General features: G+C 43.4%; 7 protein-coding genes and 2 non-coding genes across 23 annotated transcripts; 4 read left to right on the plus strand and 5 right to left on the minus strand.

Moving 5' to 3' along the window:
* Window positions 1-19,551: 19,551 nt before the first annotated feature.
* TAFA3 (TAFA chemokine like family member 3) lies at window positions 19,552-27,185 on the minus strand. 3 transcript variants are annotated; one of them, XM_033200074.1, is made up of 6 exons: window positions 27,103-27,185; window positions 25,769-25,826; window positions 23,415-23,530; window positions 22,611-22,760; window positions 21,645-21,769; window positions 19,552-20,156 (listed from the first exon to the last, which is right to left on the minus strand). In XM_033200074.1, the coding sequence occupies exons 3-6, from the start codon at window positions 23,527-23,529 to the stop codon at window positions 20,145-20,147; spliced, it is 402 nt and encodes a 133-aa protein (XP_033055965.1). In that variant the 5' UTR covers window position 23,530; window positions 25,769-25,826; window positions 27,103-27,185; the 3' UTR covers window positions 19,552-20,144. The 3 variants fall into 3 exon arrangements, with proteins under 3 accessions (XP_033055965.1, XP_033055963.1, XP_033055964.1); XM_033200072.1 differs by having other exon boundaries at window positions 21,645-21,837; XM_033200073.1 differs by lacking the exon at window positions 27,103-27,185 and adding an exon at window positions 26,050-26,576 and having other exon boundaries at window positions 21,645-21,837.
* Window positions 27,186-31,679: 4,494 nt separating this feature from the next.
* On the plus strand, window positions 31,680-37,139 carry PPM1J (protein phosphatase, Mg2+/Mn2+ dependent 1J). Its single transcript, XM_033200071.1, has 10 exons — window positions 31,680-32,101; window positions 33,464-33,578; window positions 34,062-34,349; window positions 34,645-34,757; window positions 35,048-35,132; window positions 35,733-35,851; window positions 36,047-36,110; window positions 36,267-36,374; window positions 36,519-36,670; window positions 36,815-37,139. The coding sequence occupies exons 1-10, from the start codon at window positions 31,776-31,778 to the stop codon at window positions 36,960-36,962; spliced, it is 1,518 nt and encodes a 505-aa protein (XP_033055962.1). The 5' UTR covers window positions 31,680-31,775; the 3' UTR covers window positions 36,963-37,139.
* Window positions 37,140-39,741: 2,602 nt separating this feature from the next.
* Window positions 39,742-45,883, plus strand: RHOC (ras homolog family member C). Of its 6 annotated transcripts, XM_033200090.1 has the most exons (7): window positions 39,742-40,062; window positions 41,859-41,927; window positions 43,218-43,380; window positions 43,555-43,628; window positions 43,894-44,014; window positions 44,321-44,451; window positions 45,290-45,883. In XM_033200090.1, exons 4-7 carry the CDS (start codon window positions 43,617-43,619, stop codon window positions 45,461-45,463), a joined length of 438 nt encoding a protein of 145 aa, XP_033055981.1. In that variant the 5' UTR covers window positions 39,742-40,062; window positions 41,859-41,927; window positions 43,218-43,380; window positions 43,555-43,616; the 3' UTR covers window positions 45,464-45,883. The 6 variants fall into 6 exon arrangements, with proteins under 6 accessions (XP_033055981.1, XP_033055980.1, XP_033055978.1 ...); XM_033200089.1 differs by lacking the exon at window positions 43,555-43,628 and having other exon boundaries at window positions 41,859-41,974; XM_033200087.1 differs by lacking the exon at window positions 43,555-43,628.
* Window positions 45,884-46,230: 347 nt separating this feature from the next.
* On the minus strand, window positions 46,231-73,579 carry MOV10 (Mov10 RISC complex RNA helicase). Of its 8 annotated transcripts, none has more exons than XM_033200078.1 (22): window positions 73,160-73,579; window positions 72,840-73,057; window positions 59,825-59,965; window positions 57,804-58,615; window positions 57,296-57,531; window positions 56,848-57,106; window positions 55,167-55,301; window positions 54,026-54,194; window positions 52,767-52,921; window positions 52,309-52,485; window positions 52,042-52,189; window positions 51,358-51,516; window positions 50,699-50,802; window positions 50,415-50,512; window positions 50,103-50,319; window positions 48,816-48,933; window positions 48,440-48,631; window positions 48,129-48,203; window positions 47,176-47,301; window positions 47,004-47,092; window positions 46,646-46,767; window positions 46,231-46,560 (listed from the first exon to the last, which is right to left on the minus strand). In XM_033200078.1, exons 4-22 carry the CDS (start codon window positions 57,974-57,976, stop codon window positions 46,469-46,471), a joined length of 2,844 nt encoding a protein of 947 aa, XP_033055969.1. In that variant the 5' UTR covers window positions 57,977-58,615; window positions 59,825-59,965; window positions 72,840-73,057; window positions 73,160-73,579; the 3' UTR covers window positions 46,231-46,468. The 8 variants fall into 8 exon arrangements, 7 of the variants coding, with proteins under 7 accessions (XP_033055969.1, XP_033055966.1, XP_033055967.1 ...); XM_033200079.1 differs by having other exon boundaries at window positions 46,233-46,560; window positions 57,804-58,007; window positions 72,840-73,041; window positions 73,160-73,379; XM_033200080.1 differs by having other exon boundaries at window positions 46,233-46,560; window positions 57,804-58,007; window positions 73,160-73,211.
* A 2,681-nt stretch (window positions 73,580-76,260) lies between these two features.
* Window positions 76,261-126,107, minus strand: CAPZA1 (capping actin protein of muscle Z-line subunit alpha 1). The gene is made up of 10 exons (XM_033200085.1): window positions 125,922-126,107; window positions 100,329-100,392; window positions 97,806-97,857; window positions 93,119-93,182; window positions 92,125-92,331; window positions 87,409-87,488; window positions 86,726-86,804; window positions 80,719-80,790; window positions 78,267-78,329; window positions 76,261-77,885 (listed from the first exon to the last, which is right to left on the minus strand). The coding sequence occupies exons 1-10, from the start codon at window positions 125,958-125,960 to the stop codon at window positions 77,745-77,747; spliced, it is 861 nt and encodes a 286-aa protein (XP_033055976.1). The 5' UTR covers window positions 125,961-126,107; the 3' UTR covers window positions 76,261-77,744.
* Window positions 94,094-94,192, minus strand: LOC117077090. Its single transcript, XR_004434674.1, has one exon. It is a non-coding gene; the product is annotated as a small nucleolar RNA U13 (small nucleolar RNA).
* Window positions 110,801-110,861, plus strand: LOC117077012. The gene has a single exon (XR_004434610.1). It is a non-coding gene; the product is annotated as a U7 small nuclear RNA (small nuclear RNA).
* Window positions 126,108-126,211: 104 nt separating the features above from the next.
* Window positions 126,212-225,119, plus strand: ST7L (suppression of tumorigenicity 7 like). The gene is given in 16 exon segments (XM_033200083.1): window positions 126,212-126,935; window positions 129,240-129,322; window positions 135,505-135,667; window positions 145,402-145,456; window positions 147,914-148,029; window positions 155,019-155,097; window positions 163,425-163,438; window positions 163,441-163,578; window positions 165,065-165,162; window positions 165,429-165,543; window positions 169,108-169,180; window positions 170,413-170,515; window positions 194,115-194,265; window positions 199,396-199,488; window positions 207,966-208,105; window positions 221,957-225,119. Coding segments are annotated over 16 exon segments (1,623 nt in total). The 5' UTR covers window positions 126,212-126,742; the 3' UTR covers window positions 221,966-225,119.
* Window positions 225,120-229,397: 4,278 nt separating this feature from the next.
* WNT2B (Wnt family member 2B) lies at window positions 229,398-242,279 on the minus strand. The gene is made up of 5 exons (XM_033200084.1): window positions 241,556-242,279; window positions 235,926-236,146; window positions 234,603-234,880; window positions 233,632-233,896; window positions 229,398-230,408 (listed from the first exon to the last, which is right to left on the minus strand). The coding sequence occupies exons 1-5, from the start codon at window positions 241,735-241,737 to the stop codon at window positions 230,179-230,181; spliced, it is 1,176 nt and encodes a 391-aa protein (XP_033055975.1). The 5' UTR covers window positions 241,738-242,279; the 3' UTR covers window positions 229,398-230,178.
* Window positions 242,280-287,212: the final 44,933 nt, after the last annotated feature.

Consider the following 287,212-nt stretch of genomic DNA (forward strand, 5'->3'; position numbering starts at 1 on the left):
GTAGTCTGTCCAATGAATCGTGCTGGAACAATGGGATATCCACACAGAAAAAAAATGGACCTCAACCTTTACCTCACACCATATGTAAAATTTAACTTGAAATAGATCATAGGCCTAAACATATGAGCTAAAACTATAAAACTTGTAAGAAGAAAACAAAGGAAAAAAAAATCTATGCAAACCTGACATAAGGCAAAAGATTTCTTAAGACCTCAAAATCACAAACCATAAAAGAAGATAATGATTATTGGATTTCATCAAAACTAAAACTAACTCTTTGAAACAGTTATGAAAATGATGAGGCAGCCCGGGTGCGGTGACTTGTGACTGTAATTCCAGCACTCTGGGAGGTTGAGGTGGGGAGATCATGAGGTCAGGAGTTCGAGATCAGCCTGGCCAACATGACAAAACCCCATTTCTACTAAAAAACACAAAAATTAGCCAGGCATGGTGGTGCGTGCCTGTAATCCTAGCTACTGGGGAGGCTGAGGCAGGAGAATCGCTTGAACCCAGGAGGTGGAGGTTGCAGTGACCTGAGATCACGCCACTGCACTCTAGCCTGGGTGACAGAGTAAGACTCCATCTCAAAAAAACAAAAACAAAACAAAACAAAAAAGGCTGGGTGTGGTGCTTCACACCTGTAATCCCAGCACTTTTGGGAGGATCACCTGAGGTTGGGTGTTCAAGACCAGCCTGACCAACGTGGAGAACCCCGTCTCTACTAAAAATGCAAAATTAGCCGGGCATGGTGGCATGTGACCGTAATCCCAGTTACTCTGGAGGCTGAGTCAGGAGAATCGCTTGAACCTGGGAGGCAGAGGTTGCAGTGAGCTGAGATCACGCCATTGCACTCCAGCCTGGGTAACAAGAGTGAAACTCCGTCTCGAAAAAAAAAAAAAAAAAAAGAAAAAGAAAAAGAAAAAGAAAATGATGAGGCAAGGCACAGACTATGAGAAAATATATGCAAAACATAAATAAGAGAGTTATATCCTAAATATATAGAAAACTTTTACAGCTCAGTAATATAAAACAAATAACCTGATAAAAATGAGCGAAATATTTGAACAGACATTGCACTAAATAAGATATATACATTTTTAAAACGAACACATCGTAAGATGCTCAACGTAGTTATTTGAAAAATGAAATTTAAAAATACAGTAAGATACCACTGGCCACCCACTAGCATAACTAAAATTAAAAAGAATGGCAATACTAAAAATTGGTGGCTATGTGGAGATGACTGGAGCTTTCATATACTATTGGTGGGAGTGTAAAATGCTTCAGCCACTTTAGAAAATAATTTTGCAGTTTCTTACATTAAAAGTATATTTTCTGATATGACCCAGCAATTCCATTTCTAGTTATGCACCCAAGAGAAATGAAATCATATAGTCACACAGACTTGAACAAATATTCCTAACAGCTTAATTCAAAATAGCCCAAACTGGGAAAAAGTCCAAATGTCTATGGACAAGAGAAAGGGTAAACAAATCGCGGTACAACCAGACAATGCAGTATCAGCAATAAAAAAGCCAGGCGCGATGGCTCACACCTGTAATCCCAACACTTTGGGAGGCCAAGGTGGGTGGATCACCTGAGGTCAGGAATTTGAGACCAGCCTGGCCAACATGGTGAAACCCCGTCTCTATTAAAGAAATACAAAAATTAGCAGGGTGTGATGGCGGGTGACTGCAATCTCAGCTACTCTTGGGAGGCTCAGACAGGAGAATCACTTGAACCCAGGAGGCGGAGGTTGCAGTGAGCTGAAATTGCGCCACTGCACTCCAGCCTGGACGACAGGGCGAGACTCCATCTCACAAAAAAAAAAAAAAAAAAGAGTAAACTACTGATCTTTCCAACAATAGGGAGGAGTCTCAACAACATTAAGCTAAGTGAAAGTCAGACACAGAGCTCATAGTGTATAAGTACATTGATATGAAACTCCAGAAAATACAAAAACATAATCTATAGCAGAAGAAAGCAGTCCAGCGGTTGCCTAGAACTCAGGTGTGTGGGATGGGGTGAGTAGAGGGACACAGGGTAGTCTGGGATGACGGCACAAGGTGATTGTTGAGGACATGGAAATGTTCTGCATCTTGATCATGGTAGTGGAGTGTGAATGTGTCAAAACGTATCTAAATATCCACTTAAAGTGGGTGCATTTTATTGCATGTAAACTATACTTCAACAAAGTTGAATTTTTTTAAAAATAAGAAGGCACAGCTTTCCAACGAGTTTCAATTTGAATAAACAATATCTGCAGCTTTTGTGCCTTCCCATGTGTACACCCACAGGGCCCTGGGCCTTCCTGCGTTGAGACTTTCTCGGGTGCCACAGGGCCCGGCATTGAGAGAAATCCAAGGTTAACACCATTAGCCCGCGTGGATTGTGGGCCGCGAAGCCGGCGGAGGAAGCGTTAGCTTAGTCACAGCTGCAGGCCTCCGCGGTCGCAATCCTGCCGCGAGGGGTTGCTGCGCACCCAGAGGCCAGAGGTCCAGACGACAGACCCCAGACGCGTCTTCCCACCTGCTCCCTGAGGACCCCGAACGCCGCGCCTACTCGGCGGAAGCCGCCGCATCTCGAACCTGCGTTAATCGGAGTCTGTGGGACCGACACGATGGACGCGGGCCACCACAGGCCACCAGGCCCCAGGAGCGAGAGGAGCCCGGCGGGCGAGAGCAGCCTAAGGCGTGCGCCCGTCGCTGGGGTTGGAAAGGAGAAGCCTCTGTCGGGCGAGGGGACTTGCCGGGAGAAGACCCCTCCCAGCCCAACCAGGGTTAGGCACGGGTGACCCGCAAGGGCCCGTCGAGTTTGGCTGATCCGTGCTGGGGCTCAGCCCCCTGCTTTCCGCCGTGGAGTCGCCCGGGGAGCCAGGAGCAGTGGCGCTGCCTCTCCCTTTCCCCCAGCCCCAGGGCTGGTCCCTCACTCGGGACAGACCCGCTGCTCGGAATCGCCCACAAGCCTCCCAGGCCCCCACTGCACCCCTCTGTCGCCCACAGAGGAGCATTTTGTGGACACCGCCCATGACAGGAAGGTCTCTCTTGGAGACGCAGTCTGTCCCCGCAAATCTCCTGCGAACTCCACCGCTCTGGGAGGGACCCGGCCAGGCCCTCCCTATCCCGCTGCCCGGGCCGGATGGTCCTTGATAGATGCTGCTCTACTAATCAGAGGGAAGGAGAGGAGGGGACGCTCGCAGCTGCCCCCTTCTTGTTTGTTTGTTTTTGAGACGGAGTCTTGCTCTGTCCCCCAGGCGAGAGTGCAGTGGCACGATCTCGGCTCACTGCAGCCTCCGCCTCCCAGGTTCAAGCAATTCTCCTGTCTCAGCCTCTTGAGTAGCTGGGGTTACAGGCGACCGCCACCACGCCCGGCTCGCAGCTGCCTCCTTCTGAGTAAAGCAGGGGGAAGAGTCCCTGGGAGTAACTGTCCAGCCTGAGGCGGGGCGAGTGTGCTGGTATTGGGGGTTGGAGGTTGTGGGGAGTGTTGGGCGGAAGCTGGCCTGGGAGAGCCGCAGTCCGCATTCCTCACCCTGGAGAACAAGCACCCTCCCGAAATCTTGCACACACACTCTCAGTCTCCCCTGACCCAACACGTGCGCGCGCGCACACCCCTGCACCCCACCCGAGACCCACTCTACCTCCCTCTCTCACATCTTCTAATTGACTAATATCTACAATTGCAACCAATTTTTTCTATTATTAACTTAGTTAAAAGATTTTTCCGGAGGGATTATTGATGTCGGCTTACCAGCAGCTCAACCTTTAACAATCAGTAACTAAAAGCAAACAACAGGTCGGGCGCGGTGGCTCTCGCCTGTAATCCCAGCTCTTTGGGAGGCCGAGGCGGGCGGATCACGAGGTCAGGAGATCCAGACCATCCTGGCTAACACGGTGAAACCCCGTCTCTACTAAAAATACAAAAAATTTAGCCGGGCTTGGTGGCGGGCGCCTGTAGTCCCAGCTACTCTGGAGGCTGAGGCCGGAGAATGGCGTAAACCCGGGAGGCGGAGCTTGCAGTGAACCGAGATCGCGCCACTGCACTCCAGCCTGAGCGAAAGAACGAGACTCCGTCTCAAAAATACATACATACATACATACAAGCAACGTTTGCAGCCTCATGGTCAAGTGCTGCCCAGCTAGTGCGTGTGCGCGGCGGCGGAGAGCCAGGAGAGACGTCCCCAGGTGGGAGCGAGGGAGAGAACTTCGACCTTCCAGCCTTTAAGGCTGTCCCAGGTATCACTCCCAAGGAGAAAAAGTCAACGCTCCAGTCCACTTGGCTATCATGTTTCCTGCGCAGTACTTGGCGAGAGCTTACGAGTGGAGTGGAACTCGGCAGCAGCTCACGCTGCTCCTGGTTTTTGGACCATCATCTTTGGGAACTCGGGGAATCCCAGAGCTGCCCCGACTGGTCCCGTGAGTCTAAGCGAGTTACCTTTTCAGCATCTGCCTTTCAACCCTCGCTGAAAAACCCATCAGAGGACATGCTCCTCACTCGCGCTCTCCACTGTGGCCTAGGCTCTGGGCGAAGCACTAGACTGGGTCTGGGAATCCACCTGCAGAAAAAGAAGTTAAAGAGAAACTTGATCCTGGGCCAGAGTGAAAGGGAAGACCAAAGACCCCCAAATCCCTGACAGCCGAAGGGCAGGAATAACTTGAGAGCAGATTCCAGCTCACCCGACCCCAGCAGCCCCTCCCTCCTAGGTGGTAAGGCCTCCTCTCTTTCTCTGGAATTCCAGGACATGGGTCCTCCGGAATTGCCACAGTCCATCTCCAAACTCCTCTTCCAGCCTTTCCTCATAGTTGGCCAAGATTCGAGTGGTGACCCCTAAAAAACAAAAAAAGTATTAACCCGAAGCTCCAGTAAGTGTTCAGTGTTTGCTTTTGTGTGAATACAGCCGTAATATGGACTTGAGTAGAGGGGTTATGGGCCTTGGAGAAGGCAGCATGTTGGGATTCTGGGCCTTCAGAGTCCTTCAAACAGCACATGGGCAGATGCATGGGGCCAGTGCTGCCACCCATTGTAGCCAGATGGTGGGAGAGAAAAAAACAATCATCCATTAAGGAATGGAGAGCCCAGAGTTGGAAACTATCCTCATCCTCCTCCTTCCCTCTCTGCACCCCCAGGCAACCACTGCTTTTGGCCCAAGGGCTATTATTTCTTACCTGGATTATTGTCAAAACATCTACTTTATTGCCCGGTCTTCAGTTTCACCCACCCATCGGGTCTTAACAGCTTCATCTCTAAGGTGGCAATCTGCCTCTGCCTTTGCCCTTGAGCCCTTGCGGGGTTCTCCATTGTCTTTAAGATAAAACTCAAACTGTACAGCAACCAGCTTCTTTCTGAGCTCAGCCTTGGCCAACTTTCAGCCTCATCTCTGCCATCTCTCCTTACCACTTGTACTCTAGCCACTGCTAACTACTTACTTGAATTTGCCTCAAGTGTTCTTTGCAAATGCTTTTCCCTCAGCCTTTGCACTCCTTTCCCTCCAACACACACAGACACACACACACACACACACACACACACACACATGCTTTTTGCCTGGCTGATTCCCACTCAAATTTAAAGACCTTCTCATGGCTGGGTGCAGTAGCTCACGCCTGTAATCCCAGCACTTTGGGAGGTCGAGGCAGACAGATCACTTGAGGTCCGAAGTTCGAGACCAGCCTGGCCAACATGGTGAAACTCCATCTCTACTAAAAATACAAAAATTAGCAGGGCATGGTGGTGCATGCCTGTAATCCCAGCTACACAGGAGGCTGGGGCAGGAGAATCGCTTGAACCCAGGAGATGAAGGTTGCAGTTAGCTAAGACTGCACCACTGCACTCCAGCCTGGGTGACAAGAGCGAGACTCTGTCTCAAAACAAAAAACAAAAACAAAAAACAAAACTTCCTCAGGATGCCTTCCTCATGCTGGATTTGGGTTCCTCTACCCTCATTCCTCCCCCAGAGCATGGAGGAGACATCTCTGTCACAGCACTTACTACCCAGTCTATCCCCTGGCCTCTTACCCCTTCCCTAAACACTAATTTTGAAGTGTTTGGACTCTGGACAGCCAATCCTCAAGGAGATGATCAGAACACATCTCATGGGTAATGGAGGGATGTGAGTGTTACAGCTAAGCAGACCTGGGCTCAAAGTCTTAGATTCCTTGTCTGTAAATTGAGAATAGTAATGTTTATCTTATGGAATTAGTGTGGTAATTAAATGAGATAATTCACGTTTTAAAAGTCTGCCCCTCAAATGTCATTTACTACGTGCTTTCTCCTGGTCCTGGACTCCCAGCCCACGAGACAGCTATTGAACGCCCTCAGGCTTTCTTTCCCCTCTGAGCATCTGCCCCTGTAAACTGGTGTTAGCAACCTTACCTCACAAGTCCCTGTGGGAATTAAATGATTCAAGGTATGTGTAATAAGTTTGTTGAATTACAAGCTGGAAACACTGTTTTTTTGTTTGTTTGTTTGTTTGTTTTTTTATCACATCTTCACCTTTTTTTGACTTTTAAGTTCAGAGGCATAAGTGCAGGTTTGTAACACAGGTAAACTTGTGTCCTGGGGGCTTGTGGTAGAGATTATTTCATCACTCAGATATTAATCCTGGTATCCATTAGTTATTTTTCCCAATCCGCTCCCTTCTCCCACCCTCAACCCTCCCCAAAGCCCCAGTGTATGTTGTTTTCCTCTATGTGTCCATGCAATCTCATCATTTAGCTCCCATTTACAAGTGAGAACATGTGGCATTTGGTTTTCTGTTCCTGTGTTAGTTTGCTAAGGATAATGGCCTCTAGTTCCATCCATGTCCCTGCAAAGGAGATGATCTTGTTCTTTTTTATGGCTGCATAGTACTCACGGTGCATATGTACCATATTTTTTAAATCCAGTCTATCATTGATGGGCATTTAGGCTGACTCCATGTCTTTGCTACTGTGCATAGTGCTGCAACGAACATTCACATGCATGTATCTTTATGGTAGAATGATTTATATTCCTTTGGGTGTATACCCAGCAATGGGATTGGTGGGTCGAATGGTATTTCTGTTTTTAGGTCTTTGAGGAATTGCCACACTGCTTTCCACAATAGTCGAACTAATTTACACTCCCACCAACAGTGTATAAGCATTCCCTTTTCTCCAAAACCTTGCCCCCACTTGTTTTTTGATTTTGTAGTAGTAGCCGTTCTGACTGGTGTGAGAAGGTATGTCACTGTGGTTTGATTTGCATGTCTCTAATGATCAGTGGTGTTGAGCTTTTTTTCATATGTTTGTTGGCTACGTGTGTGTCTTCTTTTGAAAAGTGTTTGTTCATGTCCTTTGCCCACCTTTTTATTTTTTTTCCTTGTAAATGTTTAAGTTTTTTTTTTTTTTGAGACGGAGTCTCGCTGTGTCGCCCAGGCTGGAGTGCAGTGGCCGGATCTCAGCTCACGCAAGCTCCGCCTCCGGGTTTTACGCCATTCTCTCGCCTCAGCCTCCCGAGTAGCTGGGACTACAGGCGCCGCCATCTCGCCCGGCTATTTTTTTGTATTTTTTTAGTAGAGACGGGGTTTCACCGTGTTAGCCAGGATGGTCTCGATCTCCTGACCTCGTGATCCGCCCGTCTCGGCCTCCCAAAGTGCTGGGATTACAGGCTTGAGCCACCGCGCCCGGCCTAAGTTTTTTATAGATGCTGGATATTAGATCTTTGTTGGATGCATAGTTTGCAAAAATGTTCTCTCATTCTGTAGGTTGTCAGTTTACTCTGTTGATAGTTTCTTTTGCTGTGCAGAAGCTGTTTAGTTTAATTAGATCCCATTTGTTGATTTTTGTTTTTGTTGCCATTGCTTTTGGCGTCTTCATCATGAAATCTTTCCCATGCCTATGTCCTAAATGGTATTGCCTAGATTGTCTTCCAGGGTTCTTATAGTTTTGGGTTTTACATTTAAATCTTTAATCCATCTTGAGGTGATTTTAGTATATGGTGTAAGGAAGCGGTCTAGTTTCAATATTCAGTATATGGCTAGCCAGTTATCCCAGCACCACTTATTGGATAGGGAATCCTATCCAATTGCTTGTTTTTGTCAGGTTTGTGGAAGATCAGATGGCCGTAGGTGTGTGGTCTTATTTCTAGATTCTCTATTCTGTTCCATTGATCTATGTGTTTGTTTTTGTACCAGTGCCATGTTATTTCAGTTACTATAGCCCTGTAGTATAGTTTGAAGTCAGGTAGCATGATGCCTCCAGCTTTGCTCTTTTTGCTTAGGATTGCCTTGGCTATTCCATACCTTCACCTTTAATCCCAACATGTGGACTCATATCTGTGGTTCTGGATGAAATCTTGGGCAGCTTCTGTGTATTTTTCTGGTTGCTTTCAGGTAATAGTCCTGGTCACTTTCATGAATAAGAAGAGGGAAAAAGATAATTTGTTAATATTTACCTTAGAGTAATCCTCCTTATCCTCAGGGGATGCATTCCAAGAGCTCCAATGAGTGCCTGAAACCAGGGACAGCACTGAACCCTATATATATAGTACTATGCTTTTTCCTATACATACTGATGATAAATTTCCATTTACAAATTAGACATAGTAAGAGATTAACAACAACGATAATAAAATAGAACAATTACAACCATATGCTATAATAAAAGTTATATAAATATGATCTTTTCAATCATCTGGGGTTGGCCTGGGCATTTTGGTTTCTGTTGGTTGGAAGGGCCAGGAGTTGCTATAGATGTGAAGTGGGGGAGAATTTGTGTGTGAAGTGGAGGAGAATGTGTGGGTGTGTGTGTGTGTGTATCTGTACCTCTGGCTATCTCTCCTTCCAGGCAAATTATTGAATATTGAAATATCAGTATTCTCAGACCATGGTTGACTACAGGTAACTAAAGCCATAGAAGGTGAAACCACAGATAGAAGGGAACTATTGTAATATATTCATATTAGTGTGAGAAAAAAACTTTTTGTTTGTTTTTTATTATTCTTTAAGTTCTAGGGTACATGTGCACAACGTGCAGGTTTGTTACATATGCATACATGTGCCCTGTTGGTTTGCTGCACCCATTAACTCGTCATTTACATTAGGTATATCTTCTAATGCTATCCCTCTCCCTCCCCCCACCCCATGACAGGCACTGGTGTGTGATGTTCCCCGCCCTGTGTCCAAGTGTTCTCATTGTTCAGTTCCCACCTATGAGTGAGAGCATGCAGTGTTTGGTTTTTAACTACTACAGTCCTCATTTCTATAACTGGTCATATGGTCACAGCTGGTATTTTTAACTTCATTCTGTATTATTCAGTCCTTATTACCTTTGCTTTCCACAAACACTTCACCTAATACAGTCGCTGAATGATAGCTCTGTCACATAGTTTACTTATGTATAATTAACCTAGGTGGATAAATTGCCTTTTAAACCCACAGAGCCCAACGCTATGGGGCTAGAAAGCAAAAATTTCTCTAGTGGATCACTAGGAGTAACAATGAGAGGAGCCATTTCCACTCAAATCTTTGATTTTCAGACTCATGAATCCTGATTATGAGAAAAACAGCACTACATATTGGTCACTGATTCAGGGCATTGCGAAAGACATTGCATCAGCCCAGTGTTAGCACTCAGCTAGCATTGTGCCTGAGTCCCAGAAAGATCATTCTTTTTAGGCCATTTACTCCAGGGCAATCCGCACATTGTAAGACCTGTGAATTCTATGATCATAAGCCCATTGCCGTGTTTTATTTGTTGTAAGATGAGTTCCCTGGTAAGAAGCTATGCTTAGTGGAATACTATAACAATGAAAAAGATATTCTGTACGTTGGTGTTTTTGGCAGCAGCATGCGGACTGGGAAGAGAAGTCCACATCCAAAGTGAATGTCTACTAGGAGAAGTGTTGCCTCTCTCGTGATGAAAGTGTTCCAATGTAATCAATCTGCCATCAAGTGGTGGCTGTTCAGTTTGGGGAATACTGCCTTCTTCAGGGTTCAGTGTTGGTCTCTGCCCTTGGCAGATTGGGCACTCAGCAGTGCCTGTAGACAGATCATATTTGATGAGTGGAAGCCTGTGTCACTGTGCCATGCATACTTTCTACTCTCACCACCATGTACACTTTGATAATGAGCCACTGGCAAAAGACAGGGATGACTGGAGGAAATGGCTGGGGAAAGAAAGTGGCATCTTAGTGGTCTGATTTTTAAAATCCTCCTCTACTGAAGTTGTACTTTGGCGAGCATTCATGTAATACACGAATATTTTCACACTTTGTGTCAGCTCATGACTGTTGATTTGCATAGTTCTTCTCCAGACTTCCTTATCATCAGTTTTCCAAATATGTTCCCTCCAATACCCTAAGTATCCATACCCTGAAAGTCAAACCTTTAGCCAGCCGCAGCACACACACACAATTTGTGGCTGTATCTGGGGTTGGCCTGGGCATCTTGGTTTCTGTTGGTCAGAAGGGCCAGGAGTTGCTATAGATGTGAAGTGGGGGAGAATTTGTGTGTGAAGTGGAGGAGAATGTGTGTGTGTGTGTGTGTGTGTGTGTGTGTGTGTGTGTCTGTACCTCAGGTATCTCTCCTTCCAGGCAAAATGAACAACCATATGTACTGCTCAAAATTCTGCAGAATGGTGGGATTTTCCTTTACCACTATCATTTAGGGTCTTCTCTGAGTAGGGCAGCAGTGCTGCAATTATCTTCCATATGGTTGATAAACCATTGAGGAAGGAGATTGAAGGTGTAACGCTGGTCCTACCAATTGAAACTAAACTGCTTCGGTGATCTTTCCTAACAGATATAAAGAATAGGCTGGGTGCAGTGGCTCACACCTATAATCTCAGCACTTTGGGAGGCCAAGTGGGGGCAGATCACCTGAGGTCAGGAGTTTGAGACTAGCATGGCCAATATGGTGAAATCCCTGTCTCTACTAAAAATACAAAAATTAGCCAGACATGGTGGCAGGTGCCTGTAATCTCAGCTACCCAGGAGGCTGAGGCAGAAGAATCACTGGAACCCAGGAGGCAGAGGCTGCAGTGAGCCGAGATTGAGCCACTGCACTCTAGCCTGGGTGACAGGGCAAGACTCTGTCTCAAAACAATACACATAAAAATAAATAAGTAAACATTTCTTTATTCAATAATAGCCAGGCCATTAGTTGCATACCAAGTACCAAAACCATCTTTGCTCCAGTAAAGAAACCACATCTGGGCTGGGTGTGGTGGCTCACATCTGTAATCCCAGCACTTTGGGAGGCTGAGACAGGCAGATTACTTGAGCCCAGGAGCTCGAGACCAGCCTGGACAACATAGCAAAATCCCATCTCTATAAGAAATACAAAAATTAGCCAGGCATGGTGGTGCACACATGTAGTCCCAGCTACTCAGGAGGATGAGGTGAGAGGATAACCTGAGCCTGCAGAGGCTGAGGCTGCAGTAAGCCATGATGGCACCACTGCACTCTAGCCTGAGTGACAGAGTGAGACCCTGCCTCAAAAAGAAAAAAAAAAAGAGGAAAAAAGAAATCACATCTGGAACAGAGGCTAAAATTGGAGCCACCCTGATTAGGTTTGTGATAATCCACTGTCATTCTTCAAGATCCATCTGTATTCTGCGAGTTGAAAGAAGATATGGTACAAATCACCACTACGACATCTTTCAAGTTCTTATGGTGACACTAATCTCTGGAACAAAATTGCTTTGGGCTTACTATTTTGGTAGGTACAGGCCATTCTAGAGGCTTCCACCTGGCATTTTCCACCATAGTAGCTCTCATTGCATGAGTCAGTGGAATTGCCAATATGAGATGGAAATAGGAGTGACTCTTCTCACTGTCATCCCTAATGATTCACCAGCAAAATGTTAATTCCTGTTCCCAAGACTCTGGGCCCCACTGATTTAGTGGTATTGGGTTCTAAGAGAAGAATGTCTCCACCATGGGGCACAACAATGACTCCTACTACACTGAAGTCAAGACTGGCCATGTTGGTTTTCAGAAATTTCACCCCTGGAGCTACAGGAAATAAGGGTTTCTTTCTTTCTTTCTTTAATTATTGTTTTTTTTTTTTTTTTTTTCTGAGATGGAGTTTTGCTCTTGTTGCCCAAGCTAGAGTGCAATGGCGGGATCTTGGCTCACCGCAACCTCCACCTTCCAGGTTCATGTGTTTCTCCTGCCTCAGCCTCCCGAGTGGCTGGGAATACAGGCATGCACCACCATGCCCAGCTAATTTTGTATTTTTTTTTGTATTAATTTTGTATTTTTAGTAGAAATGGGGTTTCTCTGTGTTGGTCAGGCTGGTCTCAAACTTCCGACCTCAGGTGATCCACCCACCTTGGCCTCTGAAAGTGCTGGGATTACAGGCGTGAGCCACCGCACCCAGCCTTATGATGATTTTTAAACTTTTATTTATGTATGTATTTATTTACAGACAGAGTCTCACTCTGTCACCCAGGCTGGAGTGCAGTGGTGCGGTCTCAGCTCTCCTTGACTTCCTGGGTTCAAGTGATTCTCCTGCCTCACTCAGCCTCCTGAGTAGCTGGGATTACAAGCATGTGCCACCATGCCCGGTTGATTTTTGTGTTTTTGGTAGAGACGGGGGTTTCACCACTTTGGCCAGGCTGGTCTCGAACTACTGACCTCAGGTGATTCCCCTGCCTTGACCCCCTCAGACTACTGGGATTACAGGCTTGAGCCACTGCGCCTAGCCAAATAAGCATTTCTTTTAAGGCAATAATAGAAGCATTCTGCTCCTGTAATCAAACCTTGAGCTTGGCATTTAAAGTCCTGAGTTCATTTTCTTCCTCCACGTGTTTGAGTACACCTAGAAGCAATCAACGAATGCTCCTATACTCTCTGTTTCCATTAAAATGTTTAGTGGGGGCAACTACTTGGCCAGCCAAAGACTTGCCTTTAAAGACATTTGTATTACAGGTGACTACAGGTGATAATTCATGTATCTCTCTTGCTAGTGCATGCCATGATTTATCAGTGTCACCTATACCAATGGTAATAGGATCATTAATGCCTTTAAATCTAACCAGATCAGTTCAAAATTTTTATCCCTAATGTTCTATTCCTCTGGAGCCATTTCCAGTACCTACTTGATGTTTATTATTGATACTAATGGTATTGGTCAGGGTTCCATCAGGGAAGGAGAACCACTAAGCATGTTGTGTAAAAAGAGATTTATTATGGGAAGGTGGCTTTACAGAATTGCTGGAGAAACTGGGAGAGTAAAGGTTTGAATGAAGAAGTTGGAGGACCAGAGAAAAGCCACTAATCAAACTTTTAGGACTCAGGAATGCCAGCTGCTGGAGCAGGATCCTAGAGAGGAGAGTTTATGAAAGTCTATTGCCTCTGTATCTGGGGTTGGCCTGGGCTTTTTAGTTTTTGTTGGTCAGAAGGGTCAGGATTTGCCAAGTAAGGCTAAATGTGGTGAGAATAAGTATAACCTGGAACCTGCTGACAATTCTAACTTATGACAGCTGCTAAGTAATTGTGGCAACTGCTTCACTTCTCTGCCTTACAAATCATTCACAAATTAATCTTTTGGCCAACTCTAAACCAGAACCACGCAAGGGATGGGATTCTGGGAAATGTAGCTCCAGCTTACCCAAACTGACACAATACAAGACTACCACATGCCATTTATTTAGCTGCTTGATATTGAATGAATTATTTAATGTCTATGAGTCTGTCTCTCTAAGTCTCTTTCCATCTCAGAGTCTGGGCATTATCTTGTGTGGGAGGATACTTTCCTGGATTTCTGCAAGATGCGCTATGGCTGGCGATCCCCCATTTACAAATCCCTTGATGTGGGTGATGTCTCCTTCCACTGGCCACTTATGACTTCATCTCAGACTCCTGGCTTCTGGTAATCCCTCCCTAGCTGGGGTCACCTCTCTCTTCCAGGAAGCCCTCTTGGGCAGTCCACTCTTGGCCTGTGAAAAACATGCAAACATCGTGCTCTGCTGAACTCTTCGGGGCAACTCACTCTCAAGGTGGTCCTCTGGACTCTCTCCAGAGCAACCAGCCAGCCATAGCCACTCGCCTTCAGATTATTTTCAGGTCTGAATTCCTGGGTTCCTCATACTCCAATGGATTCAAGTCAAGCTCTTGGAGTTCTTCTCTGGAATCCCCCTCTGAAGTGGGTTACAGTAAGAAAGAATCACACCATTGGCCAGGGTGGAAGAAAGTGACAACTCTCTCCAGTCAGATCTTCACTACCACCTGCCTTTCAACCTTAGTTCTTAGCTCTCTCTCATTCAGTCTGGAGGTGGATAACAGGTATTCATCACCCCTTTTGCAAGTCTAGCATCTTGATTTAGAATGTAGGAGGAGTTTAGTGTAGTTGACACTCAATTTTATTTTACCTGACCTTTAGGGCCTCTGTCCAAATTTTGAGATGGGAAGAGTCCCACTTAAATATGTGTGTTTGACACATGGTAGAGTTTCACTAATAGAAGCTATGGTGTATTGCCAATCACCCAGCCTTGTGGTCAATCAAGCCTTTAAAAATGGCTGGAATCCAATTCCTCTAGACCAGACTGAAGGGGAGTTTGTACCCTCTTGTATGGTTTGAAAGGTAGTTGGTTGGTCCTCCTTATGCCCAGTCTACATATCTATTGTAAATAGAATGTTTACAGCCATATGAGCCCAGTAGCTGCTGTGCCCATGCACACGCCCAGACTCGTACTTGATGACAAATCACAAGTTCCAGGAAACCAGGAGCCATCTTAGCTGCTCACATTGTGGGGAAGAGGGAAGTGAGCCCTCCTCAGTTCGTTGAGATGGAGTCCATCTCAGCTACAGCGGGGTGGGGGGAGGTGGGAATGTGCAGTTGTGTGCTGGGCTGTGTGCTGCCAGTGTGCCCTGGGCTGGCACCTGTCTTGATGAGTCAGTCTCTGTGCTAAACTGGTTTTTATGTATTTTGAATATTGTCCTTGCTTGTAGGCATGGAGATACTCAGATCCACAGACACACAGAAACACCAGCAGCAAGGCTGGGCATGGTGGCTCATGCCTGTAATCCCAGCACTTTGGGAGGCCGAGACAGGTGGATCACGAGGTCAGGAGGTCGAGACCATCCTGGCTAACAAGGTGTAACCCTGTCTCTACTAAAAATACAAAACATTAGCCAGGCGTGGTGGCGGGCACCTATAGTCCTAGCTACTCAGGAGGCTGAGGCAGGAGAATGGTGTGAACCCGGGAGGTGGAGCTTGCAGTGAGCCGAGATTGTGCCACTGCACTGCAGCCTGGGTGACAGAGTGAGATTCTGTCCCCAAAAAAAGAAAGAAAGAAAGAAACACCAGCAGTGTACATGCATAAACAATTACATCTTCACACACGGTGCACATGCAGTTATTTTCCTTAAGCTTAAAAGCAGAAGTTTCATGAAACTGGAAAATATGAACCGAACTTATCTAAGGTGTGACAAAATGTTGGGAAAGCATCTGCCCTGAAGTCTTTCTCTTGGCCTCTTAATCTTTACGTTTTCATTTCTTTGTTAGATATCACAGGTGGCACTGGAAGGGATTAAAGCAGGCAGAGGCACAGCCTCAAATACATATATGTATATATATCCCCAAACTCAGGAATACAATGCAAAGTTATCATTTCCAGATTGCAAAAGTATATTGAGAAAGATTCAACTAAAACACTAAGGCTTCAGTTGGCAAAATTTTTGTACAAAGGATCAGATAATGGGCTTGGCGCGGTGGCTTATGCCTGTAATCCCATTTTGGGAGGCCAAGGCAGGCGGATCACCTGAGGTCAGGAGTTTGAGGCCAGCCTGACATATGATGAAATGCCATCTCTACTAAAAATATAAAAATTAGCCAGGTATGGTAGCATGCACCTGTAATCCCTGCTACTTGGGAGGCTGAGACAGGAGAATTGCTTGAACCCAGGAGGCGGAGGTTGCAGTGAGCCAAGATTGCACCATTGCACTCCAGCCTGGGCGACAAAAGCAAAAGTCCGTCTCACAAAAAAAAAAAAAAAAAAAAAAAAAAAAAAAGAAAAGGATTAGATAAATATTTTAGACTTTGTGATCCATATGGGCTCTTCAAAATGACTCAACTCTGCTGTTTAGCATAAAAATAGCCATCGACAAGAAGACACAAATAAGCATAGTTATGTTCCAATATAACTTTATTTACAAAAAAGGAAGCAGGCTAGATTTAGCCCGTGGGCTTTAATATGCAGCCTGAAGAACCCAGAAGCTATCCAAGTGGCTTCACTGATCTCTCTAAGGTTAATAGGGGCTCCATTCTGTCTCCTTGAGAAAGGATAAAACTCAATTGTTTTGGATGTGGCATCAGTTCTGTTCTTATTATTCTGTGCTGTGCATTGTGTTCTTCTGAATGAGTGATCTCAATCCCTCTTTTTTGCTCCTCCTTCCCTCTTCCTGTGTATACATCTCTATGTGTTTCCCATTCTTCACTCTGTTCCCTTGCACTCGCAGGGTTGAGTGACTTTAGAACGGGACACTTTCACATTCATCCTTGCTAAAATCCTGGCTTCTTTTCAGGTTCCTCATCTATACTTGATGTGCAGTAGTAGAAAAAACACTTGTCTGGATCACTGGACAGGACGCACCAACAGCTTGCTATGTGACAAATCACCTAGCCTCTCTGAGCCTCCCCTTCCTCATCTGTCAAGTGAGGGAGTTGGCTAACTGGTCTCTAAAATCCCTTGCAAGCTGGGTGTGTTGCCTCACACTTGTAATCTCAGCACTTTGGGAGGCTGAGGCAGGAGAATTGCTCGAGGCTGTCTTGAGGACGCTCAAGACAAGACCAGTGTGGGCAACATAGGAAGACCGTGTCTCTATTCTAAAGAAAAAAGGGTGTGGCAGCACATGCCATTAGGGCCAGCTATTCAGGAAGCTGAGGTGAGAGGATCACTTGAGCCCGAGAGGCCAAGGCTGCAGTGAGCCATGATTATGCCACTGTACTCCAGCCTGCGCAACAGACGGAGACCCTGTCTCAATAAAAAAAAGAGAAAGAAAGGAAAGAAAGAAAGAGAGAGAGAGAGAGAGAAAGAAAGAGGGAAGGAAGGAAGGAAAGAAGGAAAGAGAGAAAGAGAGACTGAGAGAGAAAAAGGAAGGGAAGGGAGGGGAAAAAGGGAGGGAGGGAAGGAAGGAAGGAAGGAAGGAAAGGAGGGAGGGAGGGAGGGAAAGAAGGAAAGAAAGAAAAGAAAGACTTTAAAATCCCTTGTAGCTGTAAGCTTGTGATTTTAGGAAGTTGCAGCCTCAATCCAGGCAACTGTCTAAGGCCATTAATTAGGATGTCACTCACAGACCTTAATGAAACTGCTAGGATGCCAACAGAAATTAGCCACATGATCTCCTGTGGTTGGTAACCTTCCTAAAGCCTTCACAGCTGAGGACAGTGTGGGCACGGCTAACTTCAGACTGAGATTCCAATCCAGTAAGTGGAGAAGAGGAAGATAAATGACTCCAGGAACCTTATGTTCCAGGAAAATTCATTTGCATTTTTAAACTGTAGCTACAAAATGCACCCAAATATTGATTCAGTTGGAAACTGGACCCTAGGATGCTATTGTCGGGGAGGTGGGACACTTTCCCTTCTCCATCAGACCCTCCTATGTAGGAGTCTTCTGGCTACCTAAAAGATACCCCTCAAATCCCAACAAAAAAATATACAAAAAGGTAAGGAGGAAATGAACGCTTTGAGGAGTTAAAAAAATGAATTAGGAGTTAGCAAATTCCAGCATGTGTCAAAGGAAAGAGGTCTTCTCTGTAGCAGGGATGAGTGAGGTCAGGGAAGGTTGGAGAACCCAGACTTTGGCTGAGGCAAAGGCTGGCAGTGGTTGGCAACTCAGGAGAGAGTTTGCATAACATCATCGCCGCTATCAGGCCCAATCCCCAGCTCAGAGCCCACCAGCTTGTGGATGCAGCAGATGGGCAGGGGGCTCGAGCCCTCTCCCTCCCTCCTGGATACAGTCTTGAGGCTGCAGAACGAGTAGAGGTAAGCCCCCATTCTGGCCTCCAGAAGAACAGGTTGTTATTATCTGACTCTGCTAAAGCTGTCTCATTTGTAGCCTAAATAATTCACTCACCAATCTCTCAAGAAGCATTAGGAGAAAAACAAAACCTGACCCAGCCCTCATGCTCAGGTTCCCATTGCACAGAAGGCAGGCCAGGAGGCTGGGAGGCAGTCCCGCACTGCAGAGATGGCCTGCCTTCAAAGGTTCATGGGGTTGGCACCCTTCTGAAAAAGACCCAGAGTCTGTTTCTGTACAGCTAAGACTTAAGCTATTAATAAGACTAGCTTTTGCATTTTAAAGTCATTTTAAAACAAAACAAAACAACAACAACAAAAACAAAGAATATGCAACAGAGACTGTATGTGAGCTGCAAAGCTTGAAATATTTACTATCTGGCCTTTTCCAGAAAAAGCTTGCCAATCCCTTAATCCATCCCCATCCTCCATCCTCCAACCTTAAAGGAGGCAATGATGATCTTTGACCAACTCCCTGACTACCCTACCCCATGAGCCCACCATCTGCAGAGATTCTGAGTTGTGAATTCTGGTATTTACAGTCTAGTAAGAAGCTGGCACCATTGTTCACCCCATTGCCAAAAACAAGAAAATAAACTGGAGTAGGGTGAGAAAGGGGGAATATCAGTCTTGGTTCTACTGTGTGGGGAGGAAGGGAGAAGCTGAGACTCAGCCACAAACTGTAATCTGATTTGTTTCTCTGAGGGTCAGAATTCAGCATTGTCCAGGTTGGTCTCTACTGACACTCCCCTCCCTAGGGCCTTGGTGATCTCAATGCCCACAGTCTCAGAGGCTGCAATTCTCTTACTGATGAGATATCTAAGTAGCCCATGCCTCTGAGTCCCTGAAGCCTGTGTATCATCCCTGAGCCATTTAGAGTGTCAGCCTGACTGCACTGATCTTTATTTCTAAACAGAGGTTCTAGCCTTCCACCCCTGCTGCCCGGCAGGGGTCTCTGAAAAGAGAAGACTCTAACCAGTTCTACGTCCCACCTAGAATGTCTCCTGGAGCCAGAGTCTTTGAGAATTATAGCCCAAAGACTCCAGAAGAGATGGGTCAGAGTGGCAATGGAGATGCCAGCTGAGCCCCAGCTGTAACTGAGTTGAGTGACCTCTGGGTGTCATAACACCTGCTTGAAATTTTGGAGGATGAGAGTAGAGTGGAGACCAGATGGTCCCACATCCCTGTGTGTGGATATTCTGGATTGTTTCAGACAGGAAAACAGTGACCTTAGTAAAAGTCCCTGCTCTAGCATCTCCCAAGAAAAATGTTGCTGCTGTCTAGCCTGTACTTTGCTGGTTCCAGTAACTTGAGATAAAATTAACACGGGAGGCCTATGTTGGAATCCTATTACTCAGGCTAGTGGAAAATCATCAGTCTTTGAGGTTTGGGAGCCCAGGCTATGAGATCTTGGGCAAACTGCCTCACCTCTCTGGGGCTGTTTCCTCATCTGTTAAAATAAGCAAGCAAACAAAAAAAACCTGAGGTGCTTGCATGGAGGTGATTTTAAAGTCCTGTCCATCCCATACCCAATGAATGGCCCAAACCAGGCCATACCTATGCCGAAAATTTGCTGGGAAGTTATTTGGCTTTATTTTTACTTTCCTTCCCCAAGTCAATCCAATCCCATCCAAATGAGATACCGCTGGTCTGGGATAAGGGGAGAGTGTTTTCCTGCAACATGTTAGCAGCTTGCTGGGGATTCAGAACTGATGCGAAAGAGGGAGGTGGTGGGTGCTGAATGTGACCTCTTGTCTCTATGCCCTGTGGCCACGGGGTATCTGAAGAACTGTGGGAATCTCATTCCCAAACCCCCATCATGCCATAGCATGTGGCCCAGAAGCCACGATCTGGTATCAAGTACTTTAACCTAAATTATCTAAATTGTCTGTCATCAACTCTCCAATTCAACTGGACATTCCTTAAGGGCAGGAATTGTGTGTTGACCTTCGTGTCTCCAGAGAAACCCAGCTCCACACTAGGTATGTGGTTGCAGATCCATCCATATCTGCTGAGCGGCTTAACTGAAATGCCCCGGAAAGACTGATGCTGCATTTGGCATGAGGCATGTAAGTGAATCCCCATCTTTCCTGGCTGATGACCGGATACCAATCTTCAGTCCATGACTCAATCAAGCCTTTCTTGTCCAGGCCGTGACCCCCAAGAGCTATCGTGTGACCTGGTGAAGAAGGGATAGGGTAAGGTTAGAGAAGCAAATGCCTATTCCATTCCAGCATGCCAGAGACTACCCAGAATATGCAGGTCACTTAGAGGCCACTGCTGCCGATCCTCTCACCCTAAAGCAGGCCGGGCTGGGAAAGCATGGCCTGGTGACCGACGCAAACATACATCACACAAGCCTCCCCACTGTTTGCTTCAGAGCAGCTACCCAAATTGTAAGCACTTCCTTACAGGCTCCAAACCCACACCTATAACACGGTGACAAATGTCACAAGCTCTGTAGTGGGTCTCATTCTCTTCTGATCTTAAATATACTCAGAATGGCTGTCCCTCATCCCTGCCTACAGACAGAAAGAAGATGCTCTACTTTAGAGCCAGTCAAACTTTTTCTTGCTGTAGCTCCTTTTGTTCTGTGCTCTGTGAAAATGGTTGCTCTCTTCAGAAGCTGAAGGTTGTCTTTTTTTTTTTTTTTTTTTGAGAAGGAGTCTCACTCTGTCACCCAGGCTGGAGTGCAGTGGCATGATCTCTGCTTACCACAACCTCTGCCTCCCAGGTTCGAGTGATTCTCCTGCCTCAGCCTCCCAAGTAGCTGGGATTACAGGCACATGCCACCATGCCCAGCTAATTTTTGTATTTTTAGTAGAGACGGGATTTCACCATGTTGGCCAGGTTGGTCTTAAACTCCTGACTTCTTGATTCACCCACCTTAGCCTCCCAAAGTGCTGGGATTACAGGCGTGAGCCACTGCGCCCGGCCCTCCTTCTCTATTTTCTTCTGTGTTTGCTTGTTTGCTGCGTGTGGTGGCAGGGAGGGAAAGCCAAAGGCAGAGCCCTGGCTCGCTCCATAGTGTCACTCTTCTGTACCAATGGCGATGACAGAGCAATGCAGCTGATTAACCATGACACACATGGAGCTGCTAACGAGTTTGATAAAAATTTAATTACCCCTTGTTCTGTGGGGCAGGCAGCAAACCATGAAAGTAATAATCCTCTTGGGTGCTGTGACAGTAGACAGAGAAATCTGACTAGAGGAGGGTAGGTATGAACTGTAGGGAGTCAACAACAGTGGGAATGCGGTGGGGGTGGGGGACGGTCACGGCAGAGGTGAGTGGCAGAGTGGCTACTGTACCTGGAGTTCAGGTAGAAGTAGCAATTCTTCCCTCAATTATCTAGATAATTTTTCCCATTCTCTATTATGTTTTTATAGGCCTGATATTTTCTGGAAGCAAACTAATTCCAGGCAGAGAGGAGGAAACCAGGGTATATGCACATCAAGAATCTGCCCAGCACACACTGGATTTCAAGTCCTGACCCCCCTAACTCCAGTCCCAGTGAGAACAGACCTAGGAGGACTGTCTGTGAATTTCATGGTTCACGATCTCACCTTGGGACACTGACATCCTAGACCTCCAAGGCTTCTGTGCCCCCTTTTCTGCCCCTGGTAGAGGGGGAAGGGGAGGGTGGGATGAGGTGCCCACCCAGGGTACCTTGGTGGTTTTGACTTTGTGTCCACTGCTGCAGCTCCATCCCGACAGGTCCGGGAGCACCTTACACTCCTCCCCTGGCAGGCAGGGCTCCATCTGACACCACCATCTCTGCAGGACGATGGAGGCTGTGGGAGCAGGAGGCGGAGTGCAGCTCTAGGGTCTCTATGAGCACAGTGGGCAGCCAAGAGCAGGTCTGCGAATGAGGTGCACGTTTCCACACACCCCTGGCCTTGAGCCATGCGTTTCCCTTGTCTTTCCCCTACTCCAGGCTGCCTAGAGAGGCAGTACTCAGGCTGAGGCCTGGGGACATAACCCTCAACTTTAATCCCACGGATCCCTGAATCTCCCCAGACAGTGAGGGGTGAAGGCAGGCAAAAGTGTCTCTAAGGTGACCGTGTCACTAGCATAGATGCACAACCAGTATACTCCCTCTGGTGTGTGAGCAAGGGTGTGAGTCGTCTGGAGGGGTCTACAGACCAGGAGTGCATAGCTGGCATAGCTGGTATGTGCATGACACAGTGGGCATGTGTATGGGGTGCCAAATGAGTGTGAGGGTATGAGTGTGGATGTGAAGGATCACATGTGTCCACATAGGAAAGTGTGAGAGGAGGGGCTGAGAAGGAGAGGAGGGTATGCGGAGGCGGCCAGGGAAAGGAGCAGCAGGGGAAGGAGCTGGAGGAAGTGTGTGGGAGAGGAGTGGGGTTGTGTGAGGGAACGTGCCTGTGTGTGCACCAGGCAGAGGGCACGGGAGTGTGGGAGGCTGTGCGCATAACGAGAGCTTTTCTCATCTATGACACAGGGATGGGCACGTCTGCCCTCTTCTCCCAGAGGGGCCCCACCATTTGAGACTAATCATGAAAGCCCTGAGACGGGTATGAAATTGTATCCCCAGCAGATGGCGAGGCCCGAACAGGCCTCTTTATGGCTCGGCTCAGGGCCCTGCCCAGGTCCTGGCCTCTCACTCACCGTCCACGCAGGAGGGCTTTGCCCGCGTGGTGCCGGCCACCTGGCCAGAAAAACAGGAGCATTTCACCGTCTGGGAGCGCTCCTCGATGCGGTTCCGGTTGCAGCAGCGGTGAGCTGCAATCACCTCGCAGGTGCCCTGGTGCACAAGCACTGAGGGGAGCCGTCCAGGATCAGACGCCCAACATGCCGGACCCACTCCCTCCCGCCACCCGGGCTGGCCTCCAGCCCCTCCTTCCTGCTTCAAGGAGGGCTATGGAAGAGTGGAAGAGATGGCCAGTGGCAGGGGAGGAGGAAGTGGATGAAACCTTCCAGCCGCTTCACAGAGCTCCTACTCTTCCTCCCTCCCCTGTGAGGCGGTGCTCTTCATCCTTTGGCAGAAGACAGAGTCCGGCACCAGCCCCGCCTCCCCCGCTTCCTCAGGGTGAGGGCAAGGGCCCCAGGGCTTACAATGCGTGGGGAGGATCATCCGCTTACACAGGCTTTAGCCATCCCAGAAGGAAAACCACAGAATTAGGCCAGGAGGCTAGAGTTAAGCCCCCACCCGAGGGCTTCTCTCACTACAGAACACCTTCCAGCCTGGAAGGAGAGGTGAGCACAGGGTCTGCCCAGACCTTCTCTGGGGCAGGACAGCAGGGATGGGCAGAGTTCCCTGGGTAAAGAGCAGAGGAGGAGCCGGAACCCCTAGAATCTCTGGATTTTACTCTGCCTCGGAGACCTGCCTGCTATGGAACAAGGTGGAGTGGTGTCCAGCTTCCCAGGTGTCCTGGGAAACTCCCTCCCTGGGCCCTGCCACCTCCTCCAAACCTGTGGCAGTGGGAGGCTGCAAGGCAGCTAAGGTCAGGCGGGTCCACAGCCAGGTCAGGCACAGTGCCAGCAGCCAGCCGCCTCTGCTCCAGTTCCGCGCAGCCCTCTCGCTCATCCTGTGGAGAGAAGCACACATTCTGCTCAGCTCCAGGCAGAAGCTCCCCTGTGCCCAGCCTGGGCACCTTCTCTGTGCCACACACACTGGGAGGCACAAAGATGGGGAGGAGGCACATCTTGTCCCCAGGCATCTTTCAACCTGGCACAGAGTCATGCAGGCAGTAATGAGTGCTACAAGAAGAAAAGGAGAGCCTTTGGAGGAGACGACATTTAAGAGACATCTTGGAGGATGAACTAGATATGGGCCCATGGAGGGCTGTGACATGGGAGGGACAATAATACTGACTCCTACTCTTTGAGTGCTTGGTTCCAGCACTCTACATGCATACTCTTGAATTCTTCACAACTGTCCTACAAAGTAAGATTATTATTACCGGCTGGGTGCGGTGGCTCAAGCCTGTAATCCCAGCACTTTGGGAGGCTGAGATGGGCGGATCACGAGGTCAGGAGATCGAGACCATGCTGGCTAACATGGTGAAACCCCATCTCTACTAAAAACACAAAAAACTAGCCAGGCGAGGTGGCGGGCGCCTGTAGTCCCAGCTACTCGGGAGGCTGAGGCAGGAGAATGGCGTGAACCTGGGAGACGGAGCTTGCAGTGAGCCAGGATCCGGCCACTACACCCCAGCCTGGGCGACAGAGCGAGACTCCGTCTCAAAAAAAAAAAAAAAAGATTATTATTACCTGTTTTACAGATGAGCAAACCAAAGCTCAAAAAGCTGGGACATAACCTAAACAATCATCATTAAAAGACTGGCTGAATACATCATAAAGAGTCTGTACAAATGCAGTCCCATCCAGATAGCTGTAAAAAAACCAATGGGGAAATGCTTTATATTCTGACACATGCAATGATCTCCAGTGATAATCCACTGTTAAGGGGGGAAAAAAAGCAAAGTGTAGAATGGTGTGTATACAATGTGTATAAGGCAGGCCAGGAGTGGTGGTTCACGCCTCTAATTCCAGCACTTTGGGAGGCCAAGGCAGGAGGATCACTTGAGGCCAGAAGTTCAAGACCAGCCTAGGCAACATAGCAAGACCCCATCTCTACAAAAAATTAAAAAATTAGTCAGGCATGGTGGTGCACACCTGTCGTCCCAGCTACCCCAGAGGCTGAAGTGGGAGGATTGCTTGAGCCCAGGAGTTTGAGGCTACAGTGATCTATGTCTGAGATACTGCAATCCAGCCTGGGCAACAGAGTGAGACCCCAGCTCAAAAATAAATATAATAAAATGTATATAAAGGAAGGATTATCTATGTTGCTCAGATATGCATAAACTAGCTTTGAAAAATGTATTTTAAAACCAGTAATATTGGCCGGGCGCGGTGGCTCAAGCCTGTAATCCCAGCACTTTGGGAGGCCGAGACGGGCGGATCACAAGGTCAGGAGATCGAGACCATCCTGGCTAACATGGTGAAACCCCGTCTCTACTAAAAATACAAAAAACTAGCCGGGCGAGGTGGCGGGCGCCTGTAGTCCCAGCTACTTGGGAGGCTGAGGCAGGAGAATGGCGTGAATCCGGGAGACGGAGCTTGCAGTGAGCCGAGATTGCGCCACTGCACTCCAGTCTGGGCGACAGAGCGAGACTCCGCCTCAAAAAAAAAAAAAAAAAAAAAAAAACAGTAATATTGTTTGCCATCAAAAAGGGAAACTGGTGGCTGGGAGATGGAGGTAGAAGAGAGACATTTGTCTTCTGATTTATTTCTTGCTTTGTGAGCTTCCAACCATGAGAATGCAGTAGCACTTCAATTTAAACAGAATTTAAATTTAAAAAGGAAGACATGAAACCAAGGCTAATAGAAGTCAAATGACTTGCCCAAGGCCAGGCAGCATGTGGGTGGAAGAGTCCAGAGCCTAGAAGCCTGCCCTCTGCCCACTGTACCACCTTGCCTCTGCTCTCTTCCCCTTTCCTTTTCCTCTTTCATCGTTGATGGTTTGGGCCTCCCAAAGCTACCCTGAAGGGCAGGCTGGAAATGGAGGGAATCCTAAGGAAGCAAGAGGCACAGAGTAGCTAGGAGCTGCCCAGTCATAGAAGGGAGTGGGAGCACTACCAGGAGGCAGCAAGGCCACAAGCTCATGGGTGGGCCTGGAGCACTGCTGGGCCCCCACAAGTGCCAGTGCAGCTTTGGGAATACCAGAGGCCAAACCAACTGCCAGGACCCAGTTACTCGACGGATAGGGTACCTGATCTCTGTCCACCCCCGCTACTCCCCATCTTCAGTGTCTCCTCACTCACCTTTTGGGGGATCTTTCAATTTCTGTCTGTTCATCTGCTGGCCTCAGACTCACTCCACCTGGACAAGTAGGAAAGATTCTTAGGGGGCTGCAAAGGATAGAGGGAGCCCATGGCGCTGCAGGGGTGAAGGGCAACCTGGGAGAGGGCAAGGGGGTGGGCTGGGCACTGAAGTTCAGCCCAATTCTGAAGCTGTTCTCAGGTGCCAGGGCAGGGACAGTCTCTTCTAGCCTGAGACTCTGGAGGGGCCCTTGCAGACTCTGGGATCACACAGGGTGGTGAACCTGAGAAGGGTGGCCTGAGGGAGCTTCTCTATCCCAAGAGTGAAGCAGGGTGATGGTAGGAAGGGGTCTAAGAATCACGGCTGTCATCTCTCTGGCCTTGGGAGGGAGCTCTGAGGGTCAAGGAAGGAGCAGAACCTGACAGATTCCTGCTAGAAGAGGCACGTGGGAAAGATTCCTGAGGCCCTGATCCTCTCTGCTTCCACCTCCTACCCACTATGGCCCCTGCTTCCTGGACTCACATGGAGCTGGCTTGGCTTAGCTATCCTCGCCCCCATTCCCACTCCAGAGGACTAGAATGGGGACACTTCAGGTCCCTGAGCCTTTGAAGGCCACAGCCTCCAATAGCTTTCCATGTCTCCCTAAGAACCTCTCTTCCCTCACCACTCTAAAGGGAGGCAGAACTGAAACATATAGGATGGTGGGGTCCCATAAGGACAGAGACCCCTGAGTCCTAGCTCCCAGGAGTGAGAGCCTAAGGGGGATGTGGAGGAAGACAGAGGAAGAGGTGCCAGCTCCCAGGGGATGGGTGTGCTCCATGGGCTGAGCTTCCCACCCTTCTAGATGTGCCTCTTTTCTGAGTAGGCATCTCTTCTCCCTGCCCCCTCTTTTTGACCATCACAAACGCAGCTTTGTCTTCTGTCAGGTGATCCTATTTCCCTCTGAGCTGCAACATCCTCCAATCCAACTCAGGCATCTCTCCTAGGAACCCTAAGGCCCAAAAGACCTCGGTGGGGTGGGCAGCAGAGGGGTGGGGGGTGTTCATTTGGGCTCTCATCCCTGGCATTCTATTCCCTCCCCCCACCCCGGAAACAGCTGGACATAGAAACTTCTGGGATTTGTTTTTCGACTTCCATGCTCCTGCCTCAGTTTCCTAGCCTATTTTTCCTAAACCCCAATCCAGGGGTTTAGTGAGGCTGAGTTAACAGCCTGCATGATAAGGATTTGAGGATGTGAACCACAAGAACCTTCAACCTTTCTTCACCTTCTCTCCCCACAACCCCCCCTAACGCCTACTCATTCCTCCACATTCTGAGCCCCACACCTGGGACTTACTTGGTCCACGGTGGTGCCCACTGGTTCGACCTGCTGGTCTGAAGTCTTCCTTGCCCGTGAGCCAGGGACCAACACTCCGAAAGACAGACTTTGGGAGGGAGCGGCCAGCTTGGGTGCTGTCTAGTCCGGAGCCCTGTCCCCTTCACCAAGTTGCTGCGCCCCGGGACAGCGGGGTTCTGGTCAGGTTGGCATCATCCACAGGGCAGGCCCGGCTCTGGGCACAGGGTAGCTCCGGGCCCGGCCCCACCAGCTCTGCAGAACTCAGCAGGGTTTTTTCCAGGGTTCCTGCCGGCAGGCCGGGGAGCGCGCAGCAGCCGCCGCAACCGCCGTCTCGCCCCGGGCTATCCCTGCTCCTCCAGCCCCGCGTGGGCGCCGCCGCCTCCTTCGGGACAGCGCCAGGCGCTCGGCTGAGCGGATGGGCACAGCCGGGACGCAGCGGCCCCTGGCGGCCGAGGGCAAGAGGAAGAGAGAGAGGACATCCGGCCCCCGCAGGTTCAGTGCGGTTGGACACCTCCCTGGTGCAGGCCCGGCAACTCAGAGGAGGTCCCTCAAAACCCTCAAGGTCTGGTGGCCCTCAGTGCCCTGGCTCAGGGGAGCTGGAGGTGCTGGGGGGAAAGGAGCTGGGAGTGACCAGTGATTGACTATACCCTCAGGGTTTTTGAGCTTCGCAGATTGCAGAACTGCGTTGTCCAAGACTGTAGCCACTAGTGGCATGTTGATACTTAAATTTAAATCTAAATTAATTAAATAAAACTCAAAATTCAGTTCCTCATTAGCATGCACCATATTTCAAATGCTCAATAGCCACACGAAGATAGGGACTGCCGTATTGGACAGAGCAGATGTAGAACATTCCCGTCAGTGCACAAAGTTCTGTTCGACAGCACTCTTCTAGATTGATATTTAGGAGGGAATAGTGAGTATCTCTTCCTCTCCCAGAAGTGGTGCTCTCAGGGGCTGGGAGGGCTAGAGGAAGTACAAGGGTGTGGGCATTAGGCAGGAGGACAGTAGTAGGCTATGAATGGTCCCTATGGATGATAACTGTGAATACCAACATGGGAACTAAACTGAGACCTAGTTTCTTGTTTCCCTTCCTTCCTTTCTTCCTTCCTTCCTTCCTTCTTTTCTTCCTTCCTTCCTTCCTCCTTCCTTCCTTCCTTCTTTTCTTCCTTCCTTCTTTCATTCTTTTTCCTTTCTTTTTTATTTATTTATTTTTTTTGTAGGGGGACAGGGTCTCATCACTCTGTCACCCAGATCTTGGTTCATTGTAACCTCCAACTCCTGGGCTCAAATCATTCTCCCATGTCATCCTCCTGAGTAGCTGGGACTATAGGCGTAGTCTGTAATGCACTACCAAGCCAGGGTTAAATTTTTGTATTTTTTTTTTTTCTTGAGGCGGAGTCTCGCTCTGTGGCCCAGGCGGGAGTACAGTGGCCGGATCTCAGCTCACTGCAAGCTCCGCCTTCCGGGTTCACGCCATTCTCCTGCCTCAGCCTCCGGAGTAGCTAGGACTACAGGCGCCCGCCACCTCGCCGGGCTAATTTTTTTTGTATTTTTAGTAGAGATGGGGTTTCACCATGTTAGCCAGGATGGTCTCGATCTCCTGACCTCTTGATCCGCCCGTCTCGGCCTCCCAAAGTGCTGGGATTACAGGCTTGAGCCACCGCGCCCGGCCAATTTTTTGTAGAGACAGGGTTTTGCTATGTTGCTCAGGCTGGTCTGGAACTCCTGGACTCAACTGATCCATCCACCATGGCCTCCCAAAGTGCTGGGATTACAGGCGTGAGCCACCACTCCTGGCCTGAGATCCAGTTTCTTTATCAGAAAAATTGTAATGTAATTAATTGCAACTGAATAATTCTTTACAGGGATCTATTCTGGATGTGAAAGTATTAGACAAGGCCGGGCGCGGTGGCTCAAGCCTGTAATCCCAGCACTTTGGGAGGCCGAGACGGGCGGATCACGAGGTCAGGAGATCGAGACCATCCTGGCTAACACGGTGAAACCCCGTCTCTATTAAAAATACAAAAAACTAGCCGGGCGAGGTGGCGGGCGCCTGTAGTCCCAGCTACTCCGGAGGCTGAGGCAGGAGAATGGCGTAAAACCCGGGAGGCGGAGCTTGCAGTGAGCTGAGATCCGGCCACTGCACTCCAGCCCGGACGAAAGAGCAAGACTCCGTCTCAAAAAAAAAAAAAAAAAAAGTATTAGACAAATGAGAGGGAGTTGTGTTCTGTGAATTTGAAGGAACTTTCCTCTTAGTTTAAGAGGCCTTTGGGTTTAGGGTGATGTGAAGGGGAGAGACAAGGCAGAAGATGACCAGTTCTGGGCCCTGAGCCATCAACGTGGCCTGAGATAAAGGGGCCTGTCTTGAGGCTGTCCAGTCCCCCTCCTTGGCTTAAGCTTCACGCTCCCCCGGCAGGGCCAGTCACTGAGCAGAGTCTTACTCTTCACAGAGAAAAACATCCCACAAGTCTGCTTCTTCGTACCCCACCCCCTTTTCCCTCTCACTTTCCGCTGCCTCAGGGATGAGTAGAGGTGATGACCTCACCAGGTTCTGGGACAGTCTGAGGATGGAGGAGGCATAATGATGTCAGGAATAGGAGGTGAGAGGTTCAGAGAGAGGGAAGCCTTAGGATGAGGCCATGGCTGGGGGCTGTTCTGGAGCCGCAGGGAGCTGTCATCCCGTGCTGGTCGTCTGGTGCTGGGGCTGGGGGTCTCTGGGTTAACCTCTGCGGACTTCTTGCAGCCACACCATGGTGCTAGAAAGGGCAGGGAATAGGAAGCTGGGTGACACCAAGAAGCGGTAAGTAAACTGTCCCAGAAACACTGAATAATAAAAAACAACCAGGAGTTATATTTGTTTCTTCAGTTGCTGGCTTGCTGCTGGTGTTATTTCTCTGAGAGTTGGTTCCAGTGTTTCTCAAATAGCAGGGGAAAACCTATAGAAGCAGGTTGTTCTTTGTCCCTGTCTGCCTTTGCTGCTCTGTTTGCCTTGGGGTCTGTTTTTTTTCTCTCCTGTGACTTCTTTTCCTCTGGCTCTCTCTGCCCAAAGCTCAGGTGCAACATAGCAGGCATAGTAAGTCTATCAACCTGAATGACCACTGTGGGATCTTTATTTGGAAGATGCCAAGAAAGTCATCCCTTCTGGGGACACAGTTTAGCCTGGGGAACAGAGTGGGATGTGGTCAGAAAGCACATGGCCGACAGAGCTCAGAAAAGTTCCAGCCGTGAACTGGGTGTAGTAGTCCCTGATGGCTACCTCCAACTTGCATGATGGCCACAACAGCCTTGTCGCCATTTGAGATGTGTGGGTGGGTGGTGTCTGTGGATACCCAGTGATCAACTTTCTGATAGGCGATTTAGAGACAGAGCTTTTGTGGCATCAGGTCAGTATCACTCTCTCCCAGAGGGGAGAAATTAGGAAGAACAGGCAGCCAACCAGTCGCTGAGCTCGGTCCTGGTCTTCCAGCGAGTGGGCTTTTACGCTTCTTAGGCAAAGGCTTAGCCTGGCCTCTGTCTCCCCCTGGCGGCAGACATAGACCTTGCTTAGCATTCCCGGACAGCTCTCAGCCCTGGCCCTAAGAGAAGGAGGGGAGGGGAGGAACTCCCACTCCTCTCTCTGCCATTGATCTCTTTTCTAGCCCTTCCTCCCTGATCCAGAGAACTAAGCTTGGTTCTTAAGACAGAGCAGGTTTGAATGTCAGGAGGCAGACATAGGTGTGAATCTTTCACTGACTGTGTGACCTCTTGGGGCAAGTCACGGTAAAATGACAAGAAGCGTCCAGTTCTGCCTCATCCATGAAACTGATAGAAAAAACCCACCTTGAAGGATTGGTGTGCAGGATAAATAACCTAATAATGTATGGAACGTGCTTTATAAAGAGCCTAGTCGGCAGTACGTCTTCAACAAATAGTATTTGTTATGTTGTAATTATCCTAACTATTAAGAGCTAGTCCTGCTGTGATCAGGGAAGGTCTACATTGTGGGAAAGACCTGGGTTCTGAGAGAGAAAGGAGGGTGGGAGTGGCAACCGCTTTCCCAGATCTAGAGGTGGTCTTCATGGGGAACAGCGCATCAGGAGCCCAGGAATCTACCCCGGCTCCTGATTCCGGGGTGGTCGGCTACAGCCTGGTCATTATCCCCGCACCCCCACCCGGTACCAGCTTGCCCGCTCTCGCTCCAGCAGCCCCATCCAGAGGTGGTGTCACACCTGGCGCCTCATACCAGCGGCTCTGAAGCTCCTGTTTTGCTCTGAGGTCATTAGCTCCATGGCTGTCTGGGCAGGCTGGCCACACCGAACCGAGAGCGAGGAGACCGCACTCCCTTGTCCCTCAGCCCCTGTCACAATGGAGACGTTCTAGCTGATGTCTAATCTAGCGCACGGCTGAAATAAGGTTTCCTTCTCTCCGCCCCCTTCCCACAGCAACAGAACCTACCCCTAAGAAACGGAGGGGGGGCCAAGCCGAAATGGGGCGGGGCAGAGGCCAGGGGTCCTTGGGCCTGTTCCTGGGGTGGCCCAGAGCAAGGGCAAGTTTCACCCGGGACCCGCCCAGCTGGCCGGGAGCCAGTAGCCGGGAAGGGCTGGCTGGCGCGAGCACCGCCCACCCCGAGTCCTGGGGGCGGGGCCTGGGCGGGGGCGGGGCCGCGGCCGAGGGCGGGGCAGGGTGGCAGCATGCTAAACCGGGTGCGCTCGGCCGTGGCGCACCTGGTGAGCTCTGGGGGCGCTCCGCCTCCGCGCCCCAAATCCCCGGACCTGCCCAACGCCGCCTCGGCGCCGCCCGCTGCCGCTCCAGAAGCGCCCAGGAGCCCACCTGCGAAGGCTGGGAGCGGGAGCGCGACGCCCGCGAAGGCTGTTGAGACTCGAGCGAGCTTCTCCAGACCGACCTTTCTGCAGCTGAGCCCCGGGGGGCTGCGACGCGCCGATGACCACGCGGGCCGGGCTGTGCAAAGCCCCCCGGACACGGGCCGCCGCCTGCCCTGGAGCACAGGCTACGCCGAGTGAGCGCCCCCTGGGGCACCCAAACCAGGATGGGGCTTCCACCCCTCACCCCAGCTCCGCATCCCCGGCGCTAGGACGCGTTCCCCACACTGCGTCCGGGCCAGGAGCTCCCTTTTCCCAGGACCTTTGCTATCCTCTGGTCTTCGTGCTGCACCCCCTCCCAGCCCACTTTCCAGTCGGGCTCAGCCTGTGTCACCTTCTTCAGGTCCTTCCCGCTCATTGACTGCCCTCGGTCACGCTGCCTCAGGACCTGTTCTCCCCAGAGCCCGGAGGGCGGAGGGCCCTGAGAAGGATGAGTTGGCCAGTTCCCAGTCGCGGCCCGGCAGCTTAAAGGCTGAGGGAGAAGGGGTTTCACGAAGGAGCGGGGTTCTTTTTATTAGGGAACATAGCGGTTGGGAAGACTCGCTCACCCGCTTCCCGGCTCCAGCGCCCCAGTTCCCTGTCCCTCTTACCGTAGTTCCCCTCCCCCTCCACACCCAGAAATAGCCCGCGACACCAGCAGGCCGCCAGCTTCCCCAGGGGCGGGGAGGGGGACGCCCAGGGTAGAGGAGGGTCCCATTTAGATGCCCCTCAGCCTGCCAACTCGTGCTAGCCTGGCAAAGAAGCGGACCCCCTGGCCGGACCGGCCGGCTTTCCCCAGGGCTGTGTGTATTTTTAATGCATCTGTCGGGAACGCAGAGCACCGAGGGAGCTGGGGGCGCTGAGTTCGCTGAGGAAGGTGGCTGGTGGCCCATGGACCCACCACCACCTCTCTTAGCCTCCGGTGTGGGAGGAGCTTGTGGGTATGTGGTTCCTGCCCAGTCCAGGTGGGCTTCCACTTCTACTCTATTTCAATTCCTCTTTCCCGATCTGGGCTGGAGAACTTCCTCATTGTCAAGGCAGCAGAAACTTTCGCTGGATGGTTTTAGGATAAGGGTGGGTGTGCCCATGAGGATGAGGTGCTGGGGACAAGGCACTGGGAGAGTTGATAGTGGTTGAGGGTGAGATGTAGGGTGTAGCTAGCAGGGAAATAAAACTTCTGCTACCATCTAGCCCCTCCCCCAGAAGCACCACTAGGAATGCCTTTCATTTTCTTTTTTCTTTTTTGCCAGGGATGGGGGAAGTGAGGCAGGCAGGGGACATAGCGGTTGGCCAGAAGCTCCTGCTGGCCTTTCTGTGAGGTGGTAGGGCCGGCCACCCAAACAGTACTCCTTGCACCTTGCCAGCCCTCCCTTCTCCTCCTCCCTCTGGCCTGGATCCCAGGTGGCTGTGACCTTTCTCAGCTTGGCCAGCAGGCACAGGAGACGGTGTGTGTCTAAGGTGGGGGTTATTCCAGGACCTGGTCTGGTTTCCAACGTGATGTGGTCATTCTGGCCTGGCAGGGTCATCAATGCTGGCAAGAGTCGGCACAATGAGGACCAAGCTTGCTGTGAAGTGGTGTATGTGGAAGGTCGGAGGAGTGTTACAGGGGCACCTAGGGAGCTTAGCCGAGGCCAGGTAAGCCCAGATCCCCTTTCCCAGACTCCAGAGACACAGTGACACCTCTCCCCAGGGACTCAGGCCTCTGGTTTTAAATCTGAGCCATGTGGAAGACCTGACTAACTCACTGGCTTTCTACCTTCTGGCACAGAACCTTTACCTGGCATTCATCAGTTAGATTCCACCATGTAAGCATGAATGTTACTTTCCCACCTAAAATGTAGAGGCTCACATATTTATGGATGATTTAATTGCCAGTGCTGAGTTTTGGATGTGTTATCCTCTGAGTTTGGCTTTTTGAGCCTTTGCTTTCTCTTGATAACATAGGTAGCCTTATGTGAATAAGTGAATAAACCTAATTTGCCTTCAGTAGCAAATACTGACTTCTCAGATGTTTGTATGGATGCCCAGAGTCTTGTTCTTCTCCTGGCATCACACACACACACACACACGCACACACACAAAACAAACACAACTCACCTCCAACTTTTCCTCCACCAGGGACTCTGCTTCTACTACTGGGGCCTATTTGATGGTCATGCAGGGGGTGGAGCTGCTGAAATGGCCTCACGGCTCCTGCATCGCCATATCCGAGAGCAGCTAAAGGACCTGGTAGAGATACTTCAGGACCCTTCGCCACCACCCCTCTGCCTCCCGACCACCCCGGGGACCCCCGATTCCTCCGATCCCTCTCACTTGCTTGGCCCTCAGTCCTGCTGGTCTTCACAGAAGGAAGTGACCCACGAGAGCCTGGTAGTGGGGGCCATTGAGAATGCCTTCCAGCTCATGGTGAGTGGGTGACCTGGGCCAAGGGTCTGCTAGGCAGCCACTCTGGCCAACTCTGTGTGGAAGCCAGGTGGCCTAAGGGTGTTATGCTGAGAACCCACAACACCTTTGAGAGCCCGAGCAGAGCTTGATTCAGAGGGGAGGGAGAAGGGGCAGTTATAACCCAGTCTTCCCTCCTGTCTTCCAGTGTAGCCTGGCTGGGCCAGTTGATTCCTACAGGTGGAGGGGGTAGGGGGAAGGTGACTGTGTGCCTGGAACCTCTCCTTCTACCCACCTCTGACCCTTCCTTATGTGGCAGGATGAGCAGATGGCCCGGGAGCGGCGTGGCCACCAAGTGGAGGGGGGCTGCTGTGCACTGGTTGTGGTCTACCTGCTAGGCAAGGTGTACGTGGCCAATGCAGGCGATAGCAGGTATGGGGGAGGGGGCTCTGAGAGTGGCGACAGAGGGCCACTCTCTCTGGGATGGGGGAATACAGGAGAGTGAAGTGGCAGGGGCTAAAAATCAAGACTAAAGGGAGTCAAGAGGGGTGACAAACATAAGGAGTGGCCTGAAATAGCCATTGGGTGGGGTCGGGGGCAGATACGGGGGTCTGGGTAAGGAATCTGAAAGGTCATTATGGAGAGGGCCTGGTCTTTCTGGAATTTTTCATGAATGGGTCTGAAGAGAACCAGGTCCCAATTCCTTTTCTTTCTTTGGGCAGGGCCATCATTGTCCGGAATGGTGAAATCATTCCAATGTCCCGAGAGTTTACCCCGGAGACTGAGCGCCAGCGTCTTCAGCTGCTTGTAAGTAGGAACCAAACTCCCTACCCCCATTCTTTGTCGGGTCTTGTGCCTCCCTGCACCCCATGGACCTGAGAACTCTCACACCCCCACCATAGGCACAGAAAGCACCTTACTGGGAAGGCCGCTGTGTGGACTATGGAGTGCAGGGCTGAGCTGGTGGGAGGCTGAGCTGGTGGGAGGCTGCAGCAGGGAGGCTGCAGTACTGGGCTGATCCAGTGCTCCCACTGTGGCCCCAGCTGAGGCTGGAAGTAGAGACTGAGGTGGGGGAAGGGAACAGCAAAGGCCTCTGAAAGGCAGTACAGCTTAGTGCCTACACGTAGATGGCTGTGGAGCTGGAAGCCCGGGATGCATCCTGGTCTGAGTGCTTTGCTAATTGTGTGACCTCAGCAATTCCCTCCCTTAACCTCTGTGCATCAATAGTTCCTGCCTTAAGGGCTGTTGTGAGGAGTAAATGAGTTAGTATTTGCTAATATTAGAATAACGTGTGGCACATGGTAAACTCTATTTAAGGGTCTGCTGTAGTTAACGTCATCTATATACTAGCGTGTGCTGTGAGCATAATGCCCCCTGGCTCTCTGTTCTGATCATCCCTAACTCTAGGGCTTCCTGAAACCAGAGCTGCTAGGCAGTGAATTCACCCACCTTGAATTCCCCCGCAGAGTTCTGCCCAAGGAGCTGGGGCAGAGGATGTTGTACCGGGACCAGAACATGACTGGCTGGTAACACTTCCCTCAGAGCTGGGGCCCGTTCCCATGGCAACACAACCAGCCCCTCGCCCCGCAGCAAGGTGGAAGCTGGAGGCTGGGAGTTGGGAGGATGTGGCCTTTCTAAGGGGTTTGTGTGAGGGTGCGCAGCTCCTAGGGGAGAGGGACTTTGATGCCTGGGTGATGCTTCCTCTACTCCCCCCTCCCCAGGGCCTACAAAAAGATCGAGCTGGAGGATCTCAGGTTTCCTCTGGTCTGTGGGGAGGGCAAAAAGGTAAACTCCATGGTAGAGGTGGGAGAGGGCAGGAGGACCTGTCACAACTTGTCTAGGGAGGTGGAGGTTCTACCTGAGGGTAGGGGTGGAAGGGATCTTTGGTTTCAGAGAATCTGGCAGAGGACTACAGTGGCACTCCCTCCTCATTTCTTTCAGGCTCGGGTGATGGCCACCATTGGGGTGACCCGAGGCTTGGGAGACCACAACCTTAAGGTCTGCAGTTCCACCCTGCCCATCAAGCCTTTTCTCTCCTGCTTCCCTGAGGTGAGCCATACGGTGGCCCCCTTAAACCACATCTTGCCTTCTCTGGGGGTCTCAGGCCAGCTTTCATCTGCAGTCCCTTTATCCCCAAGCTCCCTGTCCAGCAAACGCCACACCTCAATCCTCTCCCCGCTTTTCTCCCACCAGGTACGAGTATATGACCTGACGCAATATGAGCATTGCCCAGATGATGTGCTAGTCCTGGGAACAGATGGCCTGTGGGATGTCACTACTGACTATGAGGTAGCTGCCACTGTGGACAGGGTGCTGTCGGCCTATGAGCCCAATGACCACAGCAGGTAGGGGCTGCATGGTGGTAAGGGAATGGCATTGGTGAAGGAAGGGTCAAAGGGAAGCAATGCTTGGGACCCCACATTTGGGCCTGTGTATCTGTCTTCCCACATACATGTTGGTACATGAATGTGCATGTGTGCTCCTGGCAGGTATACAGCTCTGGCCCAAGCTCTGGTCCTGGGGGCCCGGGGTACCCCCCGGGACCGTGGCTGGCGTCTCCCCAACAACAAGCTGGGTTCCGGGGATGACATCTCTGTCTTCGTCATCCCCCTGGGAGGGCCAGGCAGTTACTCCTGAAGGGCTGAACATCATCCCTCCCACCACCATCCCAGCCTCTCCATACTTACTCTTCTCACAGCCCAAATTCTGAAGTTGTCTCCCTGACCCTTCTTTAGTGGCAGCTTAACTGAAGAAGGGATGCCCGCTATATCCAAAATTATAGCTATTGGCAAATAAACCAGATGGATAAAGGTGTGTGTCTTTATTTGCTTTGACTAGAAACTGAAAGATAAGAAGAAAACTCTGTGGGGTGGTGGAAAGAGCACCAGAATAGTTCTAGAAATGTGGTATTCCCCAGGTTCTTTATTCCGCCCACCACTCTTTCCACTCCACGCATTTGCTGTGAGTGTCATTGGCCACTTCTGTGGCTTCACCCATCTGCCCAGACCCTTCCTGAGCTTTAGATCCACACGTTCCAGTCATCTCCCAGACAGCCCGCTGGCACTTCAATTCAAACACCTCAAACTAAATTCACCACTGCCTTCCATAACATGTTCCTTCTCCTGGTATATCCCCTCAGTGTGCACCAGCTCTGCTGCTCCAGTTAGAAATCCTGGAGTTGGTCACCCTTTGCTTTCATTTCTTTCCCATCAAGGTAATTGATCACTAAGTATTGTTGACTATAGACCTTTAAAAATATTTCTCTACTTGTCTCCACCTCTCTCTGCCTTCAGTCACTACCACCTTTTACTATATTGGCCTCCTACATTTAGTGGCTCCTTACCGCGCCTAGAACAAAATCAACACTCAACTCCTGTGCATGGCATATAAGGTCTTTCATGATCCAGCCACTGCTTCCTTCTCCAGCCTCATTTTTCACCACCACCGCCAACTTCCTGGGGTTTGCATAACTGGGCTTTTAGTAGCTCCAACTTATCCAACATCTACTGCCGGGCATGGTGGTTCACACCTGTAATCCCAACACTTTGGGAGGCAGAGGTGAGAGGACTGCTTAAGCTCAGGAGTTTAAGACCACCCTGGGCAATAGTGAGACCCCATCTCTACAGAAAAAGAAAAAAATAGCTGAATGTAGTGGTGAGTGCCTGTGGGAAGCAGTTAAGCATCCAAGGAAATTAAGAGTATTGCTTTTAGTAGAAAAGAATAAAGATCTCAAATCAGTGATCTGTTTCCACCTTAAGAGGCTAGAAAAAGAACAGCAAATTAAACCCAAAGTAAGCTAAGGGAAGCAAAAATAAAGATGAGCAAAATAATTAGAAAAGGCCCGTCACCAGCCTGGGCAATATAGCAAGACCCCATCTGTACAAAAAATACAAAAATCAAGTGTGGTGGTACACGCCTGTAGTCCCAGCTACTGGGGAAGCTGAAGTGGGAGAATCACTTGAGCCCAGAAAGTTGAGGCTGCAGTCAGCTGAGATTTTGCCCTGCACACTTGGGCAACAGAGATCTTGTCTCAAAAAAAAAAAAAAGAAAAAGAAAAAAAGAAAAAAATTAAAATTAAAAAAATCTACACATCACCTTATCTTGAAAACTTCACCTGCTGTTCAGGACTGGGTATCCCGCAGCCACACATGCCCACACTACAGCAATGACCTCCTGTATTATAACTGTTTACATTAGGAGTCAGTAGGGAGTAGCAATTAAGAACAGGGGCTCTAGAGTTCAGCTGTTTGGGTTCTAGTGTCAGACCCAGCACTAGCTTTGTAACCTCTCTGAACCTCAATTTGCTTCTCAGTAAAATGGAGATAACTACCTCATGAGATTCTTGTAGTTAATGTATGTGGACCCAGGTCCATGTAATATAGATTCAATAAATGTTAGCCATCTTGAAACTGTCTGCATTCCTCATTTAGACTCTTAAGTTGTTTGAAGGCAGAAATGGATCTTCCAAACATAGCTCTCAGTTCACCCTCAATAAATGTTTACCGAGCCAGTTAAGAGGCCTGGGGCCAAACTGCTGCGGACCTCAGTTTTCACATTTGTCAAATGTCTGGATTGCACTTCAGATAAAGTCTGTATGACTCCTAACATTCATTCATTCATCAAATATTTGTTGGCAACCTATTATGTGCCACTCACCGTGCTAGACAACGGGGGAAGGGACAGGCTGGAGGAGCCTGGGAAGTAGCAGGGCCAGACCACCAGTTTGGAGCCAGACAGGCCCGGCTGTGTGAATTCTTGCTGTCACAAGTCAAAAACATTTGTGTAACCCACTTGATTTCTCTGAGCCTCAGCTTCCCTATGGGCAAAAGGGGATAGGTATATTTTCCCCAAAGATCTGTGATGAATATTGAAAGGGTTAAGCTGTGTAGTGTCCCAAGCACAAGCCAATGAAATGTTGGTGGATGTCCTCATTCTACTCCCATCTCCTCAGCTTCCTTACAGGAAAAGGAGACACGCGTGTAGGTAAATATCCTATACACCAAGTCAGAACTAGAAGTGGGAACAGAATTCCCAGCTGGGATCCGGAAGCATTTCTAGGAGTACCCTTTGAGGAGTAGGTAGGAATTGGACTCCTGGAAATTCCAGGCCCAGGGAGGAAAGCGAATTGTGAGGAGGAACGGTGGTCTGGGTCTGAACGGCTCTGAGAGGTCTTCAAGTTTGGGGGGATGACGTTGGGCTATACGATCCTAGGAACAAGAGGGTGGACATCTCCCCCAACCAACACACCCGCGCCGGGCCCTGGGACGTGCCGGGGGTTGCCCTTTCCCAGTCCCGCCTCCGGAGAGGTCCCAGGTGCAGCAGGAGCGAGTGGCTGCTTGGCCACAGGAGGGCAGCAGCGGCCCTTCCTGACCCCACCCCGAGCACTCATAACTTTCTCGACGCCGGTCCTCCCTTAGGGGCTGGAAGGTTGGGCAGAGTGAGTTCACCCAGGTAGTGCTCGCCCCGCTCGCCCGGCTCCTCCGCAGTCCGGGAATAACCCCGTGGCCCTCCCCTACCTGGCGGAGTGGACACCCCCGGCCCCAGGCCTGCGGACCAGGCAAGCGGCGGCGGCCCTGCACGGGGCCGGGGCGGGCCGAGCCAGGGGCCGCCCCCAGCCGACCCTCCCCCTGCCGGGCCCGCCCTCCCCGCCGCGGAGCTGGAGGAGGGCGGGGCGGGGCCCTGGGGTCAGTCTGAGCCTCCGGCACCGGCCGCGCAGCTGGAGGCGGCGGAACCGAAGGTACCCTGGGCCGGGGCTGCGGGCGGCGGGGCGTCTTGGGAACTCGTCCCCGGGAGAGCACTTTCCCTTCCTCTCTGGGCTGCAGATCGGGGCCCGTGTGGGGAGGGGGCTTCGGCCTGGGCTTGGACCCCGTTCCCTCCCCGCGGAGTCGGCATCCGGGCTGGGCGGGGGTCGGGCCGCGTCTGCACCTCCCCGGGCTGCAGCGAGGGGGCCCGGACTTGCTGGCAGGGGCTCTGGCCTCCTGAGGTCCGAGTCGGAGCTCCTTCCCCTCTCCTTCCAGCTTCCTGGAACCTGCCCCGCCGGGTGAGGGGCGAGGGAGCCTCAACTCAGACGCTCCAGCCCCCAGGGCGGGCGGCCGCAGTTGACCTAGAGTGGGATGGGGTGGGAATTCCTCCAGGCCAGGAGGGAGGCATGGCGGGAATAGGGGCGGGATGTGACCACTGGGACTTGCCACTCTTCGGCAGGGTCTGGACGCCGCGCTAGACGGTTCCTGGAGCCCGCTTGTGTTGAAGATAAGGGAGATGGGGAAGGATCCAACTCTGTGGTGTGTGTGTGTATATAGACAGAGAGAGAGAAAATGAGAATGAGAATCCTTCTCCTTCTTCATACTCGAACCAAGAAAGAGTATCCTGGGGTTTGGGGCTGGGATCCCGACACCGAGTCCCACCCTCACTCTGGTTTTAAAGTTGAGAATGCGGTATCTCCTGGTATCTCCAGAACGGATTCCTTCCCTAGGTGTAGGGTGGGTCAGCAAAGTCAACCGGCCGCTCTGGATCATCTGGGAATTCAAGAGAGCGGTTGGAGAGAGATCTGGTGTATCCACACTGTCTTGTCTTGCGGAAGGCCCCAGAACTTCCAGGCTCCATTCCAGGCCCTGTGTGGGGCTCAGTTGCCCCTCTTAAGGGGTCAGTGGGACAGTCCCTCTGGGGCTGCCTCCCATAGGGAGTTATCCATGCCATCTTGGCCTTGGGCCTAGTGTCCTGGCCTGGCCTGGGCTGCCTGCTGTTCCGGCCCAACTGTAGCCTGGAGGGAAAGTCTTCTAATTGAGCTGGAGGCTCCAGGTCCCTTAACGCATGCCTCAACCCCGGGCTTCTGTCCTCTGCCTCCTACCACTCTGGTGCCATCTGAATTACCCTGCTGGGAGGACAGCAGTGACATACTCATGCCTAAGTGACTGGCTTTCACCCCAGTAGTGATTGCCCTCCATCAACACTGCCCACCCCAGGTTGGGGCTACCCCAGCCCATCTTTACAAAACAGGGCAAGGTGAACTAATGGAGTGGGTGGAGGAGTTGGAAGAAATCCTAGCGTCAGTCACCTGGATAGAATTCCCAAGGAACCCCCTTTTTGGAGGATGGTTTCCATTTCTGGAGGCTATCTGCCGGCAGGGTGAATGCCTTCTTGCTTGTCTTCTAGGGAATCAGAGAGAGTCCGTTTTGTGGTGGGAAGAGTGTGGCTGTGTACTTTGAACTCCTGTAAATTCTCTGACTCATGTCCACAAAACGGACAGTTTTGTGAATGTGTGTGGAGGCAAGGGAAGGGCCACCCAGGATCTACTGTTGAAGGGAACAGGCCTGGGGCTGGAGTATTCGTTTCCTAAAGGACAGTGTGAGGTGGTGGTGGGGTGTGGGGAGTAGAGGCGTTCAGTCAGCCCAGTTTGACAGGATGTGGGACTGAGAGAAAAAGCTAGGTTTGAAGCCGAGATCAGGTTACCGTCGCTTTCTTAACTGCTCCCTGCCTGGTTGGTGCTGGGACTCCTCCCAACCCAGACTCTAGCCCCCTCCCCCTTCCCAACAGCCTAGACTTCATCTCAGCTCCAGAGCCCGCCCTCTCTTCCTGCAGCCTGGGAACTTCAGCCGGCTGGAGGTCAGTTCCCCTCCCCAGGGAAGGAGGAAGTGAGGGAAGCTGCGAAGGTGTGATGAACTGTGCAGATGCTCACCGTGTGTGCTGGGGGTGGGGGACCCTTGGAAGACCGGGAAGCTGACTCCTTGCCCTGAGTCACAGGGAGGAGTGGGCAGGGCCTGTGGGTGAGCTGGACCGGGAGAGGAAGGGACTGTTCCAGAGTGGGTGGAGGTGATTCCCTGGTGGATTCTTCTCAGTCACTGTGCTGTGGTGGATGTGTGGCTCCCTACAGTGTGGTCATTGTCCCCTGCCAGGGGCTGAGTGACCCAGTGTTGCTGGCAGGCCCAGGAGGAAGGGGGGAGGAAGGCAGCCTGCCCAAACTCGAGCTGTGGGCATTGCTGGGACTGAGCCTCCTTTGTATGACTTGGGGCTTTGGGGACTGGGTGGGGTGGACCAGGGAAGCTGGCTGGCTGCTGCCCCTGTCCTCTGGGTTTCCCTGCTTCTGCTCTCCTTCCTACCGCTGAGGTGACATGTCGAAGAGGCACGGCTTTGAGTCACACAGTCCTGCTTTGGATGCTGTCCCTGCCGCTTACAAGCCACAGCTCTGAATCTGTCTTAACCTCGTTGAGCCTTAGTTTCCTAGTTTGTCAAAATGGAAAGTGCACCATCTACCTCCCAGGCATCTGGGGAGCAAAGGAGATAATTCCTGCCAAAATGCCTGACAGAGTGCCTGGCACCTAGGGACTCTATAACTATTCTTCCTTTACCCACCTACCACCTGGTAGCTGATTCTGCTACTCTGGTCCTAGAGAGGGACTCCTCATTTGTGACTGGACAGGTATGACTTGTGCTGAGGGACAATCTGTTCTAGATTGGACCTTAGAGATTATTAAACTGTAAATGCATCAAAATCCTGGTAACCAATGAAGTCTGACTCGAAACCCTGATGTGTGAAGTAGATAGAAGCTTGCTCCCTGGACGTCCCGCATCCCTGAGCAGCTCTTTAGCTACCTGGAGTCCCCAAGTTGGCAAGTGGATTAGATTGAAACTCATGTTTTCCAGCTCCCAAGTGGGGTCATCGTCCACCTCCCACCACTGTATTCTAACCCATTGAAGGAGACCTGTCCCTGACCCAGAGATTAGGAATTTCAAGCTCTGTTGTTGCACAATTGGTGTTTGACCAGAAGATGCCTGAGCAAGCCCCCTGTCCCTTTGCTAGATGCCTCGGTTTCCAGGAAGGTTTGGGGGCCCCAGAGAAGTGTCTTTGGACTTTAATGGCTTTTCCTCAAATCCTTAACACCTCTTTCCTGGCAGCCCCACCATGGCTGCAATCCGAAAGAAGCTGGTGATCGTTGGGGATGGTGCCTGTGGGAAGACCTGCCTCCTCATCGTCTTCAGCAAGGATCAGTTTCCAGAGGTCTACGTCCCTACTGTCTTTGAGAACTATATTGCGGATATTGAGGTGGACGGCAAGCAGGTGAAGGCAGAGATGCCCTTCCCACCCGACCCTGAGACCCCGCCCCCAGTCACTGAATGACCTAGTATGTCCTACCCCTGTCCTTGCGTCATTCTCCCTGCTGGAACCAGTAAAAGTTAGGAAGTACATCTGCAGTCTTAAAAAACCTGGATATACTTTCTGGTTCTCCCACAGACTGGCTCTGTAACCTGGGCCGAGTCCCTTTGCCTCTGGGTTTAAGCTCCCCCACCTGCAAAATGGGGATGATGGTAAGACCTCCCTCAAAGGGTTGTTGTGAGAATTAACCAAAATAATGGTGCTCACAGTGGCAACTCAAGGGTCAAACACGTGTCTTAGCTTTCTTTAACAAACTGACCTAATTTATGTTGTGGGACAGTGATTAATACAATGCCTGGCACATAGCAGGTACTCAATAAAGAAGTTCAGTGAGCCCAAAGAACAGTGGTTTCAGAGGTCCTTTGGGTGGCAGGGTTGGGGCCCTCAGGCCAGCTACTCACTGGCCTTGTGTGTCAGGTGGAGCTGGCTCTGTGGGACACAGCAGGGCAGGAAGACTATGATCGACTGCGGCCTCTCTCCTACCCGGACACTGACGTCATCCTCATGTGCTTCTCCATCGACAGCCCCGACAGCCTGGGTGAGGAGATTGGAGGGAGGGGACTGAGAACCCTTCGGAATCAGCCAGAGGTGTCGTGCCTTGGCCTGTCTTCAGTCATCTTCAGAGGTGGGGGCGGGGATGCAGGGGAGCACTCAGGCCCTGTTGGTCTCCTTTACTGTGGTAACTGGCCCTCTGAGGGCATACTGCTCTTGAGGTTTTGAGCTGTGAAAGGGACCATCATGCTGAACGGCTTCTAAGATTCTGCTGTGGGAAGATGAGGGCCCCCCAGGGGAGCTTTCTAGCTTAAGTGGAGGCACCAACACCTGTTGGGGCATGTCTGCATAGAAAACATTCCTGAGAAGTGGACCCCAGAGGTGAAGCACTTCTGCCCCAACGTGCCCATCATCCTGGTGGGGAATAAGAAGGACCTGAGGCAAGATGAGCACACCAGGAGAGAGCTGGCCAAGATGAAGCAGGTGGGTGCGGCTGCCAGGCTGGAGCCCCTGGGGAAGAAGGCACCCTCTGAGGGGTTGCAGATGGGCAAAGGGAGCTTCTTTCCAGCTACTGCCATGTGTTAGGGGAGATGGTAATATCTCCTGGTGAGGGAGGACCTGTAGGGTTGTGTCTGATGAGGTATCAGAGAATGAAGTGACTTGTCCAAAGTCACTTGGCATTTTTATTTATTCCAGTTAATTGTCCATTCTGTTTAGAATTGGGACTATTAAGATGATTAAGAAAATCTGCCCTCGGGGAGACAGCTTCACTTGGGGTACCCAGGCTGTGCCATCACAGTGCCCCTGGGGGAGGTGTAGGGTGATGTGGGAATGAGGGCAGGCATTGTGTAAATGGCTGGAAGAAGGGATGAGAGAGCTGGCTTATTCAGGGACCTAAGTGGCTCTAGCCAGAGCACTAGAGTTTATTAAAAAAAAGCTGTCAGGATAAGAAATGCAAAGATAATTACGGCAAAGTTTCAAAGTGGGGAGATGTTAGGTCTGTGTGTTAGAAAAATAATTCTGACTGGAAGAGTGAGGATGGAGGCAGAGCAGTCAGGAGGTGGGAGGCGCTCATTCAGGCAAGAGAACTGGGGGCTGTGTGTGGGAGGAGGTGGGGCTGCACGGGAATAGAGGAAGGGACCGGAGGGATTTTTGGATCCCTGGCCCAGAAGCTGCCCAGGGTGGCTGGGGCCTGGGTGGTTTTTTTTGGGTCAGGACTGGAGGAGGAGGCATTTGTTCCAGCTACTACACTTATGGGTGAGGCAGGAGAGGTTCATGTAGTCACCAGCTTCCTCTGACCCCTCATCTTCTGTCTTCTCAGGAGCCCGTTCGGTCTGAGGAAGGCCGGGACATGGCGAACCGGATCAGCGCCTTTGGCTACCTTGAGTGCTCAGCCAAGACCAAGGAGGGAGTGCGGGAGGTGTTTGAGATGGCCACTCGGGCTGGCCTCCAGGTCCGCAAGAACAAGCGCCGGAGGGGCTGTCCCATTATCTGAGATCCCCAAGGCCTTTCCAAACATGCCCCCTCCCTTCAACAGGGGTACAGAAATTATCCCCCTACAACCCCAGCCTCCTTAGGGCTCCATGCTGAAGGCTCCCCTTTTCAGTTCCCTCCTGCCCAGGACTGCATTGAGGTTTCCTAGCCCTGAGGTGGTGGGGTGGTGCGGGCCCTCCCTCCCAGTGCTCTGGGAGCCAGGCCTATGCCCTGCCCTTCCTCAGGGCCCCTGGGGCTCTTGCCTCTTTGACCTTTCCCAAAGGATGGTCACACACCAGCACTTTATACACTTCTGGCTCAGGAAAGTATCTGCAGTAGGGGAGCCAGAGTCCCAGGCCCCTGGAGTTGTTTTTGGCAGGGGCCTTGTCTCTCACTGCATTTGGTCAGGGGGGCATGAATAAAGGCTACAGGCTCCAACGTGTGTAGCAGCTTCTGGTCTTTCCCTCTGGCTGCTTAGTGTCCCATCTCTTTTCATGTCCAAGTTGCTTGCCAGCCTGGCCCCCTGTCTACAAGGCAGGCCGGCAGGGTGGAGTCTTAGAGCAAAGGATGAGGTCATGCCTGGCTCTGGGCCAAGGAGGCGGGTGAAGGGAGTGGTCTGTAGCAGGGGGCTAAACTTAGAAACCTGTGGGTGGCTTCCCTGCCACCTCCCACTGGGTTTCCTCTCCAGCTGGGAGGGGGTGTGTCCCAGAGCAGGGCTGAAAGTCCCACCCTTCCCTATTGGGCCAACTTGGGGGCTCAGGAAGCTGGGGCCAGGCAGAGGAGACATTATCAAGGCTTTTGCATAGAACAAGATTTGTTTTCAGAGTTTTCTTCCTCCCCCTTCCCCCAATTGTTAGCAGCTTGATGTGTCATTCTCCCCAGCAGGGGAGGGGGTGGAATGGCTTGGGTTGTAAACTCCCTCCCCCAGCCTTCCTGTCCCTTGAAGGGGCAGCTCAGCTGGGTTCTGGTTCAGGGTCAGGCAGGCAGTTAAGGCTTGGCTGGTGCGAGAAGGCTGGGTGCTGTGTCTTCAGAGCTCATTCCTCCACTCTGGCTCCACTTGCAGAGACAGGCCCCCTTCACCCTCCCGCTCCTGGGGGAGGCAGTCATGACCATGGGACCCTGGAAAGAAATAGAGTACACTTTGTCTTCCTTACCACCTCCTCTGGCACTGTCCCCAACCTGGCCCACCCTGGCCCAGCCATACCTGAGGTAGAGGGGCTGAGCTTGCTCAGACCTTGCAGTAAATTCTGTCCCTGTTGCAGGTCCAGTTTGGCAGGGAAGGGACACCCGGTGTACCCTCCGTTTTCTTTACAGAACTCCAGGAATCTGTGGGGTACAGAGGAGTGCCAGCAGAGACTGGAGGCTAAGCCACGGTCCTGTCACATCTGAGCTGTACTTGCTCAACCTCTGGATGTCACTTAACTTGTAAATACAATAGGGGTGCTGTGAAAATGGACACATCTGAGGATTAACTGAGCGATAAGCAAGCGCTTAAAAAAGATCCACCTGCCTTAGGCAGGGACTGTGGCCACCAAGAGGGAGAATGGGGTAGGAATGCTCACACTTTCCAGTCGGGGTCATGGCCCAGGAGAAGGGGGTTCCCCACGATGATGAGCAGGGCCTTGGCCCGGGTCACAGCTACATTGAACCTCTGGAAGGAAGAAGTGGTGTGGTCATGGGAGGGAAGGGCCCCAAGGATGGAAGAATTTCTGCCACCCCGACCAGCCCTCAAACCTTGGGGTTCTTAAGGAAACCCAGATTAAAGTCCAGATCCAGCTGCACAAAACTCTGGCTGCTTCGCACGGTGGAGATGAGGATGACGCTTCGTTCTTGGCCTTGGAATTCTTCCACTGAACCCACCTATCGGGGAAAGAGGCAGGGCCTGAGACCAGCCAAGCATGTCAAAGGGGTGCCCTACCCCAGCGAGCCTGCCATCCAAGGAGGGTACAGAGAGGTCACTGGGCAACTGTAGATCAGTGGAGTGAACGAGTGAGTGCTGCGACACGGCCCAGGGAAAGGGGACAGGAGGTAGGCAGTGGAAGCTGAAACCTGAAGGGTGAATCCTGTGGAGGGGTGGGACCTGCAAAGTGTTCTAAGGAAAGAAAACAGTATTGCAAAGCACATGGGAACTCAGAGCAGTGACTTTCAGACTTTCCTGAAAATAATCACCAAGTATCTATTAAGAATATACAACCCTGGGCCCTAACCCAGACCCCCCATCAGAATTTCCGAGAGGCCTCTAAGTCTTAGAGCAGTGTTTTCAACCCCGGCTGCATATTGGAATCACCTGAGAAGCTATAAAAACTACCAGTGCCCTGGCTCTGCCCCATAGCTGTATGAGCTAGTGGGCGGGGCCCTGGTACGGGGGGGGGGTATTAAAAGCTCTCCAGGTGATTGTTATCTGCAGCCAGTGTTGAGACCACAACCTTAGAGAGAGGCTACTGGGGGTGGGGGTGGCAGCATCACATGACAGGCCACGGAATTTGGACTTTATCCCTAGGGCAGAGGCCTCAAACCTGCCTGAGTCTAAGAATGACAGGAGGTGCTTGTTAAACATCCAGGCTTCCTGATCCCATCCCAGACCATTAAGTTGGAATCTCCAGGAGTGAGAGGCTTAAGGAAGTCTTTGGAAGTGGGCAAGTGGGAGCACACGGAAGGGAGGGAGTGAGTGTGGAACAGCGTGTCACCTTCAAGTCCTTGATGTCATCCAGTCCTCGAAGCTCCCTGTCAAGTTTGGTGATGCAGTAACGGATTTTCTCCACCTGGAAGGAGGGGACAGGTGCCTTTCTCTCCTGCCATTAACCTAATGCACGAGGGAGCCTGGCAGGAGGCCAGGGAGCTGGGGAACAAAGGGAGGGGACAGCTGACCTCGGTGCTCTTCTGAGATACGGAGCCAGCAGAGGCCTAAGCTCCTGGAGCCTCTGCCTAGTGGTCTGGATATTAAGGAGGTACCATCTGGGGGAGGGGCCCCACCCTTGCTGGTAACTGAGGACCTGACCTGTTTCCGGTATGGGGAGATGACGCCCACGCTTCGGGGGCTCAGGCGGGCTTTGCCCTTCTTGGAGGAGGGGGCCAGGAGCAGCTTCAGGTAAGAAGTCACTGTGGCAGCCTCTTCAGGGTTGAAGAAGGATGGGCTGTTGCCCTCACGCTCATCTTTGCCCATTACGCCGTGAAAGATGATGGGAAAGCCCTGGACATGGGGTCAAGGGAAACCCTCAGCCAGACCACCCTCCCTCAATTCCCTCCCTTCCCAAACCCTTCCAGAGAGTAAGAGATCCCAGGCCAAGGTGACAAAGGGAGGGGCTGCACCTTCAGTAGGAGGGAAGTCAGGGTACAGGGGTGGGAGCCTGTGCCCCTACCCTGCTTAGCCTCACCTGTCGAGGCAGGCCCGCCCAGCGGCAGAAGCGTTCTCGATCCACGACATCAGCACAGGCCTGCAGCTCCCCTTCATAATAGAGCTGGTTAGGAATGTCCAGGATGGTGGGATGAGACCTGGGAGGCCAGAGGAGGAAGAGCAAGACCGAGGGTCAGATTCCCTCTGCCCCACAGGGGCTCCGCTCTACCCATTCTGGGCCCCCACACATTAGCCTGCTGCCCCCCTGGCTCCCTGGATAGCAGGACACTCATCCATAATATCTGCTGCTAGGCACTGTAAACCACAGAAAGCAGAACCAGAGTTCTGCTTTCTGTTCCAGAGAGCATCTAGTCCAGGGACTCCACAGACCCATGACATTTAAAACTAAAAATTTAGGGGCCCCTTTTTCAGGTTTCAAATTTACCAAGGACAGTACGAAACCAAATTATCCTTGACTATCATGTTATTTGATGAGACAATGTGTTAAATCCAAAAATATAAGTAGTGATGACACAATAGCTAACATTTATTGAGCTCTTAGTGATAGCATAAAACTCATTTTATAAGCATTTATAAGCATTTTAGATGGCTGAACTCATTCACTAAAAGTATACAGCTCTTTAATTTGAGTAACAATAGGTTTACGAAAAAACTGTATTTTCCCTATTTTTCTTTCTTTCTTTCTTTTTTGAGATGGAGTCTCGCTCTGTCACCCAGGCTGGAGTGCAGTAATGAGATCTCAGCTCACTGCAACCTCTGCCTCCCAGGAACAAGCCATTATCCTGCCTCAGCCTCCCAAGTAGCTGGAATTACAGGTGCCCGTCACTATGCCTGGCTAATTTTTGTATTTTTAGTAGAGATGGGGTTTCACCATGTTGGCCAGGCTGGTCTCAAACTCCTGACCTCAAGTGATCAGGGGTGGGAGCCTGACCTACCTTGGCCTCCCAAAGTGCTGGGATTACAGCCATGAGCCACTGTGCCTGGCCTCCCTGTTTTTCTTATTTCTCCTTGGATTGCCTGAAAACTTCATCTGGGATTGGTACCAGACACACCCGAGCCTCTAGGAACCACTGCCCACCCGCTAAGATGCAGATAAGCTCACTGCTGTCGTGTGAAACCACTGGCTAAGTCACACAGACAACAAGCAGCAGTGCTGGGGCTAGAAAAACCTCCTCCCTTCCGGTTTAGTCTTTCTGCATCACACAACCTCTAAGCAACAGGACTGCAAGCCAGACTCTCCAGCAGGGGCTGCACACAGGATGTGAAGGCACAGGATATGGCAGGGGAGGCAAGGGCGTGGGAATACCTGTAGTTGCGGAGCAGCTTGGTTATGAACTGGGGGTCATAGCCTTCAGGGCCCTTCTTGTACAGGGAGTTGTAGGTGAGCAGCCGCTCCAGCAGTGAGTATCCCAGCCCATGCTTCTGGGTCAGTGGGGAACGCAGCACAGGCCCCAGCTGCCGAGGGTCTCCTGCCAGCACCAGCTGCCCTCCTGGATCGCCTGTTTCCTTTACTTCCATCAGCCCTGGGAAGCAGAAGAGGTGTGGGGAGAAAGGTAAGTGGTGCAACCTCTCTGACCCACACAGGGTGTATACCTGCAGCCCCACCTGAGTCCCTCACCTGCTATAGCTACCAGACTCTCAGGCTCCATGCAGTGGCCAGCCTCATCGATGAAGATGTGTGTGAAGTGATCAATGGGAAACTGGGCCGAGACCAACCTGGGAGGTGTCAGGCCAGGCAGGGGTCATATCCAGGCACCCAACTACCAAACCTGAATGCTTTCCCAGGCTGGCTCCTCACCACCCCCGCACCCAGCCCCAGAAACCATTCTTCCCCATTTCCCCAGCCCATTACCCCTTTGCTTACACTTACGATTCAGAGACACACCCACACACACTCCCCACCTGCCGGCAGTGATGAGGGTGGTAATTAAGACCCGGTATTCCTGCAGCTTCTTCTTGGCGGGAAATATATACTCCCCCTTCTTTGTGTCCCAGTTGCAGCAGGGCTGTGGATTGTGAAGGGACCAGAGGAATCAGCTTGGCTCCACTCATTCCCACCGTGATTCTGGTTGTGGGCCCCCCAAATAATTGTTTTTATTATTATTTTTTTTTAATTTTTGAGACAGAGTCTTGCTCTGTCACCCAGGCTGGAGTGCAGTGGCGCGATCTCGGCTCACTGCAAGCTCCCCCTCCCAGCTTCATACCATCCTCCTGCCTCAGCCTCCTGAGTAGCTGGGATTACAGACGCCCGCCACCACGCCTGGCTAATTTTTTGTATTTTTAGTAGAGACAGGGTGTCACCATGTTAGCCAGGATGGTCTCGATCTCCTGACCTCAGGTAATCCACGTGCCTCGCCCCTCAAAGTGCTGGGATTACAAGTGTAAGCCACTGCGCCCAGTCCCCCAAACTTACAAACTGAGGCCCAGGGAGGGGTCCTGACCAACCCAAGGTCACATAGCAAGTATCAGAATCCAGGTCTCCTAGCTTCCTCGCCTGAGTGTCTGCCCTGAGAGTCTCCCCGGTATTTGCCATTCTTTGGCCCTCTGCACTTCCCTAGTACCTTGATGTCCTCAGGTACCATGCGGATGTCCCTGCTGGGGGCCAGGAGGCGGTAGATGGAGCTGGGAAGGTGGACCCGGAGCCTTTGACAGAGGAGGTCAGCCCCTGAGTTGGATGGAGCGCAGGCTAGGATGTGGGCTTTGGGCAAGTGCTTCACCACCTGAGATGCAGATAAGCACAGTGTGGGAGGCAGGTTCCTGAGACTCGGCCGTACTCAGGCTGGGGCAGCGCAAGTCTACGATGACTGAAATGTGAATGGTGACTCCAAGGGTCATGCCGTGCCCTACCCGTACAACAGTGTTCCACGGCCACATTTACCCTAACTCCCTACTTCCCCAATCCCCACCCTGTTTTTTGAGACAGAGTCTCACTCTGTCACCCAGGATGGAGTACAGTGGCATGATCACGGTGCACTGCAGCCTCAAGTGCCCAGCTATTTTTTATATTTTTTCATAGAGACAGGGTCTTGCAATATTGTTCAGGCTGCTCTCGAACTCCTTAGGCTAGGCCTCCCCAAGTGCTGAGATTACAGGCAGGAGCCACTGCACTTGGCCCCTACCTCTCTTTCTGATGGCTGCTCAGAAGCAGAAGCATTTCGGGAGTGGGAAGGAACCCGAATCTGAGGACAAGTGCTTGGTGCTGGGGGAGTCAGAGTGCAGGCCCCAGGTTTGTGCTCAGACCCCACCTGCTTAATGGCCTCCACTAACGTGACGGTCTTGCCGGTGCCTGGAGGCCCAAAGATGATGTAGGGGGCTGGACGGGTGGTGCCCATGACAATGTGCCTCATGGCCTGCAGCTGCTCTGGGTTTGACTCCAGACTCCGGTCATACAGCCTGGCAGAGGGACCAGGAATGTGAACTTGAAGTCATCCGGTGACCCAGAGGCCTCCCTGACTCCATCCCCTGTGCCCACACTCCAGGTGGTTCCAGAGGCTCCCTGCCCACAGTCTCACTTGAGTTTCACATCTGAGGGCAGCAGCGGAATGTCCCGAGGTGCCACAGGAAAGAGCATGGGCCACAGCAGCCAGCGCCCCGTCAGCTCCAGGGCACGGTGCTGGACTCGCAGGGGCTGGCGGTTGAAGGTAAAGTTCACCTTGAAGGTCAGCCCATCCACAAAGCGGCTCAGGAGGCTTTGGGCAGAGAGAGGGGGGAAGAGTTTGTTGGGGCAGGGGAGGTAGGCAATAAAGGGCCAGAACCTTCTCCACCAACCACTGTCCCAACCCCTTTTTCCAAGACCTTGATGTAAGCTCTCTAGAAGAGGAAGCTGCCTTAGCATCTCAGGGTACCCCTGAGGAAAAGTCTCCTGCTCTGCCCCTGGGGTCTCATTTATCTCAGGGAGAAACATTCCTCCTCCCCTGGGGTCAGAAATCTGCAGACCCTTCCAGCAGCTCAGGGTTCCCCCAACACCCACCTCATGGAAAAGCTTAGCTTGACACGGTCCAATTCCACCTTGTGCACAAAGCCCTTATATGTGACGGGGTCCTCCTGGTGTGTCTCCGAGGACAAAAGGGCAAACAGGTGGTCACCCCGCAGCACTGAGGGGCGGCTCTCGGTCACCCCAGGAACCTATGGGGTGTGAACACAAGCAAGCTTCTGTCCCAGGGATGGACGCTGGAGGACCCAGCCCCCAGGTTCTCCAGACCTTTAAGGAACAAGGACTGAGACTGGCCTTCTAACCTAAGACTTGGAGCTATGCTATCCCTGCACCCCTCTTTCCTTTCATACCAGCAGGAGTCAGGGGAAGAGGAAGAAGACAAATCTTCCGAAGCTGCACAGAGATGCTGAGACCAGGAAGCCAGAGCCTCCAGTGCAGCTGCCCTCTTGGCCAGCTCAGTTCCTGCTCTGCCTGTAAAAAATCCTGTTCATCAGTTAATCGGGTTGCTAAAAAAAAAATTAAAACAAAAACAAAAAAAATGGACCAGGCATGGTGGCTCACGCCTGTAATCCCAGCATTCTGGGAGGCTGAGGCAGGCAGATCACTTGAGTCCAGGTGTTGTGAGACCAGCCTGGCCAATGTGGCAAAACCCCATCTCTACAAAAAATACAAAAATTAGCTGGGCATAGTGGGGCATGCCTGTGGTCCCAGCTACTCAGTCGGAAGGCTGAGGTGGGAGGATCACTTGAGTCCGGGAGCAGGGATTAAAGTGAGCCAAGATCATGCCATTGTACTCCAGCCTGAGCACCAGGGTGAGACCCTGTCTCAAAAAAAACAAAAACAAAAAAAAACAACAAAAAAACTTGTTCAAAACTCACTTCCTGCAGTAATCTTTCCTTGACCAAACTCACCCTCTAATTCCCACCTGCACTTGTGTGTAGAAATCCAGTCTCGTGTGTAATATGGGCGTATACGCAGACATTCAAAATCCAAGAGCCAGAAAGAGCTGCTTTAATTATCCAGTCCAGCTCTGTGCTTTTCAGGTAAGGGAACTAAAGCTCAGAGAAAGCCAGGGACTTACCCAAGGTGGTAGCAAAGCCTGGACTAGAACCCAGATCTTCCCCATTCCCCTGCTCCGTCTTCGGGCACAGGATGCCCACCCTGCTGCTTGCGGAGCCCTGGGAACCACTTCAGCCTTTCTCTTGTTCTGCCCTGCTGTCAGGAATAGTTCTGCCCACAGCCTCTAGCTTGGCTGATGTGAGCCCACCCTCCTCACACTCAATCTGAGCCCTGACCTCCAGCGTGAGCAGCCTGGGGTTCTGGTCCACGGGGTCCCAGGTCATGGGCACTGACTCCAGGTCATAGTGCCGGATATCATGCTCCATCTGCAGCTCTTCCAGGTGCAGCAGCAGCCGCAGCTTCACCTCATAGTTCCTCCACTTCAGGGCTGTCTCCAGCTGGGCCCTGGAAATGATGGTTGGGAGGGGTGAGTGGGGGCAGGAACAGGATGGGCCAGACAACCCCTATGCCCAGGAGTATCCACTTTTCCCACCCGAAGCTCTCGAACTAAGTGTCAAAAAGCAGAGAAGACTAGAGGGATACAGAAGTGGATAGAGTCAGAGGCCCTGAAGAAGGAACCCTTGGCTCTTGCTTCCTTGGATGCCCCTGCCCCCACCTCACCTGACTTGCATTTGCATGGTGGCTCTGATGGCCAGAACATTCTCCTCTGATCCTCCTCTCATGACTCTCACCCTCACCTCATTCAAATGTCCTTCTCAGGTCAAACATCACCACCTCAAACAGGCCAGGACTAACTGGCCCTCTGCAAAGCAGCACCAACCCATCCCCTAACCCTGCTTGAGTTTCAGTGTAGTTCTTTTTATCTTTTTTAGAGACAAGATCTTGCTCTGTCACCCATGCTGGAGTGCAGTGGCATGATCCTGGCTCATTCACTGTGTTCTCGACCTCCTGGGCTCAAGGAATTCTCCCACCTCAGCCTCACAAGTAGCTGGGACTACAGACATGTGCCACCACACTTGGCTAATTAAATTTTTTTTTTTTCTTTGTAGAGACAGGATCTCCCTATGTTGCCCCAGGCTGGTCTTGAACTCTTGGGCTTAAATAATCCACCTGCAGCTCAGCCTCCCAAAGTGCTGAGATTACAGGCATGAGCCACTTGCACCTGACCTGTTTAGTTCTTCATAGCACTCATCACTACATGAAATTGTAATAAAAATGCTCATCGTCCCCAATTAAATGAGCCAGGCCTTCATTTGACTGGTTCACCTTGAATGGTGCTTGGTTTATGGTGCGTGCTCAGCAAGGGAATGAATGAATACAGCCTGAGAGGCTGAGGACAGATGTGCCATGGCAATGCAAAGAAGCCAGTAGGGAAAAGACAGGGGAGAGTGTGGGGTGCAGAGGGGTAGTACTTACTTGATCTCAGCGATCTCCTTAGGGGCAGTGAAGATACTTGTTCCCTGAAGAAGCATGGGGAGCAGCTGCCTGAGGCGGGGAGGTGGGTAGTATGTCCCCAGCGCCATACTTAACTCCAGGTCATAGCCCTTAGCGCTGCAGAATTGAGGGAAGAAAACACAGAAAACCCCTCACCCTCCAAGACCCTGAGAACGCCCCTCTCGGGTGGATGCACAAAGCCCTCCTGCAATCCTACTGCTGAAAGGAAGTCGGCAGCCTCGCTCCAAGGTGGGACTATACTCATTTTTGGAAAGCGCAATACTTGGAAACCTTTATTATATAAGTAATACATGTTCATTAGAGAAAAAAATCAGGTAATAGGTAATAAATATCATTCTTACCATCCAGGAATAACCAATGTTAACTTCCAGACTTTCTTCCCTGTAAATTTCTGTTATATAGTCAACAAAAAGAGCACAATGGTCTGTGAAGGTCCTATTACATAGTTTGCTTTTTTTTTCTTTTTTGAGATGTTGCCCAGGCTGGAATGCAATGGCGCGATCTCGGCTCACTGCAATCTCCACCTCCCGGGTTCAAGCGATTCTCCTGCCTCAGCCTCCTGAACAGAGTAGCTGGGACTATAGGTATGCGTCACCACATCCGGCTATTTTTTTGTATTTTTAGTAGAAATGGGGTTTCACCATGTTGGCCAGGCTGATCTCGAACTCTTGACCTCAAGTGATCGGCCCGCCTCAGCCTCCCAAAATACTGGGATTACAAGTGTGAGCCACTGCGTCCAGCTAGTTCGCTTTTATAACTCAGTATTTTGTGAACATCTAGAAAAAAAGAGATGTCTATACATATCCTATGCTTCCATCCACATGAAGTGTCCAGCACAGAGAAATCTACGGAGACAGGAAGTAGATGAGCAGTTTCTTAGGGCTGAATGAAGTGGTGGAGGATAAAAGGGTGATAGCTGTTTGGGGTAATGAAATGTTCTAAAACCAATGGTGGTGATGGTCTCACATATCTGTGAATATACTAAAAAAATTACTGAACTGTGTAATTTAAATGGGTGAATCATATGGTATGTGAATTATCTCAATAAAGCTGTTTAAAAAAACAGAGATGTTGGCTGGGCACGGTGGCTCACGCCTGTAATCCCAGCACTTTGGGAGGCTGAGACAGGTGGATCACTTGAGGTCAGGAGTTTGAGACCAGCCTGGCCAACATGGTGAAACCCTATCTCTACTAAAAATACAAAAATTAGCCGGGTGTGGTGGTGGGCGCCTGTAATCCCAGTTATTTAGGAGGCTGAGGCAGGAAAGAATTGCTTGAGCCCAGGAGGCGGAGGTTGCAGTGAACTGAGATCACACCACTGCACTCCAGCCTGGGTGACAGACCAAGACTGCATCTCAAAACAAAAACAAAAAACAAAACAAAAAACCCAGAGATGTCTACAAATGATCTGCCTGATAATCCATCACACAGGGACAATGCCTAAAATTTTTTTCACTCTGTCCTCAGATCTGCAGTTCATCTGCAACTTTCTTCCTTGACAGAAAAATTCTCTCAGACCCAGAAGAGTGAAGAGCCTGCAGGAAAAGGGGCTCTGGCTCCCAGTTCTGTGCTCCTCCCAAAGCCCTAGCCTATGTGGTCGAGATACGAGCCCAGCCAAGGCTGAGTTGGAGCGAGGAGTTACCGGTCAGGTCTCTCTCCTTCCTCTATCCGGTTGGTCACCACAGGGTTTCCAGTGATCCGGGTCCGCTTGAAGGGAGTCATGGGCTTCAGCTGTGCAGCCAGGGGGCTGTGGGCGACGGCAGCCAAGAAGCGGGCAATGTAGAATGTGCCGGCTCCTTCCGAACCCGACTCCCCAGGTCCCAGCAGCTCCCAGAGCACGGTGGCTGGGAAGTAGCCCACAAAGCTGGTCTTACAATGGACATGGAGTTCATAGCATTCACCTGGAGGAGGATGGATGCGTGAATAGGGGTGGGGCAGGGACCCTCCCACCCATATCCTTATCCTGGACACTCTCCCAGGAAGCCCCAAGGCAAGAGTCCACTGGACGGTGACAGTGTGCTTTCCAAAGCACCCGCACTGCCTAGGGCAAGCCCCTGTGCACCAGCTCTTTCCTTTGGAAACCCACTCACCGGGGCCCAGTGGACAGGGCAACTCCTGGTCTTCATTGTAGAAAGCAAACTGGGGTGTCCGGCAAAGTGGGAAGAGGTGAGTGAGGGTAACAGACTGGGTCCCGCCATTCCGAAGCCTCAGGGTCAGCACCTCTTTGCGGTTCAAATCCAGGCGGATAAGGAGCTGCCCATCTCGGGCTTCATGGGGCCCCTGGACTTCCACATCCACTCCATGTTTCCCGTGAAGATACTCAGCCCTGGGCAGAAGAGGAGTCAAGGGGGGGCTGGGTGGGAGTGGTCTCACTGGGAGTTACCCTGGGGAAAGCTTTAGGCTTGGGAGGCAGGCAAAGTGCCAGCTGTGCTTAGGAAACTCACCCCCTCCCAGCAGACCAGTTCCCCGCCCTTCCCCCATTCCCTGAAGGGGGGACTTACTCCCACTTGTGTAACCCACTCTTTCCTCACACAAACAGCCCCCTTCCTTCACATCCTGCAGGCCTCCCCGTACACACAACACACAACACACACACACCTGTCATAAAAGATCTTGGCTAGCAGTGACTTGTGGTGTTTGCTGATATCTGACCCCAGCTTCATTCTCCTCTTTTCTGGGAACCGCACGTCGGCCCAGCGGTCGAGTCTGAAGAACCTGACCCGAGTCTTGGTGACGTAGGCCAGATTTGCAATCTTCATTCCATACAGCATGGAGGAGAAGCCAGGGGCGGGGGTCCCAAAGCTGCCAGAAGCAGAGGAGACTGGGAAATGAGGGAAGGCAGGGCTTGCGGGAGGCAGGGCGGCGGGTGGGGAAGGGCATTGGAGGGTCACTCTGTGCTGGACGCACCAGCCCTGCTGTGGAGCAGGATGGGGCCCAGAGACAGAGAGACTCAGGCTGGGGATCGGAGGAATGTTTAATGTTTTCAGGGAAGGCAAATGGGACTTCCCAAGGCAAAATACAGTTGTTTTAAACAGTGGGTTCTGGATTGTTCATTTCTGAGGGGAAAAGCCCAATCACAGGCTGCTGACTGGAAGGACTAAGGGAAGACAGAGAAAGACATAAAGTTCTTTTTGTGGGGGAAACTGTTTGGGACAGAGAAGAAAATACAAACAACCCAGAAGGAAGAACTGAGGCTAAGGGGAAGCGGAATGATTTGATTCAGAGGGGTGGAAGTGGGGTCCAGCCTGTTGGTGAGGAGAGAAGGGATGAGAGACAGTACAGATGTCCAAGTGTGTGGGCAAGGTGGCTGATCAGACAGCAGTTTCCACCCGAAGTCATAGGGTGCAGGTGGAACCCAAGCAGGAAGGGAAAGGATCCTTCTCCAGAGATCAAATAGCCTGGCTTTGTGCCTAGAGAAGGTGAAGACAGGGAAAACTGGTCAGAAGGACAATAACTTCAAGGCTTAGTGCCTGGAGTTCAGTTCAGTCAATTCAACAAACACTTACAGAGGCCTGTTATGTGCCAGACACTGTGCTGGATGCTGGGGGTTCAAAGATGCAAGAAACTCAGTGCTTGCCTCGAGGAGCACACAGACTGAACACATACATTCCAGCGTGGTGCTTGGAGGGCAGCTCATCGGCCACAGGGGGGCTCGGTGCCACAGAGGGACACCGAGCCCAGTCTGGGGGCAGAGGAGGTATCCATGAAGGCTTTCCCAGGAGGCAGCATAAGAACTGAGTCCTGAGGATGAGTGGGCATTACCTGGGCACAAGAGGGAGCGTGAGGTGTGAGCAGATGTGAGGGATACACAAGAACATGTGCTGAGAGGGGCGGAGGGGGGCTGCCCACTTGACAACTCTAGCCAGGTCAGCTCAGGTGACCTCACCTCTCAGAGCCTCGCTTTCCTCCTCTATAAAATTGGAGGAAAGCGAGACTTACCTCGTAGGGTTGCTGTGAGGTTTACACGAGATTTTGACACGGCAGAGAACCACTTAGCCCAGTGCTTGGCACATAGGAGACCTCAGTAAGGGTGAGCCATGATTAGTATCACATACAGTTTCATTGTGCTAGAGTGAAATGCATAAGGAAGGGAGTGGCAGGAGGAGCAGAGGTGGGCAGGGACCAGATCATAGACAGTTTTGCACACCAGGCCAAGCCTGGACTTGACCCTGAATGTCTGCAGTCCTTTTCCCCGCTCTACTGATACCCAGGAGCCTGAGGACATTCCCACGTGCCACATACTTCAGGGACATATTCAAGATCTAGATGACTGACACCCTCCCTTAAAAGCAAATCTTTGTTTATGAGAACTACAGTAATCCCTATTTAACTCTTAAGGCTAAATCATCATGGTCACTCACTAGGGTCATTTATGGTTATGAATATTTTTCAGGTGCCCCCTGCCTGTAACTCTGCCCCTCTCCTTCACCCCAAGCAAATGAGACTGGTACAATTTGGAAAACATTGAATTGGCTATGATTTGTTTTAAAAAGGTAATAAATCATTCGAAAGCATAATAGAAAATGCTCAGTAAATGTTAGCTACTATTATTAGTATTTATATTAGTAGAAATAGTAGTACTAATAGTAGCAGTAGTAGTAGGAGTAGTAACAACTTACTTTCAGCCCACGTCAGAGGCTACACTGTGGTTACAGAACCACTGCGGTTGGTGGGTTTTAAGCAGGGGAGTGGCAAGATCATATTTGCATTTCAGATCACTCTGGCATCAGGATTGGAAGATGGATTTGCTGGAGGCAAGACTGTAGGCAGGGAGACCAGTTAGAAGAAGGCCCTTGCAATTGTCCAGTTAAAAGATAACAAAGGCCTGAGCAAGGCAGTGGGTAGAGATAGAAGGAGAGCGGCAAGATTTGCTAATACTTAGAATGTAAAATTAGCAGAATTTGGTGACTGACAGAAGGGGGAATGAAGGCTGGGAAGAGGGGGGAGTCTAGGATCCCCAAATCAATGGCCTGGCTTCTAGGACTATCTCTGAGACAGGATGTAAGACAAGAGGAGGAGGGATTGGAGGGACGGACCATGGCACTTGGATTTGGATATGCTGCGTTTGAGAGTCCTGCGGTCCAGAGGCAACCAGCTCCATGAGTCAGAAGCTGAGAACTCAGGCCAAAGTCAAGGTTACAGCCCAGTATTAGGGAGTCCTCAGATAGTGGTTATAATCAAGGAAGTGTAAGAATCTCCCCAGGGAGTGTGAGCAGTCGAGAGCAGCTACTAGGACAACCCGGGGAGGAAGGGAAAACAAGAAACCCTCAAGGGAGAAAGGAGAATCAGCAAAGTCTCAAAATCAGGTATCAGGATCAAAAGCTGCTGAAGTGTCCAGTAATACAGGGACTGAAATCAGGAGATCATCAGTAACTTTCACAAGGGCCTCTTAGAGTCCATCAAAGTCCCATGGAGCGAGGCACAAACTAATGCCTACAGCAGCTACCCTCCACAGGTATCTTGATCCTTGCAGCCCTCTCAGACACCTGTTCAGTCCCATTTTTGAGTCACTAGTGTAAGAATACTGCATGCATATCCCTCACAACGCTAAGAAAACAACAGTGCAGCCTCCAAGAAAAGTGGCTCCAGGCTCCCAGATCAATGCTGGGCAGAAAGAGGGCTTTGTGCAGACTGAACAAACTGGGAAGTGCATGCCCTGTCTGAAGGGGGTAACTGCTCATCTCCGAACTGGGCCAGTAGGGAATGCAGGCCCCAGATGGCCAGATCTGACTTTCAAGAAAAGACAAAATCAAAATTTTAACCTGAAACCTCCTATTTTTGGAAACCTGCATGGCAGAAGGGCAGACAGAACTCATCTCTGCAAATTTTCCAAATTCTACTGCGGAAGCTGTCCCTAAATATTTCTCAAATTATTCTCTATGTCTCTTACTACTACCCAAATTCACATAACATTGGTCTAGGTGACAGTCACACAAAAATTATTATTTTTTTTTTTTGAGGCGGAGTCTCGCTCTGTCGCCCGGGCTGGAGTGCAGTGGCCGGATCTCAGCTCACTGCAAGCTCCGCCTCCCGGGTTCACGCCATTCTCCTGCCTCAGCCTCCCGAGTAGCTGGGACTACAGGCGCCCGCCACCTCGCCCGGCTAGTTTTTTGTATTTTTTAGTAGAGACGGGGTTTCACCATGTTAGCCAGGATGGTCTCGATCTCCTGACCTCGTGATCCGCCCGTCTCGGCCTCCCAAAGTGCTGGGATTACAGGCTTGAGCCACTGCGCCCGGCCAAAAATTATTTTTAAAAAATCACAAACTTACTATATTTTTGTCAAAAAAAAAAAAAAGTCTTGCCGGGCGCGGTGGCTCAAGCCTGTAATCCCAGCACTTTGGGAGGCCGAGGCGGGCGGATCACAAGGTCAGGAGATGGAGACCATCCTGGCTAACACGGTGAAACCCCGTCTCTACTAAAAAGTACAAAAAACTAGCCGGGCGAGGTGGCGGGCGCCTGTAGTCCCAGCTACTAGGGAGGCTGAGGCAGGAGAATGGCGTGAACCCGGGAGGCGGAGCTTGCAGTGAGCTGAGATCCGGCCACTGCACTCCAGCTTGGGCGACAGAGCGAGACTCCGTCTCAAAAAAAAAAAAAAAAAAAAAAAGCCCCAATCCTTTTATTATACATGTAATCCCCTATATTTATTTATTTATTTATTTTGAGACGGAGTCTCGCTCTGTTGCCTGGCTGGAGCGCAGTGGTGCGATCTCGGCTCACTGCAACCTCTGCCTCCCGGGTTCAAGCGAGTCTCCTGCCTCAGCCTCCCGAGTAGCTGGGACTACAGGTGCATGCCACCACTCCCAGCTAATTTTTGTATTTTTAGTAGAGACGGGGTTTCACCACGTTAGCCAGGATGTTCTCAATCTCTTGACCTCATGATCTACCTGCCTTGGCCTCCCAAAGTGCTGGGATTACAGGTGTGAACCACTGTGCCTGGCTGTAATCCCCTATATTTTTAAGAAAAACTTTCTAACCAAGACTGGAAACCTGCAGCTATAAAATAAAACAAGGTCAAGTGTGGTGGCTCATGCCTGTAATCCCAACACTTTGGGAAGCTGAGGTGGGAGGACCGTTTGAACCCAGGAGTTTGAGACCAGCCTGGGCAATACAGTGAAAAAAAAAAAAACCCAGGCGTGGTGGTGCTCGCCTCTAGTCTCAGCTATTCGGGAGGCTGAGGCAGAAGGATCACTTGAGCCCAGGAGATCACGGCTGCAGTGAGCTGTGATCACGCCACTGCACTTCAGCTTGGTTAACAGCGCTTGGGTAACCCTGTCTCTAAAAAAGAAAACAAACATTTTTGACTACTAAAAAATATCTTGTCTGGCAAAAGGTAATATAAACAAATTTAACAGATAAATACTTATCATGCAGATGACAGGCAAAGGGCTAATTTTTATAATACATAAATTTTCTTACAAATTGACAAGATGAACAATTCAACAGAAAAATTGAATATTCAATTAAAAGAACAGATCCAGATGGCCAAAAGAGTATGAAAAACTGCTCCAAATGTAGAGAAATGCAAATTAAAGTATAAATGAGATATCATTTTATTCCCATTAGACTGACAAAAATGATGGGTATGTGGAAATATGACAAAAATGATGGCTACAATGGGTATGTGGAAAAGTGAACTCATAAATTACTAGCAGAAGAGTCAAGTATTGCCATCTTTTGGGAAAATAATCTGGCAACATCTACAAATATTTAAAATACAGGTATCCTTTAAAACCCAGAGACTGTCCGGGCGCAGTGGCTCACGCCTGTAATCCCAGCACTTTGGGAGGCTGAGGCAGGTGGATCACCTGAGGTCAGGAGTTGAGACCAGCCTGGGCAATACAGTGAAAAAAAAAAAACCCAGGCGTGGTGGTGCTCGCCTCTAGTCTCAGCTATTCGGGAGGCTGAGGCAGAAGGATCACTTGAGCCCAGGAGATCACGGCTGCAGTGAGCTGTGATCACGCCACTGCACTTCAGCTTGGTTAACAGCGCTTGGGTAACCCTGTCTCTAAAAAAGAAAACAAACATTTTTGACTACTAAAAAATATCTTGTCTGGCAAAAGGTAATATAAACAAATTTAACAGATAAATACTTACCATGCAGATGACAGGCAAAGGGCTAATTTTTATAATACATAAATTTTCTTACAAATTGACAAGATGAACAATTCAACAGAAAAATTGAATATTCAATTAAAAGAACAGATCCAGATGGCCAAAAGAGTATGAAAAACTGCTCCAAATGTAGAGAAATGCAAATTAAAGTATAAATGAGATATCATTTTATTCCCATTAGACTGACAAAAATGATGGGTATGTGGAAATATGACAAAAATGATGGCTACAATGGGTATGTGGAAAAGTGAACTCATAAATTACTAGCAGAAGAGTCAAGTATTGCCATCTTTTGGGAAAATAATCTGGCAACATCTACAAATATTTAAAATACAGGTATCCTTTAAAACCCAGAGACTGTCCGGGCGCAGTGGCTCACGCCTGTAATCCCAGCACTTTGGGAGGCTGAGGCAGGTGGATCACCTGAGGTCAGGAGTTTGAGACCAGCCTGACCAACATGGGGAAACCCCATCTCTACTAAAAATAGAAAAAATTAGCTGGGCGTGGTGGCAGGGCACCTGTAATCCCAGCTACTCAGGAGGCTGAAGCAGGAGAATTGCTTGAACTCAGGAGGCGAAGATTGCAGTGAGCCAAGATCGCGCCATTGCACTCCAGCCTGGGCAACAAGAACGAAACTCTATCCAAAAAAAAAAAAAAAAAAATCCCAGGGACTGAGCATGGTGGCTCATGCCTCTAATCCTAGCACTTTGGGAGGCTGAGGTGGGAGTATCACTTGAGCCCAGGAGTTTGAGATCAGCCTGAGAAACATAGCAGGTCCCTGTCTCTACAAAAAATTTTTTTAAAAATTAGCCAGGTGTGGTGGCACGCCCCTGTAGTCCCAGCTACTCAGGAGGCTGAGGTGGGAGGACTGCTTGAGTCCAGGCCTTTGAGGTTACGCAGAGTTATTTTTGCAGAACTCCACTCCAGCCTGGGCAACACAGCAAGACCCTGACTCAAAAAATAAAATAAAATAAATTTAAATTTAAAAGATAAAACCCCACAAAACCCAGTAACCCTGTTCCTGGAATGTGTCCCATGGGAAGAAAGTACCAATGTATAAAGACATATGTGCAAGGATACTTACTGCAGAGTCACTCACAGTGGTCAAGAATTGAAAATTAAACAAATGCCCATCAACAGAGTGACAGGTGAACAAATCGTAAGCACTCATACCACAGGATATTATGCAGTCATTGAAAAGATGTATCACACCCACTCAAACAGCTAACATTTAAAAGGCTGACAATACCAAATACTGGTAAGGATACCGAACAACCAGGCCAGGCACATGGGGTCATGCCTGTAATCCTAGCACTTTGGGAGGCTGAGGTAGGAGGATCACTTGAACTGAGAAGTTCAAGACCATCCTAGGCAACATAGCAAGACCCTGTTTCTACAAAAAAATTAAGAAATTAGCTGGGCATGAGGCTGCAGTCTGCCATGATTGTGCCACTGCACTCCATCCTGGGTGACAAAATTAGATTCTGTCTCAAAAAAATAATAGAAGAACCAAAACTCTCATGCATTGGTTTGTTGGTCTGTAAAATGATTTAAGCACTTTAAGAAAAGATCTAATAGTTCCTTGTGAAACTAAACATATGCCTATCCTAGGACCCAAAAATTCCACTCCTAGATACATTCCCCAAGAGAAATTAAAATGTAAGTCCACAAAATGATTTGTATAAGATGGTCCTGGCTGGGCACGGAGGCTCATGCCTGTAATCCCAGCACTTTGGGAAGCCAAGGCAGGCAGATCACTTGAGGTCAGGAGTTCGAGACCAGCCTGGCAAACACAGTGAAACCCCGTCTCTACTAAAAATACAAAAAAATTAGCCAGGTGTTGTGGCAGGCACCTATAATCTCAGCTACTCAGGAGGCTGAGGCAGGAGAATCACTTGAACCTGGGAGGCGCAGGTTGCAGTGAGCCAAGATTGTGCCATTGCACTCTAGCCTGGGCAACAGAGCAAGACTCCGTCTCAAAAAAAAAAAAAAAAGTTCCTAGCAGCTTCACTCAGAAGATCCCTAAACTAAAAACACTGTCCATAAACAGGGGAATAAATATACAAACTGCGATTTGGATTCATACAATGGAATACCACTAAGTGCTAAAAAAGAAAGTACTGATACACTGTGGATGAATCTCAAAAACATTAAGCTAAGTGAAAGCTGCCTTACACAACAATACATACTATATGATTCCATTAAATGAAGTTCTAGAACAGGTACTATCACGAAAAAAATCAGAGCAGTGGTTGCTTCTGGGTGAGTAAAAGTGAGGACTGACTAGGAAACAGCAGGAGGGACCTTTCTGGAGTAATGTGATGTTCTGTGCCTCAACAGGGGCTTGCACACAGATATATGCATTTGTTAACTCACAGAACAGTACACTTACAATTTGAACATTTTGCTATTTGCAAATTTTGCTTAGAGGCCGGACACAGTGGCTCATACCTGTAATCCCAAAAGTTCGAGACCACCCTGCACAATATAGAGAGACCCTATCTCCACAAAAAATGAAAAATTAGCTGGGCATAGTGGCACACGCCTATGGTCCCACCTACTCAGGAGGCTGAGGTGGGAGGATAGCCTGAGTCTGGGAGGTTGAGGCGGCAGAGAGCTGTGATCATGCCACTGTATTCCAGTCTTGACAACGGAACAAGACCTTGACTTAAAAAAACAAAAAACCAAAACTCAAACAACAACAACAACAACAGCAACAACAACAAAAAACCCATGGCCAGGCGCGGTGGCTCACGCCCGTAATCCCAGCACTTTGGGAGGCCAAGGCGGGTGGATCACCTAAGGTCAGCAGTTCGAGACGAGCCTGACCAACATGGTGAAACCCCGTCTCTATTAAACACGAAAAAATTAGCCGGGCATGGTGGTGCATGCCTATAGTCCCAGGTACTTGGGAGGCTGAAGCAGGAGAACTGCTTGAACCCAGGAGGCAGAGGTTGCAGTGAGCCAAGATTGCACCATTGCACTCTAGCCTGGGCAATAAGAGCAAAACTCTGTCTAAACAAACAAACAAACCCATAAACAATTTTTTTTTCATTTCTAGGTAAACATAACATAAATTTTGAACACTAGCTGATAATAATCACGCTGAATAATTAATAATAGTAATTTGTTGGAATGAAGTGCACTGATGTCTGTAACATTCTGAAATGCATCAGGAAAATTAAGATGACTTGCTAAATAAACAGAGGGATGGCTCTATGGGCAGATATGTGTAAAATGTTAAAAGAAATCTAGGTAAGGGTATGTGGATGTTCACTGTACAATCATTTCAACTTTTCTTTATGTTTAAAATTTATTATAGCATAATATTGGGAAAAAAGTCCCAGCAATGCATTAGAGGTCCATGCCAGATTCCTAGAAGTGATTCCCATCATATAGTTGAGAGAGTAGGACGTGGATGATGTGAATAACATGATTCTTTTGAAAGAATCTTGGTCTGTCACCCAGGCTGGAGTGCAATGGTGCCATCTCGGCTCACTGCAACCTCCGCCTCCCGGGTTCAAGCAATTCTCCTGCCTCAGCCTTCCGAGTAGCTGGGATTACAAGCACCCGCAACCACGCCCAGCTAATTTTTTGTATTTTTAGTAGAGACGGGGTTTCTCCATGTTGGCCAGGCTGGTTTCAAACTCCTGACCTCAGGTGATCCACCCGCCTTGGCCTCCCAAAGTGCTGGGATTACAGGTTTGACCCACTGAGCCCAGTCAAACATGATTCTTTTTAAATAAAACAATGACTAAAAAAATACCCTGATTGATATCAAGAGTTACCTGAGTATAGGGCAGAATGTGGAAATGGAGGTGGGATGCCCATAAGGGGAGGGGTCCACAATAAAAATGATATGTGATAATGATCCCATGTGTGTAAACTTATGTAGGTGTGATATAAGCATGCCTGCATAAAGAGATAAGTGAGCCAGGCGCGGTAGCTCACACCTGTAATCCCAGCACTTTGGGAGGCCAAGGTGGGTGGATCACTTGAGGTTAGGAATTTAAGACAACCCTGACCAATATGGTGAAACCCCATCTCTACCAAAAATACAAAAATTAGCCAGACATGGTGGTTCATGCCTGTAATCCCAGCTACTTGGGAGGCTGAAGCAGGAGAATTGCTTGAACCCAGGAGGCGGAGGTTGCAGTGAGCTGAGATCATTATACTGCACTACAGCCTAAGTGACAGAGAGAGATTAAAAAAAAAAAAAAAAAGATAAATGAAAAGGTGGTCACCAAAAGTATTTTTAAAACATTTAAACAAGTATCTAACATAAAACATTAAAGCCCTTAATTCCCTTGCTCCCAACTACTTGCTTAATTAGGAACAATTAATTAAACTCGCTATTTGATGTATGTTTTTCCTGACTTTTTTCTATGCATACAAAACACAATAATGAGATCATATATGCTACACATACTATTCTGCAGCAGGCGTTTTCATCACCATGGATGTTCTCCCGTAACAATGCTTTACAGAGCCACCATGCCCTTTTGAATGGCTACAAAAGATAGCACGTATGAATGCATCATGGTGTGTTTTTTTCTCTAGTGATAGACAAGCTCCTTGAAATTTCTGGCTACTCCAAATGTTACAATAATTATCCTTGCACACCTTGTACTTGTAGGCAAATCTAATGGGATAAATTCCTTAAAGTAGTACTCCTGGGTCAAAGAGAATGAACCTTTACAACTTTGATAAGTTCTGCCAAATTGTCCTTTAAACAGGTTGTATAAATTTATGTTCTCACTAACAAGAGTTTGAAAATGCCCTTTTCCCAAGGCTCTAACATCAGAAACGTTCAATGTTTTCAATTTTTGACAATTTGATTACGAAAAATGTTATCTTTTTTAACTGCATTTCTCTGATCACCAATATAGTCAAGGATCTGTCCTTCTTCTATTAGTCATTTGTATTTCTTCTGTGAGCTGCATGATCATACCCTTTGCTCAATTTCCTAGGACCCAGTTAACCGTTCTCCCAACCTCTGGCTTCATACCGCTACCCTAGGCCACCGCCTATATCTGCAGAATTGTCATCAGACACAAATCTGATCTTGTTCCCCCAATTTATAACTCCATAGTCCACAAAATTAAGTCTTTTATATGGCACCTTCAAGATCCTCCATAGTAACAACGATAATGGAAATATAGTAACATCAACAGAAAACATTTCCTGAACGCGTTATCTCATTCAATCCTCAAAGCAACCCTTTGAGGTAGTAATTATTATCATCCCATTTTAGAGAAAAAGAACATGAGGTACACATCCTCACCCACACTTGGTGTCTTGTTAATCCATCCTTATTTCAGCCATTCCCAACTGCTTGTATCACTGTGCCCCTCTGCAGACTTCTGCGCTGTGGACATCCTTAGCCTGCACTGCCCTGCCTTAGGACGTCCCTTCAGTTTGTTGGGTGAACAATGGCTAATCTTTTTAGACCCAGTTCAGGAAAGGCCAAAACCTAGAGGAACTGTATTTCAAAACATATGATCAGATTTGGAAGTGATCTTAAAGAGACATCTAGTTTCATAATCTACAGACTGTGGATTCCAATTCTCATTAGTGGTTCAAAGCCAGGATTTTTATAAAACTGAAATAAAATAGAACAAAAAATATCAGAGAGCAAGGAGTGAAACTATGTATTGTTTCAAGGGCAGGCATTGTTTTGTGAAGGCTGTGTATACCAGGTCCCAAAGTAAAATGTGTTTTTTACTGTGGGTAGAGGTCCAACCACCAAGCCAAACTCCATGCCAGAAGCCACAATGATCTTTCTAAATCTGATTATGTCAGTCTCTTACTTTGAAATTTTCTGTGTTTTCCTATTTCCGTTAAGATTAAAGACAAAACAAAACACCTCACAATGCCTACCCAGGGCCCTGCTGGCCTGCCGTTCTTCTGAGGTCATCCCAAGCCTTTGAAGGTGCCGTTCCTTCTGCCTGTACACTCTCCCCTTGTCCTTTACATCTTCTAAGTCTCATTAATCCTTCAAGATTCTGCTCAAATATCACTTTCCCCAAGAAACCTCTGCCTAAGTTTCTTGATCTAGTCTAGGTTGCTAGACTAGGTCAGATCTCCAAATTATATACTCTCAATGCATACTGGACTTTTCCGTACAAGCACTCATCACAACCATAATGAAATAATTATCTAACTGCTGCCTCCTTCCTTAGTCAGTTGGGTTCCTTTTGTGTATTTCTAGCAACTCACTTTTGCTTTGCCATTCATAGGAAGCACTCAGCCAGTACTTGTAGAAGAATGAGTCTCCTGTCCAAAGCAAGAATCATCTTCCCTCAGAAACCTTTCGTGACATCAGTCCTTACCCCATACAATGGACTCCTAATCATCATTGCACTAATGAGGGGTACCACGTACAAAGCCAGTGTAATATGCTAGCCATGCAAATGCTTTGCCTAGGACAGCTCATTTTGGTCTCTCAAAACCCCAAGAAAAAGGTATTATTTTCCATACTCTTACAGCTGGCGAAATGGAAGATTTAGAGAGTTGTTCGAAGTTAAGTGCAACCACTAAATGGCAGGGCTATCTGAACACCATTATTAGCACCTATACTACTGTATTGCATTTGTTTGTCTACACATATCTGCTGCTCTCTACTAGATTATATTCTTTGGAGTTAAGGACCAAGGCACAGGCACATAGTAGAGCCTCATTAAATATACTTGCTAAATGAATAAAGGTAGGTGGGAAAAGGCAAGAGTTCAGAGCAGAGCACTTTATAACATCATAAAATAACCTAGCTGGAGAGACCTATCCCCTTCCAGTACAGGAATCTCCAAGAATTCCTAAAGAGTGTGACTTGCTATACCCCCTGCTATATGGCCCATTCTCTTGTTAGTTAACTCTAGTTGCTAGTTCAATTAGATTCTGCAAGCATTTATTGAGCATCTACTACATGCAAAGCTCTATGCTGGGGACTGAAGACATATGTAAACCTGACTAAACGTAGAGGAGCTAGCATTTGCGTGGCTAGCATATTACACTGATTTGGTACCAGGAGGAGATGGCCATGTGCCCTAAAGCAGAGTGTAACGTGGCCATAATACCAGGCTATACCCAAGGTGTAAAGAATGAGCCATGAGAGCCCAGAGAAAAAGCAAGTAATTCCTACTAGGAAATGAAGGTTGACTTCACAGCATTCCAGCCTGGCTTTTTAAAGGATGTATAGGCAAGTTATTTAATCTGAACATATATTTCCCCAACATGGTGAGGGTACAAGTTGATGAAACCCACTTCTGCCTTCTGGAGGGACACAGGAGTGCAATCCTCTCCATCTTAACACTCCAAAATAGTCAAGGATAATTACCTTGTTCTGTCTGATTTTTCTATTTTTGAGGCAAATATTTCTGTTTCTTTCACTGAGTCTCAGGATAGAATATGAACCCACATAGAAGGCCTTTCCTCCTCCTCCATGTACTAAAATTTTATCTCTTTCAAGGCCAAGGTCAATGCCACCTTCTCCATCACATCCCCTAATGATTACAGAGGAGTGGTATCTTATCTGCATAAACACAAGTGCATACAGTAAAAGTTACTTTTGAAAACGCCTACATTCACCCATAATATACAGTATATCTAGCTTACTGTATCCAACACAATCAGTTTTTCCCCGATACTAAAACAAACTATGTACCTTTGGTTTAGAGCTGACAAAAACTCTCCTTGATCAAACTTTTGTTAGGCTCCCCTGAGCCCTCTTTTTGACTACCCCTTGACCTTGCCTCCCCAAACCCTTCAGTCTTAGGCCCATCTAGTTCAGTTTTAGCAAGAATCTGAAGTCATTTTAGTGAGACTCCTCATCCTCGATGCATGACCATGCTTGGTATCTGATAAAGTTCCTCATTCCTGCCTTGGATGTACAAGTCCTTGGTCGGCCTTTCACAAGAGTCTTGTTAGGTCAGGTGAGCAAAAATCCTCCCAGTCTTTATGGCTCCTCTTAGTAATTTTCTATATATTGATCCCCTTACTCTGTTCACTGGTCATAAATCCCCAGCTGTCTTTGCTGTATTCGGAATTGAGCTCCAACTCTCTTCCCTATTGCAATAGCCCTATTACCATAGCCTTGAGTCAAGTCTTCCTTACTGCTTTAACCAATTACTTTTTCCTTAACAAAGCCAAAAGAAGTAGGTGACTTGTTTCACAGCCATGTTGTACTCTGTGGACGGAGGTGAATTCACATACCTGAAGGGCTGATATCATGTGATGCAAATGCTCGCTCTTTCCTCCAGCATTTTTCTTACCATCCCTAGTATAATTCTCCATTTACCATGTACTATCGTATATTGTGTACATGTATAATGCATGCATATCATAGCCTCTGATACTCCTCTGGGACTGTGGTTTTCATCTTAAGAGTCCCCATAGTGTCCAGCATAGTGACATAAAATAGGGCCTCATCATCTTTGCCCCTTCTCAGATGTTGTTCAAGCCTGTTAATATCCTTCTCAAAATGTGATATCCATTAGTGAAAACAATATTCCAGACACGATTTGACCAATATGGAGAGTCTCTACCCTCTCCCCCCGACCCCAAATCACACTTTTATTAGCTCAATATTAGACTTCAGCTGTTTTAGCAGAAATATCTCACCCATACTGGCCCACTGGTCTGTTAAAACCCAAGGTCTTTTTCGGGCGGTCTGTTATTAAGCCCAGATTCCCACTACCTTATGTTTATTTGTACAAGCCTTTACGTTTACCCTTGTTAAACTGTTTCTTGGTTTTCCATGCAAGGCAACAGCCTGTTGATAAACGTGTTTTTGAAGCACAATTCTGTGGTCTGACAGAAGACTCTTTGATTTTCACTTGGGTGGTAACAGGAAAAGGAGACCAAATAGCCTTCAGCCACAAGGTGAAAGGGAGCCTCCAGAAGGCTGGCCCTGCCCCTGGGTCTCCATGGAGAAGCCACAGGTGCTAATGGAGGTTTGGTACGTACGTAGTTTGTGCCCTTTTCTTCTTTCCAGAGCTTCCTGAGCTTCTCCCTTCTACCCTGGGCCTCTTCAGCTCTCCCAGATAGCGGACCCCCGAGGCAGCAGCGCCTCAACAAGGTGGTAGAGGTCCCCGTAAAGCCCGCGCCCGGACTCGCAGCCCCCAACAGGCAGCCTCTTCCCCGCGCTCCCGCGATGCCTGGGCCCCCTCTGGAGGCTCCCCTCCCCCACCGCGAGCGCTGTCCCTCAGCCCCCCAAGCGGCGCGTGGATGCGGGACCTAGCTCCCAGCCCCGGGTTCCGGCCGCCTGGGGCGCGGGCGGCGCGGGAGGCTCTCCGCGGGGACTTGGCGCAGGGGCCCAGCTCGGGCAGAACGGGCGGGCTCCGGGCGGCGCTGGTGGGGCGTGGGCGAGGCGCGGGAGGGGAGGTCTGCGCCGCCCCAGGACTGGCCTGAGCCGCTGGGGGAGCTGCGTCCCTCTGCGCCCCGGGGCGGGAAAGGTGGCCCCCGCGCGCGGGTCGTGGCAGCAAGCTGGGCCCGCGATTCGGGGCCGGGAGTGGGCCGGCCCGTACCTGATCTTGAAGTCGCGGTTATAAATGGTCCGCAGCCGCTCGCGATCTGTCTCCATGTCCAGTCCCCGAACGACCAGGAAACTCTCGAAACACTGGCCCGCCTCCCGGAGCTGCCGGCAGCTGAACTTACTGGGCATCGCGGCGGCGGCTGCGGCCCAGGCAGGAGGGTCCGTGGAAATGAAACTGAAAGTCGCCGCTGCAGCTGGAAGTTGGAGGCCCTGAGATGAGGGTGCAGCAGGGGGGAAGCCCCCTAACTCTGACCCCTGATCCTGCGGGTTCCCTTCTCCCCACAAGGCTTCTCTCCTCCGTTCTTTTCTTACCTGAGCTTTCCCTTCGGTTTCTTCGTCCTATCCCCTCCCCCTCTTCGCATTAACTCTTTCCTAAAGCGTCTGACCCCTCCCTCAGGGCCCTCCCCTTACCCCAAGCTCCCTCCCCTGGCTTCTAGCCAGTATCAGAACGTGGCTACCGCTTGGGGCCTTCTGAACAGCCCGGGAGGACCTCCGAGCCTCAGCTAGGGCTACCCTCACGCCCACCCTCCAGAGCCTCGGAACTCAGTGAAAAGCAGGAGAGCAAAGGGCAGGACTCGGACCTAGGTCGGCAGCAGCCGGACTGGGAAAGCTCATCCAGCGCCTCCCCCAGCCTTCCAGGGGCATAAACCCGTGGAAACAGGCGACACGCCCCCTCCCCCATTTTCCCTTCTTGGGCTTTCAGACGCACGTAGTTGGCATAAGGGTCAAAGAAGTTTGGGGAAAAGAACCCAGAGTCTCTGAGATAAAGGTGTGTACGTGTGGGAGGGAGGGACAAGGGGCTCTGCCAGGATAAACAGTCATTGCTTTTCTCTGCCACACCGGCTTCATTACGTGGATAGGCTGGTGACCCTTAGCCCTGAGCCACATCAATTTGGGCGCTTCATTGCATTCCAGTCTGTATTGTTCTTCAATTTTTACTAGTATATAAGGTAGCCTCTTATATTTATCAAAATACTAGCATCTTGGGCATAAGGGACTGTTAGGCAATAATAAGTGGTTAATAGTGACAGCATCAGTACCAAGAAGAGAACTAAAAGGGCAGTGTGCTTCAGAAGACTGTATAAACAAATTTAAGGAGGTGGGGCTACAATAACAAACCTTTGCATCTATTTTTTCCTGCAGAATGAAATAACACACACACTAGAATGGGACAAGCTTAAGTTATACTACAAAGTTTTAAATCAAATACATCACTTTCAAATAAATCAAAGCTAGTGTTGTTCTCCATAGTAGTTACCAGCAGGAAGCCACACACTCAATCTAAGGAACTGAAGAAAGTCCAGAACCCAGGTCATACTCCAGCTGGGCTACCCTTGTACCTTCTCTCAGGCCAACAACCAAATGAAGCCAGGAATAACAGGCTTTAGCAACAGGAAATGCAATGTCAGTGGGAACCAAAGCTACGGGGATAGGGAAAATAGAGCAGAGGAAAACATCTTAGAAACTTATCATGCAAAGTAGAGGAAAAAACTAGAAAAGCAGCTAAAGATTTTACCTTTTTTTCTCCCTCAATGTCCTGATGAGGTTCCAGAAGAGTAGAGAGGGTGAACTCCTCAAAACTGCCTTGGTACTTACCATCTCAAAAACCTACCATCAACCATACTCAAACTGAATGCCTGGTTCCATTCTGACCAGCAAATCTAAATCCATATTATTCTTGGATACAATCTCCCCTCTTCTCTGGTCAGGTTTATCTCTTGGATGTTCTCAAAACGTACACAAAAGGCTACAGTATAGTAAAAACTTGGGTAAAAGTGTGAGGCTATGTGGCTTTGTTTACAATGGAACTTCTCTAAACAAGTTTCATCAGGAAAAATCTACTTCACATAGGGTTCTAATTGTTATTGTCAGAGCTGTTTGAACCAGAGCAACTCCATCTTGAACAGGGGCTGGGTAAAATGAGACTGAGACCTACTGGACTGCATTCCCAGGAGGTTAGGCATTCTAAGTCACAGGATAAGACAGGAGGTCAGCACAAGATACATGCCATAAAGACCTTGCTGATAAAACAGGTTGCAGTAAAGAAGCTAAAACCCACCAAAACCAAGATGGTGAGGAGACTGACCTCTGGTCGTCAGATGTGAGATTTGTTTCTGTGCTCAGAGCTTGTATATACTCCGTGCATTTATACACACCCTATCTGTTCAAAGCAGAAATTTAAGTTAGCTCAACTTAAACTACAGGACAATCCAGCTTTGTTCTGTATTTACCAATCTTCCTTTGATTTTTCACATAGTAGGTAGCTGAAAAACGAGACAATGGTCACAAGCATTTGGTTTACTTGGTAGTTTTATAGAAACTTGTAAATTCACAAGTTGGCATTCAAATATTTATCATTCTTTGAGTTTGAAAAGAATATGCCAAGTTTGCCAAGTATCCTATGAACCTAGATAGGTCCAGCGCCAAAGTCTTAGATTATAAAAAGACAACAGGCATTGGAACCAGGCAAGCAATAGAGGAATAACCACTGAGACTCAGATGAAACAGTCTTCAGCAGTGTCATTTCAAACCCAAATACAGGAGGGAGGCCTCACAAAAAACTCTTTTCCAGATGGCTGGGAAATCTTTGCCCTGGGGTACAACAGGCTGATTTCAGCAGCTTGTGGTGATAAAATAGATACAATTCAAGCAAATATTCTACTAAGGGAGGTTGACAAGGGGGTGGGAGGAGGAGAGGGAGTGTCCGCCAGACTTGGTAAGGAGGGTTGACTTCCTCCCAACCAAGGCCTTTAGATAGTTAAGGGGTTAAGAATTTTTTTAAAAAGTCTAAGCTAAAGAATCAATGGGATAGCAGGGGCAGGATGAGAGAGTTAATAAATTAAAAGCAAGAATGTTTCAATCTATTTGCATTACAAATAGAACGGAATGCAGCTAAATATTCCTCAAAAAGGTGGGAATTTGACCTGGCCTTGGATGGAGTACTTGAAGCACAAAAACTCCCTCTGGCTCTCTTTTGGGAATCAGGATAAAAGCCTCTCCCACAAGTCTGTAGTTAGGCCAACTAAGGAGAGGAAAGCAGCATTTCAAGATAACGCAATGTGAAATATTACCAAGTTTAAGGCAGGGATTCTTTCATTTCTCCTTCTGCCTAGTGACTACAACCATACTTGGGGCCTTGCTTTCTGAATGACAGGTACAGAAGACAACTACATTTTTCCCTTTGAAACATGGGTAGTCTTTGAGTGAAGAGCAGTATGATCCATACACATTGCTTATGCTTTAAAAACCTGTTCTTTGCAAATCTGTGAATATTCACTAAGTCTATAATAGTTGAAAGTAGAAACCAATTTCAGAAACCCTAAACATTCTCAACATAAGATCAAATACAGCTGAATATCTTACCTTGAGAACCAAGGCTGAAGCGATGAATCAAAAAGGAGAGACTCAGACAATTTTAGAACAAAACAGGTATATTTCTATTAGACTAACTGATACAGAAGATAGTGTGGTATGGATGGATAGTATGAATGACAAATAATACAAATATATTTTATTTGAAATAAACAAAAATGCATACACAGCTCAATGGGTCACCTGGAAACAAACTGTTGCTTGACTGTATTACTGAGCAGAAACAAAACGGAAGCACAAACACCTTTCTTTTTTGACATGTATCTGGAGATAGGTAGGAAGACACTACTTGGTTTTTTAAAAAACTGACCTTCCCTTAAGGCCTGGTCATAGAAGTGTAAACAATGTAAATGAATCCACCATTACCAGTTGTCATATCATATCTATGTCACCTGTGTATTCTGAGATTACACACATACCTGCCAATATACCTGGGAAAGGTTATTTTATCACAGTTACACTTGAGTTCTTGGCAGGCAGGACTGAGGAAGAGTAATTTGAAATAAGTTTTACATCCTATTTAGAAGAAATCACTAGTATTTCCTTAAATAACAGGTTACAATAGAAAGATACTGCCTGGAAGTTATCCTTTTCACTTTGGTTCATTTTTAGTTTTTGTTTATGATTTACATAGCTGTTTAATTCATTTGCTTATAGTACAATCCTGCCATAAAGTATTAAAGCACAAGATACCTATTATTCCTTCAACATCTGCATTTTTCAAGTTTTATACTCTACATCCACAGTACGTCAGCAGTTCTTGAATGTTTAAAAAAATAAATGGGTAAAATGCTTCTAAAAATGCAGATGTCTATAACTACAATGGTACTAAGATGAGAGGGAGACAATGAGAGAAGGGATAAAAGCAACATGTTCATGTGCAGGGAATGTGGTTCAAGTCTTTGGATTTAAAAACAAGTTCCCCAGAGAAGCTGGCACTTCCTTTGCCCTCCAAAAAGGACCTGAAAAGTCCCAATCCAAACTTTGGAAAATTACAGTTATGAGATGCAGTAAATGATGATCAAAGCAGTCAGAGGGAGAAGGATGAATGTGTCTTCCATTTAGCTAGAGATTGTAGCATAGCCTCTTTAGGTGTTGGTGGATCAGTAAAAACCACTGAAGTACCAGAAGTGCTTGGAAGGATAGGGGTAGAAAGTAATGACCATAATACCTTGTCTAAATCAGTAGCAGGCTTCATGGCTAGGAAACTTTAGTAAAATGTTATTAGGATAGATTGCTCTCTCACCAACATTAAATGTGGCAGAATTAACCAAAAAAAAAAAAAAAAAAGAGAAAAAAAAAAGATTTACACGTAGATATAGCAATAACAGAAAATTACAAGGCAGAAAACACAAAAGAATCAAGATAACGCTACAGGTTCAACAGTATTTCATGAGGCTAGAAAACCGGTTAACTTTGAAAGCCCTAGCAAAATATCACTCTTGTTTATAAATCACTTATTTATCATATGACCACACGTTGAATCCTTGTCTTTCCACATACTGAAGAATCCTACATTCAGCCTTTAAGCATTCTGCATTTCTTTGCCAATCTTGTAGCTGAGTATCTTGTTCCAGTCGATTTTGGTGCGGGTAACTGGAAGCTGCCGGCGCAAGGCCTTGAATGTGGTATCTGACATTGTTTGATAGTTTTCACTAATTGCTGTCTGCAATAGATAATTGAAGATGAGTTGCTTGAACAGAAATGGAGCTGGTTGTGAACAGAAAAGTAATGCTATAGTCAAAGGATATGCTTGAGTCTCCTATGAAGGACAGACAGGATATATTATTTTCAGTGAGCTCCTCTCCAATCTCTGAATTTGGTCAAGTTCACCTATATTATTTCTAAAGTGAGAGCTACAGTCCCAAGCAATCCTCAAACTCTGATGGTAAGCAGAATGCCAACTTGGAAGGTTTGCAAAGTCTCCACATTTAGTAAAACTGAAGAGCATATATATTTATATTAAAGGACACAGGCCTAACAAAATATGTTAATAGCAAAATAATAAGATAGTAGAACTAGGAAAATTAGCTCCAAGTCTTCTTACCTGATACTCATTTTCTGCATTCTCTATGATTTTAATAAACTCCTTGGCAGTTTGGGCTTCATTCTAATGGAGGAAGAAAGGGGGAAAATCAGATTTTTTTTTAATGTGTAAGCAGTAAGATCCTGAAAAGTAAGTCCATCTTAACATCTGTATAACAATTTCTAGTTTACCAAGCGTTCCCATGCCCACTACCCTCCTTTGATTCTCACAACTCTATGGAAGAGACTATGTTATATTCATAACCCCCATTTTGCAGATAAGAAAACAGAATCCTCTTAAGCAACTTGACCAGAATTATACAGCTTTTGAATGATAAAGATGGGATCTGAAATTAGGTCTTCACCAAAAAAACCCATGCTCTTTCCACTCTACCACAGTATGCCCAAAAGACATCATCAAGTCTTGAAACCTTGACGCCTTGAAAATATTTCTGGTTTAAAATGGTATGAACAATGCCCTTGGGCACATCAGTCATATACATAAGCTCACATATGCCTTTATTTGCCAATTATGATGTTAAACTAGCCAATCACATTTTGTACTACATGGTTCAAGTATAAAATGAAATGAATCTCCCTCTTCCTGTTACCATTAAGTACAACAGAATTAAAGGGAAGAGGGTAGGATTTAATGTCTAGAGCAGCAGTCCTGAGACAGACTATGAGGTCAAAACTATTTTCTACTTTCATAATAATACTAACACAAAGTTATTTGCCTGTTTCACTTTCACTCTGTAATGTGTGTATGATGTAATTTCCTAGAAACTACATGATGTGTAATGACTTTATCACTTTGAGGCATAATGAAAGGTATGAAGCAGAGGCCGGGTGCAGTGGCTCATGTCTGTAATCCCAGCACTTTATGAGGCCGAGGCAGGTGAGGTCAGTAGTTCAAGACAAGCCTGGTCAACATGGTGAAACCCTCTCTCTACTAAAAATACAAAAATTAGCTGGGCATGGTGGCGGATGCCTGTAATCCCAGCTACTCGGGAGCCTGAGGCAGGAGAATCACTTGAACCTGGGAGGTGGTGGCTGCAGTGAGCCAAGATAGCGCTTCAGCTTGGGCAACAAGAGTGAAACTTCATCTCAAAAAACAAACAAACAAAAAACAACTAATATCACAATAAAATCAGCCATCTTTTAATAAACCAGACATTACACAATTTGTGAAGACAAAGACTAATGCCATTCTTTCCATTATTTTTTTCTTTTGATTTGGAAAATATATTCACAAAGATGTTACTTATTAACAAGTAATGGGTTTGTTATCATTAGTTTTAATTAAGTAATATTTTTAACACTTCTTAGTTTTCTTTCTTTCTTTTTGAGACAGGGTTTTACTCTGTCACCCAGCCTGGAGTGCAGTGGCACGATCTTGGCTCACTGCAGCCTCAACTTTCCTGGGCTCAGGTGATCCTCCCACCACAGCCTCCCAAGTAGCCGGGACTACAGGCACTCAGCTGATTTTTATATTTTTTTGTAGAGACAGGGTTTCACCGTGTTGCTCAGGCTAGTCTTGAACTCCTGGGCTCAAGCTTTCATCTGCCTCGGCCTCCCAAAGGGCTGGGATTACAGGTGTGAGCCACCACTCCCGGCCAACACTTCTCAGCTTTAATTTTTAGTGAGGTAAACATTGATAGATATAACACATAAACAAAAACTCTTTGGGGGTACTCAATAACTTCTAAGAACTTAAAGAAGTAACGAGACTATCAAAGAAATACAAGAACAAATCATGTCTCTTCTTTCAAGGTATAGAACACAATAGTGGCCAGCCATGGTGGCTCACACCTGTAATCCCAGTACTTTGGGAGGCTGAGGCAGGAGGATCACTTCAGTCTAGGAGTTTGAGACCAGCCTGGGCAACACAGAGACCTCATCTCTACCAAAAATAAAGAAATTAGCTGGGCATGGTGGCATGCACCTGTGGTCCCAGCTACTTGGGAGGCTGAGGTGGGAGGATCGCTTGAGCCTGGGAGCTTGAGGCTGCAGTGAGCTGTGATCATGTCCTTCCTTGCACTCCAGCCTGGGCAACAGAGTGAGTTCCCATCTCAAGTAAAACGACAACACCAAACCACAAAACATTCTAATTGAATACTCCTAAAAATGTTGTTTCTCTAATGATATAAATGCAGCCCTATAGGATGCAGTTTGGTAAACTTTCCTTGCTCTTGGTATTATTGATTGAAGGTATTGCTGTCCTTGAGTGACTATTATAATTGAGAGACAGTGACTAAGGACATTTGTCTAAAGCCATAATCAATATTTTGAGTCAAAAACTGTGAACTAATATATGCTGGTTGGTGGTAAGAGGCACTAACAGAAGTGGCCAAAATCAAAACATTAAAAGCAAACTGAATTTCTACTGGCAGAATCAGTACTCAGGATCAAAACTAATCTTTTAAAGAAAGATGAGACATGAGTAAGACAGACACTGAATATTCCATACTCACTGAAACAGTTAGTGAATCCTGTACATCTTTATGACTAACCAACTGAACATTGCCATCTTCATAATAGTGAACCTGTGTGAGACAATGTATGAATCTTTTTAGGGGAAGTTCATAGAGAAACGTGCTACTTAGGACACAAATCCATGCTTTAAGCTATCTTTAAGTTGATCAGCCTTTTTACCAACTCTGAACAAATAATTAATATAAGCAATGGTAATTCACAATGGTGGTTAATTAATTCACAGAACACTTAAGTTTAAGAATGCTTTTTCCTTAGCAGGGAAAACTGATTATTAAGTTCAACAAACATTTATTACATGCTTTTCACATTCTAAGCACTGTGCTAGGCATTGTGAATACAAAGGTAAATAAGATCCCACTCTTAACAATATTAAAATAATTAAAGTCATTAAACATTAGTTTTTCTCTGTGAAAACTAAGGAGTTTCAATGGATCCTAATACCTAATATTTGGCACATTTCTCATATACATTATCATCAATATTGGTAAGCAGAACTGATCAGGTACAGGAAAAGTCTCATTGAGGGTTAAAGACAGGACAGAAAAACAAATATTTTATTGGTAAATCAGATATTTTTAAAAAGATAAAAGTAGTTCTGAATATGTAAGGTAAAGTGAAGTGCCAGGCTGGAGTGCACTAACCATACTGAAATAGCTATCATGAATAAGAAATGTGACAGTTAGAAAAGTAGTATTTCAGCTGCATAAAGACTTCAGCTGCATAAAGACTTCACTATTACTTATATTCCCTCATTCAATCTTTTTTTTCTTTTTGAGAGTCTTGTTCTTGTCACCCAGGCTGGAGTGTAATGGCACGATCTCGGCTCACTGCAACCTCCGTCTCCCAGGTTTAAGTGATTCTCCTGCCTGAGACTCCCGAGTAGCTGGGATTTCAGGCACCCGCAACCAAGCCTGGCTAACTTCTGTTAGCCAGTCACCCAAGTAGTGGGGAGTGCCTCAGTCACCCAAGTAGAGGGGAGTACTAGCGCATGCCACCATGCCAGGCTAATTTTTTATATTTTTAGTAGAGACTGGGTTTCACCATGTTGGCCAGGCTGGTCTTGAACTCCTGACCTCATGATCCGCCCACCTCGGCCTCCCAAAAGTGCTGGGATTACAGTCATGAGCCACTGCGCTAGGCCACCTCATTTAATCTTTACAGAAACTCTTATGAGATGAGGACTACAACTAACCCTATTTTATAGCTGAGGAAACTGAAACTTGCCTTGAAGCAGTTATTAAACAATAACTTATTCATGTTCACACACCTAATAAGAGGAGAAGCTAGGATTTGAATTAGGTCAAATTCCAGAGCTATACAACATATGTAGTACCTCCCAATGCTATGTTTTGTCAAAAAGTTAGAAATTCCTTGATCTGGAGAGAAATAGTGTCTCAGCAGGGGCTTACTCTTTGTGGATATCATTTGAAGGGCATAACTAACAGCCAAGCTTCATTTAGGCAGAAACCTATTTGCAACAAAAAGACCTCCCTGGACAACATAAACACCCTACATATCCTTGTTTACAGGACAAAAACAAGTATCTTCTTTTTTTTTTGAGACAGCATCGTGCTCTGTCACCCAGGCTGGAGCACAGTGGCCGATCTCGGCTCACTGCAACTTCCACCTTCTGGGTTAAAGCAATTCTCCTGCCTCAGCCTCCTGCATAGCTGGGTCTACAGGCGCATGCCACCATGGCCAGCTAATTTTTATAGTTTTAATAGAGATGGGGTTTCACCGTGTTGGCCAGGCTGGTCTCGATCTCTTGACCTCATGATCCTCGTGCCTTAGCTTCCCAAAGTGCTGGGATTACAGGCGTGAGCCACCGTGCCTGGCAAGTATCTTCTTTAATAGGAGAAACAGCTGGCTCTATCCAGATGGGCAAGAGAAGCTAGACTTTCCATACCCTCTCTAAACCCTGAAATTTTACCTTTTGGCTTTCTAAGAGGTTAAAGAAGACAAGAGAATATAAGAATCCACTGAGAACAGGCATGGTGGCTCACATATTTAATCCCAGCACTTTGGGAGGTCGAGGAGGGCAGATCACTTGAGGTCAGGAGTTCGAGACCAGCCTGACCAACATGGTGAAACCCCTTGTCTACTAAAAATACAAAAAAAAAATTGGCAGGCATGGTGGCGGGTGCCTGTAATCCCAGCTACTTGGGAGGCTGAGGCAGGAGAATCACTTGAACCCAGGAGGCAGAGGCTGCAGTGAGGTGAGATTGCGCCACTGCACTCCAGCCTGGGCAACAGAACAAGACTGGAATCCACTGGAGACAAGATGAAAATCCACTGGAAAAGAAGGGTGATAAGAACCACTAATACATGTAAAGTCAGAATAGCAAAGATGTGGGCAAAAAGACTGGGCTCAATGATGATGACATATAAAGGTTAAAATCCCAATAGATAAGAATATTTAAAATACAAGTAGGTCACAATCAAATATCAGTTTTGTTTTTTTTCATTAAAAAACTAGAGGTTCAGGGACTGAAAAGAACATTCAGAAGGGGAATGAGCCGGGTGCAGTGGCTCACACATGTAATTCCAGCACTTTGGGAGGCCAAGGTGGGCGGATCACGAGGTCAGGAGATCAAGATTATCCTGGCTAACACAGTGAAACCTGGTCTCTACTAAAAATATAAAAAATTAGCCCGGCATGGTGGCATGCGCTGGTACTCCCCACTACTTGGGTGACTGAGGCAGGAGAATCGCTTGAACCCAGAGGGTGGAGGTTGCAATGAGCCAAGATCGCGCCACTGTACTTCAGCCTGGCGACAGAGCAAGACTCCATCTCAAACAAAACAAAACAAAACAAAACAAAAACAAAAAGGGGGCAGGGTGGGGGGATGAATACAAACAGGATGGGAGATATTTAAAAAAAAAAAAAACCAGAGATCTGCCCATAGAAGAAACAAGAACTTCTATTTCTCAGAACTTGTCTAAAGAGAGGAGGTATACAGAGCACATTCTTTTTGTTCAAGAATAAAGACTATACAATTAGTCTGAACTTCTATTTCTTAATTAGGACATGGAAAGGAATATAGGGTAAGGTCAATAAGCCTCACTGCTATGATCTCAATGAAAAATTATAGGGCTGGGCGTGGTGGCTCACACCTGTAATCCCAGCACTTTGGGAAGCCAAGACAGGTGGATCACGAGGTAAGGAGTTCAAGACCAGCCTGGCTAACACAGTGAAACGCCGTCTCTACTGAAAATACAAAAAATTAGCCAGGCGTGGTGGCGGTCACCTGTGGTACCAGCTACTCAGGAGGCTGAGGCAGGAGAATGGTGTGAACTCGGGAGGTGAAGCTTGCAGTGAGCCAAGATCCTGCCACTGCACTCCTGCTTGGGCGATAGAGCGAGACTCCATCTTAAAAAAAAAAAAAAAAGAAAGAAAAAAGAAAAATTCTAAAAAATATTAATTTCATTACCTAATACACTAATGATATTTTAATTTTTAGAAATTAACTCAGCCTGGGCAATATAGTGAGACCTCGACTCTACAAAAAATAAAAACAGTTGGCCAGGTGCAGTGGTGTGTGCTTGTAGTACCAGGTACTTGGGAGGATGAGGTGGGAGGATCATTCAGTTGAGGAATTCGAGGTTGCAGTGAGCTAGGAAAGCACCACTGCACTCCAGCCTAGGTGATACAGCAAGACACACCGTTTCAAGAAAGAAATTAAGCTCAAAACTTACGTGTTCTCAGACTTTTTCTAGGTCTCATCTGCTAACATGAAAATGGTTCAATTAACTAATACATATTTCAACATGACTGTCATCAACATAAATCCTCAGAAATTGTTGCCTTCTCAGAACGATGCTTTTGCCTATAGACTAGCCTGAAAGGCTAAATATCTTAATGACTTTTCCAAGTAATTCTCACTCCAAAATTTAAAAGACATGTAAATGAAATAAGCCTTCCCCAAAAGTGTGATCAATTTGTGCTTAAAAAGGTTTAAATGTGTGTCTGTACACTGGGCTGTATTTTGAATCTTACCATATATTATCACCCTTTGTGATGTGTGCTCTTATTTTATAGGTTTGCACTGGCAAAGTTAAAATACAAATGGCTGTTTCCATCTAGAAACAAAGTAAAATTTATTCACACAAAATTTACAGTAAGCTTCTACAATGCTGATACCATGGTTCCAGGAAGTTAATGCTGATGCCACAGTTACAAGAGGTCTAGAGCATTAGGCTACTAAGATATTTGGTTAACAGAAACAGAACAGTATGCTGCCTTAGGCTGCACCTTCCCAGAAGCAGACCCCAAGACAAAGATTAGAGGAAAAGTAGTTTATTTGGGAGCAAATCTCACAAAGTTATAGTAGGAGCAGAAGTAGTGAGACACAGAAGGGAAGAAAGCCTTACAGGTACATTTATGAGGTTACAGCTGTAGGTACTGGGCTCTGGAAGACTAAATAGAACACGTTTCAGAGTTGTCCTACTTGAGGAAGCTGTCATATTTATCTACCAACTCTTACATATCACTGAGGGCTGCTCCCAGAGCTGTGAACTCAACACCAGCCTGTCTCACCTGAGTTGGGCAAGCTCCTATGGCCAGGAGCTACTTGTTGCAGGAAGCTACAGGTATATATAAAAAGAGGAGATTTACTTTTACAGAATTTATTACCTATGCACTTGATTAAATTAGAGCATTAAAAAAGACAACCCTTGGCTGGGCGCAGTGGCTCACCTGAGGTCAGGAGTTCAAGACCAGCCTGGCCAACACAGTGAAATCCCGCCTCTACTAAAAATACAAAAATTAGCTGGGCATGGTGGTGCATGCCTGTAATCCCAGCTACTTGGGAGGCTGAGGCAGGAGAATTGCTTGAACCCAGGAGCTAGAGGTTGCAGTGAGCCAAGATCGTACCACTGCACTCTAGGCTGGGTGACAGAGCGAGACTCCTCCTCCTCCTCAAAAAAAAAAAAAAAAAAAAGACAACTCTTGGTAATTGTTGTCGAAGCACAGCTTAACACAATATAATACAGGTACAGTTAGGTACTGATCTTCTCAGTCACCTATACCTATTCTGACCTTAGAGTTAGTGAAGCTTAAATATTAAATCACCCTAAATTTAGAAAGTCAAACCTCTGCTAGGATATTAAACTTCAATCCAGATAGGCATCATATGAGTTAACAGCTATCTTATTCAGCTGCCTGTCTACCCTGACATCAGCATTAGAAATCTACTTCTGGGCAAGGTGCAGTGGCTCACGCCTGTAATCCCAGAACTTTGGGAGGCCGAGGCGGGTGGATCATCTGAGGTCAGGAGATTGAGACCAGCCTGACCAACATGAAGAAACCCCGCCTGCACTAAAAATAGAAAATTAGCCGAGCGTGGTGGCACATGGCTGTAATCCCAGCTACTCGGGAGGCCAAGGCAGGAGAATCACTTGAACCCAGGAGCCAGAGGCTGCAAAGAACCGAGATCATGCCATTGTACCTCTAGCCTGGGCAATAAGAGCAAAACTCCATCTCAAAAGTCAATCAATCAATCAATCAATCAATCTACTTCTGCTTGGCTATTTATATTCCAAAACACTTGCCATTCTCTCTAGTTATAATTTTTAGAAATTAACCCAGCCTGGGCTGAGAGGTGGAGGTTGCAGTTAGCTGAGATCATGTCACTGCACTCCAGTCTGGGTGATGGAGTGAGACTGTCCCAAAAAATAATGATTATTATTATTATTAATTTTAATTCTTTCCTAAAACTGCTATTTGATAATTCCTAGATATATCTTATGTTACCTTTAAATGAAAAATAACAATAACCATGTTGCCATTTACTCTACATACTATCCTTTATCAACTCAGAATAGCTCTCTCTGTTTACTACCCCAAGAAGGAGGCTTCTATTTCTATTCACTGCCATCAGTCTCCCTTTGCATCTACATATACTTGGTCCTTATTTAATACCAGAGCAACTTGCACATGTTTTAAAGATGTGAAGTTTTAAGTCTATAAACATGTTGGAATCTCACCTGAATCTTAAGCACTCCAACCACCTGGGCTGTAGGTGGTGTGATGGTGAACTTCCACTCTGATCTCCAACGACCATTCCTATTAAAACACACACACAACATTGCAGAATTAGCAATAAGCACAAGAAAGAAGTGATTTGTCACTGAGGTACAGAAGTTGGGAAAGAGGGGTGCAAAAAAAGAAAAAAAAAAGAGAGAGAAACTGTCATTTCCAGTTTGGCAAACCCAAAGCTCTGTCTACTCAAATAAAAGTCTGGATCTAAATGGCCTGACCATAAGCCTTTTCTAAGTTATTTTGACTTTCATTTTTCCTTTTTTCCCTCGAAATGGAAAACCATGCCTATTCTGCTCATGGGAGGCTCTTCCAAAACCAGATGAACAGGCTGCTGAATTATACAATTAACTCAAGTAGCATTAACCCTAAGCCAAGTAAAACTCAGATTTTCAACAGGGCACTTTACTAATCACTTGTTCTCACTCAAAGTAAGAGTAACTTTTAAAGGAAAATATAATTATAAAACCCAGAACTGTAAGGAATCTAAATCTCTCATTTATAGATGGAAAACTGAAGTCTGTAAGTTAAATAATTATTCCAAGCTAGTTGGATTAAAAACCAAGTCTCAACTGCTGGTTTCTTTTGGATATAAATTAGATTCAAATAGAAGAGAGTATCTATTTCTTACCAGAAGTTTTTAGGCTGAAACTGGTGGCTTTCAATACATGCAATAATAGTCTGTTGCCCATCGATAGTTTTAGCATAAACCTATTGTCGGGAAAACAAAAATAGTTAAATAGACTCCAAACACATTTAATTTAAACAACACGCATTGTACAAAAGGAGCGTGTTAAATCCTTGGGGGAGACAAAAATCAGATAAAATGAGCTTACAACACAATAGTGCACATGGGATACGAAAACAAAGCAGAACATGTTAGGTTCTACCAGAGACAGTGATATAACAAAAACAGAGGGAAATACTGCTCTTGGTTTGGGGTACAAGGTGGGTGCCATTTAGGCTGGGTCATACAAGACAGATGAGATTCTGATAAGCGGAGACTGAAAATAAAGGCGAGACAGGAAACTAAGGACTTGTTCAGTGAAAGGCTGATAGTTCTGTCATGTTTGGAGGGTGTGTGTGGACTAATGAAAGACAAAACAGGATGGTGGATTTAGGTCATGTAATAGTAGATGTAAGAAGTTTAAGACTGGCCGGGCGCGGTGGCTCAAGCCTATAATCCCAGCACTTTGGGAGGCCGAGACGGGCAGATCACAAGGTCAGGAGATCGAGACCATCCTGGCTAACACGGTGAAACCCCGTCTCTACTAAAAATACAAAAAACTAGCCGGGTGAGGTGGCGGGCGCCTGTAGTCCCAGCTACTCGGGAGGCTGAGGCAGGAGAATGGCGTAAACCCGGGAGGCGGAGCTTGCAGTGAGCTGAGATCCGGCCATTGCACTCCAGCCTGGGCGACAGAGCAAGACTCCGTCTCAACAACAACAACAAAAAAAGAAGTTTAAGACTTTATTCTATAGGCAATGGAGAGACAGCAAAACATGACTAGAACTAATATTGTCGGAGAATAATCAATACTGGTATTCAAGATAAAACGATGACAAGCTGAAGCTTGGTTAGGAGGCCACAGGATTAATCTAGGCAACAAGCCAGGGTTGTATTAAAGGGAATGGAAAGGAAGAGCTGCATACAGAATGCAGAAGAACAATCAAAGTCTAGCAGAATATTGCAAATGACAGGCAAAGGAAAGAAGGAACTAAAGGATGACTAAAAAGATGGTGGTGTCATTAACAAACTGGAAACTACAGATGGAGATATCTAGTTAGTAGTTAGAAACACTAACTCTTCCTTAGTGTGGGAGAGGTGAATGGAAATGCAATCACCAAGGGAAAGTAACAAAAAAAATAGTGCTCTATAGTCCACAAAATATGTTTTTACATGTATTTTCTTTTTCCTCCAATAAATCTAATGAAATATATTGTTATCATCTACAGATGAGAAGTTGAAGTTCACAAAGCTTCTTGCCTAAGGTGACTCAGAAAGTGGTAAAGGTAGAATCCAAAGGTAGAATCCCCACTGTTTTTGTGACATCGAAGTCTATGTTACTTTACCTGCATTAAATGAACTATGAACTTTGGGGAATGCCTACATTTACAAAGGTAAGGGAAAAAAAGAACTTAGTACAAACAGAGTAAGAATAATTAGGGGGCTGGGTGCAATGGCTCACACCTGTAATCCCAGTACTTTGAGAGGCCGTGGCAGGGGGATCAACTGAGGTCAGGAGTTCAAGACCAGCCTGGCCAACATGGTGGAACCCCGTCTCTACTAAAAATACAAAAATTAGCCAGGTGTGGTGGTGGGTGCCTGTAATCCCAGCTACTCGGGAGGCTGAGGCAGGAAAATTGCATGAACCTGAGAGGTGGAGGTTGCAGTGAGCTGAGATCATGCCACTGTACTCCAGCCTGGGCAAAAAGAGCAAAACTCCAGCCTAAGTAAAAGATAATTTCTAGTAGTTGATTGGCTTCAGTGTGAAATGCCATTCGGAAGTCATGGACAAGGAAAAGGACATTGGACTAGGTAACTCACGAAGCATTAGTAAACTTAGAGCAGTTTCTGTAGAATGGGGACTAAAGTAAAAAATCAAAGGGTTCAGAAGTAGAGACAGGAAATGGCATTAGCAGGTGAAGCTAAAAATGTGTACTGATTTGGTGGTGATGCAGAGAGAGATGAGAGAAGGGAAAAAGTGGAGAAGAGGGAGAAAGGGCAAGGTGAAAAGGGCAGACAAAGAAGGAGAAATAGGCTGGGCATGGTGGCTCATGCCTTGTAGTACACACACACACACACACACACACACACACACAAGCTAGGTATGGTGGCGTACACCTGTGGTCCTAGCTACTTGGGAGGCTGAGGCGAACGGATCACGAGGTCAGGAGTTCAAGATCAGTCTGGCCAATATAGTGAAACTCTGTCTCTACTAAAAATATAAAAATTAGCCAGGTGTGGTGGCAGGCGCCTGTAATTCCAGCTACTCGGGAGGCTGAGGCAGGAGAATCGCTTGAGCCCAGGAGAGGGAGGTTGCAGGGAGCCTAGACCACACCATTGCACTCCAGCTTGGGAGACAGAGTTAGACTGTCTCCAAAAAAAAAAAAAAAAAAAGATTTTCTGTCAGTTTCAATCCTTGCAAAGCATGGGGGATTAGATGCCTGTCAGAGGACAATGAAAAACGTTTGGAACACACTATGCAGAAAATGTGATAGGGAATAATGAGAGGAAATTACGGACTACTAAGCAGGTGAGCTGAAGACATAGTCATAGGACACTTATATACAGCAGACACCATCAGAACAATTCCATGACTTTCTGTAGCTCATTTGATAGCTAAGGACACAGTAGGGTTATTTGGTGCTGGAGCTCTCCAAATTAAGAATGGGTAGTGACAAACTTTGAATGGGTAACAGACAATAAATTCAAAGTATATTTAGGATTAAACAGTCAATTTCTAAATGGGAGTCTATCATGTCTCCCCTTTGCAATACTGGCTTCCCAACAGGAATTCTATACTTGTTCAGTCCACCATAATGGGTATTCTCATAAATTAAAATAAAAAAAAAAAAATCAAACATAATGACACCTAGCCTAACATTTATCTAACATTTATGTAGAGCTTACTTTGTGCCAGGCACTGTTCCAGGCATATATTACATATATTACTAATTCATTAAATCTTCACAACAACTCTATGAGGTAAAAACAATTATTTCCATTTTACAGTCAAAGAATTGAAGCACAGAGATGTTAAGTAATTTACCTAAGGTCATACAACTAATTTATTGGCAGGGCCAGGATTCAAACCAGTTAGGCAGGCTTCAAAATAAGTGCTCCTAACTGTATTCTAGACTGCCATGTAATTCATCATTGCATATTTAAAATATTCCAGTGAAAACTGCTAAGAGAGAGTTTCCCACAACAAAAAAATGATAAATATGTGTACTAATCCATGTTATTAGCTCAATACAGCCATTCCACAATGTATACATATTGAAAACATCATGTTGTACATACCATATTTTTATTTGTCAATTTAAAAATAAAAAATATTCTAATCATTATTTTTCTTAATATGCCATAATTTTATAAAGGAAAAATCATGATAAAGTCAAATTTATCTATTTTTACAGTCAAGAGGTAGTAAAAGAAAATCAGGCCAGGTGCAGCAGCTCATGCCTGTAACCCCAGCACTTTGGGAGGCCAAGGCAGCCAGATCACCTGATGTCAGGAGTTCAAGACCAGCCTGGCCAACACGGTGAAGCCCCCCTCTCTACTGTCTGTACTAAAAATATAAAAATTAGCCGGGTGTGTTGGTGGGCAACTGTAATCTCAGCTACTCAGGAGGCTGAGGCAGAAGAATTGCTTGAACCCAGGAGATGGAGGTTACAGTGAGCCGACACGGTGCCCCTGCATTCTAGCCTGGGCGACAGAGTGAGACTTTGTCTCAAAAAACAAAACAACAACAAAAAAAGAAAATCACTCCTGAGTTTTAAAAAATCGTTTGGTTTTTTTGTTTTTTTGAGATAGTCTCACTCTGTTGCCCAGCCTGGAGTGTAGTGGGGTGGTCTCAGCTCACTGCAACCTCCACCTCCCTTGTTCAAGTGATTCTTGTGCCTCAGCATCCTGAGTAGCTGAGACTACAGGTGTGCACCACCACATCCAATTACTTTTTGTATGTTTTAAGTAGAGACAAGGTTTCACCATGTTGGCCAGGCTGGTCTGGAACTCCTGGCCTCAAGTGATCTGCCCACCTTGGCCTCCCAAAGTGCTGGGATTACAGGCATGAGCCACCGTACCCAGCCAATTGTTTAGTTCTAATAGTTTTGATTACCTAATGTAAATATCTAAACTATGTAGAAGTAGCTTTGTGTAAAAATGCCTATATCAAAAAGTCATAAATATGAGCAACAGCTCTCTCAACAATCTTAGTATACCATTTTTTCTCTGTGTCCAAACCAAGAGAATTTACCTTTTAGATCTGGGTAAAAATACAAACAAGAAAAAAATTAATTTTAAAGGTTAATTTAAAAAAAGAAAGGAAAAAAAAAAAAAAACCAAAGACCTTTTCCTGATGGGTGTAAGGCATTTCTCATAAGTCAAATGTGAAAACAGAATACACACCAATATCTAAATTTTTTGTGCACTGGAATTTTAAAAAGAACTTTTGCATATAAAAATTTCCATTTATTTATACCCCTTTCCAAAATGATTTAGAGAATAAAATGCAGAGGAGAAGACAGCATGACTAAGAAAGAAGGGATGTTTGGTAGGCCAAAGTCTCCAAAGGATAAGGTAAATATAAGAAAACACTCTCTGATAATGAAGCAGATACTTAACAGTACAGAAGCCGTTGGAATAATGGTCTTTCACATAAGCTCTTAAAGCACTGTCACAGGATTCTCTCCAAGACTTCAGACCTCCATCTACTTCTTCTGGCTGGGGATCACTTGCTTCTTTCCGTAAGTGATCAAATTTAAAGGAAATTTTGTTTCTTGGATCTAAAAATCTGCTATTACCCAGGTCACCGTGCTCTGTAATTAAGACCTTCCAAAGAATCATTAAACATATGAGTAACTTTGTAAAAAAGACAATTCTTACTGCCTTTTGTGAAACACATCAATAAAAATTCTGAGGCAGTTAACTTTTCATTTCGTCAGATTTTTCTTTCATATTAATTTTCAACCAAGCCTCATATTATTAAGAATATTACATTTATGAATAAGTCAACTTTAAACTACAAAATATCCCCCATACTAATAATATACTTCATTTCTCCGTTTCTAATATATTATCTATATAGGTACTTTATACATAGCCGTGATAACTTTTATGTACACTTTTGTATTTTTTTCACAGATTTTTTCCAGAGTCATTATGAAACTTTAGGGCCATTACACTTAGCATTTAAAATAGGTAATACATTCACATGGTTCAAAAATGAAAAAATACATAAACTGTTTTCTCACCCCATTTCCCAACCACCAAAATCCTAAAGTAATAAATAAGTAGTCTAAATTTCAGGAGTGCCTGTTTTTCCATTAAATACGTCTGCTGTTACTCTTATCAATGAGAATTAAAGACAGCTGGAAAACCTGTACGACTTAAATACTTCCATTTTCACTGTTCTTGTTAGAGGCTGCTCTCCTTTCTTGTCAAAGAAACTGCTAGGGTTATCAGAAAGAGGAAAAATATCCTAACATGTAGAGTACGTACAAAAACTAAAAAAACTAAGACAAATTTATTCAGCACCTGGTTCAGACATCTGCTTTGGTTTCTATTAATAGGATTTCTACTATCTCCCAGGCATAGCCTTCTAAAAGGCAATTATTACCTGATCTTCATATCCTTCTATCTTCACAGGCGTGAACTGATCCATGTTATACTGGGCAAATGCACTGTTTTTTTAAAAAGTTTTTTTTTAAAAAAAAAAAAAAAGGAGGGAGAGAGAAAAGAATTATGTGTAAATAAACACAAAGGTGGTTCACAGAATAGTGAAAGGAAATGTGAAAACAGTACCTGGTACTTTTCCCCTTTCTCCCCAGACATCCAGTGTTAACATAATGCCTTCCAGCTTTCTGTAAGGACTCCTCTCCACGGAGATCTTGGAAGCTCCTTAAAACTCTGAAATTACCTTTTCCTCTTTGCTCCTAAGCTCCAAAAGACCCTCTACTTAGACAATTCCAAAGTTGGTTTGTTTTGAGATAGTCTCACTATGTTGCCAGGCTGGCCTCAAACACCCGGGCTCAAGAGATTTTCCCATGTTTCCTGAGTAGCTGGGACTACAGGTGCGCACCACCACACTCGGCTAATTCCAAAGTTTGAAGCAAGCTGATTATTGTGAACTGCCAACAATTTTAATTGTTTGGGTAGAAGCTTTCAGTAATTCAAAAGAATTTTCCATTGATACACTATTTTGGAAATGATTTTTTTTTTCTCAGCTCTCAAAGTCACGAGAAACTATAATTAAATGTCAGAAGGCATCTGACATGCGAAGAAGGTAAAGTGAGAGTTGAGCATGAGTCAAGTATAAAAGCAGAGCCGCCTCAGGCACAGAGTAATTTTTAAAAGAGGAATGCATAAATAATCAAAGTACATGCCTAATATTACTGTTTATTTGTCCAAAGCCTGATTTTTGAAATTCTGCATTTTTAATGGCTCTCTAACACATTTTACAAAGCTAAAGCAAAAAACAAGATAAAAGAAAGATGGAAATAAGAGTTACACTTATATTCTTGAAAAGTATCAGTCTTCTCACAGCATTCCCAATTTTAACCTATTAAAATAGACTGCTAGTATTTTTTCCCCATGTCAGACAGGTAATGTGCCAACATAACAAGGTTTGAGGGAGGCACATCTCACATGCATGTGAAAACTCAACCATCACACTTATGAACTACAAAAGGATGGAGATCACTAGCTTCAAGCAGAGTGTTAAACTTTCTCTAGGCTTTTCAAGATAAAGCAAAATAACAAAATGTAAACTTCTTCAAATACTTAAAGCTTTTTTTTTTTTTCAGATGCTGGGCTGGAGTGCAATGGCATGATCTTGGTTCACTGCAACCTCCACTTCCCAGGTTCAAGCAATTCTCCTGCCTCAGCTGGATCAGCTACTCAGCTAATCCTGAGTAGCTGGGATTACAGGCATGTGCCATCACGCCCGGCTAATTTCTGTATATTTAGTACAGACAGGGTTTCTCCATGTTAGTCAGGCTGGTCTCGAACTCCCAACCTCAGGTGATCCGCCTGCCTCAGCCTCCCAAAGTGCTGGGATTACAGGAGTGAGCCACCGTGCCCAGCCTCTAAAGCTAATTTTCAATCTTATTTTGTTAAAAGTTATTACTGTCTATTTTGTTTATTTATTTATTTGGCAGGGGATGGAGTCTCACTGTTGCCCAGGCCAGAGTGCTGTGGTGCGATCTTGGCTCACTGCAACCACCACCTTTCAGATTCAAGTGATTCTCCTGCCTCAGTCTCCTAAGTAACTGGGATTACAGATGCGCACCACCACACCCAGCTAATTTTTGTATTTTCAGTAGAGACGGGGTTTCACCATGTTGGCCAGGCTGGTCTCGAACTCCTGACCTCAGGTGATCCACCCACCTCGGCCTCCCAAAGTGCTGGGATTACAGGTGTGAGCCACCACACCCAGCCAAAAGTTATTACTGTGTTTTACTTTCTCGCTCTGTCGCCCAGGCTGGAGTGCAATGGCCGGATCTCAGCTCACTGCAAGCTCCGCCTCCTGGGTTTACGCCATTCTCCTGCCTCAGCCTCCCGAGTAGCTGGGACTACAGGCGCCCGCCACCTCGCCCGGCTAGCTTTTTGTATTCTTTAGTAGAGACGGGGTTTCACCGTGTTAGCCAGGATGGTCTCGATCTCCTGATCTTGTGATCCGCCCGTCTCGGCCTCCCAAAGTGCTGGGATTACAGGCTTGAGCCACCGCGCCCGGCCTGTGTTTTACATCTTTTTTTTTTTTTTTTTTTTTTTGAGACGGAGTCTCGCTCTGTCGCCCAGGCTGGAGTGCAGTGGCCGGATCTCAGCTCACTGCAAGCTCCGCCTCCCGGATTCCCGCCATTCTCCTGCCTCAGCCTCCCGAGTAGCTGGGACTACAGGCGCCCGCCACCACGCCCGGCTAGTTTTTTGTATTTTTTTTTTTTTTTTTTAGTAGAGACGGGGTTTCACCGTATTAGCCTTCTTAAAGCACCACATCCCCATGTAGCAAAATTAATCCCAAACACATTGGCTCTTCAGAAAGGATATAAATTATTCATAAAAAGTAGAATAAATATTAGTTTAAAAAAAAACGAGTAGGAAGTAAATATTTTATTCTAGTGTATGTCCTAAGACTATGGATTACAAACACCAACACGAAAATGTCCTTACCTTTAATTCCATCTCAAGTAAACAGGATCTCCATTTTACCAGCTGCCTAAGCCAAAAACTTGGGGTGATCTTTGATTCTTCTCTGTCTCTCACACTTCACATCCAGTCCATCAGTAAATCTTGTAGGCTCTACTTAAGTACATATTCAGAATCTGACTCCTTCCCACCACCCCCACTGCTACCACTCTAGTCCAACCACTAGCATCTATCCCTGAACTATTCTAATAGTCTTGCAATTACTCATCTTACCTCAGCTTTTGCCCCTCTACACAGGAGCTAGTGATTATTCTAAAATATAAGTCTTATTATGTTACTCTCTGCTCAAAACAATCTCACTATCTCCGTCAGAATGAAATTCACTCTTTAACCTAACTTACAACACCCTACTCATTCCAGAAGCTCTGGAATTATCTGGGGATGGTTCTGGTGGCCAGAAACAGGAGCAAATCCAGGAAAGATGGCAAATCTTAGCTACTTCAAGACCTTCATTTTATAAAGACTGAAGGCAGTAATTATGATAATGATTATGAAAACATTAATTGAGCACTTACTATGAGGACTATGGCCACGGGACTGAAATGCTTTAATACAGAAATAAGACTGAATTTTTCTTCTCTATGGAAAATCAAATATTTGGGTCTTCTCTATGGAAAATTAAATATTTAAAATTCTCTTTTAACAAGAGGGTTCCCCAAGAACCTATAGTCTATAAGAACCAGAATATTTATAAATACAAAGCTTTAGTGTCAGTGCAATTAAAGCAAATGAAGTATCTGAACTACATACCAACTTCTCTTAATCTTAGCCAAAAGGCGGAGAAGCTACATACCAGCTTCTTTTTGGTTCTAATTGGAAATAGGATAACAGGCTTTAGTTTGCAATCACACTTGGGTGATATTCAACATCCACCCCTTTCAGCTTATCAAGTGATGTACGGAGCAGATTTATTGTGGGTAGCTCTCAAGGATAAAACTGGGACCAATATGGCAGGCAAACTGAAGAACTTGCCTTGTGAGATTTTGAATTCCTTATTACTAGAAGCATTCAGATTAGATAACTGTCTATTGACAGATGTTGATGAAATTCTTTCAGTGAAAGAAAGCAGAGAGGAGTCAAACTAGCAAATGATGAATGTCCTTTTGTATGGCAGATTCTATGAATCTAAGAGAAACCATCATTAGAGTATATCCCTGATGTGAGCCTAGCTTCCTTAAATCAATGTATAATTAGGGTATCATTCATGATGACAATTACAGTAAAGCTCTGCAAATTCTGTTTGCAGAATCTAGTCCCAAAGTGAGTTCCAAAAAAGCAGTATGGACAGGGCAGATTGTTTCCTAGGCAGCAGCTCTTACAACAGTTTTCTATGGCTAAAATCTAATTTTATGATAATTATTTGTTGCTCTGCATCAACATGTCCTTGTTCTGTCTCCCCATCCCTACCCCACCTAGCCATTATCCAACTCTTTACAAAGGAACTCTGAGCCAGTTGGGTAGACAGCAATTGAAACAGAACTTTGTGTTGAAGAGTAGAGTAGTGATAAAGCCAGACAACAGGGAGCGTTGAAAGCTACAGCAAGTTTAGATTTTATTATAGAAGGTATCAAAAAAAAAAAAAAAAAAAAGAGGCACCACTGTAGTATTTTTGAAGGCAAGGACACAATGGAAATATTTTAGAAAGATTAATTAGCTTCAGAGTGATAAGGAGTCAATCATTAGGTAACCTAATCATGCTTTTATCCTATGGTTAATTCTCACTATTAAGGCACTTTATTAATATTTGCTATTCTTAAACATTATCATTCCTCACTGGCAGATCATTCCTATGTATAGCTAGCTGTTTAAAAAAACTCAACATGAACTAGAACAACTATAAAGGAAAACCTAACAGCTAACATTAAACTCTGCTTTAATGGGGCAAATGTGGGCAGAAATAAAAACTAGTTCATATATTATAATAAGCTTTGAGGAAGTAAACAACAATTGGGGGAACATGTTTTCTCCAATTAAAAAAAATAACGAAAATTGCTAAACCCAACTGCTTTACTTTGAAGTATTTTAAACTTCGTTTTCAGGGTACTAGTTCACTGTCAACATAGTTTATCCAACATTCTAAGTGGATTTGGAAAGATACTTACTGTGCTGCCCCTTCCCTGAGGAGATTGTCATTATTAAGTAGTAGCCGAACATCTGAGGAGGAAAAATGTTACAATGTTCAGTGGAGGATAAATTTGAGAAATTTTAGCAGATTTCTAGATTCAATTTTTAAAATTCAGGCTTTGTAAGATTAGTCTTCAGGTGTACTACATGAGTAGAAATTCTTTTTTTTTTTTTTGAGACGGAGTCTCGCTCTGTCGCCCGGGCTGGAGTGCAGTGGCCGGATCTCAGCTCACTGCAAGCTCCGCCTCCCAGGTTTACGCCATTCTCCTGCCTCAGCCTCCCGAGTAGCTGGGACTACAGGCGCCTGCCACCTCGCCCGGCTAGCTTTTTTTTTTGTATTTTTTAGTAGAGACGGGGTTTCACCGTGTTAGCCAGGATGGTCTCGATCTCCTGACCTCGTGATCCGCCCATCTCGGCCTCCCAAAGTGCTGGGATTACAGGCTTGAGCCACCGCGCCTGGCCCCATGAGTAGAAATTCTAAACATGCAAATATAAAGATGCTAATGTTCACAGATTTGTGTACAATTATGTATGCTATATAGCCTCAAGGAACTTCACAGCAAACGAATAACATGGTTTATAGAAAGCCACAGTTAAAGAGTGTTAATTCTGTATTTAAATGAATCCTTTAATATGAGCATAGATTAAGAATTGCAGGCTCTTCTACAACATCATATCAAGAAAGCTGGGCACAATTCAGTCAGTGACAGTGAAATTTTTAAAACACATTTTTCATTGGAGAATCTAATGTGAAGTCTACAACCTTTTTAAAAAGCTGTGTGTCAGAAGTCTAGTCACTTTTTTTTTTGAGATGAAGTCTCACTCTTGTCGCCCAGGCTGGAGTGTAATGGTGCAATCTCAGCTCACTCCAACCTCCACCTCCCCGGTTCACGAGATTCTCTCGCCTCAGCCTCCTGAGTAGCTGGGATTACAGGCGCCTGCCACCACACTCAGCTAACTTTTGTATTTTTAGTAGAGACAGGACTTCACCATGTTGGTCACGTTGGTCTTGAACTCCTGACTTAAGGCGATCTGCCCACCTCGGCCTCCCAAAGTGCTGGGATTCCAGGTGTCAGCCACCACACTTGGCCTGTTAGTTAAGAATTTATCTGAGCTAAAGTTCAAGAAGAATTTTCTACTGAAAATTGAAAATTTCGGCTGGGTGCGGTGGCTCATGCCTGTAATCCTAGCATTTTGGGAAGCTGAGGCGGGCGGATCACGAGGTCAAGAGATTGAGACCATTCTGGCCAACATGGTGAAACCCCATCTCTTCTAAAAATACAAAAAAAATGAGTGGAGCGTGGGGGTGAGCACCTGTAGTTCCAGCTACTTGGGAGGCAGGGGTTCCAGTGAGCCAAGATCACGCCACTGCACTCCAGACTGCCGACAGAGCAAGATTCTGTCAAAAAAATAATAATAACAAAAAGAAAAAGAAAATTTCAACAGGAAAATTTATTTAAAATGTTACTAAGAATTTAGTCAATGTAAAAGACTAGAAAAAGGCTGCATTTGTTTCCTTTGCTGTTGGTGCTCAAAAGCCACAAACAGTTTTATAAAAAATATCTTGATTTACTTCTGTTATATCTTATACTCCTTGAAGCAAATGTTTATGTTTTTCCCAGTTACTTTTCCCAATTTTAGCAATCAAGATTATTATTGACTGTTCTACCATCTGGACCAGGTACAGAGGAATATCATACAGTTACTCTCGAGTAGCTAACTTTCTAATATAAAATTAGAATCTCAAAATGAATGTTTGCTAAACTGAACCAAGATGTACAACAATTATTATTTTACTTAAGGAATCTTTAAGATGAACTTAATAACTTAAAATGGGATTATGATTATTTATTTCATCATGAAGTTTAAGATGCTCCATCACATTTTCCATCTTGTAAAATGTATTAAGACAGCAGATAGTATGGAAAGTTGTAAATGTATTTAACTGTGGTTCCCCAACCTGCTGAGATTCAGAATCACCTGGTAAAGAACTTCATGAAATACAGATTAACCAGTTCCACCTCAGATCTAATGAATGTGAATCTTGAGGGCAAGATAAAGCTGAATCTGCATATTTAACAAGCTCCCCAGATATAGTCAGTTCAGCCCCACTGGCCCAAAAAAGTGTTCCATAACATGTGACTTCCTAAGGGAAAGCACTGAAGAAAATTTAGCTATGATCTATAAAGGAAAAAATAAAACTGTGAAAATAATTTAGTATTGTTTCTACATTTATTGATACTAATCTGCCTTAAAATCTTTTCTCACATAAGACAGGCATCCCAATTTATGGGTTAGGAGCTTTATTTTGACTCAGACCTGGGTTTGAATTCTTACTTTGACATTTACTAACTGGAGGACCTTGGACAAGTTATTTTAATTTCTTCGAATCTTGATTTACTTAGCTATAGCTACAACAAGTCATAAGAATTAAAACAGATAGCAAGTACTCAATAAATAATGGTAATTAAGGAGGGATTAAAATACTAATCTTTACTCACCATTGAATACTTCATTAAATTCCCCTGGGGGTGCATGAGTGATGAATTTAGCAGCTATGCGTACCTAAAGAGAAACAAAATTTACACTTAGAATTATGAAGAGTAACATGTAAAAGGAGAAACAATTAACAAATTACAAAATTTTCATCACATCTCTTGAAAAAAATGTCCTGTTTAAACATTTACTGTTTAGCAGCCTTCAAATTTTCTTTTCATAAAGCACCCCAAAGCTGTTACTATCAATATAGGTACATTCTGATTTGGGAATATATGTGTTTTGATAAATTTGAATTTGTCTTTCAAAAACAGGATAATAGTTTTTGACCAAATACATTACATTCACAAAAAGAGAAAGCTATGATCTAGATTATGAACATTTAAGCAAAACTAAATAAAATATTACGCAAATTAAATAGCATACCAATACCAATTCTCCCAGTACAAGGATGGTTCAATATAATAAGTTACTGTAACTTACAAATTAAAAGACCAAAACCACGTGATCATCTCAACTCATGCTGAAAAAAAATTAACACCTACTCCAATATCATAAAAAAACAAAACTATTAGTTTTTGGTAGATATAAAATAAACGCCTTTAACTTAATAAAGGGCTATCTACCAAAATTCTACAAAAACCTTAATAATGAAACATAAGCAATGTCACTAACTTTATTAACTAATTAATTTATACTGAGATAGGGTCTTGGCTGTTGTCCCGGCTGGAGTGCAGTGGCACGATCAAGGCTTACTGCAGCCTCAACCTCCTGGGCTCAAGCGATCTTCCTGCCTCAGCCTCTTGAGTAGCTGGGGCCACAGGCATGTGCCACCACACCTAATTTTGTAATTTTTATTTTTGTAGAGACAAGTCTCACCATGCCCAGGCTGGTCTCAAACTCCTAGATTCAAGTGATCCTCTGGCCTGGGCCTTCCAAAGTGTTGGGGTTATAGGTGTGAGCCACTGTGCCTGCCCTAAGTCATCAATTTTAATACCAGACAAAGATGACTCCTATCACCTCTACTATTCGCCACTGTATTAGAGGGCATAAGGAATGCTATGGAAAATATTTCTTCTGTTATTCAGCCTAGTCTCTGTCCTCTGCCCCTGTTGCCATTCTCCCTTTTTAGATATACTATTATAAATGGATGATAAAATGTTAGGTTCTAACCCGCTTATCTAATTGTTTTTCTCTAGATTTTATCTTTTTTGTCATTTTATGCTTTGTCTGGGGAAAATGCTTGACTCCAATCCACTAATATGCTCTTCATCTGTGCCCATTTTCCTGCTCAATTTTTTTTTTTTTAAGAGACAGGGTCTCGCTATATTGCCCAGGTTGGAGTACAGTGGCGTGATCATAGCTCATTGCAGCCTCCAACTCCTGACCTCAGGAATCTTTCCGCATCAGCCTCCTGAGTAGCCGGGAGTACAGGCACTCGTCACCAGGCCCAGCATAACAATTATTTTGACTGTTCAATTTTTAATTTCTAAGATTTTTGGTAATTCCTTTTGTCTTTTTTTTTTTGTTTGGTACTGGCAAGTATGTAGAGCAAAGCAATTTCTTTTAGTGTGTATACAATCATCTATATTAGGACATTAACTCCTTATTTAATTTTTTAGGTGTTTTTTCTCAGAGACAGGGTCTCACTTGGTTGCTCAGGTTAGAGTGCAGCAGTGTGATCAAAGTTCACTGTAACCTTAAACTCCTGGGCTCAAGTGATCCTCCTGCCTCAGGTTCTCAAGTAGCTAAGACTACAGGTATGCCTCACCATGCCTGGCTAATTTTTAAACATTTTTAATTTCCTTCAGAGAGAGGGTCTCACTATGTTGCCCAGGCAGTTCTCAAACTCCTAGCCTCAAGTGATCCTCCCAACTCAGCCTCCCAAAGCACTGAGATTACAGGTGTGAGCCAATGTGCCCAGTATAACTACCCATTTTAAAGTCTTGTTCTATTGATTGTTTCCTAAAAATTTAGATCCTCTCTTCATTGAATTTGATTCTTCCCTTTCGTGGTATTGGTTTTCCATAAATGGTGCTCTGAATTTAATTTAGTTTGCCATTCTGTTTGCTGGTAGTTTGTCTCTAGTGACTACAGGGGAGGGAAAGAGTAGATTTGCTTCTGCTCATCAGGGTGTGTGAGCAGTTTATCTTCGGAGTGAGCCTAAGGTCCAACCGGCTAGGTGGGACACTGTTCTGTGTCTGTGGTCCCAGTGCTCATACTCAGTGCTATATTCTGAGGACAAATGCTGTTTTTGTCTTCAGCTTAGCCCAAAGAGGAGAGAAGGGAGGAGCTAAGTGGTCCAACTAGCTAGAGAGCAATTCTCCAGTTAATCTACTCTAAGACTGTTCTGGGTCCCTTCCTTCTTGATTCTTAAACTGATGTAAGATCCTCCAGAATGGTTCCTATCTATCTGGCATTTGGCAATACTAATATATAGATATTTGGCAGTATCTATACATAGTAATAATGCTAGTAATGATAATAAATAGGGCTCACCACAAATGAGTCTCTCAGTATAGTTCTAACATACTATGAAAGAAAGGATGAAAATTCCCTAATATTTGATGTGATAATGAATATGAAGATGATTCAACTCCCTAATGTAGGGCAAAGAAGAACATGGTATATCTAACAATAAACTGAGCCTTATTTCTAGATAGGCATCCTCTGTTGACTTCTTTATTTCCTTCAAACAATTTTAAGTTATTGATGACCCCATCAAATTCAAACCATTCTTCAGCATTAAAAAAAAAAAAAAAAAAAAAACTTTCAAGAGTCTCTTGAAAATAAAGCTGGGGCCAGGTGTGGTGGCTCCTGACTGTAATCCCAGCACTTTGGGAGGCTGAGGTGGGTGGATCACTTGAGGTCAGGAGTTCAAGACCAGTCTGGCCAACATGGCGAAACCCCATCTCTACTAAAAATACAAGAATTAGCTGGATGTGGTGGTGGGTACCTGTAATCCCAGCTACTTGGGAAGCTGAAGCAGGAGAATCACCTGAACCCGGAAGGTGGAGGTTGTAGTGAACTAAGATTATACTCCAGCCTGGGCAACTGTAGGAGACTCTGTCTTAAAAAAAAGAAAAGAAAAGAAAAGAAAGAAAGCTGGGAGTGAGAAGAGAATTAGAAAAAAAACCCAGAAATTTGGGTTGGGTGCGGTAGTTCATGCCTGTAATCCCAGCAATTTGGGAGGCTGAGGCAGGCAGATCATTTGAGGTCTGGAGTTTGAGACTAACCTGGCCAACATGGTGAAACCCTGTTTCTACTAAAAATACAAAATTTAGCTGGCATGGTGGCGCACACCTGTAATCCCAGCTACTTGAGAGGTTGAGGCAGGAGAATCTCTTGAACCCAGGAGGAGGAGTTTGCAGTGAGCCGAGATCCTGCCACTGCACTCCAGCCTGGGCGACAGAGTGAGACTGTCTCAAAAAAGAAAATAAACCAAACAGAAATGCTTTACACCTTTAGTATCCCTAGGTTTATACAAATAATCTTACTGTAAGTTTATTCTTATTCTGAAAAGGACAAAGAAAAGCTGCTCTGTGATGAAACCGTTAGTCAAGAAAGGCCTAGTGATTGTTGGAGCAAGGTAGAATGGAAAATTTGGGTTCCAATAACTGTCTCTGTTGGTCCATCAGCTAACTAGATTTGTGATCCTAGAAACATTACTGTTTTCGGTCCTGAGTTTTCTCATTATAACCCAACTCCTCATAGAGTCATATTAGAAGATCTGCAAAATTTCTTTTAGCTGCAAAATCCTACAAAGTTTTTAAGATTTGAAAGACAAAAGTTGGTATGTGGACTACCTGGAAGCAGGCATCAGGAATTTATGCCACAAAAAACGTATTAGAATATTCTTAGGTACATAAAGTGTTAGAACCCTGCCTTGACAGGGTAACTACAGATAGTGTATTATTTTTTCTGGGATGAAAACTGGTGGAGGGGAAATGCTCCATAAGGCTCCTTATATTAACTGAGCAAAAACAATAAAAAGAGGGATTCTAATCATGAAGAAATCCTGCTCAACTCATGAAAATTATGCTACACAGGACTAACTGTTACAATATAGATTTCTAACTATATTTTCTTTGGCATGTACACTTAATCACATTTCTGTATGTTTCAACTGTTGGTATCAATCTCTTATTTAAAAAATCAGTAATTCTACTTTTAATAATAAACCTTGTTTTTTTTTTTTTTTTTTGGTCTATTTGTGACAAATCTGTGGAGTGAGCTATGGTCTATCCCCTTTCTGTCAAGGTGCATTTCCCATAATCTTTACATAATTATGAAACTCCTCAGTCAAGTAAAGTGTGTGTAATCCAAAAAATAAGTATATACATATTCATATACTATCAAAAAAGTACCTTCCCTGAAAGGAAAAAGGAATAAAGCCACAGTCATATTTTACATACTACTTATATAACATAATATTTGAATGTATAATAAAATTACCAAACTGAAAATTTAAGATACTAATATTCCTGAAATCCCACCCAAATTTTCAGAAGTTACAAAATCTGATGGAATTGGTACAACTGAAAGAAGAGCAGTTTGTTTGGATAGAAGATGAACTGATACTGCATATAAAAAAGTAATAATTCACCCATTCAGCAAACTAGGAAGAGAAGTATCAATAAATAAAGACTGAAGACTGGATAAGACATTGTCACTACCCTCAAGGACCTGACGCCTAGATAGTAATGTAGCAAGCAGGTATTAAATGTAGACTGAGGCACAAAGGAAGATGCAATCAACTCTGTATACCCACATTAAACAGGGGGTGGTCGGCCAGGCGTGGTGGCTCACGCCTATAATCCCAGCACTTTGGGAGGCCGAGGTGGGCGGATCACGAGGTCAGGAGTTTAAGACCAGCCTGGCCAAGATGGTGAAATCCCATCTCTACTTTAAAAAATTACAAAAATTAGCCAGGCACGGTGGCAGGCAACTGTAATCACAGCTACTCGGGAGGCTGAGGCAAGAGAATCGCTTGAACCCAGGTAGCGGAGGTCGCAGTGAGCCAAGATTGCACCACTGCACTCCAGCCTGTCTCAAAACAAAAACAAAAACGTAGTCTTCAAAGGTAGTGATGTTTGAGATGGATTGGAGGATGAGTAGTTAAGACCAGGGAGGGCATTCCAAGTAGAGGAAACAATATACACAAACTAAGACAATATGTCGTAACAAACTGAATGTAGGCATTTACAAGACTTGCAAAATGTAAAACAATGTTACTTGTCACACTAATTCCTTTTCTGTTTTGGAAAATAAAGTTTTTTTTTAAACAACAAATAACTATGCTAATGTAATAGGTTTATTATTTTAAAACAAGTTATTTTAAAAATCAGTTTCAGCATTTTTTTTGGGACAGAGTCTCAGTCTATCACCCAGACTGGAGTACGGTAGCACAATCTCAGCTCACTGCAACCTCCACCTCCCAGGTTCAAGCCATTCTCTGGCCTCAGCCTCTTGAGTAGCTGGGATTACAGGCACGTGCCATACCGTCTGGTTAATTTTTGTGTTTTTAGTAGAGATGGGGTTTCACCATGTTGGCTAGGCTCGTCTTGAACTCCTGATCTCAAATGATCCACCTGCCTCACCTCCCAAAGTGCCAGGACTACAGGTGTGAGCCACGGCGCCCGGCCTCAGCTTTAATATCTAATGTAACAGATATGTCACATAAATAAAAATTCAGTTTTTAAGTATGTAAAGGAGTCCTGACAGTAAAAAAGTTTGAGAAGTGCTCCATTTTCTACTAAATTTTAACTAGGACTATCTCTGGTACAAAAGAATTTTTTTTTCTTTTTTTTTTGGCTTTCCTCTGTGTTCAAAAAGTTATATAAGAAATATAACGTTACTAGTATGATAAAGCAAATTAAAATTTTTTTAATAAAAAAAGGAGTATGTCAACATCCCTCATCCTTTAAATTTTTTTTTTTTTTAAGATGAAAAGGGAAATAAAGAAAGGTAAAGGCTACTGAGTGACGTGAAAACTGAAAGAACCAGGTCAAGGAAGCCAAAGGACTGAGGTGAGGATGTCCAAATCCTAAAGGCAATAAAGAAGGCTTTTTAAAGTTACTACTTGACCAAGACCTTTGACTTCACTTAATATCCCGATAGTACCTCATGCTTAAAAAATTGATCAATTGGTTAAACAAGGGGATTATATGAAAGATGAAGGTTAACTAAAAACTCACTTCCATTTTCTAAGTTAAAAAGCAGGGTGAGGAAAGAAAATCTAGTAGTATTATTTGAATCCAGGTTCAAGTGCTGAAAAAACTTAATATTCCCTGTTTACCTGAGAATACCAAGAACAGGAGAAATATCCAATTAGAGAAACCAAAACATCTCCCAGTTTTTAAATGAAAGTGAGGAAATTTGAAAGTATATGCAATGGCAAGGGTGAAATACTTAATGAGTGGTTAAAAAGAATGTAGTTATCATTAGATGTCAACATGGGATCCTAAAACACATTGTCATGGCAAGGAATCCTATGTTATTTCCCGACAGTTACTGAAATGGTGGATGGTTATTAGATATTTGATAGTTTCTGAAGTGTTGATTTTTTCACTATTTGAACACAATACCACAAAAATACCTTGACGTAGTAGTAAATATAATACATATAATTATGTTAAAATTATATAATATATAATTATATATTATATAAAATTATTCTATCTATATCTATATCTATATCTATATCTATATCTGGAGTTTCGCTCTGTCGCCCAGGCTGGAGTACAGTGGCATGATCTTGGCTCACTGCAACCTCTGCCTCCTGGGTTCAAGCAATTCTCCTGCCTCAGCCTCCCGAGTAGATGGGATTACAGGCACGTGCTACCACACCTGGCTAATGTTTGTATTTTTAGTAGGGATGGGGTTTCACCATGTTGGCTAGGCTGGTCTCGAACTCCTGACCTCAGGTGATCCACCTGCTTCAGCCTCCCAAAGTGCTGGGATTACAGATGCGAGCCACTGTGCCCGGCCCAATATATTTACATATTCACTATAAAATCTAAAGTCTGGGCTGGGTGTGGTGGCTCACGCCTATAAACCCAGCACTTTGGGAGGCCAAGGTGGGTGGATCACCTGAGGTCAGGAGTTTGAGACCAGCCTGGCCAACATGGTGAAACCCCTTCTCTACTAAAAATATAAAAGCTAGCCAGGCGTAGTGGTGGGCGCCTGTAATCCCAGCTACTTGGGAGGCTGAGGCAGGAGAACTGCTTGAACCCAGGAGATGGAGGTTGTAGTGAGCCAACACGGTGCCACTGCACTCCAGCCTTGGTGACAGGGTGAGACTCTGTCTCAAAAACAAAAAAAACAAAAACAAAAAACAAAATCTAAAGTCTGTTCCACGGCTCCTCCTTCCCTAATTCCTCCAACTCATATCACTTAGCTCCTAGACTTACAGCTACACTCATGCCTCAGGGCATATTTCTTGTTCCTTTGGCCAGAAATGCTCTTTTGGATGATTCACTCCAATCTTTATCCAGTCTCTGTTCAAATGTTACCTGCCAAATAAACTACCCTTCCCTAACTCCTATATATAAAGTAGCTGTTGTACCCTTCCAACCTTCACAATTCTAGCCCCTTTACTGCTTTATTTTTCTTCAAGGAATTTGCCACCAATGAACATATACTTACATGTTTACTGTCCAATATCCCCCAAAGAAGTCCAAGATCACAGAGCAAGAGTCAGTAAACTGCTAATGTAAAGGGCATATGGGCTTTGTGAGTCACAGTTTCTGTCCCAACTATTAAGCATGATTGTGTTCCAATAAAACTTTATTTTGGCCGGGCGCGGTGGCTCAAGCCTGTAATCCCAGCACTTTGGGAGGCCGAGACGGGCGGATCACGAGGTCAGGAGATCGAGACCATCCTGGCGAACACGGTGAAACCCCGTCTCTACTAAAAATACAAAAACTAGCCGGGCGAGGTGGCGGGCACCTGTAGTCCCAGCTACTCGGGAGGCTGAGGCAGGAGAATGGCGGGAACCCGGGAGGCGGAGCTTGCAGTGAGCTGAGATCCGGCCACTGCACTCCAGTCCGGGCGGCAGAGCGAGACTCCGCCTCAAAAAAAAAAAAAAAAAAACTTTATTTTGTACCCAGAAATTGTATTTCATGTAATTTTCACATCATTAAATATGACTATTCTTTTTTTTGTTTGTTTGTTTTCAACCATTCCAAAGCATTAGTTTATAGATCCTATAAAAACAGGCAGTGGGCTCAGCACAGCAGCTCACACCCGTAATACCAACACTTTAGGAGGCCAAAGCAAGAGGATTGCCTGAGCTCAGAGACCCAGCCTAGGCAACACAGTAAGATCTTATTTCTATTAAAAATAACAAAAAAATTTAGCCGGGCATGGTGGCACATGCCTGTAGTCCAAGCTACTCAGGAGGCTGAGGCAGGAGAATCACTTGAGCCTGGGAGGTCAAGGCTGCAGTGAGCTATGATTGTGCCACTGCACTCCAGCCTGGGCAATAGAGCAAGAGCCTGTCTCAATAAACAACAAAACAAAACAAAAACAGATGGTGGACTGGATTTGGCCCACTGGCCATAATTTGTCAACCCTTGACATAGAACAAAAGAACTTGTTATGTTTGTTCACTGCAGTATACCCAGGACTGAGACCTAGAACATACTGGGAATGTGAATGAATGAATACTATTTTATTGTTTATAAAACTCTTACATAATCTGTTTCTTTTATTGATCTTTAAAACAGCTTGTTAAAGCAGGCAGGGGAGAGACTATTATCCCCATTTATAAATCAAGAAATAGCTTCAGGGAGTATAAGTGCCTTGTCTAAGACCGCATGCTTATAATAAATGGGTGGAGCGGGAATTATAACTTAGACATTCAACTATATCATGCAGTATTAAAAGGAAGTAAAAGTCTGGAGGATTACCTTTAGTGTGTCACATGAATTTGGCTTTGTCCTTTTAGACTATTTTAACCAAGAATTGAGTCAAAGCTATGCTTGTGAAAGATGTGGTTGTCACAAAGTTGAGAGGAATAGATAAAATGATAAATAATAAGTTTAAAAGTTAACATTTTATCCAACTTCAAAACTGGGTCAAAGCTAAGATGAAATTAATAGCGCAAAAAGAGAGAGGGAAATGACTAAGCAGTTAGTGATTGAAAAAATATCTTTGCTACAATACAGATGAGGGCTGACATTTTCATTAACAGTGATTTAGTCAATCATTCTCAAAGGTGGGAGAGGGAAAGAAAGAAGGCAGTTACCTCCCATAAAGGGGAGGTATGCCAGCTCCCCTAACTTGAGAATCACTAATATGAAGGTTTTAGTTGAACAAAAACTGAACTGCAGCTTAGAAAAAAAAACCTTTAAAAAATTGTTCCTATTTCATAAAGTAATAGTTTCACTACACACTGTATTCATCAGATAGTATCTACACTAAAGGGTAGATCCTGCCCTCATGATCTGCCTGCTTCGGTCTCCCAAAGTGCTGGGATTACAAGCGTGAGTCACTACGCCCGGCCATCACTAGCTTTTAAAATTATTTCCTTGGGCTGGGCATGGTGGCTCACATCTATAATCCCAGCACTTTAGAGGCCAGGGCAGGTCAGGAGTTCGAGACCAGCCTGGCTAACATGTGGAAACCCTGTCTCTACTAAAAATGCAAAAATTAGCTGGGCGTTGTAATCCCAGCTACTCCGTCTCAAAAAAAAAAAAAAGTCCTTGACAATCACATACAAAAGAACTTCAAGTTAGTTAAATATTGAACCACTGCAACTCTTTGTGGGCACTGGTGGATAATTCTAGAAAGAAAAGGGAGAATTCTTTCGCTAGATAATATCCACATTCCACTTATCAGCAAAGGTCTGGTCAGTTTATACCACCCCAGTTTTGTATACTTTAGGAGCCAAATCTCTGCCAACATGTCTCCCTGGTGTCAATAAAAATCTTTACCTCCTTCATTAGTCTACTGAATGTATTAAAGACTTCACCTCTTGGCCTTGACTCATACTCTCCTTGGAAGTTGTGCCTTTCTCTCCATCTTGGTCTGTCTAAATCCTTCCCATCTTTTTAAGGTTGGGTTCTTCCAACTCAAACTTAAAAAGTGTTCAAAGTATATTTGAATGCTTAGCATAGCACCTAAAATACAACTGCTATTGACAATTAATTCTATAGATACTAGTCTGTCTCCAAAGACTCAAGCTTTTTTGGGAGGGAAACTGCCTTGCTTTCCTCTTCTATACATTACAGGGTCTAGCAAATTAAATTACATATAGCAGGCAATGAGTAAATGTTTACAAAATCCCTTCTGAATAAAAAGATGTAAAGGAAGTGTTCTCAGTTTTAAAGATTATCATGAGGTACTACGGCCAAATGGAAATATATAGGCTCTGGATTGGACAGACCTAGTTCTGAATTTCAGTCACTTAATCTCTTTGAACCACATCCACTCCCTAAAGTGGGACAGTATGTACTCCTTAAAAATTGTTGTGAATTGTTACAGCTCTTTTAGAATTTGTGTAGCAGGTTTTCTGGTTTTCACCGGAAACCAACTTACCCAGTATTAAATTTTAAAAAATTGTTGTGAAGATTAAATGAGATAATATATGGTGAAATCTTTAGCAGAACACTTAAAATATAACAGGAGAGGCTCAATAAATGTCAGCTACTGTTATCTTAACTGGTCACAGCAGGATAACTGTTACTTTATAAACTGAGCAAACCCTTCAAATTACTATCAAATTACTACTTCAAAGAAAATAACCCTCTTTTTCTAGAAATCCTTTGGGTCCTAGCCACTTTATATTCTCTATCATTACCATCATAATAATCCCCACCAATAACTACAAATAGTAGCAACTTTTTATTGACCAAAAGAGCTTTATGAAAATGTCCGTTCCAATTTCCCTTTAAAGTAATAACACATATTTCAAAGTTTTTAAAGTTTTCCAAATAGGGTATAGTTAAAGAAAGTACAATAGTAGTAAATTGTGCCTCTGTAAATATTTATTGTACTTATTTTTACTCTAACCCATTCCAAAAGTATTCAAGAATAAATAGTTGCATTTATTTTCCTGAAAGAGATATATACAGGACGTTATTCTTATCCTGGTAAGATCTGCTTGCATAGAATTCAATGCTATTTCCTAAGGGAGTTTTTCCCATTTGAAGATCTTTCGGATGTTGCATCAAACTAAAAAGCTTCTGTATGGCAAAGGAGAAAATTAACAGTATAAGGAGACAACTAAGTGGGAGGAAATACTTGCAAACCATACATCTGATAAAGGGCTAATACTGAAAATATATAAGGAACTCAAAACAACTCAATAGCAAGAAAACAAATAACCCAATTTTAAAATGGACAAAGGGTCTGAAGAGACATTTCTCAAAGAGATACAAATGGACAACTGATATCTGAAAAAATGCTCAACATCTCTAATCAGGGAAATGCAAATTAAAACCACAATGAGATATCATCCCATGCCTGTTAGAATGGCTATTATCAAAAAGACAAATGATAATAAGTCTTGGGCCAGGATAAGGAGAAAAAGGAACCCTTCTGTTGGTGGGAATGTAAATTAGTATAGCCATTTTGGAAAATACTAATAGCATGGAAATTCCACAATATACCAAAATTACCATATGATTCAGAAATTCACTTCTGGATAGATAGCCAAAGGAACTGAAATTGGTATGTCAGAGAGATATCTGCACCATGTTCATTTCAGCAGTGTTCACAATAATCAAGATAAAAAAGTAACCTAAGTATCAATCAACTCAACAGATGAATGGATAAAGAAAATGTGTTGGCCGGGCGCGGTGGCTCAAGCCTGTAATCCCAGCACTTTGGGAGGCCGAGAAGGGCGGATCACGAGGTCAGGAGATCGAGACCATCCTGGCTAACACGGTGAAACCCCGTCTCTACTAAAAATACAAAAACTAGCCGGGCGAGGTGGTGGGTGCCTGTAGTCCCAGCTACTCAGGAGGCTGAGGCAGGAGAATGGCGTAAACCCGGGAGGCGGAGCTTGCAGTGAGCTGAGATCCGGCCACTGCACTCCAGTCCGGGCGACAGAGCGAGACTCCTCCTCAAAAAAAAAAAAAAAAAAAAAAAAAAAGAAAATGTGTTATATACACACAATGGAATACTATACAGCCTTTAAAAAGAAGGTAATTCTGTCTTTCGCAACAAGAAGGATGGACCTGAAAGATACTATGCTAAGTGAAATAAACCAGACACAGAAAGACGAATACTTTATGATCTCACTATAAGATATGTGGAATCTAAAAAAGCCTATCTCAGAGAAACAGAGACTAAAATGGCGGTTACCAGAGGCTGAGGGGTCAGGGAAGGGATGGGGAAAGGAAAGATATCAAAGATAGCAATCAGAGGGTACAAAGTTACAGTGAGACTGGAAGAATAAGTTCTAGTGCTCTACTGCACTGCATGGTGACCACAGTTAGTAATAATGATAATGATAATGATACAGTACTGGTTTCACTAAATAAAAGTTACTGTTATCTGTGTTTCTTAAAATTCCAAATAAGCTAAATATTATTTTCCCAGTTTAGACCTAGAGATAACATAGAATGCACTTAGAAATAAAATTGTAGATGTATATAGTTTATCATTATCAAGCAAGAAGACTTGAAAAGCATAAAGATATGTCTTAAATCAGGATCAACATTATAAAAAACAGATGCTGGCACTTCCAAATAATTTGCCTCACATTCACTCTTTCAAAAGTCATTTTAATAGTCTTTAGAACTTGTTTTCTCTATTAGTAGCCAATTTTGAGTTTTATTAGACACAAGTAGGTAGTGAAGTCAGGCAAGCTAGTTTTAAGTAGAGCAATTTCACTTTAAAACATTCTACAAACTCTAGGGAATAACTGCTTTTCTGGTATGTCTTAAACACTTCACTATTTACTAAAGCAATTATGTACATCTCACATACACATGGAGTGGCAAACTTTAGGCTTCTCTCTAAGGCCTCTTTTGAACTAGGATTTGACATCCCACCCCGCCTCTGTGCCCACATCCCCGTTTGGTCTGTCTAGCCCAGTTTTAGCAAGAATCTGCCCACTCTTGATATCTAATCAAGTTCTTCATCCCCTATCTTTGATGTATAAGTCTTTGAACTGCCTTCAGCATGAATCCCCCTACCCTCATGGTCTCCTCTTAATAATTTTCTCCCCAACTCTGCTTATTGGCTATACGTAAATACCCAGCTGTCTTTAATGTATTAGGAGTTGAGCCTGATTTTTCTCCTCTATTGTAATAGTCTTTTTTTTTTTTTTTTGGTTGTTTTTGAGATAGAGTCTTGCTCTGTCACCCAGGATGGAGTGCAGTGGCGTGATCTTGGCTCACTGCAACCTCCACCTCCTGGGTTCAAGCAATTCTCCTGCCTCAGCCTCCCAAATAACTGGGATTATTACAGACGCCCGCCACCACACCCTGCTAATTTTTGTATTTTTAGTAGAGATGGGGTTTCACCATGTTGGCCAGGCTGGTCTCAAACTCCTGACCTCTGGTGATCCACTCGCCTTGACTTCCCAAAGTGCTGGGATTACGGGCATGAGCCACCACACCTGGCCATAATAGTTCTGAACAGTCTTCTTTACTGTTTTAACATGCATTAGAATAATTTTTACTTTAACTGGGAGTCATTGTATTTCATATCACTCAGTAGTGTTTAAAACTGACATATTTAAGCATAACATTTACAACATACAGAAGAGAAAATTAAAATGAGTGAAAACATCCCATAAGCAACTTGTTTAGGAGCTTAAATGTGCTTAAAAAAAAATACCCACAAGGTTAAAAAATTAGGAAAAAGCCTCTTTGAACCTATTCTGGTCCACAGGTTGCCCAAGAATAAATAAAATAAAAGAAATTAGGGAAAAATGACCACTCCAAGTATCTTGAGATTCACGTGTTAGTGAGCAATGATGCAGATGTCAAGTTCGAAAGGGAGAACCCATGCTAGATGGAAAAAGCAGCAGTGGGAAACAAGAACGATTTTGCCTTTAAGATCTGGTATGTATCTGGCATGTTACGGCATCCTAATTTAAAGTATATCTTTTTACCAATTATTTTTTTTTCTCAAAATCACTGGAAGTCAGATACAGTTTCACATGCCAGCTTTACTGATAAATTGCTTGGGTCTTAGTTTCTTCTTTGTGATTATAAAACCTACTCATATCTAGGACTGTTTTAAGAACCCATGAGGTAACATGAGACAGACTCCCATACAGCAGATACTTAATTTTTTTCCCTAAGCAAATACCTAGACATCACTGAACTCTGAGTTATGTTGTCTTCTAAAAAGTTCAGCTCTTTGTGTTTAACAATTTGTTCACTCACTCAAAACAAACCACAAAACAATTCATTTGGTCTCAGGCACTGAGATGAATACCAAAGATAAAGACAAAGAGTAGGGCTGTCAAAGAAGTAAGCCAACAAATTATCTTTTGCCTTAAATCAGTGGTTCTGGACCTTGGCTACACATTAGAATCGCCTGGGAAGATTTAAATATACTGATATATGGGAATTTCTGCCTGCAGAAATTCTGATGTAATAGTCTGGGGTAGGGCTTGGGCATCAGTTTAAAAGCTTCCTCAGGTGATTCTAACATGCTGTCAGGGTTGACAGCCACTACCTTAAGCTAATATAAAGTGCAAATCATCCTGGTAGATATAAACAACATAAGACGAACATAACATACAGTAAGCACCTTAGCTTTCCAATCTCTGTATACTTTACCACTGTTAACAAAACAATTTATACAAATCATAGCCCTCAGTAAAGATGTGCCCAACATTTAAAAATAACTATAATTCAGGCTAGGCACAGTGAGCTCATGCCTGTAATCCCAGCACTTTCAGAGGCCAAGGCAGGAGGATCGCTTGAGCCCAGGAGCTTGAGACCAGCATGGGCACACAATGATGTCTCGTCTCAAAAAATAAAAAATCCGGTCGGGTGTGGTGGCTCAAGTCTGTAATCCCAGCACTTTGGGAGGCCGAGGTGGGTGTATCATGAGGTCAGAAGTTCAAGGTCAGCCTGGCCAAGATGGTGAAACCCTGTCTCCACTAAAAATGCAAAAAATCAGTCAGGTGTGGTGGTAGGCACCTGTAATCCCAGCTACTCAGGAGGCTGAGACAAGAGAATCGCTTGAATCCGGGGGGCAGAGGTTGCAGTGAGCCAAGATGGCACCACTGCACTCCAGCCTGGGCGACAGAGTGAGACTCTGTCTCTAAAAAAATAAAAATAAATACAAATAAAAAATTAAAAAATTAAAAATAATTAGCCAGGGCCGAGTGCAGTGGCTCATGTCTGTAATCCCAGGAGTTTGAGACCAGTCTGGGCAATACAGTGAGACTGTCTCTACAAAAAAATTCAAAAATTAGTTGCGTGCTTGCAGTCCCAGCTACTCAGGAGGCAGGCTGAGGTGGGAGGATCACTTGAGCCCAGGAGGCAGAGGTTGCAGCAAGCCAAAATCCCACCACTGAACTCCAGTCTTGGTGACAGAGTGAGACCCTGTCCCAAAAACAAAATAAAAAATTAAAAACAACTCTAAGTCACAGCAGCAAAACTGCCAAAGCAGTAGTACAGATAACATAAGGCACAGAACTTGAGTAAGTAGTTGGATATTGAGCTGGGTTGGTGAAAGGCAACTACAAAGAAAAGGAGAGGCTGGGCTCTGCAAAGTACTTTAGATAGGGTGTAAGGGAAGAAAGGGAAGGCACTATGAATGAGGGAATAAGAAGAACAAAAAAGGTAGTGGGAAAACACTCTCTTGTTTGGTGAACAGAAGATTTGGAGATAATAAAAGAGAAGGATGAAGTAAGATAAGTCAAATAGCAGTAATGATGGTAATATCAAATCTGGTTTTATTCTGTACATCATAGGCAATGGTCACTTGCTAAAGCTTTCTGAGGACAAAGCTCCATTAATAAAAATCTATCAGTAATACAGAAGTACTGCAGTCCTCAATATGGTCTCACAAAACTTGGAAATCAGACTGCCCTACGAGAGTTAACAATGAAATCAAGAAAGATGCTATCCAAGCAAGAGTCATGCATTCAACAAATATCAGAAGACCCACTATGTTTTAGGCAATGGTGACTCACTAGCATACTGTCCTCATGGAGTTTACATTCCAGTGGGTAAAGACAACAGCAAAGATTAAATAAGTAAAATACAAGCTGGCAAGTGATAAATGCTATGGAGAAAAAACAAGGCAAAGAAAAGGGACATGAAATGTTAGGATTTGGAACTGGACAGAACAACCAGAGAAAGCTTCACTAAGGAGGTGACTTCTGGTTAAGTATCTGAAGTGAGGGATACAGAAGGAAGAGAACTCCAGAGAAAAGAATGCAAAGATTCTTCAGTGAGAATATGTGATTGGAACAAAGACCAGAAGAAGAACATGTAGAAGATAAAGTCAGAGATAAATGGCAAAGAGGTAACATCCCAGAACATAGGGACTTAGAAGAAGATGGGAAGCCACTGGAGGGCTTTGAGCAGAAAAGTGACATGTTCTGACCTACATTGTAACCAGATCACTCTGGATGCTTCATTGAGGACAGACTGCTGGGGAGGAGCAACAGCAGAAGCAGGGAAACCAGAAAAAAATAGTATTTTAATAATCTAGAGGTCACAATGGCTTCTTCCAGAGTGGTTAGAATAAGGGTGTGGTAAGAAATAGTCAAATTCTGGGTTTATTTTAAAGACAGAGCCTACAGGATTTGCCAGTGGACTACATGTGGATTGTGAGAGAAATAGTAGTCAAAGATAACACTAATGTTTTTGACCTGAGCAACTAAAGAATGGAAGCATCATTAACTAAGGGTGGCAGACTGTAGAAGCTGCAGCATGCAAATTTTTGACACATAACCAGTCCTGAAAAACTCTCCTGCTAGTAATGTGACAACAAATGAACCTATCTAGAGGAAAAATGTCCACTGCTGTTATACAAAGACCTGACTTGCTTTTGATGTTGGGTACATATGCCTATTATGAAAGAAAATGCCATCAGTACTTTGGACTATCTAGTTAACTTCCTTTGTTCTAATTCTATGTTCCGTTAAAACATTCTAACTTGATTTCCCATGTTCCTGACCTATCTGAAAAAAAGAACTTAGTTCCTTCTATATGTATTAAATTGTTATTCCAGTTTTATACATTAGTTTCATAAGCCTAGCTAAAATGAGTTTATCCCTGAGAGAGACTTGGGTTTAGCATCCTGATCAATCAAGCTTCTGAGCTAAATAAGCAGAGGACTAAGATTTGAACCACAGTAAGTTCGCTAAGATAACGGTTCTCAAGTATTCCAATAATTATTGGGAGGCTTATTACAAATAATTCCTGACCACTGGTTCCAAAAAATTCTGATTCAGTATACCTAGAATGGAACTCAGAAATCTGTTTTTGAAGGAAACACAGATTCTGCCGTAGGTAAGGATGTTCTAAGATACTGTCATACTGTAAAGTTTCTCCTTGGCCTCGTTACGTGCGGGGACTTTAATGATCTTTAAATTTCTAGAGCCATGATTTTCAACATGCATTTAATAACACAGCATAAATACTAGAATTCTTCATGGCATACTTAAGTTCAAAGAGCACTAAACAACTTTTTTTTTTTGAGACAGAGTTTTGCTCTTGTTGCCCAGGCTGGAGTGCAATGGCACGATCTCGGCTCACTGCAATGTCTGCCTCTCAGGTTCAAGCTATTCTCCTGCCTCAGCCTACTGAGTAGCTGGGATTACAGGCATGTGCCATCACGCCGGGCTAATTTTGTATTTTTAGTAGAGAAGGGGGTTTCTCCATGTTGGTCAGGTTGGTCTTGAACTCCTGGTCTCAGGTGATCTGCCCCCCTCAGCCTCCCAAAGTGCTGGGATTACAGGCGTGAGCCACCACACCCAGCCCTTCCTTTTTTTTTTTTTTTTGAGTCAGAGTCTCGTACTGTTGCCCAGGCCAGGCTGCAGTGCAATGGCCTGATCTCAGCTCACTGCAATCTCCTAATCTCAGGTTCAAGTGATTCTCCGAAGTAGCTGGGACTACAGGCGTGTGCCACCATGCCCGGCTAATTTTTGTATTTTCTGTAGAGATGGGGTTTCACTACGTTGCTCAGGCTGGTCTTGAACTCCTGGGTTCAAGCAATCCACCTGCCTCCGCCTCCCAAAGTGCTGGGATTACAAGTGTGAACCACCGCACCTGGCCATTCAGCAACAATTTTTTTTTTTTTTTTTTTGAGACGGAGTCTCGCTCTGTCCACTGGGCTGGAGTGCAGTGGCCGGATCTCAGCTCATTGCAAGCTCCGCCTCCTGGGTTTACGCCATTCTCCTGCCTCAGCCTCCTGAGTAGCTGGGACTATAGGCGCCCGCCACCTCGCCCAGCTAGTTTTTTTGTATTTTTTAGTAGAGACAGGGTTTCACCGTGTTAGCCAGGATGGTCTCGATCTCCTGAACTCGTGATCCGCCCTTCTCGGCCTCCCAAAGTGCTGGGATTACAGGCTTGAGCCACGGCGCCCGGCCTCCATTCAGCAACAATTATAATGCAGTCAGGACCAGAGAACACCAATGTTTCAGTGTCTATAAAGGCATCCAGGTTACTACATGATTAACTTGGTTGCTGTTGAGGATTATGTCATTATTTCATCAAAACTGCTTACTATCTTACTATCCCTCAAAGGAATCAAAACGGGTAAGAACATAGGCTCTGACAGTAGACAACAGCATTGTATCCACACTGCCATTTACTAGTTCTGGACACCTGGTCATATATTTTAATCTCAAATGTGCCTGTGTCTCAGTTTACTCTACTATAAAATGGGTATAAGTATCTGTCCTATAAGGATGTTGTGAGATAAAATACATGGTTAATACATAAAGTAGTTAGCACAAAATAAGCACTTAAATGTTATCCAGATGTAAAACAAAGAATCCACAAGGTAAAGTTCTCTCACCACCTTCCTTTGGTATAGTCTGCCATTATGTTGTTTTCTTGTTTAAACAGTATGTTATACCATGACCTACACTCAACAGAGTTCGATCAATGTTCCATTTCACCGACACTGCCTTAACAATCTGTATGTGCAGTTGTACCAAAGATAAATTTTACACATTGCTCAAAATTTCATAATACATTATAGCTGTGAAGAATTTATGATAAACCAGGAAGGATGTAGAAAGAAAGGAGAGGCCTGAGGCAGAGAGATAATTAAACATGTTGTTAAAAATAATTCAAGCATAAAAAAAGGTCCTGAATGAAAATAATGGTACAAGGAATGTTGACAGGTTAGAGATATTATTAAGTGAAAAGTGTGTTTGTATATGCATAGAATTAGAAAAGATACAAGAGGAATTGGTAATATTGGCTAGTTGTAAGGGAAACCAGGTGGGTGGAAGACAGGGGCAGGAGGGGACTTTTTACTCATGCCCTTTCCCACCATTTTAATTTTTTTTTTTTGGTAGAGCCAGGGATCTCACTATGTCATTCAGGCTAGTCTCAAACTTCTGGGCTCAAGTGATCATCCCGGCTTAGCCTCCCAAAGTATTGGGATTACAGGTGTGACCCACCACACAGAGCAAATTTCAATTTTAAGCCTGTTATTATAGTTCCTATATACCTACAATTTTTAAATTAATGGAAATGGCTTTCAGGACGAGGGTCACCATGGCAGCCACTTTGGCTAGGCTTGGGCTCTCATCTGTCAAGCAGGTTCAGGTTCAATTCCACCCCTTTGAGAAGTGGAGTTGATGAGGACCTTCCTCTAGGTGATGAGTAACTAGAAGGTCCACTCCACCAATCTCAACTGCTCAGATACTGTGGACATGAGGTGGACATGCAGCATGATGACTCTGAGCCCTGTGTGGACATGCTATTCAGAGATGCTGTGTGGACCTTGCCTCATCTCACCACTCTGGAAATGCTCACTGCCTTTGCCTCCCACATTGTGGCCAGAGATGTGGCAAGGAGCCAAGAACGTGCTGGTACTGGGCAATGACAGTGCCAAAAAGACCAACAAGCTGATTTCAGACTGGACTAGAACACTTATCTAAAAAGAGCTTTACTTAATTCAAATCACTATCTGGAGGGCCACAGAGGAAGGCCCTCTAAATGCTTGGCAAGACCAAGATATCATAATTAGGAAGCTTTCTTATGGGAGTGGGAGGCTGACAGCCCTGTGACCACAATGTTTCTGGGTCAAGGCGAGACTAGGGGGGTGTCTGGATGAACCTGAATTTATTTTACTTTCTTATGTCAATCACTGCTTACCCCTTCCAGTATGACTTCTCCCACTGCTCACTCGAGGTACCTCTCACTCTTATTTACCGAATCCAGTTGGAAAGAATACTGTCAGAGTGAGTGCTGTTTTCTCCGTCCTCATCTTTCTATCTCAGTAGCATCTGCCACTCTTAATTCATTCATGCCTTGGAAACTTTTTCCCTCTTGGGTCCTTTTTCCTTAAAACACACACCAGGTGTGTGTTTTAATCTGCTCGCTAAAGGAGAGTACTTCCAGCTGGTGAAGGACGTACTTTCATTAGGGGCTTTGCAAGGCTCCAGTATATATATATATACACACCATCATTTTGGTAAGGCTTTGCAGTTTATGGGATCTATTAGGAAGATGCTCCCAGAGGAGTCAAATGTTCCCAGCAGTGGCATAACAGAGCACCAATGATGTCAGTAGATGCTCAGATACAAGGAATACATAGAGGCACCCAAACTGTGGACGTACTCTTGACCACAAGAAACACCTAGAGACTAACAGAAATAATTGTGGGGGAAGGATTGTTTTATAGGAGATGAAGGGGTGTGAACTGGGGAGATATGAGAATTAATGAAGTTGTGTTCTCTTTCATACCAATAGGCGGTGCCTACACTGTGTGCTTGGCACTATGCTAGGCACTAGATAAAGATACATGCTTTCAGTCATCAAAGAACTCAGTCTTCTTATCAGGGCAAATGTAGGAAAGCAGACAATGAATAGAACCTTCTGGAACATTTTAGTGTTTCAATTTTTAAAATAGAGATTTTTCATTAGAGTTTGAAATAGTTAATTAAATTTTCTTGGGCTGGTTTGATCCAATTCCCCCCTACTTCTCTATTTTAGATGGAAATTGAGGCCCGCCCATAGAGGTTAAGTCATGTTTCCAAAATCAGTCACAAGGTGACTAGAAGCACAACAGGGAAAGGCCAAATATAACACTCACAATCACTCTTTTCCACTACATCATAATACCTCCCCCGCCCCTTTCTTTTTTTCAGATGGAGTTTTGCTCTGTCGCCCAGGCTGGAGTGCAATGGCACGATCTCAGCTCACTGCAACCTCCGCCTCCGGGGTTCAAGCTATTCTCCTGCCTCAGCCTCCTGAGTAGCTGGCGTGCCACCACGCCCGGCTAATTTTGTATTTTTAGTAGAGACGGGGTTTCACCATGTTGGTCAGGCTAGTCTCGAACTCCTGACCTCAGGTGATCCGACAGCCTTGGCCTCCCAAAGTTTGGGATTACAAACGTGAACCATCACGCCCGGCCCATACGACCTCATTTATAATCCATTAGATGGAAGCCTCTACTCTGGTTTTTCATTCATAGCTATATGGAAAAGAACAGTTTAGTGAAAAAAGCATGGCTACACAATCAGAAAAACCTGGGATCTGAATTTTCTGACAAATTCCACTACTTTGTTTAGCATTAAGCCCGGTCATAATAAAACAGCCAAGTGTTCTGGAAGAAATTATGATAAATCAATACTACTAACAAAAGACTGGACATGTGAGTTTACACCTGCTTATTAGGCTTTATGTACCTGTCCTAGAATTTCTTTTTCTTTTCTTTGAGACGGAGTTTCACTCTTGTTGCTCAGGTTGGGGTGCAATAGCACCATCTCGGCTCACCGCAACCTCTGCTTTCCAGGTTCCAGCGATTCTCCTGCATCAGCCTCTCGAGTAGCTGGGATTACAGGCATGTGTGACTGTGCCAGCTAATTTTTGTATTTTTAGTAAAGACGGGGTTTCTCCATGTTTGTCAGGCTGGTCTCGAACTCCCGATCTCAGGTGACGTGCCCACCTCGGCCTCCCAGAGTGCTGGGATTACAGGCGTGAGCCACCGAGCCCAGCCTGTCCTAGGATTTCTTAACAGATTATATGAATACCTCTCAGCAAAGCTAACTGAAAAGTGAAGATGGAAGAATGACAGTTTTAATATTAATTGATGACTCGTTAGAAAACAGCCACAACAAACAATCTTTAGGGCTTGCTTTATCCTACAATGGTAACTAGCAAATTATGGAGGTAATACATAATCAAGGATCCAGTTTAAAAGTATAAATATTTGGTGGGTGCAGTGGCTCACGCCTGTAATCCCAGCATTTTGGGAGGCCGACGCGGGCGGATAACGAGGTCAGGAGTTTGAGACCAGCCTGGCCAACATAGTGAAACCCTGTCTCTACTAAAAATACAAAAAATTAGCTGGGTGTGGTGGCAGGTGCCTGTAATCCCAGCTACTTGGGAGGCTGAGGCAGGAGAATCGCTTGAACTCGGGAGGTGGAGGTTGCAGTGAGCCGAGATCGTGCCATTGCACTCCAACCTGCTGGGAGACGGTGCGAGACTCTGTTTCAAAAAAAAGTATAAATATTTTTCATGTGCTCTAACAGAGCCCTCATATTTCATCTATTTACAACATTTTCTACAGCTCTACTAAATAATTTTGATAAACTTGATTCTCAAAAATGCCTTAAAACCACTACCGTTGTCTAAACTGAAAGCATGTAGTTTTTCTTAATACCGAAAACTTCACCTTATTACTGAAAGCACTGTCTAAACTGAAAGCGTAACTTCTCAATTACCATACTTTTGAAATTGTACACAAATATTCTTCTAGTTAGGCTGAAGGGAAAAAAATGCTAAACTTTTTTCCAGCACCCCAAAAATTCTCTTTGCTTTTATGTTTTGCAAATGTTGAATGAAATAAAGAAAACAGACAATGAAAAGAACCCAAAGAAGTAATTCATCTCATATTTCAGGCTTCCTAATTATGGTATCTTCATCTTGCTAAGCATGTAATTAAAGAGCTCAAGTTCATTCTCAGAAACTGTGAACTCAAAGCTACAACTAAAACGTTTATTTCTAAAAGTTACTACACTTTCAACTTCCTGTTTTATTTAGACAGCTCATCATGACCATTTCAGGTAACAAAACCCAACTTCCTTTTTACAAAGTGATTAAAAAAACTTCAGCAGTTATGAGAATAGATGATTTTACTAGCTTTTACAAACATTTTTATAAGGAAATTAGAGTCCATTCATTATCACCAAATTTTCTAAAGGTTTACTGCCTTTAGAAAATGTAACCAAGATAAAAAGCAATATTGAAATATATTTGGCAACAAAAAAACTATGCTAGAAGACGAAATTGGTCACAGATCTGCTATTAAAAAACCCAAGACTGGCGGGGCGCAGTGGCTCATGCCTGTTATCCCAGCACTTTGGGAAGCCAAGGCGGGCAGATCACGAGGTCAGGAGTTGGAGACCAGCCTGGCCAACATAGTGAAACCCCGTCTCTACTAACAATACAAAAAATTAGCCAGGCGTGGTGGCAGGCGCCTGTAATCCTAGCTACTCGAGAGGCTGAGGCAGGAGAATCGCTGGAACCAGGGTGGCAGAGGTTGCAGCGAAGATCGCACCACTGCACACCACCCGGGGTGACAGAGCGAAACTCCGACTCAAAACAAAACAAAACAAACCCCAACACATTAATGTTATTAAAACACTGCCACTATCTAAAGACATCTTAATTGGCATTTTAAAACATATATTTTCCCAAGTTTAATTAAAGGCATTCTAACCTGGTATCGAAGACAAAAATCCAACAACACTGGTCAATGTGTATCACATAGGCACAATAAACTTAAAAGTTTATTATTTAAATTACTTGTGGAATTTTGGCCGGGCGCGGTGGCTTACGCCCATAAACCCAGCACTTAAGTGGCGGAGGCGCTTGAGCCCAAGAGTTTGAGACCTGCCTGGGCAACAAGATGAAACCCAGTCTCTACAAGAAATACAAAAATTAGCTTGATGTGTTGGCGGGTGCCTGTAATCCCAGCTACTTGGGAAGCTGAGGCAGGAGAATCATTTGAACCCGGGAGGCGGAAGCTGCAGTGAGCCCAGCGAGACTCCGTCTCAAAAAAAAAAAAAAATTATTTGTTTAGTTGTAACAGGATTTGTATTATAACAGGATTTTTGCTTAATTTTATTTGAATAGTAACTATTTGCCTTAGAACAATTTATTATAGATTGATTTCCAGCATAAGCTCATATATGTCTTTGTTTTTGTCCTAAATCTTATGTATGAAGATCAGTTTCCAAATAAGAGAAAATCTAATACTGTGGTTCAATGGCTTGTTAAGCATTTCAAAATGGCATGCCATATGTGGGTATGATGTATCAAGTTATTCGGTGCAGAGGACTTATGGATCATTAACAGTCCCCTCCCCATTCCAACTTCTTATTAAGAAAAACACCCTGGTAGATTTACAGAGTACTCAAGGGGACACATTTTCCAATAGCCACAGCAGGAGACAAATGTCATAATTCTTGTAAGTAAGTTGTCTTGTGAGGTCATTCTAAGTTCCATGTGCCCTAAAATCATGTACTTACTGAAAAGCCTGACAAAACTGTTACGAAACTGTGCAACTGTCAGAAGAAAAGTTATTCCATCTTAGAATGTACTCTTGTATTTAAGACGCTTTTCAGGAAATAAGTATACAAACTGCACACTGACAAATTCAGCTAATCAAAGACTCCACAGTGGAGCACCAGAGAAGGCAGGATGCTTTCTCAAGTCTTGAATGTGTTAACATGCAGTTTATTATCTGTTACAGAAAATCTTTCTTGAGGTTAAGAAAATCCATCAGCTATTCTAGATTTGTTAACAAGAAACAAAATTTTCAAAAATTATCGTTAAAAGGGTGTGTCTACAGGGAAAGACTGGTGCTCAAATTGTGAAGCACATGCCCTGAGGCTCACAGATTTATTATAGCGAATCAGACAGGCGACAGAACATGAGAAAAGTACTGCATGTCTACTGAGGTGGACAACATTTGGGACCTCTCCTTGTCGAGGAGTCGTGACAGCAAAATCACTTCCTGAGGAAGGAGGAGCAAAAGGGAAGAGGCCATCCTGACCAGGAAGTGACTCGTCCTAAACTAACCCCAATTATACCTACAAATGGGGGGATGGGGGTTAGCCCCAACTGCTAAAGGCGGTAAAATAACTGCTTTTTGATACGTCGCCACATAACCACCACCCCCTCTCAAAATTACAGGAAAAAAGTCCACAGTCACGATCTAATAAAGGAAACGTCTGTTCCCTCGCAGGGCCCCTGGGCTGTGCCTCAGCTCTGAGAGGAAAGGAGAGTCGCGGAACTGGGGCCACCGTGAGGCAGAGGAAAGCCCCGTAAAAGGGAAGCGTCCCGACTGCGGAGAGCGTATGTCAGCATGGACAAAGAAGCTTCTTTTTCCTGGGGACACTGCGAGGGTCCCAACGCAGCCAGGCCGAGCCCCAGTTCCCTGTCGGGGGAGGAGGTAAGAGAGAGAGGCGGACCCCTTACCTTCTCCTCATCCGACACACGATCATCGAAGTCGGCCATCTTGGGCTGTTCTGGCCCAGCCCGGCTGTGGGCGCTAGGCAGGCCGGGAAGAAAGCCGAGTGATGGAATCACCGCGGGGGCCGTCGGAAGGACCCGCCCGGAAACGCCGACCAAGAGGGCGCCATGTCAGTTATGCGCGGGAGTGACGTCTCCTAGTGCCAGCGCCCGCGCCCAGGAAGTAGGCTTTGCCTTCGGTGATTTAAAGTCTAATATCTTTACCAAGTGCCAGCGCCCGTGCCCAGGAAGTAGGCTTTGCCTTCGGTGATGTAAAGTCTAATATCTTTACCAATGAGTTACACTCATTTCTCATCCATCTAATGGGTGCTGGCAGCGTGTTTCGATTATTCTTGGTTCCTGGCCTCCATCCGACCAAGTCGCTGTTGCAGTTTTTCTGGTACCCGTTATCTCCACGACAGCCGAATCCATGGCTCTAAGAGCTGCTCGGCCGCTGGAACGATCGGTGGCTTTTCCAACCCCGGGGGGCGGGGGTGTGAAAGGTGACCCTCATTTCGTTTGGAAGCGGTAACACTTCACTTTGGGGTCACATCTTAGTCTAGTTCCTCCAGAACAGGCGCTGCTGTCCGCGCCTTCCCTGCCCCACGAAGGAATAGGTAGCCTCAATCTTGAGACACGCTCCTCCACCTTCGAAATCTCGGTCCCGGTTCCTCAGGACTCAGCCTTCAGAGAGGCCAACTTGAGGTCCGCCACTATCCCAGGATTCCCGACTCCCGGTTTCCTGTCCTTCTCCCCTCCCAGCTCCTGGCTCCTGCGGTAGCGGCAAGATGGCGGACCGTGGCGGCTCGGGTGAAGCCGCGGCTGCTGCACCTGTCCCCGGCCTAAACCCGACGCTGGGCTGGAGGGAGCGACTGCGAGCCAGGCTGGCGGGGACTGGGGCCTCGTTGTGGTTCGTGACGGGGCTGGGGCTGCTTTACGCTCTGAGGATCCCTTTGAGGCTGTGTGAGAATTTGGCAGCGGGTGAGAGGACGAGACCTCCTGGGGCAGGGCGGGGGGCCAGGAGAGATGTCGGGGGCAAGAGCCAAAGGGCAAGAGATTCTCGGTAGTCCTAGAGGGCCTCTGAGGAGTCGATGAGCGATCAAGTGGGTTCTTTTTCTTTTGGACTGCAACCTTGCAGTTGATTGTCAAGCCTGCTGCCTCTACCGGCTCCTCCCTAGAACTCTTTAACGTCCGTCCTCTCATGTCCTCGTTTTTCCGTGGAAAAGCCACCTGACAAGCTATAAGCTTCAGGTATTAGGACAGAAGGGTGCATTTTCAGATTGGGATACGTAATTTATATTGGCTCTCCCACCTCTGGTAGGATCCCATAAAAGTCACTCCTTTGAGTCTCTCACTACCCAGCTAAGAGAACTCATATCCAGGCAACAAAGATGAGCACGTCTGTAATTTAAAGATTTCAGAGAAAGAAAATGGCATGATTTTAATTGACGATTCTCTTGTTTTAAAATAGTTCTGTTAAGAAATAGTTGTCGTGATATTTTTGTCTGTTCTTTTAGGCTTATCTTGAGTAATAGTATAGGAAGTGAGAGAGCGCCACAAACAACTGTCGGGTTGCTAGTTCTTTCGACATCTGTAGAACACTTGCTATGTAGTCTGTGCTGAAAATACTAACACATGTAAGAAGTGATGATCCTGATGGAATTCTCATATACTGTACTATTCTTTAGTTGTAGACAGGATAAAGTGTTTAGGGCCCAGGTCCCCTTACCATGTGATTATATTTCACTCAAGGTCTGAGCAGCAACCTCAGAACAAGATAGAAGTATTTCTGTTATATGATTCAGTACAGTGGTTGATTTTTCTGTAGCAAAAGGCAGCAAATGTCCCCTTTCCTGTTCAGAGATGACATGAAAGACTGTGAGGTAAAGTTCGGAAATATTTTGGCTTTTTTGGAGGATAAGGTATCAAGTTCAAATATAACTAGCACACTAAAATAAGCTAAACTGAAGAGCTAAGTTGGCATCTCTGTAACAGGTGAATGAAGTGCTTAACGGCGGTTTCTATGCACAGTGTTACTGATTGACTTGTCATTTATTTATTTATTTATTTATTTTTTGAGACGGAGTCTCGCTCAGTCGCCCAGACTGGAGTGCAGTGGCGCGATCTCGGCTCACTGCAAGCTCCGCTTCCCGGGTTCATGCCATTCTCCTGCCTCAGCCTCTGGAGTAGCTGGGACTACAGGCGGCCGCCACCTCGCCTGGCTGATTTTTTTGTGTGTATGTTTTTAGTAGAGATGGGGTTTCACCGTATTAGCCACAATGGTCTCGATCTCCTGACCTCGTGATCCGGCTGCCTCGGCCTTCCAAAGTGGTGGGATTACAGGCGTGAGCCACCACGCCCAGCCGACTTGTCATTTATTTTTCTACATGTTAACCATATACATTTAGATGAGAATAGTTGATTACTATAGATTTTTCTTTTTTACTTTTTCTTTTCTTTTTTATTTTTTGTGAGACAGAGTCTCCCTCTGTCACCCACACTGGAGTGCAGTGGCAAGATCACTACAGCCTTGAACTCTTTTGCTCAAGCGATCCTCTGGCCTCAGCCTTCCAAGTAGCTGGGACTACAGGCGTGCACCACCACGACCAGCTGAGTTTTAAATTTTGCATAGAGACTGGGTCTATTTTATTTGCCTAGGCTGGTCTTGAACTCCTGGCTACCAGCGATCCTCCTGCCTTAGCTTCCCAAAACTCTGAGATTATGGGAGTGAGCCATCCTACCTGGCCAGATTTTTATTTCTTTCTAAAACCCACCGTACTTATGAAATAATTATTTGAAGTGAACAATCTGCTCCAGGATTTCAGTAAGTCAGGGAGATTTCTGTTTGTTGCTTTTCTCTTTGAGCCATTTTGCCTCTCTAGCTGATATACCAAATACATACACTGTTTCCTTCCCTCTAATTTGAGACCGTGGTTTTATATCCTACCAAAATAATTATGGAGTCGTTTTGAACCTCCTTTGTAAAAGCATGTTTGTTTATCTTCTTATTCTTACAGACTTGCAAAAGTTCTTGTCTAAATTATGACTTATAAGTGCTTTAGTTTTATTCTTTAAAGCAAGCTGAATTACCTCATTTTGATTTGTTGCAAATAGTTATAAGCCATTATGTATATTATATATACAAATTAAAATTTTTTCAAGTGAATTTCACACTAGATATTAATACAACTTAAGTCCCACCACTCATAAAGATACTTGCATATTTGTAACCTAAGTACATTAAATTTGCATTTTTTAAAACTTTGATTCTTGTTCTTTTGACAGTGACTGTATTTTTAAATTCATTGACACCCAAATTCTATGTGGCACTTACAGGGACATCTTCATTGATATCAGGACTGATATTTGTAAGTAGTTTCCATTTCCTTCCTTCATGTTTCGGTATTTATCTAAAGATTTTTTTTTTTTAATTTTTTTTTTTTTCCTTTTTTGACACGGAGTCTTGCTCTTTCGCCCAGGCTAGAGTACAGTGGCATGATCTTGGCTCACTGCAACCTCCACCTCCCAGGTTCAACCAATTCTCCTGTCTCAGCCTCCTGAGTAGCTGGGATTACAGGTGCCGGCCACCATGCTCGGATAATTTTTGTACTTTTAGTAGAGACAGTGTTTCACCACATTGGTCAGGCTGGTCTCGAACTCCTGACCTCAGGTGATCCGCCTGACTTGGCCTCTGAAAGTGCTGGGATTGCAGGCATCAGGCACCACCCTGGCCTAAAGATCCTTTATATGGTTATAATATTTATAAATTATTATTACCTATGGATCAGCATTTCTAAAACATATTCAGCATTTGAAAAGATTACCTATTCAAACAAGTTTGGGGAACGCTGCATCTCCCAATCTACTTTTAGAGATTGACAGTATTTATTTACATATTAAAGGCTTATTGTAAACTGTAGTCAGGGAGGGCTTGGGGTGTACTGGAAATTAAATGCCTGCAGAGCCCAAGTTGGTAACAAAAATAAGTGAAATGGATAGAGTTTAATAATTAAATTCTTACTTCTTTGAGGACTGGGTAGCCTGGACAGTGCATGCCCCTTCTAAAAGAGGCTAAGGCTGGGCGCAGTGGCTCAAGCCTGTAATCCCAGCACTTCGGGAGGCTAAGGTGGGTGGATCACCTGAGGTCGGGAGTTCGAGACCAGCCCGACATGCACTCTGGACTCTGGAGAGCCAACATGGAGAAACCCCGTCTCTACTAAAAATGCAAAAAAATTAGCTGGGGTGGTGGCGCATGCCTGTAATCCCAGCTACTCAGGAGGCTGAGGCAGGAGAATCGCTTGAACCCAGGAGACAGAGGTTGCAGTGAGCCAAGATTGCGCCATTGCACTCTAGCCTCAGCAACAAAAGTGAAACTCCGTCTCAAAAAAAATGAAAAATAAAAAAATTAAAGAGGCTAAAACTAATTGTTGTCATATAGACTTGCAACTAGTATTACCAGGTTTTTCAATTTTTCAAATGATTTAAAGAGAACCCAGATAGACCGGGCGTGGTGGCTCACGCCTATAATCCCAGCACTTTGGGAGCCTGAAGCAGGCAGATCACTTGAGGCCAGGAGTTCATGAACAGCCTGGCCAACATGGTGAAACTCTGTCTACTAAAATATAAAAAGTAACAGTATCGTGGTGCGTGCCTGTAGTCCCAGCTACTCGGGAGGCTGAGGCATAAGAATCTCTTGAACTTGGGAGGTAGAGGTTGCAGTGAACCAAGATCTTGCCACTGCACTCCAACCTGGACGACAGAGAGAAACCCTGTCTCAAAAATGAATGAATAAATAAATAAATAGAACCTGGATATACAGTTTTTATATAAAATTTGCCCATTAAAAAAAAAATTGAGATGGAGTCTCACTATGTTTCCCAGGCCAGAGTGCAGTCACTATTCATAGGCACCATTATAACACACTGTGGCCTTAACTCCTGGGCTCAAGCCGTCCTCCCATCTCAGCCTCCCTAGTAGCTGGGATTACAGGCATGTGCCACCATGTCTGACTACAGTATTTTAATATTGGCAACACTGGGAAGACTAAAATTATGTGTCATAAATTCAACCTATAGGTTTTTCAAGCCCATTTCCTCATCTGTTAACTGAGGTTAATAACAGCATGAACTTTATAGGATTATGAAGACTAAATCAGATAATGTTGTAAGTTTATAACATGGTAGCTGGTTCAGAGTGTATACTTAATGAATTTTGGCTATTATTATTCTGAGAATTCTCATAGTTAAGAAACCTGTTTGACCTGACACAGTGGTTCATGCCTATAATTCTAGCACTTTGGGAGACCGAGGTGGGCTGATGGAGTTCAAGACCAGCCTGGGAAACATGGCAAAATCCTGTCTTTTCAAAAAAATACAAAAATTAGCCATGTGTGGCATGCACCTATAGTCCCATCTACTGGAGAGGCCAAGGTGGGAGGATCACTTGAACCTTGGAGGGAGAGGCTACAGTGAGCCAAGGTGGTGCCACTGCACTTTAACCTGGGTGACAGAACAAGACTGTGTTTCAAAAAACAAAAGCAAAAACACAAAACTGTAACTTTAATTCAACTTTTCCTTGAAGAAGATATTTTTAATTTAAGAAAATTAAAATATTTTTTATAATTCACATTAACATCCCTAGGATGTCATGTTTCCTAGTGTACACTTTGGAACAATACTGCTGCAGATAAAAATCTTAAGAAGTTTTATGCCATGCATAGCCAATAGATTTTCTATTGTCTTTAAATTTTTATTTATTTTTTGTAGAGACAGAGTCTCACCGTGTTGTTCATGGTGGTCTCAGACACCTGGGCACAAACGATCCACTCTCCTTGGCCTCCCAAAGTGCTAAGGTTCCAGGCATGAACCACCATGCCTAGCCTGTTCTTTTTTTTTTATCTCTAGGTGGTGCTCTCCAGCCGTAGTAGAAATAGCATTTGTATTGGATCTATTTTTTTAAATAGGTACTAATACAGACCATTTTGTTAAAGTGAAATGCCAAACAAGAATGAGATTTTTCTCTTGGCTTAAAAAATAGAAACTATTGAGGAATTCAGGATTAAAACTACATGTTAATATAAGCCTCATAATTTAACATAAACATATTTTAGCATATTTAGTCCATAGCATACAAAAGTCTAAGTAAAGATAATAAACTATCTTTAAGCCAGGCACAGTGGCTTACACCTGTAATCCTAACACTTGGGCAGATGGAGTGGGAGAATCCCTTAATGCCAGAAGTTTGAGTCCATCCTGGACAACAACAAGACCCTGTCTCTATTTAATATTTTTTGTTTGTTTGTTTGTTTTAAAGAAACTATCAATATTAAACAGCTGATGTAGTGGAAAAAGCACTGGTTTGGGAACAGAAGATAAAATTTTGAATCTTAACTCTGCCACTTACTAGCTGATAATTTTGGGCAAGCTACGTAAACAGTCTAAGCTATAATTTCCTCATTTATAAGAGGGGGATAACTTACTTATATATATGATGTCTAAAACCTTGTAAAAAACTTTTTGTGGCCAGTTATGGTGTCTCGTGTCTGTACTACCAACACTTTGGGAGCCTGAGGCAGGAGGATTGCTTGTACCCAGGAGTTCAAGACCAGCCTGGACAAATGAACAAGATCTGGTCTCTGTACAAAATTTAAAAATTAGCACATTGTGTTGGTGCATTCCTGTAGTCCCAGCCACTTCAGAGACTGAGGGGCAGGATTGCTTGAGCCCAGGAAATCGAGGCTACAGTGAGCTGTGATCATGCCACTGCACTCCAGCCCGGGCAACAGAGTGGACCTTGTCTCAATAACAACAACAACAACAAAAACCCAACAAAACCTTTTGTTATTCTTTATAAAGCAGTGTTCTAAATATACACAAATTAGGAAATTCAAGTAACATTTTAAAGGTTAAACTGTATTATTACCCTTGCAATATTGATGGGTTTTTATTAGCAAAGATTGTTGTGTTTATAATTTCTTTTACCACTTGGACTTAACAAACTTGTATATATGTATAATCACATATACATATATAAAGAGATATATTTATGAAACTGTCTAGTGTAATGGTTGGCAGCTCCGAAGTCAGGCAAACCTGAATAAGAATCCCAGCTCTGCCACTTAGCAGTGATGTGAACTGTTATTTAAATTTGGAATGTGTCCTCATCTCTAAAATCAGTTGTTACAAAAATTAAATGACATAATACATGTCAAGGACTTGGCATAATGCGAGGCTCATAGAAAGCTTTCAATAAGTATTTGCAGTTATTATTATCATTGTTCATTTGTGTTAAAAAGTTGACTTAAAAGTTGAAAAAGCCACTAACTTCATACTCATTCATTAGAAAACCCACCTGCACTTTGTATAGTGAAGGAAAGTGTGTTGTTGTTGCCCTTGATTGTATTTATCTTTCTTTTTTTTTGAACAGGGTTTTACTCTGTCACCCAGGCTGGAGTGCAGTGGTACAATCACAGCTCACTGCAGCCTCGATCTGCTGAGCTCAAGTGATCCTCCCACTTTAACCTCCCAAGTAGCTGGGACTGCAGTCACACACCCTCACATCTGGCTCATTTTTTTGTGTTTTGTAGAGACGGGGTCTCACTATGTTGTCCAGGTTAGTCTTGAATTCCCAGCCTCAAGTGATCCTCCCACCTTGGCCTCCCAAAGTGTTGGGATTATAGGCGTGAGCCACCATGCCTGGCCCTATCCAATTTTCTTAACCAGGATTTATTCAATATAAACCTTGTCTTTTCTGTCACATGAACAATTTCTGCTTGTGTAAAGAAATTTTATCTCACTTCTTAGTAAAACATATAGTAGAAGTCAAACCATGGCCTCATTTGGTGGTAATTCTTGCTAACTTATTAAGAGTGAGCAGAAAGAGATGCCATTTTAGATTGAGCATAAAACATTCGTGACATGATAGAAAAAAATGCTGCACCTTGATTTTCTCACACTTTCCTGTAAACATTGTGGCATGTAGTCAGTGGGCCACAACATGAACTATACTTTTGGCACCTATGTAGCATGTTTGTTCTGTTATTTACTGAAGCAAAAAAATAGCATTCCTACAGAGTTGAAAAAGCTGATTTTTTTGTGATGTGTTCTGTTTGTGGTCGTAGTAAAATAGTTTTCAAAAATACTATAATCTGGCTGGTCATGGTAGCTCACACCTATAATCCTAACACTTTGTGAGACTAAGGAAGGCAGAGCACTTGAGCCCAGGAGTTTGAGACCAGCCTGGGCAACATGGCGACACCTTGTCTCTACAAAAAATATAAAAATTAGCTGGGCATGGTGGCACATGCTTGTAGTCCTAGCTGCTTGGAATGTTGAGGTGGGATGATCACCTGAGCCCAGGGAGGTCAAGGTTGCAGTTAGCTGTGATCATGCCACTGTACTCCAGCCTGGTGACAGAGTGGGATCCTATCTCAAAAAATTTTTTAAAACAATAGGAAATAAAAAGATTAAAATCTTTTAGTTGTGGATATGTTTTGTTTATTCTTTAAAGTAATACATGTATCCACTACATTTGGCAGAAGACTAGTCTGTCAGTTGGCTTTTTTTTTCTTTCTTTTCTTTCTTTTGAGATGGGGTCTCAGTCTATTGCCCAGACTGGAGTTCTGTGGTGCAGTCTCAGCCCACTGCAACCTCGACCTCCCCAGGCTCAAGAGATCCTCCCACTTCAACTTTCTGAGTAGCTAGAACTATAGGCATGCACTGCCTCACCCAGCTAATATTTTATTTTTACATTTTTCTGTAGAGATGAGGTCTCACTATTTTGTCCAGGCTGGTCTAGAATTCTTGGGCTCCAGTGATCCTTCTTGAGGATCCCTCTTTTGGGACTTCTCGGCCTCCCAAAGTGCTGGAATTATAGATGTGAGCCACCGTGTCTGGCCTGGTTTCTCTTTTTATAACAGTGATAAACCATGGAAACAGAAAGAAATGAATATCCTGATTTTTAAATGGTTCAAAATGGGAATCAACCTGACTCTTAACCTTTATTAATAATTTTGCCAAATACCAGAGTAGTACTTTTTGCTTCAGAAAGCACTTTCTTATAATTCTTGTTAACCACATTGAGCTGAGGCTCTGAGATGTTAGAGATTGGGTGACTTGCCCACAGCACACAGCTAATAAATGACTGATTTGGGAGTCAAACATGGGCATGCTGATCCTGGTCTAGTCTGTTCATCCACTATGCTTATCATTTGAAAACTGTTTATGCTGCAGATAGACTAAAATGACAATGTAACTTAACATAGTTAAATTACTTATAGATTAAAATGCTTCTTACTGTTTTATAATGCTTTATTACATATGCCTAGTTTTGCTTAAGCTTGTCTAAATTTTATGACAAAACTATAACAAAGGTATTTCACTTTTATGTGACGTGTTATTGTTGAATCTTGTGTTTGTATGTTTTTTTCTTTATGAAAGGAGAGTGCATTTAAAATGCTGAATTGAACAGGACATCTTGAGAGAATGTTTTAATTTGAGCTCGTGTGTCTGCTAATCAATTCTAAGTGGAGGATATTTTCTGTTTGTCATAGATATTTGAATGGTGGTACTTCCATAAGCATGGCACATCTTTTATTGAGCAAGTATCTGTAAGCCATTTGCAACCACTGATGGGAGGAACAGAGAGCAGCATTTCAGAACCAGGTTCTCCTTCGAGGGACAGAGAAAGTGAAACCAGCAGACAGAATTTGTCAGGTGACTGCTTTTCTGATGTGTTTTCAGAGCTGTGTATTTAAGATTGAGTTTGGCTCTGGGAGATAGAAAACTCAAAACAGCTGAGTGCTGTGGTATGCATGTTTGTGTTTCCCCCAAAATTCTAATCACCAATGTGATGTTACGAGGTAGGGTCTTTGGGAGGTGATCAGGTCATGAGGGCAGTGTCCTCATGGATGTGATTAATGCCCTTATGAAGAGACCCCAGAGAGCTTCTTGCCACTTCTACCATGTGAGGACACCATGAGAAGGCGCCATCTATGAACCAGAAAGCAGACCCTCACCAGACACCAAATCTGTTGGTACCTTGGTCATAGGCTTCTCAGCCTCCAGAACTGTGAAAAATAAATTTATGCTCTTTATAATCTACCCAGTTTGTGATATTTTGTTGTAGCAGTCCAAATGGACCAAGACACAGAAATTTGTCTTTTATGTTAATATAGGCAGTCCATGGCTAGTATGGAAAACAATAAACATCAGATATCCAGACCCCTTCTATTTTGTTAGCCTTCCATCTCCAAATGTAGTTTTTACTTTGTAGTGTAAGACTGTTGCTCTTGCTTCAGCCATCATATCCACATTCCAATCAGCAGGAAGGAAAGAAATCCAGGGTAAGGTCACTTCTTCCCTCTACTCCACCCCACAAAAGCCAAGGACTATTCTCAGAAATGTTACATACTATTTCACCTTACTTCCTACTGGTCAGATCTGTTTCATACGGCCATTACTAGCTATGAGGAAGGCTAGAAATTTTCAACATTTTCTCAGTATGTATATATATGTGCCCAGCAAATCAGGGAATCTTATGACTAATAAAGGAGAGAACAGAAACAGCCATCTCTGCCAAGAGAGAAAAGTAGGGAAAAAAATTTTTTTTCAATATATCTAAAAAGGCATCCAAGTCTCAGCTCTTCATGGATGAGTATTCCATTGTCATACTTTTATTGTAGACTGTTCCTCTATTTGTATCAAGTACTAGTGAATTTATTTATTTATTTATTTATTTAGAGACAGAATCTTGCTCTGTTGCCACGCTGGAGTGCAGTAGCGTGATCTCAGCTCACTGCAACCTCTGCTTCCCAGGTTCAAGCGATTCTCCTGCCTCAGCCTCCCGAGTAGCTGGAACTACAGGCATGCACCACCACGCCTGGCTAATATTTTGTATTTTTAGTAGAGATATGGTTTCACCATATTGGCCAGGATGGTCTCAATCTCTTGACCTCATGATCCACCCACCTTGGCTTTCTAAAGTGCTGGGATTACAGGCGTGAGCCACCATACTCGGCCTTTTTTTTTTTTTTTTTTTTTTTTTGAAATGAAGCCTCTCTGTAGCCCAGGCTAGAGTGCAGTGGTGCAGTCTCAGCTCACTGCAGCCTCTGCCTCCTGGGTTCAAGCGATTCTGCTTCCTCAGCCTCCCAAGTAGCTGAAATTACAGGCATGTGCCACTGTACCCGGCTAATTTTTGTATTTTTAGTAGAGATGGGGTTTCACCATGTTGGTCAGGCTGGTCTTGAACTCCCGACCTCAGGTGATCTGCCTGCCTCTGCTTCCCAAAGTGCTAGGATTACAGGTGTGAGCCACCGAGACTGGCCAGCTAGAAAGCGAGTATTTTTAATGATATATAATTAAGAAAGGAAAATTTATAAAGCTAAATAAAATTATTATTATTATTATTTTAATAGAGATGAGGTCTCACTATGTTGCCCAGGCTGGTCTCGAACTCCTGAGCTCAAGTGATCCTCCCACCTCAGCCTCCCAAAGTGTTGGGATTACAGGTGTGAGCCACCGCGCCTGGCCAAAGTGAGTATTTTTGGATTATTGTTCCTTTCACTGGGATAGGTAATAACTATATAGTAATAATACAGATGAGTTAATTCCATAATATTCCAAATATCTCATTTGTTCAATAGCTTAACCACTAGAGTTATGATAGTTTAGTAGAAAAATACTGCCTGAGTGCAGTTGGTGGCACTTTTTAGATTTGGTCAAAGTCCCTAAGGAAGCACCATTTAAGTGGAGTCCTGAAGCCTGACTAGGTATAGTGGGGTGGGGTTGGCAGCCATTCAAGAGTACAAGAAGGAAGAGTCATTTCCTTTCCTCTTCTTTCTTTTTTGTAAAATAATAACAGAACCCCTAAGAGTAAGACATATTAAGATGAATACGATACAGATATGTCCTCATGAAGCTGAGTTCAGTATATGAATAATTATAACAATAGCACATGATGTGATTTTATTTTCCATTGTAAGACTGAGTATGCCATTAGTAATGAGAGTGAAGATAATCTTAAGAACATTTCATCTTGGTAGAGGATACAGATGTAAATAAATTGACAGTAAAAGAATATGGTTAACTGCTTTTATAGAGTGTCATATATGATACTCTATAAAGATACATGGTATCTTATACAAGATACTGTGGTGACAGAAAAGAAAGAGTGGTCAGTTATTCTTGGAGGGAGGGCCGCAAAATATTTTGCAGAGGAAATACTTGAGTTGGATCTCAAAGTGAGTTAAAAGCTGGGTATAATGGCCCAAACCTATAATTCCAGTGCTTTAGGAGGCTGAGGTAAGGAGATCACTTGAGACAAGGAGTTTGAGACCAGCCTGGGCAGCATAGCAAGACCCCCATCTCCACAAAAAATAAAAAAATCAGTTGGGCACAGTAATATGCACATGTAGTTCCAGCTCCTTGGGAGGCTGAGGCAGGAGGATCACTTGAGCCCAGGAGTTTGAGACTGCAGTGAGCTATGACTGTGCCACTGCACTCCAGCCTGGGTGACAGAGCAAGACGTTATCTCTAAGGGGGAAAAATTTTTTTTAAGTGAATTAAAGCATCCTTTTGTTCAATATTTTTCTCCCTGGATAACTTCATCTTATTCAATAATATTAGCTACCACAGACGTATATGCTGGGGGGAACCAATTTTAAATTTTTACCCCCAAGCTCTCTTTTAAACTCTAGACCTACATTTCTAACTCTTTGCTAGATTTTTCCAACTTTAATGGCCCTAACCACCCTGAACTCACTCCGTCCAAAATGAAACTAATTATCTTCTTCCATAGTTCTTCCTCTATAATTCTAAAATCTTTTAATGGTGTCCAGTTCCCATTTTAGAAATCTTTGGGTTTCTTTTTAGTTTATATCATTTATGTTTCCCGTTTTCTCCAATCAACCCCAAATTGTATTAATTCCCCCTTAAAAATTATCTTGACTCCATTCTGCTTTCTTTTTTTTTTTTTGGATGAAGTTTTACTTTTCTTGCCCAGGCTGGCGTGCAATGGTGTCATCTTGGCTCACTGCAACCTCCACCTCTGGGGTTCAAGCAATTCTCCTGCCCCAGCCTCCCGAGTAGCTAGGATTACAGGTGCCTGCCACCATAACAGAGTAATTTTTGAATTTTTAGTAGAAATGGGTTTTCGCCACTGTTGGCCAGACTGGTCTCGAACCCCTGACCTCAGATGATTCATCCACCTCGGCCTCCCAAAGTGCTGGGATTACAGGCATGAGCCACCAGGCCTGGCCCCTTCTATCTTTTCTTTCAACATTCATAGCCCCATATTTAGGCCCTTAAATATCTCTTCCCTGGGCTATTGCTATTGTATCCTAAGTGGTTTCCTTTCCTCTTATACTTCCCCTTCTAGTACATCCTCTCTCCTTAACTATGTAAAAAGAAAAAGTGGTTCTCAAACTTTTTAGACTAAGGAATTCTTTACATTCTTAAAAAATTATCCAGGCCTGGCGTGGTGGCTCATGCCTGTAATCCCAACACTTTGGGAGGCCAAGGCGGGCAGATCATGAGGTCAGGAGATCGAGACCATGGTGAAACCCCATCTCTACTAAAAATACAAAAAATTAGCTGGGCGTGGTGGCAGGTACCTGTAGTCCCAGCTACTCAGGAGGCTGAGGCAGGAGAATGGCATGAACCCCAGAGGCGGAGCTTGCAGTGAGCCGAGATTGCGCCACTGCACTCCAGCCTGGGTGACAGAGCGAGACTCCGTCTCAAAAAAAAAAAATTATCCAGGACCTCAAAGAGCTTTTGTTTAAATGTGGATTATATCCATCAATATTTATCATATTAGAAATTAAAGCAGGAAATTTAAAAATATTTTTTAATAGCAGTAAATCCATTACATGTTAACATGTTGTAAACTGAAATGTGTCCCCCGGAATTCATATGTTGAAACTAACCTCTAATGTAACTGTATTAGGAGCTAGGATTTTTAGGAGATGATCAAAGTTAAATGAGGGGATCCTAATCTGATAGTATTGGTGGCTTTGTACGAAGAGGAAGAGAGGAATTGCTGTCTCTCTGCCATGCAAAGACACAGTGAGAAGACTGCTCTCTGAAGGCCAGGAGGAGAGCCCTCACCAGAGCCCATCCATTCTGGTACCTTGATCTTGGGTTTCCAACCTTCAGATTGTGAGAAAATAAATTTCTGTTGTTTAAGCCACTCAGCATATGATATTTTGTTATGGCAACCTGAGCTGACTAACTCAGATTTTGGTATGAAGAAGTGGGGTGCCACCGTAACAAACACCTAAATATGTGGAAGCAGCTTTGGAGCTGGGTAATGAGTTGAGGCTGGAAGAGTTTTGAGGTGTAAGCTTGAAATACAGATAAGGACAGTTTGGTGAGGTCTCAAGTGGAAATGAGGAATATGTGGCTGGGAACTGGAGGAAAGGTGGTCCTTGTATAAAGTGGAAAAGAACTGGCTGAACTATATTCTAGCATTTTGGGGAGAGTAGAACTTCAGAGCAATGACATTGGATATTTAGCTGAGGAGATTTCTAAGCAAAGTGGCACAACTTGGTTTCTTCTGACTGCTTATAGTGAAATGTAAAAGGAAAGAGATGAATAGAAGAAGCAATTGTTAAGCAAAAAGGAAGCACAACTTGAAGATTTGGAAATTCTCAGCCTATCTATTTTATAAATACATGAGAAAACCTGTTCTGAAGACAACAGTAGGGGTGTGATTGAACAACTATTTGATATCGTGTGTACTTCATGGACTTAGTCATCTTAGTAGAAACCAGAAACAGGGTTGAGTTTATACGAGCAAACACACTACCAGTTTGAACTAAAAGGGACAGGGAAGGTGGGACAGAATGAAGGAAGTCCGTTAGACATTTTGGATTCTACAGGGCCAAACCATAGAGCTATTCAATTGTGAATACGTACTGACTTCAAATAAAAGAAACTCAGGACTGCCACTCCCAATACAGGCCCAGAGGGCAAGGCTGTTCCTCCTTGATTTCAAAGGGTGAGGCTGCCTTTCCAGTTTCTGGGGCCAGGCCACCCTCACAGAGAACTGCATGGGTGGGGCTGTACCACAGAGCTATGGGGGTGACACTGCCATCACAGTGGGCCTGGAGGGCAGAGCATCAAAAATAATTCTCAAACTTTTTCTCTCTTTTTTTTTTTTTTTTGTTTTTGTTTTTGAGATGGAGTCTTGCTCTGTGCAGGCTGGAGTGCAATGGCGCGATCTCAACTCACTGAAACCTCTGCCTCCCGGGTTCAAGTGATTCTCCTACCTCAGCCTCCCGAGTAGCTGGGACTACAGGCGTGTGCCACCACACCCAGCTAATTTTGTATTTTTAGTAGAGATGGGTTTTCTCCATGTTGGTCAGGCTGGTCTGGAACTCCCAACCTCAGGTGATCTACCTATCTCGGCCTCCAAAAGTGCTGGGATTACAGGCATGAGCCACAGCACCTGGCCTCTTTTTTTTTTTCCAAGACGGAGTCTCATTCTGTCGCCAGGCTGGAGTGCCAGAGCGCAATCTCGGCCCACTGCAACCTCTGCTGCCTGGGTTCAGGTGATTCTCCTGCCTCAGCCTCCCAAGTAGCTGGGATTACAGGCACCTGCCACTGCACCCAGCTAATTTTTTTTGTAGTTTTTAATAGAGATGGGGTTTCGCCATCTTGGCCAGGCTAGTCTTGAACTCCTCATCTCTTGATCCACTCGCCTTGGTCTCCCAAAGTGTTGGGATTATAGGTGTGAGCTACCGCGCCCGGCCTTTTTTGTTTGTTTGTTTTTTGGAGCCGAAGTTTTACTCTTGCTGCCCAGGCTGGAATGCAATGGCGTGATCTTGACTCACTGCAACCTCTGCCTCCTGGGTTCAAGTGATTCTCCTGCTTCAGCCTCCCAAGTAGTGAGGATTGCAGGCATGCACCACCACGCCCAGCTAATTTTTTTCTATTATTAGTAGAGATGGAGTTTCACCATTTTGGCCAGGCTGGTCTTGAACACCTGACCTTAGGTGATCCACCTGCCTCAGCCTCCCACAGTGCTGGGATTACAGGCGTGAGCCACCTTGCCTGGGGTTTTTTTTTTTTTTTTTTTTAAAGAGAGACAAGGCCTCACTGTATTCCCCAGGCTGGGGTCTTGAACTCCTGGGCTCAAGTGATCCTCCTGCCACAGCCTCCTGAGTAGCTGGGATTACAGGCATGTGCCACTGTGCCTGGCATTCAAACTTTAAGATGTAATAGAATTTGCGTTGCTAGGTTTTGGACTTGGTAACCATTACCCCTTCCTTCCTTTTGATTTTTTCATTTGAGAATGGGAATGTCTATCCTATGTCTGCCCACCATCATACAGTATATTTGGAATGTATAACTTGTCTGGTTCCATAGATTCACTTCTGGAGAGAAACTGAGTCTAAGAATGAATTGTACCTTGAGCCTCCCCTATGTCTGATTCAGATAATATTCAGATGAAACTTTGGCCTTTAGATTTCAGAATTGATGCTGGAATGAGTTAAGACTTTTGGGGGAGAATTAATGTATTTTTATTTATTTATTTTGAGATGGAGTCTCGCTCTGTTGCCCAGGCTGAAGTGCAGTAGCACCATGTTGGCTCACTGTAACCTCTGCCTTCCAAGTTTGAACCCCTAATTCCCCATATGACTATTGAAAATAGGGCTTCAGGTAGTAATTAAGATAAACTATGAGTAGAAACCTGATCTGATGAGACAGCTCTCTCTTCCTTGTGAGAACACAGCAAGAATTCAGCCTCACCAGTACTCAGCCGTGCTGGTACCCTGCAGGTACCCTGATCTCAAACTTCTAGCCTCCAGAATTGTGAGAAAATAAATTTATGTTAAGCCACACAGTCAATGGTATTTTGTTATGGCAGCCTGAGCTAATACACACGTTGTGAAAAATAATTATATTTCCCACAACAAGAAAAGGTTCAGTTAATAGAAGACAGCTTATTCTCCGTTGTCTGTTGTGAAATGGTGTTCGATTGAAGTATATGAAGAAAACCTGGCTTCACACAGATGTGTAATTGAAAAGGGGAGGAGTATTTTAATAGTCTTCTCAGAAAATTGTGGATACCTTTTTTTGATACTACACTAAAACTTTCTATGAGTACTTTTCTGAAAGTTTAGTTGTGGTGTAAAATCTGAACTTTGCATGCTCTGTTATGTGAAAATCTATTGGTATATCTTAACATTTTGAATGGATCTTTTACTTATGCATAATTTTATATTGTTCATTGGTTGTTTGGAAAATACTTGTTCACTGAGCTATACATATCATATCCATATCATGATCCATTTTATTGCATAATACGAAAAATCTCATTTGTTAATATCACCCTCATTCTCATAGAAAAGTCTTTATTGTGAAATTTGCCAGGCTCACAGTAGCAGACACACATTTAAAGAAATTTCAGTATGTACTTGAAAGCTCAAATTTTATCACTGGCAGCAAATACTTTCATTTTCTTCCTTGATCTTGACAGACTCAGTTCATTTTTAAGAAAATATCTGCCAGGTACCCATCTAAATAACTGTAAGTTTGTGTGTGGCTCTTTCAAGTAAAAGTGGTGTTTCATTACAAAAGGGGCCAGTTCTCACAAATGGCTTTACTAGAGACAACCATCATACCTGCTATAATGTTTAAAAGAAATTTGCCTTATTTTTACTGTAAGGATGTGGAAGTGAAGAATCCAATGACTGCTAGTACAGTTTGGTGTCATTGTCTTGACTCATGCTAATGTACTAGCAGTTTTACCCATCATTGACTTTTCATCACCAGTTCAATTTTGCAGGACAAGTAAGACAAGTGAGGCAGGTGCCTGGGGTACAAAATTTAAGGACACCCTTATTCTCAGGGTCATGCATCTGAGTTCAAGTACACACATTAAAAAGGCAAATAATGTCTTAGAATTTATTTTGAAGAATTGTTACTTTGCAGTTCCATGAATTATACTTTGAGAACTGCTGATCTAAACAAAGATCTGGTATTTGTTATTTTTCTGCTTATAAACCTTTGATGACCAAGAATGATATCTAAACTCTTTTCTTTTTTTTTTTTTTTGAGACGGAGTCCCGCTCTGTTGCCCAGGCTGGAGTGCAGTGGCATGATCTTGGCTCACTGCAAGCTCCGCCTCCCAGGTTCATGCCATTCTCCTGCCTCAGCCTCCCGAGTAGCTGGGACTACAGGCGCCCACCACCACGCCCGGCTAATTTTTTGTATTTGTAGTAGAGACTGGGTTTCACCATGTTAGCCAGGATGGTCTCGATCTCCTGATCTCGTGATCCGCCCACCTCAGCCTCCCAAAGTGCTGGGATTACAGGCATGAGCCACTGCGCCCGGCCTCTAAACTCTTTTCTATAGTACATACGGTCCTTCATCAATTTCTTCCAGTCTGTTTTCTTTTATTTTTTTTTTTTGAGATGGAGTTTTGCTCTCGTCGCCCAGGCTGGAGTGCAATGGTGCGATCTCCATCCACTGCAACCTCCGCCTCCCAGGTTTAAGAAATTCTTCTGTCTCAGTCTCAGCCTCCTGAGTACCTGGGATTAGAGGCACGCACCACCATGCCCGCTAATTTTGTATTTTTAGTAGAACTGGGGTTTCATTATATTGGCTAGGCTGGTCTTGAACTACTGACCTCAGGTGATCTGCCCACCTCACTCTCCCAAAGTGCTGGGATTACAGACGTGAGCCACTGTGCCTGGCCTTTTCCAATCTGTTTTCTAACCCCATTTACAGTTCTCCCTCCCACTCCTGACCCTGTACTCTAGCCTAACCATGCTGTATGGTTTTATGACACTTCCTCTGCTTCAGATGTTCTTCATTTTGCAACCTTACTCTCATTTTTTACAGTGATTCAGCGTCAGTTCAAATGTCACCCCCTTTCTAAAGCCTACCCTGATTTCCCCAAAACAAATTTAATGCTTTTTTTTTTTTTCTTAGAACAAAATGTGTCTGGCATGAACCCAGGAGGTGGAGCTTGCAGTGAGCCGAGATTGCACCACTGCACTCTAGCCTGGGTGACAGAGTGAGACTCCATCTCAAAAAAAAGAACAAAACATATCTGTTATCAGAGTTCAGGCCATTTACATGACAACTCTCGTACTATGTTTAATTCAGTTAAGCAAGTCAGTTCCAGAGGCTGTGCTTGGTTATAGGGATAGAAAAATAAGCAAAGTTTTAAGACTTCATATTTTAAAGGGGAAACAAAACCAAGCAGATAATCATATTGTAATATGGTAAGTACTATAATTGAATTATGAACTAAATGCTATGGAGACAGAAATATGGAAATGACTAGATTTAATTCTGTTTTTTGAAAGCATGCTTTATTCATCTTTGTATCATCTGTGGCTAGCACCGCGCTTAGCCTACAGTGGGTAGATGATAGATATTGGTTAAGTGAAGATTTTAAAGTGTCTCTTTTTTCCCCCTTTTTCTCCTTTGTTTTTCAGAATGTAAGGTATGGAGAAACCCTCTAAATCTTTTCAGAGGAGCAGAATATAGGAGGTATTACATTTTGCTTTCAGCATAAGTAGGGCATTGGTTCTAGAGTGAAGGTATTTACAAAATCATTTGTCTTTATAAATATATTACAGCTGTTCTAGCAGGAGATACTGATCTATAATAAGGTAAAAATGATTAGTCCACAGTTTAATTGGCAGCATCTTGACTGTTTACTTTTTTTTTTTAATTAAATTTTTTTAGAGATAGAGTCTTGCTCTGTCACTCAGGCTGGAGTGCAGTAGCGCGATCATAGCTAGCTGCAGCCTTGACCTCCTGGGCTCAAGCAGTTCTCCTGCCTCAGTCTCCCAAGTAGCTGGGACTATAGGCACATGCCACCACATCCAGCTACTTTTTTTTTTTTTTAAGTGAAAACAAGTTTATTAAGAAAGTAAAGGAATAAAAGAATGGCTACTCCATAGGCAGAACCCACATCCAGCTAATTTTTTAAAATTTTTGGTAGAGGCCGGGTGTGGTGGCTCACGCCTGTAATCCCAGCACTTTGGGAGGCTGAGGCAGGAGAATCACTTGAACCCAGGAGGCAACAGTTGCAGTGAGCTGAGATGACGCCATCGCGCTCCAGCCCAGGCGACAAGAACGAAACTCCATCTCAAAAAAAATTTTGGTAGACAGGGGTCTTTCTATGTTGCCCAGGTTCATCCCAAACTTCTGGGCTCAAGTAATACTCCTACCTTGGCCTTGCAAATCACTGGAATTACAGGCATGAACTACCACACATAACCTGTGTTTAATTTGATAATCATAAGAAACGTTGCATCAAACTATATGTTGGTGATATGTGTAAGTATATATTAGGCTCCTGGTTTATAATACATATAAGTATTTGTGATATGTATAAGTGTATATTATATATGTGTAAGTATATATTAGGCCCCTGGTTTATAAAAAAGCCTTTTTCAAAGAATTTGTGGCATTAAGAAAAAATTACCAGTGTTGGCATATTCCTGTGCATGATTGCTAAATTTCAAAATTTGAGGATACATTAGAAAATATCACTCTGAATGTAAATTGTGCAACAGTAGAGGGTACTATATTTTTATATTGATTTCATATTGCCACTTCCTATTTTTACTACTGTATCCATTTCTCTTCTGGTTTTTAACTCTAAATGAGAAAACATCTTTTGAAACTTATGAGCAAAGATACTTTACTTTTATTTAGAGGAGTGCTGTATTTTACCTAGAAGTAGAATGGGGCATGCTATTTAACTTATTGAATAAGAAACATTATGTTTCTACCATGTACAGGCACTGTGCAAAATGATGGAGATAAAAAAATGACTAAGCAATGGCTCCTGTGCTTAAAGACTTGATAGTGTAAGATAGTGACATCCTGTGAAGTGAAAGCTAGGCTTTTATGAAAGATGCCATTAGCCTATATTAAGGGATACCTGTAAGAAACAGGTCCTTGAATCTCTTACTGTGTTTAATCAAAGTTTGAAGCTATTTGTTGTATTATACAGTTTCCATTTCCTGAAGATCTTAAAAAGAAATGTGTGTGTGTGTATATATATAAAAATTTTTTTCTTGAGACTGAGTCTCTCTCTGTCACCCAAGCTGGAGTGCAGTGGCATGATCTTGGTTCACTGCAATCTCCTCCTCCCGGGTTCAAGTGATTCTCCTGCCTCAGCCTCCCTCCCAAGTAGCTGGAATCACAGGCAACCCATACCACATCCGGCTAATTTTTGTATTTTTAGGAGAAACAGGGTTTTACCATATTGGCCAGGCTGGTCTCAAACTCCTGACCCCAAGTGATCCTCCTGCCTCAGCCTCCCAAAGTGCCAAGGATTAAGGTGTGAGCCACTGTGCCTGGCCTAGGATAAATTTCTTAGTATCAGGAATTCTTATGCTTCTTTTGAATGATTATTTTCTCTTAATGTAAAAGTATAACTTCTGGGTATACATTTCATATGTTAGCTCCATTTCAGGCTTCATTTTGTGTCCCAATTACCAATCCTTAATTTTCGTTTTACTGAGTCTTCTTTTTTTTTTTTTAAGTTAAAAAATAGAGACAAGATCTTGCTATATTGCTCAGGCTGGTCTTGAGCTCTTGGGCTCAAGTGATCCTTCAGCTTCAGCCTCCCCAGTAGCTGGTAGAGACAGGCCTCACTATGTTGCCCAGGCTGGTCTCAAACTCCAGGTCTCAAGTGATTTACCAGCCTCAGCCTCCTAAAGCACTGAGATTATAGGCATGAGCCACGGCACCCAGCCCAATTCAATTTTCAAAAGCAGTTGTTTATTGAATATTATTTTTCTGTTTGGTCTTTGATGTTTTATAATCATACTCTAAGTAGTCTGTGAGGTTATCTTTTGTTTTACTGATTGTAAGATTTTAAAACATCCAAATGTGTAGCAGTATATTTTTGAATTTAAGTAGTGTTTGTTATAGCAGATAGATGCTCTCTCATGTTAAATTTAAATATTTTGTGGTGTTTTGGTGAAGATACACTTGGGTGACTGGTAAAGAGCCACTTACATACTATGACATGAACCTATCAGCTCAGGACCATCAGACCTTTTTCACCTGTGACACAGATTTTTTACGTCCTTCAGACACAGGTATGTATCATATCTGTTCATAGTATAAACAGTGATCATGAAGATGATTTGAAAAGTTCTTTAGAGTTGTTCATTATAATGTACACAGTTATTTAGTTATTTGGCTTTGAGTTGTTTATATTATTGATAAGAATCTCAGATTAAATTATGACTATAAGCTAGGTTGATACACTGCTTTTCCTTATAAAGAATTTAAAATATTTCATATTTCTTTAACTACTTCAAAAACCTTTCAGATCAAATACGACAACTACTTTTTCAGAAAACAGTGTACCCTGTTTCCGTCTGGGAAATGAACACCTGCAATTAGACATAAAATAAAATAACAGGTCAATGTATAAACATTGGAGAATGGCATGTAGAGAAAACCGGAGTATATTTTGTTTTAGTTGTGAGTTAGAGATGCATATAAAGTGGTAGAAGATCATAGAAATTTATGTCTTTCGTTTTCTCCAAGTGCTTATCTATAGAAGGGAGTATTGAGACTCTCAATTATATGGCTTAAAGACAGGGCTGGTTGATTGATTGATTTCACTCTGTCGTCCAGGCTGGAGTGCAGTGGTGCAGTCATAGCTCCAAGTAACCTCAAACTCATTACGAAACGTTAGGATTACAGATATGAACCGCTACACCCTGGTCTGGGATCTTTATCACAATTTTTCTTCTAGTTTGAATGAACTCACCCTCCTTATCTATCTGATGAGTTACTTTTTATCCTTCATTATCCAAATTAAAAGTCACATTTTCTAGAAAGCCCTCTCTGGGATCCCTTGTCACAGAATTAAACATTTTGTTTTCTGCAATTCTATACTACTTAGTCCAAACCTCTATGAAGTAACTTTAATTTATTCAGCCACAAACATTTATTTGTTAATGTTATATTGCTTTCATGTTTGTCTTTGCTACTAGGGTATGAACTTTTGGACAGCAGGGACTATATTCCCTTCATCTTTGAATCTCTATTATCCAGCACATTGCCTGGTGTAATGTAAATATTAATATTTATTCTTTGAGGAAAGTATGAATGGGCTGGGCACGGTGGCTCACGCCTTTAATCCCAGCACTTTGGGAGGCCAAGGTGGGTGGATCACCTGAGGTCAGGAGTTCGAGACCAGCCTGGTCAACATGATAAAACCCCGTCTCTACAAAAATATCAAAATTAGCTGGGTATGATGGTGGGTGTCTGTAATCCCAGCTACTTGGGAGACTGAGGTGGGAGAATCACTTGAATCCTGGAGGTGGAATTTGCAGTAAGCCGAGATTGGGCCATTGCACTCTAGCCTGGGCGACACAGTGAGACTCCGTCTCAAAAAAAAAAAAAAGTATGAATGATTGAATAACCTAGATGTCACAGAGGTCTTAAGCAATTTCACTAATAATAGCCAATACTTGTCTAGGCTTACTATGTGCCAGGCACTATTCTGAGCAATTTATAGAAATGTAATCTTCCCAGTCACTTTATGAGATAGGTAGTATTATGAGCCCCATTTTAACAATAAAGGAACTGAAGCAAAGGGGGATCAAGTAATATGCCTTTAATCACATAGCTAATAATGATAAAACCATGTTTCAAACTCAAGACTGGCTGTTAACCACTACACTATTACTGCTTCTACCCACCACAAAATCACTGAAGGGTCTGAAAAACAGCCAGTTTCCTGCATTAAAATGAGTTCATAGTGATTTATCTTTGCTAGATTAAATACATTAAGAGTGGATATAGGAAACCCAAGGATCTTTGGTATGGTTATATAAAATGATTTAATTGCAAACAAAGGAGTAAAAAGAATAGATTTATGTTTATATGCTTAATGTTTATATTAATGGCAAAAGGATAGGTGTTGGGGAAATAACAGCAGTACAATATCAGTGCTGTATGTTAACTTTAAGGGTTGAGTGATTCTGGAAGTTAGGTCTCACACCCTTTCTCTCACAGCCCCTCTCACAGAGTGACACTGAATTGCAAATACCAGCAGGCTTTTAAAATAGCATTCGTGGCTATCTACTGAAGGTGTGGTATTAAAACATTTTTATTTGAATATCTCCTAGAAGAATTTTGAAAAAGAATGTGTCCCTTCACACATTTTTAAGTTGACATCATAAAGTTAAATAATCATAGAGAATGTAATTTTTGACATAGTGCAAAATACAGACATTTAAAAATAATAGTATACCCTATATTTCAATGTGTGTTATGAAATCAAATTATTTAATGCCCACTACAATCCATTGAAAAATACATGAATAGGCCAAGGACAGTGGCTCATGCCTGTAATCCCAGCACTTTGGGAGGCCAAGGTAGGAGCATCCCATGAGTCTAGGAGTTTGTCAGCCTGGGCAACACAGTAAGACCCCATCCCTACAAAAAAGTTTTAAAATTAATCAGGTGTGGTGGTGCACGCCTGTAGTCCCAGCTACTTGAGAGGCTGAGGTGGGTGGATCTCTTGAGCCTAGAAGGTTGAGGCTGCAGTAAGCTACAATGGCACCCCTGCACTGCAGCCTGAGGGACAGAGACCCTTTATCTAAAAAAAACAACCAAACAAAACAATATGTAAACAAATTCTCTCTCTCTCTTTTTTTTTTTTTTTGAGACCAACTTTCGCTTTTGTTGCCTAGGCTGGAGTGCAATGGCGCAATCTCGGCTCACCACAACCTCTACCTCCCGGGTTCAAACGATTCTCCTGCCTCATCCTCCTGAGTACCTGGGATTACAGGCATGCGCCACTACGCCTGGCTAATTTTGTATTTTTAGTAGAGACAGGGTTTCTCCACGTTGGTCAGGATGGTCTTGAACTCCCAACCTCAGGTGATCCACCGCCCCCCAACTTGGTCTTCCAAAGTGCTGAGATTACAGGCGTGAGCCACTGCACCCAGCTTACCAAATGCTCTTTAACAGTAGTAAATTTTGTCTTTTTTCTTCTTGAACACATACCTGTTTTACATCCCTATGTAATTTTATTATCATTGTTTTTTTTTTTTTTTTTTTTTTTTTTTGAGACGGAGTCTCGCTCTGTCGCCCAGGCTGGAGTGCAGTGGCCGGATCTCAGCTCACTGCAAGCTCCGCCTCCCGGGTTTACGCCATTCTCCTGCCTCAGCCTCCCGAGTAGCTGGACTACAGGCGCCCGCCACCTCGCCCGGCTAGGTTTTTGTATTTTTAGTAGAGACGGGGTTTCACCGTGTTAGCCAGGATGGTCTCGATCTCCTGACCTCGTGATCCGCCCGCCTCGGCCTCCCAAAGTGCTGGGATTACAGGCTTGAGCCACCGCGCCCGCCTATTATCATTGTTTCATGCTGTAGAGTCTGGTATCACACTTCCATCCTTTTCTACAATAAAACATTCTAATGTAATTTTTAAAAATTTGAATTGCATTTGACTGTAAGGTTCTAAGTATTATGATGTGCCTTAATTATATTTCTGTCAAATCCTTAGAGCTACATATTTAGCTCTTTAAATTTTGTGGAAGGTTTTGTATATAATCTAATTGACTGGGTGAGTTCTCATTGTCAGTTCTATCAACCAAATCATATTTACTTTCTGACAGAGAAGTCTGACTTCATTTTTCAATTTAAATAAACATATTTATATGCCTCCCCATGACAACCATCTATCTTCTGAATTCAGATTCTAAGATAGAAAGATAGCTGTGTCTTGGAACTTTGCCTAGAACTTACCACTTGGCCAAAATAAGGCTTCACTGCATTTCTTACTCCTTGCTAATGCCTGCTTTGCCTTGATGTGAGGGGACCTTCCCTTAGGAGCAATCCGTTCTTTGATAGTAAGTAAGGAGGGGTACTAATGGAACTATTAAAAATTGTTATCTTTCCCTTCTTCATTCTGTAATATACTTGAATACAGGGCCAGAATACTTTCTTTCCAATGCCAAGCTTCACTGTTAAATAAATAAAAGGCAGGAATACTATTATAGGATGCCTTGATTAAACATGGCTGCCCCCAACCCAAACTTTGAATTGTCCCTTTGGCACCTGGAGATTTTTACACTATAGGGCAGTACACCTTGTTAAGATTCAGGATGAGTAAGAAGTAAGCCTTTTGTGTGTGTGTGTGTGTTTTTGTAAAATAAGAGAAAGGAACATATCTTTGCGGGGAGCGAGTATAGGAATAGTGGTTAGGTAGGATAGGGAAACCAGAGAAACATTCTTTGGTAGATCAGTTATAGGAAAGAGTGACCAAGTTGAAGCTTTAGAAGTTGATTTTCTTAAAACCGTGTATCCCATTTGGTCCTTGCAAAGTTTTATGTACTTCTATAGAGGTGTGTCTAACCCCAGCTAAAGGCTGAACTCAAGTCGGACAGAGTGTGTCTGTGAATGATCTTCAGAAACAGACTGTTGATTCCATATTAATCTTTTCAGACCCTCACATAAAGGTCATGATTTATATCAGTAGTTTTATTTTCAAAAATACAAATGTGTATATATGTGATGTGGCAAATTTCTCTTGACTTACTGTCATCAGTAATAACTAAATTAGATTTTGTTCTTATTCTATTAATTTATCTAGGGCAGAGAAAAAACATATCCAGAAGGGCCCAGTATTGGTTTTTGGATTTTTTTCTTCAGCATTTAAAAATCAGGAGATTTTACATTAAAATCTGAATTTATGCCTTTTGAAGGTTGAAAAATGGGGCAAAATTGAACCTGAATTTACACTTGACAGTAATAAGATGAAACTGAGTTGTGGCTCTCCCCTTTAGACAGTGAATATGCTTTCAGTCCACTCATTTATGTTTAATGCCTGGCATTTGTAGGCATTTACATTTATGACCCCTGGTCTTACGATAACTGCTGATCTGTTTTGTGCTTGTTAGCATATTAGAATGTTATTTAACTTGAAAAATAGATAAATTTGAGTGAATTGCTAATTGCTTATGTTAATTATATTCAGCATATCAAGAGCCCTTAAAGAGGACAATTGAATACCAAATCAGCATTTTGTTTTAAATTACTCCTAAGCCTTATTTTAGAAAAAAAATATACATTTTCCCCCCATCAACTTTATTTCTCCTTTCCGCTTAGGCTTAGGACTACTTTGGTTTTGAAGAATACTCTTGAGAGGCTAGGTAGAGCATTTGGAAACAAAAGAATAAGATAAATATTTAAAGGTGAATTAGACAACCTCACTGGAAATTTAAAAAAACACAAATGAAAATGAGATAAGTTTCAGATATTAAATTAGCAAAGATTGGTAATACTGTGTTAAGTTGTTAAATTAGCAAAGATTGATTATACTGTGTTACACAGCCTGAAAAAGTGTAAATCAAAACAGTCTTATTGTGGAGTTTGGAGGGTATATATCTGGAATCTTTTTTTTTTTCTTAACTTTCCAAACTTGTTACATATCCAGAATCTTTTAAAATATACATATTTTAGCCAGCTATTCTACTAGAAAGGAAGTATTTAATTAGTTATGAAAAGACACATACTGAAAGATTGTTATCACAATGTTTTGTATTACCAAAAAATTTAGTATACTTAATTGTCCATCCAAAGGGAATTGGTTAGATAAATTAGGATGTGTATTTAATATACTAGAGTACCAAATAACAATTTAAAATGTTAATACAAATTCAGTGTTAAAATTTGACTTGTAAATATCATATAACTCATAGAAGACAGCCTATCATCAAAAATTACAAGTCTAATATTATGCATTATTTTAATGTAATATTTAATGTTGCAGCAGAATGATGTTCTTTAACTGGCCAGTATCAAATGGGTACTGACTTACATCAGTTTGTCAAGTTCAGGAAGCATTAGGTGTCAGCTAGCTGGTGACATGTTTGATATAAGAAATGTATTTTTGTTATACAAGTGGAATATATTGACTCCTTTTCTAAGCCAAGACTAATATTTTATTTCCAAAGGAAAATTCAAACATTTTTCATATTATTCTTCCTGGACGGTTGCAGGTTTTGTTCCAAAAGCAACACTGATAGGTTCTATATTTTTCTTTTTTTTTTTTTTTTTTTGAGACGGAGTCTCACTGTGTCGCCCAGGCTGGAGTGCAGTGGCGCGATCTCGGCTCACTGCAAGCTCCGCCTCCCGGGTTCCAGCCATTCTCCCGCCTCAGCCTCCGAGTAGCTGGGACTACAGGCTCCCGCCACCGCGCCCGGCTAGTTTTTTGTATTTTTAGTAGAGACGGAGTTTCACCGCGTTAGCCAGGAGGGTCTCGATTTCCTGACCTCGTGATCCGCCCGCCTCGGCCTCCCAAAGTGCTGGGATTACAGGCTTGAGCCACCGCGCCGGGCCAGGTTCTATATTTTTCTTATCAAACTTGAAATGGGCCAGTTAGTCTTCTGAGTCTAGGTTATTTGTTTGCTTATTTAATTAAAGAAAACTTTACTTACTGTGAAGTCTTCATTTTGGTACAGTAAATTGGTAGCAAAATTAATATTCCAAAGAAATCCTAACTCAGGCCTTTGCTGAATCCTGATAGAGGCTGACATTTTCTAGTGGTACTATATTCTAATTAATTCATTTTTTTTCCCCTTTTACACAAAATGCAATCCCATACATTCTTCGTAGAGTGAATCATTCATTAGACAAAGACTTTGTTTTTAAGTTTTTGTATATTTTTATTTTTTGCAGTTCCATAAAACCTTTTCAGAATGATAAAAGTAGAACTGTAATATTTCATATTGATTATAATGTGATCTCACTTAAACTCATTGTTAACAAGCATTTAGATATATAAATGTTTATATATAATAATGATATAATTAACTTGTTTAAGTACCCTATATATTGTTCAAATAAATCAGAGAAATAATATATTTTTATTTTATGTGAAGCTTCCAAATTTAATATAAATTTCTCATATGGATAAAGTGAACTAATAACCTAGTTTATTGTTTTGTATGTTTAAGAATATGTTATTTAAAGCTTTGTTTACGCCACTAGCTTATTCTTCATATATTTTGCAGATTATTTGTTTACCATCTCATCCATTTTATGACATATTTTTTCTACAGTTATGCAGAAGGCCTGGAGGGAAAGAAATCCTCCAGCTCGAATCAAAGCAGCCTATCAAGCTTTAGAATTGAACAATGAGTAAGTTTGAAATATATGGAAAATAAATTTATTTTGAAGGAAACCAAGACAAATGATTTTTATATCTCCTTTTGTCTGTTCCTAAGACACTTGGAGTCATTAGTCATTTCCCTTTTGCATGTTATAGATATTTAATAAAAATTTCAGTGTTTGCCAACATCTGTATTTTGCTTCTGAAATTGTAAATCTATATATGCTTTTGAATAGAAATTATGCTAGAAGTACTTTTCAAAGTGGAGAATGTTCATGGAGAATGGTGATAATACTTTATAGTTAAAAGGGTATTAAAATACTAATATACCATGCACCTGTTTTGATTTTTTCATTTGAATCATTCACTTGAAGCATTCAATCTTGAGTACTTTAGTTGTTAATGGACTTGAAGCCATGAGAAGGGGATTAAAAATAAGTAAAACATAGCTCTATCAAGTTTATTTTTTTCCATGTTAGCAGCATTTTTTTATAGTTTTGAACTTTTTATATTTTGAAAAGGCAAAATGTAAAATCATAAAGCAACTTAATCTTTACAAGGAACAGATCAATAAATACTAATCTAATGCAGACTAAATAAATACCAAGAGTGAAAATATGGTTCCAGTTGGGGTTTATCAAGGAATGCTTCCTGAATAATGTAAATTTAGAGTTATTCCCTGAACCTTCTCCCCCCAGTATATATGTTATCCTTATTAAGAAGACCTTCCCAAGGTGGAGCAAAAATGGCAGAGTTAAAGGATGCCAAAATAATAAGCTGGCAGAAACTGTCAGGATCAACTTTATTAAAACTCTGGAAACTAATCAAAAGTTTACAGTAACCTAGTGAATGCTTAATCAAGGAGAAAAAACACCCAAATCTCTCTAAGGAAGCTTTGTAGTGTTTTATTTATCCTGGCCCCATCCCTCACTCCCTAGCTCAGTGGCAGTCTTGAAGACAACAGAGTACATTCCAGGGATAGGTTTCTAGTACCAGAGGAAGTTGAATGGACCTTATTTTCAAGGAACTGTGGTCGTTTGTTTTGACCTGTCTGTTGGCTACCTGAAGCACTAGCTCAAAGGGCTTTATTTCAGCTTACTGAAAGAAGAGAGTCTTCAACTTCAAAACTCTCCCAGAACTGACATAACTACACTCTGGATCATTTGTTAAAAACATTTAAAGGCAAATGCATTAGCTGCTGCTGCCTGGGGCAAGGGATAACAGGAAGGACAAACAGTAGACAAACCAGAAAGCTTGTGAGCAAAGTCTGGGGAATTAGATACTTTGAGGAATAAAGACTCTGAAAAGCTCCCACACATTTCTGGGAATCAAGGCCCCACACACAGCCAGAGCTGGGGACATGTTCAGAAAAGACTTGCGAAAGTCCTAAGCTCTCAAGTCTACCTAACCTTCATGTTCTGCACAAGTAGGAGGTGAAAGCTAAGGCAGAGTTGTAAACTGTTTGACTGAATGTGAAGGTGTGCCCTAGCACCCACACAGAGCCCATTTGCAAATCATTTTTACTTTTTGTGTTTTGTTTGGTTTTGGTCCCAGGTGTTTAAGGAAATCTCTATCAAATCACCAACTGACCACAAGGCTAAAATAGCACACATGTCACACTGGTCACACATGACAAATAATATAGATTTCATAAAATGGGTTCAGAAAAGTCACTAAACAACTGCAAAAGCAGCAACAACAAATCCTAGGGAGTAGAGAAAATTGTATTTCTAGGGTTGTCAGAGTATAGTATTTAAAATTTCCAGTTTTCAACAAAAAATTACAAGGCATGCAAAGAAACAAGAAAACATAGCCCATACATAGGAAAGAAAAGAAATTAGGCTGGGTGTGGTAGCTTATACCTGTAGTTCCAGCACTTTGGGAGACCAAGGCAGAAGGATCACTTGAGCTCAGGAGTTTGAGACCAGCCTGGGTAACATAAAGACACCCTGTCTCAAAAAATAAAAAGAAAATAAATTAATAAAAGCTGCCCCTGTGAAGCCTAGACTTCGGATTAATAGATACAAAATTTAAATCAACTATTTTAAATATGATCAAGGAGGTAAAGGAACCCATGATAATGGTATCTCACCATTACAGAATATCAGTAAAGAGGAAGAAATAATTAAAAGGAACGAAATAGAAATTCCAGAATTGAAAAGCATAACTAAAATGAAAAATTTATCATAGGGGTTCAGCAGCAAGCAGATTTAAGCCGACAGAAGCAAGACCAGTGAATTTCATTTAAGTCAATTGAGATTACCCAATTCAAGGAGCAGGAAAAATTAAGGAGTAAAGAAATGACCAGAGTCTGAGAGAACTGAAGGATGCTATCAAGCATATCAATCTGTGCTTTATAGGAGTCCCAAAGAAGAGAGAGAAAGGGCAGAAAGAATACTTGAAGAAATCATAGCTGAGAACAAGATAATAGCACCCCAAATACAGCAACATATTAAAAATGTTATACACCCTGACAAAGTGGCATTTATTCATGGATGCAAGAATGGTTCAACATATGAAAATCAGTCAATGTAGTACAGCACATTAACAGAATGAAGAAAGAAACCACATGATTATCTCAACTGATGTAGAAAAAACATTTGACAAAATTCCCCATCATGATAAATATATGGAAATCAATTAATGTAATACTCCACATTAATAGACCAAAAGACAAGAACTACATGACCATCTCAATTGATGTAGAAAAAGATCTGACAAAATCCAACACCATTTTATGATGAAAACTTTAAAAAACTAGGAATGGAAGAAAACTTCCTCAAGAACATCTGCATCTGAAAAATCTACAGCTAAATGCATACTTACTGATGAAAGACTGAAAGATTTCCCTCCACCATCAGAAAAAAGGCAGGATGTCTGCACTTGTACTTCTGTGTTACATGGTGTACTGGAGGTTCTAGTCAGTGCAGTTAGGCAAGAAAAATTTTACATGGCATCTGAATTGGAAAGGAAGAAGTAAAACTATCTCCATTCACAGATGGCATAATCTTATTTGTAGAAAATCTTAATCCACAAAGAAACTATTAGAGCTAATGAAAGTATTGACAAAATTGTGAGAAACAAAATCAATATATGAAAATCAGTTGTTATGTCTATATCCTAGCAATGAACAATCTGAAAAGGAAATTAAGAAAACAATTCCATTTACAAAAGCATCAGAAAGATTTAAATACTTAGGAATAAATTTAATCAAGGAGGTGCAAGACTTAGATGCTGAAAACTATAAAGCATAAGTTAAATAAATAAATCAAAAGACATCCCATGTTCATGGATTGGGAGACATTATTGTTAGAATGTCAGTACTCCCTAAATTGATCTATGGATTCAGTGCAATCCCTGTAAAAATTTTAATTATCATTTCTGCAGAAATGGACAGGGTGATCCTATAATTCATATAAAACTGCAAGAGACCCTGAATACCAAAACAATCTTGAAATAGAAGCACAAAATTAGAAGACTCACACTATCCAATTTAAAAATTTTTTGCAAAGCTACAGTAGCTAAATCATAAGGATAGACACCTAGATCAATGGATTTAAATTGAGATTCCAGAAATAAACCCATATATCTATGGTCAGTTGATTGTTTTGTTGTGTTTTGTTTTGAGACAGAGTTTCATTCTTTTGGCCCAGGCTGGAGTTCAATGTCACGATCTCGGCTCACTGCAACCTCCACCTCCTGGGTTCAACTGATTCTCCTGCCTCAGCCTCCCAAATAGCTGGGAATACAGGCATGCGCCACCATAGCTGGCTAATTTTGTATTTTTAGTAGAGACAAGGTTTCACCATGTTGGGTAGGCTGGTCTTGAACTCCTGACCTCAGGTGATCCACCCACCTCAGCCTCCCAAAGTGCTGAGATTACAGGTGTGAGCCACCACACCTGGCCATGATTTTTGACAAGGGTGTCAAAACCATTCAATGGAGGAAAGAATAGTCTTTTCAACAATGATGTTGGAACAACTGGATAACCACATATATAAAAGCATAAAGGTGGTCCCTTACGTCATACCATATATCCCAATTAATTTAAAAATCAATCAACGACCTAAATGGAAGAGTTAAAACTACAGAACTCTTAGAAGAAAGCATAGGGACAAATCATCATCACCTTGAATTTAGCAGGGGTCTCAAATTATATCACCAAAAGCACAAGCAGCAAAAGAAAAATCGGGTAAATGGACTTAATCAAAATTAAAATATTTTGTGTATCAGAGGACATTGTGAAGAGGCAGAAATAGATTTGGGATTGCCAGGGATTGAGGAGGCAAGGGAGATGGGGAGTGACTACTTAATAGGTATGGGGTTTCTTGTGGGGATGATGAAAATGTTCTGGAGGCCAGGCGTGGTGGCTCAAGCCTGTAATCCCAGCACTTTGGGAGGCCGAGACTGGCGGATCACGAGGTCAGGAGATCGAGACCATCCTGGCTAACACGGTGAAACCCCGTCTCTACTTAAAAAATACAAAAAACTAGCCGGGAGAGGTGGCCAGCGCCTGTAGTCCCAGCTACTCTGGAGGCTGAGGCAGGAGAATGGCGTAAACCCGGGAGGCGGAGCTTGCAGTGAGCTGAGATCCGGGCACTGCACTCCAGCCCGGGCGACAGAGCGAGACTCCGTCTCAAAAAAAAAAAAAAAGAAAAGAAAATGTTCTGGAATTACATTGTGGTGATGGTTGCACAACTTTGTGAATACATTAAAAGTTATTGGATTGTATACTTCAAAGTGCTTTAAACTGTGAACCTTGTTATTTGAATTTTACCTCAATGTAAAAAAGTAACATTCTTCAATGTAAGATTAATTAGGTATTCACATTATTAATTTCCTGAATTAGTATCCGTATAAAATACTTTCGAACAAATCCAATAATGCTTTAAGGGGGAAAAAAATCTTTTCACCTACAGCCATACAGTCATTAAAAATATATACATTCGGCCAGGTGCAGTGGCTCACGCTTGTAATCCCGGCCCTTTGGGAGGCCAAGGCGGGTGGATCACGAGGTCAGGAGATCAAGACCATCCTGACTTACATGGTGAAACCCCGTCTCTACTAAAAATACAAAAAATTAGCCAAGCGTGGTGGCGGGCCCTGTAGTCCTTGCTACTCGGGAGGCTGAGGTGGGAAAATGGCGTGAACCCCGGGAGGTGGAGTTTGCAGTGAGCCGAGATCACACCACCGCACTCTAGCCTGGGCAACAGAGGGAGACGCTGTTGCCAAAAAAATATATATATATATATATATGTACATACATTCAAAATATAAGCATATAATTATGTTTATATTTTGATTTATACCCATCTAGTTCTTTTTAAAAGTGTTTTTATTATGGTTATTTTATTTTTTGAGACAGAGTCTCGCTCTATCACCCAGGCTGGAGTGCAGTGGCGTGATCTTGGCTCACTGCAATCTCTGCCTCTTGGGTTCCTGCCATTCTCCCGCCTCAGCCTCCAGAGTAGCTAGGACTACAGGCACCCACCACCTCACCTGGCTAATTTTTTTGTATTTTTAGTAGAGACGGGATTTCATCGTGTTAGCCCGGATGGTCTTGATCTCCTGACCACGTGATCTGCCCACCTCGGCCTCCCAAAGTGCCGGGATTACAAGCGTGAGCCACCGTGCCTGGCTATTATGGTTATTTTAAAACATTTCAGTTGGTTTTTGGAATGGCAGTCAGGAAGCCTAGTGTTTTTGGTTTTTGTTTTTGTTTAGAGACAGGGTCTTGCTCTGTTGCCCAGACTGGAGTGCAGTGGTAAGATGATAGCTTCATTGTAACCTCAAACTCCTGGCCTTAAGCAATCCTCTTGCCTCAGCCTCCAAGGTAGCTAGGACTACAGGTGCACACAGCCACACCCAGCCAATTTTAAATTTTTATTATTTTTTTTTTAATAGAGAAAGGGTCTCGTGTTGCCCAGGCTAGTCTCAAACTACTGGCCTCAAGTGATCCTCCTGCCCTGACCTCCCAGAGTGCTGGGATTATAGCCATGAGCCACTGTGCCTGGGCAGGAAGGCCAGTGTTTAAAGCAGCAGTATATCTAACACTTCACAGGAATCTAGTGTAATGTAATGGATAAATCTTTGTTGATTAGTGAAATTGTTATATACTATACGGTCTTCTTATTTGAAGGATGATGAAATGGTATAATTTGCATTTTCTATATCTGAAGAACGTTTTTTGTCCCCACTTAATGATAGCTACTTGCCATCATTTTTGTTTAATGCTTGGTCTTGTACATTTATCAATAATTTAAGCACAAGTTATTAGAAATATAACGCAAGCCACATATGTAACTTTAAATTTTCTAGTAGCCACATTTAAAAAGTAAAAAGAGGCCGGGCGCGGTGGCTCAAGCCTGTAATCCCAGCACTTTGGGAGGCCGAGGTGGGCGGATCACGAGGTCAGGAGATCGAGACCATCCTGGCTAACACGGTGAAACCCCGTCTCTACTAAAAATACAAAAAATTAGCCGGGCGTGGTGGCGGGCGCCTGTAGTCCCAGCTACTCGGAGGCTGAGGCGGGAGAATGGCATGAACCCGGGAGGCGGAGCTTGCAGTGAGCCGAGATCGCACCACTGCACTCCAGCCTCGGCGGCACAGCCAGACTCCGTCTCAAAAAAAAAAAACGTAAAAAGAAATAGGGGAAATTAATCTGAATAATGTTTATTTAGCTATATTCAAAATACTAATTTTTTTTTTTTTTTTTTTTTGAGACAGAGTCTCGCTCTGTTGCCCAGGCTGGAGTGCAGTGGCATGATCTCGGCTCGCTGCAAGCTCCGCCTCCCGGGTTCACGCCATTCTCCTGCCTCAGCCTCCCGAATAGCTGGCGCTACAGGTGCCCGCCACCGTGCCCGGCTAATTCTTTGTATTTTTTTAGTAGAGACAGGGTTTCACGGTGGTCTCAATCTCCTGACCTCATGATCCGCCCACCTTGGCCTCCCAAAGTGCTGGGATTACAGGCGTGAGCCACCACACCTGGCCCAAAATATTAAAATATTTTAACATATAGTCAGTACTTTTCTAAAATCTATTAATGAGGAACTTTACATTCTTCTAAGTCTTCAAAATTCGTTGTGCATTTTTACACTTGCATCACATCTCAATTCAAACTCGTCACATTTCAAGTGCTCAATAGCCACATGTGGCTAATGCCTAGAATACTGGACAGTGCAGGCTTAGATAATCACAACTAGGACATTGTCTCTAGAAGAGGTGGATTTGTTATTTCTGGGAATGGAATAATGACATTTTGTTTCTCTTTGTGGCCCCAAAACAAGAATTAGTTTATTAGCCAGATGTTGACTTAAAAGATACAAAGAAAAGCCTCTATGTTTTAGTGGGGTGAAGAAAAGAAAACTTGGCATAAGCATGGTTGTGAGGAATGAGGATAGGAGTGTAGGAAGAAGTACCTGAATTCAGAACAAGGGAAGTTATACCGCATAGTATTGTGGATAAGTCCATGGGTAGACAGGACAGCATGCAGAGGGGAGTACTCAGATTTGGGGAAAATGTCTAGTCCCGGAATATGTTTCTGAGTCAGATGTTAAAGTGCCTAGTTGGCCAAGGGACTATCTTCCCAATCCTCACCCTCCCCATACGTGCCCCATGAAATGGATATCATAAAGTATATAGCAACTAAAAGCAGGTATGACTAACTGGGCGCGGTGGCTCATGCCTGTAATCCCAGCACTTTGGAAAGCTGAGGCAGGTGGATCACCTGAGGTCAGGAGTTCTAGACCAGCCTGGCCAACATGTTGAAACCCCATCTCTACTAAAAATACAAAAATTAGCTGGGCGTGGTGTCGCATGCCTGTAATCCCAGCTACTCGGGAGGCTGAGACAGGAGAATTGCTTGAATCCAGGAGGCAGAGGTTTCAGTGAGCCGAGATTGGGCCACTGTACTCCAGCCTGGGCGACAAAAGCAAAATTCCATCTCAAAATAAAAAAGCAGGTATGACCAGTAGAAGGTATATAATTCAGATAATTCTTTATAAATCTTCTTTTCTCCCCGCTTTCACAAAAAGAAAACACAGGACAATGGGTCAGAGAATGAGATAGAAGTTTAAAAACTTTGTTTTTTACCAAAACAAACAAACAAAACTCAGAAAATAAAGAGCAGAAGGAAAAGATTAAAAAGTGGAAAAATTGTGGAATCAGATATAAAGAATATACCAATGTGCCCCTATTAAGGTAAAATATTGAATGAAGTTTTTTTTGTTGTTGTTTTTTCTTCTAAAGATGGAAAAAATGTATGTAAGGAACTATGACATACAACAAAGGGACATAACCAAGAGAAAATACTTGCTTTATCATTTTATTTAAAATTGCCTTCTTGCTTTCTTCATAGCTGTGCCACTGCATACGTTTACTGGCTGAGGAAGAAGCAACAACTATTGTAGATGCTGAAAAGTTATTTAAACAGGCACTCAAGGCAGGAGAAACAATTTATAGGCAGTCACAGCAGTGCCAGCACCAAAGTCCTCAGCATGAAGCTCAACTGAGTAAGCAAGTTTGAACTGGTTATTACTGTCTTTTAGCACCTGTAATTTGCTTGTGTCTTAACACAAAACAACAATAATACAAAACTTAATACTTACAGGTTAGTTAATTTTCACTGGAAATAACTAATCTATTCATAATACCTACAAGCCAGCAAGACAGAAATGTGTATTAGCCAGAGAACGCTTGTGGAAGGGAATAGATCTGTTCAGGTTATTGAGAGAAGATGTGCTGCTCTGAGACTTAACAGTAACTTATTTCATGTGAGAATTAGGCTGGTCATTGCAAAAACGTAACTTTCAGCATTCAGGAGAGCCTTCTAGTGATGGTAAGCAGCGGTTATCTTTATCCTCACCCTTACTCTAAGCAACAGTAAAGGTACATTATTTGGTTTGCTCTTCAGACTGTGTATCTGCATATAGTGCTAGGGAGTGGCCCCTTTCACACCATCTGATTCTTAGCCCAAAATCCAACCTCATGCTTGGCATTGATTCTTTCTTTGATTTTTCTCCATGATGTGCTTGAGATCAGATGAGCCATAACAACTGAGGTCCTTTCTGTTCTTAGATATGCTCTACCAGTTATGATTGAGATTTTATTTTACCAAAGATGTTAGAATCAGCAATGATGCTGCTTCCTGCTATTTTTATGGCCAGAGGGTTTTAGTTCATGATTTTGGCAAATAGTGGGTAATAAATTGAAATATGTTTATATAATGCATTATTTACTGGCAGCTAAGTTCTAAATCTTTTTTTGTGTGTAAATTAAAATTTGGATAATGTTTTTCTCCCTAAGCTAAATACTGATATATATGGTATGTTTCATTAATGCATATTTTTATAACACACATTTGTGGGAATATATAATTTTGTAGCCTGGAACTAATGAAACTACCTCTTTAAAAATGTCATGCCATTTGTCTTTGAATAATCTCAAATATGGTTATGAGATAGTTATAGAAATATTTGTTAGCTCTTTCTAGAAGTAGTTTTATGGTTTGTCAATTACTCACTGTTAAGAAAAGTTTGCATTAGCCATGGAAATTTTGTTTTGGACATTTTTTGTTTTTCAATTAAAACAATAGAGAGCATCAGAATAATAGATCATTTATGCACAAGTTTAAATACTAAGTTAATGTTATATCTTCCTATTAATGTATGTATTTCTTTTTTGTTAATGTTAAAATAAACTTGTCAATCATACACGAATTATATATACCGTACTTAGGTCACTATTAGAGGCAAAAATAATTAAATGTGTATTTTAAGTTTTAATACAGAAAACTTAAAACATCCACAAAAATAGAGAACACTCCTGTTCAATATTTATCACCCAAATGTAGCCATCATTAATATTCTTCCATTTTGACATAATTTAATTTTAATTGAATCTTCCAAGGGAAGCAAATAAAATTAATGGACTTGTTAATGAAATAGCAGCCTACAATACAAAAGTGATAGTTGTATCATTTTTTGTTTTTCTAAATAGGGAGAGATACCAATGTACTGGTATATATTAAAAGAAGATTGGCAATGTGTGCAAGAAGGTTAGGAAGAATAAGAGAAGCAGTAAAAATAATGAGAGATGTAAGTAAATTGATGATGGGACTATTACATTTATTCCTCCAGAAACTAAAAATTTAGCTAAGTTGCCCATTATTTTAATGCAGAATCATTGTATTTTAATTGGTAGTTTTTAGAACAAGGTATTTATTTAATATATGCCTTTCTTAAGGGTTAGGTCTTCTTCACAGCTATGTTAAGAAACAAGAATTTCTACTTTAATGAATCTGACTCAGCTGAATTGAGTTCCTTTGTTATGATTTTAATCTTTTTTTTCTTTTAATATACAGTTGATGAAAGAATTTCCTCCTCTTACCATGTTGAACATCCATGAAAATCTCTTAGAATCACTTTTAGAATTACAGGCCTATGCAGATGTTCAGGCAGTCCTAGCAAAATATGATGGTGAGTCATATTCCCTTAGTTGATAGCATGGTTATTCTTTTCCAATTATGTAATTATAAATATGGTTATATTCTAGTATTTAAATTTCTCTTTCTGTTCTTACTAGTCAGTATTTAGCACCCAAAGGTTGCTATTAAGTATCTTCTTTATCAGGACTTTATTAGCAAAATCCTGCAAGGAAGAACTTTTCTTCTGTCAAGATTTATTTGTTTGTTTATTGAGTGCTTGTTTCTAATATGAGTGAGTCATTCAGAATATGATAGTGAACAAGACAACATGAGAGGCCAGGCATGGTGGCTCACACCTGTAATCCCAGCATTTTGTTTTGGAGGCTGAGGTGGGAGGATCATTTGAGCCCAGGAGTTGGAGACCATCATGGGTAACATGGCAAGACTCTGTCTCTACAAAAAATTTTAAAAAATAAAAATTATTGGTCATGGTGGTGTGTACCCGTAATCCCAGCTACTTGGGAGGCTAAGGTGGGAGGATCACTTGAGCCAGGGAGGTTAAGTCTGTAGTGAGCTGTGATTGCACCACTGTAGTCTAGCCTGGGTGACAGAGGAAGACTCTGTCTCAAAAAAAAAAAAAAAAGGAAGGGGAGCCCTCATAGGATTTACAGTTTATTTACAGTTTAGTGGAACATACAGACAAATGAGCAGCAGTTACATTGAAGACAGCGTGTTTGGTGAGATAATTGGAGAAGTATGGGTGCTGTGCACATAGTGGGGATACCTCATTTGTTTTGGAGTGTCAAGCAAGGCTAACAGAAGTTGCTTAGCAGTATGTACTATAAGAGCAATTCAGAATAACATTTTTACAATGCTTTTTAGTTGCAAAGTTCAATGATAATACGATCCTTATAGTAGTCTTATGATGTGGTGGGACAAGTATTTTTACTGTCTCCAATTACTGAATAAGGAAACTGGAGTTTAAGAAGGTTCAAGTATTGGGGTAAGGTCTCCCAGCCAGTAAAAGGCAAATCCAGGTGTTTGATTTCTTTGTTCACTAGTCTTCCATGGTAACAATTCAATATCTGTTGGTTATTTTTCTTTTTCTTTTTTTATTTTTGAGATGGAGTCTTGCTCTGTCACCCAGGCAGGAGTGCAGTGGAGAAATCTTGGCTCACTGCAAGCTCCACTTCCCAGGCTCACGCCATTCTCCTGCCTCAGCCTCCCAACTGTGCCTCCCAGCTGTCCCAACTCAGCTGGGTCTACAGGTGCCTGCCACCATGCCTGGCTAATTTTTTTGTATTTTTTTAGTAGAGACAGGGTTTCACCATGTTGGCCAGGATGTTCTTGATCTCCTTTGTGATCTGCCCACTTTGGCCTTCCAAAGTGCTGGGATTACAGGCATGAGCCACCATGCCTGGCGGCTATTTTTATTATTATGTTATAACAGTATCAGTTTACTACACATGAAGTTTGGAGAATTTTAAAGACATAAAGCCTCTCTTCTCATCCTGAGAGAGGCATCAGCTTTTAACCTCAAGCTGAAAATTTGGGGTTACTATACTTCTGGTCATATCTTTCACTATAAGAGAACACATGTAAGTCACGTTGAAGACTGGGCACAGTGGCTCACGCCTGTAATTCCATCATTTTGGGAGGCTGAGGCATGTGGATCGCTTGAGCTCAGAAATTCAAGACCAGCTTGAGCAACATGGTGAGAACCCATTTCTACAAAAAATATTTTTAAAATGTAACTGGGCATGGTGGCATGCACCTGTAGTCCCAGCTGCTTGGGAGGCTGAGGTGTGAGGATCGCTTGAGCCTGGGAGGTAGAGGTTGCAGTGAGCCAAGATTGCGCCACTGTATTCCAGCCTGGTGACAGAGTGAGACCCTATCTCAAAAAAAAAAGTCGTTTATTCACATTTGTACTGTTATAGGTTCCTACCCATTCGCTTGGGAATCCCCATGACTTGGGAAGTTTGAAATGTGTTATACTTGGAAAGAGAAGTTTATTTCTTTTAAACATCTGGAATCCTTAAGCAATGCTTCAGAATAGTGTAGGCTTATGGAGAAATTTGTGAGAAATTCTTTCCATATGTAACTTACTGAATACATCACCTGCTTATAATACTTACGATGAGCAAGCTTAGGGACTGAATATAAGAAATTGGAATAGGACCTGATTCATTAAAATAAAATAAAACTGAAACTAATAAAGCATACCTAAGTTGATATGCTTCTATACTTTCAGTTATTTTCATGAGTCCCAGTTTTTATCATTCCAGAATCCAGAGGAAGTTGAAAGCAAATTTATTTCCTTAGTTCTCCGTTTACTAGTATGATTCTGGAATCAAAAACATCTTCTGATAGCCTTATTTTGGACATTCTTTTAAGAATGATTTGTATAATTAATTTACCTACAGTTCCAGGTGAAATTTTTATTTTCTAAAAAATAATAATTTAAGAAAATACAAAAATCTGGGAAGAACAAAAATATCATCCTTGGTTGAATCAACCTGGATTTAACTACTGTTAATATTTTAATTTTTTTCTAATATTAGTTTTTCTCTATGAATAGGTGAAGGTTTTACATAGTTCTAATTATACCATGCCTTTTTCCCTGAACTTATTATAAGCAGGTTATTTTTTACTATCATTATTATTTTTTTAGAGTCTCGTACTGTCACCCAGGCTGGAGTGCAATGGCACGATCTCGGCTCACTGCAACCTCTGCTTTACAGATTCAAGTGATTCTCCTGCCTCAGCCTCCCGAGTAGCTGGGATTTTAGGCACCTGCCACTATGCCTGGCTAATTTTTTGTATTTTTAGTGGAGATAGGGTTTCACTGTGGTGGCCAGATTGGTCTCAAACTCCTGACCTCGTGATCCACCCACCTCATCCTCCCAAAGTGCTGGGATTACAGGCATGAGCCACCGTGCCCATCCATAAGCAGGTTATTATAAACATTTGTTGAGCGCATTTTGCCGTCGTGCAGAGAGGGCTTTCATAGACATAATTTCATCTCAGTCAGAAAATATCATTATTTTGAGAGATGAAAACTGAGGTCAAACAAGTTGCTACTAGCTCAAAGATGCTTAGCTGGTAAATAATAAGATAAAGATTCAGATTCAGCGTTTTCAACTTCATATATGGGGTTTTCCTACTATATTATAGATTTTTCAACATTATGTCCAGGTTTTTCCTATATAACTATTGAATTTGTATTGCACTGTGAATTATTCTTTTATTTATTTATTTATGAGACAGTTTCACTCTTGTTGCCCAGGCTGGAGTGCAGTGGTACGATCTTAGCTCATTGCAACCTCTGCCTCCTAGGTTCAAGCGATTCTCCTCCCTCAGCCTCCTGAGTAGCTGGGATTACAGGCATGCGCCACCACACCTGGCTAATTTTTGTATTTTTAGTAGAGACGGGGTTTCTCCATGTTGGTCAAGCTGGTCTCAAGCTCCTGACCTCATGATCCACCGGCCTCAGCCTCCCAAAGTGCTGGGATTACAGGTGTGAGCCACCGCAGCCGGCTGTGAATTATTCTTATTAAAAAATTGTCTCAATACATTTTTTTGTAATTCCTACCTAAATTGAAAATTATCATTACAGATATAAGCCTTCCAAAGTCAGCAGCAATCTGTTACACAGCAGCACTGTTGAAGACAAGGACTGTTTCAGAAAAGTAAGTGTTATAAAAACTACAATGATTTGGAAAGACTGCTAAACTCAATGTTATGTTTGTCTTCTACTGACTTTAAACAATGCTGTTTTCCACTGTACTTCGTTCTGAATAGCCCTGGATCTTCTTGGGCTTTTAGGCTTCTTGCTGTGTGTAGTGGAATGAGCAAAGTTTTCAGAGCTAACCTGAGCTCAAATTCAAACTCTGCCACATTCTAGCTATAGGACTGTAGGCAGGTTAATCGTTTTGAGTCTCTCCTTCATCTGTAAAATGAGACTAATATTGCAGGAGGGTTGTAGGAGGATTATGTGTGGTAAGTGCCTAAAGCGATACCTAGAAAGAAAGTCCACACAGTAAATAGTAACTATGATGATGACGATAAAGTGTGTAGTAGGGAAATAGGCTTACGTTATCTCTTCTTAGAGTATAATTCTGAGTTCTGCTTTTCTTGTGTTTTTGGCTACTCTTAGTGAATTTTCTTTATTGTTCAGATAAGATACTCAGAAACCAACCAAATGGTGACCATTTTCTTTCACCTTAGATTTTTATGCTTTGATATGAATTAGAATGGAATTTTCCGTTTGTGTCCTCTGAAATAAGAATTTGGTAAGAATGTACTTAGATTCATGAGATTCTCTGGATATCACTGTGTAGCATTTATTACTTTATTACCTTTCCTAAAGTGCACCTTCAGTGGACTTCTCCTAACAGCCTTCTTTACCTAAGTTTGAAGACCTTCATTTCTTATTTTATATGTTGAACCCACAAGACTTTACTTTTTTTTTTTTTTGAGAGAGAGTTTCACTTTTGTTGCCCAGGCTGGAGTGCAATGGCACAATCTCGACTCACTGCAACCTCTGCCTCCTGGGTTCAAGTGATTCTCCTGCCTCAGCCTCCCGAGTAGCTGGGGCTACAGGCACCCACCACCATGCCCAGCTCATTTTGTGTCTTTAGTAGAGATGGGGTTTCTCCATGTTGGTCAGGCTGCTCTCAAACTCCCGACCTCAGGTGATCCGCTCATCTCAGCCTCCCAAAGTGCTGGGATTACAAGCATGAGCCACTGTGTCCGGCCAGCTTTATTTATTTTTTATTTATTTAGTTTTTGGTAGTCCTCTGGCTTTGTTTTTGGCCATCTCCAGAAACTTTGATTCAAGGGGCTGTATTATTATCTAAATTCATACTTTTTTCTTTTTTTTTTAGCATATTTATTTTATCATTTTGTGGTTTTCTTGTAGATTCTCTCTAGAAACAGCCTCCAGAAGAGGATTAAGCACAGCAGAAATTAATGCCGTGGAAGCAATTCATAGAGCTGTGGAATTTAATCCTCATGTTCCAAAAGTGAGAAATTTTATGATAAAAATACTACCTTTATTTAAGTTTATCAAGTTGAGGACAGTTTGTAGACCAAAGTCTGGGTCACCATAATTTGGTGCAGAATTGTTTTAGTCTGCTCTATTTTGATGCTTATTATTCACCTTACAGGGGATGTTGAAACATTTAGGCATTTAGAAAGGTAGATAGGAGCAATAGTTAGCTATATGCTTTGTAATTACTGTCAAAATATAATTTGAACTGTGTTCACTTAGCTGTTCTTTTAGTATAGTTGTAGAGAATAAATAATGGCTTGGTCTTAATAAAAGATTGTTCATGTTTCATATCACTAAATGAAATTTCCTGTTACCGTGAAAGCTTTTTCTAGACAGATGCCTAGGTTTTGAACTAGAGTTGGGTAGACCCTTCAGACTAGGGTCTGAAGACAAACAGATTAAAATAATCAATGATAGGAAGCAGATGTGGAAATGCCCAGAAAAACTGGCTGATGCTTATTTAGTCCCCGATGAGTCTATATACTTGCTTTGATTGTCTTTATATTGTACACCTTGCAGTTATAAAAATTATTGCTTAATCTTTGTATGTTATAGCACAAAATTAAATTTTGGGTTTTAGGCTGGGCACAGTGGCTCATGCCTATATCTCAACACTTGGGGAGGCCGAGGTGGGAGGATTACTTGAACCCAGGAGTTTGGGACTAGCGGCTGGGCAATGTGGTGAGACCTCATCTCTGCAAAAAATACAAAAATTATCTGGGCGTGGTGATGCTCCTGTTGTCTTAGCTACTTGGGAGACCAAGGGGAGAAGACTGCTTGAGTCCAGGAGGTCAAGACTGCAGTGAGCTGTGATCATGCCACTGCACTGAAGCCTTGGGTGACAGAGTGAAATCCCATCTCAAAAAAAAAAGAAATTGGAGTTCCACAAACAATGCCCCATGTTAGGAAATATAGACAATTCAAGAATAGATGCCCTTACTACAGAAAGTAATTATAGCTATTGATTCCAGTGAAAGGGTGTTAATAGAGCTTGGAAGCTAAAGAGTTACAGTAAAGAGATTAATCGCCAAAAGATAATTTCCAAGAAAAGGATGTTGTAAGCCTGTTAGAGTAAGTAAAGATATGCTTAAGAAAAGTACTTAAGTCCAAGAAACAGAGTCAACAAATATTTATACCATTCTCTCATTAAGTGACACTGGTTCCATAAATTTAAAGACAGCGGTTCACCCATATCCACGGTTTTGTATTCCATGGTTTCAGTTACCCACAGTCAGCCTCTGTCTGAAAATATTACATGGAAAATTCCAGAAATAAACAATTCATAAGTTTTAAGTTGCATGCCGTTCTGAGTAGCTTGATGAAATCTTACGCCATCCCCCTCCATCCAGCCTAGTACATGACTCATCCCCTTGTCCAGCATATCCAACATTGTCTGTGCTGCCCACCTCTTAGTCACTTAGTAGCCAACTCGGTTATCAGAGCAACTGTCATAGTGCTTGTGCTCAGGTAACCTTTATTTTAGTTAATAGTGATCCCAAATGCAAGATTAACATATTGTTATAACTGTTCTGTTTTATTATTAGTTATTGTTATTAGTATCTTACCGTGCCTAAATTATAAATTAAATTCTATCATGGGCATATATTTAGAGGAAAAAACATGGTGTACGTAGGGTTTGGTACTATTTGTGGTTTCAGATATCCACTGGGAATCTTAAAACATATGTCCTGAGGATAAGGAGCGAGTACTGTAAACTGTTTTTTTTTTTTTTTTTTAAGATGGAGTTTCATTCTCACCCAGGCTGGAGTGCAGTGGCAGAATCTTGGCTCACTGCAACCTCTGACTCCAGGGTTCAAGCGATTCTTCTGCCTCAGTCTCTCGACTAGCTGGGACTACTGGCGTGTGCTGCCAGGCCCGGCTAACTTTTTGTATTTTTAGTAGAGATGGGGTTTCACCATGTTAGCTAGTATGGTCTTGATCTCCTGACCTTGTGATCCGCCTGCCTCAGCCTCCCCAAGTGCTGGGATTACAGGCATGAGCCACTGCGCCCGGCCTTGTAAACTTTTTATTATGAGTTCTACTACACATGCAGCAAAGTATATGAGACAGAAATGTGTATCTTAATGATTTATTACAAAGTAAATGCTTGAAAACTACTGAGGTCAAGAAACAACATTATCAACCCACAGAAGCCTACCTGACTGCCCTTTCCCATTACAACCTCCCTTCCTACCTAAAGGTAACCACTATTATTCATTCGTATTCTCATTTATTAATTATCTTCATTTCCTCCCTTTCTTTACGTTTTTGATCTGTACTTTTTCTGTATTTCTGGATTTTTTTCTTTTTTTTCTTTTTTTTTTTTGAGATGGAGTCTTGCTCTGTCACCCAGACTGGAGTGCAGTGGTGCCATGTCCACTCACTGCAAGCTGTGCCTTCCGGGTTCATGCCTTTCTCCTGCCTCAGCCTCCTGAGTAACTGGGACTACAGGCGCCCGCCACCCACGCCCTTCTTTTTGTGTTTTTAGTAGAGACGGGGCTTCACCGTGTTAGCCAGGATGGTCTCAATCTCCTGACCTTGTGATTGGCCCGCCTCAGCCTCCCAAAGTGCTGGGATTACAGGCGTGAGCCAGTGCACCCGGCCTTTTTTTTCTTTTTAAGACAGACTGTTCAACTATTTGAGAGTCTGAGGCAGGAGAATTGCTTGAACCCAGGAGGTAGAGGTTGCAGTAAGCCGAGATCGTTCTAGTACACTCCAGCCTGGGTGACAGTGAGACTCTGTCCCATTAAAAAAAAAAAATCCGGGCGCAGTGGCTCGCACCTGTAATCCCAGCACTTTGGGAGGCCAAAGCGGGTGGATAGCCTGAGCTCAGGAGTTCAGGACCACCCAGGGCAACATGGTGAAACCCCGTCTCTACTAAAAATACAAAAAAATTAACCAGGTGTGGTGGAGTGTGCCTCTAGTCCCAGCTACTTGGGAGGCTGAAGCAGGAGAATCGCTTGAATCCTAGAGAGGAAGGTTGCAGTGAGCCGAGATCACCCCCACTGCACTCCAGCTTGGGCTACAGAGTGAGTCTCCGTCTCAAAAAAAAAAAAAAAAAAAAAGACAGTGTCTTGCTCTCATGCCCAGGCTGGAGTGCAGTGGCACCTTCTTGGCCTGCTGCAACCTCCGCCTCCTAGGCTTAAGCAATCTGCCCGCCTCAGCCTCCCAAAGAGCTGGGATTACAGGTGTGAGCAAATGCGTGCCTGGCTCTGGATTTATAAATGAGTTAAAGAGTGGTCTCTGTTTATTTATTCTCTGGAATAATTTGAATAAAATTAGAATTATTTCTGCCCTAAATGATTAGTAAATTTGTTATTCAAGCCATCTGATTCTTCAGTTTTCTTTGTGAGAAGACTTTGAGTTACAAATTTCATTTCTTTAATAGTTTAATTACAAATTCAATTTCTAAGCATATCATAACTATTGAAATTTTTTGTTTCTTATGTTTTTGGTAAGTTGTATTTTTCTAAAAATTTATTTCATCAAAATTTTCAAATGTATTGACATAAAGTATTCATAAAATCCTTTTATTGCCATATTAGTATTTGCAGGATTAGTTATAATACCCAATTTTTAATGTCTTTTTTTTTTTTGAGATGGAATTTTGCTCTTGTTGCCCAGGCTAGAATGCAATGGTGCAATCTTGGCTCACTGCAACCTCCACCTCCCTGGTTCAAGCGATTCTCTTGCCTCAGCCTCCTGAGTAGCTGGGATTACAGGCATGCGCCACCACACCCAGCTAATTTTATATTTTTAGTTGAGACGGGATTTCTCCATATTGGTCAGGCTGGTCTCGGACTCCCAACCTCAGGTGATCAGCCCGCCTCGGCCTCCCAAAGGCTGAGATTACAGGAATGAGCCACGGCACCTGGCCCCACTTTTTAATTCCTAACATTGGCTAGTTTTATTTTTCTTGATCAAATTCCTTAGGGTTTTGTCAGTCTTACTTGTTTTTGCCAAGAACTTAGCTCTGGCTTTGTTGATTTTTTTTCTACTATTTATTTTCTGGTTCATTCATTTCTGCTCTTTATTGCCTTCCTTCAAGTTAATTTGAGTTTATTTTATTTTAATTTCCTGTGTCTTCTCACATAGGTACTTAACTATGTAATTTTCAGCCTTTCTTCTGATATACCCAGTTAAATCTAGAAACTTATCTCAATACAATTTTAACTGCATACTATAGCAACATTTTTTACATAATTTAGTTCAAAATATTTTCTTCAAAAAAATTTAAATTCTTTAAAAACAATTTTAGCTGCATACTATAGCAACATTTTTTACATAATTTAGTTCAAAATATTTTCTTTAAAAAAATTTAAATTCTTTAAAAACAATTTTAACTGCATACTATAGCAACATTTTTTACATAATTTAGTTCAAAATATTTTCTTTAAAAAAAAAATAAAGGATCTCCACATGTTGCCCAGACTGGTCTTGAACTCCTGGCCTCAAGCATCCTCCCTCCTCAGCCTCCCAAAGCGCTGGGATTACAGGTGTGAGCCACCTCCCTTGGCCCAAAATATTTTATAATTTGTTTATAATTTCCTCTTTGAGGCCGGGCGCGGTGGCTCAAGCCTATAATCCCAGCACTTTGGGAGGCCGAGGCGGGCGGATCACAAGGTCAGGAGATCGAGACCATCCTGGCTAACACGGTGAAACCCCGTCTCTACTAAAAAATACAAAAAACTAGCCGGGCGAGGTGGCAGGCGCCTGTAGTCCCAGCTACTCCGGAGGCTGAGGCAGGAGAATGGCGTGAACCCGGGAGGCGGAGCTTGCAGTGAGCTGAGATCTGGCCAGTGCACTCCAGCTTGGGTGACAGAGCGAGACTCCGTCTCAAAAAATAATAATAATAATAATAATAATAATAATTTCCTCTTTGATTTAGAGTTATATTTATTCCATGAAGGTAGATATAATAAACAAAAGATTTTCTTTAAATTTTTTTTCCTCTTTTTCTTTTTCCTGCTTTGCTCATGTTGAGAAACAACAGATTTCCAAAGTAGATGAAACAGCCTTCTGTTGGAAGAAGATGTCAACTAAGACTTTCATAGCTAGAGAGGAGTTTTCCTGGCTTCAGAGCTTCAAAGGACAAGCTGACTCTCTTCTTAGAGGCTAGTGCAGCTGGTGACTTTAAGTTGAAGCCAGTGCTTACTTACCATTCCAAAAATCCTAGGGCCTTTAAGAATTATGCTAAATCTTCTCTGTCTGTGCTCTATAAATGGAACAATAAAGCCTGGATGACAGCACATCTGTTTATAGCATGGTTTACACACCATTTTAGGCCCACTGTTGAGACTACTGCTCAGACATGATTGCTTTTAAAATATTACTGCCCATTAACAATGTACCTAGTCACCCAAGAGCTCTGATGGAGATGTACAAGGAGATTAATGTTTTCATAACTGCTAACACAACAGCCATTCTGCAACCCACAGATCAAGGAGTCATTTTGACTTGGAAGTCCTGTTATTTCAGAAATACATTTAGTAAGGCCGTAGGTCCCATATATAGTGATTCCTCTGGTGGATCTGGGCAAAGTAACTTTTATATGCCATGGGAAACCGAAAAATTTGTGTGACTTGCTTTATTTCGATATTCGCTTTATTGCAGTGGTCTGGAAGTGAACTTGCAGTACGTACAAGATGTGTCTATGGTTACAAACATGAATTTTGGGATATATAAAATATGCTTCAATAAAAGTATAGAGGCTGGGCGTGGTGGCTCACACCTGTAATCCCAGCCCTTTGGGAGGCCGAAGTGGGTGGATCACCTGAGGTCAGGAGTTCGAGACCAGCCTGACCAACATGGAGAAACCCCATCTCTACTAAAAATACAAAATTAGCCAGGCGTGGTGGCTCATGCTTGTAACCCCACCTACTTGGGAGACTGAGGCAGGAGAATCACTTGAACCTGGGAGGTGGGGATTGCAGTGAGCCAAGATCGCGCCATTGCACTCCAACCTGGGCAACAAGAGTGAAACGCTGTCTCAAATAAATAAATAAAACTATATAGATATACATACACACATACGCTTTAACATTTTAGCATCATTTTTATTTATAGGTAGAAATTTACCCATTTTCCCCTCAACTAAATATCAAAGCACTTGACAATTCAGCTATTTCAAAACACCAAGCTAAGTAGAGTGATGCTATAAACTGATATTATTGTTTGTAGATAGACCCTTTAAGCTGAGTGTCATCAAACACAATAATTATTAAGGTTTTTGGAGAATTTGTTTTTCTTTGAGACGATCTCGCTCTGTCACCCAGGCGGGAGTGCAATGGGGTGATCTCGGCTCACTGCAACCTTCACCTCCCGTGTTCAAGCAGTTCTCCTGCCTCAGCCTCCTGAGTAGCTGGGACCACAGGCATGCGCCACCACACCCAGCTAATTTTTGTATTTTTAGTAGAGATGGGGTTTCACCATGTTGGCCAGGCTGGTCTCGAACTCCTGACCTCAAGTGGCACACCCACCTCGGCCCCCCTAAGTGCTGGGATTACAGGCGTGAGCCACCATGCCCGGCCAGTTTTTTGGAGAAATTTTAAGCTTCACCAACCTGAATAATATCTCACTTAAATAACATTGATGTTACATGAACTGGGAGAGCTCTGGAATTTGTGGTTGGCTGTTTTTGCTAGGGTTTTACTATTGATGAAGTATGTACAGACCCCTCTTTTTCTCCTGTTAATGGTCTCTATTCCTGACTGTCAGCTGGAAGCAAGCAAACATAAAGGGATTTAGGGGTTTTCTTCTTCACAGTTCAATTGTGAGTCATGATAACTTATTTAACCTAAGTAACAGTGACATTTCAAATATATGTGTATATATACATATTTTATTCTCACAAATTTATTATGCAAATGGTTGTATGCATCTTAGCAGTAAAATGACAAAGGATATAGCTGTTTTAGCAGGAAATATTTTTGGCAACTTTCCACATAACTACAACAGAAATGGCTGTAGGTCTAGAGCTATGCAATTTGTTAAAGCTGGAAACTATTAGAAGTGCAATAGAGAAATATCATCTACATTTCTTCAGGCAATGAATTTGCTTTTAGGTATTTCATTAATATTGATAGCTTGTATAGTTTTTTTATTCTACTAAATGATTTCAGTGTATAGTAACTGATAGTACCACAGTAAAAAAATTAGAACAGCATGTGTTCATGGTTTTTGACTTATTTTTCATTATTGAGCTATGGCTTTGGTTCAGTAAAGTTTTTTTTTAGTTGCCAAACACGAAAAAGGTTATGTAGCTTTCAGCTACTACATGAATTGTCAGTTTTATTTTCAGTAGAAAATGTTTCATATATTCTAAATATTCCACAGCATTCTGTTTCATTCATTCTGGTATCTCATACTTTTCTTATCCAACCATCAAATGGTTTTATAGATGCTGTCTTTTTTTTTTTTTTTTTTTTTTTTGGAGATGGAGTCTTCCTCTGTCACATAGGCTGGAATGCAGTGGTGCGATCTCGGCTCACTGCAACTTCCACCTCCCAGGTTCAAGCGATTCTCTTGCCTCAGCCTCCTGAGTAGCTGGGACTACAGGCGCGTGCCACATGCCTGGCTAATTTTTTGTATTTTTGGTAGAGACGGGGTTTCACTGTGTTAGCCAGGATGGTCTCAATCTCCTGACCTCGTGATCCACCTGCCTCGACCTTCCATAGTGCTGGGATTACAGGCGTGAGCCACTGCACCCTGCCGATACTGTCTTTTTTATTGAGATAATTTACATACTATAAAATTGACTTTTAAAGGATATAATTCAGTGCTTTTTAGTATATTAACAAGGTTGTAAAATCATTACCACTATTTAATTCTGGAATCTTTTCCAGAAAGAAGTACCTGGAAATATTTTTGGCAACTTTAGTTTTTAGTAGTCACCCCTCAGTCCCTCGCAACCACTAATCTACTTTCTGTCTTTATGCATTTGCCTATTCTGGAGTTTTCATATGAATTGAATCATATAATGGTAGCCTTTTGTGTCAGACTTCTTTCACTTAGCATAATGTAGCATGTGTCAGTACTTCCTTCATTTTATGGCTGAATACTATTCCGTCGTACCACATTTTGTTTATACATTCAACTGATGGACATTTGGGTTGGTTTCACTTTTTGACTAGCATGAATAATGCTGTTGTGAACATTCATGTACAAGTTTTTGTGTGGACATAGATTTTTCACTTCTTTGACGTATGCACCTAGAAGTGGAACTGATAGATCATAAGTAATTCTGTTTAATTTTTTGAGAGACTGCCAAACTGTTTTGCAGAGTAACTGCATTATTTTACATTCCCTCAGCAATGTGTGAGTTCCAGTTTCTCTACATTTGTCTAAACACTTATTATTATCTGTCCTTTTTGTTATAGTTATCCCAATGGGTATGAAATGACATTTCATTGTAGTTTTGTTTTGTATTTCCCTAATGACTAATGATATTTGAGCATCACTTTAATATGTTTATTGGCTGTTTGTATTTTTTCTTTTGACAGATATATGTTCAAGTTGCATATTTTTAAATTTTTATTTAATTAATTAATTAATACATTTATTTGTTTGTTTATAAGAGACAGGGTCTCCCTTTGTTGCCCAGGCTGATCTCAAACTACTGGGCTCAAGCGATCCTCCTGCCTCAGCCTCCTGAAGTGCTAGGATTACAGGCTTGAATCACTGTGCCTGGCCTAAATTTGTTGTTGTTGTTTTAAATTAAAGGTATTCTATTTTTCTTTTTATTATAAGGTATTCTTTAACATTATTATTACATAGACCATTGACACTCTTGATTAATGTGATCCAGAACCATTGTGAATATCCATATTTGAAAATACCACTATTGGCCGGGCGCGGTGGCTCAAGCCTGTAATCCCAGCACTTTGGGAGGCCGAGACGGGCGGATCACGAGGTCAGGAGATCGAGACCATCCTGGCTAACACGGTGAAACCCTGTCTCTACTAAAAACTACAAAAAACTAGCCGGGCGAGGTGGCGGGCGCCTGTAGTCCCAGCTACTCGGGAGGCTGAGGCAGGAGAATGGCGTAAACCGGGAGGCGGAGCTTGCAGTGAGCTGAGATCCGGCCACTGCACTCCAGCCTGGGCGACAGAGCGAAACTCCGTCTCAAAAAAAAAAAAAAAAAAGAAAATACCACTATTACATTTATTTTCACCTATGAAATGTAAACATGAGAATGGGTCACAAACCTTGCTGAGATACAGATACTGAAGAGGCTGCTAGATGTATTCATTAGGTACATCATTCACATGTGTGCACAAACCTCAACGCACATTATTCAAATTTGTGCCTTAGCAAAATGATGGCTGCTATAAATCATGGGTATTTAGAGCTCCCACAAAGAGTAGAAATTATAAATGTTATATCCATGAGTGTCAGTGATCTACTATAGATGTAACTATTCTTGGTATAACACTTCACATATCAGTTAGAATGATGTTGTCCAACTTTAAGATCTAACAATAGCCTGCTGTAATATTTTGTTGAAGATTTTTAAAGTAAGCATACTACAGCTGAATTCTTCTAAATTTTATTTTATGTTCAAATGTAAAATAATTACTATAAAAAGTCACAGCATGGATCCACATATATACTGTCATATATGTGACAAAACATCCACATATATACTGTCACTTGATTTTTGACAAAAGCACCAATGCAATTCAATGGGGAAATGGAACTTCTTCAACAAATGGTACTAGAACATCTGGATATCTAAATGTGATAGGGGAAATCATGAATTTTTTCACATAGCATACAGAAAAATTAATTTGAAATGTGTCGTTGATCTAAATTGAAAAACTATAACTATACAACATCTAGACCAAAACATCTAAGACTAGCTTTGAAAGCTGGGGGTAAAGAAAGATTTCTTAGGACATAGAAGGCAATTATAAGAAAAGACAATTTTTTTTTTTTTTTTTTTTTTTTTTTGAGACGGAGTCTCGCTCTGTCGCCCGGGCTGGAGTGCAGTGGCGCGATCTCGGCTCACTGCAAGCTCCGCCTCCCGGGTTCACGCCATTCTCCTGCCTCAGCCTCCCGAGTAGCTGGGACTACAGGCGCCCGCCACCTCGCCCAGCTAGTTTTTTTGTATTTTTTAGTAGAGACGGGGTTTCACCGTGTAGACCAGATGGTCTCGATCTCCTGACCTCGTGATCCACCCGTCTCGGCCTCCCAAAGTGCTGGGATTACAGGCTTGAGCCACCGCGCCCGGCCAGAAAAGACAATTATACGGCAGGCTGAGGCAGGAGAATGGCGGAGAAGCTCGGAGGCGGAGCTTGCAGTGAGCTGAGATCCGGCCACTGCACTCCAGCCCGGGCGACAGAGCAAGACTCCGTCTCAAAAAAAAAAAAAAAAGAAAAGACAATTATAAATTGAACTTTATCAAAATTTTAAAAGTCTGCTCATCTTAGTGTTAAGAAGACAAAAAGGCAAGTCACGGACAGGAAAAAAATATTTGTAATATGTTTATCTGATAAAGGACTCATCTAAAATATATACATATAAAAAACCACAATATTAAAAAAATGGGCAAAAGCCTTGAACAGATACTACAAAAGAAAATATTGGTATGTCCAATAACACATAAAGAGATGTTTATATGAAAGTAAAATGAAGCAGGCAAAAAAAGAAAAGGTGTTAAACATCATTAGTTATCAGAGAAATGCAATATAAAATCATGAAGTAATGCTTTCACATCTATCAGAATGACTAAAATTTAAAAGACTGATAAAATATCAGAATGTGGAAGTCAGAACTTTCATACATTGCTGCTAAGATTAGAAAATGGTACAACCACTTTGGAAAACTGGCAATTTCTGATAGAATTAAACATATCCTTCAACCTGTGATCCAGCAATCCTACTCCAAAGTATATACCCAAGAGAATGAAATCATATGTCCACAAGAAGAGTTGAACATGAATATCATAGCAGTTTTATTTATAATAGCCCCAAACTAGAAACAATCCAATGTCCTTCAACAGGTAAATAGATAAATAAGTTACAATATAGTGGTATTCAGCAATAAAAAGACCTACTGATACAAGCAAAACATGAATAAAACCAAAAATATGACATTTAAACAAGTATATACTGAATGTTTTCATTTATGTGAAGTTCAAGAAAAGGCAAAAAGTGATCTGTGGTGGTAGAAATGAAAACACTGTTGCCTCAGGTGGTCAGGTGAGACATTAACTGGAAGGAGGACTCCCTGGAGTGAAAGAAGATGGCCAGGCGTAGTGGCTCATGCCTGTAATCCTAGCACTTTGGGAGGCTGAGGCGGGCAGATCACAAGGTCAGGAGTTTGAGACCAGCCTGGCCACATGGTGAAACCCCATCTCTACTAAAAATACAAAAAATTAGCTGGGCATGGTGGGATGCACCTGTAGTCCCAGCTACTCAGGAGGCTGCAGCAGGAGAATCACTTGAACCCAGGAGGCGGAGGGTGCAGTGAGCCTGTATCACGCCACTGCACTCCAGCCTGGGTGACGGAGCAAGACTCTGTCTCAAAAAAAAAAAAAAGAAAAGACAATTATAAATTGAACTTTATCAAAATTTTAAAAGTCTGCTCATCTTAGTGTTAAGAAGACAAAAAGGCAAGTCACGGACAGGAAAAAAATATTGTAATATGTTTATCTGATAAAGGACTCATCTAAAATATATACATATAAAAAACCACAATATTAAAAAAATGGGCAAAAGCCTTGAACAGATACTACAAAAGAAAATATTGGTATGTCCAATAACACATAAAGAGATGTTTATATGAAAGTAAAATGAAGCAGGCAAAAAAAGAAAAGGTGTTAAACATCATTAGTTATCAGAGAAATGCAATATAAAATCATGAAGTAATGCTTTCACATCTATCAGAATGACTAAAATTTAAAAGACTGATAAAATATCAGAATGTGGAAGTCAGAACTTTCATACATTGCTGCTAAGATTAGAAAATGGTACAACCACTTTGGAAAACTGGCAATTTCTGATAGAATTAAACATATCCTTCAACCTGTGATCCAGCAATCCTACTCCAAAGTATATACCCAAGAGAAATGAAATCATATGTCCACAAGAAGAGTTGAACATGAATATCATAGCAGTTTTATTTATAATAGCCCCAAACTAGAAACAATCCCAATGTCCTTCAACAGGTAAATAGATAAATAAGTTACAATATAGTGGTATTCAGCAATAAAAAGACCTACTGATACAAGCAAAACATGAATAAAACCAAAAATATGACATTTAAACAAGTATATACTGAATGTTTTCATTTATGTGAAGTTCAAGAAAAGGCAAAAAGTGATCTGTGGTGGTAGAAATGAAAACACTGTTTGCCTCAGGTGGTCAGGTGAGACATTAACTGGAAAGGAGGACTCCCTGGAGTGAAAGAAGATGGCCAGGCGTAGTGGCTCATGCCTGTAATCCTAGCACTTTGGGAGGCTGAGGCGGGCAGATCACAAGGTCAGGAGTTTGAGACCAGCCTGGCCAGCATGGTGAAACCCCATCTCTACTAAAAATACAAAAAATTAGCTGGGCATGGTGGGATGCACCTGTAGTCCCAGCTACTCAGGAGGCTGCAGCAGGAGAATCACTTGAACCCAGGAGGCGGAGGGTGCAGTGAGCCTGTATCACGCCACTGCACTCCAGCCTGGGTGACGGAGCAAGACTCTGTCTCAAAAAAAAAAAAAAAGGGAAGAAAAGAAAAATAAAAGAAAATATGTCTTGATTTGGACATTACTTGTCTACATTTGTCACAACTCAGCAAGCTGCATATTTAGGATCTATGTATTTAAAATTATACCTCAATAAAGAAAAAAGAATTTGACTTAGCATGGAAAGCATTGTAAAAGTATCATGCCTTCTGATTAAATTAGATAATGTATGTGAAGTGCTTAACACGGTGTCTGAGTGTCAGGCAATATTATTGATTATCATGGTGGTTGTCACTTTATTTCTGTTACCTTTTTTTTGTTTTTTTGAGACAGGGTTTTGTTCTGTCATCCAGGCTGGAGTGCAGTGGCATGATCATGACTCACTGCAGCCTCAGCTTGGTGGGCTCAAGTGATCCTCCCACCTAAGCCTTCTGAGTAGCTGGGACTACAGGTGCATGCCACCCAGCTAATTTTTGTAATTTTTGTAGAGATGGGGTTTTGCCATTTGCCCAGGCTGGTCTCGAACTCCTGGGCCCAAGCAATTCACCCACCTTGGCCTCCCAGAGTGCTGGGATTACAGGCATGAGCCACTGTGCCTGGCCCATCTTCTTTGAATTGTTCCAGTGTTTGCTTCTTTGTGGATGTTATTTTAGTGCTTGTAGCCTTAGAATGTATAAGGTTTGGGGGATTCCTTTGTTGAGATGAGGTAATGGTGAAGATATTGAAAACAGTTAGGAATTAACTAATTTGAATTAGCTAATAACATAATAATAGTTAGGTAATAACTAATTTAAATTAGTTACAATACCCTGAAAACAGTTTATTTGTGTCTTACAGAAGAAGCCCTTCGGGCAAGAGTAAAGTAGAGCAGTAAGAAACAAAACAATAACAAAAGTGTGTTTAGTAAATCCCTGTAACCAGAGTACATATTTAGGAATATGTTGTCTGTAACATGTAAAAGTTGCTATTTTAGCTGGACTCGGTGGCTCACACCTGCAGTCCCAGCACTTTGGGAGGCTGAGATGGGTGGATCATCTGAGGTTAGGCGTTTGAGACCAGCCTGGCCAACATGGTGAAACCTGTCGCTACTAAAAATATTTTTTTAAAAATGAGCTAGACATGGTGGTGGGCGCCTGTAATCCCAACTACTTGGGAGGCTGAGGCAAGAGAATCGTTTGAACCTGGGAGGCAGAAGTTGCAGTGAGCCAAGATCGCACCATTGCACTCCAGCCTGGGCAACAAGAGCAAAGCTCCGTCTCAATAATAATAATTAAATAAAAATTACTATTTCTTATTTTACAATAAAACTGTTTTTAGTGTTGTGCTGCCAAGAAAGTAGACTATACCTGGAGACTTCTACGTGCAGGGGAAGTTTTAAAAATAAATTGATACGTAGAAAGTAAAATCTGTTCTGATTGATCAGAAATGGAAGCCCATAGAATGTTACAAGTCTTATCCACCCTAGAAGATAGTAGCTCTTTTTTTTTTTTTTTTTTCTGAGATGGAGTTTTGCTCTTGTTGCCCAGGCTGGAGTGCAATGGCACAGTCTCGGCTCACTGCAACCTCTGCCTCCTGGGTTCAAACGATTTTCCTGCCTCAGCCTCCCAAGTAGCTGGGATTATAGGTGTCCGCCACCACACCTAGCCAATTTTTGTATTTTTAGTAGAGATGGGGTTTCACCATGTTGGCCAGGCTGGTCTTGAACTCCTGACCTCAGGTCATCCACCCTCCTTGGCCTCCCAAAGTGCTGAGCCACTGCACCCGGCTGATAGTAGCTCTTTAGCAGCAGGCTTGCATTTCATTGGCTAAACTACTTATATCATAACACTGGCATATATAAAAGATAAAAGGGAAACAGGTGCTCAGTGTGGCATTGACATTCCGAGTGGCATAGCAGGAGTAAAGAGAGCAAAGGAGAAGTGGTGTTGAAGTCTGTGACCCAGACTTAGAGCACAATGAAACCTTTGCCTTTCCCTTGTGTTGTACTGTGGCCTAAGTAGAAGAGTTGAGATATGAAATGCTTATATCTTGAGGTGTGGCTCTGTAGGATGATGTGGAAAGGAGGTTTCTTGTAGCAAGTACCCTCTCCAGCCTTCTTTCCTTTTCCCTTCAGTATAAGTCACTTTACTTTGCTCCTGAAACTGTGAGGTAGTAGTATGTTTTCTTTCAGTTTATTCACATAGCAGTTCTGTTTGTTTTCTATATGAGAACTGTCTTTAGTCTCCCCCAATACATACCAATGTGGACTCTGCATTCGCCCTGCCTGTCCAATCTCATAGAATGTGCACTGAGAAAACTAATTGCAGAGATAAATTGGTTCTTTGTGTGCATGACTGATCAAGAGCAAAGTACCTTAATTTCAGATGCCTTCAGAGAGATTTTTCTTTAACCTCTGCTTTTAAGACGAAGATTATAAAGCATTATCATTACTTCAGGTCAGAATTATATTGCTTTTGGTCAAAAGCTGTTGTAAGATTTACAAAGTAATAGAAAAAAGTAACCTAAAGATAAATTATAAAGATCAAAGCAGTTCAAAATTAAAGTAAATTTGAGTGTAAGCATAGATAGGGCTTTAGAGTCATAAAAGAAACCACTAGACCATACATCATTATGTCTTTTTAACCATAGCTTCCAAAGGAGCCTTAATAATTTTATTTTTAGTGAAAAGCAAGAGGCTAAACTCTCTTGTTTTACACATTTGAATGTATTGTTCATAGTTGAATGTTAGTTAAAATTGTCCCAAGCAATTTCTCATTACAGACACAATAGGCTGATTCAGAGGTAATATGGAAGGTCCGATAGCACATATTAGGTCCCAGCTTTGGTTTGTGTCATCAGCTATATTTTATTTGCTGCTAATTTCCGAATCTGTGTCTTTTATCTCTGGCTTCTTTCTTTGTCCGTTGACTTAGCATTTTCATCTAGTTGTGGAAATCACATGATAAGTACCTCAAACACTTTAATGTGTCTCAAACAGAATTTTAAAAATTTGTTAAGTCTTTTCTTCAAACTGCCAAACTGCCTTTCGTTTATTTCTATATTTTGATTTATGGCTTCATTATCCTCTTCATTAACGCTTACCTCTGCCATTTCCAAATTACCAACTCATATTATAACCTTTGAAATGTTTTTCAGATCTAGCCATCTATCTCATCCCCCCATCACTGACCCTTGTTTGCCTTCATTACCTGTACTTTTAAAATATATTATTATTATTATTATAACAAAAGTAATAGGTACTTTTTAAAAATTCAGACTCTTCAGATGTTTACAAAGTGGAAACCTCCTGTTCTTTCCCTCCCAATTCTACTTCTCTGAAGTAACCACCTGCTACTGTTTGGTGTATATATTTTCTATGCATTTCTAAACATATAGAGATAGATATAGAAAGAATCTCAAATACTTTACCATCTCTTGTGTGGACTATTAAAACAGATTCCTCACTCATCTTTCTTCCATCAGCCCTTCTCCATTCCAGCTATTGCCAGAGTTATCTACCTAAATAGCAAGCCTTAAAAGACCTCTGCTTGTTCCCAGTTGCCTACAGGATAAGGACCAACCTCTTAGTATTATACCTATAAAAGTCCTTCATATTCTGGGCCAGTATCTGTCTCCAGCCTTATTCTTTGCCAGTTCTGCTTTGCTCATTATGTCCATTGTCACTGTTCCCTGGATTGGTCATGCCTCAACATATCTCACTGCCATTGTCTTCTCTACCTGGCAAATTTCTACTCATTCTTTAAGACCCTACTCATCTGTTGTCTCCTTTATAAGGAGTTTTTTTCTAGTTTTCCCAAGAAGAGATAACGGCTTTCTCTTCTCTGTTTCTTCAGTACCTCAATCATATTTTTTTTTTCTAATTGGTCTGTTTATATGTTTCTCCCTTAGTTCCCTGTGAACAAAAGCAGGGCGCTTGTCTTATCATTTAATGTCCAATACTCTTCCTAGTCTATATAGACACTCAGTAAACACTGGGAAACAGACATGTCTGTAGTTTAGAACTACATTGCTTTAAAAGTCTATCTAAGTTAAAGAAAGTAGGCTGGGCACAGTGGCTCACACCTGTAATCCCAGCACTTCAAGAGGCCAAGGTGAGAGGATCACTTGAGCCTAGGAGTTAGAAACCAGCCTGGGCAACATGGTGAAACCCTGTCTCTACAAAAATACAAAATAAAAAAGTTAGCCAAATGTGGTGGTATGTGCCTGTAGTCCCAGTTACTAAGGAGGCTGAGGCAGGAGGATTGCTTGAGCCCAGGAGGTCGAGGCTGCAGTGAGCTATGATCGTACCACTGCACTCCAACCTGAGTGACAGAGTGAGTCCCTGTCTCAAAAAAAAAAAAAAAAAGTGAAATTTTAGAACCATCATTTCTTGAAATTTTTAAGCCAGTTTACATAACTATTTTACAAGTTTTGCTTAATAATACCATTTTTTACCTTTTAAAGATGACAGTATGATTTTACCATGACCGTATTTACTATATTATGAAATAACTCAGCTTTAAATGTGATACCATACAACAATTAAAAATGTTAGATTGGCCGGCCGACTCACGCCTGTAATCCCAGCACTTTGGGAGGCTGAGGCAGACGTATCACCTGAGGTCAGGAATTCGATATCAGCCTGACCAACATGGTGAAACCCCATCTCTACTAAAAATACAAAATTAGTCAGGTGCAGTGGTGCATGCCTGTAATCCCAGTGACTCGGGAGGCTGAGGCAGGAGAATCGCTTGAACCCAGGAGGCAGAGGTTGCGGTGAGCCGAGATCATGCCATTGCACTCCAGTCTGGACAAGACCAAAATTCCATCTCCAAAAAAAAAAAAAGTTAGATCTGTATAGAGACAGGAAGGGAGGTACAAAATGTATTATGCATTAAAAAAAAATCCAGACAAACATAAATCAAATTATTGTGTTTTGTTGTTGTTGTTGTTGTTGTTTTAGGCAGGGACCTCAAACTTCTGAGGTCCAGCTATCCTCCTGACTAGCCTCCTGAGTAGCTGGGACTACAGGCATATGCCACCATGCCCTGTCTTTAGTTTCTCTATTTTTTTATTCTCCAAACATATTATTTTCTACTACTTAGCTTTGTTATGTTTCCATTTCTGTACACTGAGCATATACTTTACTAAGCAGAAAAAAAACAAAAAAAGTCATCGGTCAGTTTTTAATCTTTTATATTCTTCTTAGAAAATTAAAGTCTGGGCAGTAGAGTTTTTTGTTTTTATATTTGGTTTTAGTTTTCCCAGAGAATTAAAATATATCTTTGGTAAAAACTAAAATATAAATTTGAATTTGAAGACATTTCAGCTGTATTTATCAGATTAACTCAGTTAATAAGTTTTTTTTTCTTTTTTTGAGATGTAGTTTCGCTCTTGTCACCCAGGCTGGAATGCAATGGCACGATTTCGGCTTACTGCCACCCCCACCTCCCAGGTTCAAGCAATTCTCCTGCCTCAGCCTCCCAGGTAGCTGGGATTATAGGTGCCCACCACCACGCCTGGCTAATTGTTTGTATTTTTAGTAGAGACGGGGTTTTACCATGTTGGCCAGGCTGGTCTCGAACTCCTGACCTCAGGTGATCTGCTTGTCTCAGCCTCCCAAAGTGCTGGGATTACAGGTGTGAGCCACCATGCCTGGCCAATAAGTATTTTAATACTTGCTTTTCGTGTAATATGCTAGGCATGGTAGTAGAATTTTAAGGATATGGTTTTTATAGTGTAATAAGTTACAGCCTATGCTGGGTAGTGGAAATTCCTGAGTAGCAGTTTGTGAAGGAGATAAAATAATAATCTTATAATTTATACACCTTTTCCTTAAATTGAAATTTTTCTCTTAGATTTTGGGGGTCAACTTTTATTTCAGTGTCTAATCAGGAATTGAAAAATTGCTTTTTTGTTTTTGTTTTTGTTTCTGTTTTGAGACAGAGTCTCGCTCTGTCGCCCACGCTGGAGTGCAGTGGCACTATCTCGGCTCACTACAAACTCCGCCTCTCGGGCTCACACCATTCTCCTGCCTCAGCCTCCCAAGGAGCTGGGACTACAGGCGCCTGCCACCACGCCCAGCTAATTTTTTGTATTTTTAGTAGAGACAAGGTTTCACTGTGTTAGCCAGGATAGTCTCGATCTCCTGACCTAGTGATCCGCCTGCCTCAGCCTCCCAAAGTGCTGGGATTACAGGCGTGAGCCACCGCACCCGGCCCGAAAACTTGCTTTGTTTTAAAGTCAAATTGGAAAGGATATTTGCTAGTGGGTAGGACCACCAATAATAATAAATAACAAATAATTATTTTTAATAAAAAATAAGCTAGCATAAGGAAGATTTTTTTTTTTCTTTTTGAAACAGAGTCTTGCTCTGTTGCCCAGGCTGGAGTGCAGTGGCACAATCTTGGCTCACTGTAACTGCCACCTCCTGGGTTCAAACAATTCTCTGCCTCAGCCTCCAGAGTAGCTGCGATTACAGGTGTCCAGCACCATGCTTGGCTAATTTTTGTATCATTGGTAGAGACGGGGTTTCACCATCTTGGCCAGGCTGGTCTTAAACTCTTGACCTCATGATCCACCTGCTTTGGCATCCCAAAGTGCTGGGATTACAGGCTTGAGCCACTGTGCCCAACCAAGGAAGATTTTTAAAATGATTAAATAGAAAATATTTTTAATATAAAATCTTGAAGTATAATTTATTAATAAGTTTGCCATGTGTGTTTACCACATGAATTATCACTTAGATTATTAAACAGTAAAAATTTAGGTATATAGTTGCTGTTTAAAAAAGTATTTTTTTTTTTTGCCAGGCATGGTGGCTCGTGCCTATAATTCCAGCACTTTGGGAGGCCAAGGCGGGTGGATCACAAGGTCAAGAGTTCGAGACCAGCCTGGCCAACATAGTAAAACCCCGTCTCTACTAAAAATACAAAAATTAGCCTGGCATCATGGCTCGTGCCTGTAGTCCCAGCTACTTGGGAGGTTGAGGCAGGAGAATGACTGGAACCTGGGAGGCAGAAGTTGTGGTGAGCCAAGATTGAGCCACTGCACTCCATCCTGGACAATAGAGCAAGACTCCATCTCAAAAAAAATAAATAAAAGTGTTTTTTCACATCAAATTGATATTTTTTGTAATATAAGTTTTACTGAATAATTGTTAACTGAATATCTTTGCTTACATTTGCTGAATGGTTACGAATATACTAAATACTTAACATGTTGGGGTTTCAGGCTTCTGAGTTCTAAAGTTCACTGAAAATGATTTGGGATATTTTGTGTCTTGTCTGTGAAATGAAACAGAATTTTAATAGAAAGAACCTGGTTTAAGTATTATGCAGTTTTCTTCTGAAAACTCAGTATTCTTTTTATGATGACAATTCCACTGTGATTGCCACATTTTCTTTGCTTCCTACTGAAGAAGCTCTTAGTGCGCTTGCAAAGAACATAAGGAGTCATGTCAGAGGTCAGCTATTTGAGTCCATTTTCCCACAGCTGCCTGGTGCGAGTGATCTTTTACTGTGTTTTAAAAAAATGGGCAAGGATTAGAGGGGATTAGAAAGAATATTACCCTCCTGAATATAGGCCCAAAGCACTAAGGGGAGAGAACCCAACCAGGCATCAAATGGGCTTTGCTTGACCAGGACACAACCTCTGCTGCATTCCTTTAAGAAACTGAATAGGAAATGTTAAGTCCCCAAACTGGATTAGTAAATAATCTCATAGTTTGTGACATCTGCTAAAATAAATTGATGAGCAGACTACATTCTTACACTTTGAGAAGAGAGCCAAAGACATCAAGAGTAAGAGTAATTAAAGATGGGCATTAAACTTAGTAATTGTTGGAAAGGTACACTTCATAAACCAAAAAATTATTTTAGATACAATATGAGGAGTACATGTATATTGATTGAATAAATTAAGGCTTACATTTTGAAACCACTATAGCTTTTTGAGAGTCTTCCTAGAGTCTTATTGCTTGTAGCAGTTTTACAAAGTGTTTCACAAATTCAGCTCTTTAATTTATGTTATCCCATTAGTTTGTATAACAACCTGAGAAACTAGAATTTGAAATCTGAGAATGTATCTTCTGAGACACCTCTGGAATGTTTCTCTTTTTATATTTTATAAGAGAAGTTAACATAATTTGTATCTTATGACACAGAATTTGATATCAAATTGTTTAGAACCAAAGAGGTAATTTCAAACCTATTCTAGAAGGGCAAGTGCATTCTGGTCTCAGTCTTTGGAGATAGTATTTAGCTAACTAAATAAGTTTTTAAAGGTTTTAAGTTGACTAATAGTAAAGATGCTGTACAAATAGTTAACTTTGTATCTTTCTACATATAACAAGTACATTTGATTGGTATAGCAACTGTGATTACACTGCTTTTGTAATAAATGATAATATTAGTACAAGTATTTTCTTTTTTTTTTTTTTTTTTTTTTTGAGACGGAGTCTGGCTCTGCCGCCCAGGCTGGAGTGCAGTGGCCGGATCTCAGCTCACTGCAAGCTCCGCCTCCCGGTTCACGCCATTCTCCTGCCTCAGCCTCCCGAGTAGCTGGGACTACAGGCGCCCGCCACCTCGCCCGGCTAATTTTTTTGTATTTTTTAGTAGAGACGGGGTTTCACCGTGTTAGCCAGGATGGTCTCGATCTCCTGACCTCGTGATCCGCCCGTCTCGGCCTCCCAAAGTGCTGGATTACAGGCTTGAGCCACCGCGCCCGGCCTAGTACAAGTATTTTCATTAGGAGTTTAAGAATTTAGATTCATATCTGAAGAAGAATTGGTAGACTATAACTTCTTTAACAGGCACATTAAATGCATCCTGCACTGTGCTCTCTTGGTTCAGTGCCTTTATTCAAGATGGCCCTGTGCTTTGTTTATGTCCTCCTGCTGTTCTCCTCACTCCCCAGTCCGCTCATCCACATTCTACCTATCTGTAAATATCAGGTCAAATCCCATCAAGTGGTTTATTTCTAGCCCCTAAATCATAATACTTCCTAAACATAGAGTTATCATATGACTCAGCAATTCTACTCCATGGTACTTACTCAAGAGAAACAAAAACATATATTCATTCTGAAACTTATACACAAGTGTTTATAACAACATTATTCATAATAGCCAAAAGCTAAAAACAACCAAATATCTGTCAGTTGATGAATGGATAAACAGAACATATGTATTATACATACAATGCAGTATTATTCAGCCATAAGAAGAAATGAGGCACAAGTACCATGCATGCTACAAGGGTAAACCTTGAAAACATTATGCTAAGTGAAAGAAACCAGTCACAAAATGATTCCATTTGTATGAAATATTCAGAATAGGCAAATCTATAGAGATATAAGATAGATTGGTAGTTGCTTAAGGGGGTTAGGGGAGTAGGGGAGAAGTGAGTTGTAACTAAAGGGTACGGGATTTTCTTTTGAAGTGATGAAAATGTTCTAAAATTGACTTTGGCGATAGTTGCACATATCTCTGAATATATTAAAAATCCTTGAATTGTATACTTTAAATGGGTGAATTCTAAGGTATGTGAATTACATCTCAATAAAGGCTGTTATTTAAAAACTAAATTTAAAAAATTAATACCTCTATCTGTATTCCTATATATTGCACTTTTTTTTCTTTTCTTTTTTTTTTTTTTTTGAGACAGAGTCTCACTCTGTCGCCAGACTGGAGTGTAGTGGCTCAATCTTGGCTCACTGCAACCTCCGCCTCCCAGGTTCAAGCGATTTTCCTGCCTCAGCCTCCTGAGTAGCTGGGACTATAGGCGGGCACCACCACACCCAGCTAATTTTTGTATTTTTAGTAGAGATGGGGTTTCACCATGTTGGTCAGGATGATCTCCATCTCCTGACCTCATGATCTGCCCACCGCAGCCTCCCAAAGTGTTGGGATTACAGGCGTGAGCCACTGCGCTTGGCCTTGTACGTTGTTTCTACCTCAAATAAAGTACTCACCATAGTCTTGTTATAATTATTCACTTAAGAAATCTGTCTTTTCCATTGCATTATGTAGCTCCAGAGAACAGGCAGAGTGTTCTTTGGTATTCCCTAACAACCATAGTGCTTTGAACTTAGTAAATATGAATTTAATTGAACTTTTCCACAATTAAGTTCTTTCACCTATAAAATGTAAATAAGAGAAAAAAGAATTGAATGTTGCCACAAATATTGTTCCAAAATTGGATTTCATAATTTTTATATTCTTCTTTTCAGTAGGAAATGGCTTAATTAAAAATAAAAAATAAATAAATTTTAAAAATAAAAAATACGGGCCGGGCGTGGTGGCTCAAGCCTGTAATCCCAGCACTTTGGGAGGCCGAGACAGGCAGATCACGAGGTCAGAAGATTGAGACCATCCTGGCTAACACGGTGAAACCCCGCCTCTACTAAAAAATACAAAAAACTAGCCGGGCGAGGTGGTAGGTGCCTGTAGTCCCAGCTACTAGGGGAGGCTGAGGCAGGAGAATGGCATAAACCCAGGAGGCAGAGCTTGCAGTGAGCTGAGATCCGGCCACTGCACTCCAGCCTGGGCAACAGAGTGAGACTCCGTCTCAAAAAAAAAAAGTGTAATTTTTACATTTAATTCATTTTTGGAAAGATAAATAGTTGCTCTCATATTATCTCCTCAGCTCGAGTTTCCATTTTGTATTTAGCCAGGCCACACATATGCCATTTATCACCTTATTTTTACCTATAGAAATATTCTGGTTTTCATAATTTGCATATATAAGCATTTTATACACGTTATCAGTAGAATCTTCATGTCATTTCAGTTAGTTTTTTAAAAATCAGGTTGACTTTCTAACACTTCGAATCTACAGTTTTGTGGGCATTTGAATTTAACACAGTTTAATTTTTCTTTTTTCTGTTGTGTGTATATGTGTGTGTTTTACTTTTTCAGTATTTATTAGAGATGAAAAGTTTAATTTTACCTCCAGAACACATTCTGAAACGGGGTGATAGTGAAGCAATTGCCTATGCTTTCTTTCATCTTCAGCACTGGAAACGAATAGAAGGTGCTCTTAATCTGTTACAGTGTACATGGGAAGGCAGTAAGTATTATTTTCCAAAAGGAACACTAATCTCTCTAACTATTCATTGCATTCACAGGCAATCTTTTTAAATGAGATTGTCTGGGTTTCCATAAGGATTTGTTGTTCAGGTTGGTTTCAAACGGTAATCAGTGATGAGATATTTGGTTTATTGGTAGAAATGCATAATGTTATATTGATCCCACAAAAGCAGAGTGAGAAACTGTTATGGTATTCTGCCATATGTTCATTTAAGTTACATATTTGTAAGGAAAGAGAATGAAAACTTGGCCCTTTGACTTACAACTTTTTTAATGTGGTTGAGCTATTCTAATATTTTAAAAATTGGTCTCTTTTTGTTTTATTTTGTTTTCAGATGTATACAACATGGAGCTATTTTCTTTATAACTAATATCAACCTATTCTTTATTGTAAAATATATACAACATAAAATTTAGTTTTAACTATTTTAAACATATAGTTCAGTGGCATTATGTACATTCATGGTGTTGTACAAACATCACCATCATCCATCTACAGAACTTTTTCATTATCCCAAACTGAAATTCTATACCCATTAAATAATAACTCCCCAGTCTTGCCTCCCTCAAGCCCTTGGCAGCCACCATTCTACTTTGTCTCTATGAGTTTGACTACTCTAGGTACTACCTCATGTAAGTGGAATTATGTAATTTTTGTTCTGTTTTGTCTGGCCTTTTTCACTTAGTATAATATCTTCGAAATTCATTTATATTGGTAATACGTGTCAGAATTTCATTTTTAAGTCTGAATAATTCATTATATGTATATACCACATTTTGTTTATCCATTCATCTGTTAATGAACAGATACCCATTCAACTTGGGTTGTTTTTACCTTTTGGCTATTGTGAATAATGCTGCTACAAATATTGGTGTACAAATACCTGTTCGAGTTTCTGCTTTCAGTTCTTTTGGGTATATACCCAGAAATGGAATTGCTGGATCATAAAATTCTATGTTTAATTTTTTAAGGAAGCTCAGTAGTGTTTTTTTCCATAGCAGCTGCACCATTTTACATTCCCACCAGCAAGGCACAAAAGTTCCAATTTCTTCACATCCTTGCCAACACTTGTTATTTTCTGGGTTTTTTCTTTATTTAAATAATAGCTCTCCTAATGGATGTGAAGTGGAATCTCATTGTGGTGGTGTTTTGTATTTCCCTGATGATTAGTGATGTTGAACATCTTTTCATGTGTTTATTGGCCATTTATATATCTTCTTTGGAGAATAAATTGGACTGTTTTAAGCTAACTACCTGATCTCTTAATTGTTGCTTCTTATAACCACCAAGAAAGTAAAGAAGCTTAATTAAAACATTTTACCTGTAGGATTCACATAATTCTTTTGAAAAGTACACCACAGCTATTAATAAAAATTCAAAAATAAATTCAATGCTTATTCACTAAAATTGAATAAGCTCAGTTCCCAAACTACTCTGAGGCACCTTGGATATTGCAGCAATTCAGAAGAGTGCTGTAGAACATTTTAAATTTTCAATGGAAACACAACAATACAATATTCAAGTCTAGGTACGGTGGCTCATCCCTGTAATTTCAGCACTTTGGGAGGCTGAGGCCTCCAAAAAGGTCGAGGCTGTAGTGAGCCGAGATGGCAGTACTATACTCCAGCTTGGGTGACAGAGTGAGACCTTGTCTCAAAAATAATAATAATAATAATTCAACATCTGTCAGATATCACTTAAACTATTAGCTCCAGACAGTTCACAGTTTCAACATTAGATCACTCTCCATTCCTTTCAATATCATTACATCTTTGCAAGCTGGAGTTTTGTTAGTTGCTGTGATTAAAAGAAGTACCACACAAAAATCAATGTGAAATAGGAAATGAAGATGGTGGTGTCCAATGTGATTCCAAGTTTTGAGAAGTCGTACAGTGTCTAATAGGCTTATACCTATATCTCATTAGTAAGAAATTATGGTCATTTAAAAATGAAATAAGAAAATTGATTTATTGATTCTTTTCTTTAACTTTATGTGTATTTTTTTCCAAATTGCTGCTAAATTATTAGGACATACATTTTTTAAGTTGTTTGGACTCATTACTAACAAGTGAAATTATCTTGAACCATTTTGGGAACCTCTGCATTAACCATTTGTTAAAGGCCAGACACTGTGGCTTGACAATAACAATATAAATACAATTGATGAGCCAAGTGTGGTGACTCATACCTGTAGTTCCAGCTACTAGGGAGGCTGAGGCGGAAGGATCACTTGAGGCCAGAAATTTGAGACCAACCTGGGCAACATAGCAAGACTCTCTCTAATATATATATATATGTGTGTGTGTGTGTGTGTGTTTAAAGAAAAGATTAATAAAACTGGGATTATGTACTTGAGAAGCTGAATGTCTTTGAGTAATTCAACTTACTTTTGCTTTTTCTCCAGTAGTCCATAAGCTCCTCAAAAGCAGATATTCTATCTCATTCATTTTGTATGTGTCTTCACTGCCTAACATTCTGCTTGGCAAATAGGTTTTCAATAAGTGTATGATTTTATTTAATTTATTACTTTGTATGTAGAGATGAGGTCTTGCTATGTTGCCCAGGCTGGTCTTGAACTCCTGGCCTCAGGCAATCCTTCCACCTTGGCCTCCCAAAGGAGCTGAGTTTACAGGCATGAGCCATCGTGCCCAACCACTTATGATTTATACTGTATTTCATGAATCATGATCAATGATTTATTAGTGTTATCACTAATTCACTAATTTGGTCTACAACTTTGGACAAATAACTACTTTTTATTGTGGTAACATAAAGTCTAGATTGGGCATGGTGGCTCACACCTGTAATCCCAGAACTTTGGGAGGCTGAGGCGGGCGGATCACCTGAGGTCGGGAGTTTGAAACTAGCCTGACCAACATGGAGAAACCCTGTCTCTACTAAAAATACAAAATTAGCTGGGCGTGGTGGCGCATGCTACTTGGGAGGCTGAGGCAGGAGAATCGCTTGAACCTGGGAGGCGGAGGTTGTGGTGAGCCAAGATCGCACCATTGCACTCCAGCCTGGGCGACATGTGCAAAACTCTGTCTCAATAAATAAATAAATAAATAAGTAAATAAATAAATAAATAAAGTCTAAATTGTGACAAAAGTTTATAGAGCCAAACATGAAAGGAAAAACAAAAATCTTACCGCAATTTTGATGACTACAGCAGGCCCTTAAATAATATTGTTTCATTCAACATTATTTATTATAATGTTGATGAGAAAAAAAAAAAAAAACAGATGTCCAGCCAGGACCATTGTCTGTGTGAAGTTTGCAAGATATTCCCATGCCTGTGTGGGTTTCCCCTTACATCCCAAAGATGTGCACATTAGGTTAATTGGCGTATCGAAATTGTCTCAGTATGAGTGAGTGTGGGGGTGTGTGCGAGTGGTATACTGGAATGGTGTCCTGTCCAGGGTGGGTTCCTGCCTTGCACCCTGGGCTGCCATGGTAGGCTCTGGCCATGCTTGACCCTGAACTAAAATAATTGGGTAAATAATGATCCTGTTTTTATGAATCTTAAATGTATGTATAGCTCACATTTATTTCAATGTTTAATATAAGAAATGTTTTGAGGCCGGGCGCGGTGGCTCAAGCCTGTAATCCCAGCACTTTGGGAGGCCGAGGCGGGTGGATCACAAGGTCAGGAGATCGAGACCCTCCTGGCTAACACCGTGAAACCCCGTCTCTACTAAAAATACAAAAAAAACTAGCCGGGCGCGGTGGCGGGCGCCTGTAGTCCCAGCTACTCGGAGGCTGAGGCGGGAGAATGGCGGGAACCCGGGAGGCGGAGCTTGCAGTGAGCCGAGATTGCGCCACTGCACTCCAGCCTGGGCGACAGAGCGAGACTCCATCTCAAAAAAAAAAAAAAGGAAATGTTTTGAATCTTTATGTAGAAGTTTGGTGATGTTTTGTGACCAAGGAACTTAACTCTTGTTTATATCAGTTAGCCTATGGTAAAATTGTCATTTATTATATGACATTTCACTTAAAGTCACAGTTTCCAAGAACCTATTGACAGTGTTAAAGATTTATGTACTTAGCTAATGAAATAGATCAATAAAGATTTCTTCTTTAATAAATCTACAGTAGTTGGTGATAATCTAGATCGGGGTGGGCAAACTTTTCCTGTAAGGTGCTAAATAGTAAATATTTTAGATTTTGTGGGCCATACATCTTTTTCACAGCTACTTGATTCTTGTAACATGAAAACAGCCTTAGCCAATATGTAAATGAATGGCATAACTATGTTCCAATAAAGTTTTATTTACAAAAACCTAGTGGGCCAGACCTGGCCAAAGGGCCATACTTTGGTGACCCTTGTTCTAGATTAAGATCTGCTCATAGGTTGGGCGTGGTGGTTCACGCTTGTAATCCCAGCACTTTGGGAGGCTGAGGTGGGCAGATCACAAGGTCAGGAGATCGAAACCATCCTGGCTAACATGGTGAAACCCCGTCTCTACTAAAAATACAAAAAATTAGCCGGGCGTGGTGGCGGGCACCTGTAGTCCCAGCTATTCGGGAAGCTGAGGCAGGAGAATGGCGTGAACCTGGGAGGCAGAGCTTGCAGTGAGCCGAGATTGCACCACTGCACTCCAGCCTGGGCAACAGAGCAAGACTCCGTCTCAAAAAAGAAAAAAAAAAAAAATCTGCTCATAGAAAGCTTTGGTGAAACCCACATGGGAAGTTAGGAGCCATTGAAAACTATTTTAGGTTGCCAGTAGTAATGGCCACAACAGTTATATACATCCCAGTTATATGAAGATTTCTGTAAGAAACAGAATTATCAATTCTTCTTTGGAATTATCAATTGTGTTTGTAATGAGGAGACTGAAGCAAAGAAGGACCCAGCCAGTCTCATCTACCACTCCCTATAGTTTTACTCCAGCCAGACTAGACATTCACTATTATCTAAATAAATCTTATCCTTCCCCTTATTCATTCTTTTGCTTACTTTGTTTCTTGTATCTAAATGTCTCACTAAAAAAGAAAATAAAATAGTATGTGAAATTTTTATACAAATTTGTCTCCAAAATAGTTTTGATCTATATTATCAGATGGTAAATGAGACAGAATTGAGTATCAACACAAGCTTTTTTTTCTCAGCTTTTAGAATGATTCCACACCCGTTAGAGAAAGGACATCTATTTTACCCTTATCCCAGCTGCACAGAGATGGCTGATAGAGAGCTATTACCTAGTAAGTAAATATTTTAGTTTTCTTAAACTTACAAGTAGTTTTAAGTTTAGATTGTTTGTCATAGTATTCTCCATTTTAAAAGTGCCTTTGGTTGAAATTCAGGACACTGTTTAAATACTATTTCAGCTACTTCTGGGATGTAGTTGTATAAGTCAATGTATTTCCAAGTAATTATTGAGCAAAACCCTGTGCTAGATGCAACAAAGGACACCAAGATTAAAGATATTAACAAGAACTGTCATCTTACAAACATTTAGAAAAGAAATAATGCCAATCCTTCACAAACTCAGAAAATAAATGAGGAAGGAATACTCCCCAAATCATTTGATGAGAGCAGTATCTTCCTGATACCAAAACCAAAGATAATATGATATAAAAAGACTATAAAACAATAGCCCTTATGAATATAGACACAAACATCTTCAACAAAATATTAGGAAACTGAATCCAGCAACATATAGAAAGGCTTATATACCATGACCAAGTGGGATTTACCTCACAAATGCAAGTTTGGTTTAACATCTGAAAATGTAATGTACCATAGTTAATAGAATAAAGCACAATAGATGCAGAAAAAGCATTTGACAAAATCTGGCTCTCATTCAAGATAAAAAGAGAAAATCTCAACAAACTACAAATTGAAGGGGACTTCCTCGACCTGATTCTTAAAAAAATCCCTGAAAAACCCACAATTAACATTATACTTAATGGTGAAAGACCAAATGCTTTCCCCCTAAGATCAGGAATAAGACAAGGATATCTGTTGTCACCACTTCTATTCAATATTCTCCAGAGGTTCTAGCCAGTGTTACCAGGCAAGAAAAAGAAATAAAAGGCATTCATATTGGCAAGGAGGAAGTAAAACTCTCCTTATTCAAAGGTGACATGATCTTCTATGTAGGAAATCCTAAGAAATCCATAAAAATGAAAATACTCTTAGAACTAATAAATGAGTTCAACAGGGTTGTAGAATATAAGATCAATATACTAATATTAATTATATATCTATGTACTAGTAATGAACAATCTGAAAATTGAATTTAGAAAAGAGTAGCAATCATAATAACAACAAAAACTACTTAGGAATAAATTTAACAAAATAAATTTAAGACATGTACACTAAAATATTGCTGAGAGAAATTAAAGAAAAACTAAATAAGTGGAGAGACATTCCATGTTGATGGATTTGAAGACCCAATTATATTTACTTATTTATTTATTTGAGACCAACTCTTACTCTCGCCCAGGCTGGAGTGCAGTGGCAAGATCTCAGCTCACTACAACCTCCGCCTCCTGGGTTCAGGCGATTCTCGTGCCTCAGCCTCCCGAGTAGCTGAGATTACAGGTGCGTGCCACCACGCCTGGCTAATTTTTGTATTTTTGGTAGAAAGAGAGTTTCACCGTGTTGCCCAGGCTGGTTGTGAACTCCTGGGGTCAAGAAATCCACCTGCCTCAGCCTCCTAAAGTGCTGGGCCTACAGGCATGAGCCACCGTACCTGGCCCCAATATTATTTAGATGACGGTTCTCTCCAAATTGATCTATAGATTCAATACAATCCCTATCAAAATCCCAGGAGGGATTTTGCGCGCACACACACACACAAAGTAACAAGCTTATTCTAAAAGGTATATAGAAAGGCAAAGGACCCAAACAATCTTTATGAAGAAGAACGATTTGAAAAAGAGCAGCCAAAGAACTAGAAGGAGAACCAGAAATATGTAGGATTATGATTGCTGATAGTGTTTCAGTCTAGTTCCTGCATTTAGGAAGCCAGGCTTCTCAAAAGAACAGTCTACACTTTGCGTCTCAGCTGCCTTATCATCTGTTCTTTTCTCTGTAAACTAGTCAATTTCTGTTTAACTTCTCTTTTTATGATTTAGCTGAGAAGCAATCTTGCCGAAGGCTGTAAACACTAGGACCATGTTTTCTTATATGATATAAACCTGTGCTACAGTTTTTACACTACTGAGCCATTAAAACTGAAGTCTAGGAAGGAAAGTTGCAGGTTTACAACCGTCAGACTTAATTAGTTGATAAGTTTAAACTGATAAATGAAAATTTAGGAGAGATTATGGCAAACTGAGTATGCTGGTGTTTTTCTCCTAGTGTTTTTTATTTTCCTTTATCTGCTAAGTGATCTCTTCCTTCTCTGAATTCTCAGAGTGCTTTATGTACTTCTTAATCTCCCCTTTTAGACTGTAAACTCCTTGAAGGCCAGGATTCTCTTCTTTTTTCTTTTTTTTTTTTTAGACGGAGTTTCTTCCCTTGTTGCCCTGACTGGAGTGCAATGGCCTGATCTTGGCTTACTGCAACCTCTGCCTCCCAGGATCAAGTGATTCTCCTGCCTCAACCTCCAGAGTAGCTGGGATTACAGGCGCCCACCACCACACCCAGCTAATTTTTTTGTATTTTTAGTACAGACAGGGTTTCACCATGGTGGCCAGGCTCGTCTCGAACTCCTGGCCTCAAGTAATCCACCCACCTTGGCCTCCCAAAGTGCTAGGATTACAAGTGTGAGCCACTGCACCTGGCCATTGTTCCTGTATCTCTTATAATGGTTGCCATAAAAATTGTTATTCAATAAATATTGGTTGAATTAATCAAATTCATTAATGTATTCTTATAAACATGGCTGGCACATTGTAAGTACTTAACTAAAATGCTAAATATTAGTGCCTTCTCCCTCTCACCCTATTCTGAACTCCTAGGCTGCTGATAAGGTTGATAAAAAGATGATGGACAGGCCAGATGCAGTGGTTCACATTTGTAATCCCAGCACTTTGGGAGGTTGAGGCGAGCAGATCACCTGAGGTCAGGAGTCCGAGACCAGCCTGGCCAACATGGTGAAACCCCATTTCTACTAAAAATACAAAAAAATTAGCCCAGCATGGTGGTGCATGCCAGTGATGCCAACTACTCGGAAGGCTGTGGCAGGAGAATCGCTTGAACCTGGGAGATGGAGGTCACAGTGAGCTGAGATTGCACCACTGCACACCAGCCTGGGCAACAGAGTAAGACTCTGTCTTGGAGAAAAATAAAAAAAGATGATGGACAATGTGTTAAATGCTACATGTATGGAATATATTATAAGAAAGCTTGAGAAGGGCTGGGCACAGGGACTCACGCCTGTAATCCCAGCTCTTTGGGAGGCTGAGCTGGGCAGATCACTTGAGGTTGGGAGTTCGAGACCAGCCTGGCCAACATGGTAAAACCCCATCTCTACTAAAAATACAAAAGTTAGCCAGGTATGGTGGCTCACGCCTGTAATCCCAGCTACTCAGGAGGCTGAGGCAGGAGAATTGCTTGAACCCAGGAGGTGGAGGTTGCAGTGAGCTGAGATCGTGCCATTGCACTCCAGCCTGGGTGACAAAGCAAGACTCTGTCAAAGAAAGACAGAGAGAGAGAGAGAGAGAGAGAGCCTAGCTCTCTAGGAGGTCAAGAATGATTCTCAATTTTCTAACTTGGGTGACTTGGAGAATGGTAAGTCTATCCTATAGAAGGAGGAACCAGTTTGGGAATAGGGGTTGGGGAAATAAATAAGTTCAAGCTTTGACTGTGTTGCCTGTGTAACATCTCATCCATATATACTTGCATACCTGTATATGTGTATATATATGTACATATATAGAAATTTATATGCTTAAATATTTTCTTGTATAACTTAACACATATATATACAAGTCTATATTTTATCTCTCTAAGTAATATATAGGTATAGATGTATTTTTAAGTTATGTATATAATATAGATTATAAAGTAAACATATAATATTTATAATTAGTGAATGTTGTAGGCGTAAGTAATAGAGAGCAACTTCGAACTAGCTTAAACATACGTAGTGATTTGTTGGAAGAACACTGGGTTATCAGAGAGCTCAAAATCAACAATTATATTTGAACTTCATAAGGGACTAGAACTGGGGACTAGAAAGTCATTAGGATTTCCAGGAATCAGTTATTTGAATATCTCTGTCCCTAGATGCTTTTTTCAGTCTTTCCTATTCTTACTTTGCTTTCCTCCCTCCCCAGCCCCATTTTCTCTTTCTGTGATCTGTCATTGCTGTTTCTCTCAGTGTATCCACTTCATTCTTACATCTTTTCTCTTTACAGTTTGGCTTTCCCTTCATAGACCATGTGGCCAAACTTGAGGCCCCTACAGCCCTCTGTTTACACGTCATGAGTTCAGGCAAACAATACAGAATGAATAGTATCTCAATCTTACTTTTTCTTTTCTTTTCTTTTTTTTTTGAGACAGGATTTCACTGTCAGGCTGGAATGCTGTGGCACATTTATGGCTCACTGCAGCCTCGACTTCTCAGGCTCAAAAGATCCTCCCCACTCTGCCTCCTGAGTAGTTGGGACCACAGGCATGTGCTACCATGCCCGGCTAATTTTTATATTTTTGGTAGAGATGAGGTTTCACCATGCTGCCCAGCCTGGTCTTGAACTCATGAGCTCAAGTGATCTGCCTGCCTCAACAAGTGTTGGGATTACAGGTGTAAGCCACTGCAACCAGCCTCAATCCCACTTCTAAAACTTCTGGGAGAGAGAGAATCAAATTTATCCAGGTTTTTACTCCTTGTCCAGTCAGCTTTGGCCTAAAGACAAGATTAGGTTGTGTAAATAAAATTGCCAGTGGTCCTCATATATCTTCCTCTGTACATCTCAAAAAACAGACTTGGGAGTCATCATTTTCTAAGTAGCAAAAGAAGTCCTAGGCATAAATGAAATCACTGAGGAAAACTGTATGCAGTGACAATGGAACTGAGGGTGGAACCATGGGTGCATTCCTTAGACAGAAATGTCTAAGGAATGAGTGGCAGAAAGAGTTGAAGATTCAGTGACGAGCTTGTTGGAGAGACAGGACAATAACTAAAACTAGATATCCTAGAACTAAAAGGGAGAAGAAATTTCCAAGTAAGGAGGAACATCTGAGATAATAGGTAAGGTAAATACTAAGAAGAATTCATTGACTCTAGCAATTAAGATGTCATTAATGATAGAAATTTTATTTTTCTTTCTAAAGTGGTGGTAGTGGTAGTTGTTCTTATTGTCTTTCCATTTTAATAGGAACAAGTATATTTAAGGCAAAAGAATAGACCTTAAATTATGGAACATCATGATGTATGCAAGAGTGTATTATATTAAGCTAATACATTTAGCCTAAAATAATGCCCTCCTTTGTAAATTATTACAAAGGTTGTCTAATATCAGGCCAATTTTACATAGTAATATGAATAAAATCAGGGTTATTATCATGTTGTCAAAGCCATAAGCTATAAGACCAGTTAATTTTGGTAAGCGTTTATGAATTCCAACTCCATATAGGGTGCAAACTCCAGAAGGTAGGAGAGGGGTAACATGCTGGGGCGTTTTGTTTGATTATATTTTATGTTCTTAGAGTATTTTTTCTGTCTGTGGCTGTGGTAGAATGAACAAATTGTTAACAATATGGAGTTTTAATACCCAGGAGTACTTAATGTTTTTTGTTTTTAATTTTCCTTCAACCTTGATATGACTTACCGCATTCTGGAATTTGCTTATGGACCTCATAAGTTCAGAGTTGAACTATTCCCCTAGTTCACATAGCTATTTAGTCGTCTTTTATGCCTTCTGATAAATTTTGCTCTACAAGCCAGTGATGAAATTTGAACTTTCGTTCCAAGGGAGTGTTTCTGTAATAGTCAGTCATCTATTATTTTGATGTGTTAGCCAAACATTGACTGACAAATGAATCTACAGAAAGCAATCCAGAAAGAAATAATTAGGTCTCTTTTACAGTATAAAAATCTCATATTTCAGGAAATTTCCTTACTAAAGCTATGCAGTTTTCTACCTTATAAACTGAGAATAATACTACTATCTCTTACGGTTACTGAAAAGAATTAAATGAGTTAATATAAAGTTCTTTATAAACCATAAAATGCTATATAGGTTAGCTAATATTATTAAATTTGCTGTATTGTATGTGTTTCCCACCTTCTTGAATACCAGGGTTTGTTTCTCTTGATTTGAAGTTGGGAAGAAGAAGAAGTTGGCCTCTCACAGCTGAGGGACAGGGCAAAGGGGACTGCTGACTGATTCTTTGGGTGCTGAAAGCACAATGTTCTCTACAGTTTCTAATGTTTCTACCTTTTAAAACTTCCATTTTGATGTGCTTTTACTTTAAACAAGGCTCAAGATTCTGGAAATTTTCTGGATTTTTAATGAGTTTGTGTTTTGGTATATACTTTCTGAATATAGTAAAATAAAAATTAAAATATAGCTGTCGAAGGAAGCTTAGGTGTAATCTCTGTGAATCATTATATTTTAAAAGTGAAATTTATAGCTGACCTTGGTTCAGCACAAAATTAGTCATCCCTTACTAATGCAGGATATTACATCAGAAATTCCTGGGTTAGTATCCAGCCCTAAACAGTCAACTTCCTGGCCTAATGAAGTCCCAGAATAGCTCTCAGTTTAGCAGACATTTATTGAGCACCTACTGCATGTTAAGGACTCTAATAGGCTCATCTCAGTATTGTTATTCAAGTATTTTCAAACTTCAAATAAAATATAAATACTTGAGTATAATTGATAATTAAATATCCAATCACTAGAATAATAATAGCTGAGTAAATGTGTAAATATGGTAAAATAAGATAAGGGACTTTACTTATGGTCAGAATCCTAGGCCTTTGGTTTGCTAGTTTAGGTTTTGTTTTGTTTTGTTTTGTTTTGAGATAGCATCTTGCTCTGTTGCCCAGGCTAGAGTACAGTGGCATGATCTTGGCTCACTGCAACCTCCGCCTCTCAGGTTCTAGCCATCCTCCTGCCTCAGCCTGCCAAGTAGCTGTGACTACAGGTGCACATCAACATGCCTGGCTAATCTTTCTATTTTTAGTAGAGATGGGGTTTCCCTATGTTGGCCAAGCTGGTCTCAAACCCCTGACCTCAAGTGATTCACCCGCCTTGGCCTCCCAAAGTGCTGGAATTACAGACATGAGCAACTATGCCTGGCCTACCTACTTTATTTATTTATTTATTTATTTTTGAGACAGAGTCTTGCTCTGTTGCCAGGCTGGAGTGCAGTGGCGTGATCTCGGCTCACTGCAGCCTCTGCCTCCCGGGTTCAGGCAATTCTCCTGCCTCTGCCTTCCTAAGTAGCTAGGACTATAGGTGCATGCCACCACACCCACCTAATTTTTATATTTTTAGTAGAGACGGGGTTTCACCATGTTGGCCAGGATGGTCTTGATTTCTTGAGCTCGTGATCCTCCTGCCTCGACCTCCCAAAGTGCTGGGATTGCTGGGATTACAGGCGTAAGCCACTGCTCCTGGCTTACCTACTTTAGTTTTTACAGTGCCTAATGTAATGCCACATATGTAAACACTGGGTAAAATTATTAACTGATAGTTCTAGGGAATCACCAATGACGTGTCTGCCTCTTTCTCCATACTAGTTTTTGAGCTCCCAAAGAACAATAATTAATAACAACTCAAGGCCAGGTGTGGTGGCTCACACCTGTAATCTCAGCACTTTGGGAGGCCAAGGTGGACTGATCACTTTAGGCCAGGAGTTTGAGACCAGCCTGGCCGACATGGCAAAACCCCTCTCTACTAAAAATACAAAAAAGTAACTGGGCTTGGTGGCCTGTGCCTGTAATCCCAGCTACTTGGGAGGCTAGGGCACAAGAGTCACTTAAACCTGGGCGGCAGAGGTTGCAGTGAGCTGAGATCATGTCACTGCACTTTAGCCTGGGCAACAGAGCGAGACTCTTCTTCAAAAAAAAAAAAAGTAGCAACTCAGATTTATTTATTTATTTTTTTATTTATTTACAGATCTGTCACCCAGGCTGGAGTGCAGTGGAATGATCATAGCTCACTGCAACCTCAAACTCCTGGGCTCCAGTGATTTTCCCACCTCATCCTCCTGCGTAGCTGGGACTACAGGCACACACCACCATGCTGGGCTAATTTTTAAAAATTTTTAAGAGATAGGCGTCTCACTATTTTGTTTAGACTAATGTCGAATGCCTGGCTTTAAGCAGTCCTCCTCTTCAGCACCCCCAAAGTGCTGGGATTACAGACATGAGCCGCCACCCATGGCTGCAACTCACATTTATTAAGCACTTAAAATGTTCATCATTACAACTCTCCATAGCAACTTCTAGAGGGTTTAGCAACTTATTCAAGATTACATAGCTAATAAATGACAAAGCTTTTTTTTTCAAAATCACCTCAGCATGACTTTGTAATCAGTGTTCTTTCCCATGATGCCATCCTGTTCCCACGCCCAGCACAGTTGTCTATTTAGATATGCTGGTGATGCTGGGATAAGTGATGGATAACTGTCTTCTACCTTGCTTAGCCAGAGACTTGGTTTTTAAATTTTTTTTTCTTTTTCGTTTTTAAAAACAGATTTCATTTGAAAAGGTTAAGACTTATTTACATGTTATTCTGAAATAAAATTGATTCTTACCTATTCTCCATTACAGCCTTTCATCATGTTTCTGTTTACCCAAAGAAGGAGCTTCCTTTGTTCATCCATTTCACAGCAGGATTTTGCTCTTCTACAGCAATGATAGCCATTCTCACACACCAGTTTCCTGAAATCATGGGTATTTTTGCTAAAGCTGTAAGTATGATCTCAAGGACTTGTGTAGATTATTTGTAAAACACACAAGAAACCATCTCTGATCTGCCTGTGCTAACTCAGCTGAACAGTGGAAGATATTTGTTGTAAATTAAAGGAATTGATTTGTATAGCTGCTGCCATAAATATGTCAAACATAAATTTTTGGTGATTTGAGCTACTTCTGTTGCTTAAAAGTTTAAAGAATACAATATAAGATTATAACAGTATAACATTATAAAGTTTGCTCTTATAGATCACTTTTGATGATAAACATAGCATTTGTTACTATCTTTGGTATTTTAAAAAATACCCTATTTTGGAAACAAACCCTTTGTTTTTTACATTTAAATGGAATCATTAGTTCTCAGGATTTGTTGAACTTTAAACTCAAGAGCACAACTAGGATGGATAATAAGTACATAAGGCAGGGGGACAGATGAGACATTGGTCCCTAGGTACAGAATGTGCCTATGTCTCAAAGATTCTCCAAGTTATTGTGTCTGCTTGTTCTTACTGACCTTACCCAGACTTGGATATAGAACCATGTGTAGATCTTTATTTTCATTTTTACCCTTTAGTTTTGAACTGCTTCCCCAATTCCTGAACCAGTTAATACTTGAGGACTGATATTAGAGTGGGTATCCCATCACTATTGACTCTTTTTTTTTTTTTTTTTTTTTTTTTTGAGATAAGGTCTCACTCTGTCATCCAGGCTGGAGTGTGGTGCTACGATCTCAGCTCACTGCCGCCTCTGCCTCCTGAGTTCAACAGTCCTCCTGCTTCAGCCCCCCGAGTAGCTGGGACTATAGGCATATGCCACCATGCCCAGCTAATGTTTGTATTTTTTGTAGAGGCAGGGTTTTGCCATGTTGCCCAGGCTGGTCTTGAACTCCTGGGCTCAAGTGATCTGCCCACCTCAGCCTCCCAACGTGCTGGGATTACAGGCATGAGCCGCCATGCCCAGCAACTATTTACTCTTCTATATAAACTTGTTTGTTAATGTCACTGGCTCAAAGTAAAATTAGCAAAGATAATTGCCTTTAAGTCTCCAAGCCTTTTTCTTTTTTGTTTTTTTGAGATGGAGTCTTGCCTAGTTGCCCAGGCTGGAGTGCAGTGGCATGATCTCAGCTCACTGCAAGCTCCACCTCCCAGGTTCATGCCATTCTCCTGCCTCAGCCTCCCAAGTAGCTGGGACTACAGGCGCCTGCCACCATGCCCAGCTAATTTTTTTGTATTTTTAGTAGAGACAGGGTTCCACCATGTTAGCCAGGATGGTCTCAATCTCCTGACCTCATGATCCACCCGCCTCCGCCTCCCAAAGTGCTGGGGTTGCAGGCGTGAGCCACCATGCCCAGCCTCCAAGCCTTTTTAAAAATTTATCTTTCGGCCGGGCGCGGTGGCTCAAGCCTGTAATCCCAGCACTTTGGGAGGCCGAGGCGGGCGGATCACGAGGTCAGGAGATCGAGACCATCCTGGCTAACACGGTGAAACCCCGTCTCTACTAAAAATACAAAAAAAAACTAGCCGGGCGCGGTTGCGGGCGCCTGTAGTCCCAGCTACTCGGAGGCTGAGGCGGGAGAATGGCGGGAACCCGGGAGGCGGAGCTTGCAGTGAGCCGAGATCGCGCCACTGCACTCCAGCCTGGGCGACACAGCGAGACTCCGTCTCAAAAAAAAAAAAAAAAAAATTCATCTTTCTTGTACATCTTTGCATTTCTACCAGGTAATAAGAGTTAAAACCCAAAAAGAAAATGCTGATTAATTATATCCCCAAAAATAAAAACACTGAGAACCATGGAAAAACTAGTCCTTACTTGGTAATGTATTTTCTGTATTTTTCTCTATATGCCTCCATTCTAACTTGTTTCCTCACAGTTTCTTTTTCTGCCTTAAGAATAGTTTATTTTGTGCCTTAAAGATTAGTTGGCTTTTTTCTGGCACCAGTGGTAAGAGCAGTGGTTTCCCTTTTTCCCTGAAGGTCAGCCATATAATGTGTTAAGTTGCCACTGGCTGTAGGCCTAGGAGTCTGAGTCTGCACTTGATTCTGGGTCAAACTTCAAGAAGAATGACTTGCCACTGTTGTTCAGGGAGTATAGCTATTTGGTTTGGAAACTGACTATTCTATTTCTTTTTAGTGTAAAATGAACACTCAGTGATCACACTCGTAACTGTTATTTGCAATAGTGCTAATAGTTGAGTGAGTGCATCTCAAACTTAAATAACCTTACTATGTAATCTGGCATGGAATAAAAATGGCCTAGAAAGAGAATTCCATCCATTTAATAGCTGGAAAGAAAATGTGCAACTGTGTATGTGAGATCACAGGCAAGCAATGGGAGAGATGATTCTTGGATTTGTCTCAGGCAAGCGGAGTGGGAAGGAAGTGAAATAGAGCAAGGAGGGAGATCTAGAATCTGAAATAGATCTATACCAACTGTTAGTAGTATATTTCCATGGGGTACTAGCTACAATTAATGTATATGGTGTCTGCCTTTACCTAGGCAGTCACTAATGGCACCAGAAGAACCTTTATGATTACATAGCATAAGTTCCTTAGCACTCCTCTAGCAGAGACTGAGAATGAATAATTACATGTTTTAAAGTGGAAGCTTCTTTTGCAGACCAAAAGTTATTGATATACTGCTTTTCTACTTGATGGATAATAAACAAGCATTTATTTTGGTGTCTGTATAGGTGATGGTATATAGCGTTAAGAATGTGCCTAATGGTAAGACTTTTAGAGCCCCATTTTTATCCCTGTGGCCCTTACATGTACATTTTAAAACCCTAAAGGCTAAGTATTTACTGAAAGTTCCTGCAAACCAGTATTTTTGCAGGATTTCCAAAGTCAGGCTCCATTTAAGAGTTAATGGGAAATGACTGTGGTATGGGCAGTTTCCAGCTTTTTTTTCTTTTTCTTTTTCTTTTTGAGACAGAGTCTCGCTCTGTCACCCAGGCTGGAGTGCAACCATGTGATCTCAGCTCACTACAACCTCCGCCTTCTGGGTTCAAGCAGTTCTCCTGCCTCAGCCTCCTGCGTAGCTGGGACTATAGGCAGGTGCCACAACACCTGGCTAACTTTTGTATTTTTAGTAGAGATGGGGTTTTGCCATGTTGGCCAGGCTGGTCTCAAACTTCTGGCCTCAGGTGATCAACCCACCTTGGCCTCCCAAAGTGCTGGGACTACAGGCATGAGCCACCATGCCCGGCCAGTTTCCAGCTTATAAACACAATGTGTTAATACCTTTATAGACAGACAAACAGCAAGGGAACTAGAGGTTTAAATTACACTTCTTTGCCACTTCATAGAGTATGCTCTATGCAGTAGGAGCATCACCATCACCCAGGAGCTCATTAAAAATGCATAACTTCAGGCACCACTCCAGACCTTCTGAATCAGAATCTGCATTTTAACAAGATCCCCAGGTGATCCTATATATACATTTAAAACTTGGGGAAACTTGCTGTACTCTACGCCCAATAAGAGGAATTTAGAACAGCTCAATAGTGCTGCCTTGTCAAGGTGGAAAAGAGGCAGCATTGCAGAGTGGTTATGAAATAGACTCTGGAGGCAGGCTGCTTTGCTTTGAATTCTAGCCCTGAAACACTGCTGTACAACGTCAGGTAAGTTACTTAACCTTTTCTAGCCTTAGTTGTAAAATGAGAATAATACTACCTCTCATGGGTTTTGGTGAGCGTTAAATGACTTTAAAAGATTGAAGTGTTAGGAAGGACTATGTCTACCCACAGTAAAAACTAGGTGTTAGCTGTTGTTGCTACCTTCATTGTCATCATCATCACCAAAGTGCAACAATAGTGGGAAACCCTACCTCCTTCTTGTTTAAAGGAGACATGTCCTAACAGTCAGCTCAAAATGCATTTTTCCGTAGAAACTGTAGTATAAATGGTAGTTGGGTATAATTTTAAAAACACTATTAGTAGGCCAGGTGCAATGGTTCTCCTGCCTGTAATCCCAGCACTTTGGGAGGCCAAGGCAGGTGGATTGCTTGAGCTCAGGAGATCATGACTAGCCTGGGTAACATGGTGAAACCCCATTTCTATCAAATATACAAAAAAGTTAGCCAGGCGTGGCGGTGTGCACCTGTGGTCCCAGCTATTCAGGAGGCTGAAATGGGAGGATCGCTTGAGCCTGGTAGGTGGAGGCTGCAGTGAGCCAAGATTTCACTATTGCACTACAGCCTGGGCAATAGAGCAAGACCCTCTCTCAAAAAAAAAAAAAAAAACACTGTTACTACTATGCTTCTGGCACGTTATGTGTATATGAATGTAGAAAGTGAAGAAATGTTTCAGGTTCTAAGCAACTACCTTGTAGAACAGAACCTGTTGGTAAGTTACAAATTGTCTGTGTTAGCATTTCCAGTTAGCGCAGATATTTGATGGCCAAATAAAGTAGAAATTGATGAAGAATCTTGGAGACATACTTGTTGTATTTCAGAAAACAGACTTTTAAAAATTTTCCTAAATTTCTTTATTGTTACCATTGTCTCTTTCTTATCTAATATCTTTTCATAATAGCTCACATGCCAGAGCAAATTGAATTTGAATTTCTTAAAATGCATTTGTTACAAAAATTGTGTTATTGTGAGGCCAGGCAGTGCAGACTGATTTTAAATAATTCTCACTGTACATCAGATTTAGAGAAATGAAAGAGAATTAACTAGAATGGCTAATGGTTTTAATGCCTCTTCTTTTGCATGGTATAAGGCTATGTGGAATAAGACTTCATTTTTAGCAAGTTAGGATTTTTCCCCCCTCATTTTTCTCCTGGCTGAGATGAAAACCTAGTCTGACATTAGACACAGAGCAATGAAAAAGTGTTGCATAAATCCCTGGAGATGTGGAATGTGCTTATATCAGAGCTGATATTCTCTAAGGCCAGAATTCCTGAAAAAGGAAAAATTGCTTTTAAGTGGTAGGTCATTTTCTCACCTGCTTTGAAGCCTGCTGGATTAAATATGAGAGTTCAAAGTAAGGGTAGCCAGCAAACCAACTGAACTGGAATCTGATTCTGCTTATCTGAAAGGAGCTTCTTTATTTAAGAACAGCACTGCCCTCTCCTTAGAGAACCAATCTTCTACTCTGGCCCCTTTCATTTCTCTCTTGCAAGAAAAGTGTTCTTCTTAGCAAGGCTTGGGAGGGTGTTATCACAACCGTGAAAAGACTTAAAGATGGTCTTGGGGGTTTCACTAACTTATTGATAAACTCAGGCTTGTGGTATGTGACTTTAGTGTTTTGAATTCAGAAGTGTGTTTAAATATAAAAGTCCCTAGTTGGGGCCAGGCATGGTGGCTCATGCCTGTAATCTCAGCACTTTGGGAGGCCGAGGCCTGGGGATCACTTGAGGTCAGGAGTTAGAGACCAGCCTGGCTAACATGGTGAAACCCTGTCTCTATTAAAAATACAAAAAAAATTAGCTGGGCCTGGTGGCGCTTTCCTGTAATCCCAGCTACTTGGGAGGCTGAGGCAGGAGAATTGCTTGAACCTGGGAGGCAGAGGTTGCAGTGAGCCAAGATCGCATCACTGCGCTCCAGCCTGGGTAACAGAGCAAGACTCCATCTCAAAAAAGAAAAAAGTCCCTAGTTTGGTTTTAACTAAACAGGGTACTCTTTGCAGTTTTGGCAGAAAAGGGTGTTACAGGTAAAGGTAGGGATCAGAGATTCGCAAAGAAATTATCTGTTTTAGTACAGCAAAACTTTGTTGAAGTCTGTTTTACTGAACGCATATTGTAGCTGTGCTGCAGTGGGAATGGGCTTTGTTTCCACATACTTCTACTAATCTTTATGTGGGAAAATGTGGTTGGACATGCCAATGATGAATTTCTGAGCAACTCATAATTGGCTGGCTCCACTGTAACTAGGGCCTTACAATCTGCTTGATTAATTCTTTAAGGACTACATTAGCCAAGTTGCATGATTTCCAAAGATATAGAAGGTCAGATGTTACACTAACAAAGAACCTCTCTACAGAATGTCTCACTGGGGTTTCTTCAGCCCCTTCTCAAAAATAATTAAAATTTTTCTTCCCAAATTACATTTTGAAAAGAATAAGCAGATAAAAATGCCAAGTGTCTTTCACTGAAAAGTGAACAAAACTTTTTTGGGAAGATTTGTCCACTATTCTTACCATTTTTTTCAGGGAAAAGAAAGATTGATCTTCAGAACTGGGGGAGTTAATAAACAATTATAACTATATATTAATGTATACCAATTGAAAAATATATGATTTTTTAAAGGTTCTGGGTTTTCTGTTATTATAACCTGTGACATGATAGTTGTATACTTCTTTATTAAATACCTAGGGCCACATTCAGAAATTAAATTAACGATTAAAATAAATTTCTTCACTTTGTTTGAAAATGGATTATTTTCAAAGCTATGAGACTTTTTTAGTTCATAAGAACTGATACAGTTTTAAAAACATTTTGAAATGTAACTAAACTTATATTTCTGTAAAATATTCTATAATCATGCTATTTCCACAGTTATAAATCTGAGTTGTTTCCCAGAGATAATACAGATAATAAAATAAATCTATTGTGTGACAGGTCAAAATTTTTAAATGTTTACATATTTGTTCCATTGTTGGTGCCTCTAAACTCTTTATTTGGGCAGTCTGGCATATTCAATTTTAATTTTCTTTACTAACTGGGATTTTGGATCAAGAGAAAAGATGTTCTCTACCTCCTAGAAGGGTATTTCTCATGTTTCATCCTTGTTTTTCTCCTTCAAAAAGAACCAAACTAAGAAATTTGTGAAATCGCTGGTATTATTATTCATCCAGATTTTCTAAGCACTGAACTCTTCTAAGAGGGAAAGAAAGAAAATAATAAAAGTTAGGACAATGTACTTTTCTTTTCTTTTTTTTTTTTTTAGGACAGGGTCTCACTCTCTCACCCAGGCAGGAGTGCAGTGTGCCATCTTGGCTCACTGCAACCTGGGCTCAAGTGATCCTCCCACCTCAGCCTCCCAAGTAGCTGGAACTACAGGTGTGTGCCTCCATGCTAGACCAATTTTAAAAATTTTTTTATAGAGATGGGGTCTCACTTTGTTGCCCAGGCTGGTCTCCAACTCCTGAGCTCAAGCAATCTGTCCACATCGGCCTACCAAAATGCTGGGATTACAGGTTTGAGCCACCGTGCCCAGCCACGTCAATGTACTTTTTATTTTATGATGATAATGATGATGATGATGATTATTATTATTATTATTGAGACAGAGTTTGCCTCTGTTGCCCAGGATGGAGTGCAGTGGCACGATCTGGGCTCACTGCAATCTCCACCTTCCTGGCTCAAACCATATGCCCACCTCAGCCTCCCAGGTAGTTGGGACTACAATATGTACCACCATGCCTGACTAATTTTTGTATTTTTGGTAGAAACAGGATTTCACCATGTTGCTCAGGCTAGTCTCCAACTCCTGAACTCAAGTGATCCACCCACCTGGGCCTCCCAAAGTGCTGGGATTACAGGTGTGAGCCACTGCGCCTGGCCGACAATATACTTTTTAACGCATGTGTATCTCCTTTCCCCACAGTTCAATTCAGTTTTAAAGTTTGTAGAAAGCATCCTTTTGTTCCCATTAACATGTGCCTGTCAAGGATGAGGTTCACAGAAGCTCTCCCAGAATTTGTTTCACATATGTTTAATCATCTTTTTCCCCCTCGAAGTGAAAATCTCATTGCCAAAGTTTAGGACATCATGTCACTAACTGCTACTGATATATTTATTGCTTAATCATTAGCACTTGGGACACGTGGAGTGCTTAGCAGTTTTTAGAAGAGCTGTGCTTAGATATTGATATAAATCACTCATTCGAAACCCATTCTCCTAGTGATATTATAATTCACAATAGGAAACACTGATCTTTGTTTTAGAAAACATCTCTATCTTGCAGACCCAGCATAGTCCTCTAAATTGGGAGAATCATATAGCATACAGAAGAAAATTATAATATCGAAGAATAGTTTTTGGCTTTTTTCTTGGTGGAGTTTGGCTCCTTTCCCCTACCAATCAAATGAACTGAATTAGTAAGACTACATAATATATTACAATTCTAAACCAAGAGTAACTCAGACTTCAGTTAGTTCTTTATTTTTTTAAAGAGATTATACTTATATTCTAATTTATTCTTACTGGAGCTATTGGAACCTAGACTTACTGAAACCATGGGAACATTATAGATGTAAAGTTTGAGTCATCAAAGTTAAGTGATGTGCCTAAAATTACACAATTGATAAGATAGCTTATTACTTTTAGTCATGATACATACTTTTGATTTCAATAATGTATCACTTCACAGCTCTTCATAGTTTAAGTCTGTTTGATGAACGCCAATGCTTTAAAGAATGAAAGCTGTGCATGGTGGCTGACACCTGTAATCCCAGCACTTTGGGAGACTGATGTGGGAGGATTGCTTGAACCCAGGAGTTCGAGACCAGCCTGGGCAACATAGGAAGAGCTCGTAAAAATGAAAAGTAAAAATAAAAACAAATTAGCCAGGCATGATGGCGCACCCCTGTAGTTTCAGCTACTTGGAAGGCTTATTCAGGAGAATCGTCTGAGCCCAGGAGTTGGAGGTTACGGTAAGCCATGATAGCAACACCACATTCCAGCCTGGGACACAGAGCAAGACCTTGTCTTAAATAAATAGGTACATACATACATATATACATTAATTAATTACTTAAAAATAAAGAACACGGCCAGTGGTTCACGCCTGTAATCCCAGCACGTTGGGAGGCTGAGGCAAGCAGATCATGAGTTAAGAGATTGAGACCATCCTGGCCAACATGGTGAAACCCCATCTCTACTAAAAATACAAAAATTAGCCGGGCGTGGTGGCACACGCCTGTAGTCCCAGCTACTCGGGAGGCTGAGGCAGGAGAATCGCTTGAACCCAGTAGGTGGAGGTTGCCGTGAGCCAAGATCATGCCACTGCACTCCAGCCTGGCAACAGAGCAAGACTCCATCTCAAAAAATAAAATAAAACAAAGAACACACATATGCTTTTCTTTCAAACTGGTTCATTCCAATGTCATTCCTCTTACTAGTTAGCTACTTAAGAAAGAATGCCGCTTGGTCATTTACATTGCATACTCATGTTACTGCATAAAGGACTTCAGCCTCTCTAAGTGCTTAAAATGTACAATAATACTAAAGAAACAGTAAGCCCTGGTTTGTAATGATTCAGAGGGAATTTCATTCTCAAGTTACTTTTTTAAAGTTTTAATATGAAGTATAAATGTATACCTTATGTTTCAATATCAGTCTTCTTTCAAAATCAAAAGGCAAGTTTGTGAAGGATTATAGGGGAAAGATAAACTGAACATAATAAACTTTTGGTCTAAAATATCATAACCTGTAAGTTTTTTCCCTAAAGTAGGAATTTTGGGTAGCAGAGGTACTTCTAGTAATTGTATCAATAGGTAGGAAACTTGGGTGTGTTCCTTAATGCTCATGAGGCCTCAATAAAATATTGGGTTTTAATTGGGTGTTCTATCTGAATTTGATGAAATCGTAAAATTATCTTTGTTCTGTAATAACATTAAGATTGTCTTAGGTCCTTCTTGACAGTAGCCAGCTTCAAGGAGAGAAATTATTTAGGATTCAATAATACTCAACAAAATTAAGAGTAGGATATTCAGAGAATGCAGAGCACATAATCACCTTCTGACCTCACTCTGTAATTTCAAGCATTCTTGAAATAAAACGTGTATGTACTGTTCAAAGTGTAGAAAAGGGCTGTGCTTCCTTTAAGCACCCTTGCATATGACCAGTGTGACATAGAGAGAAAGATGCAGCTTAGGGGACAATTGGAGAAGGGAGCATATTCTCACACTCTTTGTTAGGAACATGCCAGCTCTTGTCTTCATTTATTCAATATGCTGGAGTCCCAGTTTCTTTCTGAAGCCAGAGTTCATGCTTTTACTCCCAGGTAGCAGCAGCTTTACAATTAAATTTTAATCCGACAGTATTGTTAGACTCCTATCAAGAGTACAGCCACAGCTGTTCTTGGCAGGCAAATACATTGCTGGTTTTCCTTCAGTCACAGTGAGAGAGAAAAATGTTCTCTGTCTAGGGTGTGGACGAAGGCACTTTACTAATCTTATGCATAATTCATCCTTGGTTGCTGGGGCAAAGTTGAAACTTTGCCCTCTGATAAAATTCAGCTGGATATTTTTTATTTATTAGACTCTGATCCCTTAAGGGGTTTAACCCTTATTGGGAGCCCAGGGATTCTAATTCGGCTAAGCCCTAGCTGTGAAGACTTTTCTAATTTGCCCTTGGTGAATTTTAGCTCTTGTAATACCACCTTTAAAAAACAAAAAACAAAAACTGCAGTAGAACATGCAGTTCGGAGAGTCCTGGATACCCTGAAAAGAGTCTTCTTTGAATGTTGGCTTATTGAATGGAAGGACTCCAATAGGGCCTGTCTTGATTTGTTTTCAAAGTTTAGATTTTTAAAGAGCCTCAGCATTTTAAAACATGGTTTTAATTGTTCTGTAACATGCTAAAATATGGTAATGATTGTTTTATAACATATAACAGGTCTTTGCGTTTCAAATTCATTGGGTACCTATGAAGTAAAAAATATAATCCCTGTTCATAAGTAACTCATAGTCTAGTGGTAGGGGGTTTGAGATGGGCATGAAGATGTGTTAGTATAAGGTAGAAGCTGTTGCCACAATAGATTAGTTCATTCTTGAATATTCATTTATTTGACTGGAAGGGACTGGTGAGTTATTTTCACATGCCTCCCATAAGACATAGTGACCCAAAAGGTCAATCTAGACTAATAGAGTATGCTTCCTTTCAGAAGAATTTATTTGGTTAGGTCAAGCAAGAACATATAGAAAGAGATATCTTTATTCCTTTTCAAATATGTGATGTGGAGTACTTTCATCTTTATACCCAGCAGCTGGAATTCATCTTTTTGTAAGCAGCGGTATTTATTATAATGTTTATAAAATAGAATTTATCAAAAAATGGAGAGCTCCACAATTCAAAATTTAAGAAATGTCTCACCTCAGATTCACAGAGTAATTGCCATAATGTCTTATGGCATTATGAGTGTATGAGTGTAAAGCTCTACACTCATATATTTCTCTTTTATATCCTCTCATTCCTAATAATGACAGATTAATAAGAACTAATAGCCATCCTGGTTTTCAATATGAAACAATGTGATTTCTGAAGCAGAATAGAACAGTAAGAGTTAGGACCAAAATTACTTAGTTCTTTGGGCATGTAAGAGAATAGGAAAGAGCTACTCTGAATTTTCCAGAGCTCACTTGATAATGTCAAGAGCTGCAGCTGGCAGTCACTGATTCTGAAAATAGGCACACATCATGTTAATTAAAAAAACTAAATAAAAGGATATTGGGATAAGGCACTAAAATAAGGTTCTTTTTGCCCTTTCTTTATAGCTGGGTTTTGCTGATCAATTCTGCATTTTTGACAATTCTCCCTCTTTACAGGAGAACCACCAGTATTATTTTCTCTTTAAGTAACTGAAAAAATATTTCTTATGTTTATTGAGCTGTCTCATTACAGTAACCGACTAGCTGGATCACTGGGGATATGACTTTGGGATATATGTTTTAAAATAGGCACAGAGGCTGAGTGCAGTGGCTGACACCTGTAATCTCATTACTTTGGGAGGCTGAGGTGGGTGGATCATCTGTGGTCAGGAGTTTGAGACCAGCGTGGCCAACATGGTGAAACCCCATCTCTACTAAACATACAAAAATTAACCTGGTGTGGTGGCAGGTACCTGTAATCCCAGCTACTCAGGAGGCTGAGGCAGGAGAATTGCTTGAACCCGGGAGGCGAAGTCCACAGTGATTCGAGATCATGCCACTGCACTCCAGCCCTAATGACAGAGCGAGACTCCATCTCAAAAAATAAACAGGCACAGAACCTCTCCTTCAATTTATACAAATTAGGCATGTAATCAGTAAATATGGTAAAATGATGAAAGTATACACAGTAGAAGAGCAGGCCCAAGGCTAAATTCTAAACTACTCATGTAAACATCATAATAATACTAGAGAGTTGTAGAGTATACTGATTTAACTCAGTGTTGCAGTAGAAGAAAGGAAGAAAAACTATTTGAACAACTTGGAGGCAGAAAACTGGGGATCTGGCTTTGGAATTTACTTTATTGGTGACTGTTACTTCTGTAGCTTGTCACTCACTTCTCTGAGCTTGTCACACCTACTGGAATACACAGAAATTATTATTCTTTGCCTAGGTTAACAAAATATATGTCTCCAGATAGTAAGTTAGTTGCATGATGGCATCTTCTAATTCAGAGGTCTAATATGTAGCATATTGGTAAGGAGGCACATTCATATTTCTGGGTGGTAGGGAGCCCACTTTCATCCATTCATCTGCATTCCTGTTCAAACTAGCAAATGTGTCTGCTAACATTAGGTTGCCAGAAAAAAGATGTAAGTAAACCCCAGTTCCACTGATCTCCTATGAAGGTACCACCTACTACCATAGGACTTGGTTGAAGATAATGAACATAGTTACCTTTTTTTTTTTTTTTTTGAACTTTATCTTTCAGATGGCATTGAGAGTAACCATCTGTTTTTTTGGCCTCAAGTTCCACAATGAATTTTTAAAAATCGCATTTTGAGCAATAACATTTCCCTGATTTGCTTAACCAATTATACAAGTTGAGACTTCTGTCTCTATGCCTATTTTATAATAGCTTCTCTGGGAGAAGAGATGAAAAATAAGCCAGTTAGATATTTTATGAGTATTGAAATCCTTTCCATTCAGAAATGTAAATAAAACAACCAGCATGAGCAATCAGGTTATGTCAGATTCCATGGGTTTATGTTACATAGGGAAATTATAGTGCAACCTGAAACATGCTTCTTAATGAATTCATAGTGCTGTCACAGTTGAATGTAAACCCTTGAGCTTTTCTTTTGTGAAGGGTTTCAGAAATCACCCTTTATAAACTACTTAGGGGAGGGAAGAGAACTAAGATGATACTAACAAATACTATCACTGTTTTGTGGCTGCCTCCCTTCCAGCACCAAATTTTGCCAGTTAAGTAAAGCAGAAACCTAGAATATGGCACACATTTTGGCTTATTCAATGTGCACACACACACAGTGTCACACTGGGTCAGACCCACAGTTCAATACTCTGTTTCTGAAAGTGGCACCAGGGAACTGCTTTGGAAGAACAAGATCGCCCTTATGGTTTTTGTCCTCAGAAGTTAGGGAAGTTTGGTTAAGAAGTATGACAAAAGCCCCATACGTAGCCATTTTTACCTGTAGCAAATGCAGGAAGCTAGGCACCTAACTAGAGATCATGAAATTAGAATTTGTCTCCTACTTTGGCTGCTACTTCAGCACCCGGTAGTAAATTAGAATAAAGTTCCTCATTTATTAGTGAGTTGGTTTTGTAGTCTCTAAAGCTCTTTTGCAGCTCTTCTATTCACTATGGCCTCAGATACGATAAATCTGCTAGCTGCAAAAATTCAATATACCAAGTAGAATATATAGGACCAGTCAAGTTTTAAGTTTGGGAGTGAGGAAAATAAGCATGTATTTTCTATTTTAAATTATTTTCTTTTCACATTCTAATTTCTTAAGGGTTTGGCTTGATTTATGCCAAGTTCTGGGCCTGTAAGCCTACATTAATGCATCACAGTACTGGATAGGATATTTGATATCTCTTACTTAGCCCAGAATCTCAAATGATAAGGAGCTGTAGTTAATGATATGTAGCATTTTGTTGAACTTTACAGTGTAGTTCTCATTTAGTCCCTGTGTCTGTAACAAATGGACTCATCCTTGTGCTTTTCCATAGGTGCCCTGATGTTTACTGACATAAATCAAGATACTATGTGGCTCTATAGGGGATGCTGAACCATTTGACAGTCTAGGTGCACACAGTCACCTCACATTATTTAAGCCCTGATCTCAGCATTCTGATTTCTCTGTATTCCCCAGTGTATATAATGTGTACTTGCTTGAAATTCCTTATATATTGCTTATACATTCCTGCTTCTAAGTTTCAGCACATACCAGTTCCTTCGATTTAGAATGCCTTCTTCTGACTGCCCTCAATCAGTTCATAAAACACATAAAGCTATCTTTTAAAAATTCAACTCAAAAGTCACCTCCTGTGGAATGCCATCTCTGATTAATCTCATTAACCTAATTCCTTTATTCTCAGACTTCTGCTTCCTAGTCCATTAAACTGTTTCATTTTCTTGTAATTGTTGCTTCTGTATATTGTCACCCAATAAGCATAATTATTCTAGGAATGATCATCTTCCTCCAGCCTGTGTCTACTTATTACACACAAATATTTTGAAGGCCTATCGATGACCTTTTCAGTTTCCCCAGAGTTCCAGTTCACCTTCCTTACTGTTTCCTTTTACTTCATGGTTACATTCCTAAAGAAGCAGCGCATGTGTTCAGGGTTGGCCTCCACCTCAGCATGTGTGTGGCAGCCTGCTGAATAGATCCCTACAATTGGGAAGGAGTTAACCCTCTAGTTTGACAATCTCTGCATTCTACTTGGACACCTTCAAGAAGTAGATGTGAGACCAGGAGTAGACCTGAAAATGGGAGTAGGTAAATTTCCACAGAAAGCCAAATTAGCTTTGTCCTTCCTTTATACACAAGACCTATGAAGCTGCTGTCAACAGCAGCTCATTCAACACTCTCCTGCTCTGCCTCTTTTCCAGGAGTCAGGGTTAGTTTAAGAAAAAGCCTCTTGCTAGAAGCCATGACCTCGTACTTTTATCCCCTCCATCTGGTGTGTGGCCTCATGGGGCTGTGCTGCTATGCAGGAGGTGAGCAATGGAATTCTTTAGATGATGACTTCTGAGCCCACATGCAGAGGCAGTTGGGGGTGGGAAGCAGGGAGAACAGTGAGAGCCAAGATCGATGGACCAAAAAGTAAAGTCTGCTTTGGGGAAGTCCTGACTATAGGTAGACTGTTTTCATGAGGTGTTCTTCCCCTAGCTCAAGCAGGGGCCCAGGTCAGGGAGCTGCAGCATCCCAGGTGTATGACTGATGAACATTGTACTTTTCCCTTCTGTCTTAACAGTTGGGGTGCAGGAGTGGGATAGGTAGCCTACGCTGTCTCTAACAGAAAACATTCCAGGATTGAACAGAAGAGTTCCCCTTGCATACATCATCTTTTGGAGCTGCTCTTACTCACTGTCTTGCACCTAAACAGAGGTCCAAATTTTGGATGGGAGAACAAAGAGAGGTTGAGAGCAGCAAGTGTTTGATCAAGTGAAAATCTGCTGTCTGCCTCATCTCACAGGGGTTTCTCTGCAGGATTGAGACCCCTTGCCTTGGTGTACACAAGTTGCTTGCATCAGCTTGAGATCCCAGGACCTTTACCAGGCCATGGGTAGGCATCTATCTGGCTTGGCATGGGAGTTTCTTAGGACACTTATTCCCTGATCTTGCTTTCCTAACCCAGGAGTTGATAGCATTTTTAAAAGGAGTGAAATCTCAAAGAAAATTCTAATACATACTTTTTTTTTTTTTGAGACGGAGTCTTGCTCTGTCATCCAGGCTGGAGTGCAGTGGCGCGATCTCAGCTCACTACAAGCTCCACTTCCCGGATTCACACCATTCTCCTGCCTCAGCCTCCTGAATAGCTGGGACTACAGGCGCCTGCCACCATGCCCGGCTAATTTTTTTGTATTTTTAATAGAGACGGGGTTTCACCATGTTAGCCAGGATGGTCTTGATTTCCTGACCTCGTGATCCGCCCACTCGGCCTCCCGAAGTGCTGGGATTACAAGCGTGAGCCGCCGTGCCCAGCCTCTAACACATACTTTCAAAGCCCAAAGCCTTAATAATTTTCTGTCATGACTGCTTCTACTGTGTCTATACACTTAGCATAATTTCCAAAGGACTAGATAAAACAAAATTTTAATGTTAATCTGAAGGGGAAAAAAGGAATAGAATTAGGAGCCAGAGTTCTTTAAATGTGGAATACTTTGTATAGTGGTCACATGGTACCGGTGGTAATAGTGGCAGAAATGGCAAAAGAGCCATTGGTTGATAAGGTTCAGGAGGGCCTAGGCTGTTCCTTTGTAAACTGTGCTCAGATATACTCTCCTGGCAGTCCTGGGGCTCCTATAAGGCTTGAACATTTTGTATCAATTTCTGTTTTGAAGATGCTGGGACTCTGGCGCCCCCAACCCTGGGCATCCTCAGGCTTTGAGGAGAATACACAAGATTTGAAGTCAGAAGACCTAGGTTTGAGTTCTGGCTGAGCCACGCAGTTCATTTGACCTTGGACCAATCACCAAATTCTTCTGAACAGCATCTGTAAAGTGACAGTAATCCCTACCTCACAGGGTTGTTGTGAGGATTACGTATATGCTAAAGCATTCTGTATATGAAAAAGCTTCTTATGAACATTATTGTTATTCCTGGGGAAACCCCAGCTTGGAAGCTGTCAAAAAGGACAACTGTAGATGAAATTGTCTTCCTTTTTTCTTCATTCAGCTTAGCCTTTCTGTTTGGCCAGGGCTGCTTACAGGAGCTGTTGGGGTTGAAGTCAAGTCACCACATTTTGGCTCCTTTGGTCAAAGAGAAAGAACTCTAATGTCCAGCTGCTCCATCCATATACCCGTAGAATGGAAGTGAGTAAAGGAAAATTTTAAGCCAGGATAGGTAACAGTTAGGGGGCCAATGAGAGAATGCTTGCCTTGCATTTGCAAATCCAGAATGACTAAAACATCTTAAGTAAATGAGGAATAGCCACAAAGATGCTCAGAGATAATATAAGCCATGAGTGGGAAGTGGGAAAATGAGTTTGTAAACTCCTCTCTTTTCTATCCCTTTACCTTTGAGGTCAGGGACAGGCATACAGCCCACTGGCTATTGCCCTATACCTGCCAATCACCCAAAGAAAATAATAGCTTCTGAGAAAGCTCAATTCACTGTAGCAACTGTGATATATTTACCCTAATAAAGCCACCACTTGGTCTTTTCCAGTGCTTCTCTCTTACGGAGGTCATCCCTGGAATCCAAAGCTATCCAGTTTTCTTTTTTTTTTTTTTTGAGACGGAGTCTCGCTCTGTCACCCAGGCTGGAGTGCAGTGGCGCGATCTCAGATCACTGCAAGCTCCGCCTCCTGGGTTTAGGCCATTCTCCTGCCTCAGCCTCCCGAGCAGCTGGGACTACAGGCGCCCGCCATCTCGCCCGGCTAATTTTTTGTACTTTTTAGTAGAGACGGGGTTTCACCGTGTTAGCCAGGATGGTCTCGATCTCCTGACCTCGTGATCCACCCGTCTCGGCCTCCCAAAGTGCTGGGATTACAGGCTTGAGCCACCGCGCCCGGCCCAGCTATCCAGTTTTCTAACCCAGTTAAGAGTTTAAAACAACCACAGGTCATAAGCAGTAGGCTTGGCAGTTATACCTCATGCAGTCATAGGAGACTGTCCCATCATTCTCAGCACATTGGGTGCACATCTCACTGTCTCCAGCATGAACCAGCCTTGTGAATGTGTACAGTCTCAGCCACTCTGCTTTGGTGGTAATTCTTCACCACTCTCTCCTCACCATGCCCTTTCTGCATCCTTCCCCCAACCACCCACCAGAGGAGTTCTGGTCCCCAAACCAAAGAGTTGCCTGCAGGTTGGTAATGTAACTTTGTAGATATTCCTTGATTACAGCTAGACCCTACTGGTATCCTTTTTGAATTACTGGATCAAAATCTAATTGCTTTTTTTTTTTTAATTGTTGGGGAGAGGAGGATGAGCAAAACTCCTATGCAGCCTGAGAGAAGTTCTGTATGTGTCTATATATGTACACGTGTGTGTGTGTGTGTGTAACCTCATGGTTGTGCTCAGGCTGACAGGGAGGGCAAAGAGTGAAAAGGAACCATCTCTTTCTTGTTTTCCAACATTGCTTCAAAGATGCCCAACCCCCGTAGTAGCAGGCAGTTCCCAAGTGGAGGGTCGGGGCAGAGGCCTCCACCAAGGCCATCAATAACCAGGTGTGAGCTACAGGTCTCTGTGTAATGTGAAGCTTTCCCGTATTTCATTTCTGCACCCAGGGGGCGGCTCTGCAGGATTGCTTACGGAGAGCTCTGTGTCTGGCACCTCTCTCCACAAGGCCCAGGCGCCCAGGGTCCCACCGACCTGCCCAGGAATGCATCACATTGTTCTCTGGTGCTGTAATTTGGCTGCAGGAGCTAGGCTGAATGCCTCCCAGGGATGAGAAACATACTCTCCCTGGCGTCCTCCCTTCGCCCCAGCTAGCTTGAGCTTCTGCCCTATGACCACTGAGTGCATTTAAATAAAAACCTCAGAAAGACTGAGGAAAAAAAATCCTAATTATCTCTCTTCTATTAAGCCATGTAGAGACTCGTGTCCTGAGTGGGTCTGAGAATTTGGCAAAGACTTAGTGGTTGGTGTTCTTGATAAGGGAAGTGAGAGAAAGGAGAAGAAATTACTCCCTGCAACAGGAAGGAATAGAAATGAAGCAGTGAGTGTTCAGAAGTTAGATCTACAAGAAGTTTTGCAGACAGACCCTCAGGGCCAGGCAATGTTTGTTTTTTTTTTTTTTTTTTTTAATCTGAAGCCCTTGATTTTATTTTTACAGCATCACTCTAAGGAAGAGTGTGGATTACTGCCATTATTCAGGGCTGGTAATAATAAAAGTTAGCTTTTATCTGCAGGGCTAGGTTAAGGCTGGCATTCTTACTTTTACATAAAAAACTGGCTACAGGCTGTGCAGCTGAGGTACTTCAGTCATGTGCCTTCTCTAAAGGATTCTTAAATCCTTAAAATATATAGTATCTTTTAAGTTTGTATCTAAATAGCACTTACTGTAATGTATTATACCTAAACGCTTATTAAAAGTTAGAAGAAATGAGTATCAACAGGAAGGAATGGAAGAGAGGAGACGGGCTAAGACATTGCTGATCTGAGGGACAGACCTCTATCAAATAGAGGGCTGGTTGAGAAGTGGTGATTAGAAGCAGTGAGGGAACTAAATGGAGCCCTGACTGCACCAAATAAAGTTCTCATTTTGCTGCCTGTTCCAAATAAATTAGTGTCTGTTTGTGTAATGCCAGACTAAATGCCAGTTGTCTAAAGCCAATCAGAATGCAGAAGCAAGCTAAGAACTAAGAGGAAAAATTAATTGCTTTGCCATCATTCCTTTTTGGGGCCACATAACCTCTGTAGTGGGGCTCAAATGGACACCATTTCTCTCATCCACCTTGCTTTTCAAACTTCTCACTCTCTGGACAGCTTGCTCTTTTCTTAACCATTTATAGGAAATTGCAAAACTTGCATCTTTATGAGCTAGAATTTGGAGCCCCAGGAAAAGCACAGAGTAGCATGAGATGCCAGAAGAGGCCCATTCCCTTCCACAGGAGTGAGAACCAAAAACCAAAAAATAGATAATAGGGCATAGGTAGATTTAAGTCAGGTTGACTTCCCATGGAAGGCCTATGCCATTGTTTATGTGGTAACCTGCATGTTCTTGTGAGAACAGGGGCTGGCTAGGACCTGAGTCTTTCCCCAGCAGCTTGGCATATAATATAAGGCAGCCTCCTCTGGTAAATTCATTCAGCCCTGTTGTTGAGTTCAGACTAACCATGACCCCCTTACCTCTCCACTACCCCAAAGCTTTCCTCAAGATGTCAGCTCTTCTCTTCCCCTCCCATTTCCCCCTCCTTAATCCCACCATTGGCTCATCAGTTATCCAGTTGACTCCACTCTGAAGGAAGACATTCTCTTGGCCTGACTCACTCAGGCCCATTTCTCCACAGGCATCCCCTTACCGCAGACCACAAGGGCCCTAACTAGCTCATGTTTTGTGTTAATGGATGTGAAACCGGAGCAAATCCCCTCACCAAAAGAAAAACCACCCTAAACTCTCCCACACAGGTCTCAGCAGGTTACACAAATATTAGTCCTATCATCCAAATAAATCTGCCCCCGTGGCCCAGAGCTATGGCTCCCCCAGCCTCCTGCTGCCTGTGCAGAGTAAAGCTGCTTCAAAAACATATGAGGACCCCAAGGGATGTTGGAGAGGAACTTGGGAAAGACAGGGGCCTATATCCAGAATTCTTTATGCAGGCCCCTTAATCTACAGACTTTTATTAATACTTTATAGTCCTAAAGAAGGACTGTTCCTAGAGAAGTCATGATGGGCTAGACCAGCCAGGAGCTTTGGTGAAGAGGATCTGTGGGCTGGAGTTTGGGGCATAATTAAAACTCAGTATCTGACAGCTGGGCACAGTGGCTTGTGCTTATATGCCCAGCACTTTGGAAGGCTGCAGTGGGAGGATTGCTTGAGACCAAGAATTCAAGACCAGCCTGGGCAAAATAGCTCCATCTCTGATAACTGTGTTTAAATTAGCTGGACATGATGGCATGTCCCTGTAGTCCCAGCTAATGGGGAGGCTGAGGTGAGAGGATTGCTTGAGTTTGGGAATTTGAGGCTGTAGTGAGCCATGATCATGCTAGTGCACTCCAGCCTGGGCAACAAAGTGAGACCCTATCTCTAAAAGAAAAAAAAAAAAAAGAAAGAAAGAAATAAAAAGAAAAAAAGAACAGGTACATATCCTCATTTTACAGATGGGAAAATAGAAGCTCAGAAAATTTAGCTACCTTGCTCAAAATATCAAAAGCAAGTGGCACAGCTGTGATTTTTAACCCAGGTCTGTCATAACTGCAAATTTCTATACCACTCTGCTGCTTTAAGATATCAACAGGCAAAAAATAACCACTGCCCAAATCACATAAAAATAGGACATCAAGGTTTTGGGGACTTCATGTCCTACCCTCCAGCTTACTAAGCCTGCTATCTCTGGAGATTCCACTATTGCAAACCTAGTTAGGCAATGGGTAATAGCATAGAAGAAACCCTCCTCTATTTAAGCCGAATGTGGACTGAACAATAATAATCACCAGGACTTGGAGAGTCACTAAATAAAGATTTGTTGAGTAAATGGAGGAAGGCTGCCTTCTGTGTATCATTTTGGCCCCCACCCATAGCACTCCTTCCCACTGTAGCCACTGACTCCTGCTCCCAGCTTCAAAGACTAGGATCCTCTCATAAAGAATTACCAAAGCCAGAGATCCCTACCTTCCTAATATGTACTTATGCCTCATGTGGGCCCTTGAGATCAGACCTGCTTTCCTGCTCTCCCACCATCCATGAGTTGCCTATCTTTTACTCTGTGTTTCCCCAAATCTGGCTAACCTACAGAGTAATGCATGGAAAAAAAAAAAAACAAGGCCTGGCCAGACTTACTATATTACTCTATCCTAGGAGTGTTCTAGGGTGTTCTAATGATCTGTTAAGCATGGGAACCACTGCATTCCACCTCAGTTTGAACAGGCAGCAAGTAAGCAAAAGAGGCAGTGCTGTCCAATATAGGTTGAGAATGGTAGAGAGAAAAAGACAGAATGAATGTGTATTTGTATAGTTATGATTCTTTTTCTTCTACAAAACACAGCAGTTTATAAACATATGAGCATGTGAATGGAACCTTGTCCACTATGGCTAACATCTCAGGCTCTCAATAATAGAATGTGGTAGCCTAAGATTTTCTTTTGGGGTACCAGGTAGTTCTGCTCAAACTGACTTCAGAGAATGGGCATGTCATTCATCTTTGTCCCATCTAACTTTGGCCAGGTAGAAACAAAAAGAAGCTCTCTACAGGTACCCTTCCTCTTGCACACCAAGGAAGTATCAGGAAGCTGGTGCAAAGGAAAGAAAAAAGGAGCCTGAACTACATACTTTAGTGCAACTCATTTCACTCTAAAGACCCTCTATCTCTTCTACTCTCCCTTCAAATCTCCAGAGTGGGAAATCAGGGAGCTTGCTCAGTTTCTTATATCCCCTGACAACTCCTTCCCAGGGCTAAGGAACCAGCCAGGACACCACGGTCCCTATGGATTACTCTCTACATCCTTAAATAGAAGCTGTAGCAGCCCAGAGTGGAGGGTGGAGGAAGGTGTGCATGCAAGGATCTTGTGCTTTTGAGTTGAGAGGCTTGAATTGGAGGGATGAGTGAGGTATCTGTGTTCAGGTCTGGTCCAGCCACTCTGCCGTCTTGGGGGCCTTGCAAGTATGGACATCCACAGTATTTCTGCATTCCTTGCACCGTACAGCACAGCACCAGTGGAATTTGCACTCACACTGGGTAACACGGGTGACTCGAGTTGTGTCATACCCTCGGCCACAGCACATGATTTCACAACCGTCTGTTCCTTTTGATGTCTTGCTGCAGACACGGCCTGCAGTGCCTAGGGAACCTGGGTTGGGGAAGAGAGGGAGTGAGAACAAAGTTATCTCTTCAGCTGCCCTGGATACCCTTACCCTCATTCTCAGAAGGAAGACATAAAGAATCGCTTTTTTGGGCTGGGCACAGTGGCTCACTCATGCCTGTAATCCCAGCACTTTGGAAGTCCGAGGCAGGAGGAATGCTTGAGTCCAGGAGTTCAAGACCAGCCTGGGAAACATAGCAAGCCCTGCCTCTACAAAAATTTAAAAAATTAGCCAGGTGCCATGGGCATGAGCCTATAGTCCCAGCTACTCAGGAGGCTGAGGTGGGAGTAACACTTGAGGCTGGGAGGTTGAGGCTGCAGTGAGCCGAGATTGTACCACTGCATTCTAGCCTAGGTGACAGTGAAACTCTGTCTCCAAAAAAAAAAAAGCATGGGCTCTGACATCATATTGTCTGGATTCAATTCCCAGTTCTACCACTCTTAGTTGTGTGATTTAGTCAAAATGAAACATTAACTTAGTTTCTCATATGAAAATAAGCACAATAATAGATTGTTAAATATAATCTCTGTTCATCTGAAGAGGTGAACTGATTACCATGACTGGCTGCAGGCATATTCCTAAGTAATATCCCTTGTATTATTATTATTATTATTATTATCCCTAAGCATTATCCCTTCCCCTTACAGTGGAAACTCTAGGATAGGGATCATGTTTTCCCCATGCATAGGGAATGCTTAGAACCTCATTCTGACTGATTTTAGCAAAAGAAATCCTGCCAACAGATCATAAAATCAATAGACTTTTGGATGAGTTGGGCCCATCAGAGCATCTACTCCAACCTTTTCCATGGTTAATAAGCATCCAGAGATGGGAAAGTAACTAGCCTAGGTTCAAAATGGAGAATAGATTAACTGATTTCTACAGCATTAGTCTCCACATGCCACTGGGATAGGGGAGGAAAATGCTAGAACTTCTATGTTTTTTTTATCTCATCAATTTAAAATATTGATGTATGTTTTCTAACATACATATTCATATAGTGGAACACAGATATAAATAAATATACATATAATGGAGATATATGCTCAAATTGTTTTAATGATAGGAGTAAAGGATTCAGAATGTTAGGAGACCACTGCTCTGGAATGTGGGCTGACTAGGTCTACTGTATATGTTAGTCTCCTAACTCCAAGGGCTGGGTCTTAAGTCCTCTTGGGCACCAAAAACCCCTTCTACACTGTGGAGCTGTGCTGTCCAGGGTAGCAGCCACTAGTCACATATGGTCTTTTACATCTAAATTAATGAAAATTAAGTAAACTAAAAAATTTAGCTCCTCAGTCACACTAGTTATATTCCAAGTACTCAGTAATCACATGTGGCTAGTTGCTACTGTATTGGACAACACAGATAGGAAAACATTTCTATCACCACAGAAACTTCAATTGGACTCTACTGCTTTGGAGGGAATTCCTGGCTCCATATTCTTTCTGGGATGACTTATATTCTTTTAATTCCAGGCCCCACTTTGGGTTTTAGGAGGCCTAATTTTATGCCTCTGAGAAAAACCAACACACATTTGACTTATCCTCCCTCCTAACTCCAAAGTTCCTTCCCTAAAGGTGTATTTTCAGTATGGCAGGGTAGGCTTACACCTCAGATATTATGGAATTATTTCTAGGTATCCAGAGAGTAACCCTCTGAATTAGACCAACTGGGAGGGAACTATACTTAGTGGCAGGAAATCACTGGGAAAATCAGGAGGACTCCAACTTTTTTTCTTCTAGCACCCTACAAGGTATACAGACTACTTTCTTCATTAATTGCATAGAGCCCCTTCCTGTTTCTGTGCCCAGTTTTACTCCAAGCCACTTGACTCTTCCAGGAATGACAGTGATGGGAGAAAACAGTACCGAAGATAACTGAGGTTTTTTGGCTCCATTTCACCCAAGTCCTGACTGCTGAGCCTGTAGAAAAGAGCCTGGGAGCCCCATGACAATAACCAGAGGAGAAGAGTTCTGCTGCATTGCATGTTCCTAGTTTAAGTTATCTGAACCCAAAATGTGAGCCAGGATGGTAACTTTCATTTCCTTGGGGAAAAACCATATCACCTTCCAGCACCTCCAAGAATCCCACCACAAATACCTCGAACAGACTGAAAAACAACCATTTGCAGCTTTACCTGCCTTTGGTAGGGATCTCTCCTTCGTTTCTTTTTCAGCTCTGTTTCAGAATCTTCAATGGCAGGACACTGGATAAAAACTTTCAAGTACATCTTTCTAGCTATAATCTCCCTTACAGGGAACTTTTACCCAGCAGATTGGTCTGTTCTCTGTCCCTGGAACAGGTCATGTGTTTTCCCACCTACTACTCTGATAAGAAATTGCCCACTCTTCTCTCAAGCTATCCAGACACTCCCTATGCTTCAAGGAGCAGCTTAAATTCTACAGTTTCGGCCGGGCGTGGTGGCTCAAGCCTGTAATCCCAGCACTTTGGGAGGTCGAGACGGGCGGATCACGAGGTCAGGAGATCGAGACCATCCTGGCTAACACAGTGAAACCCCGTCTCTACTAAAAAATACAAAAAACTAGCCGGGCGAGATGGCGGGCGCCTGTAGTCCCAGCTACTCGGGAGGCTGAGGCAGGAGAATGGCGTAAACCCGGGAGGCAGAGCTTGCAGTGAGCTGAGATCCGGCCACTGCACTCCAGCCTGGGCGACAGAACGAGACTCCGTCTCCAAAAAAAAAAAAAAAAAAAAAAAAAATTTCTACAGTTTCTTTTTTTTCCCTACATTTTCAAATAAACTTTTACTGATTTCTCCAATCAACTCTCTTTGCATTTGTCTACCCATTATGTCTCATTTCTTTAAGTAGATTGCAAACAGCCAAAGGGTTAGGGCTGCATCTTATGTTTCTGTGTAGCCCACACATTGCTTAAAACTGAAAACAGGTAACTAAATTAAACATTCCCTGAATAATGCCCACTGTATCCCAGATGTTGGGATACAAAGGAGTGATGCATGACCTCAGGCCCCAAGGAGCTGAGTGACCTCCTCTCTACTTGGGCAGCACTGGGCCTGGTGGACTGAGGCATAAGTCAGCAATCTCATGAGCAGGTGTTCATGTGGGGAGGAAACTGCCTCCTCCCACAGCACCCCCTTCCCTAACTCCTGAGACTGAACAGACCATGATTAACCAGGAGTGCCTGCACTAAGAACTGGGACTCCATGTCCCTGCCTGCCTTCCTTACTCACCTGCAGCCTTGTCCAAGACACAGTAATCTGGGGAGTTGTCAAAGTAGACAAGATCAGTCCGGGTGGCACGGCGATAGCCTTGGCGGGCTGCGGTGAAGTTGGCACCATCCTGCGTGGCCATCACCTGCACAGCCCCATCATAGCGCCGCCGCAGGTAATCACCTGTGCGGCGGAAATCTGAGAGCGCACGCCAGCAGGTGCGCAGAGTACAGGAACCACTCACGCCATGGCACTTACACTCCAGCTTCAGAAACCGCCGCACAGCCTGGAGAGGGGGGAAGGCAGTTAAGGGAGAGGTAGCTGGTCAGGGCACATTTTAGTCATCTCTAGGGTCAAAAGGATGAGTGCTCTGAGATAGGCTGGACCTGGCCCTGGCTGGCTGATTGAGCTCTTGGTTGTTCTCTCCCACATCAGATCCCACCCATGCTTCCCGATCGAGTTCAAGAAACTCTTTTTCCAGTAAATCTTCCTGGACCAACAGTGCTTTCCTTTTCATGACAGCCCACTGAACTTTAGAGCCACAGGATTCTGTTCACGATAACAGTTTGCTTGCATATCCTCTACTTTTCACATTTTAGAATGCCAGGTACCATGCCTTCTACTTTAGTAGTATGCCATTTTCCGGCATAGTACTAGGCACATAGAAGGTGTTCAAATACCAGGGAATTGACTAGAACAACCTCTTATCCTCTCAGTCTTTATGAAAGCAGTTCTTTCCCTTCTTAAAAAGTTACTTCTTTTCTCCACCTTTTCCTACTTCCCACCTGTGTGAAGACTCTTCAGGCACCTGGTTGACCCTAGGCATTCCCAATCTCCCTTGCATTTAGTGCTCCTGTCCCTGGATGTTGGGGCTTTTGGAAGTGACCCAGAAGCCTTCAGCTCTTCCACTTTCACATTTATTTAGTCCATAGTCACACATACTGGTCACCCCCAGCAAATATGAGTGTACTTACACAGACATGAGTACTGACCGTGCGACCACAACGGTTATTATGTAAGTTCATGAGGGCCCGGGCATCCTTAAGCCTCTTCTCCTTGGCATCCACGAAGGCCTTGGCAAAACGGACACCATAATGGATGTTGTCACTGCAGCCACCCCAGTCAAAGTCCCCACGCTGGTCATGGTGTCGGCCACGGGTGTAGGGGTCACAGCTGCACACACTCAGTTCACCCTGGCTACAGGCACGAGTAATAGCATGGACTACCCCTGCTGATGAGATGGCATATACAAAAGCTGCTTCTCGGCTACCTAGAGAGAGAATTGTAGAGGTGTGCTTCAGGAAGGAGGCCCATGTCTGTCCCCTTCTTCAGCCCATACAACCTCTGACTCTGAAACCTCTTCCCTCCTTTTCTTTCGCAGAGTCACCCCTACACCCCCTTTATTCAAGGTGCCTTTCATTTCCAAGAGCATTCCCCAGAGTATCTGACCTCTACCCCTCAGCCTTCACTACTCTCTATCCACTTCTTTGTATATCTGACCTTCTGAGCTGACCTATACTCTTGTTTCCTGCCAAATTCCCTGTGTCCATCCATTGAAAAGTCTCCTGGTGAATCATCCCCTCCCACTGAGTGCCAGCCCTGGCTCAGCTAAGCCTGCCTTAGTCCACATTCCAGGCCTTTTCAGGCCCACTCTGCTGGACAGTTCCCCCACAATGGAGACCCCAGCCCAGGGGTCAGCCTGTTTAGAGATCCATGCTACCTTCCCTTGCCTGCTTGCTCTCCCTCCCTGCTCTTGGAGACTGATGAATGATCACCCCTGTATGCCTGACACCTCCAGATTCCCATCTTGTTCCCTTTCTCCTAGTTTACTGTCTAGCTCTATTTATCTTTTTTGCTGAGCTGAGGCCAAGCCACTGACTCTCCAAATATTTACATATCACCTTTCTGTTTATCTCTTGTTCCCATTACTGTAGTGCTGGGAGTGTTGGGGTGACGATAGTGATGGTGGTGTTAAGAACAGAGGCCCTATGGTAGACCTCAGCCTTACAGTACATGGTAGCCTCCCAAGCTGGGGATTGGAGAGGACAAGGAAAATGAGGGAGAAAGATGGAGGTTCTAGGGAATGTTTTACCTTGGTCTTGTCCCAGAGCACTAGGATTTAGAGGAGCCCCTGTCTACAAATCTAAGGTGCTAAGAGTCTGTTCCCAATTATATCCTGGGCTCTGCCCACAATTCTTCCTCTGATTATGAAACAGTGTGTGGGAGAGGAGAGGGGAGATCTTGCCTACCCTTCCCACTCACCACCCCCAGCACAGAAACAGAAGGAGTTGACACAGAATGGAAGAGGCCCCTACTTCTGAGCATGACACGGCCAAAGACAGTGTGGTCCCGGTCCAGGGTGGTACAGTTCCAGCGGTGGTGGCGGAATTGGTGCTGACACTCTCGGATCCATTCTCGGGCACCCTCGCCCACTGAACGCATGATGTCTGGGTAACGCTGGCACAGCTGCCGCTGCCGGCTCACCAAACCAGGGATATTGTCACAGATCACTCGTGCCCCCAGTGCCCCAATGTACCTGCAAGGTGGAGAGGGCCCTGTCAGAACATCCCAGCCCTTTTTCTGCATTGGAAGGGATAAGGAAGGGGTACGTTTAGCATCCAGACCTTGAAGAGATTCTGTCCCCTCTCCCTAACCCACATTCCATAAAGCTGATGAGTAGAACCATTTCCCACAGTTCCGAAGAAGTATTAATAGTTATACAGTTGCAGAGAGAGCAATTGAGTGGCCTCCCACCATCACCAGTTCCCCAGCCAAAGGCCAAAGTGACACACACTCCCAGAACACAGGCTAGGCATGTGTCACATACACAGAAGCTGTGGGCATGTCACACAAACGCATTGTCTGTTTATTTAATAAACATTAAGAGCTTCATGGAAACATAAACAAAATAAGGGTCTGAGACAACACTCTTATGCTCCCATTAACAGGGGTGTCCTGCATGGCTGGTCCACGAAGATACGGTTTGACAGCAGGGGGATGGTGACAGGGAGGGGCTCGTGGGAAGAGACATAGTGAGCAATTTGAGTAATGTTTACAGCTCTAGTCAGACCCGTGGAGCTAAAAAAAAATCCTCATTCCCAATTGTGAGGTCTAGGGAGGAAGATCCCACCCTCTACTCTCCTCCTCAAACCCTTTATTTCCAGGCCCCAGGGCCTTTCTTAACTAATGAACCTTTAAAACCATCTTCCCCAACCTGGATGGAACTGCACGGGCTGTTTGCAGTGGGAAGCCAAAGGCCAAGATAAGTAAGAGGGTGACTCTCCCCACACTCCAGTCTCCAGTCTGTCCAATATGAACAATTAGAAGAAGGTCAATTGAGATGGGCTACTAAAGAATAGGTGGTTTGCTGGAGTCATTATTGTTTCTCAAGGCAATATTTTCTCTTCACTCAGTTTTGACCCTGGATCCCACCACAAGCCTCAGGAAGAATATTTCAGAGAGAAAACAGGAGTATATCACCCATTTTCCCCAAAAGGCCACCAAATGAGATCTGACCCATTCGCCCACTTCCTTCAGCTCAACAGCCCAGCTCCATCCTCATTCTCTTTCTCTCCCTTTAACCCCATAGCACCTTCCTTGATTTGCTGGGAACTTTCTATTCTCCTGTCCAGAACGCATCAAAGGGCTGCCCTCCCTCCCCTTTTTGAACAGGTGGGGGCCATGGAGAGCAATTGCTACTGCAGACAGAAAAGACTTGGTTTGAGCTATGAATGAGCCTGTGGTTTGGGAACGGCCCCAAAATGGGCCTAGAAGTGGGTGAGGAGAAGGGAGGGCAGCTGGTGTGGGGAGGGGAAAAGCTAGACTGCCCTGGGCTCTGTGTCCCCCCTTACCACCCCCCCGCATTCCCACAGCCGGCCCTCACCCACAGACTGGATCACCACTGGTGACACCAACTCAAACAAACAGAAGGAGGGCTGATGCTTGCCTCTTCGGGAACTCAGCAGGGCTGATGGGGCCCATCTGTCCCGGGGAAGGGGTGAGAGGGCTGGCCCTCCCCTAACAAATCCCATGGAATCAGCGTCCCCAGTACTGTCCATCAGGGCAACAGCTTCCAGGAACAAACAAAATAAACACCCCAGACAGGGCCAGGCCGGAAAGGGCTGCCTGACGCACAGCCCAGAGTTACACCCACTGCTGTGGTGCTTTGTTTGGAGAATCAAGACCGTTGGAGTTGGAGCTTGTCCCTGTCTCACCACTATTCAGCTTCCCTAATTCAGCCCAAGTACTGCTCTAGGCAATGGGTGGTTTTTTTTTTTTTTTTTTTTTACTGGGGCTTGGGTGAGGAGGGTTGGATGGGAATGACAGACCAATAACCCAGCCCTCGTGAGACAGTCTGGAGTGGGGCAGGCCAAACTCAGGCAAAAAGTCCTTCTTGTGGTCTGACTTAAGTCTATTCTGCTGCAGCCCACATAGGTCCTTTTTATTACATCCTCACTGAGTGTGGGAACATCTGTTCAGTATCTAAGATGGGAAGATAATTAAGTGTCTCTATCACCACCCTTACTCCACTATGTCACGGCCTCAAGACGCCACAGAGCAAGGCGCTTGCTTGCTCTCCAGTAGTCAGCCCCTTGTAGTTAGTGTAGGAGGCCTCCAGTAAAGCTGAGCCTAGAGGCTAACCCCATCTTCCTCTCAGTTCAACACCAGACTGCAAAATGCCTACCATGTGCCAAGCACTGAGCTCAGATGTTAGCGATACAAAGACATTTAAGGCATCTCCCACCTCATGGTCTGGGAGAGTGTTAGATGCCCCGACGCTAGCTTTGTTTTTTCCTTCTGGAAGTTCTTCACTTCCTTCCCAGCTTCCTGCCCCAGAATGCCTCTCTTCACCTGCTTTTGGACAATTCACATCCCTTCATTTGACAGAGTGAAGCACACACTACTCTCACCCCTTGCTACTCAAAGCGTGGTCCCCAGAACAGCAGTATCTGTATCATCTGGGGATCTGTTAGAAACGCACACACTCACGCCCCACCCAAGGCCTACCGTATCAGAATCTGCATTTCACCAAGATCCCCACATGGTTTGGATGCACTGCTCCACAAAGGCAGGGATTTTTGTCAGTTTTGTTCACTTCAATATCCCCAGGACTGAGAACAGTGCCTGACACATAGTAGGTATGCAATCACTATAATAAACACCTAACTGTTCTGATTTATCCCCAACTCCCTTCTCCCTCTAGTCAGCCATAGACTCCCATTTCCATCACAGCTTTACTTGTCAACAGTTGCCAGCCTATCTGCAGATGTTTTATGTTTGTATAATAAAGACACAAATGGGCCAAGGATCCACTTTTTTTTTCTTTCCTCCTTTCGTGTACAGCCCCTAGTGTACATGGTTCAGCCCACCACATATAGGACTTTGAACAAAGGGATAACACTATTAGCCTCCATGAATCTGCTCTTAATGCCTCACTTTCATTTGTGAAATAAGGATGATAATTACAGAACTTATCTCACTGGATTATTTCAGATTGACAAAGATCATGCTCATAAGGTGTTTTTGGCCATAGTGCCTGAAGCTCAGTAAGGGCTTATTAAAAGCAACTGCTGTTGGTAACAGTAATGCTAACAATATGACACCACTTTGTGTTTCTCTCCCTTTGTGAGCCTATGAACACAATCCTGTTCTCGTGATTCCCTACATCCAACACCCTACAGAATGCAAAATGGAATAGGAAAGCCCATGCCGGAACCCCCCTATTTCTTGGTCTGTTTAGGATAGATAGAGGGAGGGCAGTGGTTAGAGAGTAACGGGAAGAATCTCAAGCTATAAGAAAAATCCAACTATTAACTGGTGAAAATGATGGCCTTCTGCTCCAGAGTGGAACATGGACGTACCAAAGTCAACAGGCATTTCTCTTCCAGGGGTTGTACAGAACATCAGTCTTGCTGGTTTTTTCCTAAGAGAAAAGCTTGGGGGCTTAGCCTGCCTTTAGAAGGTAGCTTTTCACCTTATCCCACAAGTGGTGATCACTGAGGCAGGCATCTGGGCCTGTAACTATGACAGGTGTAGAGCAAGGAGGCTGAAATGACCTCTGTACGCACTTCCCAACCTGGCCCTGTTGCAGCCTTCCTCCTTTTCACAGGCGCTGCTAAGTCACTCTGTGTGTCACCTCCCTCCCTCCCTAGCTCTTTCACCCAGGAAATTTTTCCAGAATCTTTAATATGAACCACATCAGGGGAGGGTAGTAGAGGGAGAAAGGAAAAGGGAGAGAGAGTAGTCAAGGGTACAAAATGGGGACTAGGAAAACCCTCATTTGGGTCTTTAGGAACCACTGCCAGGATGCTGAAATTACCAGAGTGACACTTCCTCACCCAAACACCAATTGGTCCCCAAGACTACATCCCAAACTGGTAAGAAGCAATCAAGAGTCCCAAAAAGCAAACTGCCATCTGGGCCAGATAAAGATGGGCAGTGGTCACTTCATGTTATCTCAACAAAGACCCTAAAGATGCCAAGTCCCCAGCCAGACCAAGCTCATGAAGGCAAAAGGTGGCTTTGATCTCACTCAAAACTTTGAAAGGTTTTTCTCATCCCCCTTCTCCCCTTTCCCTTTCTAAAAGAATGTTTCAAGCCAGATGTAAGATATAGGCCTCTCTGTTCCCCCATCCAGAACCCCCCCCCCCAGCCTTCCCCAACACTGCAGAGATTTAAAAAAAAAAAATCCAAAAGAGAGATTTTTCTGAAACAGGAAAACAGGGAGTGGGGGTTGGGATGAGGAGAGACGCATCTTGAAATGATAGGAATCTGCAGCCCAAGCTGGCGGCCCCTCGGCCAGCTACCCCTCACCCTTCAGCCAAGATTCCAAGTCAAGAGGAGACAAGCCACAGGGTGCAAGGGGAGAAGAGACCACACTTGGGGGAGGGGGGCTTACACGGGAAGAAGAACGGAGTAAGGAAAGGAAGGGGGGCACTGCGTGGTGGAGAGGGGCAATAGCCTGGTCTGGTCCAACAGGCCAGTTTGATTGCGGGGTGAAGAGGAAAGACTGAGTCTTTTCTAGGTTCAACTCTCCCTGCCTTGCCCTCTCCCCAGGGTGGGGAAGAAGAGAAAGCAGCTCCTTCTCCTACGGGAAGGTGATGAGTGCCATCCAAGGAATAGTGGGCAGGGAGGATTCTAAAAAGAGCAGACACCAGACATCCAGTGGATCTGTAATGCCTTTTTGCCTCATCTGCCCTCTTGTGAAGTATCTGGAGTCTAGGGCCTGCAAGAAATCTGGGGAGGGGTTCTCTTAGTACCTTTGGACTCCGCAGCCCTCTGGCTCTTGGAGGGGAGAGGTGGGAGATAGGAAAGAATAGGAAGAAGGGAAGGAGACAGATTTTCCAAGTGACATCCTCAAAACGGTGGCCGAAGACAAATGCCTAGATAATGCAAACCCATGCATTTTGTTTTAATTGTGGGAGTTAATGGGGTAAATTTTGCCTCGATTCCATTTCTAAGCCTCGGCTGGGTGCCGCTGCCTCACCAAAGCCTTCCTGTGGTATGGGTGGGCTAGACTAGCGAGCTGCCCCTTTCTCCACCTCTAAGAGGGCGACCTCAGACGTTTGGGGCCTTGGCGAAGCTTTTGCAGCCCCTGGAAGGTCATTGGTTCCTTGAACTCACCCTGAGGGAAACTCGGAAGGTAGCTTCTGCCCTAAGGAGCTTGAGCTGAAATAGAGGAGGTACAGCCCATGGAGGCCTAAAGAGCCGCGACCACCGGGCGTCCTGGCTCCGAATGCCCCACGCCTTTCTCACCAGGCGTGTAAGACGCGGCGCCTCACCCTCCCGCCACCCCGGGACTTCAGATTTCAGTGACAGTCCTGCCCGAATGTTCTCCAACTCCGTCGAAGCGACAGCCTGGTCCAGTGAGCAGCCAGTCCCTCCAGGCGCCTCCGGGCCCCTCCTATCAAGCGCCTCTCCCGCCCAGCCTAAGAGCCCCACTTACCACCAGGACGTGTCTACGCGGGCCGGCAGCGTCAGCAGCAGCAGGAGCAGAAGGCAGGCAAGACCTAGGCGGGCCGAAGCCCGGGAGCCGTCGGGGACCGCAGGCGAGGGCACAGGGACCGGGGCGCGGGCGCGCCGAAGCGGGAGCTGCGCAGCTTCCTCCGCACCACCCGGTCTCAGCATAGCTCCCCGAAGACTCCCGCCGCGCAGCCCGGGGGGGCGTGGACGGGGCACCTTCTAGGGGTACTCACGCTGCTCCTACCTCATCCCCCTGGGGGGCCATGGGGTTCGCCGGCGGCTGGGGACCTAGGGTCACCTGGGGTCCAGAGCCCGGGAGCAGGGTCCCAGAGAGGGGCGCAAGTTGCAGTGTCCGGAAGCCGACGACGGCGCGCCGAACCCGGGGTCTGGGGCCCGCTGCCTGAGCACCGCGTGCGATGTCAGGGGGTCTGCGGCGCAGAAGGGAGCTGCGGGCCTAGTGTGCGGACAGCCCCTTCGGCCGCGGGCTCTCATTGGACGGGGCGGGGCGGGGCCGAGGCCGGGGACACGCGCGGCCCTTAGGGCGGCTCCGCCCGCGCCAACCCCGGGGCGCTCCGCGGCACCCTAGGTGTAGCGGCCGCCTCCGCCCCTCGGGGCTCCAGCGCGCCACCGCACCGCTCCCCCACCTGCTCCCGCGCGCTGCGACGGGGCGCCGCGGCTCCCTCCTGCGCCCGGAGCGCCCAGTCCCTGCCGACACCGCGCCACCGGGTCCTAGCGCCGTTCAATCGGCAGACCCACTTCTGTGGGTGACGGCCAAGCTGGCGGAGCGGGAAGGGGATGCGGGCACTTCCCTCCTGTCCCCAACCTACAGTGACACTGGCGCTGAGCACGGAGGATGCACTCATTTCCTCCATCCTTGCGCTTCTGTGAAATGGGTGGAGTCCCTGCCACCGGGAGTTGGGGGTCTTGACTACCTTTTCAACACTGCCTACAGGGGCGCGGTGGGCAGTCGGCTTCGGGCAGGGGATGCTTTCAGCTAGAGCTCATCGCCCTGCTTCTTCCGACCCACTGCACCCCCCACCCCCAACGCATCACGTTTAGACCTGGCTCCTGCCTGCCCGGCCTGCGCGGCCCGGTGCTTTTCTTTACGGACCGGGAATCGACTGCCGACGTTAAGGGGGCACCTGCGGACTCCCCGCCCCTTACAGCCGGGCTCGGCGGAGCTCAGTCTCTCCCCGCTCCCCCTCTGTGCCTCGGTCCTCCACCCTCTCGGGCGGGGCTGAGAGTATGAAAGAATCAGAAACAGCTGGGAGGTTTTCCCGCACCAGAGGCCAGGGTGGGGGTCCTGCCGAGAGGGTGGAAGCCCTGGAGCTTTTTCCCTCCTTCGCCTTCCCATTCTGCCTCCTCCCCACTGCTCCCTCACCCTCCCTCCGCCCGCAGATCGCCTGGGGGCGTGGTAAATCGGGAAGGGGTGGGGAGGTGCAGTCCGCCGTAAGTGACTCTCCTCTCCCCACTACCCCAACCCTCAAACCTCCCAGGATAGCAGGTACGGCCCCTGCAGGCACAGTGGCCCTTAGAACTAAACTTCTTTTTAAAATCCTGGGCCTTCCAACTTCGAGAGTTGAGAGTTCACCTGGGGTCCCGCTCCAGTCCCTTCTTCAGCCTCAGTTTCTCCCACCTCGCAGGTGTCTTTCCTGCCTCCTCATGTGATTTTAAAGTCCTGGTGTAAACAACTAACTAGTAACTGCCGATGCTCCCCAACCCCAAATTCACTGTCAGTCCTTGGCTGGGGGTTGGGGGTGGTGGTGGTGTTAGAGGTGCCTCCCCAGTGTAAGCAGATGGGGTGCAGCTGACTTAGGTTCAGAGGAACCTAAAGTTTTCCTGAGAGGGGCAGGTGGGAGAGGAATGAGCCCAGGCTCATTATTGGTTGGGCCCCTTTCCTTGGACCACTCTTTTACCTCCTCCCTGCCCGGCCCCATCCCTACACAGGCAGACATCTCAGAGACAGAGATAGTGGAGATGGTTTCAGAGGAACTTTTATCCTATCTCCCACCGCCTCCTGGTCCTAGCGCCCCTCACGCCGCAGCCCCATCTTCTGTGAGTGATGGCCAGGCGGGCAGAGCGGGAAGGGGCTGCAAGCACTTCCTTCCTTTCCCCAACCTACAGTGACACTCCTTTACCTCCACTTTCTGTGGTAAGGTGCTGAGTGCATTCATTAATTCAACAAATACTCATTTCCTATCACATGCCAGGACTGTGCTAGGCATTAGGGGCACATTGGTGAACAATCTATGCCCTCATGGAGTTTGCATTCTATTGCAGGAGGATAGACCATAAACAATAAACATCAGAAGTAAAACAGAGCATGTTAGAAAGTAGTAAGTGCAGTGGTAAAGAGAGCACAGTCAAGGGGATGGTTACAGTTGCAACTAGGATGATCAGGGTAGGCCTCATTAAGGTGACATTCAAGCAGAGATTTGAAGGAGGTGAGGAAATGAGCGAGGCAGCTTCCTGGTGAAGAGCATCCCAAGCCGAGTGCAGAGTTGGTACAGGGACCCAAAGGCAGGAGTGGGCTGGTGTACGAGGGCTATCGAGAAGGCCATCCAGCTGCAGCAGAGTGCGCCACGGAGGAAGAGAATTCAGATGAGTCCCTGAGGTGCTCCAAGTCATGAATGGGAGGCAGTGCTCCCCACTTGGGTGGAAAGTAGGGGCTGGGCTGGAGCTGGATGGGAGTTGGAGTGGACTGAATACAGAGACCTCTCAGGGCCGACTTCCTGGCACAGAAACTGGGACTATATCCTTTGTGACCGACCAACTAACTTGTTTTCTTCCCCTTCTCTCCCTTTCTTTTTGTCAGGCGGGCTCCAGTTGGACCGGCTATTTCCTTAGAAAGGCACAGACACTGTGCCTAGTTTTCCTGAGAGAGGCAGGTGGGAGAGGAATGAGCCCAGGCTCATTCTTGGCTGGGCCCCTTTCCTTGGACCACTCTTTCACCTCCTCCCAGCCCGGCCCCATCCCTACACAGGGCAGTCTTGGAGCTCCAGCAGCCTCTCCCAGACTCCCCTGTGTGTTTAGACCTGGGTGTGACTCTGGCCCTGTGTTTATTTCTACATATGGGCCTGGGGTTGGTGGGAAGCGCGGGGAGAGAGAAAGTTGGCTGAATATGATCACATCAGCCCTAACCTAGAGTGGACTCGCCCACATGAGCCCCCAAATCACTTCAGGGGCCCCTTCTTTGGCTTGAGCTGTCTTTATAGTCAAGTGGGACTGTGTCTTGGCACAACATAGATGCTCAAGTATTAAAGCATGTTTTTGAGGCCCAGACTTGGTGACTTACGCCTATAATCCCAGCACATTGGGAGGCTGAGATGGGAGGATGGCTGGAGCACAGGAGTTAGAGACTAGCCTGTTCAACACGGTGAGACCCCCCAAAATTTTTTAATTAGCCAGGTGTGGTCACACACACCTGTGGTCCCAGCTACTTGAGAGACTGAGGCAACAGGATAGTTTACTCCCAGGAAGTCAAGGCTGCAGTGAGGCATGAATGCACCACTGCACTCCATCCTGGGCAACAGAGTGAGACCCTGTCTCAAAATAAATAAATAGAAATTTAAGGCCGGGCGCGGTGGCTCAAGCCTGTAATCCCAGCACTTTGGGAGGCCGAGACGGGTGGATCACGAGGTCAGGAGATCGAGACCATCCTGGCTAACACGGTGAAACCCCGTCTCTACTAAAAAAAAAATACAAAAAACTAGCCGGGCGAGGTGGTGGGCGCCTGTAGTCCCAGCTGCTCGGGAGGCTGAGGCAGGAGAATGGCGTGAACCCGGGAGGCGGAGCTTGCAGTGAGCCGAGATCCGGCCACAGCACTCCAGCCTGGGCGACAGAGCGAGACTCCGTCTCAAAAAAAAAAAAAAAAAAAAAAAAAAATTTAAAAAAAAACTAAAAGCATGTTTCTGAGCTGAAGGGTGGTGGGGGGCAGGGGCAGGGGGTGGCCAGAAACATCAGCAGCTCTGAGAGGGAAGGAAGTGGGTGAGGGGACTAGATTTCTCTCTAAGGTTTACAAGTCACCTCTGCCCCCAGAGTGGACAACCTAGGCTGGGGCTTGGCTCCTTCTGCTTCTTCGTCCCCTCTCCTCTGAGTCCCCCGCTCCCCAAGAGGAATCCCAGGCTGCAGGAGCCAGCTGACTGCAAGAGCTGCACTCAACCACTTAACTAGAGAACAAATATGGAGCCAGAGAAGAGGTTTTCTGGGATCTGCCTCTTTGGAGCTTCAAATCTCAAAATAAACTTCCAGTCTCAAGGTCCTAGACACTACTGGAGAGCTCAGCTCCTCACGCAAAGGCCTGTTGTGGGGCTGCCAGGCAGAGGGTCAAGGCCAGAGGCTCAAGCTAGCTCCTGACCTGCATCTTCATTTTATTCCACACTGTCACTCTCAGTTCTGGGAGCCAGAGGGAGGAGTCACTGATCTGAGAGTTAAGTTCTGGTCTGTAGAACCCTGCATGGAGTCAAGTCAGCACTTACTGAGCACCTGCTGTGTGCCCAACACTGGCCAGGGTATCCTAAATAACAAGGAGCAAAAGGCATTACGCCCAAGGCATTTTCATGGAAATATAATATAACTGCTGGTGGCACACTAGGCTCTGCTGAGGTTCAAGGGTGCGTGCTGCAGACATGGTGAACTGTATCAGCAGAGACCTGAGGAAGAATCCCAGGTCCCCTCAAGGCTGCCAGATTACCTGGGGCCTCCAGCAGGACAGCTTCCACCCAGCCAGCAGAGTCGGGTCTGACCTCTTCCTCATAGTGGCACTAGAGCCTCCTTCTGTCCTTTCAAAAGTGGGTGACCAAAGAAGAAGGGTCCACTCTCACCCTTGATATCACCTTATGCTCTGCTCTCTTGTGGGGCAGAGTTAAGATTTCTCTTCACTCTGTTCTCAGCTATGCGTGGCTGAATGATTTTGAATTTTTGCTGGCCCTTGGATGGGAGGGGAGATGAGCTAAGGGGAGCTGGGGTGTGGGTAAACAGCTCTTACCCCGCCCTGCTCTATCCTCCAGAAGGCTCCCCTTCCCTGGGCCCCTTTGGCGATGACCTTCTCTTTTTCCCGGTGGGTGGGAGGTGGTGTGGATGGTAATGAGCAGAGAGAAAGGCCAAGAAGGGGCTGGGGGGAGGTTTGGATGGGAGTCAAGGAATTCCTGAGCCTGCTGCTTGCACAAGGGGCCCTGAGACGCCTTTCCTGAGATTTCTTTGCAAACCGAGGCAGGTCTTATTTGAAATAGGGCCAGGTTCACACAGGTAACTAATGCCTCACCTCTTGCCCTGCCACCCCATGCAGGTGTCTGGGGAAGTAAAGGAAGCTTGGGAGGAACCCAGGAGCTGTTAAAGCGGGGGGTGGGGGGGGGGGGGGGGTGGGGAGCGGAGAGTGGGGATCCACGCTTTGTACACAGCCTGGCCGGCCTCTCCTTGGTATTTATGAGCTCTTAGGCGAGGCGTGGAACGTGTCTCAAAGAGGCCAGACCAAGAGGGCTTTGGAGGGAAGGAGCATCCAGCCCCAAACCAGGAAAGGGGGCTTGATGGACGAGGACCCCTTTCCTTACAGCTAGTGGCTAAACAGGGGCACAAACTGCTCCTCTGAGGACCAGGAAGAAAGGAAGAGAGGGATCTAAAGGGGAAGGAAGAGAGGAGGCTTGGGGAGGTGAGATGATGGGGGCAGGGAATGGGGGTGTCTGGAGCCTTTTGGCACTTTGGCTGTAATCAGACTGGAGCCAGGCGGTGGGCGGGCTGACGGCCATTCCGGGCGGGTGGCCCAGGTTCTGTGTGAGGCCAGTGGGTGTGCTGCTGGGATCCTGGGTGGTCACTGACCAGCCTCTCCCCAAGGGAGGGTTCCCAATCTGCCTGTATCACACAGGCTAAGCACTGAGCTCTCTTTCTCTCCCTACCACCTGTTCTGGGCCCTAGAATGATCTGGAAGTGAGAGTTGTTTCCAATGGACAAATATCTGCAGAGGGCATGGCCTGCCTCCCTCCCTCCCACTCTGCCTTCCTCAGTTCCCTCTGCCTCTTGTTCTCATACTCTCCCCATGTCTCTTCTGAGTCTCCATCTCACTGGGTCTCTCTCTGGCTCATGTTTCTGTCATTCTGCTTCTATTTGCATCTGTCTCTTCTGTTGATCTCCCTGTCTTCATTTGTCTCTCTGTGTCTAAGTTGGCCTGCCTCCCCCTCCCTGTCTGAATGTCTCTGTCCTTCTCTTTCTGAATCCCTGTCTCTTGCCTGTCTCCCTGTCAGATTGTGTCACTCCCTGTCTCTCCGTGTGTATGTCTCTGTATGAATCTGTATGACCGTTTGTCTTGCTCTTTCTTCACTCTCTCCACCTGTCTCTCCATGTCTTTTCTGACTCTCTGTGGCTTTCTCCGTCTCTCTGTGCATGTGTGTGTGTGCGCCCCTCTATTTTCCTTGGTGTGAATCTTTGCTTTTGTGTTTATCTCTTTCTTTCTCTTGCCCTCTCTCTGTCTCATACCTCCCCCTTGCAGCTCCTGCAACACGGTACAGGGAGCACTGGACCAGAAAAAGTCAGAAAACCTGAGGGTTTTTTCCCCCAACTCAGCCATGCACTATTGGCATTACTCTGTAAATCACTTTCCCAGTTCAGGCCTCAGTTTCCCCACTGGTGAAACAAGTAGTGTAGAGATCTAGTTCCTTCTGTGGGACCGTCTTTCTGCTTCCTAAATCTGACCCTGAAGTCAGGACTGCAGTATCCTAGGGACTCCAGTGGAGTGGGGTCTCGTACTGTCAGCCAGCAGGCCCCCAAAGAAAGACTCCTCATTCCTTCACATCCTTACATATCAGGGTGGACAAGGTCCCTTTCTGGGGCCATGTCTGGGATACAAACCAGATTAGCTCATCTCTCTAATCCTCTTTGTGCTGGGGCCTCTGCCAGGCAGGGACACCCACAGCGCAGAGCAATGGTGTGTGTGTGAGTGTGTGTGCAGATTCTTGGAGAAGGCAGGACACTCAAAGTTCTCCTCCCTTTGTTACTCCCTCCTGCCTGAAAAGCTCAAATCAGCAACCCTCACTGTGTAAGAAACATCATCAGACTTGAGCCAAGTCAGGTTTTCCATAGTCCCTGTCTGCAATCCCCTCTCCCCCAATTTGCTTCTCTATAGCCTCTCTAAAACTGGACCAATCATTTCAGAAGTCCTCCTGTTCCTGAAAAACCCAGAACCCACCCCCTCCTCCTCTCCTAACCCATGTGTTCTGTGTGTATACTCTCCTCCAGTCATCACAGGAGAAGGGTCTTCCCATGAAAAGCTGGAGGGTGAGGCTGGGGACGGTGGACACGCAGGGTTGGGGGAGGGTGGGGAAAGCATTGGGCTTTACACCCCCAAGTCCGAGGCCTCCAGCCCTTCTCTGAGGTTTCCTTTGGAGAGGTCTCTCTTGCCTGATAAGATCAAAGCATTCCCTCTGCCAAATCATTACCTTATTTTCGAGGCAATTAGAGAACTTATTGTATCAATTAGCCGGGTCTGCAGCTTTAGCCGTTTATCGCTGCTTGTCTCTGTCTTGCAGAGGAAAACGTCTGCCCGGCGCAGCCCTCCGGGCCAGAGAAGGAAGAGTGGGGTGCAGGGCAGGGCTCTGGCGGTCTCCAGGGCCGCGGCCCGGGGAGCTGTCCGGATGCTTTCAGCAGGGACGGGCAGCTGGAGGGCACGGGGACGCGCTCCCGAGAGGAGAGCTGGGCGGCTCCTCCCGGCGTCCGCGACGGCCGCAGGATCGCCCTCTCCCGCGGGCGCAGCACCTGCGCGCCGGAGTAGCCCAGGAGAGCGAGCCGCAGAGTGAGGGGAGACCGCTCAGGCCAGGCCTGGCCAGGGCCCCAGCCCCAGAGGAGAACGCTGAGCTTTAGCCAAGATGCCGGGCCCTTCCCGACTCGCGGGTGGGCGACTCGTCCTGTGAGCCGGGCGCCGCGCCGTGGCGTTCGCGGGAAAGGCATGGCAGCCTGAGCTTCGTCTTCTTGGGGACCCCCGCGTTTCAGACCCGGAGAAAACCTTAGGAGCGGGCGTGGCGCGGAGAAGTGGGGGTTCCCAAGGGCAGGCGAGTGTGGCCTGCTTTGCTTCGACCAGACCACAACTCCCGCCTGCAGACGAAGTGCGCACACACTGGGGATTCGGGTCAGCCAGAGGATCCCTAGAGCGATGGTTCTCAAACATTTTGGCCTCAGGAGCTCTTTACACTCACAAATTATCGAGGACCCCAAAGAGCTTTTGTTTATGTGGGTAATAGCTATCCATATTAAAAATTAACATAAGGAGGAGCCAACTGAAAAGTTCCCAGTGGCCAAAACTGGACCATTTGGGCAACAAAATGAAATAATTTTCGATTGTAACCCAAAGCATAAAATTAAATATACATGAGTCCATGCTGATACAAATAAATGATTGAATGAATAAACAAATGGAAGAGAAGAGACAAATTTCCCATACAGAATTCCAAATAATGTATGTGGGTATTCTGCCCTGAAGGAGGTGAAATACAACTCCCTACCACTTAAATGCGGGCTATGCATTGTGACCTCTTTCCAAGCGTATAGTACAGATAGGGAGTGTGGAGGGGAAAAGCAACTTCACAGTGGAGAAGGCTGACAAATACAACCTCACTGGGTGATCAAGGTCAACATACCAGTGTCAGGTTGATAGTATGTACCCTTGAAATGATATGATAAAACAACACTTTCCCTCTGTGGTCCTCCTCCCCATAACCCCGGTCTAATCATGAGAAAAATACCTGGTAAATTCCACCAGGAGAGCATTCTACACAATACCTGACTAGCACTTCTCAAAATTGCCAAGGTCATCAAAAACAAGGAAAGTCCGAGAAACTGTCACAGCCAAGAGGCGCCTAAGGAGACATGACAAGTAGATGTAATATTATATCTTGGATAGGATCCTGCAAAAGGAAAAGGACATTGGGGAAAAACTGAGGAGTTCTGAACAAAGTATGGACTTTAGTTAATAATAATGTATTAGCATTGGTCCAAGATTGCGACAACTGTGCCATACATTTGTAGTGTAAGAAAGATGTTTATAATCGGGAAAACGGATATAAGGGCACTTTGTACTATCCTTGCAATTTTTCTGTAAATCTAAAGACTAAAATATAAAATTTTATTTTATTTTTATTTTTTGAGACAGGGCCTTGCTCTCTCGCCCAAGCTGGAGTGGAGTGGCACGATCATGGCTTGCCCTGAACTCCTGGGCTCAAGCACCCTCCCTCCTTAGTCTCCTGATTAGCTGGGACTACAGGTATGCACCACCATGCCTAACTAATTAAAAAACTTTTTTTTTTTTTTTTTTAGAGATGAGGTCTCACTATGTTGCCCACGCTGGTCTTGAACTCCTGGGCTAAAGCAATCCTCCTGCTTCAACCTCCCAACGTTCTTGGATTATAGGCATGAGCCACTGCACCTGGCCTAAAATGTATTTCATAAGATCAAAATGGAAACATTTAAAAATATTAATTTTAATTTTAATTTGTTTTATTATTAGCAATAATAACCCCAATACTTGTTAATATTAATACCATATTTTTATGGGAAAATACCTATAATTTCCAAAACAAAAAGAGTGAAAAGAGTGGCATTATGTAACATTTTTGCAAATACTCTGTCTTTAATGTCTGGCTTAATAGCAGAATTCTCTTATGTGCTTCTACATTCAGTCTGGTGTGATAATGTACCCTCTGGAAAACTCCACTGTACACCCATGAGAGAATGAGGGAAGCAAGAACAAATAACAGCTTAATATTACTGTGAACCTCTTTGAGAGCCACTACCTTAGCAATCTTATCCATTACTGTGATTTGAGATCCTCAATTCAAAGTTTCTAAATTTGACATCTCTTGTGAGTTCTCTGATTATGCCTGTCATCATACACTCACTTTTTCCCCAACCATCTACCCATTTAAGACTTCCTGGTTCATGTCAAAATGACCATCGTGCCTCTGCTCATAGCAGCTTTGTGGAGTTAATGGTCAAGACATTCTACTCCCACTGTGCACAATTATTTAGTAATGAGACAGTTACTCCTCTCATTTCTCCTGAACATATTGAGAAGTGTTACAACTCCTAGAATAGTGAACAATAAATGATTGTTGGATGACTAGAAACAATTCTGAAGTCTGCGTTATTTTTCCTTCTGATGAAATACCTTCACCCTGCATAGCAACCTGAGTTTCCACCATGCAATGATAACACTCTGATTTAGTAAGTACATTTGACATTAAGTATGTTAGCTATAGGGTTTTTGTACATGTTTTTTAATCAAGTTGAGGAAGTTTACCTCTATTGCTAGTTGATGAGAGTATCATGAATGGGTGTTGGAGTTTGCTGAATTTTTTTTTTGCGTTTATTGATATGATCATGTGATTTTTCCTTTTTAGACTGTTAATGTGATAGGGTATATTCATTGATTTTCAAATGTTGAATCAGCCTTACATATCTGGGATAAATCCCAGTTGGTGAATTCTTTTCATACATTATTGGACTTGAGTTGCTTATATTTTGTGGATTTTTGCATCTGTGTTCATGAGAGATGTTAGTCTGTAGTTTTCTTATAATGTCATTGTCTGGTTTTGGTATTACAGTAATGCTGGACTTATAGAATAAGTTAGGAAGTATTTCCTCTGCTTCTGTCTTCTGGAAGAGATTGTGGAGAGGTGCATTGTTTTGGTCTTAGTGGAAGCGGCTTTTTTTTTTTTTTTTTTTGAGACAGAGTCTTGCTCTGTCGCCCAGGCTGGAGTGCAGTGGCGCGATCTCGGCTCACTGCAACCTCCATTTCCCGAGTTCAAGCCATTCTCCTGTCTCAGCCTCCTTAGTAACCGGGATTACAGGTGCGCGCCACCACGCCTGGCTAATTTTTATATTTTTAGTAGAGACAGGGTTTCACCATGTTGATCAGGTTGGTCTTGAACTCCTGACCTCGTGATCCACCTGCCTCGGCCTCCCAAAGTGCTGGGATTACAGGCGTGAGCCACCGCGCCCAGCTGGAAGTGGCTTTGAAACTGGATAATGGATAGAGGCTGGAATGGTTTTGACGTGAATGATGGAAAAACTTACATTGGTGTGAATGGAGTATTAAGGGTGATTCTATTACACTAAAGGCTCAGAAAAGAAGAGCTATATAGGGAAAGCTTCTCTCTTAATGATTACCTAAGTGATCATGATCAGAATGCTGGTACAAATATGGACAGTGAAGACTATTCTGATGAGGCCTCAGGTGGAAATGAGAAACATTTGCCAATTTCCAATTGGAAACTGGAGGAAAGGCCATTTTTGTTACAAAGTGGCAAAGAACTTGGCCGTGTTATGTTAGTGTCCTAGAACTCAGTGGAAGGCAAAACTTAAGAGCGGTGAACTAGTGCAGCCATTAAAAAAAATGAGTGTGGTGGCTCAGGTCTGTAATCCCAGCACTGTGGGAGGCAGAGGTGGGTGGATCACCTGAGGTCAGGAGTTTGAGACCAGCCTGGCCAACATGGTGAAACCCTGTCTCTACTAAAAATACAAAAATTAGCCTATAATCCCAGCTACTCAGGCGGCTGAGGCAGGAGAATCACTTGAGCCCAGGAGGTGGAGGTTGCAGTGAGCCGAGATGGCGCCACTGCACACCAGCCTGGGTGACAGAGTGAGACTCTGCCTCAAAAACAAAAACAAAAACAAAAACAAAAAAAGGAATGAGATCATGTCCTTTACAGGGACATGGATGGAGCTGGAAGCCACCACTCTCTGCAAACTAACACAGGAACAGAAAAATAAACACTGCGTGTTCTCACTCATAAGTGGGAGTTGGACACAAGGAGGGGAACAACACACACCGGGGCCTATTGGGGGCTGGGAGGGAAAGGAGAGGGAGAGCGTTCGGACAAATATCTAATGCATGAGGGGCTTAAAATCTAGATGATGGGTTGACAGGTGCAGCAAACCACCATGGCACATGTATACCTATGTAACAAACCTGCACATTCTGCACGCATATCCCGGAACTTTAAAAAAAAAAAAAAAAAGAGTGGTGAACTAGGATATTTGGTGGAAGGAATCTCTAAGCAGCAAAGTGCTCAGGGTGCTACATGGCTTCTCTTACCTGCTTATAGTAAAATGCAAACCGAGAAACGATTTTAAGATGGAATTTCTTAATAAAAAAGAGAAGCAAAATGTAGAGATTTGGAAAATTCTCAGCCTCGCCATGTAAAGAATAAAAAAGCATGTTTAGAGAGAAAACCAAAGGTGTGGCCAAGTGACTGTTTGATAAGGAGATTAATAAGGCTAGAAGGAAGTCAGGTGGTATTCATCAAGACAACGGGAGAATGACCCAAAGGCATTTTGGAGGTCTTTGTGGCTGCTGTGCCCATCACAGGCTTTGAGTGGTAGGGCCTTAGAAGCAGAATGGTATTGGGGGAGCGCCTAGGGCACCTGTGGGACCTCAGGATTTCCTGCCCAGGGCCATTTAAAATCTTTGCTATGCCGGCCTAGGTGCAGCTGGAAGACACAAGCCATAAACCTTGGCAGCGTCCGCGTAGTGCTAATTCTGCAGGGTGCACAGTGCAAGAGCTGTGTAGGCATGGCTATCTCCATCTAGATTTGAAAGGATGCCTCAGACAACCCAGGGCCCAGGCAAAGACTTGCTGCAGGAACAGGGCTACCACAGAGATCCCGCACGAAGGCAATACCTAGTGGAGTTGTGGGGGCAGGACCACCCCTGAGACCTCAGACCCATTGAGTCATGGACTTGCGATGCCAGCCTTGGGAAAGCCACAGGTACCCTATTCCAACCCATAGGAGCTGCTGTGTAGGCTGGGCCCAGCAAAACTGTGGGAGTGGGGCTGCTCAGGGGCTTGGGAGCCCAACTCCTGTGGGAAGTGTGTCTGGAAGGGAGGACATGGAGTCAAAGATTATTCTCCAGTCTTAGGATTTAATGTTGTTTGCCTTGGGTTTTAGACTTACTTGGGACCTGTTACTCCTTCTTTCTTATTGCTTCAGTTTGGACTAGAAATGTCAGTCCTGGGTTGGGCACAGTGTCTTACGCCTGTAATCCAGCACTTTGGGAGGCTGAGGCAGGCAGATCACCTGAGATCAGGAGTTGGAGACCAGCCTGACCAACATGGAGAAGCCCTGTCTCTACTAAAATTACAGAAGTAGCTGGGCGTAGTGGTACATGCCTGTAATCCCAGTTACTCGGGAGGCTGAGGCAGGAGAATTGCTTGAACCCAGGATGAGGAGGTTGCGGTGAGCCGAGATCGCACCATTGTACTCCAGCCTGGGCAACAAGAATGAAACTCTGTCTCAAAAAAAAAAAAAAGAAAGAAAGAAAAAAAAGAAATGTCTGTCCTACACCTGTCCCACTATTGTATTTTGGAAACATGTAAGTTGTTTGGTTTTGTAGGGTCACAGCTGGAGGGAAATTTGCCTCAGGATGAATCATGCATTGAGTCTCACTCATATGTGATTTAGATGAGACCGTGGACCTTAGACTTTTGAGTTGATGCTGGAATGAGTTAAGACTTTGGGGGCTGTTGGAATGGAATGAATGTTTTGCACATGGGAAGGACATGACTTTGTGGGAGCCAGAGGCAGAATGCGTCCCTTCTAAAATTTGAATGTGTACCTTCTAAAAGTTGTGTTGAAACTTAGCCAGGAGTGCTGGCAAATGCCTGTAGTCCTAGCTACTCAGGAGGCTAAAGCAGGATGATTCCTCGAGCCCAGGAGGACGAGGCTTGCAGTGAGCTATGATTACACCCCCGTACTCTAGCCTGGACGACAGAGGGGGACCTTGTCTCTAAAAAACAAAAACAAACACCCCCCCCATCCTCCATGGAATTCATGTTGAAACTTAATGGCACTATTAGTATGACACTATGAAAGGTGGGGCCTTCAGGAATTAAGTTATGAAGGTGGGGTCCTCATGAAAGGGATTAGACGCCCTTATATAAGGCTTGACAGAGGGTGTTTATCCTTTTTGCCCTTCTGCCATGTGAAGACCCAGCAGCCCTCCACTCTGGAGGATTCGGCGTTCAAGGCACCCGGCCCTCACCAGACAGGGAACCTGCCAGCACCTTGATCTTGGACTTCCCAACCTGCAGAACTGTGAGACATAAATTTCTGTTCTTTATAAACTGCCCAATCTGTGCTATTTTATTATGGCAGCAAAACAGATGAAGATAGTGTTTTTGTTTATATTTGATTTCTTATAGACAACAAGTATTGTTGGGTCTTGTTATTTGATCACTCTGACAATCTCTGTCATCAAATTGGTGTATTCAGACCATTGTGGTTTACAGTGATGATTGATATAGCTGGATTTATATCTAACATATTTGTTACTGTTTTCTGTTTTTGTTTTTGTTCTTTGTACCTATTTTTGTCTCCTGCTCTTTGATCTGCCTTTTGTGGTTTTAAATAAACATTTCATATGATTCAATTTTCCCTCCTTTCTTACATATTAGTTATGCTTATTTTTTTACATTGCTTTGTGGTCAGAATAAACATTTATAACTAACCCAAATCCACTTTCAAATAATACTATACTGCGTCATCAGTAGGGTGAGTACCTGTAATAACAAAATAATACCAGTTCCTCCCTCTAACCCCTTGTATTATTTCTGTCATTTATTTCACTTGTACATAAGCATATGAATATATATAAGTATACATAATCAAATATACTGTTGCTATTTTCATTTTGAACAAACTGTTATCTGTTAGAACAATTAAGAGTATGAAAAGAAAAGTTTTTGTTTCACCTTTACTTGTTCCTTCTCTGATGTTCTTTCTTCTTTTAAGTAGATCCAAGTTTCTGACCTATTATTTTGCTTCTCTCTAAAGAATTTATTTTAACATTTCTGACAAGTCCAGTCCAATGGTAACAAATTCTCTTATTTTTTGTTTGTCTGAGACAGTCTTTACTTCACCTTCATTTTTAAAGGATAATTTCACATGGTACAGATTTCTAAGGTAGTGGTTTTTATCTCTCAACACTTTAAATATTTTACTCCAGCCTGGGCCCTTCTCTACAAAAGAAAGACTTTGTCTCTACAAAAATAAGATAAAATAATTAGCCAGGTGTGGTGGTGTGTGCCTGTGGTTCTAGCTACTCAGAAGGCTGAGGCAGGATGATTGCTGGAGCCCAGGAGGTCATGGTTGCAGTGAGCCATGATTGTGCCAATGTACCCTAGCCTGGGCGATGGAGCAATACCCTGTCTTAAAATATATATATTTTACTCCACTCTCTTCTTGCTTGCATGGCTCCTGAGGAGAAGGTAGATATAATTTTTTTTTTTTTTTTTTGAGACGGAGTGTCTCTCTGTCGCCCAGGCTAGAGTGCAGTGGCACGATCTCTGTTCACTACAACCTCTGCTTCTTGGGTTCAAACAATTCTACTGCCTCAGCCTCCCAAGTAGTTGGGACTACAGGTGCACACCACCATGCCTGGCTAATTTTTGTATTTTTAGTAGAGACAGGGTTTCACCATATTGGTCAGGCTGGTCTAGAACTCCTGACCTCAAGCAATCCACCTGCTTCAGTCTCCCAAAGTGCTGGGATTACAGGCATAAGCCATCATGCCCAGCTGGTAGATATAATTTTTATCTTTGCTTCTCTATAAGTAAGGGTTTTTTTTCTCATCTCTGGCTTCTTTCAATATCTTTTTTTTTTTTGTCTTAGATTTTTTTGCAGTTTTAAATATGATATGCCTAGGTGTAGTGTTTTTGTTGTTGTTGGTTTCATTTTTGTTGTTTATCCTGCTTGGTGTTCATTGAACTTCTTGGACCTGTGGTTTGGTGGCCAGCATTCATTTGGGGGAAATTCACAGTCATTGCTTCAAATATTTCTGTTCCTTTTTCTATTTTTTCTCTTTATGGTATTCTCATTACACATGTTATACCTTTTATAGTTGTCCCGCCGTTCTTGGTTATTCTTTTTCTTCTTTCTAGTCTTTTTTCTCTTTGCTTTTCAGTTTTGGTTTCATTTTATTTTTGAGATAGGGTCTTGCTCCATTGCCCAGACTGGAGTGTAGGGGTGTGATCACAGCTCTTTGCAGCCTCAGTCTCCTAGGCTCAAGTTAACCTCCCATCTCAGCCTCTTGAGTAGCTGGGACCACAAGCATGTGCCACCATGCCTGGCTGATTTAAAATGCATTTTTTTTTTTTTTAAAGGCAAGGTCTCACTATGTTGCCCAGGCTGGTCTTGAACTCCTGGGCTCAAGCAATCCTCGCAGCCTCCCAAAGTGCTGAGATTACAGGTGTGAGCCATCATGTCTGGCTGCTTTTCAGTTTTGGAAGTTTCTATTGAGGTAGCTTTATGCGCAGAGCCTCTTTCCTCAGCTGGACCCAGTCCACTAACGAACCAATCAAAGGCATTCTTCCTTTTGTCACAGTGCTATTGATAGAGCAGGATCTCTAGCATTTCTTGTTTCTCCTTTCTTTGAATTTCCATCTCTTTGTTAACATTGCCAGTTTGGTTTTTCCTGCTATCTACCCATTAGAGAGAGCTTAACATATTAATCATAGCTTTTAAAAATTCCCATTCTGATGATTCCAATATCCCTGCCATATCTGAGTCTGGTTCTGGTGCCTGTTTTGGCTTTTCAAACTGTCTTCTTTGCATTCTGGTGTGCCTTGTAGTTTTTTTTTGATCGCCAGGCACGATGTATTGGACAAAAAGAAATGCTGTAAATGGGCATTTAGTAATATGTTAAGGTGTTAAGATGTGAGGAAGCATTCTGTAGTTCTATGCTAGGTCTCTGTCATGTACTGAGACCTAGACCTAGTCTATGTACATGACCTAGTCATGTACATGAGCCTCTGGACTGTGCACCTTACAAAAGCTTCTCAATCCTTCTACCCTTTAGGTAGGATAGGATGGTTACAGTGGGCTGGAATTTAGTATTCCCTTCCCCAATGTAAAGGCTACAGGGGGCTGAAATTGGGTGTTTTCCTTCCCATAGTTTGAATAGACTCTGGAAAAAAAAAAAAAAAAGCTTAGGTTCTGGCAACATAGTTTCTCTTAAGAGAACAGGACTTGTTAAGAAGAACAGAATGCTTAAGTGTATTTAGAAATGGTTACTTTTCCTTCCCCCAGCCAGAAGCACAGGGGATATTTTTATGATATTTACTGTGAGAACCTGGTGAGCTCTAGGAGGTAAAACTCACAATATGTGGGGTCCTCCCACGACTGGCTTCCCCCCGGAGTTTTTAATTCTCAGAGTTGTCCATACTGAGTCTCCAGCAATTCATCAATTACAGCTCAGGTTTCGGTATCCTGGTACTGGTTCCTGCTCATGGGTTTCTGCTCTGGTAAGCTGTGATTCCCTGCATTTGCCTGCCTGTCTCTGCAATTTAGGAGGCAGTGATTTGCCCTGTGGCCTCACTACTCTGGTGGATGTAAGAAGAGTGTTGATTTTTCAGTTTGTTCAGGTTTTTACTTATTGTTAGGATGGAGTGATGACTTCCAAGCTTTCTGCATGCCAGATAGGAAACTGTTAAATCTTTTTTTTTTTTTTTTTTTTTTTTTTTTTTGTTGAGACGGAGTCTTGCTCTGTCGCCCAGGCTGGAGTGCAGTGGCCGGATCTCAGCTCACTGCAAGCTCCGCCTCCCGGGTTTACGCCATTCTCCTGCCTCAGCCTCCCGAGTAGCTGGGACTACAGGCGCCCGCCATCTCGCCCGGCTAGTTTTTTGTATTTTTAGTAGAGACGGGGTTTCACTGTGTTCGCCAGGATGGTCTCGATCTCCTGACCTCGTGATCCGCCCGTCTCGGCCTCCCAAAGTGCTGGGATACAGGCTTGAGCCACCGCGCCCGGCGAAACTGTTAAATCTTAAGTGTCTTTTTTATATTGATTTGTAATAGTGTCTTTACATCTTGTGGAAAATAAGTCCTTTGTATATATTTTGAAAATGTCTTTTCCTATTCTGTTACTTTTTCTCTTTATTTTATTTATGTGACTTGTCGTACATATATGTTTATGGCTTCCAGGTTACTACCTTACTTAGGAAGTTGTTCTCACTCCCATGATTTGGAAACTCATATCCTCAATTTTCCCTAATACATTTATGAACATAAATAAAATTATTTTATTGGAAATTTTTTTTTGAGACAGGATCTTGCTCTGTCACCCAGGCAGGAGTACAATGGCACAATCATGGCTCACTGTAGCCTCAAATTCCCAGGCTCAAGTGATCCTCCTACCTTAGCCTCCTGAGTAGTTAGGACTACAGGTGTGGGCCTCCATACCCAGCTGACTTTTTTATTTTAAAAATTTTCTATAGAGATGTGGTCTATGTTGCACAGGCTGGTCTTGAACCCCTGAGTTCAAGTGATCTGCCCGCCTTAGCCTCCCAAAGTGCTAGGATTACAGGTATGAGCCACTATGCCCAGCCCTCCCTCCAATCCTTCTAACTCTTCATGTTTATTTAGCATTTTCCCTTGGCCTGAAATGCTCTTCCTGTCTCTAATTAGCTGATTCCTGCCCTTCTTTAAAGGCCTTTTCCATGTAGTCTTTCCTGAACAGCTCAACACGTTCTTAGCCTCTTCTGAAATGCTACCTGATCTGTTATTTGACTTATTTATTTATTTATTTATTGAGATGGAGTCTTGCTTTGTTGCCCAGGCTGGAGTGCAGTGGTGCAATCTTGGCTGGCTCACTGCAACCACTGCCTCCCAGGTTCAAGTGATTCTTCTGCCTCAGCCTCCCAAGTAGCTGGGATTACAGGTGTCCGCCACCACACCCAGCTAATATTTGTATTTTTAGCAGAGACAGTTTCACCATGTTGGCCAGGCTGGTCTCGAACTCCTGACCTCATGATCTGCCTGCCTCGGCCTCCCAAAGTGCTGGGATTGTAGGTGTGAGCCATCATGCCGGCCAATTTATTTTTTATAATTGGTTGTCTGACATTTTAATTATCATGTACCTTTGCAAACACTTGTCAAAGGCCGACTATGTGTAGTATGCCAGGTACTGCCGTCCTCAAGGATCCTTCAGTCTCATCAGAAAAGAAAACACAGGCACAACTTAACATAATAAATGCTATGGATTTTCAGCAGAAAGAGGAGTGATTTGTAGATTTATTTAGGGGAGAGCTATTGGGAATCCAGGGGAGATCTTTCCGGATGAGGTAGATTTTGGCCTAGTCCTTGACAGATGAGTAGGATTTGAAATACAAAAATGGGCATTTTAGTTTTTTCATTAAGAATATGAATTATTTGAGAAAAAAGTAATTTATTATTGTTACCTCTCTCTCTTTGAGCCCCTTTCTCACTCACACTTGGAAGAACACCTTTGGTACAGGTTACATTGAAAACGGAATCTCTGGGCCGGGCGCGGTGGCTCAAGCCTGTAATCCCAGCACTTTGGGAGGCCGAGACGGGCGGATCACGAGGTCAGGAGATCGAGACCATCCTGGCTACATGGTGAAACCCCGTCTCTACTAAAAATACAAAAAACTAGCCGGGCGAGGTGGTGGCGCCTGTAGTCCCAGCTACTCGGGAGGCTGAGGCCGGAGAATGGCGTAAACCCGGGAGGCGGAGCTTGCAGTGAGCTGAGATCCGGCCACTGCACTCCAGCCTGGGCGACAGAGCAAGACTCTGTCTCAAAAAAAAAAAAAAAAAAAAAAAAAAGAAAACGGAATCTCTAAGAATCCTTCCTCTCAGCTTCTCTCTCAGAATAAGGAGGTGATCCCAAGGCTGATTTTCTCTACGTAGATAGTGAATTCCCTCCTCTTCCAAGTCCCCCAGGACCTTCCTCCAACAGTTACTTGTCACTCCAGAGGTTTTTGTTGTCTTTGGACATCACATGCAGAGAGTTGAGTTAATGCTACTGCTTAGTTCTTAACACAGGATCATCATCAACTTATGTGAGGTGTCTCTCTTGTTTGTTTCTTTATTTCCTGTATCCCATTTCCCACTCTTATTCCTGCCCCTGGTAATAGGCATCCACTCTAATGTAACCAAAATATGCCCTTGGATATATATGTATTCTTTTATGTTGTTTGCATGGGTATTTCTCATTTTTAATTTTTATAAATGATATTCTGATATAAAGCTTGTGTTAGATTTCCATCTGTAAGAAAAAAAATCCTAAAATATAAAATCCTAAAAACCAGTAATTGTGGTTGGAGATTGAAGTTCTCTTCCTCCATCTTCTCACTTTAGGATCTGGGGTGAAGGAGCATACTCATGAAGGACATGCTATATTTTCTTGCAAAAGCAATAGTAAAAAAAAAAAAAATTGGCAGTATTTGTGATTCTTCTTAAAACTTCAGCTTGAATTGGCATGTGTCACATCTGCTCCCACAAATGCTATCTAAACCCAACAATGGGATGAGGAAATATATCCATTGGCAGTATTGGCATTGCAAGTTTTATGGCAACAGGTAGAAGGGAGTATAATACAATGGATTTTAGATCTCTTTGGGTTTTTTGTTTGTTTGTTTGTTTGTCTTTGAGACAGTCTTCCTCTGTTGCCAAGCCTGGAGTGCAATGGCGTGATCTCGGCTCACTGTAGCCTCCACCTCCTGGGTTCAAGTGATTCTCCTGCCTCAGTCTCCTGAGTAGCTGGGATTACAGGTGCCTGCCACCATGCCCGGCTAATTTTTTTTGTATTTTTAGTAGACATGGGCTTTCACCATGTTGGCCATGCTAGTCTTGAACTCCTGACCTCTTGTAATCTGCCCGCCTCAGCCTCCCAAAGTGCTGGGATTATAGGAGTGAGCCACCGTGCCTGGCCTTTTTTTTCTTTTTCTTTTCTTTTCTTTTCTTTTTTTTTTTTACACTCTCATGTTAAAAAAATCTGTCCTTGTTACTCTGTAGATATGCATAGTTCATTCCTTCAAAGTGTTGCACTGTATTCGTAGTGACAGCCTCCACAATTTACTGACCTGTTCTTCCAGTGATGAACATCTAAGTACCTTGAACCCATGCTATCAAAAAATGCCTCCGCAAACATCTTCATACCTGACCTTTAAGAGTGCAAATTTATCTGGGATTGCTTGGTTTTAGGAGGCACAGATGCTTAATTTCACTGCAGTTTGCACTTTCACAACAGGGAATGAGAATTCCCATTTGGGAGTCCGAGGTGGGAGGATTGCTTGAGCCCAGAAGTTGGAGAGCAGCCTGGGTGACACAGGAAAACCCTGTCTCTAAAAAAAAAAAAAGGTAAATAAAGGGCCAGGCACGGTGGCTCACACCTGTAATCCCAGCACTTTGGGAGGCCGAGGCAGGCAGATCATGAGGTCAGGAGATTGAGACCATTGGACCATCCTGGCTAACACGGTGAAACCCCATCTTTACTAAAAATGCAAAAAAAATTAGCTGGACGTGGTGGCGGGCGCCTGTAGTCCCAGCTATCTGGGAGGCTGAGCCAGGAGAATGGCGTGAACCCGGGAGGCAGAGCTGGCAGTGAGCCGAGATTGCGCCACTGCACTCCAGCCTGGGCGACAGAGAGAGACTCTGTCTCAAATAAATAAATAAATAATAAATAAATAAATAAATAAATAAATAAAAATACAGTAAGTAAATAAAGAAGGAAGGAGTCTTCCTTTCCATAGTGCAGTGTCACTAAACACTCTAGTTATTTACAACATTTACGAAACAAGGCAGGGAAGGAAGAAGGCCAGTCTAATCAGAGAAACAAAGGCTATGGCTGCCTGTCATGTGACTCAGGTGCCATAACCGTGTTCCCTTAAGGCTCAAAATATTTTAGAGGTTTTTTGTGTGTGGCTTTTTTTGGTGTTGCTGTTTGTTTGTTTTGTTTGTTTGTTTTTTGAGACAGTCGCTCTGTTGTCCAGGCTGGAATGCAGTGGTGCGATCTCGGCTCACTGCAACCTCTACTTCCCTAGTTCAAATGATTCTCCAGCCTGGGCCTCCCAAGTAGCTGGGATTACAGGCGTGCACCACCCTGCCCAGCTAATTTTTTAATTTTTGATAGAGATGGAGTTCCACCATGTTGGCCAGGCTGGCCTCGAGCTTCTGAGCTCACGAGATTTGCCCGCCTCGGCCTCCCAAATGGGTGGGATTATGGGCGTGAACTACCGCGGGTGGCCAGATTTTGTTCCTTTAAAAAAGTTTGTATATGAGTCGTCTACCAACAGCTTAGATTTTTTGTTGTTGTTGTTGACACAGAGTCTCTCTGTGTCACCCAGGCTGGAGTGCAGTGGCACAATTTCGGCTCATTGCAACCTCTGTCTCCTGGGTTCAAGCAATTCTTGTGCCTCAGCCTCCTGACATAGCTGGGATTACAGGCATGTGCCACCATACCCGACTAATTTTTGTAATTTTAGTAGAGACAAGGTTTCACCATGTTGGCCAGGCTGGTCTTGAACTCCTGGCCTCAAGCAATCCACCCGCCTCAGCCTCCCAAAGTGCTGGGATTACAGGCGTGAGCCACCACACCCAGCCCAGCTTAGATTTTGAATTACTTATTTTCACAAACTGCTTCAATACTTACATTGTTTTTCACTTTAGTATTCAATAAATTACATGGAATATTCAACACTTTTTTATAAAATAGGGATTGTGTTAGATGATTTTGTCCAACTGTAGGCTAATGTGTTCTGAGCACATTTAAGGTAGGCTACACTAAGCAATGAGATGTTCAGTAGATTAGGTGTCTTAAATACATTTTTGACCTGGTTATTTTAAATTTATGATAGGTTGATTAGGAGGTAACCCTATCATAAATTGAGAGGCATCTGTATATATTTCTTATTATATCACACCTTTGTAATCCCATTTCTATTCTCTTTGCTCCCTCCCCCAATCCCCAGGCAACCACAAATCTTTTATTTACTGTATCTTATCTTGCATTTATAGAATTTAAACAAACAGAATCATATAGTGTGCACTGATTTTAAATGTCTTCTTTCACTAGCATAATTGAGATTCATTCATGTAGCTACATTCTTTTTATTGTTGAATAGTATTCCGTTTATGGATATATCACAGTTTACTTATCTATTCACTTGTTGATGGCTATTTGGGTAATTGCAAGTTTTTGGCTGTGACATGTAAAAGTGTTATGAACATTATTTTACAAACTTTGCATGGAATATACCTTCATTTCTTTTGAGTAAATACCTAGGCATGGGATAACTGAATCATGTGGCAGGTTAATGTATGTTTTCTAAAGAAACTATTGAAATATGTTCCAAAGTTGTTGTATCATTTATACTCCCACTTGCAGTTCGAGTTGCTCTACAGTCTAGTAAACACATAATGTAAAAAGTTCTTTTAATTTTAGGCATTCTAGTAGGTATCTATTGCTATCTCATTGTAGTTTTAATTTGCATTTCCCTAATGACTAATGATCTTTTCATTTGCCTACTGTATGTCTTTTTTGAAGTTTCTAGTAAAATATTTCCCCATTTTTATTTTTATTTTGTTTTCTTATTAACTTTAGACAGTTCTTTATATGTTCGGGACACAAGTCTTTTATTAAATATGTGATTTGAAAGTATATTCTCCTAGTTGATGGCTTGTCTTTTCATTCTTTTAATAATGTTTTTTTTGAACAGCAGAAGTTTTAAATTTTGGTAAAGTCCAATTTATCAATTGGTTCTTTATGGGTAATGCTTTTGGTGTGTTCTTTTTGTTTTGTTTTGTTTTTGAGACGGGGTCTGGCTCTGTTGCCCAGGATGGAGTGCAGTGGTGTGACCTTGGCTCATTGCAACCACTGCCTCTGAAGCTCAAGCCAACCTCCCACATCAGCCTCCTGAATAACTGGGACTACAGGCACTTACCGCCATGTCTAACTAATTAAAAATTTTTTTGTAGAGATAGGGTCTCGCTATATTGCCCAGGCTGGTCTTGAACTCCTGAGCTCAAGGGATCCACCTGCCTTGGCTTCCCAAAGTGCTAGGATTATAGGCATGAGCCACAGCACCCAGCCTGGTGTGTGTGTGTGTGTGTGTGTGTGTTAAAAACTCATTATGTTGCCTAGGCTGGTCTTGAACTCCTGGGCTGAAGCCATCCTCCCAGCCTCCCAGTAGGCTGGGGTTTTATCAAAACAAACTCAACAATATATAAAAAGATAATACATAAATGACCAACTGGGTTTATGGCAGGAATGCATAATTGGTTTAATATTTGAAAATCAATCAATATATTTCACCATATTAACAAGTCAAAAAATCCCATATGATCATGTCAATGAATTCAGAAAAAGTAGCTGGGATTACAGGCATATGCCACTGGACCTGGCTGCTTTAGGTATATTAAGAGAAATCTTCACATAACCCAAGGTTACAAAGATTTTCTGTTATATTTTCTTCTAGAAGTTTTACAGTTTTTTTAGGTTTTACATTTTGTTCCAAAATATATCTTTAGTTAATTTTTGTGTATGGTGTGATGTATGGATCAAAGCTTAAGTTTTTGCATATAGATATCCAGTTGTTTCAGCACCATTTATTGAAAAGATTATGCTTTCTTCATTGAATTGCTTTTGCACCTTTGTCAAAAAATAAACTAAGCACATATTTGAGAGACTGTTTCTGGACTCTCCATTCTGTTTGATTGATATGGTGATACAGTTCTTTATTTCTATGCCAATAAAACACAGTCTTGATGACTATAACTTTTTTTTTTTTTGAGACAGAGTCTCACTTTGTCACCCAGGCTGGAGTGCAGTGTCACAATCTCAGCTCACTGCAACCTCTGCTTCCTGGGTTCAAGCAATTCTCGTGCCTCAGCCTCCTGAGTACCTGGGATTATAGGCACCTGCACCATGCCCAGCTAATTTTTGTATTTTTAGTAGACATGGAGTTTTGCCATGTTGGGCAGGCTGGTCTCAAATTCCTGACTTCAGGTGATCTGCCAGCCTTGGCCTCTCAAAGTGCTGGGATTACAGGCATGAGCCACCATGCTCCCCAGCTTGATGACTATAACTTTATAAAAAGCTTTGAAGTTAGATAGTGACATTTTCTTTTTTTTTTTTTTTTTTTGAGACGGAGTCTCGCTCTGTCACCCGGGCTAGAGTGCAGTGGCCAGATCTCAGCTCACTGCAAGCTCCGCCTCCCAGGTTTACGCCATTCTCCTGCCTCAGCCTCCCGAGTAGCTGGGACTACAGACGCCCGCCACCTCGCCCGGCTAGCTTTTTATATTTTTTAGTAGAGACGAGGTTTCACCGTGTTAGCCAGGATGGTCTCGATCTCCTGACCTCGTGATCCGCCCGTCTCGGCCTCCCAAAGTGCTGGGATTACAGGCTTGAGCCACCGCGCCCAGCCTGATAGTGACATTTTCTAATGTGTTTCTATTATTCAAATGTTAGGTCCTTTGCATTTCCATAAAAATTTTAGAGTTAACTTGTCAATTTCTACAAAAAACCTGTTGGAATTTTCACTGGGATTTGCATTAAATCTATATGTGAATTATTTGGGGAGAACTGACATCATAACCATATTGTCTTCTGATTTATAAACACAGTATATCTCTCCATTTATTTAGATCTTCAATTTGTCTTAGTAATGACTTGTAGTTTTTGTGTATAAGTCTTGCACATCTCTTGTCAGATATCTTTACATTTAGTATTTTTAATGCTATTATAAACAGTATTGTTTATTAATTTCAACTTCCATTGCTAATATAAAGAAATAAAAAAATTTTTTTTTGAGAGGGAATCTTGCTGTGTCACCCAGGCTGGAGTGCAGTAGTGTGATCTCGGCTCACTGCAACCAATTTTTATACATTTATATTCTGTTCTATAACCTTGCTAAACTCACTTTTTAGTTTAGTAGCTTTTTAAAAAATAGAACCCACCAGATTTTCTACTTAAATATGTTGTCTACAAATAAAGACAGTTTTACTTCTCCCTTTCCAATATGGATGCCTCTTATTTCTTTTCCTTGTTTTACTGCATTGCATTGGCTAGTACTTTCACAGTAATAAAAGTAGTGAAAGTGAATATTCTGTTTTTTTGTTTTGTTTTTTTTTTTTTTGAGAGGGAGTCTTGCCCTGTTGCCCAGGCTGGAGTGCAGTGGCATGATCTCGGCTCACTGCAACCTCCACCTACCAGGTTCAAGCAATTCTCCTGCCTCAGTCTCCCAAGTAACTGGGATTACAGGTGCCTGCCACCACATCTGCTAACTTTTGTATTTTTAGTAGAGACGGAGTTTCACCATGTTGGCCAGGCTGGTATTGAACTCCTGACCTCAGGTGATCCACCTGCCTCTGAAAGAACACATTCCTCAACACATCACAGCCTTGAGCACATCACATCCCCCCATATGCCTCCACTTCCTGGGCCCGACACAAACACATCACAGCCTTGAGCACATCACATCCCCCCATATGCCTCCACTTCCTGGGCCCGACACAAACACATCACAGCCTTGAGCACATCACATCCCCCCATATGCCTGCCCGACACAAACACATTAAGAAAAACAACACCTGGAGAAGCTCCAATAAGGTTACAACCGTTTGTAAAAGCGCAGGAACCAATAAGAAGGCTGCTAAAAGCATAACTTAACATTAACATGTAAACCAATTGTAATGCTGTAGCCTAGAGAAATGCCTTGTTCCTCTGTAACCTGACAAGTCCTGTTTACCTCGAGCTATAAAAAGCAAGCGCACGCATTGTTTGGGGCCCTCTTGAATGCTGTGTTACGGAGGGACCAAGCTCGAACTTGCATTAAAGATCCTTACCGCTTGGCTTTGACTCTGGACTCTGGTGGTCTTCTTCAGGGAATAAACGGTCTGGGCATAACACCTCGGCCTCCCAAAGTGCTGGGATTACAGACGTGAGCCACCACGCCTGGCCTGAAAGTGAATATTCTTATTTTATTTCTAATCTTGGAGAAAGCACTTAATCTTTCATTATTAGATTTGATGTAAGCTGTAGGTTTTTCCTTGATGTCCATTATCAGATTGAGGAAGTTCCTTTCTATTTCTGGCTTGCTGAGTTTTTATCTGAAATGAATGTAGGATTTTGCCAAATGCTTTTGATGAATTTATTGACATGATCATATAGTTTTTCTTTTTTGAATTGTTAACATGGTAAAATACATCAATTGATTTTCAAATTTTAAAACGACCTTGCATTCCTGACATAAGCCCAAGTTAGTCATTTATGTATTATCTTTTTATATTGTTGGGTTTGATTTGATAAAATTTTGTTAAGATTTTTTACATGATGGATTTTGATTTGTAGTTTTCTTGCCATATTATTATTATTGCTTGGACTCATGTAATGAGTGCTGAGACCAGCTAGGTCAGGAAGACCCTAACCCAGAGGTGCTAGAGGAATTAAAGATACACACATAGAAATACAGAGGTGTAGAGTGGGAAATCAGGGGTCTCACAGTCTTCAGAGCTGACAGCCCCAGAGATTTACCCATGTTTTTATTAACAGTAAGCCAGTCATTAGCATTGTTTCTATAGATATTCAATTAACTAAAAGTATCCCTTATGGGAAACAAAGGGATGGGCCAATTTAAAGGAATAGGTTGGGCTAGTTAACTGCAGCAGGAGCATGTCCTTAAGGCACAGATCACTCATTCTATTATTTGTGGCTTAAGAATGCCTTTAAGTGGTTTTCCGCCCTGGGCGGGCCAAGTGTTCTTTGTCCTCATTCCCGTAAACCCACAACCTTTCAGTGTGGGCGTTATGGCCATCCTGAACATGTCACAGTGCTGCAGAGATTTTGTTTATGGCCAGTTTTGGGGCCAGTTTAGAGCCAGATTTTGGGGGGGCTTGTTCCCAACATGTCCCCCTTCTTTGATTTGCAAATCGATAAAAGCAAAGGCAGCTTTGTCACAGTGAGCTACTTCTCGCAGGAGTCATCTGCAGACTGTACAAAGACAGACAACACAGATGAAAAGCACAATCATCATTGAAATGACAGAGCTTCCAAGTGTTTTTATCCATTTTAATGGATTACTAGCTGCTAATTTGTCTGCACCTCCTTTAAGCACTCCAGTTCCTGGCATTAAGGTCAGGTGTGCCTGGGATGTTTTAAATATTTGTTCTTTTAATTTTGCTATATACAAAAACAAGTTTGTAGAGTGTCCTTCCAGATACTTTTTTATTCTTTCCCAAATTTTGATCTTATTAAGAGCATTTAATAGTTTCCACAAATCCTTATGTTAAGCTCCTAGAGCGGGCCATATCAATTGAGGTGGAGGTGCCACTATACCACCATGGTTCCAGATAATAGGAACTCTTGCCATGCTTCTTGCCATTTCTACCATCTGACTGTTTTGTTCAGATCAGCTGAACATAGTGTGACCATGGCACGCAGACTGAGAGGTGCAATTTAAGCTAAACATCCCTTAGGGGACCAATCAATAGTGATTCCATAGGAATCATTGTGCAGCACCTCTGCCTGTTCTGCAATGCAATCTTCCCAAAGAAGTATGTTCATTTTTGCTGGCCAGGTTCAATTTTGTTCACAAATAGGTTTTTGAGGGCAGTGTGCCTCAATTATAAGAGCAGATTTATCATGGTAAATACCAAGATCAGAAAACAAGTGTAACTGTGTCATAGAGTGATTATATCCAGGCATTATTACCAGCCAGGATTGATAAATATGCCCAATAAGTATAAATTGTTCCCTGTGTCAGCCCTTGTTGAAGGAATACTCATGGCAGTGGTGATCACCGCTATCATAGCTACCATTAAATTACTCGTTGTGACTGGTTGTCCCACTTTCCTCAGGTTTTCTTCCACCATCTGTGACAGCTTCTTGATCTGTCTCCAGCTGGGTGGCTGTGTTTGACGGGTGTTGCTCGTGACAGTTGGGGTCCTCCTCAGTGTCAGCCTCGACATGGCTGCAACTGGGGGGGTTCTCGGATCCTCCCAGAATCTCTTCCTCGGCATCTGGCTCATGATAAAGTTTCACATGTCTTGATGGTATCCAGATCGGCTGTTGATTTTGGCCCGGAGAAACACAAGCATAACCTCTATCCCAAGTTATTATTTTACCTATTTCCCAACTTTTTGTTATTGGATCTCTCCACAAAACCAATTGTTCTGCTTCTGTCTTTGCAGCTGGTTTCTGTAGATGCTGTTTAGGTGCTGATAACATCTGGCTTTTGGGCAGGCTCAAAAATTTTAAAGTTAATGATGCTAGATTCGTTTGTATCTATGGTGTTCCATATTCTCTGTCTCTCCCTTTCTGCTTCTGCCAACTGCTGTTTTAGGGAGAGATTCATTCTTTCCACTATGGCTTGTCTTTGAGAATTGTATGGGATAGCAGTAATGTGTTTTAATATTCCACTTAGAGAAAAATATAGCTAGAGCTTGGCTAGTATAGCCTGGGGCATTATCTGTTTTAATAGAAGCTGGAATGCCCATCACCGCAAAACACTGCAAAAGGTGATGTTTAACACAGGCAGAAGACTCTCTTGATTGGCATGTAGCCCAGACAAAGTGAGAAAAGGTGTCCACACATACATGTACATAAGCTAGTCTCCCAAACGAGGGAATATGTGTGACATCCATTTGCCAAAGAGAGTTAGGTTCCAATCCTCGAGGATTAACATCTCCTGTAAAAGGTGAGGAATGTACCATTTGGCAGGTTGGGAATCATTGGATAATATTTTTAGCTTCTTTCCAGGTAATGCTGTATCTGCATTTGAGACCAGAGGCATTAACATGGGTTAAATTGTGAAAGTGCCTAGCATTAGATATTGCATTAGCAACTAGGCGATCAGCCATTTGATTCCCTTCAGTCAGAGGTCCTGGAAGAGTTGTATGAGCCCTAATGTGAGTGATGTAAAAAGGGTGCATTGTACTTCTAAATGCTGTTTGCAATTAGGTAAATAAAGCCATCAGTTGTTCATCTGTATGAAATCGTAACTGAGCATTTTCAATTAACCGTGTGGAATGAACCACGTATGAAGAATCAGAAATCACAGTAATAGGCATATCAAAAGCAGTCAATACCTCAATTACAGCTACAAGCTCCACTTTTTGAGCTGAAGTATAGGGTGTCTGGAAAACATCACTTTTTGATCCAGAGTAAAAAGCTTTACCATTACTAGACCCATCTGTAAAACAATGAAAATGCTTAGCAGGCTGCAGGTTGTTTACTGCAGGAATTGTAAATGCAAACCATTCACAGTCTTGCTCAGCTAAAGGGATAGTAAAGAAACAGTCTTTTAAATCTATGACTATTAAAGGTCAATGTTTTGGAATTATAGCAGGAGAAGGCAATCCTGGCTGTAATGCTCCCATAGGTTGTATAACTGAATTGATGGCTCTTAAGTCAGTTGACATTCTCCATTTACCTGATTTTTTCTTAATTAGGAAAACTGGAGAATTCCTAGGGGAAAATGTTGGAGCTATGTGCCCATTTTCTAATTGCTCAGTAACTAATTTCTCTAAAGCCCCCAGTTTTACTTAACGGCCATTGTTCTATCCAAATGGCTCATCTGTTAACCATTTTAAAGGTATAGGTTCTGGAGGCTTAACAATGGCCACCATCAAAAGTGATATCCTAATCTTTGGCGGGAATTCTGTCTTTCCGCTTGAAGCGGTTCTTTCAAACCTTGCAAATTTTTTTCTAGTCCCATACCAGGGACATACCCCATTTCATGCATCATATGTTGACTTTGAGGGCTTTATAATTGTTCTGGATTTAGAACTTGTGCTCCCCATTGTTGTAATAAATCTCTTCCCCATAAATTTATAGGTACAGAAGTTTTAATTGGTTGAATAGTCCCAGGTTGTCCATCGGGCCCTTCACAATGCAAAATACAACTACTTTGATATACTTCAGGGGCTTTACCAACTCCAACTGTGTTAAATTGAGCAGGTTGAATTGACCATGCAGGCAGCCAGTGCTGTAGAGAAATGATTGAAATGTCCGCTCCTGTATCTACCAAACCTTTAAATTTCTTTCCCTGAATAAGTTATTTCACAGGTAGGATGTTTATCAGTAATTTGATTTACCCAATAAGCTGCTTTGCCTTGTTTATTTGTGCTTTCAATTCCTCCTGTTCGTTTAATTTCACTTTTTCCCATTCCCACATATGGCACAATCAGGAGCTGTGCTATACGCTCTCCTGGCTCTGCTTTCCAGGGAACAGAAGTAGATATAACAATTTGAATTTCCCCATTGTAATCTGAATCAGTGACTCGTGTATGTATTTGTACCTCTTTTAAACTTAAACTAGACCTTCCTAAAAGTAATCCTATTGTCCCTGCTGACAAGGGTCCAAAGACTCCTGTTGGGACCTTTGGCAGGGGTTCCCCAGGCAGAAGGCTCACAGCTTTCGTGCAGCATAAATCTACTGTGGCACCACCAGCTGTGGCAGGGGACAGACATTGTATAGGGGTGAGGGAATGGCCTGAGCTGGAAATACCCGGTTTAGAATGGGGCCCGGGACGGACCCCTCATGGCATTTCACAAAATCGGGTTCCCTTCTTTATCAAACTTAGAGTGACACTGATTAGCCCACTGTTTTCCTTTTTTACATTTTGAATATATTACAGGCTCAGCAGTTTTCTTTTTTCCCCTATCTGGCGGCCTGACTTGCTGATTTTTTTCTACATTCTTTTTTAGTATGACCATACTTCCCACAGTTAAAACAAGCTCTAGGAAATGGAGTATTTCCTCTCAGTCCTGCCATTGCCTGTGGCAACAAAGTAGCTTTATGCAGATTACCTCCAATACCATCACAGGCCTTGATATAATCAACTAAATGTGCTTTCCCTCTGATAGGTCACAGAGCAGCCTGGCAATCGGGATTAGCATTGTCAAAAGCTAATAACTGCAACACTATATCCTGAGCAGCCAAACCTGCAATCATCTTTTCAAGAGACTCCTATAACCAAGCTATAAAATCAATGTGTGGTTCTTTGGGTCCCTGTTTTATAGCACCAAAGGAAGGGTATTGTTCTTCACTTGAAGTGATTTTTTCCCAAGCTCTAATGCACACTCCTCTAAGCTGTTCTATAGCATCATCCTGCATGACCAGTTGTGCATCTAAACCAGCCCAGCTGCCAACCCCCAAAAGTTGGTCTGCAGTTATATTAATTTGAGGTTGGGCCTGGGCATTGCAAGCAGCCTGAATGGAAGCTTCATCTGCCCACCAAGTTTTAAATTGTAAGAACTGAGCAGGAGTTAGACAAGCTCGAGTAAGAGTGCCCCAGTCAGTAGGAATCATCCGACTGGAAACAGTAACATTCTTTAACAGTCCCATTACAAAAGGAGAACCTGGTCCATACTGATTTATAGCTTGTTTAAATTCTTTGAGCAATTTAAAAGGAAAAGGCTCAAATGTAGCTATAATATTTCCCTGTTGATCTGGGAGGTGTATTCTAACAGGGAACTGCCAAGCCTCTAAATCACCCTCTTGTCTGGCTTGCTGAATTCCCGCCTGAACAGAACTAAGAGCAGTCACTCGAGGCGCTCCTCGAACAGTCACTAGGGCAACTACTTTTTGCCCAGTTTCCTCTGGAAAATAAAGATCTGGAGGGTCTTTTTCTTCAAAATAATAATGAGGTGGTGCAGAAGGGTAGGGATGAACCTCTCCCTCCTTTGCTGCTTTAGCTTTAGCTGGCAAATAAACCTGCTTTGTAACCTCTTCTGTTACTTCATTATATTCTCCTTCCTCCTCATCATCAGTGTGAAAAAGTTCCAAGGTGGAACGAACCAGACCCCACACTTGTCCCATTGTTACCCTGACGCTTCCGAGCTCCCCTTCTTATTCACCACGGGGATTGTTTTAAGAGTACTCGGGTGTCCTCCAGCTAGTTCCACATTCTCCAACTGCTGCTCCGGTGACCCTTTGACCTGGATTTGAGCCCCCATGAATGGGCGCCACTTGCTGAGACCAGCTTGGTTGGAGAGACCCTAACCCAGCAGTGCTAGAGGAATTAAAGACACACATACACAGAAATACAGAGGTGTGAAGTGGGAAATCAGGGGTCTCACAGCCTTCAGAGCTGAGCGCCCTGAACAGAGATATACCCACGAATTTATTAACAGCAAGTCAGTCATGAGCATTGCTTCTATAGATATTTGATTAACTAAAAGTATCCCTTATGGGAAACAAAGGGATGGGCTGAATTAAAGGAATAGGCTGGGCTAGTTAACTGTAGCGGGAACATGTCCTTAAGACACAGATCGCTCATGCTATTGTTTGTGGCTTAAGAATGTCTTTGGCTGGGTGCGGTGGCTCAAGCCTGTAATCCCAGCACTTTGAGAGGCTGAGATGGGCAGATCACGAGGTCAGGAGATCGAGACCATCCTGGCTAACATGGTGAAACCCTGTCTCTACTAAAAAATACAAAAAACTAGCCGGGCGAGGTGGCGGGCGCCTGTAGTCCCAGCTACTCGGGAGGCTGAGGCAGGAGAATGGCATGAACCCAGGGAGGCAGAGCTTGCAGTGAGCTGAGATCCGGCCACTGCACTCCAGCCTGGGTGACAGAGCGAGACTCCGTCTCAAAAAAAAAAAAAAAAATGCCTTTAAGCAGTTTTCCACCTTGGGCTGGCCAGGTGTTCCTTGCCCTCATTCCCGTAAACCCACAACCTTCCAGCGTGGGCATTATGGCCATCATGAACATGTCACAGTGCTGCAGAGATTTTGTTTATGGCCAGTTTTGGGGCCAGTTTATGGCCAGATTTTGGGGGGCTTGTTCCCAACAATGAGTTTGGAAGTGTTCTAATTTCTTCAATATTCTGGAAGACTTTTTGTAGAATGTTTAAAAAAACATAGGGGTCAGCTGGGCACAGTGGCCCACTATTAAAAATCTAAAAATTAGCCAGTGTGGTAGCGGGTGCCTGTAATCCCAGCTATTTGGGAGGCTGAGGCAGGAGAACTGCTTGAACTCGGAAGGTGGAGGTTGCACTGAGCTGAGATTGTGCCACTGCACTCCTGCTTGGGTGACAGAGAGAGACTCCATAAAAAAAAAAAAAAAAAGTTTGCAGGATTCACCAATGAAACCATCTGGGTGAGAAGTTCCTTTGTGGGAAAGTTTTAAACTAAGAAGTCAATTTCTTTAACAGGTACAGGACTAGTCAGATTACCTGTTTCTTCTTGGCTGAGTTTTGGTGTTTTGTGTCTTTCACAGGATTTTTTCATTTGATATAAGTTGTTGAATTTATCGGCATAAAATTTTTCATATTTCCTTATTTTTCTTTAATATCTGTACAATCTGTAGTGATGACACATCTCTTTCCTGACATTGATCATTTTATCTTTTATTCCTGATCAGTCTAGCTAGAGGTTTATCAGTCTTATTGATCTCAAAGAACTAGCTTTTGGTTTCACTGATTTTTCCCTATTGTTTTTCTGTTTTCCATTTCATATTTTTCTGATCTGATCTTTATTGTGTTATTTCTTCTGTTTACTTTGGGTTTAATTTGCTATTCTTTTTCTATTTTCTCCACCACTCCACAGCTTTATTGAGGTGTAGTTGATAATTAAAAATTGTATATATTTAAGGTGGATAACTTGATGATTTGATATCCATATACATTGTGAAATATTTACAAGCTAATTAACACATTCATCACCTCATATCGTTTCTGTTTTCTGTGTGTGTGTGTGGTGTGTGTGTGTGTGTGGCAAAAACACTTAAGATCTACCCTCTTAGCAAAGTTTGAGTATTACAATATTGTTAACTATACTCACAGTGTTGTACATTAGGTCTCTGGAACTTATTCATCCTGCATAACTGAAACTTTGTAACCCTTGACCAACATCTCCCCATTTCCTCCTCCCTTTGGCCCCTGGTAACCACCATTCTACTTTCTGTTTCTAAAAGTTTGACGATTTTCAACTCCACATATAAGGGAGTTCATACAGTATTTGTCTTTCTGCATCTGGCTTATTTCACTTAGCAAAATGTCCTCCAGGTTCATCCTTGTTGTACAAATGGTATGATTTCCTTCTTTTTTAAAGCTGAGTAATATTCCATTGTATATGTGTGTGTATCACATTTTCTTTATTCATTCATCCATTAATGAATATTCAGATTGTTTCCATATCTTGACTATTGCGAATAATGCTTGAAATGAACATGGGAATGCAGGTATCTCTTTAAGGTCTTGATTTCTTTCCTCTGGATGTATACCCAGAAATGGAATTGCTGGATCATAAAGTATTCTATTTTTTTTTTTTTTGAGGAACCTCCATACTGTTTTCTACAATGATTTTACCAATTTATGTTCCCACCAACAGTGTATAAGAGTTCTTTCTTCTCCTATGTCCTCACCAACATTTGTTATCATGTCTTTTTTTTTTTAAGACTGGGAATGGGATCTCACTCTATCACCCAGGCTGGAGTGCAGTGGCATGACCAAAGCTCACTGCTGCAGCCTGGAACTCTTGGTCTCAAGCAATCCTGCCACCTCAGTCTTCTGAGTAGCTGGGACTACAGGCACATGCCAGGCATAGAGTTTGGTGATTTAACAAATTTAAATTTAAATTTTAAAAATTTTGGCGGCCAGGCACAGGGGCTCACACCTGTAATCCTAGCACTTTGGGAGGCCGAGATAGGTGAATCACTTGAGTCCAGGAGTTTGAGGCCAGCCTAGGAAATGTAGTGAAACCCTGTCTCTACAAAAACAAAAACAAAATTAGTGACTCAGGAGGCTGAGGCAGGAGGATCGTTTGAGCCTGGGAAGCGGAGGTTGCAGTGAGCTGAGATTGCACCACCAAACTCCAGCCTGGGTGACAGAGTGAGACCCTCTTCTGTCTCTCTCTCTCTCGCACTCTCTCTCTCTATATATATATAATTTTTGGAGACAAAATTAATATATATAACATATATATAATTTATTAAATTATTATTATATAAAAATATTAAAAATTATTATTATACTAAAAGTTATATAATTTTTGGAGACAAAGTCTCACTATGTTGCCCACGTTGGTCTTGAACTCCAGGGCTCAAGTGATCCTCCCACCTCAGTCTCCTGAATAGCTGAAATTATAAGTGCAAGCCACCATACCTGGCTTTTGTCTTTTTGGTAATACTAATTCTAACTGGTGTGAGGTAACATTTCATTTGATTTGCATTTCTCTGATGATTAGTGAAGTTGAACACCTTTTCGTATACTTGTTGGCCATCTGTATGCCTTCTTTTGAGAAATGTCTATTCAGGTCCTTTGCTCATTTTAAAATAGGGTTTTTTTTTTTTTTAACTTTTCTTCCTTCCTTCCTTCCTTCCTTCTTTCTTTTCTTTTCTTTTCTTTCCTCTCCTCTCCTCTCCTCTCTCTCTCTCTCTCTCTTTCTTTCTTTCTTTCTTTTCTTTCTTTCTTGCTATTCAGTTGTATGAGTCCCTTATACAATTTAAAGGTTAACCCCTTATCAGATACATGGTTTCAAACTATTTTCTCCTGTTCTTCAGACTGCCGTTTTTCTCTGTTTCCTTTGCTGTGCAGAAGCTTTTTAGTTTGATGCAGTCCCATTTGTCTGTTTTTGCTTCTGTTGCTTGTGCTTTTGGTGTCATATCAAAAAAATCATTTCCCAGACCAATATCAAGAAAATGTTCCCCTATATTTTCTTCTAGGAGTTTTATGGTTTTAGCTTTTAAGCTTAGATCTTTAATCCTTTTTGATCTGATTTTTGTATATGGTGTGAGACATGGATCCAATTTCATCCTTCTGCATTTGTATATCCAGTTTTCCCAATACTATTTATTGAGGAGATGATCCTTTTCCAATTGTGTGTTCTTGGCACCCTTGTTGAAGATCAGTTGACTATAGATGCATGGATTTGTTTCTGGGAGCTCTATTCTGTTCCTTTGTTCTATATATTGTTTTTATGTCAGTATCATACTGTTTTGATTACTATAATTTGTGTGTGTGTGTGTGTGAGTGTGTGTGTGTGTGTATGTATCTATGTTGCCCAGGCTGGAGTGCAGTGGCTATTCACAGGTGCAATCATAGCACACTGCAGCCTCAAACTCCTGGGCTGACATCCTCCTGCCTCAGACTCCACTCCCAAGTAGCTGGGACTACCCCATATCTGGCTATAATATATTTCAAAATTGGGAAGTGTGATTCCTCCAGCTTTGTTCTTGCTCAAGATTGCTTTGGATATTCTAGGTCTTTTGTCATCCCATGTGAATTTTAGGATTCTTTGTCTATTTCTGTAAAGAATACCATTGAGATTTTGATAGGGATGGTGTTAAATCTGTAGATCACTTTGGGTAGTATGAACATTTTACCAATATTCTTTCAATCTATGAACATGGAATGTCTTTTCATTTCTATATAATGTTATTTAATTTCCTTCAATGTTTTATAATTTTAGTGTACAAGTCTTTTTGGCTAAGTTTATTCCTAAATATTTTATTCTTTTTGTTGTTAATGGGAATGGGATTGTTTTCTTAATTTTCTTTCTGAATAGTTTGCTGTTTGTGTCTAGAAATGTGACTAGGGGTGGGCATGATGGCTTATGCCTGTAATTCCAGTGCTTTGGGGGCTGAGGCAGGAGGACTGCTTGAGGCCAGGAGTTTGAGACTAGCCTAGGCAACATAGCAAGACCCTGTCTCTACAAAATAAAAAATAAAAAATTAGTGGGGCTGGTAGCATGTGCCTGTAGTCGCAGATTATCAGTAGGCTGAGGTGGGATGATTGCTTGAGTCCAGAAGTTTAAGACTACAGTGAGCCATGATAACACCACTGCACTCCAGCCTGGATGACAGAGCAAAGCTCTGTCTCAAAATATATTTTTGTGATTATTATTATTATTTTTTTGACACAGGGTCTTGTTCTGTCATCCAGGTTAGAGTGTAGTAGCACAATCACGACTCACTGCAGCCTTGACCTCTTGGGTTCAAACTATTCTCCCACATCAGCCTCCCAAATAGCTGGAACCACAGGCATGCGCCATCATGCCTGGCTAATTTAATTTTTTTTTTTGAGATGGAGTTTTCACTCTTGTTGCCCAGGCTGGAGTGCAATGGCACATCTCAGCTCACTGCAACTTCTGCCTCCCAGGTTCAAGCAATTCTCCTGCCTCAGACTCCCAAGTAACTGGGATTACAGGGCATGCATCACCATATCTGGTTAATCTTTTGTATTTAGTAGAGATGGGGTTTCACCATGTTAGTCAGGCTGGTCTCGAACTCCTGACCTCAAGTGATCTGCCTGCCTCTGCCTCCCAAAGTGCTGGGATTACAGGCATGAGCCACCATGCCCGATCAATTTTAAAAATGTTTTGTAGATATGGGAGTCTCCTTATGTTGCCCAGGCTGGTCTTGAACTCCTGGACTCAAGCAATTCTCTTGACCTGGTCTCCCAAAGTGCTAGGCTTATGGGCATGAGCCACCATACCTGGCCTGATTAATTTTTTTATGTTGATTTTCATACCCTGCAAATTTACTGAATTCATTTATGAGTTCTAACAGTTTTTTCATTGAGTCTTTTGTGTTTTCTATATATATGATCACACCATCTGCAAGTAAACAAGGATAAGTTTACTTCTTTTTTGTTTGGATGGCTTTTTCTTGTCTCATTGCTCTGGCTAGGACTTCTAGTACTATGTTGAAAAGAAGTGGTGAAAGTGGGCATCCTTGCCTTGTACCAGATCTTAGAAGGAAAGCTTGCAGTTTTTCCCCATTGGTTATGATATTAGCTGTGACCTTTTCATAATGGCCTTTATTATGTTAGGGTAGGTTTCTTCTGTACCTCTTTTGCTGCAAGTTTTAGTCATGAATAGATATTGAACTTTGCCAAACTTTTTTCTGCATCTATTGAGATAATCACATTTTTTCTTTAGCTAATATGTTGTATCACATTGATTGATTTTCATATGTTGAACCATACTTGCATTCCAGTGATAATAAAACAAATGAACAAATAAATAAGCAAATTGCACTTGCTCAGGGTGTATAACTTTTTTTTTTTTTAGACGAAGTTTTGCTCTTGTTGCCCAGGCTGGAGTGCAGTGGCGGGATCTCGGCTCACCGCACCCTCCGCCTCCCAGGTTCAAGCAATTCTCCTGCCTCAGCCTCGAGTAGCTTGGATTACAGGCACCTGCCAACATGCCCAGCTAAATTTTGTAGTTTTAGTAGAGACAGGGTTTCTCCATGTTGATCAGGCTGATCTCGATCTCCCAATCTCAGGTGATCCACCCACCTCAGCCTCCCAAAGTGCTGGGATTACAGGTGTGAGCTACTACGCCTGGCCCATGGTGTATAATTTTTATAATGTGCTGTTGAATTAGTTTTGCTAGTATTTCGTTGAGGGTTTTTACATCTAAGTTCATCAGGGATATTGGCCTGAGGTTTTCTTTTCTTGGAGTATCTTTGTCTGGTTTTGGTATCAGGGTAATTTTGGCCTCACAGAATAACTCCTGAAGTGTTCCCTTTTCTTCTATTTTTCAGAAGAGTTTAAGAAGGATTAGGTGTTCATTCTTTTCAAAATGCTTGTAGAATTCTCCTATGAAGCCATCTGGTTCTGGGCTTTCTTTTTTGGGAGACTTTTTGAGTACTGATTCAATTGCCTTCTGTGTTATTGGTCTGTTCAGGCTTTCTATTTTTTGCTTCAGTTTTGGTAAGTTGTATGTTTCTAGAAATTTATCCATTTTTCTAGGTTATCCTGTTTGTTGGCATATAATTGTTCATAATAGTCCCTTATAAATCTTTTTGTTTCTGTGATATCAGTTGTACTGTCTTCTCTTTTTTTTTTTTTTTTTTTTTGAGATGGAGTCTTACTCTGTCACCCAGGCTGAGTTCAGTGGTGTGATATCGGCATGCTGCAACTTCCACCTCTCAAGTTCACGTGATTCTCCTGCCTCAGCCTCCCAAGTAACTGGGATTATAGGCAAATTTTTGTATTTTTAGTAGAGACAGGATTTCACCATGTTGGCGAGGCTGGTCTTGAACTCCTGACCTCAGACCTCAAGTGATCTGCCCATCTTGGCCTCCTAAAGTGCTGGGATTACAGGCATGAGCCACTGTGCCCAGCCATAGATCTTTTGTTTATGGTTAGCTTGGAGTTATAACTCATTTTTAGTTCATAACAACTTAACTTCAATTGCTTACAAAAACACTAGACTTTTACTCTCCATCACTGCACCCCTGCACACTTTGTGATCTTGTTGGCTGTTGGCTTGTTTTTATATCGTATATCCATTAGCATTTTTTTTTTTTTTTTTTTTTTTTTGTGAAACAGTCTCACTCTGTCTCCCATGCTGGAGTGCAGTGCTGTGATCTTGGCTCACTGCAACTTCTGCCTCCTGGGTTCCAGTGATTCTCCTGCCTCAGCCTCCCAAGTAGCTGGGATTACAGGTGCCTGCCACCACGCCTGGCTCATTTTTGTATTTGTAGTAGAGATGGGGTTTCACCATCTTGGCCAGGCTGGTCTCGAACTCCTGACCTCAGGTGATCCACCCGTCTTGGCCTCCCAAAATGCTGAGATTACAGGCGTGAGCCACCCTGCCCAGCCCCTGCAAATTTTTGTCCTATGTTTTATTTTATCTTATTTGTAGTTTAATTTTTATTATATTATTTTTTATTTTTTTGAGACAGAGTTTCACTCTTGTCACCTAGGCTGGAGTGCAATGGTGCAATTTCAGCTCGTTACAACCTCTACCTCCTCTGTTCAAGTGATTCTCCTGCCTTAGCCTCCTGAGTAGCTGGGATTACAGGCATTTTTGTGTTTTTAGTAGAGACGGGGTTTCACCATGTTGGTCTGGCTGGTCTCAAACTTCTGACCTGAGGAGATCTGCCCACCTCAACCTCCCAAAGTACTGGGATTACAGGCATGAGCCACTGCACCCAGTCCTTTAATTTTATTGTTATAGACAGAGTCTTGTTTCGTTGCCCAAGCTAGAGTGCTGTGGTGTGATCATGCCTCACTGCAACTTCAAACACCTGTGCTCAAGCAAGCCTCCTGCCTCAGCCTCCCTGGTATCTGGGACTACAGGAGTGTGTCAACACACCTGGCTAATTTTTAATTTTTTTTTTTGTGGAGATGAGGTTTTGCCATGTTGCCCAGGCTGGTCTCAAACTCCTAGGCTTAGGTGATCCTTCACCTCAGCCTTCCAGAGTGCTGGGGTTACAGGTGTGAGCCACCATGCCCCACCTCTCCTTCATTTTTAAAGGAAAAATTTTCTAAGAATAGTATTCTTTTTTTTTTTTTGAGACGGAGTCTCGCTCTGTTGCCCCGGCTGGAGTGCAGTGGCCGGATCTCAGCTCACTGCAAGCTCCGCTTCCCAGGTTTACGCCATTCTCCTGCCTCAGCCTCCTGAGTAGCTGGGACTACAGGCGCCCACCACCTCGCCCGGCTAGTTTTTTGTATTTTTTAGTAGAGACGGGGTTTCACCGTGTTAGCCAGGATGGTCTCGATCTCCTGACCTCGTGATCCGCCCGTCTCGGCCTCCCAAAGTGCTGGGATTACAGGCTTGAGCCACCGCGCCCGGCCAGAATAGTATTCTTAAATGGCATTTTTTTTTTCTTCTTCAGTACTTGGGTTATATCATCCTATTTCCTCCTGGTCAGCAAGTTTTCTTCTGAGAAATCTTCCAATAGTCCCTTGAAGTCTCCCTTATATGCGATCAGTTACTTTTCTCTTGCTGCTTTCAAAATTCTCTTTGTCCTTAACTTTTGGTAATTTGAGTACAATATGCCTTGATGTAGCCTTCTTTGGGTTGATTCTATTTGGGGACTGTTTGGTATCATGAATCTGGATGTCTATATCTCTCTCAAGATTTGGGACATTTCAGCCTTTATTATTTTTTTTTAAAAAAGCTTTCTGCCCTCTCTCCTACTTTTCTTTTTTCTTTTCTCTCTCTTTTTTTGAGACAGCATCTTGCTTTGTTGCCCAGGCTGGAGTGCAGTGGTACAATCACAGCTCACTGCAGCCTTGGCCTCCTGGGTGCAAGTGATCCTCTTAACTCAGCCTCCTGAGTTGTGGAGACCACAGGCATGCACCATCACACCCAGCTAATTTTTACATTTTTTATAGAGACCAGGTCTCACTATGTTGCCCAGGCTGGTCTTGAACTCCTGGGCTCAAGTGATCCTCCTGCCTTGGCCTCCCAATGTGCTAGGGTTATAGGCATGAGCTACAGTGCTCAGCCACTCTTCTGGTTTTGGAATTCCCAAATACATATGTTGATTTCAGTTATGGTATTCCATAAATCCCATAGGCTTTCTTTACTGTTCTTCATTCTTTTTTCTCTTTTGTCTGCTGACTGGATAATTTCAAATGATGTGTCTTCAGGTTCACAGATTTTGTATTATTATTTTGCTTGATCAAGTCTGCTGTTGAAATTCTCTATTGCATTTTCAATTTCATTTATTATATTCTTCAGCTCCAGAATTTGTTTGGTTATTTTTAAACTATTTCTATCTCTTTCTTGAACTTTTAATCTGTTCTTGTACTGTTTTTCTGGTTTCACTGAATTGCCAGTGTTTTCTTGCAGCCACCAAGGTTCCTTAAACAATTATTTTGAATTATTTTTAGGTAGTTCATAGATCTCTATTTCTTTTTTCTTTTTTTTTTTGAGACGGAGTCTCGCTCTGTCGCCCAGGCTGGAGTGCAGTGGCCGGATCTCAGCTCACTGCAAGCTCCGTCTCCCGGGTTTACGCCATTCTCCTGCCTCAGCCTCCCGAGTAGCTGGGACTACAGGCGCCCGCCACCTCGCCCGGCTAGTTTTTTGTATTTTTTAGTAGAGACGAGGTTTCACCATGTTAGCCAGGATGGTCTCGATCTCCTGACCTCGTGATCCGCCCGTCTCGGCCTCCCAAAGTGCTGGGATTACAGGCTTGAGCCACCGCGCCCGGCCTAGATCTCTATTTCTTTGGGGTCAATTACTGAAAAATTATTGTGTTCCCTTGGTGGTGTAATATTTCCTTGATTTTTTATGTTTCTTTAGCTTTGTAGTGATGTCTGCATGTTTGAAGTAATAGCCACCTCTTCCAGATTTTATGGACTCACTTCAATAGGGAAAGACCATTTACAAGTGGGCATGAAGATGCTATCTGAGTTGGGTGTGGTGGTTCTAGCTCTGGGAAGCCACAGCATCAGCTCCAGCTCCTTTTCTCTCACAGGTGGAGGTTGTGGGTTGTGTCAAGGAGATGCCTCTTGGTACAAAGCTGTGATGGACTGGGGGATGGGGTGGAGTAGGTAAGATACTTTCTGTATTTTTTAATATGGCTGTCTTGGTTTGTGTGCTCCTCTGGGTTGCTGTAAGTTTTTCATTGTACTCTGAAGCTCTCCCAGAGCTATTTTGGTTGGTATGTAGTTGTTTATTCATTCTTTTTCTCAGTGGAGGATGAGCATTACCTTCTCATCCACCATCTTGGTGATGTCATTTGGACTTCTATTTTTTTAACTGATTTTATATCTTTCTTCTTTTTTAATATAGGCATTTAGTGTTATAAATTTCTCTTTAAGTACTCAATCTGTGTCCCATAAATTTTGATATGCTACATTTTCCTTTTCATTCAGTTCAAATTATTTTCTAGTTTTGCCTTTAATTTCCTTTGACCCATGGGTTATTTGGAAGTGTGTTATTTTCCAGACGTTTAGGGATATCCCAGAGACCTGCATTTTATTTACTCTACATTTTATTTACTCCACAATTCCATTGTGGCCAGAGAATATAATTTGTAAGATTTAGAACTTTTAAAATTTATTGAGGCTTTTCAGTAGCCAAAAATATTGTCTATCATTGTGAATGTGCTATGTGTGCATTAAAAAATAATATGTATTCTTTTGCATTTGGGTAGGGTAGTCAATAATAATTTACCCTACATATGTCTTTATATTTAGAGTAGATTTCTTGTGGGCAGCATATATTTGCATGTTTTTCTTTAAAATACAATCGGACAATCTCTGCCTTTATCTTTTTTTTTCCTTTTTGTGGAGAACAGGGTCTCGCCATATTACCCAGGCAGGTCTCAAACTCCTGGGCTCAAGCTATCCTCCCGCCTCTGCCTCCCTGAGAGCTGGGATTACAGGCATGAGCCACCGTGCCCAGCCAGTCTCTGCCTTTAGTTGAGTTGTTTAGACTATTTAAATTGTAAGTGATTATTCATATAGTTAGCTTAAATCAATAATCTTACTATTTTTCTGTCGTCTGTTCTTTGTTCTTCTTTCCCTCTCATAGATTATTTTTATGATTCTACTTTTATCTTCTTTGTTGCCTTATTAATTTGTTTTGCTTTTTTTAACGGTTGCTTTATGGCTCATTGTGTACATCTTTAACTTACTGTGGTCTAGCTTCATGTGATATTATACTGATGCATTTACAGAATAAGAATCTTACTACAGTATATTTCCACTTCTCTTCCCTCAGCCTTTGTGCTATTGTTGTCATACATTTTATTTCTACATATGTGAAAAACCCCACAATACACTGTAATAACTCTTTAAAGAGATTTAAAGATTTGAAGAAAAGTTCTTGTTCTTTAAATCTCTTTAAAATGGGTCTTTCACATTGACCCATACGCCTACCATTTTTTGATGCTCATGATTCCTTTGTAAAGATGCGGATTTAGTATTATTTTTATTTTGCCTGAACTACTTCCTTTAGTATTTCTTGTACTGCAGTTCTGCTGATGAGGAATTCTTTCATCATGTGCATGTTTGAGAAATATGTTTATTTTGCTTTTTGCCTGGGGGAGCAAATCTCACTTTAATTGCAAATAATTTCATTTACAGCACACTCAATAATGAACCAACAGGAGAATTGATGACTCACACACATCAAGGAAAGCAATCTGTATTAGTCCATTCTTGTATTGCTATACAGAAGTACCTGAGACTGGGTAATTTATAATGAAAAGAGGTTTAATTGTCTCATGGTTCTGTTGGCTGTACAGGAAGCATGATGCTGGCATCTGCTCCATTTCTGGGGAGGCCTCAGGAAACTTACAATTGTGGTGGCAAGTGAAAGGGTAGCAGGCACATCACATGGCCAAAGCAGGAGCAAGAGAGAGAGAGCTGGAAGTGTGTGTTGGAGGGATTGCTGCACACTTTTAAACAACCAGATCTCTCAAGAACTTACTCATTATCATGGGAACAGCACCAAGGGTGCTAAACTATTCATGAAGGATCCATGCTCATGATCTGATCACCTCCCACCAGATCCCATCTCCAACACTGGAGATCACAATTCAACATGAGATTTCAGTGGGGATACAGATTGAAACCATATCACAATCCTCATTTTTCTGAATGGTGTTTTGTATTTTAAAAGGTGACTATTGCCATTGTTTTTGAAAGGTATTTTCACTGGGGTTAGAATTCTAGGTTGACAGTTTTTTTCCTCAGTAGTCTACCACTACTGCTCCACTGTCTTCAGGGTTGTGTCATTACTGATGAGAAATCTCCTGTTCTTTTATGTTTGTTCATCTGTATGTAATAACTTTTTTCCCTCTGGTTGTTTTAAAAGTGTTCTCTTGGCCAGGCATGGTGGCTCACGCCTGTAATCCCAGCACTTTGGGAGGTGGAGGCAGGCAGATCATGAGGTCAGGAGATTGAGACCATCCTGGCTAGCGCGGTGAAACCCCGTCTCTACTAAAAATACAAAAAAAAAATCAGCCAGGTGTGGTGGCATACACCTGTAGTCCCAACTACTCGGGAGGCTGAGGCAGGAGAATCGCTTGAACCTGGGAGGCGGAAGTTGCAGTGATCCAAGATTGTGCCACCGCACTCCAGCCTGGGCGACAGAGTGAAACCTCATCAAAAAAAAAAAAAAAAAGCGTTTTTTTTTTTTTTGAGGCGGAGTCTCGCTCTGTCGCCAGGGCTGGA

Source organism: Trachypithecus francoisi, unplaced genomic scaffold (assembly GCF_009764315.1).
Source record: "Trachypithecus francoisi isolate TF-2019V2 unplaced genomic scaffold, Tfra_2.0 Lachesis_group5, whole genome shotgun sequence".
In the NCBI taxonomy this organism is placed as follows: Eukaryota; Metazoa; Chordata; class Mammalia; order Primates; family Cercopithecidae; genus Trachypithecus; species Trachypithecus francoisi.

Coding starts and splice junctions, on each gene's coding strand:
- TAFA3 (XM_033200072.1), bottom strand. CDS start 23,529: ATGAGCGAGAGGGCTGCGCGGAACTGGAGCAGAGGCGGCTGGCTGCTG. Junction 21,838..22,610: donor AAAGCCCTCCTGCGTGGACG/GTGAGTGAGAGG, acceptor CCTCATTCGCAG/ACCTGCTCTTGGCTGCCCAC. Junction 20,157..21,644: donor ACAAAGTCAAAACCACCAAG/GTACCCTGGGTG, acceptor CTTCTTCACCAG/GTCACACGATAGCTCTTGGG.
- PPM1J (XM_033200071.1), top strand. CDS start 31,776: ATGCTAAACCGGGTGCGCTCGGCCGTGGCGCACCTGGTGAGCTCTGGG. Junction 35,133..35,732: donor GCCAGCGTCTTCAGCTGCTT/GTAAGTAGGAAC, acceptor CCCTAACTCTAG/GGCTTCCTGAAACCAGAGCT. Junction 36,111..36,266: donor TCTGTGGGGAGGGCAAAAAG/GTAAACTCCATG, acceptor CATTTCTTTCAG/GCTCGGGTGATGGCCACCAT.
- RHOC (XM_033200089.1), top strand. CDS start 43,225: ATGGCTGCAATCCGAAAGAAGCTGGTGATCGTTGGGGATGGTGCCTGT. Junction 43,381..43,893: donor TTGAGGTGGACGGCAAGCAG/GTGAAGGCAGAG, acceptor CTTGTGTGTCAG/GTGGAGCTGGCTCTGTGGGA. Junction 44,015..44,320: donor CGACAGCCCCGACAGCCTGG/GTGAGGAGATTG, acceptor ATGTCTGCATAG/AAAACATTCCTGAGAAGTGG.
- MOV10 (XM_033200075.1), bottom strand. CDS start 72,976: ATGCCCAGTAAGTTCAGCTGCCGGCAGCTCCGGGAGGCGGGCCAGTGT. Junction 55,302..56,847: donor GAAGGAGAGAGACCTGACCG/GTAACTCCTCGC, acceptor TCAATTCTGCAG/CGCTAAGGGCTATGACCTGG. Junction 52,190..52,308: donor CCCTCAGATGTGAAACTCAA/GTGAGACTGTGG, acceptor TCCCTCTGCCAG/GCTGTATGACCGGAGTCTGG.
- CAPZA1 (XM_033200085.1), bottom strand. CDS start 125,960: ATGGCCGACTTCGATGATCGTGTGTCGGATGAGGAGAAG. Junction 87,489..92,124: donor ATTCCAACGGCTTCTGTACT/GTTAAGTATCTG, acceptor TCCCGACAATAG/GTTTATGCTAAAACTATCGA. Junction 78,330..80,718: donor AGGATTCACTAACTGTTTCA/GTGAGTATGGAA, acceptor TTCCTCCATTAG/AATGAAGCCCAAACTGCCAA.
- WNT2B (XM_033200084.1), bottom strand. CDS start 241,737: ATGCTGAGACCGGGTGGTGCGGAGGAAGCTGCGCAGCTCCCGCTTCGG. Junction 233,897..234,602: donor ATAACCGTTGTGGTCGCACG/GTCAGTACTCAT, acceptor CCCCCTCTCCAG/GCTGTGCGGCGGTTTCTGAA. Junction 230,409..233,631: donor TGTCTTGGACAAGGCTGCAG/GTGAGTAAGGAA, acceptor TCCCCAACCCAG/GTTCCCTAGGCACTGCAGGC.